Raw genomic sequence first — 288,358 nt, 5'->3', positions numbered from 1 at the left:
TTCCGGTCACCTGAAAGACCTCCACTGGCTCCCCGTCAACAAGAGAATAACGTTCCGTCTCCTCACCCACGCACACAAAGCCCTCTACGACCTAGGACCCGAATGCCTCAACACGCGCCTGTCCTTTTACACCCCCACCCTCCAACTACGATCGTCCAATCAAGCCCTCGCCGCAATTCCACGCATCCATAGATCCACCATGGGGGGGAAGATCCTTCTCCTACTTAGCGGCCATAACCTGGAAATCTCTCCCCACCCACCTCCGCCTTACACAGAACCACCTCTCCTTCAGAAAACAACTAAAAACTTGGATATTTGATAAGTAACGTACCCCCCTCCCTCAAGCGCCTTGAGACCCTCTGGGTGAGTAGTGCGCTATACAAATGTTAAACTTGAACTTGAACTTGAACCCTTTACCCCTACCAGCCACCAAATGGCAGTGCTCATGAAGAACTAACTAATCAGCAGTCCCTAGCTAACAAACCTTTCTGAATTTCCTAAAGGTAGCCCTGTCTCCATCCTCCACACTTCAGTGTTGGGGTCTTCATCCTCCAGCCACGCAAATGCAGCACTACACTTCCTTTGTCTAGGTAAGTTATCCTCACCCTCCATTTTGTGCCATGCTAAGACCAGAGGCATCCAAAATGGGTCCCACCGACGTCAGCACTTTGATTCTCTCTCTCTCTCTCTCTCTCACTCACTCACACACACACACACACTCCCACTATCATACATTTATTACACACTCAATGGACACACACACATTTGACTTGTACACAGGATGTCAGTGCCAGTTTCTGGGTTTCTCATTACATCAGACCATTACTTGAGAGGAAGCAGTAGACCACTATCATACTGACACAGAGGAAAAGATCTTGTCACACTATAGGCCACAAGCATGTAGCACTACCAGCACTGCTTTGCTTTATACACAAAGGACAGGGACAGTAGTCCACTCTCTTCTATGAAGGCATGCGTAATGAAGCCCTCCTGATGACAAGACCATGCATTATCGTTCATTTTATCCCAGGCAACACACTAGATTAGCCTGGGACAAAATGAAAGTAAAGATACCAGTTCACATGGAGTTCAGCACTCATGGCAGGGGTGCAATCTGGTAAACCATGCCGGAAAATTCTGTTGGCAACACTCCAATTGTCAAAGACATTCCTTTTACTCAGCTTTTAAACTCTACACACTGTTTTAGTTTTGTCACTGTAAATCATTGTTTCCCTTTTAATTGGGTTTTCAAAGACATTTATGTGGAATAGAGGCACGTGCTCTATCGGCGGGGGTGTTGTTGTGTTGCCTTTTGACCAATTTTATGGATATCTTGTTGTTGTGGGGACATTCAGGGCACAAGTCAGGGGTACATGCGGGTACACAGTGTCCACCCACTACTTTCACAGGGTGGATGGCGTCTACGCTGCAAGAAGTGGGCCTCACTGAAATATCCTGAACTTGTCCCGGTGTCTTTTTCAGGCTCCAGGATACATCCAGCAGCAAGCCAGCACCTTGCCTGCTTTCTTTCAGAGCAGCAACGTGCAAGCGATTAGGGGGCTATCGTATTGCAGACTCCAGATGGGCCCATAACAAAGGCTGAATTTAAGCGCCCATCATGCCTCCTTTTGGTCCACTATCCTATTTGGGAGCAATCTGAGCGTCACACCTAGATACAAGGGAAGGAAAACAAAGGCACACCTTGTTACCACTTCGCAAATACTTGAGAGACATGCTTTTCACTTTGTTTAATCCCTGTTTGTAAGAGCTATGCATGCACTGTAAGAATGTCAAATGTAATGGTCTATCCCAGTATTTACACAAATAACATTTTAAATACCATTATTTTTTTTTATAGGCACTAATCATCCCAATTAGGGGGGGCCAGAGCGCTTTATATCACACATGCACATTATACATTGACTCGTATAGTATAAATGTTTAATTCCATGTACATGATGTGTTGCATAAATCAGTTAGGATTACAAGGTGTAGGAGTCACATGTCATTATAGCTGTACTATATTAGAAGGATTACCATTTATGAACTGCAAGGAACAAAATGATCTCTGTGTTAAAAACAGTAATCCACTTGCCTAGCAACAAAAAATAAAAATCTGTCATCTGCATGTTAGATGTTGTGCTTTTCAGGAGACACATTAACCCACAATGTTACTTTGATTCAAAACTGGGACTATAGAAAACACAGAGCTCTCCAGCAAAGGCTTTACCCTCCAAAACCACCTTACCAGTATTATTGTTCCTTCGGAATTACTGGGCAGACAGAGATCTCTGCAGCAGGTGCCTCAACCCCATAAGGTATTTACAAATGCAGACTTTGCAAACAATTACTCGGAATATATTTACTGCAACATTTCTCCTTTTTGTCAATTTCTTTGTGGCAGAGTTTTTACAAAATAAATGTGTAAGTTGAAGACCACATTTGGGGGATGCGTCACTCTTTTGGCACTACCCCGACGCAAAATCTCATTTGTTATATATTGTAATGCACTTAAATGTACTCACGATAGGCCTGCAAAACATATTTGTGAGGTATTAAGGTCTGCTGTCACTCCTTGTGATGTCACTTCCTGTGAGATCATGGGTTGTGATGCTACTTCCTGTGATGCAGCGCCGAGATGTTGCGCTGTGATGTCATGAACCAAGATGTCACTTGCATACTGCCCAACTTGGTTAGTCCCTCCACATCTTTTTTAGGACTTGTGCCCTGGGGACATCGGTAACCCACAGCTGTGTTTTGCCTTTGGCTCTCTTATTTATGTTCTGGTGGATTCTGAAGTCTATCGCATTTGGAGGAGTCCATCGGGAGTAAAATTGCGGGCTAAGGAAAAGAGCTCTTAAGCAGATCTTAGTGAGAAGGGAATCTGAGCACGGACTATAATGATAGAACAATTGTGAAAGTGATGTCCTCACCCTTGTGAACTTCAACCTTTTAAACATACAGCCCTTGGCCAGCTTCTGCAGACATACATTAACCTATAATTCCGGCCACAACGTTTCTGAAGCGCCTCCTACAGGACTTTCATAGCTTTAGCAAAGGTACAGTTTAATGGCTTTAATGGAATTTATCACAACACAAAACAGTGGCTAGGAAACATACACCCTACAAAGCAGTAGAGTTCACACAAAGATTAGAGACGTGCCTCTTATCTGCAGGCTGTTTAGCTAGCAGCTAAGAGCTTTCCTCCAGGGTACACAGCAGGTCACATTACACAGTCTACCTGCACAAATGACCACGAACAAGCTTCAATGGCTATTCTTTTGGCAGAGTTTGACAAATATTCCGATATTGGAAAAGATTTTCGTTCATCATGTTATGTCCTACTCCTTATGGTTACTAGTGCATATTTAACCGAATATCATTCAGATATTTTATTATTTTAGTAATAAAAAGGATGGAATTACTTGCATGCTAACAACGTATTAGTGCCAATTCCTTCGAATATGCATACATTTCCTTAAGATATTGTCTACTGGCTATGTAGCAATCATAGTAATAATAAGGAGGGTTAAGTTCCTACTCCAGCAATTGTATTACCTCAAGTTGTTTGATCTTGGGCGAATCGCTGCATCTCCTTGTGCTTCAGTGCCTTTATCTGTTAAAAATGTCAAGACCCTCCAGGCTGCTCATGTACAAGTGCACGTTATGTAAGAATTCCATCTTGAGTGGGAGTACAGTAGATTAGCTGTGGGGCTAAATTAAAACCTCAATCGTATTTTGAACCACAGCAATGAATCCCTGCTGTATATTTTTCAAATGTGCTTTCTGTTACCAATCTCCTCCCCTCCTTCCAACATTTCTTTTTTCTGCGGCATACAACATGAGTGCCTGCATTAAGTGTCGGTGGAAACCAAAATTTACAATTAAAAACACATTTGTTTCAAAATTGTTTATTCTAGCTAGCCTCTATCCTTTCCCTCGAGGAGCCTGAGCTCTTCGTCAATTTACCATGAAAAACAAAATGAATCCCAAAGGGAAATTTCATTTTATAAATGCACCGTATTTATTAAAGTATAAAGGAACCCACACTCACTCACACGAGAGCTATTTCCTATCGAAAAAATGTCAAAAACTATGCAGAGCATCTGCAAACTTTTAAAAACAAAAACGGGGAAACACTGCTTTCTCGTTAAAATATGAGGAATATTGTTGTCTATTGTCATGCAAAACAACCAGCTGCTGCATAAATGCCAAATTCTGGGAACCAAAAAGAGGGAGATTTAGAATAAACATGGGTAAATTAATGTCTCGATTCATTTGTACTGGGGTGGATGGATGAATTGTTTTCCTGAGAAACTGGTCAAAAAAACGTTATTATTGATTACAAAAATCGAACTTTCCCCCCTAATCGAGGGTGTTGGCATGTGGTGCCCTTTTACCACTAAGGGTATGTCCGCCATTTTAGTTCATCCTCTGACAGCCCTCGCCTCATTCTTTGCTGCTGAATGTAATAAAGACGTCACTGTTCCTTCTGCACTGGATTCTAGGCCTGATTGACTGACAATCATGCAAATGTAAAGAGGACGTGGAAAGATTCGCCGGGCACTGACTTTCCAACTCCAACCCGCCGAGGAGGCGCTGGAAATGATCTTATTAATTCAGGCCTAGATACAGCGGCAGAACCGAGGGGAGATAACAGGATTGCGTTGAATCCGGGCTTTTGCTTAAGGTTAATACTCTGCTGCAATCACTGCCTTGATAAAGATGATGAGTTTTGCTCGCGCGACAGACAGCTCGGCCTTGATACTTTCTCCAAACGGATTTAATCCTGGATTCTGCGAGTTGAAAAGGTTTTTATTTTCTTCCTTTCTTGGGCAAGGGGTGGAGGAGCATGGCAGGGCAAGGCTGAACGTGTGACCCTCTGGAGTGGAGAGAAGAGAGCCAGTGAAGCGGAGAGGGGATAAAAGTCACTTGTCTCCTCGGAATAATGGCGGCGAGGGGCGGGGAGCACCTTGCGAGCCACTATCGGAAAGTCATTTGAAATCCGGCGGGCTCACGGGGACAGATTGCTAACACAGACTGCGCTAAACCACACAAAGCTTCGAATAATGACGGAAATGGAGTGGAAAAGTGAGGGGCGGGCACGAGGCCTAAGAAAAGAACCCCTCCCCTCATAGAAAGGCCTCTTGTTATTTGTGTGGAAAAAAGTTTTATTCATGAGCTGTTAAACCATTTTATTCAGCAGATCGGTTTATCCTGTTGACCTCTCGGTGCTTTAATTCTAGATGCCAGATGGCTCAAAATAAATGTTCCCAAACCCCGACCTTGCAACCCTTCTGCGGTCAGCATGGGCATCGAGTTTGCCCGGCAGAGCCGAAGAGGCTTTAAATGTAGGAGACTTGAGACAGGGAAGGGGATCACTGTGCTGGCCGAAGCCTCTTAACAATCTAAAACCTCCTTCTGCAGCGGTTTAGCAATATTCATCCCGGCTGGCGGCGGCATTATGGTGTCAGTCACAGCCTGACATGGCTCTCGCGCTGAGGTTTACACTCCAGTAATCTCTGTATGTGAGATGGGATTGAAGCACAACAGAGAAAACTGAAGGGGTGGCGGACATCTGTACCGCAAGGGCATTCGATATTGTGAAAAACCGGTCTGATCCGAGCTCGAATCCTTTCCCCAACGAGCCTGCCAGCCGTCTGTTCACTCAGAATGAAACAGCTTAGATAGAAAGACCCGTATTTCGTGGCACAATTCAGTATGTATATTTGTGCTACATCTAAGTTCCCATCTGTTCCACCAGCTAAGAAAGGGCATGATTCCACATCTCCTGCCTTCCTTTACACAAATATAATCTACAGTAATGGCATAAAAGGGTCGACTTTTTATACACACTGACTTCTATCATGTAATAACTTCCTATTTTATTTAGCTATTCATACTGCACTTGTCATTTCAATACTCTGTAAGTAACAAAAGTATTTTTTACCAAATGTATGGTGCTCAGTTTACTGAGCTTAGCAATAGATATCTGACCTGGCATACATTGATTCACAGGCATGTTTGTCATCATCGGTTCAGCTCACTGAGCTATCCGGCTAGCTATGTGAGTGAGTGATTAAATTACTTATTCTTCCAAACACTTACATGTATTTTAACATCCTTCCAATGTACATCTTACTGCCTAGAAACAAGGACATTTATTGAATCATGTTTCCTTTAACATATTTCTTAGTCATGGACTTTGACTATGTGCCTGTCAAACACGTTGCTTGCAATATCCATAGGCTACGGTTAAGGCCCACCCCCTTCAGACTTTGGCTTCATTTGACCAGCCTTTTTCCACCAATGGCTTGAGACTTTATCAATCACGTCTTGGCTCAGCCTAGTGGGGTATTTATCACTTGCATATACATTTGACTGGTTGGATGTATCCTTTCGTCCAGTTCCACTCCGGTGCTTGCTTTAAACTGCACAAGGGCTACTTTATCATTATAGCCCTTTCCGTTCTCTTTTGCTGTCTTTAATGTGTTTCGGTTGCAAGAGTTAGCACATTAAACCCAGACCTATTGGTTTTGCCCAAGTTTGTTATTATTATCAGGTTTTGTTTAAATGCAATCTCTCACAATTCCCAATTTTCCGCATGTCCACATATGTTAACGTAAATAAATGCACAGCATGAGGTAAGCATGAATGAATTCTGCGGCTGCAAACACTTATGTCTTCTGAATATTAACCTTCAGATTTTTTTACCACCCTTTTACTTTACCCAAGCATGCTTCAGATCCCTGAGGACTGCGTTGTTTTACCTTTCCTCTCTAAGATAAGTACTTGTCAAATCACTCATGTGAAATCATTTCACACAGTGTCAAAATGCTGAGCGATGGCTCACAAGGGAATTGACAAGAGGAGAGGCCCTGCAAGTCCAAAGGAATAAATGGATGTTTTTTTTTGTACATTGAAACTTGTAAGAAAACAATAATTTGGAAATGTGAAGATGCTCCTCACCACACCATAGGGGTAAAGACAAAGTGAATAGCTCACACATACTATGAACTCATGTTATCCAGGATAAAAAGACAATAACAATTCCTCTGTGATAGCCCTTGTAATAGGCTACGTGTATCTTCCGCCTCCGCAGTTCCATCACCAACACAGAGGCATCATTGATTAGGAAGAGCAGGTGAGGGAGCACCCTTCATGGCGTCAGAGGCTGAGTCGGCGGCACAAGGAGCGTAATGAGTGTGCTGAGCGTGCCAATGTGGCAGGGGTATCATTCTTAAGACCAAAGCTCATTGGGGAGCTGCTCAGCCTGAAAGCTCTGCTAGACAGATAATCTGTTCCTTCTTCGAGCTCCTACCTCTACACAATAGCATCATCCATTCTACCCATTCCTGTCAACATTACTTTCTCTCGACTCTGTCCTCCATTCAGTTTCTTTAGTCTATTTCCTATCTACAGGTTAACAAGATAGCTCAAAATATTTTAATAATCTGCAATTTATTAAGCCTGGTGTCCTTTTTAAGGGCAGCAGTGGCATCACCAGGCCCTACTGGTCTAATTAATGTTTCTTTTTTACTAGAAGAAACTTTCGGTAGCTGTAACATATTAAAATACAGTTCTTGCTCCTAGTCCATGACCATCTCTGTCTCTTCATATATTTGCATATAGTGATGAATAAAAATAAAGAATCTAATCAAGAAGCTGATTCAAATCTAGAAGAATAATATGTCTATTGTGAAAAATTGGGATAGCCGAGCAGCCAGAGGTCCACGAAGGGCAGATCCTGCTTAATTATGCTTAGTAACTTAGCCGTTTTTAGTTTAATCTGTCTCGTATCTCTATTGGAGGTATCATATATTAGATCTTGTACGAATTTTAAATCCCCCCAATTATTAGTGAACCCTCTGCCTGTATTGCAATATTGTAGATTTGCTCTGGAGCCTCTGTTTCAGTCATAGTAGTTTAGAAAATTCATATATAAATAAATATCTTCTCCAATTCAGGAAATTGCTGAAGACCTGGTTGTTCGACCAGTAACTCGTCCGCTCCTAACCACCACAGACAGAATTTTTCCTCTTTTTCTTTTGAGACATTAACTTAACTTATAGCACCAAGACGCCCACGGGCAATCGCTGCGCTTTATAAATTGTAATAATAAATAAGTAAATAAACACATTATCAGCCACACAGACCTTGAGCCAAATCTATCTACCCTTACTATCCATTAATACCCCCTTTATTTGCCATACTAAGGAATTGGAAAATAATATGGCTACCCCTTGCATCACCATTCATGCCAAGGAATAATAAAATAACCTCAGGATTAAATAAAGTCAACCAGTTCAGCAGGACCCAACACTTTTGCTTATTTACAAATAATTCACATAGCAGGAAGTAACTCATCTTTTGAGCCATTATTGACCAACTGAATTGAGCATAACCTCCTCCAATACCATCAATATGGGCCTTGGTCTTTTTATATCTTTTACATTCTTTAACCACCACATCTTCTGCCATGTAAACCTGAGACGTGCTTCACCCCAGTTGCCCTCTATTCACAAATACGTTTAAGGAATACATCTTCTCCTGATTCCTTTAAGCAATATATCCACTCCTGTATCCTGCTCTTTTTCACTGCACATATAGCTTTTTTTCCCAATATCAACGTTTCTGCATGCCAAATAGCAAGAAAATGTTTTGATAATCAATCATGATTCTTATAATTTTTAGTATATAGGTTCCCCTCCAGCCCCTACACCCCCCTTACAGGATCCACCCACTGACACCCCACATTCCCCCCTCAAAAATATTGACCCATGTGAGAGTAAATTGCCCACATTATTCTTCTCACCACTCCAGCCTTCACAGGGTGCCATAGTGCAGTGCTCAAGAGGCACTAAATCCTCCCTGTCCTGATTCCAGCACTCATATCAACCAAGAACTCTTAGGCCCCACACATTCTCAACCTTGTAACATAGAGTGCTTTCTAGCAGCATCTTTGTCCACATCACTAATAACCTACCCCAGACCCTCTCAGATAGCCATTCAAGCCTAATTCATGTTGATTAATCAAAAAATATCTCAAGCTTCCAGCGCTTCAAACCCTCTGTCACACTCTGTCACCATCTTTAAGATCTTTGGTCTAACCTAACATTCAGAATGACAGTGTAGACACATATAATGTTAATAATCATTTAGAGATCTTTTGCAGGAGCTCCTGTGCCTCTGTTAAGTTAGTAAACCTATGAAAGTGCCCTTTGATCAAAACCTTTAACTTCAATTGTTATGCATTAGTAGCTCGAACACCCTGCACCTTAAAGAGATATGGCATTTTCACAAATTGCTTTCAACAGGGGGCTGCCACGGCCGACATATCAGCAAATATATGACAATGATATACTACTGGGGTTGAGAACTTTTTTCTCAATGGTTTTGGCTAATATGCACTCTTTAAGATGATAGTCAGTGAAGTTCACCAAGGTAGTACTTTCTAGTTTTGAATGTGGAACCGGTTGAGGTAAAGACCTGATGGACTCATGTAATGGTCAAGTCAAATTAATGTTCCGGCAGAATGTGAGGATTAATAAGAGCCCACCCATTGAATGACCTGAAGGCCCTCACAACCCTCTGGGACACCAACTATATGCAGAGTAGAGTGCAGTGAGTGGTTTTCTAACTCTTCAATTTTATATTCGAATGAAGATTTTTTTCTTCCTGAACTGGCTAACTTCTTCCTGCATTGTACATACTTGGTCCTCCAATTGCAATATTCTAGATTTGGGTTCCTGCAATCTTTCTTGGATCTTCATTATAGTTTCTTCGATTTCACTTGCTTGCAAACCCATTAAATTTCTAATTTTATCCAAGATGATATTGATCATTGTCTTGATATACCTCTGTGCAAATACTCTTGCGTCCTCCTCGACATTCTGCTGTGGTGTCTCCAGGGAACAAGAAAACTTTGGAGTCTGAAACTGCAATTACAAATTTGTCTTGGGGGTCCGCACAGAAAGCCTGCGATACCTGATATGTGGTGGGCTGTGACTTAGCTGACTCTGAAATCGTATCTGCTGCTAGGGCCGGCAATTCTTTTGGTGCATGATTATCGAAGGGCTGTGATAACCTTAACAGGCCAGATTATGCTATTTTGCCTTTAACAAACAAAGGGAAGTGTTTAATTTTAGCTTGCTTCTTAACCGTGTCCACTGTGCCACCGTAGGTGTCTCATTATTCTCGTTCTTCTCCTTCTCCTTGTTCTTATTTATCTTTATGGTCTCATTACTGTTCTTCCAAGCCCCCCCCCTGAGTGGGAGTGCATTATATCTACTACACTTTTTGCTCCCAGCTCCAAAGGGCACTTCAAACCCCGACTCGCTTACCTTAAAAGCAGTTGTCATGTCTTCTTCTGAGCTCAATGGGCTTGTTGCCATCCCTGCCCCCCTGGTGAAACTAACAACTGAGATTTGCCCTTGTAGCTGCAGATTTTATTTGTGCAGAGTGCTTTTTTTGCTTTAAGGGCCAGCGGCGAGGTAGAGTCAAACTTTACAACAATACTGCCTGCTTTGAGATGTATTCCCATATTTATACCTCCCTAAGGTCTCTGCCTTCAGTCATAGAGTTGCAATGTTGGCCACAGCTTCTCAATAGGAAAGCACAGAAACCCCCAGGTGGACATAACCGTGTGCTTGAAGAATTTTAGGCCGATGTTAGGGGGAACCTGCCCAGCACCCCACAACCGGGCTAATTTCAACAACAAAAAGGCACTTACCTCCTGGTGTGAAACCTTGTGTTTTCCCTTTTGCTTCAGACTTCTCAAGCAGTCTGTGCACTCATAGATATTTAGAAAGCGATTGCTGTTTGTTGCCTAAATTGGCACTCGCATGATTACACCCAGTTTTGCAACGCTGATGACAATTCGTTCCTGCCGCCATGCTGAATATCACTATTACTGCATTTTCTGCTGTGCAGCTGACCACCCCTCGATTCCACGGCATCAGTCTCTCAATATTCCTGTGCCAGAAATAAATGCGGCATGGAGGGAAGGGGAGAAGTCGATCATGACTCTGTAGCGGATCATTTGCGATCCATCCTGTTGCCGCGGCAGGTTTGCTTCCATGCGACAGCAATGGGATCCATATGGAGTACATAAAACTTTTTAAAATTAACTTCTCTCATTTCTCACAGCACTTTTTACTTTTTTAAAGAGGGGGCCGAAATACCTAAGAATTTTAAAGAAGCAGTCATTGTAAGTTTTATCAAAAAAGGTAAAGATCTGACAAACCCTAATTCATACTGCCCAATAAGTTTACTTAATGTAAACTTTAAAGTATTTATGAAGATCTGGGAAAACTAGATTGCACCATGTGGTCAATCAATGATCCATTTGGACCAAAATGGGTTTTTGCCCAAAAGATCGATGGTGGCTAATACCTACTTGTTGATAAGCCATTGATTATTTTTCAATTAACAAGAAGGCGACAATTCTTATGATGGACATGGAAAAGGCGTTTGACCTTGTTAAATGCAAAGCAATGTTTTATTTTTTATTTTGGATAAATGTGGTTTTCCACCCATAATCATTGATATCCTTAAGAAACTCTATATAGGGACTGAGGCTAGATTCATAATTAAATCATAGGAGGTGGGGGTAGTGAAGAGAAATTGTGTCTCTCATCAGGGATGCCCCCTATCCCCATAACGTTTTTACTTTCTTCATTAAACAGTTAGCTGCCATGATTTGAAATAATCCATCTGTTTGTCCACCTATCGAGGGGATGGAAAAAATAACGTAATTCACTGATGATGTGATTTTATATTTGAGGGCTGATAGCCAAAATATCCATAATGCTATACATGAAATTAATGATTTTACTTGAATTGGGGGTTATAGAGTAAATCAGGGGAAGACAGAACATTTAATATTTACTTCATCACACTCCAAGCTCCCAGTAGGTTTACAAATGGTTCCTCGATGTCCTGTTAGGCATTTAGGGATGTATGTTACAAATTATACCTCCCAACTATTTCATTTATATTATGACACAACCCTCACCAAGACAAGAAAGCAGTTGTAAAGATGGACTTTGCTACCTTTATCATTGATTGGCATGGTTGCTTTGGCTAAAATTCCCATTCTTTTCCTGTTTTCCTTTCTTTTTTTAATTGACCCCTGAAAATACCAAGTACTCACTTTAAGGAGTTAGATACCATTATTAGAATCTTTGTTTGGTCCAACCAAACACAGGGTGAAAATGTCCTTTCTGCAACTAGATACAACCAAGGGAGGGTTAGCTTTGCTGCATTTTCGGTTATACTATCAGGCTGCATGAACTGATTCTTTAGTACAACTAGCAGCAGCAACTACACCTTAGGATAATTTATTGTTATGTATCATGATTAGACAGGGAAAGCCCAATTGGTTTGTCATTTTTTTTTGTCAAATTGCCAAGTTACCCAAGAAAACAAGGTATAAAGTTTTATAAGCCTTGGCTTCGTGTATTCAGATAATATTTTAATCTTGGGAAATTCCAGTATGTCATGCGTATACTGCTATACAAGTCGGGGGGATTTGGGGGTCAGTATTATCTAGAGCAATTCTACAGACATGTCAAGCATTATGGTTCAAGACATTAGGGGATTTTATAATGGTTCAAACTTGATGCCATAGGACTCAATAATTCAACAATTTGGCAGCCAGCATTTGTTTTTATATTTTAGCTTCAATCAAATAATTGGTTTTCTTAAAATGAATTATGTGGTAATGAAGGAGGATATTTGTTTAATTGCCCCCTATATCAATGCAACCACACTTTCAGGAGTGCGAAATTGGTACCAGGCACAACAGCAGAAGGTTAGCCAGACTATGTTACCTGAATTGTTGCAAAAAGTTTCCCAGGAAACCAACTGTAGATTTAATATTAAGTAATGGAAGTGCCTCAGAGAACTAGGCCATAGATCGCATAGACCTGTCAATTTTCAAAGAATGGTGTCTCTATCTAGATGGACAGCATACCACATGCTTCCTAGATTACAGAGGATGTTTTCATCTTACCCAGATCAGCTTTTGAGATGTAAAGGCAGCAGATGGGGGCATTTGGGCTCACATTTGTTTGGAGTGTTCTATGTTTCACCAGTTTTGTGGTGGTATTTTTCAGGTAATTAGCCAAACCACTCAACTCAAACCTTATTTCCCCGTCCCCAATGTTACAGCTGTTTGGTTCCTCGCATGAGGTATACCATATGTGCAATTATCAACAACCCTTTATATTAATGTCCTATTACTTAGCGGTAATCTTAATTACTCCTGGTCCCGTTGTCCTTGTCCCATTCCTTAACTAATGGGAGATGACCATCTCCGCTACAGAAAAAAAGAACAGGAGCATGCTGAGATACCCAAACCACTCCCTCCCACTGGGAGTCCATATGCGGTACCAGCCAAGCATGCAGCCTGAAAACACCTAGCCCACAGCCGGAAGGCCGGCCACCAGGGATGGAGGGAGGGGTGTAAAGAATGGGACGAGGACAATATGGACCAGGAGTAATGAAGATTACCGGCAAGTAATAGGACATTACCCTCCTGTCCTCGTCTCATTCCTCAACTAATTGGAGAATACCAAAGCAGAAAACCCAGCCTTCCTGAACCCCACCAATGACAGGGGCACCAGACCAAAGAACGGCACTTCAACAGGAACAAAAGGAGCCCCCATGAAAGGGGTAAAAAGCAGGTTGGAGCACACAACCAACAATACCCCCAACCAAGAGGACAGAGCAGAGACCCCAAAAACCAGCAGGGGACGACCTGAAAAAAACACAAGAACCCCCCATGAAAGCCAGAAGGGGGCCCCATATGCAGATCTGAGCCCCAAGGGAACAACCAGAGGGGCCAAAACAAAGCCCTCCCCCCCGGAAGCACCAAAGGAAGTCCAGGAGAAGCAGACGCGCTCCAACAGAGAAACAGAGCCTAGAAAGCGCAAACGACCAGGGACGAAGCTCATGGCCCCAGGGACCAGGCAGCCACCCAACCAGGAACACAACAGGCCAACCCAGCCCAGTGGCCAGGAGCAGATGAGAACAGGCCTCACAGGGCGGCAGGGCCAAAGGCCCGGGAAGGAACACCGCAGAGGCAAACCAGAGAGCGAACCACCCCACAAAACAGGGAAGAAGGAGAACCACAGGCACAGGAACCCACACAGGATCACACCAAAAGCGAGGGGAAGGAAGACGAAACCGAAGAGGCACGCCAAAGCAAGAGATGAAGGAAAGACACGACCAACCACAGGACCACCCCAATACACCAGGGGAAGACACCAGAAGAGCCGCAAAGACCAAAGAGGGCAGAAACAGACAAGAAAACAGGCACAGACCCAGAGGAACAGCCAGGAAGAAAAGGGGGCAGGGAACCCAAGCAAGCCCCCCCCCCAGCCGACAACAGCAGCAACAGGGAACCCAGGAGACCAGTAACCAACAGAAGGACCAGGCCACAGGGCAGGCCTGACCAACGGCCAACCCCAGCTGAGATACCTAAGAGCCGCAGGAACAAAAAGGCTGCCCCACCGGGAGAAGAACCCAGGGCACAAGAAACAGGGAAGCGGCCAGGCCCGAGGCACGCACCCAAAGCAGGAGACACCGGGACAAGAAGCCCAGCAACTCACCCAACAGAGGCCAGGGAAAGCAAAGAAGCTAAACCCGAAGCAGAACTGGCAAAAAAACCAGGGCCCAACCAAGAAAGACAACAACTGAGGCTGAACACAGAACCGTGGAAACCAAACCCCAGAACTGGAAAGGAGGAAACACTGCCAAACAAGAGCCGACCACCTGTCACGAAGACAAAGGAGGACAACAAGGAACCACTAAAGGCGAACCCCAAAAGGAGCAGTAGAAGGGCAAAACAGGAAATACCAACAAGGAGGCCAACAGCTCAACCCTGCAATACCCACAAGTGCCCACGAAGCCAGCCGGAGAAACCTGCAGGCCGGCCAGCCAGGAGAAACCAACACAGCGCCACCAGGAACCGGAAGGAGAACCAAGAAGGGGCACTGGGAAAGGCACCGCATCCAACCACAGCCAGGCCACCCCAGAGAGCAGAGAAGCAGAGGTACGGAGCCCAGTAGCCCACACAAACGACCCAGCGCCACAGCCAGCAGCAAAGGAGCGGCACAGGAAAGGACAGAAGACCAGCCCAGGACCGTGCCAAAGCCCAAGAGAACGAACGGCCAGGAAAGCACCCAAGCAGGGCCCAAAAGAGGACCACAAGCAAGCAAGGGCCCCACAGCACAAAGCCCGACACCACCTAGCCGAAAAGCGCAACAGCGACCCACACTCCTAAGCGAACTGGTGGCCAAACACAGGGACCTCAAGGGTAAACCCAACAGGCCCAGGCCCCACGAGCACACCAGAACAACTCAGGCACCAGAAACCAAAGGAGAGGAGCCAACAGGGGAGTGGGAACGGACACAAACAAGGGGAGAAGAACACCCCAAAGCCAACAAGAGATCAAGGGACACAGACACCACAGTCTTATAAACAGCCTGTGGGGGAGCTCAGGCCCAATGACAGGCCCCCAAAGGGAAAAAAGGCCAGGGCCCCAGACCCGAGGTAAAGCCAACCTCAACCCAAGCGGAGTGAGAGGAGAGGGAAGCAGCAAAGTGGCCCACACACCAGGGGAGGCCAACACCCATAATCAGGAAAAGGGCACAGCAAACAGGGCAGGGGACAGGAGCCAGGCACCCGAAGAACAGGGGGGCACCCAAGGCAGAGGCCAAGGAAGACCAATGACACCCAGCCACCACAGGAGGCAAAAGGAGCAGCAAGGGGAAAAGCAAACCCAAACCACAACAAGCCAACAAGGGAAACACAAGCGGGGCGAAGGAAACCACAACCAGAAACCAAACCCCAGCAACCAGGCAGCAGGCGAGAAGCAAAGCCAACTCCATCCAGAACCCACCAGGGCCACAACCAGCACCGCACCGGAGCCAACAGCCCAACAAGGCCAAGCCCCACCGGAACAGAGGGATGGCACAACAGCCCCCACTGACTGAAAACAAGGGGGAGAAACCAGCGAACCAGCGGAAGGCGGACACCCCGAGCACGGGGCAAGAAATAGCACCGGAAAGGAAGCAAGAAGCGCCCAACAGTGAAAAATGCAGACAGGCAGCCAGACAGGCACGCATCTGGCCCGAATCCACAGAAGGGCAGGAACCAACGGGCGAAAGGGCAGCAGGCAGCCGAAGGAAGCCCAAGAACAGCAAGGCACCAGGACTCAAAAAAGGGCAAAATGCCAGACAAGCAGCCAGGGCTGAACAGAACATGCCACAGCAACAGGCAAACCCAGGTGCACCCCAATCCAGGCACTAACCAGGGCTGACCAGGGACAACAGAAGCCCGCAGGGCAGGACTGCCAGAGGCCCAGAGGACAGAGCACAGAAGCCACAAGAAGAAGCCAACAAACTCCGGAAGAGACCGCCCAAAGCGAGCCACGACCCTGCAAGAAGACACCACCCCAGGAAGGAACGAGGGCCGACCTGGCCAAACAACAGGGCTGGCAGCAGGTGCAACAGAAGCCAAGGTCGCAAGCCAGCATAGCAGGAGAATACAGCAGGCTGCAGGCACTAAGGGGACGGGCCAACAGCAGACCCCGACCCCCAGCCCAGACGCCAGCCTGCAACATGCGCCGAGCAAGAGAAAAGCCAGGGGGTCAGGGAAACCCAATAAGGAACCCAGAAGAACCCCCCCCCCCACCCCAGGAAGAACCCTCCAAAAAATGGCAGCGGCCCAGGGGAATCCACTGCCCAAAATAGACCAGCGAATGCAGGGGAGCCAACGGCACAGCCATCCGAAGTGGCCAAGGAACGCCAGGAAACCAGGAGCAGGGGCGGCAGAGAACCAGGCCGGAGATACCAAGGACCCCGGACAAAGACAGCAAATGGACCCACTCCACATGCAGCCCAGAGGGCCAGCACGCAGGAACAGGAGCCAACAAAGAGAAGTCGCAACAGGAATCCAGCAGCACCAGGCGAGACCCGAGGATGACGGGATCCAACAGCACCGGACAGCAGCAAGGAGCCCGCACAGCAAGGCCACAGGGAGACCAGCAGGCAGCAACCCAAAGAGGGCAAGGGTGAAGACACACCAGCCAGGGTCGCAAGCGAACCCCACGGAAATCTCAAAAGCCCACCGAAGCAGGAACATCCAGGCAAACCTCCATCCAGTTAGAACCAGACCCGACCCCGCCAACCAACAAAAGCAGGCAAGATCAGGAGGACACAAGGAGGCATGGCCGGAGGCCAGCACAGCAGCACAGTAGCACAGCACAGCACAAGCAGCATAGCAGGAAAAAGAACCTCCTATGAGGTATGCACCAGGAGGGAAGACAAACAGCACCACAAAGTGATCAACCCCCCCACCACCAGCCCCGGAGCCATACACCTACGAGCACTGAGCCAAGGAGGAAACCATGAGCAACCAGCACCCCCAGGCAGACAGGAGACCCGACCCCACAGAACACTGGAGGACAGCAGGCGGAAACAGGGCGCCAAGGCCGCAGGCTAGCACAGTAGCACAGAACAGGCAGCACAGGCGGAAAAAAGAAACGCTATGTGGTACTTACCAGGGGGGCATACAATAACCACCACACAGTGATGGACTCCCCTCACCACCAGCCCAGGCACCAGGCACCAACGAACGCCGAGCCAGGGAGGAAAACAGGAGCAACCTGCACCCCCAGTTGGCCAGGAGGACCGACCCCACCGGACAGCAGGTGGGAAGAGGGCGCCACAGCTGCAGGCCAGCACATGAGTAGGTCTGCTTAATTCAGACACTCTGTTCATCACCACCCCCTTTTCTGAATCACTGATCTTTGGACTGGGTAAGAGTGGTCTGCTTAATTCAGACACTCTGTTCATCACCACCCCCTTTTCTGAATCACTGATCTTTGGACTGGGTAAGAGTGGTCTGCTTAATTCAGACACTCTGTTCATCACCACCCCCTTTTCTGAATCCTGATCTTTGGACTGGGTAAGAGTGGTCTGCTTAATTCAGACACTCTGTTCATCACCACCCCCTTTTCTGAATTATGGTGCAGTGAGCTAAAAAACGGTGATGGATAAAGCCCTGATCTTTGGACTGGGTAAGAGTGGTCTGCTTAATTCAGACACTCTGTTCATCACCACCCCCTTTTCTGAACCATGGTGCAGTGAGCTAAAAAACGGTGATGGATAAAGCCCTGATCTTTGGACTGGGTAAGAGTGGTCTGCTTAATTCAGACACTCTGTTCATCACCACCCCCTTTTCTGAACCATGGTGCAGTGAGCTAAAAAAACGGTGATGGATAAAGCCCTGATCTTTGGACTGGGTAAGAGTGGTCTGCTTAATTCAGACACTCTGTTCATCACCACCCCCTTTTCTGAATTATGGTGCAGTGAGCTAAAAAACGGTGATGGATAAAGCCCTGATCTTTGGACTGGGTAAGAGTGGTCTGCTTAATTCAGACACTCTGTTCATCACCACCCCCTTTTCTGAATCAGCACATGAGTACAGCACAGGCAGTATAGCATAAAAAAGAAACCGCTATGCGGTACTCACCAGGGGGGCAGACACACACCACCAAACATAGACTGACCCCGAACCACCAGCACAGTCGCCATCCATCAAAAGTGCTGAGCCAAGGAGGATCCAGGAGCAACCGGCACTCCCAGGTGGCCATGCAATGATCAGGATCGAAAAGCAGCCCCAACCGGCAACCAAGGAGCATCAGGGGCACTGCCAAGCCAGGCCTGAGGCTCCTCAAGCAGCAACAGCAGCTCGTCTCTCAGACCGGCCCATCCATAGGAAGACGCGGCATACAACCCAGAAATGACCGAGAGGAGCAGCACCCCAGCCACAAAACACCGGCCACCCAACAACGCGGCTCCCGGCAAGCCCTACAGGCCAGGAGACCGCAGGATAGGACCTCGAGGACAGCCCAGCAGCTTGACGAGACATCCAGGAAGAAGGTAAGAACCGGCAATCCACATCCCTTTCTGTCGGAAGACAGAACAAAAGAAAAGGCTGTATGCTGGGCTTTAACCGCTTATGTACTCCCAGTGGGAGGGAGTGGGTTGGGTATCCCAGCATGCTCCTATCTTTTTTTCTGTCGTGGAGATGGTCATCTTCAATTAGTTAAGGAATGGGACGTGGACAGGAGGGACCTGCGGGTAAAAGCCATTGCGGTGGCACATTCTCTGATCCTACAATGTTGGAAAACTGATACAGGTTCATTACATCATCAATGGTATAATAAAAAGATCAGAACTTGAGCTTTTGAAGAGGCATATGCTAAACAGGTAGGGGCCGATCTGAGATTCAATTCAATTTGGAGGGCCTTTCTGCAGCTGTGTTTTGTTTCAAAGTCTGGTATTTGGGGCCTCATTAGGATCGCGGATGGACTTGCTTACGTCCGCGACCCCAGAGCAGGAGGGAACCTCCGCATGGCATGCGGAGTTCCCTCCTGTGCAATTAGGATGTGACCGCCACCCTGGCGGTCACATACTCTATTTTTAACATTGTGGCGGGTGCGGCTTTAAGCTGCACCCGCGGCAATGTTAAAAATGCAGGTGTTGCATTTGTATGCAGAAAGAGGCAGGCACCGCGCGGTGCCTGCCGCATACAAATGCAGGGGGGTACCATAGGTACCCCCCCATGTGTACCCCCCACCCCCCCTTCACCTAGGGGGCCAACAACGGGCCCCCGCAGTGAAGTTACACATGCTTTTCCACGGCAGAAAACCTGCTGCGGAAAAGCATCTGAAACAGGCCATCCTAATATGGCAGACAGTGTCTGACAGACACCGTCACCATATTAGAGCTTTTCCACTGCGGTTGTAAGCCAGCCACGGCGGAAAAGCTGCGGACGGAAACCAGGACCCACCAGCCATCCTAATGTGGCGGTGGGTCTTTGGTGGGTCTGCTGCAGATTTTCCGCATCCTCCGGGCCGGCGGTGGCTTCCGCCGGCCCAGAGGATGCGGAAAATCCGCAATCCTAATAACTCCCTAAGTGCAGGCTTTTGTGTTCTTTTTACGATATGTTATGTTTTAGCAGATTTAATTTTCTGAAATGTATGGCACGTAGGATTACGCTATAATGAAGCACTGGCTAATGAGATCGGTTTGACTTGATTGGGTCTAGTATTATCGATTTCACTATCTGCAATATTGGCTTTCATGTATTGAATGTGATTTGTTATTTATTTATGCGTGCTAATATGAACTCTCACTGGAATCATCTTTCAGTATTTAGGCATTTATGAAGACCTAACAATTTTTCTTCTCCTCCAACAATAGGGTATGATATTCTAGACATTGAGCTGAATGATACATTTTATTTTATCTATTTATCTTTCTTACATTATCTTAAGATAGATAAACGAGTGACATAATGCACTTTTCTACACTGGTGCACTTTAAAGACTTACATATTATAGACTAGTGATTGAGATGTATGATGAACTGTATTTTATCTATTGTACATGTATATGCGCTAAAGCTAGAAAATTGGGATGAACAATGCACTTTTATATACTGATGCAATTTAAGATATCTGTTGCTGCTAATGTCTAATGATGATTTGTGTTTTTTCACTCTTGCACTTTAATGATTGGATGTGTCGCTCCTGCTTGTTCTCGAAGGTATAGATGAGCTATAATGTTTCTTTATCTGTACTGCTCACGTAAAAATGTAAATTTAAAAAAAAAACGTCTTGTGTCCTTTGTGACGTGTCAAAATAGTTTAGCGCACTGAAGCCATTCATATAAAAGAAAAGCAATTTCTACAGTTCGGCAGAGAGGTGTCATCTTGGACTCTAACAGACGATAGATAGATCACTGATTAAGGCATAGTGCTACCATCATAGCAATTAATAAGGGATGGGATTGCACAGTAGTTGGGGTAATACAACCAAGTCCTACCCAATGCATACTGGTATATGTAATCAAAAAACATCTTTATCTCACTTAAGAAAGTGGTCGCTTTCATATTTAAGTGCAGCCCAGTTTTTGGTAACCCTTGATGCATGTTTCATACCTTAAGTATTCTACAGAATGGAAAGTCTGTGGTGTAAGGGCATGTTTACCCACTTTATTATTTTTTAATTCGATCCAGCAGTGCTCCCAGTTAGTAAACTCAGGGTCCAGAAGCCAAATTATTGGTTCCCAAATGAGCATGCTCATGACAGCATGCGAAATTTTACCAAAACCGCAACACTCTTTGGCAAATCAGTAGAATCATCTTCCTCTGACGAAATTCAGCTTCAAAGCAGCCTTACTGTCATCTTGGTTGCAGTGAGGCAGATTACATGCATTGAACTAGCGAAGAGCAATTTTGCCCTGTCATTGCTCTGAACAGCCACTGAAAAATACAATTCTCAGTCAGAAAAAATGTTGCTCTTGCTGGGATCGGAAGGTTCACTGATAGAATACAGTGGTGGCTAGTGATTTTTAAAAGTGGTAGGGCATAAACGTTGTGATTGTGTGTTGTGTTGCAAGCCAGCCTGAATGGAGGGACTCTTGCGGCAAGGAAGAAGAAAAAAGCATTTGCAATGCAATAGGTCTCGCATTAGGAAAGTGTGAGCTATTGGTATTGTAAATGACACATTTTTTTTAATATGTGTTGGCTTTGAAAATATATAAATTAATAGCATTGTTATTCAGAAAGCCAATAGCTTACACTTTCCTATTGCGAGTCCTATTGGCTATGGCAATGCTTGTTGGTAGCAAGCAAGGACAGTGCTTTCGTGGTGCTGAGTGATGATGTGGTTGGGCTGAGTGATGTGGTGGTGTATTAGAGTGATGTGGTGGTGTCCCCGAGTGATGTGGTGGTGTCCCCAGAGTGATGTGGTGGTGTCCCCGAGTGATGTGGTGGTGTCCCTGAGTGATGTGGTCGTGTCCCCAAGTGATGTGGTGGTGTCCCTGAGTGATGTGGTGGTGTTCCTGAGTGATGGAGGGTGGAGTTGGAGGTTGGAGTTGGAGGGTGGAGTTGGAGTTGGAGGGTGGAGATGGAGTTGGAGGTTGGAGTTGGAGGGTGGAGTTGGACTTGGAGGGTGTAGTTGGAGGGTGTATTGGAGGGTGGAGTTGGAGGGTGGAGTTAGAGGGTGGAGTTGGAGGGTGGATTTGGAGGGTGGAGGGTGGAGTTAGAGTTGGAGGGTGGAGTTGGAGTTGGAGGGTGGAGTTGGAGGGTGGAGTTGGAGGGTGGAGTTGGAGTTGGAGGGTGGAGTTGGAGGGTAGAGTTGGAGGGTGGAGTTGGAGTTGGAGGGTGGAGTTGGAAGGTGGAGTTGGAGTTGGAGGGTGGAGTGGGAGTTGGAGGGTGGAGTTGGAGTTGGAGGGGGGAGTTGGAGGGGGGAGTTGGAGGGTGGAGTTGGAGGGTGGAGTTGGAGGGGTGAGTTGGAGTTGGAGGGTGGAGTTGGAGGGTGGAGTTGGAGGATGGATTTGGAGTTGGAGGGTGGAGTTGGAGTTGGAGGGTGGAGGGTGGAGGGTGGAGTTGGAGGGTTGAGTTTGAGTTGGAGGGTAGAGTTTGAGTTGGAGGGTAGAGTTGGAGTTGGAGGGTGGATGGGGAGGGTGGAGGGTGGAGTTGGAGGGTGGATTTGGAGTTGGAGGGTGGAGTTGGAGTTCGAGGGTGGAGTTGGAGGGTGGAGTTGGAGTTGGAGGGTGGAGTTGGATTGTGGAGTTGGAGGGTGGAGTTGGAGTTGGAGGGTGGAGTTGGAGGGTGGAGTTGGAGGGTGGAATTGGAGTTGGAGGGTGGAGTTGGAGTTGGAGGGTGGAGTTGGAGTTGGAGGGTGGAGTTGGAGTTGGAGGGTGGAGGGTGGAGTTTGAGTTGGAGGGTAGAGTTGGATTTGGAGGGTGGAGTTGGAGGGTGGGGGTGGAGTTGGAGGGTGGATTTGGAGTTGGAGGGTGGAGTTGGAGTTGGAGGGTGGAGTTGGAGTGTGGAGTTGGAGGGTGGCGTTGGAGTTGGAGTTGGAGGGTGGAGTTGGAGGGTGGAGGGTGGAGTTGGAGTTGGAGGGTGGAGTTGGAGGGTGGAGTTGGAGGGTGGAGGGTGGAGTTGGAGTTGGAGGGTGGAGTTGGAGGGTGGAGTTGGAGTTGGAGAGTGGAGTTAGAGGGTGGAGTTGGAGGGTGGAGTTGGAGGGTGGAGGGAGGAGGGTGGAGTTGGAAGGTGGAGTTGGAGGGTGGAGTTGGAGGGTGGAGTTGGAGGGTGGAGTTGGAGCGTGGAGTTGGAGTGGAGGGTGGAGTGGGAGTTGGAGGGTGGAGTTGGAGTTGGAGGTTGAAGTTGGAGTTGGAGGGTGGAGTTGGAGGGTGGAGTTGGAGGGTGGAGTTGGAGTTGGAGGGTGGAGTTGGAGGGTGGAGTTGGAGGGTGGAGTTGGAGGGTGGAGTTGGAGGATGTAGTTGGAGGTTGGAGTTGGAGGGTGGAGTTGGAGGGTGGAGTTGGAGTTGGAGGGTGAAGTTGAAGGGTGGAGGGTGGAGTTGGAGGGTGGAATTGGAGTTGGAGGGTGGAGTTGGAGTTGGAGGGTGGAGTTGGAGTTGGAGGGTGGAGGGTGGAGTTTGAGTTGGAGGGTAGAGTTGGATTTGGAGGGTGGAGTTGGAGGGTGGGGGTGGAGTTGGAGGGTGGATTTGGAGGTTGGAGTTGGAGGGTGGAGTTGGAGGATGGAGTTGGAGGTTGGAGTTGGAGGGTGGAGTTGGAGGGTGGAGTTGGAGTTGGAGGGTGGAGTTGGAGGGTGGAGTTGGAGTTGGAGGGTGGAGTTGGAGTTGGACGGTGGAGTTGGAAGGTGGAGTTGGAGTCGGAGGGTGGAGTTGGAGTTGGCGGGTGGCGTTGGAGGGTGGAGTTGGAGTTGGAGGGTAGAGTTGGAGGGTAGAGTTGGAGGGTAGAGTTGGAGGGTGGAGGGTTGAGTTGGAGGGTGGAGAAGAGCTAGCCGGTGGCAGTGGCAGGCTCCCTCCGCTTGTGTGTTAACTGGCCATTTTATCTTGTACGCTAATTAATAGCATTTTAATATTGCACTGAATTTTTAAAATTGTAGTGTGCGCTGATGTAGAGCGCTTTTAATCAATAGAAATGCCTGCTTGTGTGTTTTAACTGTTACGCTTACAGCGTTGCTTGCTAACTTACCTGCACGATTTCCGGGGCTGACATACTAGTCCGGGGGGTTACTAACCTCCTGCACTCCCGCCCCGTTCCGCCGCGCCCAGTGTGGGCGTTTGCTGCGGAGGGTGAGGAGGAGCCCAGCACTTCCGGGCTCAACGGTCAGCGCTCTAGTGCGCTGTATGCATTTCCTCTATTTAAAGCAGGTGAGAAAGCGGCCACTTGTGGAGAAGAGCTAGCCGGTGGCAGTGGCAGGCTCCCTCCGCTTGTGTGTTAATTGGCCATTTCACTTGTACGCTAATTAATAGCATTTTAATATTGCACTGAATTTTTAAAATTGTAGTGTGCGCTGATGTAAAGCGCTTTTAATCAATAGAAATGCCTGCTTGTGTGTTTTAACTGTTATGCTTACAGCGTTGCTTGCTAACTTACCTGCACGATTTCTGGGGCTGACATACTAGTCCGGGGGGGTTACTAACCTCCTGCACTCCCGCCGCGCCCAGTGTCGGCGTTTGCTGCGGAGGGTGAGGAGGAGCCCAGCACTTCTGGGCTCAACGCAGGGAGGTCAGCTCTCTAGCTGCCCCTCCCTCCTAATTTCCATCTGCCTACATATGTGTGTGGGACCGCGACCGTGCAGCGGATGCGTGTAGCGGGCGTGACGAAGGCGCGCCGAAGTTGCGCCTAAGTTAAGCCCGACTGCGCCCGTCCGTGGCCGGTCGGGGCTAGGGGCCACAATCCCTGCCCATTTTGGGCGAGTCCCCATCCACTATGATAGTCAGGGGCTTCGTGACCTATGCCCACCACTAAAAACACCCTGCAGACGATCTATGGAGGCGATTGCGCTTCATGATTGCCCCTATTGCTCCTTTAAATGCATTAGGGAACCCGCCGGCTGTGCTGATGGGCGGAGAGTTAAAGGAGGCCTATTGAACTGTCGATCTCTGAGTAAGCACTGCATTCAAATATGGGATCTCCTGTTGGATGAGATGCTAGACATTCTTTTTCTAACGGAGACGTGGTTGGGCGAACACTCGGACCCGGACATTATCAACGCGGTCCCTCCAGGATATTCCATAGCCAGAATTGACAGGGGAGGAGGAAGAGGCGGGAGGATTGCTATTATTGTAAAGGCCCCATTTGAATGCACTCTACTCCCGACTAAGCTAGACAGTAGCGAAGCTGGTACGTTCAATCTGAAGCTTAGTCCAAAGGATTCTATATCCGGGATCCTCTTATATAGACCCCAGGCAGCTACAGAAACTTCAGGTCTAGTATCATTGAGGGCGTCGCTCACCTAGCTATTAGACGGAGCAAACTGTTAGTTTTAGGTGACATAAACATGCATTTAGAAGATACTCAATTGAAAGATGTTACTGACCTTTGTCAGCAATATCAGGAACTTCAACTTGAGCTGAAAAACGACTCCCCTACGCATACACTCGGTCACCTATTAGATCCGGTGATGGCTAGCTGGGATGGTGTGACTGTGGATACCCCAATCCCGATTCCATGGTCAGATCACTATTTAGTTCCCTTCGAGATAATTAGCCCAGTCTATGGGAGGAACATAGCTGACACAAAAAAAAATTTGTATCGCAAATGGAAGCAGTTTTCCCAGAATAGTTTTAATATACTTATACTAAGCGGGGGTCCGCTGGATGGCGCGGATATTGAGAGTGCGAACTCTAAGCTTGATGAGCGCATTCTAAATGCCTTAAACTCCACGGCGCCACTAAGCAGCTCTAAGTCTTGTAGTAAAAGAAGCAGGACCGCCCCCTGGTTTACTCCAGAGTTACAGCTGGCTAAATCTGAGTGTAAGAGGCTGGAGCGCAGCTGGCGGCTGACATCCTGCTCTGGGAGTAAGGATGGCTACAAGGTAGCTATGAGGAAATATCAAAGGCAAGTGCGAGGGGCCAAGGCCGCATATTACCACAAGCGGATAGAAGAGGCAGAGCACTCCGCGAAGGAGTTATTTAAAATTTTTAAAGAAATATCCCAGGTACCGAGCCTAAACGCCCCGTCTACCGATTCGGTGGCAGAGTGTAACCGGGTGGCTGAATTCTTTGCTGGGAAAGTCAAGAATATCTATGCTTCCTTTTCTGAACAACCTGCTAGTGGCCTTGAGTTTATAGAACCACTGGGGCGGGGAGGGTTGACAGTGAGATTGGAGCACTTCGGTATATCCCCCCGTCGGAAGACCTTCGCAGTATCTGCCGCAGTGTAAAATCAGGCTCCCCGCGCGACCCTGCGCCTCCCAGGGTGCTGGCTGAGGGTTTGGAGGTACTTGAACCCCTGCTTAGGCAGGTGCTTCACGTTTCCTTCACCTCCCAACAGCTCCCGGCTGACTGGAAAAAGGCTATTGTCCTGCCAATCAGAAAAAAGCCGAATGTGGGTATGGAGGTTCTTGAAAATCTGAGACCTATATCTCTGCTTCCCTATTCGGCCAAAGTGGCATAGAAGGTCGTAAATCGTCAACTGGTGGATCACCTGGAGAGGGCTGAGATTCTTCACTCATCTCAGTCGGGCTTCAGGGCAGGCTTCTCGACGGAGACGGCCCTTCTGAGAGCCACTGAAACGTTTAGTTGGAGGTTGGAGTTGGAGTTGGAGGGTGGAATTGGAGGGTGGAGTTAGAGTTGGAGGGTGGAGTTGGAGGGTGGAGGTGGAGTTGGAGGGTGGAATTGGATGGTGGAGTTGGAGGGTAGAGTTGGAGGGTGGAGTTGGAGGGTGGAGTTGGAGTTGGAGGGTGGAGTTGGAGGGTGGAGTTGGAGGGTGAAGGTGGAGGATGGAGTTGGAGGGTGGACGGTGAAGTTGGAGGGTGGAGTTGGAGGGTGGAGTTGGAGTTGGAGGGTGGAGTTGGAGTGTGGACTTGGAGGGTGGAGTTGGAGGGTGGAGTTGGAGTTGGAGGGTGGAGATGGAGTTGGAGGGTGGAGTTGGAGTTGGAGGGTGGAGTTGGAGGGTGGAGGGTGGAGTTGGAGGGTGGGGTGGAGTTGGAGGGTGGAGTTGGAGGGTGGAGTTGGGGTTGGAGGGTGGAGTTGGAGGGAGAGCACGGATCGGAACGGATCCAGAACTCCTCAGCCAGACTCATACTCGACGCCCTACGACACAGCCACATCTCCGGACACCTAAGAGACCTGCACTGGCTCCCGGTCAACAAGAGAATCACCTTCCGTCTCCTCACCCACGCACACAAAGCCCTTCACAATCAAGGCCCGAGCTACCTCAACAACCGCATCAACTTCTACGCTCCCAAACGACACCTCCGATCAGCCAGTCACGCCCTCGCCGCCGTCCCCCGCATCCGAAGAGCGACACCAGGAGGAAGGTCCTTCTCCTACCTGGCCGCCAAGACCTGGAACTCCCTCCCGACCGACCTGCGCCTGACCCAAGACCACCTCGCCTTCAGGAAGAAGCTCAAGACCTGGCTGTTCGGGTAGTAGCAGCACCCCCCCCCCCTAGCGCCTTGAGACCCTCCGGGTAAGTAGAGCGCTCTATAAATGTCTATGATTGATTGATTGATTGAGAGCAAGGAGTAACAGAAAGAGCGTGGGTGCGAGAGCGAGAAAAAGACAGAGAAAGGGGTAGGAGGACGGAAAAAAATAACACACGAGTGTTGCGTACGGAGAAAGGGGAAAAAATAGCTAAAACACCTGGCGACTGCTTATATTTTTTCAATATTCAGCATTGAAAGGGAAAGTAGGTTAGTGAGAGGGCAAATGGTGAGGCACATGCACTGGCCATAATCCGCATTCCAAAGCCCACTGGCATCAAAAGAAGGGTGGAGTTGGAGTTGGAGGGTGGAGTTGGAGTTGGAGGGTGGAGTTGGAGTTGGAGGGTGGAGTTGTAGTTGGAGGGTGGAGTTGTAGTTGGAGGGTGGAGTTGGAGGGTGGAGGGTGGAGTTGGAGGGTGGAGTTGGAGTTGGAGGGTGGAGTTCGAGTTGAAGGGTGGAGTTGGAGGGTGGAGTTTGAGGGTGGAGTTGGAGTTGGAGGGTGAAGTTGGATGGTGGAGTTGGACTTGGAGGGTGGAGTTGGAGGGTGGGGTGGAGTTGGAGGGTGGAGTTGGAGGGATGGAGTTGGAGGGAACAGTTGGAGTTAGAGGGTGGAGTTGGAGTTGGAGGGTGGAGTTGGAGGGTGGAGTTGGAGGGTGGAGTTGGAGGGTGGAGTTGGAGGGTGGAGTTGGAGGGTGGGGTTGGAGGGTGGAGTAGGAGGGTGGAGTTGGAGGGTGGGGTGGAGTTGGAGGGTGGAGTTGGAGTTGGAGGGTGAGCAAGGAGTAACAGAAAGAGTGTGGGTGCGAGAGCGAGAAAGAGACATAGAGAGAGGGGTAGGAGGACAAAAAAAAATAACACACGAGTGTTGCGCACGTAGAAAGGGAAAGAAAAAGTTAAAAGCACCTGGCGACTGCTTATATTTTTTCAATATTCAGCAATGAAAGGGAAAGTAGGTTAGCGAGAGGGATGTTACGGGGAGAGTGAGAGAGAGCGCGAGAATGAGAGAGAACTACAGGAGAGGAATGGAGATAAAAAAAGCAAGGAGTAACAGAAAGAGCATATGTGTGAGAGCGAGAAAGAGACGTGAGGAGAGGAGCTTTTAGTGAGGGGCAAAAGGTCCGCTGGGGAGCTTTCGCTAATGCATGGCGAGTGTAGGGCTAAAAGAACAAGATAGCGGGGAGTGCATTCCTTTCAAGTCTGATGGGGATGCAGGGGAGCGGCAGCCTTTGAGGTCTGATGGGGGGGTGGGGAGCAAATGGTGAGGCACATGCACTGGCCATAACCTACATTCCAAAGCCCACTGGCATCAAAGGAAGTGTGGGAGGGAACGAGCATATGGGGTGTGAGCGATAACGAAAGTAAGAGGGGGAGCAGGAAGGGAGGCCGAGCGCTTGCTGTCGAAAGCAGTCCAGAGGCCAGCTTCGCGCTTGAATGCCTCACATGCACTGGCCATAATCCGCATTCCAAAGCCCTCTTGTTAGGCTTTCCTGGAGCCCCTACATAATTTCTCGCAGAAGCAATGCGCAAACGCATTGGCTTCAGCGAGACTTAAAAAAAGGCTGAATGGTGCAAGTTAAAGCAAATTTCAGAAAGCGAGTATGTTTATAAATGTAACGCATTTAACCCTGTCCCTTATCTCGCTTCATTCCTCTTAGCCTGACTAAAACAGGAGGGTTTAAAATAATACTTTGTTGCACCTCACCCTTTATTTAGCAACACAGAGGCTTCTCTTGAAAATGCAAGTTAAGATAAGTATACCACAAATGTCATCGGCGCTCACTGCAAACACACCAAGGGCCAACATTTTAAAGTGGCCTCCCTGAGACCAGAAGAAACCCCCAAGGGGCGTTGCACAGCTCGGCAGCCGGGCTGAACTGAACTCACAACTTGTTGTCCTTGCATCAAAGCAGAGACAATTACAAATGAAGGTGGCCAGGGCGGGGATTTAATTCCCATTTACATGATGGTGCCGTCATTCTTTCTTATCTGTCCCTGCTGCTGCGTTTGGCGCTTTGATCATGATGTGCAGGGAGCAGCAGACACGGGGCAAGAGGGAAAGAAGAGAGGTGGGTGAGAGGGGGGAGAGAGAGAATAGAGGCAGAGAGAGTGGAGAGAGAGAATGAATGAATGAATGAAAGTGAATTTATAACAGCGCGATTGCTGCCCTGAGGCGTCCAAGCGCTAAAAGGAACCAGTGAAGGATGAACAGGTTGAGAACCAGAAGAAGAGGGAAAAAACTGAGTTAAGTTAGACAGAATTGAATAGGTGTGTTTTTAATTGTTTACGGAAAGAAGCAAGATCAGGATTGGATCTCAGGTGAAGCGGGAGGGAGTTCCAGATCTTGGCGGCATTGAAGGCGAACGTCCTTCCGGCAGTTCTGGATCTTTTGACTCTGGGGACTGCTGCCATGAAGGCCTGACTAGAGCGCAGATTTCTACCTGGGTGATACTGGCTTACTAGATCACGGGTGATTGGAGGACCCGAGTCCCAGAAAGCCTGGTGGGCAATACACATTGCTTTAAAAGAGACTCTCTTACGCACTGGGAGCCAGTGAAGATTAGTCAGAGCCGCCTTTACTGACAATCTGCGAGGAATCTGTAGCAGAGTGCGCGCGGCGCAGTTTTGTACCAGCTGTAGTCTCTTTAAGGTGTACTCTGGTGCACCCAGATATAGGACGTTGTTAGAGTCCAGCCGTGATTGTATCAGGCCCTGTATAGCTATCTGCTTTGCCTCCATTGGGAGCAAAGGAAGAACTTTCTTCAGTGTCCTGAGTATTCCAAAGCAGGTGGCTGAAAGCTTTTTTGCCTGGGTGTTAAGTGAGAGACTCCTGTCCAGCCATACCCCTAGGCTTTTGATGTTATCCTTCGGGGCCGGGGGGGGACCTATACAGGGGGGACACAATGAGTTGAAAAATGTGGGGTCGGCAGGGCCCAGGAGCATGAGCTCCGTTTTGTCGCCATTAAGTTTTAATGATGACTGAGTCATCCAGGTCTTCACCTCCTCCAGATATTTAGTAAGGCCCCCTGATCGTGATTGAAGAGCCTCCTGCGCTAATGAGACCACCAGCTGGGAATCGTCCGCATAGGATATGATCTTGACTCCATACGTACGAACTACCTCAGCCAGTGGCCTCATATAGATGTTGAAAAGCGCGGGGCTTAATGAGGAACCCTGCGGGACTCCGCACTTCAGAGGAATGCTAGAGGACACTGTCTGTCCATCAAGCACCTGGAATGACCTGTTGCTCAAAAAAGATTTTAACCAGAGCCACGCCTTGTCCACAATGCCGACATTCGAAAGACAGTTCAGTAAGGTGGCATGACTGACCGTGTCGAATGCCGCACTGAGATCAAGGAGGATCACTGCCACTGATCCTCCCTGATCAAGGATTTTCCTGGACTCCTCGATGACCATTAGGAGGGCGGATTCTGTTCCATGCTTGGGTCTGAACCCTGTCTGGGTGGTGTCTAGCAGCTGGTTATCCTCAAGGAAGCTGACTAGCTGGAGATTGACATACCTCTCCACGATCTTACTCACCCAGGGAAGCAGGGAGATCGGACGATAGTTCCCAAAATCCGATGGTTCCAGATTGGGCTTTTTTATCAGCGCTCGGACCGTCGCCCGTTTTCAAGCAGAGGGGACAATGCCCGAGGCAATGGAGGCATTTAGCAGGTTCCTAATGATCGGTAGGACAGTCTGAAAGACCAGCATCATGGCCTCAGGGGGTGCCGGATCAGATGGAGATCCGGATTTTACTTTCAGAGCCATGGACTCCAATACTTCGAGATCCATGCAAGGAAAGTGACTGAGCAGAGGTGGAGGGGCTGAAGCGGAGTCTGAGGTCTTGTTTTTATCCTGAATTAGCGGAGGGGTGGGAGTGAGAGTGCAGGGAAAGGAGGCATATATTTTATTTACTTTTGCTGAAAAAAATGCAGCCAAGTCATTGCACTGTGAAACAGACTTTTCCTTCAACGCAATTGGCGACAGGAGTTTTGTACGTTTTTGCAGGGTTTGAAAAATTTCTCTAGGTTTGGATTTTGCAGCTAAGATCTTGTCAGAGAAGTACACTGCTTTGGCGGCTTTTAGTTCCCTTTTATATGCTTTTATCTCCTCTCGATATCAAGTCTTTTCCTCCATGGAGTAGTCTAAGCGCCATTTTCTTTCGATTTGTCGACATTGGCGCTTTTTGTTCCTAAGTGCCTCTGAAAACCACGGTGCTGTTTTATGGAGGCGTTTTACCGTTGATTTCTTGAGGGGGAGGATGGATTCGAGAGAGTGCAGGATCCAGTTTTCATAGGCCTGGTTGGCCAAACATGGATCCTCGTTGTTAGGGGGAGGTTCTTTCATAAGTGAGTTTTTCCATTCCTCTGTAGGTATCCGTGCCCAGGATCTGGCAAGTCTTATCGATAGTTTTACCGGTCCGGATTTCTGAGTAGACCAAGTAAAGGGCACCAGAAAGTGGTCAGTCCACGGGAGGGGGAGCGGAAACCCAATGAAAAAGGTCCTCGCAGTTACTGAACACTGGATCTAACAGGTGACCCTTCACATGGGTCGATGCTTTTACTCGTTGGCTCAGTTGCAACGCAGCCAGGTCATCGGCTAACGTGGTAGCCAAAGAATCCAGCGGGGAATCAAAATGAAAATTGAGGTCACCTAACATGGTGTAGTTGGCGGAGGTGCTAACGTGTGGCGCCATAATTACTGATAAGAGGTTGTGAAATTGTTTAGGGGGACCAGGTGGGCGGTATATCAATGTGCCCGAAAAGCAATGGTTAGGGGAGAACTCCAGCGAGAAGGAGAGGCTCTCACAGTCTGAGATAGTTTCAGGGATGAGTCTACAGTGATATTGTTCTTTGAATATTATTGCTAACCCTCCACCTCTACCCTCCGAACGATCTTGTCGGATGATTTGAAAGCCCGGGGGGAGGGAGGTTACAACAGCCGGGTCAGAATCGGGTGTCAGCCATGTTTCGGAAAGAAATACTGCGTCGGGCGAACGATCTTCTAGTAGAAACGAAATTTCCACCTTATGTTTTGGCAGAGACCTGCAGTTTAATGAAAACATACGGTATTCCTGCTTCGGTGATTTGGTCTGCCACCGGGTAAAAGGGGCGTTGCAATGTGGTCAAATGGTTGGAAGGGACGTTGCCTCGTAGCAATGTAGCTCACAGACCGGACCTGAGGGCCTCATGCCATGGAGGACTTCCGCACTGTAGTCTATGGGATGTTTGGCATAGGATGTAGGAGAGGTGGCCCCTGGCCCGGACTCGGCGCGGACGAGCGCAGACAAGCTTGCCTTATGCGCGCCTTCGGCGCGCAATCGTCGCGCCCGCTGCGCTCGTCCGCTGCGCTTCCTGTATGGACACATGATTTATAGCTGGCAGGGGGGATGAGATGTGGGCGTGGCCTGACCAGGTGGGCGTGGCCTATGTCCAGGGCAATGGCGGCAGGGAAACCAAAACAAACCCTCGCCAGAGGTAGCTTTTTGCTTAGCTGTCAGAGGCTCGTGAAAGCGCGAGGTGCTCAGGGCAGGTGAGTGCAAGATTTAAAAGACAAAAAAAAAATTCTGTCACTTTACAATTAAAAGAGAGAGAGTGGAGAGAGAGAGAGAGCGAGAGAGAGAAGAGAAGAGAGAGAGAGAGAGAGAGAGAGAGAGAGAGAGAGATAAGAGGGAGAAGAGGGAGAGGGAGAGAGGAGGGAGAGGGAGAGAAATAGGAGGGAGAGGAGAGAGGAGGGAGAGGAGAGAGGAGGTAGAGGAGAGAGGAGGGAGAGTTCGTCTGTAGCTTTAAACATTTTTGGCGATCGCAATACAATACATGAGTGACACCTTAACATAACAGCACTCACTCCACAAGGTGGAGGAAGGTTTGCAGCCGTAACAGGGGCCAGGCTGAGACAGGAGGGCAGCGTGAGTGAGTGATCACAGCCGGAGTGACACCCCAGCCTTGTGACTCTCTCTGGCCCTCGCTGGAGTTGCAAGTTGGGCCGCAAACCACTCTTATCCTAGTAGTCACAACAGATTACTTTAATGTTATTCCTTCCCAGAGAGCTCATTGTTCTTGTCAGCAGTGGCAAATGAGTCCTACACCATACACAAATTATACATTGCTTTAAATAAATTGTCAATTGTGCAACTTAACATCTCCATGTGTCTCTGCACTATTACCGTTTTTATAATTTTCTCATATAACATGAAAGGCTTATATTTAAACATATTTCTAAATTAACCAAGACCATGGCGGCATTAAATATGTGCAGTTTAGCAGTCGGACGCCTAACAGAAATATCACAACACATTTGTGTTATGTACAAAGGACCAATTTATAAATCGTATCAATATGCCATGAGAATACAAGCAACATAAGTCCAAACGAAAGTAGCACAACTGTTACCAAACCAGTCCACAGCCAAGTTCCAAGCTCACCTTTTAATTAAATAAAATAAAATAAATAGCATAACCAATAAACTTTAAACTTACCAGGATGAGGCATCTCTTCGCATCACGTCTCTGAGTCCTCTCACAGACGTTGGCAAATCATAAGACTGGATGCGACTGAGGGCGGCTACACGGCTAGATCCTGCCATTCGACAGGGCACCGGGCGAATATACGTCACCGCCCAACAGAATCCTATCTTTAGACTCCTGCATTACACTAGGCATGCGCAGCATACCTAATGTAATGTCAATGGAGTGGCCGTGCAGAAATGAAAAGGGCCCTCTGCTCACAGATACGCAGTCGGAGTCTGCTGGACTCCTGCTGCTCTCGCCGTCGCCTGCGTGCCTGCTCTGTGCGTTTGATGTTCACCATAACTCATTTGAGGCTGTAAAGCACAGGCCGGAAATGTAAACAGACGAATTGCGTCTGCTTACATTTCTTGCTGCCTGTGATTCTGTTGTTGATTCTGCCTAGTGCGGCACCACCCCCTGTGCCCCTATAGACCAGCCGCCACTGATAGAATATCGATAACTAAAATATCCCCATACACAAATAGCGATGTCAAAAATATCAAAAATATATATTTAAAATTGTAAGTACAAAAATATTGAAATAAAATATTGATGTAAAGAATATAGATGTACAAAATATTGATTTTTTGATTTAAATGAAAATTATTGTTAAATATATTAAATAATAAAATTAACTTAAAAAATTATTTCGATTTAATATATATTTTAACAAATATAATAAAAGAAATGTAAGTTATAAAATAGTTAGACATAGATATATGAAATGTAATATATATATCGATTGCCTTTAAAACAATTAATACATTCATTTTCATAATTTTATAAATATATTAAAATTTACAAATAAATATATATCAACATACACTTATAACATAAAATCTAATAAAAAGCATTATATTATAAATTAAAACATTAAAATATGTTAACAGTCTTAAAAATACAATTATGTGCTCCATTGAGTGCAACATTTGGGAAAGTGTTGGATAGCAGAGAGGTAAAAAAATATTATTTCCACTCCAGTGAGTGCAACAATAAAGAAAGTGTTGCATAGTGGAGGGGTATAAATTACAATTACCACTTCAGTGGGTGCAACTGTAGGGAAAGTGTTGGATAGCTGAGGGGTAAAACACACTATTCCCGCTCCTGTGAGTGCAACAGTAGGGAAAGTGTTGAATAGCGGAGGGGCAAAACGTAATATTGCCACTCCAGTGAGTGTAACAGTAGGGAAAATGTTAGATAACGGAGGGGTAAAAATTACTATTCCCACTCCATTGTATGCAACAGTAGGGAAAGTGTTGGATAGCGGAGAATTAAAAATTACTATTCCCACTCCAGTGAGAGCAACAGTAGGGAAAGTGTTGGATAGCGGAGAGGCACAACTTAATATTGCCACTCCAGTGAGTGTAACAGTAGGGAAAATGTTGGATAACGGAGGGGTAAAAATTACTATTCCCACTCCAGTGTATGCAACAGTAGGGAAAGTGTTGGATAGTGGAGAGGTAAAAATTACCATTCCCACTCTATTGGGTGCAACAGTAGGAAAAGTATTGGATAGCGGATGGGTAAAAATCACTATTCCCACTCAAGTGAGTGCAACACTTGGGAAAGTGTTGGATAGCGGAGGAGTAACAATGACTATTCCCACTGGAGTGGGTGCAACAGTAGGGAAAGTGTTGGATAGCGGTGACATAAAAATGACTATTTCCACTCCAGTGGGTGCAACAATAGGGAAAGGGTTGGATAGCGGAGGGTCAAAACTTAATATTGTCACTCCAGTGAGTACAAAACAAAAACTTTTTTTTTTTTAATAGAAAATGTTTTTAAACAAGAACATTAATTATTACATAAATGTAATATTTTTTATTTCCTACCCTACGCCACACAATTCACAACCCACAGTTAATTTTTATTCAAAATGTACCTCCATAGTTAACATAATTATTTAACAATGAAACAAATATTATTAATTAAAAAAGTAAAACAAATAAAAATTAATTTACTCCCCAAAAATTACCCCTATAAAACCAAAACACACACACAAAATAAGAATAAACACTTACCTTAAATATTTATCAATTGATAAATTAATATTAATAATCAATTCATTATTATTTAACTAAACATATATTACTTACCACCAGCTACCCCAATTAACACCACAACCCACACCTAAAAATCATTACACATTTTTCACAATGAATTTTACATTTATAAATTAATATCAACTAACAACAACTTATTAATTAATTTAAAAGATTTACTTCCCACCTTTTACCAACAGACAAATTTCGTAGCGCGCGCTGCAATGCATTTTGCGATGCAGGGCGCGCAACGAAATTCGTTTTATTGATTAAATTGATTACTTACATCCAATTTTCCATATTCCAGTTTTTAGCACCCCCCACGCTGCCCCTTCCCCGCCCCGCCTTACTGCCCCACCGGAACTTCCTCCACGGGCCGTGGCTGTTTACCAATAACAACCCCACAACTTACATAAAAAAAAATTACACAATTGCTTTATTTTAATTTTAATTGAATAATTAACATTAATTAACAATTATTAATTAATTATAAATAAATTACTTCCCATCCTATTCTCCAATAAACACCACCACCACTCCTAAAAAGTTAACATAAATAATTACAAATTAATTAATAATAATAATGATTAACAGCCAACTAATAAATATTTATTAATAAAATAACTCCCACAATTAACACTATAAAATATAAATTGAATACATAATAATAAATAAAAAATATTAATACATTTAATATAACAAAATTACTTCCCACCCTATTCCCCTATAAACCCACAACCAGCTCTTAAATAAATACACAATTGACATAATTTCCAATTAATTAATTAATAATAATCAGCTAATCAATTAACACAATTAACACTATAACATCTAAATTAAATAAATATGAATACATAAAAAATTATCATTAATTTATTATAATTAAATTACTTTCCACCCTATTGCCCTATAAACCCACAACCCACTATAGAACTTAAAAACACAAAATTGCATTATGAGAAAATGAATAACTACTAAAATGGGAACACATATATTAAAAAACAAATTCTTATACAAACAAATTGTCAGGAACTGATCTTGGCGCCTACCTAAGAAGTCACCGGACTACATTGCCCAGAAGGCCTTCTGGGAGGTTTATCGCTATATTTAGATCACGTGACGCATCAGCGCGTACGTGATTTTTGTACTGGATTGTCTTTGCAGGAGGTCGAGACGCTGTCCTGGTTCCGCGGCTGATCACTTTGACGCATTGGAGCTTCCCGGCTGGGAAGCTGTTTCTGAATCGAGCCCGTGGTTACTTGCTCCAGCTCCTGCTCGGCTGAGCAGTGTTCAAGTATTCCGTGTCCCGCTAGCGGCTGCTGCGGGAAATCGTACGTTTCGAGTTCGGCTGAACTCCTTTGCTGGCCGGTGCAATGTCCAAGTCCTGTTCGGCTGAACCGGGTGCTTCATCGGTACCTCTCCCCCGCTAGGGGCTGCAGCGGGGGGAATTGCCTTCCGAGTCCGGCTGGACTCCCATCCTATTTCTTGAGCCAGTGATATCCGACTACCTTGCCTGTTCGGCGGAACAGGTTTTCGCTGCCTCCCTGCGTAGCGGCTGCTACGGGGATCTCTCTGGCGGGCTCTGCCCGAGGGCGGCGTGGATTGTCTTTCTCCTGGATTCAAGAGGTATTTACCCGAGGACATTCACGGAGCTACCCTCACAGCTGTCTGTGGAGAGAACTTGCAGGTCCGGTAAGCCGTCCCTCATCAGGGATGAACATGGTACAAGAGAGTTACAATTCGTCTTTGTTTCTTCTTTGATTTTGTTGTGACTGCCATATTATTTTGGAACCTTTCTTTACCGTTGGATTACTTTGGAGTTGAGCGATTTCTTGTGCTCCTGACCTGGGTTACTACCTTTCGTGGATTCTCTGAGGTTCATGGTCTCCCCCTTTATCTTCAGGAATCCTTACCTTTGCTCAAGACTTTATTGAGAGAACTTTGATGTTGGTTTAATCTTGAGGGAGTGCGAGCTAGGGTATGTATGTGAAGAATGAATGGTGATTAAATGCACAACATTGTTCCTGGTGGATGTCAATAATCCATGTTTTGGTCTTATAGGAATTTGAGTGTAATTTGAGACAGAAGGAAGAGTCCATCTCCAGAGCCGTTACATTAGGTGGGTGTTGAATATAGCGAGAATTATTGAGAGTAGCTAGGATTTAGTGTTGCCTAACCATTGTGTTCTCTCGTTACAGGTATCCCTTCCACTGCAGCCCCCTTCCTACCTTCCCTCGCTTGATTACCTCTACGCTCTGTGTGTTTATCACTAGTCAGAGTGTGGGGAAGTTAGGAGGTGGACCCCTTTAAGCATCAATCTGACCCCGAGGAGTTCGTCGGATCGTGATACAAATAGATCACAAACTTTTAAAATACATACTAAAATACATAACACTAATTAAAACATGGATATTTTAAACAACCATATTTTTGCAAACGATATTAACAACTTCTATATTTACAAAAATTATACTTCTTACCTGCAAGTCGATATTCTTTACCACAATATTCTTCCTGTCAATATTTCTGTATCGCAATACTTAAAACTGGATATTTGTGTTTGTCGACATTTTAAACTCGATTTTTTGTCTGTGCACCGAAAATTAAATTATTCATTCACCAGAACAAATTATCAAATCAGTCTCATCTGAATGCGTTCAGAATGTTTTTATAAATATCTTTAAACAACATGGAATTTCACAGTCATTTTCAGTCGTACCATGGCTTACATTTGAGAATTGCTTAATTTAAACCTTTCAGAAGCTCATAGAAGGATTTCTGACGATCATAAATGCCTTTGCTACTTAAGATTTTTCCAGCATGTTTTTGAAGAAATCTACAGTAGTGAAACCCTCCCAAAGGGTGAGGAACGAGTGATCTAGACGCGGTGCCTTGAAAGTTTGTGAACATCTACAAACATGTGAGCTTGTTAGCATTCAGTAATTCTAATTTGACCCTTTCTCACCCTGAAAAATAGAGGGGCATATTAACAACGGCCATGGCCGTGCTTAGGGATAATTACATTATCGCAGGCCATCTCTGGTATTTATCGCCCTGGTAGCATGTAGTTAACAACGCGTTACTCCAGGGCAATACAAATTCCAAATAGCGAGGTTATTGCCATTTTGCAGGGAACATCGCTGGTTTTCCGTGCTGATACAACCCACAGGGTCGTATCAGCATAATCCACCCCCTATGTTAGGGATGGCTAAATACAAACAACCGTTTTCGCCAAAATCTAATGTGTGCTAAAACCATGTGGGCTGCCTTGTAAATATTGCGATGTAAACATCAGCGATATTTGCAAAGTAGTCCATCTGGGGTACGCCCAGGAACACCCACTTTGCATCTCATTGGAGATGCAAAGGGAGGCGTTGGGAAAAAGGGTGCTAACATGCGAGTATGCATGTTAGCTCCCTCTTGTAAATAGGGCGCTGGTTTTATCTCCGCTTTTTTGGTTTGTAAGCCAAAAAAAGCGGAGATGAAGCCCTTGTCAATATGCCCAAGAGTTTTACATTAGTCATGGTTGGCATAACTCTATTTCCACAATGAGAAGGGAAACAGATCACCTCCAAAAGTGTAAAGAAGAATACAGTAAGGTATCTCCCCAAAATAAAACATGTTTTTCCAAAGCATAAATTGAGAAAAATAAATAATTCGTGCAATTCCACTGCTGGCCGCATTTGCAAACTAGATGATTGTGCCCTGTGGGGAAATGGCAACCAGGGAAAATGTCATGTGAAATTCATTATAGTTAGCCTGAAAACCGACACCTGCAACAGCATTCATTCCATGCTTACATCTGAGAAAATTTGTTAATTCCAAAAAGTTACTAATCATCACCAGTACTTGAGACTAATATGACAAGTGCAAATGTACTGCTTTTTTGTGACTCAAGCTTGCAACACTTAAAGAGAAGTGACCAGGCTTCCTTCTATGTGATGACTGAACGAGGGATAGATTGTTCGGAGTGCACTGACTGAATACACAATCATGCGGCTAGTTATACTGTGAAGTGGCTCACCTTGATTCAGTAAAGGCAGATGTGCTGTGTAATAATAGACTCTGACACTTCTTTCTATTGTGCGATTTTTTTCTGCTCTCTCTGTGGCAGTTATCCCTCGCTCCCACCCTTTACAGGTTTCAGCCATGAGAATCTAAAACTGCATTTAGAAAATTGAATATCATTTAACCGGATGCAAGAAGTCCGCATACTCTTGCAAAGAAAGTGTCACGAAGATCAGTTTAAAAGGGCAAATAATTTCTTACTTGGAAATTGTACAAAGACAAGTGTCAGGAATTTCCGAGACAAGAGTCACTTACTCCGTAGACGATATAGGCAGTGTGGTATGCTTGTGCAGAGCATTGCCTTTGGCAGACTAGCTTATAATGACTGGTGCATCAGAATGGAGATTAGCATCTGATTGAATATCCGGTTCCATAGGAATGACCCTCGAGTCAATTCATCCACAGAAGGATTTAGTACCAGTCATGACTGCCAGTAATGCCTGGCAACATCTTACATTGCGTGCCTTGTCCACTTTCACTTGAATATGCTCACCAGCTTGGGGTGCCAGCACTTTTATTTTCTCTTCTGGTTGGTTCCATTGCGTTTGCTTCCATAAGGTTTCTGGGTTATTCCGTGTTTACCCTTTTCCTCTTATCTCGCTCCTTACTTGGCTACCTTCAGTCTCATGATACTCCACAGCAAGAAACTGCTTTCTATCAGCTTTCTGCAGCCTGTTCTCTGCTGTGGCCCTCAGTTAATGGAGTGTGGTCTAAAACAAACCAAGGAGTAGCATTTGCAAGAGGGGAATTGGTGCACAACCATTCCTGAGGTATTACTTGTACTCATTTCTATGGTACCAATCCCTTCGTAACAAAATACCAGGCAACTCTCTTTAAGTTGTCCAAAGACACGTGTTTGGCCCTAAATTTAGTATGTTTTGGTGCATTTTGAGGAAAAGAAAACCAGCTGTGCTTCTTCCGCTCTCTTACTGCCTCCTTCCCATTCCCTTTTGGAAATACCTTCTATGCCAGCTCACATTAACTGTAGGCATAAAGGAATATAAGCAGGAAGTGGGGCGCATTACTGTTAGACTCCAATTACACTGAGTTCTCTAACAATTTTTTAAGGCCCCTGCATTATTTCTGACCTTAAACCTCTACAAGCAGTGAAAAAGGTCATTGCTGATTGTAAGATATGGGTACTCACAATGCGGTGCTCATTCAGGTGCTGCCAGAAAAAAAGTGCCAGAGATCCCCATGAATTCTAGTCATTTCTAGCTCAATGCACTTTTTCTCTCGCTTGGGTCAGTTTCATTCTAACAACCCTAAGGTGATGAAATAAGCTTCCATTTTGGGCATTGTTTTATTTTTGAGTTATTGTCCTTAGTTACATACTTTTATCTAAGAATTTCCCACTATGCATGTTTGACACCAGACTGTTCAGGTGTCTTACATGTGATTGTTGACTTTGCACCATGGTTCAAGAGTTAAATTCTCTTATGCCATGGATTTAATGAATTCAAATATGGGTAAAAGCAACCACTAAAAGTACTCTAAACCTGAAAGGGTATTGTTTTGACTTATACTGAGTGCCCCCTTGGGTCCGGACAAAGCAATACCTCTCTAAAGCGCTTTAATAAGAGCAAAACACGTGTCAGGGGTTGCTTTTATTCATTTTAGGATGGTTTGGTTGATATTTTACCAATTCAAAGCTGTATTACTGTATCTGGAGTGGTAGAAGGCTTTTGTTATTTTACAGCCAGCCGCGGTCCGTCGAGGGAGTTCCTGTGGGGCAGGCAGGCGGGGCGGGGGAGGGGCAGGGTGGGGGGTGATAAACACCGGAATATGGATGATTGCAGGTAAGTAGCCAAATAAATTAATAAAACTAATTTCGTTCCGTGCCCTGCATCGCATTGGTTACTTACCTGCAATCATCCATATTCCGGTTTTTATCACCCCCCACCCTGCCCCTCCCCCGCCCCGCCTGCCTGCCCCACCGGAACTCCCTCTACGGACCGCGGCAGTATACAGCTTGGCATTGATAGCACTGTGCTAGTCCTAAGGTTAAAAATGTTGCTGTAGAAATGTCAAAAGACTTGGGGCCAGATGTAGGAACCCTAATTCCGGTCGGTAACGGCCGAAATTACCGAATTTCGGCCGGTATTAGGCATTTGGGATGTAGGTGGCTACATTTCAGATTCTGTAATTTACCGAATCGGTATTTAAGAATTCGGTAAATTACTGAATTCTTAAATACCGATTCGGTAAATTACAGAATCTGAAATGTAGGAAGCACTCAAGTGAGTGCTTTTCACCTGTGAGGATTCGTTATTTACCACCAACTACAAGTTGGTGGTAAATTACAAAAAACCCTAAAAAAATCTATTTTTTGCATTTAATAACAGTGCTATGTGGCAGACATACAAAGGGCATTTATGTGTGCCACATGTGCACCCTTGCACATTTCAGGGATGCAACAGGGTGTCAAAGTGACACCCTGCCACCCTTGAATGATTCCCCCTTTTACCGAATCAGTAAATACGGATTCGGTAATTCCTATTCATTCCTATGGGCCTACAGGCCCATAGAAATGAATGGGAATTACCGAATCGGTATTACCGATTCGGTAATACTTACCGAGTAATTACCTACATAGAATTTACAGATTCTAAAAAAACGAATCGGTAAAATTCGGTATTTTAAATTCGGTAAATGTAGTTAACCTACATCCAGCACTTAGTCCCTCTCTATCTCGGCATAGTTGGCCCTGAGCTAATCCTATGCTTAAAGACTTTGATAGAAAAGCAGGCATTTGAGGTGAGAAAATTTAGAGTGTTGCTGGTGTTGAGGGTGCTCTCTACATACATTTGTATATTTATACAGATATATATCACTTCAAAAAAACATAGGTTTCAGGGACGTTACAGCTAGTTGGACATTTCACTCGTACAGAACGATAGAAATTCAACCCGTTATAGTTAGTTCAGCTAACTATAACTCGCACCCCCGCAATGCACTGCTGATGACATCACATATTACATCATTCATTACATGGTCAGTGACATCACTCATGACATCACTGATTACATCTGAAATGATATCACTGATGACATTATCCAGTGACTGTGTGTTTCTGTAAAGTTTAAATATGTTTTGTATATATGCCAAGCTGTATTGAAGAATGAGTGGGTGTATAAGTGTCTGGATGAAGGACTTAGTAGGTGTGTGACTGACTGTATAAGTGAGTGATTTAATGTGTCTTACTTAATGCATGGGTTAGTGACTAAACTGGCTGAATGTGTGTATCAGTATGTCTGTTGTTGTGTAAACTGATACATGTGTTGGTCAGTAGCAACATGAGTGTCTATATGGGTTATTGATTGGTTGCCTGAGTATTTGCATGGGAGACTGAGTGTGTGTGTTGTGTAACTCTGTGCATAGATGTGTGAGTTGTTGATTCACCTGGTGTATGGGTTCAAATTGCACGTGGAAACATGCGTATGAGCGGGTGAGTGTGTGTATGGGTATGTTTGTGAGAGATTGGATGTCTCAGTGGTACATGTCCAAGTAACTACATATGTAAAAGGCAGTGTATGTGAGAGTTGGAGTATATAAATGACTATACGTGAGAGTCAGTGATTGTGAGAGTGGCTGTATGGATTAGTGTGTACGTGTATCAGTGATTGTATAAGAGAGTAAGTATGTGTTAGTATATGTTTGAATAAAGTGAGGTGGTGTGTGTATACCTGTCTATGTGAGGAAATGGGAGTGTGATTTATTCTTTGCATGACTGACTACGTGTGTGAGTAACTCCATGGATGAGTGGCAGTGTGTAAATGTCTGTATAGGTGTATGAGTGCATATGATAGTGTTGTATAGATGAGTGACTGTATGTATGAGTGATTGTATGGGTGAATGAGTGGATGAGTGTGTAGACCTAGATCTTAGTGAATGCGTATGTAGTAACTGGTATTGGTGTATCCATGGATTCGAAAATGGTAGTCTGTATTTTACAGTGGGTATATCAAAGGTTATATTAGAGTGTGAGGAGGTGCATTGGATTTTCACGTGGATTATGTCATCAGTGATGTTATTTGAGATGTAATTCTGTGATGTCATCAGTGATGTTACTGACCATGTCATGAATGATGTAATATGTGACGTCATCAGCAGCGCCTTGCAGGGGCGCAAGTTATAGTTAGCTGAACTAAATATAATGGGGGAATTTCTATGGTTGTGTATGAGTGAAATGTCCAACTAACTATAACGTCCTAGAAACCTATGGTTTTTTCAGTGAATTTCTAAGGTTTTTTAAATGCTAATTTCTAACTATGCCTACAAAGGCAGGACATGTGAAGAAAGAGGAGGAAAAGCGCAGAAAGAAGCAAAACAAATACAGAAAGAGGCAACAGAAGTCCAGAAAGACGAAGAAAAGTGCAGGAAGAATTAAGTGATGTGCAGAAAGAACCAACAGAGGAGAAGAAAGTCCTCCTGTGCCCCCAACTTTTTACTGACGGGTACTGGTGGTAACTGACTCAATAACCAAGACCAGAGCCAGTGCTATGCTAAAAGACACTTAGAATACAGTGAAAATACCTACATAAACTAGGGACCACTATGCGTTGGGGTACCCCTGTGATTAGCATGACCTCCTCAGTATTTGCCATGAGGTAGTGCCTGGGTCATTGCATGAGTACATGGGTACTGAGTGTATGATTAGAGTACTATAAGGAGAGTGCATGGTGAATGTATAAGTACTTGGGTTTTGGTGGAGTGATTGCATAAGTACACACATGTCACATCAGGCTCGCCCTCTCCCTTCACCACTGTGAAAACGCACTCCCTGGCGGGTTTTAAGTTGGGGGATTAATTCCCCTTGAATCCTGGGGGTCCCTGGGGCCAACTAGCCCACCATGTACCTCCAGTAAGCACCACAGAGCTGCGTTGCAGAGAAGTGGTCCGAGGCCATGCACCTTTTTACACCTCTCTGCAACGCAACTCTATGGTGCTTACTGGACGTACCTGGTGGGCTAGTTGGCCCCCAGGGACCCTCAGGATTCAAGGGGACTTAATTCCCCAACTTAAAACATGCCACAGGGTGCGTTTGCACACTTGTCACATCAGGCCATGCCCCATCCCTTTACCACTGTGCAAACGCACCCCCTGGTGCATTGTAAATTGGGGGATTAAGTCTCCTTGAGTACTAAGGGCCCCTGGGGGCTAACTAGACCACCAGCTACCTCAAGTAAGTCCCACAGTGCTGCGTTGCAGAGTGGGGTTAAAAGGGAGCGTGGCCTTGGACCACCTCTCTGCAACACAGCTCCCTGGCGCTTACTGGAGGTACCTGGTAGGCTAGTGGGCCCCCAGGGACCCTCAGGATGTAAAGGGACTTAATCCCCCGACTTAAAATGCACCGCAGGACATGTTTGCACACTTGTCACATCAGGCCACGCCCCCTACCGTACCACAGTGAAAATGTGCCCCCTAGAGCGTTCTAAATTGGGGAATTAAACCCCTTTGGGTCCTGATGGTCCCTGGGGGCTAACTAGCCACCAGCTACCTCCAGTAAGCGCCACAGAGCTGCGTTGCAAAGAGGTGTAAAAAGGGTCATGGCCTCGGAACACCTCTCTGCAACACAGCTCCCTGGCACATACTGGAGGTACCTGGTGGGCTAGTTCGCCCCAGGGACCCTCAGGACTGAAGGGTACTTAATCCCCCAATTTGCAATGTGCCAAGGGGTGCATTTGCACACTTGCTATGTCAGGCCATGCCCCCTCCCTACACCACTGTGCAAACGTGCCCCCTGGCACTTTGTAAATTGGGCATTAATTACCCTTGAGCCATGAGGGGGCCTGAGGGCCAACTAGCCCACCAGGTACCTCCAGTAAGCGCCACATAGCTGTGTTATAGAGAGGTGTAAAAAGGGGCGTGGCCTCTGAACACCTCTCTGCAACGCAGCTCCGTGGTGCATACTGGAGGTTCCTGTGGGCTTGTTGGCCTACTAAAAAAGAAGGGGGAGAAAGAGGGAAAATGGCTATGTTCACCCCCCAAAAAATAATGTAGACCTGAAAATACCTAAATCTAAGGATCAAGAACCTAGCCCTTGGAAGGCGGTTATTTACAACACTCGCTGGTGTTGGAAGAATCAATGTCAGAAAGAAAAAGTTGTCTTTCTTGAGACCCCTCACTCACCAGGGTTTCCCCACAGTGACATGCTTCATCATAGGGGCCATCCCATTCCTCTACGGACTGAGGCGTGCTACGACTTGCAGAGTTATGTAGGAGCACTGAAGTGATGGACTATGTAAAGTGCAGATAGCGTAGTGAAGTGGAGTGGGCTGGAGTGAATTAAAAATACCTATCTAGTGGACGGCGATGAGTTATTCTTGCTCCTAGTAGGTATGATCTAAAAACGGAGTAGAACACTAGGGGTCCTAATTACAATGGGTTAGGTGTACCTAGTATTTCAAGTCAACATGTTTCGAGCAATCCCCAAGCTCTTCGTCAGGACCACAAAGGCACCAGCACTGTGTTCACCACTCCTAGTTGTTCTCAAATGAGGTAAATACTTAATAAAAAAAAAAGCTGCAACAGTAAAGCATGCGTTAGTACATACGTATTTTGATAAGTCACGTAGTTTCTGTAGGGTAAAAAACACACAATAGGGTTAAGGGGTTACAAGGGCCCCTTCAAATTACATTGTAATTTCTGTAATCTTAATCTCTGCACACAAAAAACACAGTATGTGAAGGTTCTTGTAAACATTCTCTGTGCCTTAGTCCAGGATAAATGAAAGAAGCTGATTGGCGTGTTTTTGGAAAAAGTGTTGTAGCTGGCACTCCGTGACACTGGCACTCCGTGACAAACACACACAAAATGTAATAAACAGACAATTATATACATTAATGGGGACCTTACTTTGCCCCAAGGTCGCCCAGAGTTGTTGGGATCTCGTGAATCAAGTTGTGAGGAGGAAAATGCAGAGGGAAATAATGCCATGTTAGTGTCTTTTAAAGCAATTTCAAAGATCAGATTTTTGCAGGTTCAGCCTCTAGTCCGTCGTGCCTCAGCACCTGTGGGAGTGAAATTGGGCACTTACTTGCTCAGAAGATACGTAGGCTTAGTCACCTATACTGGAACCTCCGGACCGCATATTGGTGAGTGTGAGTCCGGTTCCTGTATTTAAGCAACTATTTCCGCATTGTCATCGCGGAAAGACCTAGACTACATCGGGGGATAGGAAAATGGCCGTCAGTCTATGGCCATATTAGGAGTATGTTACATGCTATGTTACATGCTTTTTTGGACAATCAGTGTGCTTATACTGCCTATTTCCTCTTGGAATGTATTCATGGGAGGTGTCGTGGATCAATCCTTCCTAAAAAATAAATTTAGAAAAATAAATGAGTTTTTTTTTAACAATTTCGATTGATACACGGTCTTGTGAGCCCATAATTTATGTCAGAAAAGTGTCTGGCTATGTAGGCACCTCTAGATCTGTACACAAAGGGAATGGGAATCTGTCCTTTATGTGAACCCTCTCAGTAGAACTGCACTATCCTCAGTAAACAGATAACGCAACCATACTTGTGGGATCATTAAAACACGTGGAATCATTAAAAAACATGCAGGGCACTTACCAGCTGTATTATACAGGAAAGCCAGTTGGTCAATGTAAGGCCCTTCCTGCCAAACTCAAGGTTTATGTGACCAATAGCTGTTAAGGATAGGTGTCATGGGTAAATGTTCACGAACAGAAAAATAGTGTATAGGGGGTTGTATCATGAGAATTGTCCCCAACGTATGTCATCATTGAAGCCATGGGTATCGGAGCGCAACTTAAAAATCCAGCGTCCAAACTATTGTACCTCAATAGACAGTTCCTTGCCGTAGGTTTGTATTGTGTGGTCGTGATAAGTGTTCCCTCATGTACTAGTATGTTGAGGTCTAAAAAGACGAGGTGGGACCGGATCATTGTTACTGTGAATTTCAGAAAAGGGTCTTGTAAATTTAACCAGTCCAGAAACTGAGTGGCTTCAGATTCATGTTGCTCTCACCTGGTGCATTACTCCCCCTGGGGTTCCTACAGCGCAGGCGGCCGATTTAGGGCTGACACTAACGCTGGACTCTTTGACGCGGGCGCCTTCTTGGGGAAGGCCAGCTCGGCGGGCTAGTCTTCCGGGCTGCTCGGGCCTGGGGGCTACATATAGAGCCCTTGTAGCGCCAGCATTTTTAGATTAGATTCCTGAGGCGGAAGCCGGAAATCAGGGACCGTGTAAATACTTTGTTGCAAGAACAGCGCTTGGCTACTTGTGGAGATCGAATTTTAAAAAGTGTATATATTTTACTGCATGTATTATTTGTGGAGATCTAACTGCAAATAGTTAATAATGTTACCCTGTTGCTCTCACCTGGTGCATTACTCCCCCTGGGGGTCTACAGCGCAGGTGCCCGGTTTAGGGCTGACACTGACGCGGCACTCTTTAACGCGGGCGCCATCTTGGGGAAGGCCAGGTTGGCGGGCTAGTCTTCCGGGCTGCTCGGGCCTGGGGGCTACAAAATGAACTCTAGAATGCGCACGCGCAGCGAACGCGCCGATGGCGGGCCGGAGGCGCGCCAGAGGCAAGCCCGTCTGAACCCGTCCGCGCCACGACCGAGCTAAGGGCCAACCCCCCTGTTAAAATGATAAATTATTGAAGGGAAATGCTACTAAGGCTAAATCCTTGTCCAAATGCCTGCATACAACCACACATCATGGGAAACTGGGCAGGACCTTGGAGCTGCAGGTTCTGCAGGAAGAATTTTGGTCTAAATGGACCTGTAAAAACCCCGGCACCCAAACAAACAAGAAATCTACGCTGCGGACTCATCAATGTTAGGTCTATGTGTAAGCACACCCAACATATTTTTGACCTAATAGATGAAAAAGAGCTAGATTGCCTTTTCATGACAGAAACATGGCTGACACCTAATAGTAACCCGGATGTTACAAACTCCCTCCTCCTGGGATTCCTAATTTCCATAGAGGATAGACCTGTTCAGAGGGGTGGAGGCATTGCAATTGTCCATTGTGACACCCTAGACTGCCAGACTTTCACTATCCCAGGTCTCAAAGTGGCAGAAAGTATAGGCTTCGCGTTAAAGGTACACGACTCCTTCACTTTCACAGGTGCACTAATATATCGACCACCCGGGGCACATACAGGCTTCACGGAAAGCATTGGAGAAGCCGTGGGTAGTCTAGCCCTTAAATCAGCCAATTTTACTATCCTGGGTGATGCCAATATTCATCTAGACTCCCCTTAGACCAAGCCACAGTCTGTTTTACAGACACAATGAATGTCCTAGGCCAAAAAATACTTACCACCTCCGCCACGTGCAAGGCAGGACATATACTTGATTGTATATGTTCCAACCTAGAGACACTCATTGTTAAAACTCCACTAGAATTAACATGGACGGATCACAGCTTTGTCCCTTTTGAACTCCCAGGGGCAGCCTACACACGTACCCCAGTGGATAGGGAACGGCGTCCTCCCAAGGAGGAATTTTGTTGGAAAGATCTGACTAAACAGCCGGACTTTCTGACCAGAGCAGCAGCATCTAGACCCCCTCCAACGGGAGAGCCCGACAAAGATAGTCAGTCCTTCAGAAAATGGATTAATACACTTGGCGCAGGAGAAGACTCGGTCACTTCTAGTCGAAGGCCCAGTAGGAAACAGAGACCCTCTACCCCCTGGTTCTCTCCAACCTTAAAAATAGAACAGAGGTTAGAGTTCTCGAGCGGATGTGGCACCTTAACTATATAGATTCAGACCGCCACCTTTATCATGGGATGATTAAAGCAGCCAAAAGAGAATACTACACAGAAGCTATCAATAAAAGCAACAATAAGCAGAAAGAAATTTTTAACATCGTGAACACTTTCATTAACCCCAAATCCATGCAAAGGGACATTCCCCCCTCCCAAAGTCTATGTGACATCATAGAAGACTTCTTTGAGACAAAAATGCAAACGCTTATCAAAGATTTCCCCCAACCTCAAACCCAAGAGGAGAACCCGATAAACAGTGTCAACACAAAGATGAACACTCTGTCCTCCTTTTTTCCTGTTAGCCAAAAGGTCTAAGATCCTAAAGCTCAAATCAGGATCTCCCTTTGACCCCTGCCCTCCATCTATCCTCCATACATTGATAGAGATCGTAAATCCATTCATCAATAATATCATTAACTCATCACTTAACCTAGGCTCAGTCCCTGAGGAATGGAAGCTCGCAGCAGTAAAGCCCCTGCAAAAAAAGCCACTACCTGATCCTGCAATCCTCACAAACCTCCGCCCCATTTCCCTCCTCCCTAACTGAAAAGGCAGTTAACAAACAGCTCACCGCTTTTTTAGAGGCCAATAACATCTGGCACCCAAATCAAGCAGGCTTTAGAGCTCAGCACTCAACCAAATCAGCTTTAATATTCACATCTGAAACTCTCCGAGCTGCATTAGACCGGTTAAGAAAGCAGTCCTAGTTCTGCTGGACCTGTCTGCGGCTTTTGATACGGTGTCCCATACCATCCTGATAAACCATCTAGCCACGGCAGGGATCGCCGGAAATGTGCTGAACTGGCTTAAAAGCTTCCTAGCAAATAGACGAGAAGTGTTCATCTTAGGTCAATATAGGTCAGAAGAAAAACTACTAGGATCAGGTATGCCCCAGGGCTCCTGTTTGAGCCCCACGCTCTTTAATATATACATGGCCCCCTTGATTACCCTCATATCATCTTATAGCATAGATACTATATCTTATGCTGATGATACACAGCTCATTCTGGTCATGGAGGACAATACCGGTGAAGCTGAAATGAAACTTAAGAACTGCCTTAAATCTACGTTCAAATGGTTGGACATGAACCACCTTAAGTGTAACTCAGGTAAAACTGAGATTTTACCTTTTGGTAAAGGAAACCAAATCAATCCCGAATCCTGGTGGCCAGAGGATGCCATTGCCCCCCCGCAATACCGCCCTCTCAGTCCGAAACCTAGGGATCAAATTCGACCCCACCCTTAGTTTCAAACAGCAAGCAGTGGCCGTAGCAGGGACCTGCTTTGGCATTATAAAAGGGCTTAGAAAATTCTTCGATCTGATTCCCCTTTCAGCAAGGAAAATTGTTACAGTAGCCCTTATAACCTCCTGCATCGACTACTGCAACAGCCTTTATGCAGGGACCAACAGAGAAATTTGCCACAAACTACAAATGGTGCAGCACGCCGCAGCCAGACTGGTGTTAGGATGGAAAACGAGAACATCAGCCACAGAAGCACTGAACATCCTGCACTGGCTACCCATTCACAAACGGGTGCTCTTTAAAATTCTCCTGATCACCTACAGAGCCTTTAATGGGAAAGGACCGAGCTACATACAGAGTATGTTCAAACACAACACCCCCTCACGATGTCTCAGATCCCAAACTGCCAACCTCCTCACCATTCCCAAGTTTAGACTCAAAACTAAGCATGGGCGAATTTTGCGAATCTCGCGTTCGCGAATTTTGCGGATTTGCGAACTCGCAATTCGCAAAATCCGCGAATTCTCGCGAATTTGCGGATTTTTTTTTTTTTTTGTGTTCGCGCGGGTTTCTGCCAGTTCGCGAGGGTTTTGTACAATTTCGCAAACGCGAACTTACCTGTCGGGTCGCAAGTTTTGCGAACTTGTTGTTTCTACGTGTCCAGCCTTTTTGGGACACTCTTCTTCATCACTGCCACTCTCTGTCACCACTGCCACTCTCTGACTACTCATGCCACCCTCTGGCCCACCCATGCCACCCTCTGTTTCATCACAGCACCCTCTGGTTGTCCAGTCAGTGTACATTATTGTGGCAAAGCAAAGCACACCTTCCCTGCCTCAAGTGACCTGAATTAATTTGGGGCTGATTAATGTGTCACAGAATATTTTTTTAGCTGGCACCTGCTTCCTTAGTGCTTCCTGATTAGTGATCTTTTGCACTTGCTAAGTGCTTTCATTGTTGCAAAATTAGTTACAACACCTGCCCTGCCCCAACTGACAATAATGAATTAGGGGCTGATTAATGGATTTGAACTTCCAGCCTGGCTCCTGCTTGTCTCCCTTAGCTGTAATTCAGGACCTTTGTGGCATATGTGTAACTATTCTGAGGTTCAGAGCAGGGTCACATAATAGTTGCAAGTAGGCAACTGAACTCTGGAGGGGCCCCTCAGGAAGCACTACAGGAAATGGCTACTAATGATGAGCCTGAACTTTTGAACCTGGTAAGTAGTTTCAGTTTTGCTAAGATCGTATTTCTGCAATTTAGCGCTTATTTGCGGGGCGCGAAGTTGTACTGGGAAGCCGCGAACTCACGCGAACAGTGCGAGCAAGCCATAAAATCCGCTGCTCGCGGATTTGCGGATTTTGCGGGAGATTCGCGAATCTCGCGGATTGCGAATTTACCGAAAATCCGCAAAATCCGCAAGCGAAACGGATTTTCCGCCCATGCTTACTCAAAACGAGAGGAGGGAAAGCCATGGCAGTTCTAGGCTCCAAAGCTTGAAACACGCTCACACCACACCTCCGCTTAATCCCCACTGAATCCATCTTTAGAAAGACCCTCAAAACTTGGATCTATACTCTATCCGAAATACAAAGTATATCCCTAATCTAAACTGTACCAATCTACCAGACCCCCGGTTTCAGGCTTCAGGTTCTTTTTCTAAAAGCACAAAGATGCTCCCTGGAGTGTAGCCCGTGCTATATAAGAAACATATTACATTACATTACATTATATTACATTACATTACATCCATCTCCCTCCCAAATGAGTAACAAGTCATCTATGTATCTTTTCCATTTATGGACATGGTTCAGATGTGGTTTACTTGGGTGTAAGATTTTTTGCTTCTCAAGGTGGTGGACATAGAGTTCGGCCACACTCTGTGCAAAAGTACTACCCATACTCATACCATGCTTCTGATGGTATAGAGTGTGGTTGAATTGGAAGAAGTTTTCTGTCAGTGCTAGTCGACAGCATTCTAGTACCACATGTCTGGGTGTATGGTACTGCCATGTGTCCTGGAAGAGGACCTCTTTTAGGATCTCTAAAGTCTCTATGTGGGGAAGACTTGTATATAGGCTTTCCACATATAAGCCCACAAGAATGTGGGTGAGTGGGTTGAACTGTAGATTTTTTCGAAGACAAAGAACAGCTTTGGTGTCCTGCAGGTACGTATCTGTCTGTTGTATTAAAGGTCGTAAAAATGCGTCCACAAACTTAGACAATGGTTCCAGGTTGGAAACTATCCCTGAGACGATTGGTCTGCCTGGTGTTTTTTCCATGGTTTTGTGGATCTTCGGGATCGAGTAGAAATAGGGGATAGTAGGGTCCTTGTTCTCCAGAAAATCTGCTTCTTTTTTTGGATATCCATTCTTCCACCAGACTTGCGATTTTGATGGGTAAGCGTTCTGTGGGGTCATTCTGGATTACTTCATAGGTCGTTTGGTCTGCTAGGAGTCGTAGGCATTCCTCATTGTAGGCTGCTGTGTTCTGCACAACGATGGTGCCCCCCCTTGTCCGCTGGTTTGATTGTCACTCCTGTTTCCTTAAATAGTTGCTGGATTGCTTCCATCTCTCTTTTGCTGGTGTTAAGAAAGATCCTTATAGTTCTGGGATCTATTTTGGTAACTTCCTTCAGGACAGCTTTTTCAAACGCTAGAAGCTCCACTGGAAGGCTACTTGAAGGTGGGGTAAACTTCAACTTTTTATGGAGTACTATGTCGCTGTTGGTATTAGTTGTGTGTTCCTTGTCCTTGAAAGATAACTCCAGTTTGAATTTGCAAATGAACTCCTTCAATTCGCAACATAGTTTAAATGTATCCAAACTCGCAGTTGGTACGAAGCCCAAACCCTTTTCCAATATGGTGGTATGGTCTGGTGTCAAAGTGGTGTCAGAAAGATTAACCATCCCAGACAATTGAGGGACAACCTTCCATTTGGGCAGTTTTTGCGTCCCACACGAAATTGCTCTGAGAAAAGGGATTACAACACACAAGCCAAGGATCTGAGCAACAAACTACTTCAGAGAAACTACCCTAAATACACTGTGTCACAAGCTAGAAAAAGGGCTTCCAATAACAACAGGGGAGCCCTGCTAGAACACAAGACTGCCGATCAAAATACTAAAAGCAAAAGACCTATTTGCATAACGACCTTTAAGGTAGCTTCTGACAAAGTGACAAAAATTGTCAAGAAACACTGGAGAACCTTGAATAGCGGAGGTTTAAACTTAAAACAGCCCGTGTTCAGCCATGGCAAAGGAAAGAATCTCATGAACTATCTGGTTCATCCACGACCCAAAGACATACAAGGCACAGAAGGCACAGTTCGCCTCCTACACCGTCTTCCTGAAGGACACTACCCATGTACAAACTGTAGCGTATCCCACCTGACCACAGCAACCAAACAAGTTGTTTGTAACAATGGCGTGTTTTGGGATCTGAGATCCTTTTTTCCAATTGCAACACAACAGGGTAGTCTATCTAATCACCTGCACATGCAACCTACACTATGTGGGAATCACCACTAGAAAGGTCTGTACACGCATAGTAGAACACCGCAGGAATATTAGGTGCAAACGATCCAACATGAAAATGACCACGCATTTCCTAGAAAGACAACATACCCCTAATGACATGAGGTAGGTGGTGCTTGAAACCATCCAGAATCGCACACACATTGACAAAAAACTGCTTGAAAAAGAACAACGTTGGATTTTCATGTTGCGCTGTGATACCCATGGCTTAAATGATGAAATACCGTGGGGACAATTCTTATGATACAACCCCTATACACTATTTACTGTTCCTCAACATTTACCCATGACACCTATCCTTAACAGCTATTGGTCACATAAACCTTCAGTTTGGCAGGAAGGGCCTTACATTCACCAACTGGCTTTCCTGTATAATACAGCTGGTCAGTGCCCTGTGTATTTTTAATGATTCCACTTCCCTTTGTGTACAGATCTAGAGGTGCATACATAGCCAGACACTTTTCTTACATAAATTACGGACTCACAAGACCGTGTATGTATCAATCAAAAAGTGATGTCATTTGAGATGTCATTCTGTGATGTCATCAGTGATGTCACTGACCATGTCATGAATGATGTAATATGTGACGTCATCAGCAGTGCATTGTGGGGGCGCAAGTTATATTTAGCTGAACTAAATATAATGGGGGAATTTCTATGGTTGTGTTTGAGTCAAGTCAAGTCAAGTCAGAGAATTTATATAGCGCACTACATACCCAGAGGGTCTCAAGGCGCTTAGGAAGGGGAGGAGGATTACTTGTCAAATATCCACGTTTTAAGTTGCTTTCTGAATGCTAGGTGGTTCTGGGTAAGGCGAAGGTGAGTGGGGAGTGAGTTCCATGTTTTAGCAGCCAGGTATGAGAAGGATCTGCCTCCCATGGTGGTCTTGTTGATGCGAGGTACAGTGGCGAGGGCTTGGTTGGAAGAACGTAGTTGGCGGGAGGGGGTGTAGAAGGACAGTCGTGAGTTGAGGCATTCCGGTCCGATGTCGTAGAGTGATTTGTGTGCGTGGGTTAGCAGTCGGAAAGTGATTCTCTTATTGACGGGTAGCCAGTGGAGGTCTTTCAGGTGACCAGAGATGTGTTCGTTGCGCGGGATGTCTAATATGATCCTGGCTGAGGCGTTTTGGATTCGTTGGAGTTTCTTCTGGAGTTTAGTGGTAGTACCTGCGTAGAGGTTGTTTCCGTAGGCCAGTCGGCTCGTGACCAGAGCATGGGTGACTGTTTTCCTGGTTTCGGTGGGGATCCAGCGAAATGTTTTTTTGAGCATGCGAAGAATGTTGAAGCAGGATGAGGATACGGCGCCGACTTGTCTGTTCATTGAGAGTGAAGAATCCAGGATGACGCCTAGGTTCCGTGCGTGGTCAGTCGGGATGGGTGCTTTTCCAAGGGCTTCCGGCCACCAAGAGTCGTCCCATGCAGAGGGGGATGTACCTAAGATGAGGACTTCTGTTTTGTCTGAGTTCAGTTTCAGACGGCTTTGTTTCATCCATTCGGCAACTTCTTTCATTCCTTCGTGTAGGTTAGTTTTGGCGGTGCTGGGGTCATTGGTGAGAGAAAGGATTAGTTGAGTGTCATCCGCGTAAGAGATGATGTTGAGGTTGTGTTGGCGGGCGATGGCCGCGAGGGGGCTCATGTATACGTTGAAGAGGGTGGGGCTGAGTGAGGATCCTTGTGGTACGCCACAGATGACTTCAGTGGCCTCGGACTTGAATGGTGGAAGGCAGACTCTCTGGGTTCTTCCGGTGAGGAACGAGGTGATCCATTCAAGTGCTTTTCCTTGTATTCCGATGTTATTGAGGCGTTGTAAAAGGGTGCTGTGGCAGACTGTGTCGAATGCTGCAGAGAGGTCGAGGAGGATGAGGGCGACTGTGTCTCCATTGTCCAGTAGAGTTCGAATGTCGTCTGTTGCTGCGATGAGGGCGGTCTCAGTGCTGTGTTTTGCTCGGAAGCCAGATTGTGAGGAGTCGAGGGATTTGTTGGCTTCGAGGAAAGCGGCGAGCTGGTTGTTGACAGCTTTCTCGATGACTTTGGCCGGGAATGGAAGGAGCGAAATGGGGCGGTAATTTTTGAGTTCGGTGGGGTCCGCTGTGGGTTTCTTCAGAAGGGCGGTGAGTTCAGCGTGTTTCCAGTGTTCTGGGAAGGTGGCGGAGTTGAAGGAGCAGTTGATGACGTGTCGGAGGTGCGGTGCTATGACGGAGTCTGCTTTGTTGAAGATGTGGTGAGGACATGGGTCTGTGGGGGATCCTGAGTGGATGGAATTCATCAGGCGGATGGTGTCCTCAGTGGAGATTGGATTCCAGTCGTTAAGGGTGTTCACGGGGGGAGAATGTTCAGCAAATGGTTGGGTGGGATGGTCTCCGGGTTGGTTGTCGAAGCTGTTGTGGATGTCTGCAATCTTGTTGTGGAAGAATGAGGCTAGGGAGTCGCAGAGGGCTTGAGAGGGGGTGATGTCGTTGGAGTTGGCCGAGGGATTGGAAAATTCCTTGACGATGTTGAAAAGTTCCTTGCTGTTGTGGGCGTTGTTGTCGAGTCGATCCTTGAATGCTGTTTTCTTGGCCTTTCGGATTAGTTGGTGGTGAGTGCGGGTGGCGTTTTTGAAGGCGTCCTTGGTGCTAGTGGTTGGGTCTTTTTTCCAGGCCTTTTCAAGGGAGCGGCAGAGTTTCTTGGACCTCTTAAGATCATCGTTGAACCATGAGGCCTTCTTGTTGCTAGGTTTGCTTTGACGTTTTTTCAGTGGTGCTAAGGTGTCGGCGGTGTTGGATAGCCATAGGGTGAGGTTGGCGGCAGCTTGGTTTGGGTTAGAAGAGTGGGCTGGGGTGTTTAGAAGGAGCGATGCGGAGATCTGGTCAGTGGTGATTTTGTTCCAGTTTCTTTGCAGAGTTGGTTGGAGGTGGTTGGTGGGTTTCGGCTTGTTGTAGGTGAAGTGAACGCAGCTGTGGTCAGTCCAGAGGAGATCCGTAGTGTGGCTGAAGGAGACATGATTGCTGGAGGTGAAGATGGGGTCGAGTGTGTGACCTGCGATGTGGGTGGGGGAGGTGACTAGTTGTTTAAGTCCGAGGTTGGCGAGGTTGTCCAAGAGGGTGGTGGTGTTGCGGTCGTTGATCTTTTCAAGGTGAAAGTTGAGGTCTCCCAGAAGGATGTAATCTTTGGAGGGGAGCGCGTGTGGAGTGATGAAGTCCGTGATGTCTTCACTGAATTTTGCACGGGGTCCTGGTGGTCTGTAGAGGAGGGTGCCTCTGAGTGTGGTCTTGGGGTCGATGTGTATTTGGAAGTGAAGGTGTTCGGAGTTGGCGAGGTTGGCGTCAGAGCTGGTTGAGATGCGGATTGATTTCTTATGGACGATAGCGATTCCTCCTCCTGTGTGGCCGGTACGGTCCTTGCGTGTGATCTTATAGTCTTCAGGGATGGCAATGGTGATGTCTGGGGCGGAGGAAGCGTTCATCCATGTTTCTGTTAGGAAGGCGACGTCTGGAGAGATAGTGTCTAGTAGATTCCATAGGTCAATGGCGTGCCTGTGGACCGAGCGGGTGTTGAGAAGGATGCATTGTAGGTGGTTGGGGTCGGGAGTCTGTGGAGTGGTCGTAGCGGAGTAGATGTCGGTGCCGCTGAATTTGCACGAGTAGCAGGAGAAAGGTCCATGGGTGTGTCCAGGAGCGGCTTGGACGCAGTTGAGGGAGCGGCCGGGGTTAAGGGCTAGGAGGGTGGTGGCATCGTAGGTAATGCGGGAGGGCTGGGCAGCACGAGGGGCAGGGGGTCTGGCGCTAGGCGCGGTCCAGGCGCGGACGGGCGTAGACGGGCTTACCTTTGGCGCACCTTCGGCATGGCCGTAGCGCGTGGACGCTGCGCGTGGGGACATTGGCCATAAATGGGTGGTGGAGGGGGCGGAGCGTGGGAGGGGCCGCTGGGAGGCGGGATCGAGGTCGAGGGAGGGCTCGGGTCAACCAGGGAAATGGCCGCAACAATAACAACAGCGCGGAGACAGGGTTAAACACAGCCAATGTAATCACGGACAATGAGCAGCCAATACAAACACAAGGATATGCACAGCAAATATAAAATAGTTTACAGTCTGCCAAAGCGCTATGATAATGTTTAGGCAAACGTGCGCGCTAGCAGAAAGGCAGATGCAGAAGTCAGCGCTACACTCAGCCAAAGCGCTATGAACAAATTTGAACAAACTAGTGCGCTAGCTGAGAGGCAAATGCGGAGGTCGGCGCTACACTCAGTCAAAGCGCTATGTAAATAATTAGCAAACAAACGAGCGTGCTAGCTGAGAGGCAGATGCGGAGGTCAGCGCTACGATACCACAGTTGGAGGCTGAGGGAGGAGGCGAGGGGAGCGACCACTCGCGTTGTAGGCAAGATGGTCACAGCTCTCTGTGTGGGTGAGGACGGCCCTTAGCTCTCGTGGGTGGGAGGGGCCGCTGGGAGGCGGGATCGAGGTCGAGGGAGGGCTCGGGTCAACCAGGGAAATGGCCGCAACAATAACAACAGCGCGGAGACAGGGTTAAACACAGCCAATGTAATCACGGACAATGAGCAGCCAATACAAACACAAGGATATGCACAGCAAATATAAAATAGTTTACAGTCTGCCAAAGCGCTATGATAATGTTTAGGCAAACGTGCGCGCTAGCAGAAAGCCAGATGCAGAAGTCAGCGCTACACTCAGCCAAAGCGCTATGAACAAATTTGAACAAACTAGTGCGCTAGCTGAGAGGCAAATGCGGAGGTCGGTGCTACACTCAGTCAAAGCGCTATGTAAATAATTAGCAAACAAACGAGCGTGCTAGCTGAGAGGCAGATGCGGAGGTCAGCGCTACGATACCACAGTTGGAGGCTGAGGGAGGAGGCGAGGGGAGCGACCACTCGCGTTGTAGGCAAGATGGTCACAGCTCTCTGTGTGGGTGAGGACGGCCCTTAGCTCTCGTGGGTGGGAGGGGCCGGTGGGAGGCGGGCTCGAGGTCGAGGGAGGGCTCGGGTCAACCAGGGAAATGGCCGCAACAATAACAACAGCGCGGAGACAGGGTTAAACACAGCCAATGTAATCACGGACAATGAGCAGCCAATACAAACACAAGGATATGCACAGCAAATATAAAATAGTTTACAGTCTGCCAAAGCGCTATGATAATGTTTAGGCAAACGTGCGCGCTAGCAGAAAGGCAGATGCAGAAGTCAGCGCTACACTCAGCCAAAGCACTATGAACAAATTTGAACAAACTAGTGCGCTAGCTGAGAGGCAAATGCGGAGGTCGGCGCTACACTCAGTCAAAGCGCTATGTAAATAATTAGCAAACAAACGAGCGTGCTAGCTGAGAGGCAGATGCGGAGGTCAGCGCTACGATACCACAGTTGGAGGCTGAGGGAGGAGGCGAGGGGAGCGACCACTCGCGTTGTAGGCAAGATGGTCACAGCTCTCTGTGTGGGTGAGGACGGCCCTTAGCTCTCGTGGGTGGGAGGGGCCGCTGGGAGGCGGGATCGAGGTCGAGGGAGGGCTCGGGTCAACCAGGGAAATGGCCGCAACAATAACAACAGCGCGGAGACAGGGTTAAACACAGCCAATGTAATCACGGACAATGAGCAGCCAATACAAACACAAGGATATGCACAGCAAATATAAAATAGTTTACAGTATGCCAAAGCGCTATGATAATGTTTAGGCAAACGTGCGCGCTAGCAGAAAGCCAGATGCAGAAGTCAGCGCTACACTCAGCCAAAGCGCTATGAACAAATTTGAACAAACTAGTGCGCTAGCTGAGAGGCAAATGCGGAGGTCGGCGCTACACTCAGTCAAAGCGCTATGTAAATAATTAGCAAACAAACGAGCGTGCTAGCTGAGAGGCAGATGCGGAGGTCAGCGCTACGATACCACAGTTGGAGGCTGAGGGAGGAGGCGAGGGGAGCGACCACTCGCGTTGTAGGCAAGATGGTCACAGCTCTCTGTGTGGGTGAGGACGGCCCTTAGCTCTCGTGGGTGGGAGGGGCCGGTGGGAGGCGGGATCGAGGTCGAGGGAGGGCTCGGGTCAACCAGGGAAATGGCCGCAACAATAACAACAGCGCGGAGACAGGGTTAAACACAGCCAATGTAATCACGGACAATGAGCAGCCAATACAAACACAAGGATATGCACAGCAAATATAAAATAGTTTACAGTCTGCCAAAGCGCTATGATAATGTTTAGGCAAACGTGCGCACTAGCAGAAAGCCAGATGCAGAAGTCAGCGCTACACTCAGCCAAAGCGCTATGAACAAATTTGAACAAACTAGTGCGCTAGCTGAGAGGCAAATGCGGAGGTCGGCGCTACACTCAGTCAAAGCGCTATGTAAATAATTAGCAAACAAACGAGCGTGCTAGCTGAGAGGCAGATGCGGAGGTCAGCGCTACGATACCACAGTTGGAGGCTGAGGGAGGAGGCGGGGGGAGCGACCACTCGCGTTGTAGGCAAGATGGTCACAGCTCTCTGTGTGGGTGAGGACGGCCCTTAGCTCTCGTGGGTGGGAGGGGCCGCTGGGAGGCGGGATCGAGGTCGAGGGAGGGCTCGGGTCAACCAGGGAAATGGCCGCAACAATAACAACAGCGCGGAGACAGGGTTAAACACAGCCAATGTAATCACGGACAATGAGCAGCCAATACAAACACAAGGATATGCACAGCAAATATAAAATAGTTTACAGTCTGCCAAAGCGCTATGATAATGTTTAGGCAAACGTGCGCGCTAGCAGAAAGGCAGATGCAGAAGTCAGCGCTACACTCAGCCAAAGCGCTATGAACAAATTTGAACAAACTAGTGCGCTAGCTGAGAGGCAAATGCGGAGGTCGGCGCTACACTCAGTCAAAGCGCTATGTAAATAATTAGCAAACAAACGAGCGTGCTAGCTGAGAGGCAAATGCAGAGGACAGCGCTACGATACCACAGTTGGAGGCTGAGGGAGGAGGCGAGGGGAGCGACCACTCGCGTTGTAGTGAAATGTCCAACTAACTATAACGTCCCAGAAACCTATGGCTTTTCCAGTGAATTTCTAAGGTTTTCTAAATGCTAATTTCTAACTATAACGTTCCTGAAACCTATTGTTTTTTCAGTTAATTTCAATGGTTTTTTAAAATGCTAATTTCTAACTATGCCTACAAAGGCAGGAAATGTGAAGAAGGAAGAAGAAAAGCGCAGAAAGAAGCAAGACAAATACAGAAAGAGGCAACAGAAGTCCAGAAAGACGAAGAAAAGTGCAGGAAGAAGCAAGTGATGTGCAGAAAGAATCAACAGAGGAGCAGAAAGTCCTCCTGTGCCCCCAACTTTTTACTGACCGGGTACTGGTGGTTACTGACTCACTAACCAAGACCGGAGCCAGTGCTATGCTAAAAAGCACTTAGAATACAGTGAAAACACCTACATACACTAGGGAACACTATGCATTGGGGTACCCCTGTGATTAGCATGACCTCCTCAGTATTTGCCATGAGTTAGTGCCTGGGTCATTGCATGAATACTTGGGTACTGAGTGGATGATTAGAGTACTACAAGGAGAGTGCATGGTGAATGTATAAGTGCTTGGGTTTTAGCAGAGTGATTGGATAAGTACATGGTGCTTGCTGGGTGATTGGAGGAGTGCATGGGAGTGCAACTACACCACCAGCTACCTTCAGTAAGCACCAAAGAGCTGCTTTGCAGAGTTATGTTAAAAGGGGGCATGGCCTTGAACCACCTCTCTGCAACGCAGGTCCCTGGCACTTACTGGAGGTACCTGGTAGGCTAGTTGGCCCCCAGGGACCCTCAGGATGCAAGGGGACTTAATCCCTCAACTTAAAACGCACCACAGGGTGTGTTTGCACACTTGTCACATCAGCCCACGCCCTTTCCCTGCACCCTGTGCAAAAGCACCCCCTGGGACATTGTAAATTGGGGAATTAAATGGCCTTGAGTCCTGGAGGTCCCTGGGGGCCAACTAGCCCACCAGTTACCTCCAGTAAGCGCCACAGAGCTGCGTTGAAGAGAGGTGTAAGAAGGGGCATGGCCTCGGAACACCTCTCTGCAATGCAGTTCCCTGGTACATACTGAAGGTACCTGGTGGGCTAGTTCTCCCCAGGGACCCTCAGGATTGAAGGGGACTTAATCCTCCAATTTACAATGTGCCAGTTTTTTTTTAAATGATTCCACAAGCTTTAATGATCCCACAAGTATGGTTGCATTATCTGTTTACTGAGGATAGTGCAGTTCGACTGAGAGGGGTTACATAAAGGACGGAGTCACCTTCCCTTTATGTACACATCTAGAGGTGCATACATAGCCAGACACTTTTCTTACATAAATTACGGACTCACAAGACCGTGTATGTATCAATCCAAAATATTAAAAAAAAAATTCTATTATTTTTCTAAATTCATTTTCTAGGAAGGATTGATCCACGACACCTCCCATAAATAAATTTCAGGAGGAAATAGGCAGTATAAGCAAACTAATCTTCCAGAAAAGCATTTAACATACTCCTAATATGGCTGCCACCATTTCCATAGGCTGACGGCCATTTTTCTATCCCCGATGCGGTCTAGGTCTTTCCGCGATGACAATGCGGAAACAGTTGCTTAAATACAGGAACCTGACTCGCACTCACCAATATGCGGTCCGGAGGTTCCAGTATAGTTGACTAAGCCTGCGTATCTTCTGAGCAAGTAAGTGCCCGATTTCACTCCCACAGGTGCCAAGGCACGGCGGACTGCAGACTGAACCAACAAAAATATTATCTTTGAAATTGCTTTAAAAGCCACTAACACGGCATTATTTCCCTCTGCATTTTCTTCCTTACAAAAAGATTCACGACATACCAGCAACTCTCCACGACCATGGGGCAAAGTTAGGTCCCCATTAATGTATGTAATTGTCTTTATTACATTTTGTGTGCGTTTGTCACGGAGTGCCAGTTTCACGGTTTTTAACCTATGACACTTTTTCCAAAAACACATCAATCGGCTTCTTTCATTTATCCTGGACTAAGGCACAGAGAATGTTTACAAGAACCTCACATACTGTGTTTTTTGTGTGCAGAGATTAAGATTACCGAAATTAAAATGTAATATGAAGGGGTCCTTGTAACCCCTTAACCCTATTGTGTGTTTTTTACACTACAGGTTCTACGTGACTTATCAAAATATGTATGTACTAACGCATGCTTTACTGTTGCAGTGTATTTTATTAATTAAGTATTTACCTCATTTGAAAACAATTAGGAGTGGCGAACACAGGGCTGGTCCCTATAGTCCTGATGAAGAGCTTGGGGAATGCTCGAAACATGTTGACTTGAAATACTAGGTACACCTAACCCATTGTAATTAGGACCCCTAGTGTTCTACTGTTTTTAGATCATACCTACAAGGAGCAAGAATAACTCATCGTCGTCCACTAAATAGGTATTTTTAATTCACCACAGCCCACTCCACTTCACTACGCTATCTGCACTACACATAGTGCATCACTTCAGTGCTTCTACGTAACTCTGCAAGTCGTAGCATGCCTCAGTCCGTAGAGGACTGGGATGGCCCCTATGATGAAACATGTCACCGGGGGAAAACCCTGGTGAGTGAGGGGACTCAAGAAAGAAAACTTTTTCCTTCTGACATTAATTCTTCCAACTCCAGCATGTGTTGTAAATATCTGCCTTCCAAGGGCTAGGTTCTTGATCCTTAGATTTAGGGATTTTCAGGTCTACATAATTTTTTTGAGGGTGAACATAACCATTTCCCCTCTTTCTCCCCTTTCTTTTTTAGTAGGCCAACAAGCCCACAGGAACCTCCAGTATGCACCAGGGAGCTGCGTTGCAGAGAGGTGTTCAGAGGTCACGCCCCTTTTTACACCTCTCTATAACACAGCTCTGTGGCGCTTACTGGAGGTACCTGGTGGGCTAATTGGCAATCAGGCCCCCTCAGGGCTCAAGGGTAATTAATGCACATTTTACAAAGTGCCAGGGGGCATGTTTGCACAGTGGTGTAGGGAGGGGCATGGCCTGACATAGCAGGTGTGCAAAAGCACCCCTTGGCACATTGTAAATTGGTGGATTAAGTCCCCTCCAATCCTGAGGGTCCCTGGGGCGAACTAGCCCACCAGGTACCTCCAGTATGTCCCAGTGATCTGTGTTGCAGAGAGGTGTTCCGAGGCCATGCCCCTTTTTACACCTGGACTGGGATGGCCCCTATGATGAAGCATGTCACCGCTGGAAAAACCCTGGTGAGTGAGGGGAGTCAAGAAAGAAAACTTTTTCTTTCTGACATGATTTCTTCTAACTCCAGCGAGTGTTGTGAATATCCGCCTTTCAAGGGCTAGGTTCTTGATCCTTAGAGTTAGGGTTTTTCAGGGCTAGTTGGCCGCCCGGGATCCTCAGTATTCAAGGGGAATTAATTCCCCAACTTACAACACGCCATGGGGCGCGTTTGCCGAGTGCTTCAGGGAAGGGACAGAGCCTAGCCGCAATGCCAGCTTAAAAAACAAAATGTAAGAAGGGGTGCTGTGAGGCCTCCCTTCTCTTTCTTTTTTTGGGCCCTGGGGACCCCAACCCCCATGGCCCCACCACTTCAAAAAAAAAAATATGTAAACGGGAAGGGGGCGGTGTGGGCCCCCCTTCCATGGCCAATTCCGGCCCTGGGGACCCCATCCTCTGGGGCATGGCCACATATATTTTTTGAAAGGAGGGGGGCTGCGTGGACACCCTCCTGAGGCCTCTGTTGGCCCCGGGGACCCCATCCCCCGGGGGTCTGCCTTTATTTTTAAAAAAAAATTATTGTGGGAAAGGGTGGCCATGTGGGGCCTGGTCATCTTTTTTATTTTGTTTTTAGGGGGGGGCTGCATGGCCACTCTTCTCAGACCAAATATGGCCCTGGGACCCCGTCCCCCGGGGCCTGGCCTCTCCATTTTCAAAAAATCTAATATTCACAGGGGAGGGGGGTGCCTGGCCCCCCTCCCAGTTGACTTTTGGTACCGGGAACCACATCCTCGGGTGCCTGGCCTCACCGTTGGGGATTGTGGGGGGAGCCCCAATTCCCCCACAGTCCTGCCGGCTCCCCGCGCCCTGTGGGAGACGGCATTGCTTTTCCACACATCAGTGATGTCATTTGAGATGTCATCAGTGATGCCATGAGTGATGTCACTGACCATGTCATGAGTGATGTAATATGTGGCGTCATCAGCAGTGGATTGCGGGCGTGCAAGTTATATTTAGCTGAACTAACTATAACGGGGGAATTACAATGGTTTTGTATGAGTGAAATGTCCAGCTAACTATAACATGTGTGAAACCAATGGTTTTTTCAGTGAATTTCTAAGGTTTTTCAAATGTTAATTCCTAACTATAACGTGGTTAAAACCTATGTTTTTTTCAGTGAATTTCAAAGGTTTTTTAAATGATAATTTCTAACTTTAACGTAACTGAAACCTATGCTTTTTTCAGTGAATGTCAAAGGTCTGTTAAATGTCAATATCTAACTACAATATCCCTATAACCTATATTGTTTCTTAAGTAAAATTTATAAACACGTGTATACTTTTTATAGTAAAAAAGACTTAACAGTAGTGTTTTTATACTTATAATTATTCCTCCAGGTTTTATGGTTTTTATTTTTTGGACATTTCAATCTATATTTATCCATATTGTTTTAAAAATAATTGTACATCGATTTACACATATATATTTCGGATTTTGTAAAAAAATTAATCTGAAATTAGTATATTTCCACATTTATTTAACTGATATAAATATGCACTCATGGCTGAAAGACTGAAAGTTTTCACTCATGTAAACACTCTTACATGATAAACTATACACAATCTTCATATTAAAATGTGCAACTTTTATTACACGAGGATATATATTGCTCTTTAAGGATCTTTTCTAAAAGTCTTTTATTGTTTTGACCCTTTTACTTTTAGAACAACAGACCTATTGCCCTACTACTCATCATTGACAGCATTTAAAAATGCTTAAAAAATAACCCAATTTCCGTATTCATGCACAGCTTAAAATAAATACAAAGAGGAAAATAAATACTTTTCTGTTTGTATTTATCAGTAAACATCAGTAAAAACATAAATCAAGCAGCCCTACTTATAATTTAAGAATATTTTCAACTTAATTAGCAGCATTTAACATATAAGTGTGGTAAAAGTATAACACAGCACCTATAATACCTGACTTTCAACAACACCGTTCACAGTTCGATTCAATGGACCATCAGCATCTTAGCCCACCACTATCCCACTGTAAGTAATACCTTGCTGAATCTTTCCAACGCCCGAGCGCCAGCACTTTTCCGAGGGTAGGTTTACGATTTACAAATGCTAGCATTTTTTATATTAAGATGCATAATAATAACAAATATTAATCCTTTTTTTCTTCTATTGTTAGCAATATTTTTTATGTCTTCTATTTAGATGTTTTTAAACATGAAAATGCAAAGAACACAGTTTACTGAGTAACACTTTTTAAACTCTCCAACGTATGTAGATAATAATACCTTATACGTGTTACGAAATCGAAACCTTTACAGCTTCACAGTTTGTAACTTTTCCCAACATGTGCAGAAGTAAAACAGTTAAAACGTGAGCACGTGTAAACTGCAAAACGTGTCATCTAAATAGGCGGAGCCACATCTTCCTTCCGTAGACTACTAAACAACCAAAAACTATACAAACCACACCTACTGTGCAATAAGTTTCGTTTTCACAAGTTATTTCTGAGTCGGCAGTCTGTGTTGCAGGTTCCGTTTTCTATCATCTGATTCTCTTTTTGCGTCAACAAACATATTCCGGAGTTGTAAGTTGTTTCAATATGGCCTAGGCATAGTACTTAGTTATAATTTGTGGCTGTTTGTCAATATATAAAAATGTATATGTAGAAAAAAATGTTATTGCATGTTTTTCGCTTTTTCTCTGTAACGTCAGCAGCTTGTTTTTAGAATCAGATAGATTATAACAAACATTGCTCCTTTTCTGGCTCCTTTCATCTCATATATAGTGGCTTTTTATATTATAATATTGACACTGTACTTCACTTGAGAGGTGTTGGCGACCCGTCAACGCAAACCCTAAACATTTACAATCAACGTCACCATCTTCCACTTGTTATTGTGCTTTCCCCTAGAGATCACATACTGTTAATATGTATATTATAATATAAACAGTGATGGTGTTCTTAGAGGAGTTCACTATCCGTCGTCACAACGAGTAACGATAAGTAAGCAACGTTACTGGCTTGCGGTTTTCAGTCTATTTTCCCCTTGTGATCATGTGATGTGAAAATATATACATATTAATATTCTCACCGTCATGATCTCAGAGGAGTTTATGGCCCGTCGCCACAAAGATCAAAGTTTTTCACCTCCCAGAAAAAAGAAGTTCAGTAAATAATTACCACTCGAAAGTATTTCATTATGGATGTTCTGTTAAATACATAACTTTATTTTCCTTTTCTTTTTACTGTAACAATGGTATCAATCGTTGTATTATAATAGATTGTCCTGTTGCTACAGAAGAGGAATGGGAGATTTTTCAGCGCCATCTGTAATATAACGTTCAAATATTAAAAAGTACTTGATCAGATATTTTATTCAAGAAACATATTTTACGAAACTGCAGAACAAAAAAAATTGCTATTATGCATACTTTGTTACTTTAAATATTTTAATAAACCCTACATTTCTGAATTTTATTTTCTAATTTCTATTCTTATTTGCGGTTCCTATTCACCTTCTCCATAAAGAATAAATAGGACCTGTACTATATATTATAAGATAACCATCCTATATATTCTTTAGTGAGTATGTGATTTGTTAGCGGAACAGTCTGCAACCTCTATGCACTACTACAGCACGTTCCTGAACTGTACAGAATACAAATTTGAAAAATAATAATGCATACATTTCTATGTAATATGAAGTCACTTGTATTGAACTGTTTTTTACTTGTTCTCTTGATCTCAGATAATGTAGTGCGGGATTGTTTGTTGTAGCACTTCTATTCTACTTTATCTAAAAGTAACTGATGCCCTCTTACATCATCAAGAATGTGGGGCAACACTTTTACAAACTGTAGCAGAAAAAAGAAGGATATAGCCACGCTTAACTGATATTTTATGAAATTCCATTTTTAATTGTCACCCCTTTCAGCTTCTGAAGAAAATGTATTTGTATTTGCTTAATAAATACTGTTTCAAACCTAGACTTAATTTTTTGCTAAGCAACCACACCCCCCATCAGGAAAGTAAACCTCACATTATAAGTAAATAGTACTCCTAAGAAGTATGTCACCCACAAACTTGATAAAATAAAGCAGCGCAAGACACTGTCATTTTTCCGCCGTGATTTATACACCACACAGCAATTATATAAATGGCCCTTGAAACACATAAAAACTATTTATTCCCTCATAATCCCTCTCCACCACCTTATGGGCACTGTACAGAGTGAATAGTGTTCCTAACCTGCCCTCTACTACTTTCTTTTCCCATACTTCTTTGTAAATGCATCACAATATCACTGACAACAGTGAACCGTTCCCACCCAATAAGGAGCAAACTTTTGCTTTGAACACTTTAGCCAATTAAATGTCCATGTTGATCACGTTACCCTAATACTCCCCGAACAGGAAGGAATCGCTTACAAAACTTTTCCAATGACTTCTTCTACGACTAACGGTTCCTATGAAAAAAATATAAATCTCCAGCACAGTAACTATTTCAATTAGCAGCATATTGTGGTGAACTTCTAACCTGTGTGCTCACGCAAGTGTTCCATGAACTGTTACTATGGTAACAGGCAGAAATCCGTTTGAGGATAGCGTTGAAAGGTACTAGCTGTACAAAAACCGTTATATTTACCCTAGATCCTCTAAAAGACAGAAAGGAAAGCAAATTAAAACAAAACACTGTGTACCATATTTACAACCCCCTTGCGCCGCTTGCGTGTCCACGCCCCCCCCAACAAAATTAAAAGTGTGTGGACCTCAAACCCTGGGAACAACCACCCCCCGGAGATTTCTGTATTGTGTGACAGGGGCTTGGTGGCCCTCCACCTGGTGCCCTCGAGAGCCCTGGAGACCACCACGCCCAGAGCCGGTTCCTGCAGTGTCCCGGGGTGCCTACCCCCGGGATACTGCTGTTTGCTATGAGAGGGCAGAAGTCTTGCGGCTCCCGCCCTCCCATAGCAAACTTAGTTTGAACTTTGAAAGACACAGCAGTGAAATCTGTTCTCACTTTCAAAATCCAAACAAGATTGCATTTCCACATGCAACTTAGCATCTCCCCATGTGTAAAAGCAATGCCGGCTCCAGAAGGACACGAGGAGTCGGCCAGATCGTGGGGGCATTGTACGCTCCGTCTTTTTTATAGATAGGGTCACATGTGTAGTGATGGATGCGCTGGATGGGTGTGGTGTGGGTGTATACCAGCCATGAGAGACTGTGTGTGCCGATCTGACAACTAGACCTGGAACTAAGAAATCACTATAATGTAAATCTGGGCCATATAGTGTTGTTGTGTTTTCCTGGTAGCGTAGGCACAGTGAGCTGTACCAATGTATTCAGTCACAATTAATTTACACCTCCCCCGGGGCTTTTAAATATTGGGAGGGGGGCCGCGCGGCTCTGGGACACTTCAGAAGCTGGTCTTGGGGCATGGCAGTCTCCAGGGCCTTCGAGGGCTCTGGACATAGGGTCACGCAGTCTGCCACACACAATACACTAAATAGAAGAGAACGTGGTGAGAGATGATTTGTGACGTGTTTAGGCTTCAGAGCCTGGATATTCATTAAATGGGGTCTTGCAGTGAAGTGTGTACTTATTCTGGAGGAAGCCTTTCGGGATCTTGCGAAAGCAAGTCATCTTTAATAATTGCCTCTCGCTGTGTGTACAAGCAGACATATCTGATTTGCTCGCATGTTAAAAACAGAAACTTTCAACATCTCTTTTTGATTGGTTGTGAAGCATTGTAAGAAGACTATTCACCTGTGAGGATTCCAGGTGCTGGGGGAGTATGTGGGGGGATTTGTGCAGCTTTAGTCATTCAAAAAGGCAGGTGTTATGGCTTTTCCTGAATGCTTTCAGTGTGGGGGTTCATCTAATGCTGAGGGGGAGTTCTTTCCAGGTCTTGGCCATGATGTAGATTAGAGAGGATTTCGGCCAAGGCCTGGTCAGAGGAGTGGGCCCATCTCTGGCCCGCCCATTATAAATGAAAATATTCCCCCCGGGATTTGGCCCCCCCGGGGGCTAATTAACAATAACGCAGGCTTCAGGTTTTTTCTTCTTTTTCACAGCATACGCGTACCTTACGCGTATACCGCGACTTTTGTTTAAACTCCTGGTTTGGAGTGTTGACAAACAGTCGACAGCCAATTAGCATGCAGCTCGTGCTCGTAATGGTACACACACTATCCTCGGACAGTACTTGTACGGTACTTCGTCTATAGATATATCTATGATTTTACTTTAGATTTTCTCAGAAACTACTGAACGGATTTACACCATTTAACAAAAAGCGTAATCTGCGAACCAAACCCATGGAGAAAACACGTTTTTGGACCCCTATTTTATCTCAGCCCCCACTTCACAAATCACCCCGAAACTTTCAGGGAAGGAGCGTGTATTCGTCGACCGGCGCCAAAGTTATTCCAAATAGAATGTTGCGGATTTCCTAGGGAAACTAGGTGTAACTATAACTACCTACTGGCGACTGCCAGTAGGTAATATATATATATATATATATATATTCACTGAAAAAACCATAGGTTATAGACCATATATAGTTAGGGATTAGCATTTACAAAACCAAGAAAATTCACTGAAAAAATCATTGGTTATAGACCATATATAGTTAGGAATTAGCATTTTCAAAACCTTAATTTACTCACACAAAACCATAGAAATTCGAATATATAGTTAGTTGCAATAACTATATATCGCGCACCCGCAATCCACTGCTGATGATGTCACATATTACATCATTCATGACATGGTCAGTGACATCACTGATGACATCACTGATGACATCTCAAATGACATCACTGATGACATCACTGATGACAACATCCAGTGACTGTATGTTTCTGTAAAGTTAAAATATGTCTTACTTATTGAAGAATGAGTGGATGTTTAAGTGTCTGGATGAAGGATTTAGTAGGTGCATGACTGACTGTATGAGTGAGTGATTAAATGTGTCTCTCTGAGTGCATGGGTTAGTGACTAAACTGTCTTAATTTGTGCATCATTATGTCTGTTGTTCTGTAAACTGCTGCATGTGTTGATCAGTAGCTATATGAGTAACTATATGGGTTATTGATTGGTTGCCCAAGTATTTGTATGGGAGACTGAGTGTGTGTGTGTGGGTGGCTGGGAGGTGTATGACTCTGTGCATAGATGTGTGAGCAGTTGATTCACTAGATGTATGGGTTCAAAAGTGTATGCGGAAACAGCTGTATGGGCGGTTGACTGTGTGCATGAGTGTATTGGTGAGTGAATGGATATCTCAGTGCTACATGTCAAAGTAAGTACATATGTAAAACACAGCACATGTGAGAGTTGACATATATAAATAACTGTGCATAAGAGCCAGTGAATGTGTGAGTGGCTGTATGGATCATTGTGAGCTTGTATCAGGGATTGTATAAGAGAGTAAATATGTGTTAGTATATGTTTGAATAAGTAAGGTGTGTATAACTGTATAGTTGAGGAAATGGAGGTGTGGTTGATTCTTTGCATGACTGACTAGGTGTGTGAGTAACTCCATGGATGAGTGACAGTCTGTGAGTGTCTGTTTACACTAATTGTATCTAACGTTATCTTAGAGTCTGAAGAGGTTCATCGTATTATCACATGAATGATGTTATCAGTGATGTGATAAGTAATGTCAAATGAGATGTCATCAGTGATGTCATTTGAGATGTCTTCAGTGATGTCATCAGTGATGTCATTTGAGATGTCATCAGTGATGTCATCAGTGATGTCACTGACCATGTCATGAATGATGTAATATGTGACATCATCAGCAGTGGATTGCAGGTGCGCGATATATAGTTATTGCAACTAACTATATATTCGAATTTCTATGGTTTTGTGCGAGTAAATTAAGGTTTTGAAAATGCTAATTCCTAACTATATATGGTCTATAACCAATGGTTTTTTCAGTGAATTTTCTTGGTTTTGTAAATGCTAATCCCTAACTATATATGGTCTATAACCTATGGTTTTTTCAGTGAATTTCATTGGTTTTTTAAAAGCTAATATCTTTAGCTGTAACATATATTTTTATTCTAATTCACAAATATATTTTATATATATTTGTATTATATTTTTTTAATTCAATTTATATTATAGTTTAAATTATTTTTTCTTGTTTCGCTGCCGATCCGCGAACCGGTAAATGTTCCGTTAGTGCAAATACCACGTTAGAAAGGCACATCGTGACGCGTCCCGTAAACGCAACATATCGCGTTACTACGTAATGCCCCTTATGACGTGCTGCGTTAGCGCACCAAGAAGCGTTCTGGAACGCGAACCAAGGCGCGAAACGTAAATGCCCGGAATCGATCCGAGGCGCGGAACGCGGAACGTAAGCATAACAGGTCATGTGACTAGTTAATAAAACTTTTCATTGGTTGATTTTACTTTTAGTTTCCTAATGATGGAACGCTTGATCATATGACGTAAAACAAACACTTTTCATTGGTTTAGAACATTTTCTTTTCTCAAATGATGAAAGTCCCACCTTTTTTCCTCACTCCGACTTTCATTTTTATGAGAGAAAGACCTGTTTTTGTTTGCTAAGACATGGCATTTGTATTAGCTGCAGCTGGTGGATCTCCACCACCTCCACCACCACCAAATAAGACAGGACCGACTAGCCAGGTCATCTTCGACCAGGAAGAAGAAGAAGAGGAAGACGAGGAACAGGAGCAAGGGACAAGTGGCTTTCTGAAAGAAATGCCAAGAACGTCCCATGTGAAAGTGAATTTTATCTGGCAATTTTTTTCTTTTCCTTCTCAAGGAAAGAAAGTTAATGCCAGGTTCGTTACCTGCCTCATCTGCAAAAAAAAAAACTCTCGAGAGGGACCGAAAAGAAATATAGCTATGGTAATCATACCATGCATCGGCACATGGAGAGGTGGCACCCTCTTAATTATTCTAAAGCGCAACTTCGAGATATGGTGAAAAACCCCCGACCGGCAAAAACATCCACCAATGACTTAGCAATAAGTGAGTCAGAGGCAAGGGAAACGGTCCCAAATCTGCAAAAGAACTTTGGGCAGATGAGATTCACTTATGTAGCATGTGGAAAATTAATTTCATGCGGAGAGATGAGTATTACTTTAATAAATAGATCATATGAAAATCATCAATGTCCAAAACGTCCTAGAAAGTAATTTTTTTTTTGTTGCTCCTGTTGAGCCCTTTGAAGCAAATCAGTTTTTGTTTCCCCTTCCTCAAAAAAAACACAAAAAACATATAAAACATCAAAAATAATAAAAAAAAAGTTCTTTTCAGAACTACCTTCCCTTTTTAAAAAAATTGCTAGAATGTTTAGCACTCTAGCATCCTCTATTTCTTTTGGTATGCTTCCCGGTTTGCGTTCCAGTACGCGAACCGGGAGCGAACTAAAAAAAAATATTTTAAAAAAAAAGACGAGTTAATAAACAGAGAGTAATGTGAAAAGAAAGACAAATAGAAGGAGTAACACACAGTTACTGTTGAAAGAGGGACTGATAAAAGAAGTGAAAAGAGTAGTATAAATAAGTAATAGAAAAAGAAATGAAGGAACTAGCAAAGGCAGTAACTAAGGGTTATAAAAAAGAAGCAGAGAAACTAATAAAAGTTAAATCTGATAGACATGTAACGTAAAGAGTACTAAACGCTTACCTTATAATTGTCATTACCGTACTGTATTATCATTTTTATACTTTTAATCTGTGTAAGAAAGAACAAAAACATTTAAATTAATACAAGGTGGTAAAAAAAGAGTGAGCATGAGACAAAATGAATGTTAAATGTTAAATGTGGTATACTAGTAATGCGTACAGCTGCCCCAGCAAAGAAGCGTCCCGGCGCTGTATACCGCTGGGGAACCCATCCTGGCTTTCCCTGTGAGACGGTCCCTCCTGGGCATCCCCAAGGTGATGCCAGGCATCCCCGGCGCTGATGGGGCTGTTAGTTGAGATTAAGCAAGCTATTGCCCAGAGTTGCTGAGTGGGACCCATGGTTGCAGTAGGCACCGAAGCGAGAATTATCGAGTCCGCTCACCATGGCCCAAGATCCTGCCACGTCAGGAATCGAACCCTGGTTCCGGCCCGACTTCTGCTTCTGGGTCTGCCGCCTCTAACCAGTGAGCCACACCAATCCATATACATATTAGAAATCACAATTCAAAGTAGAAAATTAATTAAACATATTTAATGGTTTATTTTTGCTGTTATCAGAAAATATCAAATTTCACTGAAAACAGTGAGTTGAAGGTATTCATCATATAACAGCGGGGAAAAAAACCACAATCAAAATGATTGTGTTTAAAAAACCCAAATAATATAAATAAGCAGAAATAGGAACTTCTCCAAAGTAACTTACTTTCTATGACGTCAAAGGATATCCTATGAACAGCTTATACTGTTGTGCTGTTACTATTTTCTGCCCGCCACTTTCTGAAAGATAAACTCAATTGTTTTAAGAAAACTGAGACATACAAAGCAATTTGAAACAGCACACTAAATTACAGCAACACCTAGAATCATTATAGTCCAATTACCTACCCTAAATTCTGACTTCAAAAAACAAGTCAAAAGGCAACATTGCTTCATACTCAATTAGTAATGTTTGCTGAAAGACTAGCCATTTTATAAATTTTAAATAAGCTGTGTAATATCCAGATGTTGTCAAAGGACCAGTATATTATATAATAGCTGCAGTTGCAAATGTTCTTCCTGAAATCGATGACTATGAGCCAAAACATTTTTAATTAGACTGGATAACTTATTTTCTTCCAGTTTATGTAGTTGAAATTGTAAAATGACATTTCATCCATAAGTTTCCATAAATAATGTGGACAGCATTGCAGACTTACATTTCCTCTACTCCTTATTTTGATCTGCTGCTTGACTTTGCTTATAAAAACAAACAGTTTTCGCTCTGTACTACAATTATCCACAAGGCCATATAGAGTAGGAGCCATTAGAACATCTTGAAATTCCTCTGAACAAATCCCAAGCTTTTTTTCCTAAAATTTTGGTTGTAAGAACACCAGGTAAGAATTTTGAAGGTGGAAAGGCAATCTTTTTTGGAAAGTTAAAACAGAATCATTGCAGAATGACCAACCGTTTCCAGATTTCAAATAAGCTGTATAATGTCCTGAATTAGTTGAAGGACCATTATGATATATAATTGCAGTAGTTTTAAAAGTCCTTCCTGATATTGACAACTGCGAAGCCACAAAGTTATTAATTAAAGTTGTCAATTTAGTTCCATCAGGCCTACATCGTTGGAACATTAAAATGACATACTGGCCATAACTTCTTAAAAAATTAACGTGGACAGCATTCCAGACTTACACTGGCTGCACTCCATATTTTGATCGGCTGCCTTTACTAGCTTATTGAAGGATACTGATTTACTGTCAGGCAAAGTTAAATATATAAATCTTTCTGAGTCTACACTATTAGTACTTGATAGCCTACAGTTCTCGCAGTCATGCTGCCATTGATAAGAAAGGCCAAATAGATAATCTACATCTACACCCTCATCTTGCAATACATCAAGAATATACATTAAAAACTCCTGACAATCCTGCTGAATATTTTCAGAGAATTCTGTTTGACCTGAACATTCGTCTAACAGAAAACGAATTTCAGACACACTTTCTACTCTCGTTTTATCAGCACTACATTTCTCTAACACAGAATTCAACAAACAGCATAAACTTTGTTCCGAATTGATCACAATCTGTTCTTTGAAAGTCTCTAGTGAAAAGAGAACATTACCAACTACATTAGCATAGCAGTTGACACCAGAACTATTTTCAAATTTAAAACCAACAACATTTTCAACAGAATTCATTTTATTCCTGCTTCCACTTTTGGGTTCATCGACTTTTGGTCTTTTTGCTACAACCTCCCTACTATTACTGATATTTCTTCGTTTCCGGCCTACCACACGTTTCTCAATCAAAGGATATTGAGGCAAATGTGGCGCATACTCTCTTCTTAACCTATTGTATTCCTTAACACAATCTAGATCTGCACAAATGTTTGTGACATCACAGTCAATCAAGTACAAACCCGATAAAGTTTTGACTCATGACAATGCTACATAAGCCATACCCTCTTTGAATACAGAACTGCCAATATTCACTAAAGCAGTGTCTACACTTAAACCTTGCGATTTATGAATTGTCACCGCATATGCCAAGCAAACAGGAAACTGCTTACGGCGAACATATAAGTCTTTAACAAGCAAAAACCTAGCAGAGCAACGACCAATTAGCTGTACTTCCTCAATGCCATCAAATTTAATTTTTAAAAATTAAATTCCATCGCTATTTCTGTATTTCTCAAAATCAACAACATTACCCATTGATCCATTTACCAGACCTCCTTCAACATGTAAATTCCTTCTCAAAATGATTCGGCAATTTAAGCACACATTCAAAGTCTTTTCAAAACCCGCAGTTTTAGATATAGTCTTCTCTAATGAATCCAATTTAGATTTCAAATTCTCTGACAAAATAATTGTTGCTCCCATATGCTCTATTTTGTCAATAGCTTCAAGTTTCACAATCTCTTGTTTTTCTAAATTCAACATTTTGTTGTTGAAGATGGAACATTCTGCAAGAGTTGGCATCAAACATATTCCAGATTTCTTCACAGTAATTTTCTGAAAAATATCCTCTGGCAAAACGTCTTCTTCTGGATATAAATTTGACAGTAAGCGTGCATGTAAAGCTTCTTTACCATGCTCAGTCACTCTCCCGATTCTAATATCTTGTAGAATATTCTTGTAATCTTCGTCCTTCGCCTGACGCATATTTTCACGCAGCTCAGCATAACTGAAGTTTAACCATATGTTAACGTTGCCAATGCTCCCTAGGCACTTCTTGGTATCTTCATGTGTAAGCAGTTTAAACACTGGTTGTCCTTCCACTGGTGTCAGCTGCAGAAGATCACCAAAAACAATGATGTGTTTGCCACCGAATAACACATCATACTCTGTTTTAAGAACTTCCTGCATTCTTAAATGCACAAAAGCAAGCATGACATTGGAAACCATGCTTACTTCGTCAATGATAAGAAGTTTCATCTTCTTCAAAACTCGAGATACTTCACAACAAGCCTCTCCAGATAACTTGTGGCATTGTAATTTGTTATCATGCTCCACTGGCAGCATCAGTAACCGATGCAAAGTAATCCCTTTAATGTTATGAGCTGCCAGTCCAGTTGGAGCGGTCACAACACAAGACAGCGATGAATCAGTCCTTTTCTGCATATAACATGAAATTGCTTTAATAAGGAAACTTTTTCCAGTTCCTGCTTCTCCACTCACGTACAGTCGGACATGCTTCAACGACGTACATGAGCACTCTTCCTTTTCATGACTTAATCCATGCTCAATTTGGTTGGTAACTTCAACATATATTTTCCTCTGCTCAACGTTAAGTTGTCTTTCCAATTCTTCTAAGTTAACCGCATCCTTCTGAGCATGTGCCATGGCTCTTTCCACTTCAATCATGGCAGTGGCAGCTTCATTTTCAATAACTGGTTCTCCTAGTGGATCCTGACTCAATGAAACAAAACTCTGACTGTCCTGAGAACTGTCTCTAGCAATCTCGGCTGCAATTGTTGCTTCCTGCTCAATTTCTGCATTCAACATTTGTAGATATTTTGGAAAAACAGGACATTCTATGGACTCCTTGGCTGCATTGAAAGAGTCTTCGTAACAGAGGAAATCCCCAAGCAGTTCCTCTTCTGCACGCCAAGGCTTGAAAAGTTGCAAAAGAGCTAAATAGAAAAACTCTTTTCTTTCGGGAGATTCGCAATCCAATTTTCGATGATTTATCAATTGACATTTTTTTTGCTTGACCAGACATCCCTCACTTCCAATTACAGCATACACTCCTTTATCAATATCTTCTTTGATGTTCCTCTTGAAAACGTAATTTTGAAGAACTTCATACAGACAAGCATTCTCCAGGCGACTGCTTCTATTTGGATAATATGTATCCAACATGTTGCTCTTCAAAATATCTGTACTGTTTGGCTCCTTCTCCGCCAAATACTCAATTTCCCGTACAGGTTTCAGAACTCGATTACGCGTTGCAGCAAGACCAAGACTCGCCCAAATGATACTCCTAGATTTGGCATAGAGACTTGCTGAAGATATCCGGTCAGAACATTCGTAAGCTCCAATTTCTCGATGCGACAACATCTTCAGACTGAAACTGTACAACTTCTTACTGAGGCTCTTTTCATGGGAAATATCCTCCCACATATCCTTCAGTTCTGTCTTTTCTTTTTTAGTGATGTAAGATGTCACATACCGAGCCACAGCCATACAGTTGTCAGCCACAAACTGTATATCCATGTTAGCATTCCACATGGACAAAATCACTGGGTTGTAGTCGTTGATGTACTTGGACTCTTCGTTTCTTTTCAAATTGTATGTGTTTTTGGGTGATTTCCTCATCACATTATGTCGCAGCGATGACATCAAATTGTTAACTCTTCCTTTTGATAACACCGACCGTGGAAATGCAAAACGACATTTGGTGTAGTATTTGTCCTTGTTTCTGAATTTACGACGACAGTACTTTCTACAACGATGGCTTTGAAACCGTAAAACTTGTTCTCTTAGACTTTTGTCTTCGTTTGTCTTTGGAACAGCACATGTAGCATACTGTTCTATGAAACTCATCACTAAGTCATCCGGATCTGTTCCAAATTTGGGTGCATCTTTGATCCATAGTAGCATATGTATATGAGGAGCACCTCTTGCTTGATACTCCTTTCTGCAGAAGAAATCCAACACCTCTCCAAGAGGTGGATTTTTCTTATTCGTGATGAAAGACATCATAGCTTCAAATCTATGATTGAAGTACCTGCATACATTCACAGGATCCAAAGAGCACAGTTCTCCGGGTGTCTTGAATTCAATATTTTCAATGTTTCCATTTACCTCTCGTAGAAATTCAAGTAAGTCTTCCCAGCTATACACAGCACAGCTGAGAGTGAGGAACCATGTGGGAGTTCCTAAGTTCCTCAGCATACATTTTAAGTCACCATGACGGCGGTACCAATACTCATTAGTACCACACTGACAAGCCATGAGCTTAATCAGGTGAGAATCCAAAATACTGTCTTGCACATTGACTTTATCCAAGTCCCTTGCCGAGATATTTCGCAGTTGTATACCAATTTTCAAGATGTGGTTCACTGCATAAGACAATCCAGAGAGATCACTTTCAAACAATAGATGAAATAAATAGGGAATGCATTGTCGAAACCTAGGATCTTATGTATACAATTGTAAAGTCCGGTATTCTGAAGCAGGAATTTGAACAGGTCGCTCATCATAACGTCCTCCTCGACCTGTGGGAAATAACTGTGGGAAACACCGAGCTTCCAAACTTTCCTCCCAAACACAAATGGGACTCCCTTTGGCTTGTTTCATTTGAAACAACTCAATAGCATTCCCCATGACTTCCTTGGAATGCAAAGGATGAACACTATAATGTTCATATATTTCTTCCTTTTTAGAGGCTTCTACTTTCTCAATTTGACCAGGACACAAATCGCTGTCCTCTTCTTCACTTACTTCCTCTTCTGCAACACATACATTCTTGTAGTACTTATTATTTTTTATCAAATACAATGTTGCCTTTTTAACTTTCCTAACATCCACTAAATCTTGCCAGATTTTCTTACTCTTTTTCGGAACACCATTAACTATGATAACCAGAGGTTCCTCTTCCACTTTCTCTACTCCAATTGTATTAATGTTTTTCTTCAAATCCAAAGGCAAATAAACAACCCTTCCCTTTAATCCTCTCTGTAAATCTGATGGAGGCAACTTCCCTGTCTTTGGCTCCATTCGTACAATAGCCTGGAAGGGATGGACACTTTGAATCAAAATAGATTCATAAGTATTTAAATCCTTCAATTCATAAGGAATGTCATCTAATTCCAGATTATTATAAACCGCTCTAGCAGGCATCTGGTTTTGGTTTAATTTGTTATAGCAATAAGTACACATACGTTGGTCTGCTCCCAAATCAAAACAATTTTCTACCATCAAGTATGTGGCAAAATCCTTCCATTCACTATTGTTTTCCATATCACTCTTTGCATATATATCCACTAACTTAATCTGATTCTTATAATAAGTCCGTCGACAACACACACAAGTGAAATTAGGCCTCTCACTTGATTTCACCATAAACGTGGAAATTTCCTTGTGAAACTTATCTGTACTGAAAATCTGTTCACTGTCTTCCACATTACCATCTTCTAGTGGTTCAATATCAACATTGTTCTCTTTACCAGCAAAATAACAGAACTCAATTTCTTGACAAATATTCTTCACATCTACTTCAGAACCATGCAAAAGAGCTCTGCTTAATTTTTTAAGCATAATTGCTGGACTCTTAGCATAATACAACATTCTAACTAATTTCCTCACTTTATTATGATGCACTGCTAGCATCCTGAAATGATGAAATACACTCTGGCATACTCTCCTAGAAAGACAAGCCAGTGAATGACCACGCAAACCTGTCACTTGTCTCACTCTGCAAGGATCTAATTCTTGCAACAACTTTATTTTTTGCTTTACACTTTTCTTATGAAATGTCCATATAAAATCACAAAGCAAATTGATGGAATCCTGTCGCACACTGCAAATAGAACTACACTTCCAGGTGTACACTGGTCCCTTAGGACGTCTCCCTAAAACCTCATCACTTAGCACCTCTTCTGCATCTGCAGACACAAGTATTTCTTTTTCAACCGGATGACCATCTTTTACCTCATATGCTCGACCACTGCTGTCAACTGCATGCACCAAAACATTGTCCTGAAAATAACTCTCCTCATTAAAAAATGCCTCACTATTTGAACTATGCATCCATTCTCTTAAGAAAACTTCACAAAAATTACTACGATTAACTTCTCTCTTCCATCTACTATTAGATTTGAAAACATAGATTACCTTGTTTAGTTTCCTAATTCTATTAATTACCAAAATAAATAACTTTCGCTTGATTTCGAAAGCCTGATCCATAATTTTCTCTACATTTTTCTTTTTCTTATAAAATGACACTTTCTGTTGACCTTTTTTAAATTGTTTTAGCAAATTGACAATTACCCTGTTGCGGAACATATGCTTACGAATGTCCCTGAAAATATTTGCCCTTCTACTGCCATGCACAGAGTTATCTCCTGCTCTAGCACAAACTTTTTTCACTGGCCTTTCCTTTCCATTTAAATTGGCTCTCTTTTTCTGGACTAAAACTTGTTCTGTAGTTATACTTTTGTTTCTACAAATGTTTTTAAGGAATGATTTCGTTCTCTTACCCGGTGTTCTCTTCGTCCGTTGAGGTAATACTAATGTAGAGGACTGCTGCAAAATGTTAGGTAACTGCTGTCTTTGACGTTTCGTAGCCTTTCGAATTCTATCCTTAGACGGCATTGTCTAATTTCCAAATAATCTGCAGTTGAATCTGTGGTGAAATATAATAAAAAATGTTATTAACCACTATTACCAAACAGTAAATCAATAACAGTAAGAACTAGATTCAACAATGCTATAAAAATAAATAAAATAAAAGTATTCACAAGGGTGCAGGGGGTATCACTTTGACACCCTCTGGCACCCTCAAAACAGGCACAGGTGCCATGTGGCAGGCAAACCAGCCCTAAGGGCAGGTCTGCCTTTCACATGACATAGGTGTGCGAGCACACATGTGCATGCACACCGGAATCGGTATTTTACCATGAAGTTTGATTTCATGCTAAAATACCGATTCGTTAAGGCCTTTGGGACTCAGAAGACTCCCCCCTACATAGCAAATTTACAGAATCGGTAAAATTACCGATTCGGTATTTTACCGAACCAATAATTTTTCCGATTCTGTAAATGTAGATTTACCTACATGTGGCCTTGGATTTAGGCCCCTACATACCGATTGGCCATTTAACGGTCGGAAACGGCCGAAATCGGCCGTAACCGGTCGGTAAATGGCCTGAAACGACCACCTACATCGGGCCCTAAGTGTGCATGCATTTGATTTCAAACAAAGTTTTAAAACATTTTATGTAAAACAATAATACACCTACATTCATGGGGAACAGACTTAAAATGCCCTAATACACATGAAAACGTTTTTTAAGGAACTTGCACCTTTTTTTCAATAACTTTTAACATGGCTATGTAACTCAAACAATCAAAATGAAAATTTGCCAAGCACACATTGGGGCGTATTTACAAGGGCCTTGCACTACGAGGAAAGTGTCTTCAAATGACCAGACACACATGGGGACGTATTTACAAGGCCCTTGAACCCGGGGGAAGTGACTTGAAATTGCTAAGCACACATAGGAGGGTATTTACAATGCCCGTGCAACACTTATGCATCATTTTTTACATATACACCGTAACATTAACAACACAATTGCATCATATATCTGTTCCGCAAAAGCGACGCATTGCAAGAGTCACATTATTTTACCATCAAAAACAATTTCACCGATTCTGTAAATGTAGATTTACCTACATGTGGCCCTGGATTTAGGCCCCTACATACCGATTGGCCATTTACCGGTCGGAAACGGCCGAAATCGGCCGTAACCGGTCGGTAAATGACATGGAACGACCACCTACATCGGGCCCTAAGTGTGCATGCATTTGATTTAAAAAAAAGTTTTTAAACCTTTTATGTAAAACAATAATACACCTAGGGCCAGATGTAGGTAAATCACATTTACCGATTTTGAAATACCGAATATTACCGAATTTTACCGATTCGGTATTTCAAAATCGGTAAATGGGATGTAGGTACCAACAACTGATTTATTACCGATTACTTAAAAATTCGGTATTTACCGACTCGGTAAATACCGAATCGGTATTTGCTATTGAATCCTATGGTCCTTGAAGCTCATAGGATTCAATTCAAATATCGATTCGGTATTTACCGAATCGGTAAATACCGAATTTGTCAAGGGTGCAGGGGGTATCACTTTGACACCCTCTAGCACTCCCAAAACGGGCATGTGTGCAATGTGGCACACAGACATGCCCTAAGGGCACGTCTGTCTGTCACATGGCACATGTGTACATGCACAGATGTGCATGTACACAGGAATCGGTATTTTACCATGGATTTGTATTCCATGGTAAAATACCGATTCTGAAAGCCATGTGCCAATGGAAAATTGGCTACCCACATTTCAATCTTGCATTTTCGGTAAAATTACCGAATCTGTAAAATTACTGAATCGGTAAAATTACCGAATCGGTAAAATTACCGATTCGGTAAAATTACCGAAAATGCAACATTTAAGGGCCCCTACATGTCAATGGCCATTTACCGGTCGGTAACGGCCGAATTCAGCCGTTACCGATCGGTAAATGGCTATTTTCGGCCACCTACATCTGGCCCCTACATTCATGGGGAACAGACTTAAAATGCCCTAATACACATGAAAACGTTTTTTTAAGGAACTTGCACCTTTTTTTCAATAACTTTTAACATGGCTATGTAACTCAAACAATCAAAATGAAAATTTGCCAGGCACACATTGGGGCGTATTTACAAGGGCCTTACACTACGAGGAAAGTGACTTCAAATGACCAGACACACATGGGGACGTATTTACAAGGCCCTTGAACCCGGGGGAAGTGACTTGAAATTGCTAAGCACACATAGGAGAGTATCTACAATGCCCGTGCAACACTTATGCATCATTTTTTACATGTACACCGTAACATTAACAACACAATTACATCATATATCTGTTCCGCAAAAGCGACGCATTGCAGGAGTCACATCATTTTACCATCAAAAACAATTTCACCGATTCTGTAAATGTAGATTTACCTACATGTTGCCCTGGATTTAGGCGCCTACATACCTTTTTGCCATTTACAGGTCGGAAACGACCGAAATCGGCCGTAACCGGTCGGTAAATGGCCTAAACGACCACCTACATCGGGCCCTAAGTGTGCATGCATTTGATTTCAAACAAAGTTTTAAAACCTTTTATGTAAAACAATAATACACCTACATTCATGTAAGGGCAGGTCTGCCTTTCACATGACATACGTGTGCATGCACAAATGAGCATGCACACCGGAATCGGTATTTTACCATGAAGTTAGATTTCATGCTAAAATACTGATTCGTTAAGTCATTTGAGACTCAGAAGAGTCCCCCCTACATAGCAAATTTACAGAATCGGTAAAATTACTGATTCGGTATTTTACCGAACCAATAACTTTTCCGATTCTGTAAATGAAGAATGCAAAATCGCCTTTGAAAGCAGAATGCAAACACTTGACGCAAAACATCATTTTAAATACACAGCTGACTTTCTTATTTACGCAAAAAAGCATACTACTCTTCAACTAAAATATATAAACGATAACTCACCTTTACAAATTCTTTTTGAAATTGAAAACAGTCTCAGAAACACACCAATTATTCTGTACCAGAATTAAAGGTATGCACTCCAGAGGCTGGAACCAACAAATGCACCGAAACGCTGATATTCAACACACATATCTCTCATGTCAGCCAATAAAAACTCTTCCCTCACTTTTTTCAAATCAACACCCTTCCCCCCTCTGCCCTTTCTACCTCTTTTCCATAGCAACTACTGCCTGCCAGACCTGTCATGGTCACAAGTTCACACAACAATGTTTCAAATGAACTCTGAACTCTCAGTACACCTGCTAATCCACTGCAATCTTTCATAACAACATTTTTAAATAACCATTCAAAATACATCTTTCAAAGAACACATCCATGCACCCTAACTTTCTGTTTTCAGCAATGGAAATACACCAATCACTGCTAATGAATCATTTGCACTTAAACTCCACAGTTTTTTACATTACAAACATCACTATTTCAACTGCCATTTCATTCCCACACTTCATCTGACTGCAGCAAAAACTCCTCTAGCTATGTTTTCAGTCTGGATTCTTGGACATAGCTACATCCACTGGGCTCACAGGTATGCTGATAACAGAAATTTACACAACCTCGATTTACAAAATGTGGAAATCAAATGGATTGGTCGAAGAGGATTGAAATGTCACCAATTGATACCATTGGTGTAAACCTTTTTACATTTGCCAAACCCTGACCTCATATTAGTGCACTGTGGAGGAAACGATTTGGGCACTTTGACTGGGGTAGGTCTGGAAATGCTTTTAAAGGACACCTTTGAGCAATTGATGACACTTTTTCCTCAAACTGCCTTGGTATATTCCAATATATGCCAAAGACAAAAATGGAGGTGGTCCAATCAATTTTGTCCACAAATTGAGAAATCGAGGAAGCATGTAAATAAGTCTGTTTCAGCTTACATGAAAGACCATGGAATGGGTGCTATCTACAACAATAACTTGCGTTACTATATGCAAGATATCTACAGAGGAGATGGCGTGCATTTCTCAGATGAGGGGAACAGAGTTTTCATACTAAATTTAAGAATGTGTATTGGTTCCTACTTATAAGTTTCTAGAACATACACAGAACCCAAAAGCTCTTTTCAGAGCTACCTTAACTTAGTGTACTCTTTTGAAATTTCGAATGTACCTTTTTTTCACTTATTTTCACCTATATTCGCTTCCCGGTACGCTACCCAGTTCGCGTACCGGCAGCTAACCACGCGAGAAAAAATACAATTTTTTTTTATCGACATATATGAGCCTCCTCAGCCACCCTCAGAAAACTTAGGGAGACAGGATACGTCTAAAGTACCCCAATCTACCCATTCTGAACATTATTTACCCTCCATCTTGTATCTCAATTCTACCGAAACACAAAATGGAGGACTCCCGTAACGCTGCAAGTTCGCGTACCGGGAAACGCACTGACAAGCACTCGCTCAAAAAAGGTGGGAAAGTAATTTACAGAAAAACCACTGGAGACACTTTCACCAATTAAACAGTAGCTCATACTACATACCAATCCCTACCATTTTCACAAATAACGTTGGAATACCATTTACCCATTTAGCATGTAGAACTCTCTAAAATCCCTGAGGTAAATTACTTCACAAAACATATCGGAAGTGTTGGAAATGACAACCAATTAAAATATTACTTTCAATTTCTACTATTATATCATGACATTTCATTGATTATGTACCTGAATATATATAAACAAAGAGAGAGAAACACACCCATTTTGACTACTACTTCGTGAAGTGCATAACAACAAAAAATCAACTGATAACTTCAAGTTATATTTAAAAGGTAAGATATTATTTATAAAACTGAAGTATGTTCTGTACTGAAAGCTAATTAGAAAAACATTTTCTGACAGTTATATTCTATCACTCTGTAATACTTATAGAATAAAATAGACTTCTCTGTTTTAGTTATGGCAGGGCCAGTCCAAGGATTTGCGAGGCCCTGGGCTAAAAAGGAACGTGCGCGAGGCCCCCTCCAATTTACATAAGTAGCCCCTTGCAAGGAGAACATTCACAGACACTGTGGGGGCCCCATTCTCACACCTTCATAGGTGTGAGAATTGATTGTGGTCTAAAAGTTAAAACTGAGGGTGCGCCAAAATGCTGGACAATGGGCCCCCCACAGTGTCTGTGAATGGTCTCCTTGCAATTGAAGGAGCGTCTCCTTCTTCCTCCACTATACCTCCTGACACCATCCATGAGAGGCCCAAGGAGGGGGCCCCCGCCAATGGACCTTAATTGCAGGCGACACCTTTCTTTGTGATAGATCTCCAGGAAAACAAAAGGACACATCACCAGTGCGTGGCCCCATGCTGGTGGGCTGAGTGCGAGGCCCCGAGCGGCAGCCCACGCTGCCCATGCCTAGCGCCAGCCCTGAGTTAAGGATAGAGTTAGACTTCTCTAGTATAATTCAGAATTGACTAAGAGTTTATTTGATAATTTTCTTCATATTTCTACTTCCAATTTGATACCATACACTGCCCAAAGAAAAAAACACTGTTTAAATAACCAAACTGCCTGTCTGTACTGAAACCCAACAGTGCCCTATCCGTACTGATATATTTATTTTTTATGCAATTTACAGCAAGAAAATGGAAGGACAACAAAATGAAATTAATATTTCATTTGAAATTAATATGGAAAACAATCCTAAGGAAGACAAAGAGGAAATAGACTTTATGGATCACTCTCTGGACCAAGACTTAATTAATTGTGTAGAAGAAATTGAATCATGGAAGGAAAAGGAGGACATACCTGATGAATTAATGTTGGAAATTCTTTTAGATTTTGAAAAATCACAACAATACATTTTTATTTAAAAATTAAAAATAGTTTGAGACATTGTTCTTTTTTATATGTAAATTATGAAATAGTACCAAAATAGATATAATATAAAGTGAGAATTAAAATATACTGTGCAACATTTTTGTGTTACATACTAACTTTGTTCATAGTTACTTCCTTTCTCCCACTATATAATCCCCAATGTGTATTTAACATCTCTTTATCATCTCCTGCTACCATGTTGTTTCGGCTTTCCAGACAGACTATGGTATGAATTCCATATACCACAATAACTTCTTTAACAACGAGCAAGATACCTACAAAGGAGACGGCGTTTATTAAATAATAGACTCTACATTGATACCTACATGTAGCTACGTAAATAAAAATAAACAAATAAAAAAAAAAAACGAACAATCAATAAACATACAATAAGTTAAAAGTCAATCATTCTTGTTTCCTTATAGTACGCTCCCCAGACCGCTTTCCGGTACGCGAACCGGGCGCACCCCACGAAAAAAACATTTTTTTTTGGCCCCACGGGGCACTTTAATATCCCCCTCATCAATCCTAGGGGGTCAGAAGGGGTCTACCTTGCCCCCTTTCCTTCATTTCCCCCTTCGTTTTTCTCCTACTCTTGTCTCTCGATCCTACCGAGAGACAAGATGGCGGCCGCTACGGACTGTTTAGAATGTTGACAGACACCGGAGAGCCAATCAGCTTCGCTTCGCAAAGCTCCGTTACGCGAAAAGTACGCGAACTGGTGCACTATCCAGGACGCTGTCACAGATATATAAATTTTTTTAAGCGTTAATTTCTCAAAATCCACTGGAGCACATATATTGAGACCCAGCAAAGGCACATCGGGCTAACAGTCCCTACAATTTTGCCAAGTTTCATGCAAATCTATTCAGCCGTTCGAGCTAAAAGTGAGGCCAAACGCCCTATGGAAAAATGAATGGGAAAAACGCATTTTGGGACCCCCCTTTTTTCTCGGCCCCCCCTTGACGAAACCCCCCCCAAATTTTCAGGGGCTGATCAGAAACAAAATGTGCCATTTTCCTGAAAATTTCAGCCGATTCCGTCCACAAACGCCAAAGTTATTAGACATAGAATTTTCAAAAGTTCCATAGAGAAAAAATCCTAACTATATATACCTACTGGCGACCGCCAGTAGGTAATATATATATATATATATATATATATATATATATATATATATATATATATATATATATATATATATTTCAAACAGACCTTTGTGAACATACCAAAAAAGACGCCAAGCCCATTCCATATTAGCGTGTTATTTAATAACACTTAATAAGGAATTGGGGTCGGCGTCTTTTTTGGCATATTCACAAAGGACTGTTTAAAATTTAATGAGGTTCGCAGCTTAGCCGTGATCCCACCGCCCTGAAGAGGCGGAGAGACTTGCGATGATTGCAACATATATATATATATATATACTTAATATATGTAGTAATTTATTTAGTGCAGTTTAAACCATTTTAGATTACATGGAAAATTAATTAAGTTTAGTTTTTGATATAAAAATGAGTTGGATGTGAATAATATATTCAAAATACTTAATAGATTTATTGGACATTATGATAGAAAAATAAAAAAGATGCTATTGAAATTAACTGATGTAAAAATAATATTTGTTTATAAATAGTATAATTATTTATTTTATTTTTTGGAAGTGGATATTGGTGGTATTTTTAATTTTTTTGTTTAACTTTTGTTGAATGTGTATGTAATATTTAGCCAACTAAAAGTGGATTATAAAATAATTAAAAGTTAATCAATCCATAGATAAGTCTATATAAATATTGGTACAATTCATTGTTGAGCTTCTAAATAAAAATATAGCTTATCATGAAAAAATATATTTACAAAAATAGGTTTAAATATAAAATTATTTTTTTATTTGAGGAAGATTTGTTAAAGTACTTAAAAAGAAAACATACCATGTTCAACATTAATGTTAAATAGGAGTTATGATAGTTAATTATCTAATATTATACTCATATGACTGTGGTGATTGTGGTTTTGAATTCGTAATGAGATATTTCATCACTCCTAATAAAAATGATGTACTTTGTTAGTATGGATTGCAGTTAAAATACTTTAATAGCATCTCCTCTTATACGTATGTTTTCAACACTGAGTGTAGGGTTGGGGTCATAAAAGCTAATCTGATTGTACGAAAAATACGCATTTTCTCCAATGAGAGTGGAATCAAAGTTAGAATAGTAATTTTGGACTCCCCAAATATATACACTTTATTCAATGAGTGTAAGGTCAGACTTAGCATATTGAATTTGATCTCTCCAAAAATAAACCCTTTCACCAATGAGTTTGGGAATTATATCAGAATAGTAAAACTAAGTAAAACCAATTACATTGCGCGCTGTATCGCCTATTTGGCATTGCAGCGCACGAAATGTAATTAATTATATTTATTTATTTATTGACTCAACTCCGTTGAGCCCAGTTCTGGAGTTTACTACACCTGACCCTGCCCCTCTCCCGCCCCGCCCCACTGTCCGCAGCACTCCCTCAAGGAGCCGCTACTGCCTCCCCAAATATATGTCTTATCCCCATTGTACCTGAGATAGGCATTATAATAAAAAATCTGAACTCAGCATCAATATGCACTTCTCACGAATGAAAGTGGGATTTGAGTTATAACAGTATATCGTACCCTCAATATATAAGCCCTTTCTACAAATAAAGTAGGATTGGAAATAGAATAGTAAATTTGTCCTCTCCAGTTATAGACCATTTCTTTATTGTAATTGGGACTGTAGTTTGAATAGTAAAGCTGACCCCTTCCCCCTTTAGTTATATGCACGTTCACCAATGTAAGTGGGAATGGAGGTGGAATGGTAAATCTGCCCTTCCCCCAAAATATATGCCTTTTCCACAATGAAAGAGTTGGGAGTGGGGTTATAATAGTCAACCTGGCATCCTTAGTTATATGCACTTTCCCCAATGTAAATAGAAATGGAATTGGAATAGCAATTAGGATATTCCCAGTTATATGCAATACCCAATGAAAGTGTGATTGGAGTTAGAATGGTAAACATAGCTTCCTCGGTTATATGCTTTCCACCCAATAAAAGTGGCATTAGAGTTAGAATAGTAAACCTGATTGCCACAAATATATACACTTGTTGTAATGAGTGTTAGAGCAGAGATGGAATAGTAAATGTGAAACCTATAAATATTAGCCAATTATATAATGAATATTATAATAGAATTGGATGTTTTCCTTCAGGTGATTATCACATGCATTACTAATATAATATTTTTTTTCCAAATGGTACATAATCATGTATGTAATTTAAAAAGATTTAAATGAATCACATATAGAAAACGTATGTTTAACAAACTATTATAAATTGTAGATACATAAATACAGAACATAAAAAAGTAATATGTTTAAGTATATAATTTTGGTAAACTGCATTTTATATTTAGGTTTTAATATAACATATCCCCTATTAACAATGGCGGTCAATTGCATCACCAACCGCCATCGCAGCAGGCAGGAGACCGCCCAACAATGAGTTGGCAGTCCCATCTGCCCAATTAGGATGAGACCACCATGCACGGGGTCGAAAAGTGCTTTTTTTCTTCTGTGGCTTGTGCTGCCACCCCCAGGAAACCATATGCAGCACAAGCCACAGTAGAAAAAGCACTTTGTGCACATTCAAGTACCATGTGCTAGGCTCCATATGGTGCCTGCCACACACTGCATTGATGTGTGAGGGGCACCACATATGCCCCGTAAGGCCACCTAGCAGTGGCCCACAGGGGACGGGACCCTGCTTGGGGCCCCCAAAGTCTGTTTCTGACTGCCAGAAAGGGACATCCTCATACCTTCAGCGATGCCTGAGCGAGAACCGCCTCAGTTGAGTGGTTAGGAATCTGACCCCCACCTCGACAGGATCTTGGATCCTGTCGGAGGCAGAGGTCTTTCCCCTTGACCTCTGCTGTCTGACCACCTGCATCAAATGCGGTGTTGGGAACCAATAGCCTGTATGCCGATTACACATCCACTAATGGCCTGTTGATGGTGGTCCTACAGACATAATAATTAGGCCAATAATTAGATATTTTAAGACAATAGTTAACATTTTAGATAATTGGAAATATTTAGAATCTGAGTGAATTTTTTTTATTTAAAACTATTTAATATAGAAAAGTTTCAAATACAAGCCATATTTACTTTCCATACACTTTGCAGGATATCTACATTTTGGGCAAAGCCCTATAACACACTTTGTAAGATCTATGCGGTAGTGGCGGAGACATCAAGGACTGGGGTGGCAATGTTTGCAAATAAGGGAATAGGAGATTTCTGTAAACCGGAAGCCAATTCTTCACATCTGACACCCATTCCCTTTTAACAATATAAATGCAACCCATAACAAAGCATCTACGTTTTTCCTCTTCAACTTTCAGATCCAACAGCTGCCTCATTCTGCCTGAAGGATGCCTAAAGGAAAAAGAGACATTTCAATGAGTAGAGGACAGCCCTTTCAGTACAATTTGTGGCAAAATGACTTCCTTCCTTTACCATCAGAAAACCCCAGAAGGCAGCCTTATGTGAGGAGGCGACGGACTTTGTCAGTCAGGGGAATAAAGCCACCACTGTGGCGATATTAGAAAGAAGTGGCAAAATGAGAGGAGGCAGGTACAAGAAAAGTTCTCCAGGATTCAGCTGGTATTGTTTTTGTTTCTGGAGGGCCAACTGGATCTCATCTCTGTCTCAGCCCCCTGGAGGAGGCCATCCTCTCCACAATGTACCCCCACTTGAAATACTGGCTGCCTCTTTCCCACAACACTAATGTGGTGTGACAAGTAAGATTCTATCTCGCTCTCTTCCTAAAAGCAAACTTGCAAATACTCATTCACATCTGAATTTCACTCATCTGTGTATTGTCGGGCACACTTCACAAATATACCCCTCAAAAACATCCTTTAACACAAGCACTATAAATTTATACATGAGCTGAACATATTGTTTGTAGGCTCTTTTGCTGCATCAAATGTGTCTTGTTCATTCGTTGATTCAACTGAGGCAGGAGCCATAGTAACTGCAGCAGGGTAGCACGTAGGGTAGGTTTTGCAACACAACTCACCAACAGTCTCAGGAATGTCCTTTTGCTAAAAATCTGACTAACACACTATAAAGGATTTTGGTTACTTGCTTTGTTAAAAAATAACAGTATATTTGGCAATATGTTTAGGAATAACTTATAATTTGTATTCAAATGTAACCTTCAAATAGTTATACTGTTGCACTATTATATAGTAATACTTTTTTTAACCTTGTAAAGCAATGTGATGTTGACCCATCCACAACCTGCCACAAAGGCATTTTCTTCTCCTAAATGTGCACGAAAATGTAGACTGGCACCAAACAGATTGACAAATTGAATGTCTCTTCTTTTGCCTTTGGACTTAACCTCCTGTATGTCTTTTGGCACACATCCCTAGTGCACCTGGCTCAATATATATTGCTGTTGTTTTAGATAAAATATAGTTCCTTATAAAATTGGCCATAAACTTGCCAAAGTAAGGGTTGAGCTACAACTGTCTTACTTTGCAGGAGAGCAATCTGTGTCTCCTAAAATTAGTGTTAACCCATATAATCGGCATCTTGTTGTATAATTTATAATGGCTATATAGCTCGCTCATGAAACACACACAATGTGATGGGAGGATGCTTACAATAAGCAATGGCTCGAGAAGCACTCCAGCCCATTGTTCTTTTGCTCACCAAGCCACTTCAGTTTGGACCCAGCCATATGCAAATCAGTCTTGACCCTGCTCCTCAAGGGAACAGTCAAGCCTGAACTGCCAAGCCGGGTGCTTCCTGAACCAGAACACCAGCAAACCAGGACTGGTTTTAGCCCCAGTTATGGGCTCATGAGCCGGGTACAGCTTGGTTCCAGTGAGACATACCCGTGAGGTTGGTACATGAAAGACATAAAAGGTGATTGTTGGCTGCTTGCAGTAAGGCCAATTACTGGCAATAGCTGAGATGGTATGATGAGCAAAAGAACAATGCAAAGATGGTTTGGGATGCTACCCTGAGTGATTGGCAGTGGTTAGACACATTGCGAGCATTCCCCCATTATCTTTTGTGTGTTTTATGTATGTCTCTCTCCTGTCAGCTTCTGACGTACAACAGTGTATGGTGTTCACCTTGAGAACATTAAAACTGATAAAACAAAGGGACATTGTGGAAGCAGTTATCAGGCCCTCTAGGTCAAGTAAATCTGGGAACCTATGATTTTAACTTTAGCATTTAACCCCTTCGATGCTCATGATGGAACGGTTCTGTTATGAGCATCGGTCGAGCTGTGCTCATGACGGAACTGTTCCATCATGACCACACCCGTTTTCATAAGGGCCCAGCACTGGCGGTAAATCTGCACCGCACGGATGAGGTTAATGAATAATCCTTTCAACAAGACCTTTATCTCAAATGCTATTGATCTAGCAGGCTATAAATCTATTTAGTGAGAATGTTTGTTTTCCTTACTATATGTATCTTTAATGTGTCAGCATTGTGGTCATGATAATTGTTAAAGATTGATAATATTAATTGAACATAATTTCAATCTCTATAGCTTCTGGATTTGGAAATACTTTGAAAACACAAACTACAAGGTCACATGTTCATTAGCTGAACTTACGGGGATGTCCAAAAATGTAATCTCTATGTCTGAACTGATGAGTTCACATTTTTGAGATATAAAAAAATCATCCATGGAACAACCCTAATTTCATGCTTATATATGCTCAAATGGTACACATTTTATCATATATTGTGGATTTATATGTTTTAATGTATTGTGGGCCTGATTCACAAAGGTAAACTTAGACCAAAAGTCTAAGTTTAGTCCTGAAGTCTAAGGTTAGACCAAAATTGTAACTTTACTAGTTACAAACTGCTCCCATGAATGTGTAACTTCGGTTGTTAGATCTGACATCCTTGGTGTGGAAGTTTCTCAAAACATTTTGCCTTTAAGCCATCTGATTTGCTGAATGTTTTTGTTGCCTTTTGGACTCTGTGCACTTTATCAGTGATAAGGTGCCTGTGCTCACCCTTTATAACAGGGTGTAATTGTCATTTACCTGATTGGGACATTTCATTTACTTTTAAGTCCCTAGTACATGGTACTACATGTACCCTGGAGCTGTAAATTAATAGCTACTAGTGTTCATGCAGCATTCACTGTACCACCCATTAGACTAGCGTTTTCAAAACATTTCTCAGGTCTACCACTGTAGCTTGTAGTGCAGTTGTATACTGTCATTTTGACCTGGCAAAATAAACCTTTCCCAAGCTTATTCCTTTTTAATGCTTATAAACCACCCCTAAGTTAGACCATAAAGGCTCATACAGGAGGGTGCATTGTATTTAAAAAGTAGGAAATATGTACTTAGCTTGTACATGTTCTGCCAGTGCCATTTCACTGTTGTAATCTCTCCCATTGACTAACACCATTTACAACATTTAATTTAAAAAGTGCTAAAGTTTGATAGGGAACAAATAGAGACATGTTGTTTAAACTTAAATGAATGGTCATTATTACCCCTCTTTAATGGTGAAGTCAGATTTTAAGCCACAAATCTGAAAATACCACTTTTAGAAAGTTGACATTTTCTTGTCTCAAATATGTGTATCCTCTGCCTGCGTCATGGGTCAATAGACTGTGAATGGCTCTGATGTTAGGGGTTTGGTATTGCTTCCAGAACCTAACACAAAGGGGGCTTAGGTGTGGACAGGATTTCGCATCTTGACATAATGACTGGGGAGGGGCTGCACCCAGCCCTTTTTATACTTTATAGGGCTTCATCTCTCACACAAAGACACCTGAAATCAAGCCTGTCCTGTCTTTTTAACCCGCAGACTGTGTGGAGCTTGAGAGGGGAAGAAGTTCCCTGAACCAGATGTGGGGCCACGATAGTGAGTTCCTGCCACACAATGGCTGGCACCAGTTATAAATATTGGGCCTACAGAACCACTCATCAGAGCACTCCCGAGCCTGTGGATGTTACAGAGGAAGGACTGCCCTGCTGTTGGAGGACTACCATGCTACTTGTAAGACTGCCTTACTGTCTGATAAGGAATGCCAGACCTGCTTGCTATCATTCCAGCCAGAGTGACTCCAAGGGTCAATTGACTGACCTCCTCTGTGAGCTCCAGTGACACAACAAGCTTTGGAAGCCTCCCTGCAACTGCTGAGCTGGTCTGCTGCACCAGGACATACCTGGACCTTCAATAGGAGCTGCCTGAGCCCTGCTGTTCTCTCTTGCCTCCTCAGATTTTAGGCCCTTTTCTGGCATCAGAGTGAACTCTTCCTAAAGAAAAGGTGAAGTTACTAAAGTTTGAACTCCTTGCTAAAGCAACAAGCATTTGCGAAGACTTCCACTACAAAGCCAAAGCTACAACCATCTGTGTCACCCGATGGCTCATCATGCTAAAGCTACAACTGACTACCACACACATGCCTGCTAGTTTTGCTACAGCAATGATTGTCTCTACTCTCAGCCTTCTTCTTGCAGCCTCCTCCACCATAAACTAAACTCTTTGTGCCGGATGTAGACTGTAACTTTCCAGCGTGGCTACCCTGGTGCTTCTATCTGACCCAAACCCCTTCACAGTCGGCCTGAGATTGTGACTTTCCCTCAGTCTAGTCACTAAAAACAATAAAATTAAATATCTCAAATTCTACAGATTAGATGTTTGTCATTCTGGTATCATTTTAGTTATTCAACTTTACTCTATTTTCCTAATTTTGGGGGGATTTTCCTTGTGTTGTGTTTGCACTTCATTACTGTTTGTGTGCTGCATAAATAGTTTACCCATTGTCTCTAAGTTAAGCGTGACTGCTTTGTGCCATTCAACAAGAGGTTTAAGCACAGATACATTTAGTGGCTTTTGTGGGTACTCCTACAAGAATTGTGGTTGTTGCTTGAGTGATTCTTCCAACCCCCACAACGAATAACCCAAATTCTTACACCAGCCTTCTCTTAACATCTGAGGGAGAAAACACCCTTGCAGAAGAGCAGGTATACCCATTGATAATTCTCCCCTACCACTAATGCCCAGATGGCAATCCTCTCGGTGCTGCACAACTACTGACCATGTCTGATAGCCACACATATAGGAAGAGAGCTTGGCATGGTCTAATGCTGTTAACTTAGAGGATACGTTTTATTAACCGCAGTCTATTTTGTGGGAATATATAAAGTCATGCAATGGGGGCTAGCTTCCCTGAGACAGCTGCTTCCCTTAAAGGACTTCCTGTATGAATAACAGGCAGATTTGTATCTTGAATAAGGTTGGAAAATGTTACCAAGACATGGCAAAGATGTACTAAGAACATTTTCAAACTCAACCACCCACAAAACAACCGTAATTGCAATGCCAGCACCAGCATTGTGTATGCGGAGTAGTAGGAAAAACACTCCAAAATAAGTTTTACTATGTGAAGTATAACAACTCTATCACAAGCAGAGTCATTGCAACCATTTTTGATTGATAAAAACGATATAATTTTTTTATATCAAATCTGTGTCCAACTTGCATCTGTGTTGAATGTTTGATGTTGGATTTACAACAGAGGCAATTGTTATGTTTGTTATGTTCTTTGTTTACCTTCAAAGTGTGTTGGGTTTAAAAAATCATTCTGGTACACAAAGTATCTTGAAATTATGTAAATGTTTCATATGTTTATGTAAACAAGAAGAAATATATTAATGTTTGAAATTCAGTTTTTTAATCAATTAAAAAATAACTTTTTACCCAAAAATGTTTCATATGGGGTAAATGAAAACCTGTCCTTGGGAAGAGTCAAAATGAGTTAAAATGGAGTCTTAAACCAGGAAGAAATGCTAACTTGGTGGGAGGTGGGAAGATAAAGACTCCTCAGGAAACATTAAGGGAAACAGTCTGTGTACAAAGGGGAAACACAATTCAATAGTGATTAAATAGTCATCCAAAAACTAGAGTCAACTGTGCCAATTTATAATAAAGTAATACCATGAAACCAGAAGGGGAGTCTGATTCATGTCCCTGGCTTGGGGGCAAATATCCCTGGATATTTCCACTCTTGATCTTTACTACAGTGATGTTGAAGTGTTACTCTTAGCGACATCTATTGACTGGCGATGGTACGAGCAGGAATCCAACAGAAAGATGGAAAAAACGATTTCGCCGGGGAAGCAGTTGACACAGACAAACCTAGAGATTAGGACAACAGGGGGATGTAGGTGATGTAATACCTGCTATCAAGGTGGTAATAAGGTTACATAAAGTTTGCATATGCTGTGATCATTTCTTGAAGTATCCTAACCTCTTTAACTAAGAGAAATTGCTTCTGGAAACTATTGGTCTCGAGGCCTCCTTGAGAGCAGTCAAGGACATATATTTTGGAGGAAGGGAAAACGTTGCTCTGAAGGAGTATTTATGGCTGATTGTTCCTAAAGTCTTGATGTTCTTCTAGGGGGTCACTGAGAAGAGGCGATGATGCCTGTGCAGTGGATGCAGGCCTATGCCCTGATTGAATGAGGGTGGATGCTCGTTTAGTGGAGGGGTCCGGTCTCCAGACACCACAGGTTGATGTTGCACAAGGCCAGGAGGACCCCAAGATTAGCCTTCTCCCGGTTCGTGTTTCCACATTTCTATTCAGCCGCTCCAGCTTCTGCCTAGAATATATTTGTGAGAGATCTTGTCTGTCTCTTAGAGGGCACACTATCTCTGCTAGGGGTGGCTTCCTCCCCCCACACTGGTGATGGAAAGTCTTTATGCATGCCTCCCAGTGGGGGATCTTCTTTCTTGCCACACGTCCTTATGGGTATGAACCTTGGCGATCCCAGTCTATTGAAAAGGAAAGACATTTTGAATTTGAATGTTTAATAATGCAAAGCAACATACCTTTAGATGAAGAGTCTTTGCAAAGCTTGTTGCTATCGTAAACATTAATACTGATTTTAGTGCTGTTCCAAATAGTTATAAGAGATATTTACTAAAATATCTTTTGAATGAGGCATTCAAAGTAATAGAAAGGGTTATGATAGGATTAATCCTGTGCTACAAGTCAAAAAGATGGTTTTCAACACATAGAACACCAGTGGTGGCTCGTTAAAAATGGACAACAGGGTTGCACCTCACTTCATGAAGAGAGCAGCTGAGAGTGCTTAAAGCTGCACATTTAAGCAAAGAGCATAACACTCCTAAGAAAAGACAATGCTACATTTTTTGCTCATGGAGGAGTAGGATGATTTGTGTGGTTTACAAAAAATTGTCCTGCTGATTCTTAAGCAAAAAGCCTAACATTACTGTCTTTTTCTTAAGAGTGTTACACTCTTTTCTTGAACCTGTAGCTTACACCAACAACCTGCCTTATCTACGCATGTCAGGGCGTTCTCTTCACCATCCCTAAATCACCCAGGGCGACGTGTTAAATCAATTAGGACATAATAAAGGAAAGCAGCCAGCATAATAGAAACTTAATGGGCGCAGGGCATAACAGTTCGGCGTCATTCTGATGATGTCAGACGTTTCCATCCAACATGAAGAAAAGCTCCCCTTCCTGATGCAATTCTTGAAGCTGATCACAGATAAGAATCGCATTTGTGGATGTGATGTGAGTTTCAGACTGCTCTTGGAGGCAGATATGCAGATAAACAGTTTGTTTGCTATTTGCAAAGAAGCCTTTTAGAAAAAAGACTTAACTTGTAGTGAACATTTTCATTCTTCAAGTTAACCCCTATGACTGTCATACATGCATGAATATTGACAGATTAAAAAACATCTAGAGGCAGAGGTTGAAAACACTGTGTGACTTCTGATTCCCACTTATGCTCTCACCCATCTCCCGATATTGAAGATAGAGCATTAACCATTGATAAAATAGGTGGTAGAATAACTGTTAACCAAGAAACTAAATTGCACGTTGTAAAACCTGAAACACTGTTCTCAGTGACAGCTTCTCCGCTTGACAAAATTGTATGATCTCAGGCAATTATTTTATTTTGGAATGCCCCCTTTTTACTTAATTATTGCATATTCGAGCAGTTTCAAATACATGGTTTGTGGACGTGTGCTGTACAAAAACCTCTCTTGGCTTTAATACACAATGTTGCTCCATATATAATAGAAACCTTCGACACATTTCGGCTGCACATGAAAAATGACTGACCTCCTGGTTCAATACCGGCACTGACTTTGGTGAGCAGGAAGGGACATACATATATTTTTTAAAACTATGGGGGATATTCTCAAGAACGTGTGATATCTATCGCAACATTTTCTTAACCCAACTTTGCACATCTCAGACGATTGCGGGAAAATAACGTAGTGTTAACGTTGTATTCTCAACCTGGTGGCACCATGCGATAGTCTCACGATAACACGCCAAATGACTGCGTTAAAACTAACACGATGCCCAAAAAGCACAAAATATGAACGCGAAAAAAGTTTTGATGTGGCCAATTGTGTTAAAAAAATCAACTATAACCCAGTGACAAGCCAGCAATTCCCACACGTCATGCGGGAAACTGCACTATAAATACACAGAAAAACGCAACAAAATAATTCAAACTGCGTAGCACCATGGAGGAAGCCGGAGCAAGTACAGAGGATGACCAGAACCCCACAAGCCCCCCCTCGGACCTGCCTCGGACCTCAGGACCACAGAAGGGAAAGGAGAAGAAGACGAGGAATACGAGGTTCAGTCCGCAGGAAAACAGGATCATCATCACGGAGGTGATAGAACACCAACAACAACTGTTCGTCACCTCCAACGTGCCATTGGCAAATAAAAAAGCAATATGGCAGGCCATACTGGACAAGTTAAATGCAGTCAGAGTGAGGAAGAAGCCAATTGGAGAGGTCAAGAGGCGCTGTAATGATGCAGGGCACAAAACCAAGAAGAAACTCGCTGACAACCATCAGGCAGCAGTGCAGACTGGAGGTGGCAGTCCAGCAGAACACCAGGAGCTGGATGAGATGGAGGAAATGGTGTCTACAGTCATCAGTGGGGAGACGGTGGCAGGAGATAGGAGTCCAGACACTGCTCTACATGACCTGACACAAAAGCACCAGGGTGAGTACTGAACAGGGACCCGGGGACGGGGGGAGATGAGCACAATGGCACACATGCACAATTAAGTAGAGCACACTGCACACCCACAATGACTCTGGATCATGTCCCTGATCCCCGTGGCACACTGCAGCACACAAACAAACACCAAGTAGGCCCCTGTATCCCATGTCCCAAAGGGGTTCCACGCACCAGTCTCACAACCAACCCATGTACACGTGTGAAAACCAGCGAATCTGGGTATCTGTGAGCCACACTGACAAAACAAGTGACACTGCATGATGAATAACAGGGTTGCAGTCCAATTATCATGACATGCTGCATGCCACAACACTGAGATTGCTGAGTGTGGAACACTTCCAGAAAGGAGCAGGTCACACTTTGACACATCCACATGCATACACAAACCCTGACGGCAACAACACATCTGCGGGTAAACCATGCCCAAGAGCCTAAATCAGCCAAGTCTGCAACATCTCAGCACTGTAAAAGCACAAAAGTCAAAGGCACACCGCCCCAAAGGGATAAGGGGTACCAAAATCACAGCTGCAGGGGCGACTCACCCACAATACAGCACACACTCATAGCAATAACAGCACATCAACATTGACCACAATGTGGTACAAAGTGCAACACTTTCATTGCAGAACAGATGACACAACTGGTTTTGTTTGTGCGTAGAAACTGGTCAATCACATCTGGCATAGCAGGAAACTGTGAGATGAAAATGTACGTGTACAACCTCACATCCGTGATGTAGTTCAAATGTCCACTGTCCCGCATCAAATAGTCAGCCCCTCCCAAACAGTCGCAATTCACATTGTCATGCAGTCCTGAGGTGAACATGAACAATGGGTCAACATATATTTCAACACAATGTGAAAATGCATCTCCCCTTCACATAGCAAAGGGACAATCAACACCTCCTGCAGAGCAGACCAGACAACTCATCAGTGATGATGAAGAGGACCTCCACACCTTTGACACCGACACCCTACAACAGCTCATGGACATCTTAGGCAACCCACCTCCAGGAGCAGGGCAGCCCAGCTGCATCCAGGACATCCCACCCCCTGCACAGACCACACAGCAGGAAGCACACACCACCACGGATGGCTCCCAGCACCTCACAGAAGCATACATAGTCAGACTGCCAGAAGGAGGTGGCTGAACAGGTGCGGGTGGGATTCGGACTCATGGCAGCCAAATTCGATTACATACGTAGGTGTTGAATTCCCTTCAGGGACCACTTACACTCACCAACGAACACACACACTGCGACATAGCCACATGCATTTGCACATTTTCAGTACTGAACCATGCAGAGAGCTCCGGGACAATCACTCACACCCCTACGCTGAACTTGCATACGCCGGCCCAGCCCATTCCTCTTACGCATGAAGGGAGGGATGACAGAGCTACATGTACAAGGCCTTACCCACTGCCTGGGGTGACTTGGCTGCGTCCATTGTTCACTACGCTCCAAAACACCAGAGGTTTATGTCGACATGTCTGTGGTCTGCATACTGCAGTCTGTCCAGCACATCCACGCCACAATTGGCAGTGTGTACATTTTCATTCATGGGTCACTAGTCTCCTTCACACATGCATGTTTCCCACCTCTCCCCACATTCTGCTATTGTGTGGCTGTTGATGGCTCGTGTACATGGTTTGCCCTGGTCACCACAGCAAGTTGTGCTGTTGTGTCTGGTAGGTGGGCATGTTGTTTGGCATGTTGTGTGTGAGTTTGTAACGTGTGCATTCCCAGAGTTGTGAGTTAATAAAATAATAGGGAATCTTATAAAGCGCCTGGCTATGCACACCCGCGTGTCCCCACGCTATGGAAGTAGAACAGGCATGCCCCCCCACAGTGCTCAATGCTGCACGCTAGTGCACAAATAGATACGTTTTAAGCCTTCCCCTGAACCTAGTCTCCGATGGTTCCATCCAGAGCTCTAGGGGCAGCTTATTCCAACTCTTCACAGCAAGAAGGCAAAAGGACCTTCCCCTCATCCGGGCCTTTTTGATTTTAGGGACCATAAGCAGGCCAGTGCCCGCAGACCTAAGGGAACGTACTGGTCTATATGGTGTAATAAGGCTTTGTAGGGGCCGAGGTGCTTTGCTCCCAAGAATACGATGACAGGTACACAAGGCCTTATATTCGATTCTTCTGCTGACCGGGAGCCAATGGAGTGCCTCTAGTGTGGCCTTCGAGGCAGATCTTTTAGGAAGCCTCAAGACCAGCCGGGCAGCCGCATTCTGCAGCACCTGTAGACGGTCTAGGCTCCTCACCGAGGCACCCAGATACAGGAGGTTACCATAATCCAGTCATGAGGTCACGAGGGCATGCACCAGCATCCGTCTAGCATCCATAGGAAGGAGATCTAGGGTTTTCCGTAGCCCCTTAAGGACAACAAAGCACACCCCCACCACCCGACTAATCTGGGGTGCGAAGGTCAGATCCGAATCCACCAGCATGCCCAAATTCTTAGCTTGCTGGCAAGGAGTGGGAACCGGCCCCAAACAGGAGGGCCACCATGCCGGCGACCACACCGACGGGCCCCCTCCACCACGAGCACCTCAGTCTTGCTGCCGTTCAGCCTCAGGCAGTTGTTAGACATCCAGGAGGCAAGCTCCTGCATGCATGCTCTGAAGCTGGATGCCGCAAGATCCGGCCCTCGGGACAGGGAGATGACCAGCTGGGTGTCGTCGGCATATGACACAATTCGCATGCCGTGACCCTCAACTATAGTTGCCACAGGGGAGACATACAAATTAAATAGAGTCAGACTCAGGGCAGAGCCCTGGGGCACACCCTGATCCAGATTGATAACTCTAGAATAGTAGTCACCCTGCCTAACCTGGATTCCCCTATTAGTCAGAAAGGACTGGATCCATTTTAACGCCGCGTGTGAGACCCCACCCTTGTTGAGACACTGCAGCAAGGTGAAATGCGCTTCAGTGTCAAATGCGGCACTTAAGTCAAGGAGAATGAGGGCCATGGTCTGTCCCTCATCCACCCCCTGTCTGATGGTCTCAGTGGCCATGAGCAGAGCTGACTCCGTGGAGTGGCCAGGTCTAAACCCAAACTGAGTCGAGTGGAGCAGATTAGCTTCCTCCACATAAATCATGAGTTGGGAGTTTGCGTCCTTCTCTGTCACTTTGGCCAGGTATGGTAGCAGCGATATGGGGCGGAGGTTCTCCAATTTCTCCCAGCTAATATTAGTTTTTTTTTTTTGAAGCGGTAATACTACCGCCTGCTTCCATTCTCCAGGCACCGTGTGTGTGCTAAAGGAGGTATCCAGCACATATCTGATGTAGGTCTCCAAGATATTCAGACTTTTCGCAAGCAGTTTTGGCGAGGTGGGGTCCAGAGGAGACCCCGATATTATGGAGCAGCAAATCTGTCGTAATGTTTCGGGGACGGGGTTATAAAGTGCTCCTGCCTGTGAGCTCTCTCACCTTCAAGCTTAATCTCTGCAAATTCTGAACCCAGTTGTTTTTTTTTTGCATGTTTGTGGAGTTGAGGTGTTGAGGTGTGTCCATTTGGTACTTACCAACGAGCAATGCATTCCCATAGGTGCCAGACTCAAAGCGCTGGTTGATGATGGACTGTTGGAAGATGAAGGAATCATGCACACTGCCTGGGTAGTTGGCGATGACATTAGTGAAGAGTCCACGGTGGTTCACTATTGCCTGCACACTGATGGAATGTGTGTGCTTTCTTTTGCTGTAATTGTGTGCAGTGGCGGCAGGGGGCACGAGGAGTACATGTGTGCAATCAATTGCCCTAACACGTGCGGCAAGGTAGCTATGGCATAGAAGCCTTGATTGTCTTCCAGCTGTTCCTGTGCAGTGTGTGGGAAGTGAAAGTACTTGGGTACCAAGCTGATGATGGCATCCAGGACAGGTGTGATGAACTTTGATAGGGCTGGCTGTGAGACTCCTCCGACTCTGGCAGTTGCTGGTTGGAAGGTCTCAGAGGTCAACATTTTCAGCACAGCCAGCGGCTTTGTCTGTGGAGGGATGTTGGGTGTCCGCTGTGTTGGTACCGTCGGCCTGTGGGCAATGATGGTCAGGATGCGTGGGATGGTTGTCCTTTTGAGCCTGTAGTGGGCAATGACATCCTCTGGTGTTAAGTCTGTGAGGCTGGTGTGTTTTCTGAAGGTCTGCTGTCTTTATCTGTGCTGCCTCCGTGGTGGTCTGGGGGTGGGGTCCGGGGTGGTGGTGGCGGGCCTGGGGATGGTGGCAGTGGGTGTTGTGGTCCTCTTGGTGCTCCGAGCTGCATGATGAGTAGCTCCATGGCATGTATTGTTCTTCAGGTGTGTTGCTGGGCTGGCCTCCCTTTATGGTGCAGGTTGTTGTCTGACTTAACACCAGGTTGGAGCAGGTGTTAAATCCCTGTTGCTAACGCACCTTATCGCATGTTTTGTGTTCTTATCGCCGATCTGGCTGATCATTGAGAATGTTTCGAAGTGGTGTTGTTGCGTCTTTTTGCACAGAACGCCTACTCTGCATCTCATTCGCATTAGTTGCCGGTGTCATCTGTGGCGATGTTTTTTTCGGCTCCTATCGCAGGAAAACTGGTTATATCGGCTGTTAGAACCAGCTTGTAAATAGTGTGATGAATTTATCGTCGTTTTGGCTGTGATGAAGTGCTTCTAACTCAGCAATAGGTCTTTGAAAATATTCCCCTATGACTTAAATCAAAAAGGAAATTATTACGAAAATAAAATCAAACATAAAAAACCCTAGCAACATTGCTGGACTTCAAATGAGTCAGACTGACTTTTTTAACTCAAATTTAAGCGAAAGTAGAAACAATGTTGAAATTGGAAACGTAAGGTTTAAGATTACTACTCCAGTGTAAACAATAACAGAGACAGTGTTGGACTTTGGAGAGGTAAAATGTACTATTACCATCAGACCGTAAGCAACAGTAGAGAAGGTGTTGGATATTGGAGGTGTTAGATTTATTATTCCCAGTCCATTCTAAGCAATAGTAGAAAATGTTTTGAACTTTGGTCAGATTATATTTACGATTTCCACTTCAATCTAAGTAACAGTAGGGGAAGTGTTGGACTTTGAAGGGTTTGGATTTACTATTCCCATTCCAATTTAAGCAGCAATAGTGATACTGTAGGACATGCCAAGCCATTTCTTTCCTGGACCGGAATCAAGCATCCTAGGACCGGTTTCTGGCTATCAGCCGTCTTCATCCAGGATCGGGCTGGACTGTTCCCATGAGGCACAGGGTCAAGGCTGATTTGCATATGGCCATGTCTGAACTGGGGTGGTGTGGAGTGCAAAAAAACGATGGATTTAGGCCCAGATCTTTGTACTGGGGTGAATGTATGACATTGTTCTGCATTCTGTCCATCAACTGTTGTTTTTGCATTTGTCACCCCGAGTGGGATGGGTATGCTCAGACGTGAATCCCATGCTCTCCACACCACTGGAGTCAAGCTATCCTGGCTGAAGACGGCTGATAGCCAGAAACCGTTGATTACATACTCTGTTCAACCGCCATTTTAGTAGTTTTCCTCCATTATTTTTTATTATACCTGTTACTTTCATTTTACGCTGCGCATATTTTCTTTGTGATCGATGAGATTTCCTGCCACAGACACCACGGTGTTTGTCCTTGGCCTCCGATCTTATCAGACTTAGTCACACGTATACTTAGAAACTAATTTGAAGGACGTAAGCCACAGCCATTACAACTCGTGTTCGTCTACAAAAAAACATTATCAAGGTTATGCGTTTATCATGAGTGGTAAATGCATACTAGTTGTAAAAGCATATGTGAGGTAAAGCGATATGCGTGCTAATGGTTTTGTGGTGACGATCAAGCGTGCTTATGAACCGGGTCTGGGCGTGGTGGAGTCTGGGGCAGCAGGCGGAGGGCCACGCAGCTCCACTCATACAATATAGAAGTAATATAGGATTTTTTAAAGTAAAAAAAAAATCTTTCATAATTATCCTAGATTAAGTCTTCTGTTACTATGTTCATTAAATACATGAATATATGTTTTTAAACAATTAAAAACATTCACGTGTTTCTCGTATGGGGCGCCGTACATGACATCACACGGAAGCTTTGATGCGATGCGTAACGTCAAAGCGTATTCGTAGCGTATGCTGAGAATGATTAGCAGTACAAACTATGGTGCGATCACTCTCTCACTGTCAAATCAGAGCACAGGGCGCGCTATGAGAGTGGTTAGAGGTGGTCACTCATTGGAGATCCAATTCAGGTGTGTGGCTTATCCACAGTATCATAACGTTGTTTTTTAACCTGTTTAAGTTTGAGATTTGCATGAAATACTATGCTATAGGCAGATATGGATGTTTTGGCAGCGCTTATGTCCATGAAGCTTGGTTATTTGCATTTACATATAAGTGCCTGAGGGAGGGATGTGAATGGCGAGGATTGCACAATAGCACCAGATCACTCCTTAATTTGTAGACACATACAATTGCATGTCTCTTGTAAACAAGATGCGCCTAATTTGGACTGAGTTTTGAAAGGTAGTCCGACACCTGCTATCATAACAACGTTCAGTTTACTGGAAACAGGAGTTATTTACTTTGAAATAATGGAAATTGTTGTGCAATGTTAGCAGGCATCGCTTACATGATTACGGTAACTGAGCGTGTGGTTTGATTAAAAAAAAGTTGTGTTAACTCCTCTGCATGGGAAGCTGGATGTTTTCATCAGGCTGTCAATTTCGACCTTGAAAGTAGAGTCAAGCAAGGTCGCTGTTATATCTGCTACAGAAACATTTGTCCTTCATGTAGCAAAGACCCGCACAGAAGTGCATGATTTATTAAATACAGACGTGCTCCTGAATTTTGGGGAGTTAATTTAGAGTATCTTTAATGTGTACTTGACTACGGGGTCACCTTACTTTTTTAAAGTTAGAAGCAGTGGTCTTGTGACTTCTGTAGAAAGTATATTTGGTGTCTTTTCCAGATTTTTTCATTCATGTTTTTTCCAGCATCTTTGGTGGATTGCGCTTAATACTCGCATTAGTTGCCTGTGTGCTTTTATTAATTTGTTTACATAAACATGGATGCACATCCTGTAGGAGACGATAATATGTTCCGGCTGTTGATGGTTCGCAACCGAATGATTAGCTATTACGGAGCGCTGCCTCTGGCTACATTGAGTGCAGTTTATGGATTATCGTTTCGATTTTCCTTTTTCACATTCGTTCAACCTGTCTTCCATTGCCCGAGCTGCGATTTTGACTGGGCCCTGGATTTGTGTCTCTGTAGTACGGTGTCTCCCAATGTGGATTATGATCAGCTGATGAGCCCCTTAGTTGCTCATGAATTGCTCTGTTCTGTCGGCGGGATTATGGCCTTAGCAGCGATACATGGAATAATGGGACCTTGGAATGTTTTTGCAGCAGCGCATGACTTCTTGGCATGCAGTTACATTGAAGATGACCCGAGTTTTCCTCTGATGGTGATAGAGGCCCCGGTTGTTGAGTAACATGTATGTTCATTCCCACTATATAATGGGATGGCTGAAATGTTTTCAGATGAGAACAATGACTTCCTGTTGGAGACTGTTGCTACAAACTGTGCTTACACGCTGTTGGATTAAGACTCTTTGATTTTTCTATGTATTCTTTATTATTTAGCTACTGCTTTCTATCAAAAAGCGAATCATTTTTTTTGGGAAATGTGAACTTGACTCTGCTTTTTAGGCTTGGACTCTGCATTCCTAATTCACCCACGTTTATATCACGTGCTTCGATCAAGGAAGAGTGCCGTGGGGCTGAACCTTGCACTCACACCCTGTTAAGTTAGCATGGGTTTATTAGAAGCTTACACGCTATTTTTGCTTTCCTGCTCTGCTTTGCACATGACACGTACCTGTGATATTGTTTAGGGAACACTGAGTATTTTGGTTTATATGAGAATAATTTGGTATGCTAGATTTGGAAGTGACTCGCTAGTTTTGTGTGTATAGTGAAAGCATGGAATATCAATGTTATCTTGAATACTGTGTCTGTTATTCAGAATGATCCTCATGCGTTCGAGCCATAACACACATGCAGCTGTGGCCACCTCTGATACTTGTGCATTTTATAATGCATTGTGGAGGTAACGTTACACACAGTTGGAGAACATTCGTATTTTGACAGTTTGTGGAGCACTGAATGAGCTCCAATACTGCTGACTACCAGAGGTATGGGTCTGCTCATGTAATCCTATGAGACTTTCTGTAGTTATAAACTAATCTGCTAGGTAGGGAGGGTGAAATGTATGTATATTTTACATTTGTTTACCTTTAACATTATAGGATGATTTTTCCGTTTGTATTTGATAGAATAGTAACAATATTTACAACCCTGTTTCTGATAATATGTTTGATTGTATTATCTAAAGTACTGTGCATGAGATTATGGCATTAGAAATAAACATTTCAAAGTTGCACGTGTCTTTACTTACATCTTGTTTTGGACTGGTGTAAGACTATAATGAAAGAGTGCTCTTGTTATCCACTTTCCTTCATGTAATTTAAGTCGCATGCTCTGGGTTGACTAGTCATTGGTGTTTTTGCTCTAGGGCGAAGAACCAATGAGTCACTGATTGCTAGTCTGGTAGGGGGTTTGTGTAGTAAGCTGGGTTTCAGTACACCGTAATTCACTGAGGTCCTAAGTCTTTATGCATAGTTCTGTGTATGAGCAGAATTCCTGGAACAGTAGTTACAACAAAAAGGCTCGATAAAAGGCTTGCACTTTGAATATGAATATAAAATAGAAGAACAGTTGATAATCACAGCTAAGGAATGCAGCAATTAGATGTGTGTATGTGTGGATGATGTGTAGATTGAGTGGAAGATGAAAGACGTGAAAAATAAGAAAGGCTGGAGAGACGCAAACTACCCACTCATTGTCAGTGAAGTGAATCTTTGAATTTCCAGGTCATTACACAGATAGGGTGTTGGATTCCGCAGTGGGAGCTAGAGAAATTAGTACCGCATCTAAGGAAGAAAGCTACTGCATAAAGTACACACAGTTCGGCAGATTTACAAGCTTGTGGGAAAAATGATGAAAAAGTGGCGCAAGGGGCTTGTAAACCTGTCCCAGTGTGTGGTAGAAAAGATGTAAGAAAGGACGGAAGTGTGCAAATTACCCACTGCTATTCATGGGTTGTAGTTACCAAGAAGGCTGAATAAATGGCCTGCACTTTGAATTTGAATTAAAGAATAATAATTGATAAGCTCAGATACGAATGGTTGCAAGTAGGTGTGTTTATTTGTGGTTGTTGTGTTGATTGAGCAGAAGATGACTAAGGTGAACAATTAGAGAGGTTGCAGGGATGCAAAGTTTCCATTTCTTTGTAAAGGAAGTGGGTGTTTAGTTTTCCAGTGCATATATATATATTCACTGAAAAAACCATAGGTTTCAGCCATGTGATAGTTAGGAATTAGCATTTAAAAAACCTTGCAAATTCACTGAAAAAACCATAGGTTTGATACACGTTATAGTTAGGAATTAGCATTTAAAAAACCTTGGAAATTCACTGAAAAAACCATAGGTTTCATACATGTTATAGTTAGCTGGACATTTCACTCATACAAAACTTTTTGCAAATAAGAGCGTCTACAAAAAAAGAAGGGCAGACTTGTTTTGTACACCGCTCTCTGAGTATGTATTGGATTTCAGTTACAATACGGGAGCAGAATAGTATTGCAAGCTGTTGTTGATTACCTAAGCTGACTACACCTGTATATGAAACACAACTGTGCCAATGGTTTGCAGTAATGTTGCTCGAAACACTTGTACATTTTTTTATAACATCCTTGAAAATCTTAATTTTTCAAATTTTTTGGGATGCAAGTATTGCTTCTGTTGCACTGTTGATGACTAATTCTCATGGTTCAAAACCCACCCAAAAATGCATAAGGGGATAGCTGCAGGGCGTCTGAGGTTAAGCAGAGATGATCACCATCAAAAACTACTTCCTCTTCTCCTCTTTCTCAACCCATTCCTTACATAGAGACGTAGACTCTTTCAAGAGCTGTTTCCCAAGTTCCTTCAATTCTTCCTATGATCTACTCTTACTTTTAACCCACCCTCTGCTGGAACACTGAGGAGCATTTAGGCCGTCACTCCCTGCTGTACATGGAAAGTCCACAATCTGAAATGGGAAGAAAAGAGGTACCTTCTCCATCATTTTTACAGTATTTATGAGAACAAAGTGAACTGTACATAGAGAAAGGAACTTGAATCAAGTAGAGACAATTGAGGCAGAGGCACACCAAGACTAATCAAAGTACATTTAATATATATTTTTCAAATGAAAAAGTAATCCATGTAAACATGCTACATATAAGAAACACCGGGGACCGGTGCTGTAGTGTATCAGAAGTATGAAGGTGAGTAACTGCTGGTACAGCATGAAAAACAAGGAAAATCAATTGGCTGCCTCCATATTTATACATGGTGAGACTGTAGATGAGATGCTGAACTTACATTTCAAACCTTAATGAAACAGGAAATTTTCATTACTTACACATCCATGGCAGCACAATTTCAACTAATGAACATGCGGAAGATGCAAGAAAAAAAATATTTTCACACAACCAAGACATTGATCTCTTCATTAGTGTTTTGTAAACTAAACTACTGTAAGAGTCTTCTACTAGGTCTCCCCTTAACTTATTTTCCCTCACAGGACACATTTCTAAATGTTCCTACAAGAAGCCTCTACAATCTTCCTGGGTAAGACTCCAGCCTTTCAATTTCAACAACAAGGATGCTGGCTGTCAGCTAAAAACAAAGGGGCATATTACCAACAACTAGCGATAATTTCTGTCTCTAACTTGTTTAGAGACAAAAATTATCGCCGCACATCGGCGATTTTTATCGCAGATAAACCTTGCTATTAACAAGGTTTATCGCAAATGCGATAAAAAACGGCCGAAATGCATGAATATCGCTGAAAAGTCAGCGATATTCATGCATTATCGAGCAAATGCTCTTAGCCATGTTATCCACCTCCCATTGGATAACATGGCTAAGAACTGCTCAGGGCAGGTGTTAGCTTTTGGAGATATTCCCGCTTAGCGCGAATATCTCCAAAAGTTGGTAATAGGAGATAGCGATGTTAGCGACTGTTTTCAGTCTCTAACATCTTGGCACGCCCACTTTGCATCTCATTAGTGATAAATATCACTGGCATGCAAAGTGGGGCCCAAGATGGTCGCTATCTCCTACTAGCTGTCGCTAACTGGTGTTAGCGACAGCTTGGTAATAGGGAGATAATTTTATCTCCGCTTTCTTGGCTTTTAAAGCCAAAAAAGCGGAGATAAACCCCCTTGATAATATGCCCCGAAGCTCTCTAAAATCGATTGATCTGAGTCTTTTTATGTATTCATTGTGCGTCCTAAAATTATCCATTGAAAAGATGCTAAGTATATATGTTGCCTCTTCTATCCAGGGTCCACATATACGACCTTCATGTTTTGCAACTCACATATTATAATTTTTAGCGTCTCGCAATTTGCAAGTCACAAACTTGATGTACAACAGTGTCTCAGACACTGTTAGCGAATCCCAACTGAGTCACAAGGGACCTGTCTCATTAATATTTATGAAGAATTCGCACTTTGCAACCCATAGAGGATGGCCAGCACTCACACTGTGACTGTGACTACTTTTTAAATAAAGCAGTTTTTTTTTAATGACGCACGTTAACCTTAAAGGAAAATGAGATGTATTTTAAAAATGAAAATGAAAGACTTCTTTTAATTTATTTTACGGTGGCCAGTGGTTTGTGGGACTACAGCCTGCTCTGAAAAAATGTTGGCTCCTCATTCACAAAAGAATGGCTTACCACCAATGTGAAATTAGTAGTAATCTGTGAATGTTTTATAATCGCATTCCCAGTTGCAAAACATTCATACATACCAATACAACTCGCTAATAGGAAGGGATGCCAGTTACATGCCCCTTCCTAATAGCGACTCGCAAACCCTCTTCTGCGAGTCCGAAATAGGTTACTATCTAGTAAAATAGGGGTGGTACATGGGAAAATGCATTTTACTGGTTGCAAATGGCCGACCGGTAAATATCATCACACATCTGGCCCTATATGCTGACCCACAAAAATCTCATAGCCATACAAAAACTTCCTTGTGGAGTATTACAATTCCTATCCCTACACATATTTGGTATACTACACTTAACTCTTTTTGTTCAGAGCTGTGATGTATGTATTCTCTGGCATCATTCAGCTCTGCTCTAAAGCAACACCTCCCCTTGCTAAATAAAATTCCACTCTATGCGTGTCCCTCTATATTTTGTACATTTGCCAACAGTATGTATTGTTGCGTTTTAGTACAACAGCTAATATCAATCCAGTTCCATCACATTTTATAAGAATCTATCCAGAACTGCTAATAACATGTACCGCAATTATGTAGTTATGTAAAGAATGTCTTATTGGAAAGCTCTGTAGCTATAAAAAATAACAGGTAAGTAAATCAATAAAATATTAAGTGGCATGCGTAGCATGTTTACTAAATAGTAACCCTGGGCGAAGAACTACGCTCCGTTCGCGGAGTTTGCGGAGTTTCGGCAACTCCGCGCTCCGCGGAGAACGCGAAGTTGTCGAATAATCCGCAAACTGCTGCGTAGCGTAGTTCTCGCGCGCTCAATAGCATTTTCGCGTGCGCGAGGATGCTTGTCGGTAAGATCGAGTTGCCGAACACGCAGAAACTGCAATCTGGCACAGAATAACTCGCGAACACGTTAGTAGTGACCGGAAATAAGGGGACGCGAGCGGGCGGGACAAACCTCATGAGTAACTTCGCGCACTACACATCCCGAGCATGCAGGCAATCAATCAATCAATCAATCAATCAGGATATTTGTATAGCGCGCTACTCACCCAGAGGGTCTCAAGGCGCTTGGGGGAGGGGGGTCCGCTACTGCTCGAACAGCCATGTCTTGAGTTGCTTCCTGAAGCAGAGGTGGTCTTGGGTCAGGCGGAGGTGGATGGGGAGGGAGTTCCAAGTCTTGGCTGCCAGGTAGGAGAAGGATCTTCCTCCCATGGTGGATCTTCGGATGCGTGGCACGGCGGCGAGGGCGTGGCTGGTCGATCGTAGCTGGCGGGTGGGAGTGTAGAAGGTCAGGCGGTTGTTGAGGTACCTGGGGCCCAGGTCATGGAGGGCTTTGTGTGCGTGGGTGAGGATTTGGAACGTGATTCTCTTGCTGACGGAGAGCCAGTGAAGGTCTCTCAGGTGTCCGGAGATGTGGCTGTGTCGGGGGATGTTCAAGATGAGTCGTGCAGAGGCGTTCTGGATGTGTTAGAGTCTTTTCTGGAGTTTGGCTGTGGTTCCGGTATAGAGGGTGTTTCCGTAGTCCAGTCGGCTGGTGACGAGTGCCTGTGTGACCGTCTTCCTGGTTTCGGTGGCGAGCCATCGGAAGATCTTTCGGAGCATGCGTAGGATGTTGAAGCATGATGATGAGACGGCGTTGACTTGTCTGGTCATCGAGAGGGAGGAGTCCAGGATGAAGCCCAGGTTGCGTGATTGGTCCATTGGTTTGGGTGCGCTGCCCAGGGCAGGGGGCCACCAGGAGTCGTCCCAGGCGGAGGGTGATGATCCAAGGATGAGGACTTCCGTCTTGTCTGAGTTCAGTTTCAGGCGGCTGTTCCTCATCCACTCGACTACGTCTTTCATCCCTTTGTGTAGGTTGGTTCTGGCGGTTCCTGGGTCGTTGGTGAGGGAGAGGATCAGCTGGGTGTCGTCGGCGTAGGAGATGATGTTGAGGTTGTGTTGGCGTACGATGGCTGCGAGGGGGCTCATGTAGACGTTGAAGAGGGTGGGGCTAAGTGATGATCCTTGTGGTACGCCGCATATGACTTCGGTGGCCTTGGATCTGTACGGGGGGAGGCGGACTCTCTGGGTTCTTCTGGTGAGGAACGAGATGATCCACTCCAGTGCCTTCTCTTGGATTCCGATGTTGCTGAGGCGCTGCACTAGGGTGCGGTGGCAGACCGTATCGAATGCAGCGGGAGGTCCAGGAGGATGAGGGCCGCTGTTTCCCAGTTGTCGAGCAGGGCTCGAATGTCGTCAGTGGCTGCGATGAGGGCGGTCTCGGTGCTGTGGTTGGCGCAGAAGCCGGACTGCGAGTGGTCGAGGCTGGTTGGGCGAGCGCAATTTGTGATCCATTGTGTGAGGTTGTTGGCTGCTTGGTTGGGGTCCGTTGAGCTGGCGGGAGGGTTCTGGCTCAGTGAAGTGGTGAGCTGGTCGGTGGCGATCTTGTTCCAGTTCCTGCGGGGAACCCGTTGCGGGTGGTGGTGAGTCGTAGTCTTTCTGAAGCTGAAGTGGACGCAGCTGTGGTCTGTCCAGTGGAGTCCGGTGGAGTGGCTGAAGGAGATGTACTTGCTGGAGGAGAAGACTGGGTCAAGCGTGTGTCCGGCATAGTGGGTGGGGGTGTTCACCAGTTGCATGAGTCCGAGGTTGGAGAGGTTGTCCAGCAGGGTGGTGGTGGTGTTGTCGTTGTTGTTCTCCAGGTGGAAGTTGAGGTCCCCTAGGAGGATGTAGTCAGCGGAGGCGAGGGCGTGCGGGCTGATGAAGTCTGCGATGTCTTCGCTGAATTGTGTGCGAGGTTCTGGGGGTCTGTAGATGAGGGTGCCTCTGAGTGTGGTCTTGGGGTCGGTGTGTATCTGGAAGTGAAGATGTTAAGCGGCTGTGAGGGTGTCGTCTGAGTTGGTCGTGATGCGGATGGTGTTCTTGTGGACGATGGCGATGCCTCCTCCTGTCTCGTTGACGCGGTCTCTCCGGGTGATCTTGTATCCGTCCGGGATGGCGACGACGATGTCGGGCGCTGAGGAGGCGTTCATCCATGTTTCCGTGAGGAAGGTAACATCTGGAGATGTGGTGTCGAGCAGGTTCCAGAGTTCCACGGCGCTCCCGAAGACGAAAAATGGCTCGCGAACGGGTCAAGCAAGCTACTACGCATGCTCGCGGAGCTATGCGTAGTTCGCGGAGTGCAAGTGCATCTTCGCGTAGCTCTGCGGAGTGCGGCTACGCGAACTACGCCCAGGCTTACTAAATAGATTATTTTTTCATGATGTTAGATCTCATTTTAACATTGTTTTTTTTATGGAAATCCAATCCTGATATTCTTGCAGTGAATTCATCCATTGGTTTCGAGAATTAGGCGCACATACACTTTCAGAATTCTAAAAATTGTTTGCTGGTAAATAAAGTGGCCAACCATCCAGTTAATGCCATGTATTGTTTGTGGTTGTGTGGGCCAGGTAGATTTACACCTGACTTGGAGCCTTCGCTTTTGAATAGTGACATTTTAGTGTGTGTATGAGTGTCTCAGTGTATGTGGACCGGACTGGTTATTTGAGCAGACTTCTTTTTGCATTGCTAAAACTATGCTGGAGCAACAGCCTGGCCTCTATTATCTAAATAAAATACCCTATGAACACTCACATTATGCACAGGAATGCCTTGTCTGAAATGTTTTACTTTTTTAACTTTACAGCTACTGTTCCTATTCACGAAGGGTTTTTACCAGAGCCAGAACATGAAAAAAACACTACTTAGTGAATCATGTGTTTAATAGAGTTGGATGGAAGTTTGTGCAATTGAACTGTCACCAAAAATAAATGAACCCTCCATACAATCCTCTGCAGAACAGCATGGTGTAGCATACTAAATGGAAAATCCTGTAATGGATATGTTCACATTTCAGACATGTTACTGTATTTCAAGAGCTGAACCATTTGTATCGCTGCATCATGAAATACTTCATTTTCCCACCAGCACAATCGTTCTATTTAAAGTGTTAGGCATATGCTGGAGAAGCCAGTAGACGAATGACTGGAGGATTCATATAATGCTTGCTGCCACTACACCTATCCAGAAACAAGTAAATTAGAAAGAAATGATATGAGATAACACACTGCAATAGGAAAAGAGAGTGATTTATGCTGAACAGCCCTGTGAACAAGTTGATGTAAAGGTATAATGAAAAGGGCTAAATATTTGAGCTTTAGAAGCACACACCAAAAGGAGTGGTCAACAGTAATCTCCTGAACCCCTATTTTTCCAAAGCACCAGAAAATGTTTAGAGAAGTTAGCCATCCAATGGGTTATAATGCTATAGAAATCTAAACACACACTAAATAACTCACTGTGGAAGGCCTGGATTTGCCCTGGAGAAGTCAGCTCCCCTCTACGAAGTTAGTAACTCTCGGGGGTGGGAGGTGGGGGTGGGGCGAGGGTTAGGAGTAATTGGGATTGGAGTTGAAGCCCTGAGGTTTCAGTGAGAAAACGAGGACCTACCCAGGAAATCGGCAATTTCGAGTTTTATTCCCCCGGCACACCCTTATTTTTCTTTCCCTGTGGTGAAAAAAGAGAAGGGAAACCTGCGAGCAGATGCGAGAAATACTAGAGAGAAGGGTGGAGAAAGTTAGAGAAATTTGTAGAATGAGAACGAGAGAGTCACAGGAGAGGAGAGGAGTATAGGAAGAGCAAGAAAAAGAAATATATAAATAGCAAGAGAGAGAGGGAAAAGGAGAAAAATGAGCAAGGTCGAAAAAGTGAAAGATGAAGAAAAAGAGAAAGAGAGGTGGCAGTAAGAGCGAGAGAAAGATAATGATTCACGGAAGGAGTCACAAATATGCAACAATTAGAATTGTGCCAGCCACACCATTATTTCATCTGGATTGCAGGCCCTAGGTTAGGTTTCACATCCTGTCATGGGGAGTGGGTGGTCCTCCCTGAGGCCTTTTGCCCAAATCCTTACTGGTGGCCGTTTTCCACTGTCCTCCTTATGTAAATTAATTCCAGAGGCTTTTTTTGGGGTGGGGGGGGGGGGGTGTAATGTTACATTTTTTCAATGGCAGTCATTACTGTAACACAATGCAATAATTGTATTAATGCTATCAATACATTCTTCACAAATTCTAAGGTTGCAAACATCAGTAGGATTTCCTGCATCTCTTTGCGAACATCTAATTTTGAATAAGCAAGGTATTTTCAAAACTGCACATCTATGAAAATGTATTACTTTTGTCCCTTTCCCATCCATATCCTGACTGCATCTTCTAAAACAGACACTAACCCATCCGGAACCTTTATATGTCTTTCTTAAAACAAATAAAATTACATCTGACATACTCTAAGCCCTCATTATAGCTAAATTTGGGAACCGGACCTTACTACAGAGATCTGTGCCATAGTTAAAAATTACAACAACATCCTCCGAACGCGTTGCTGACTTTGTGGCTTCTCTTTAACTAAAGAGAGTGTGGAGAAACAAGAGAGAATGCTGAATGCTGTGCAGTAAAATATCAGGAACATAGAAATTAATAAGGTAACCAAGGGCCACATGCATCAAGAAAAATACCGGTCGCAAACGGTGCCGATTAGCAGAATTGAACCCTTTGCGACTGGTATTTTGCCATTTGGGGTGCATCAAAACAAAACCCAATTGCAAAATAGGTAATCGCAAAATTTGTGATTACCTATTTTGCAAATTCATTTAGGGAATCTCAAATTGCGATCCCTCAAATGCACTGCAAGGATCAATCTGGAATTGCGAATTTGCATAAAGGAATCGCAAATTACCACCAACTTCAAGTTGGTGGTAAGTTGCAATTCCTTAGAAAAATGCTACAAATTACTTTTTTCTAGTGCCATGTGACGCACACGTGTGTGCACCACATGGCACACATGCCAGTTTTGGGGGTGAATCAGGGTGGCCTTTTGGCTCCCTATTACCCTTGAAATTGCATTCGCAATTTGTGATTACCTTTTTGGTAATCGAAAATTGCGAATGGCTTCCCATTCATTCCTATGGGCCTCTACATGCATAGGGAATTGCGACTCTCTAATAGTGATTCCTTAATAATCAGTACTAAGGAATCATAATTCCTAATATTGATACTTGTGCCCCCAAATCCCTTGTACTACACACCAAATTAAATAAGTAAAGAAGCGAATACAACTTGCAGTACACTCTGCAAACTTGACCTTTTTCTGTTGGAAAGTGGATTATTAGCAGTGGCAAATATGCATTTACTGCTGGCAATAAGACCAGTAACACAATAGAGGGCTCAGTACAGGTCTAAGCAAATTATTCTCATGCTTAACTCTTGGCTGCAAGCAGGCAGGCTTAACTTCAAAGAAAGGTATGTAAAGCATTTAAAAACACCACTTAAATAATTAAGACACAATACACAATAAAAAATCCAACACCAATTTATAAAATAGGAAATTTACTTATCTTTAAAATGACCCAAAAGGAAAAGAATTCAGTGTAGAGAGTTATGATTTTTTAAATATTTAGCACCATAAAGCACACAGAAATCTTTTGCACCTATTGGGACAGCTGGTCTCGCTAGACCGGGACAAAGTCAAAATTTCAGGCCGATCGTGGTAGGTCTCGGTTCACAGTTTTTACCCTCTGACTTAGAAACTTTTCTGGAGCTTCTCTTCCCGGGGTCCCTGAAGTTTCTGAGCCAGCCCGGATTCGGTGAGGGTTTGCCAGCTTGCCTTGCTATGAACTCCCAGTCAAACTAATGAAAGACTGATTTCTGGAGCTTTCCAGCGGGATGAACCAGGTATCTAAGTTGGCACTTAGAAACCTTTACGGAGCTTATTCTTCAGGGGTCCTTACTGCTCTTCACCAGGCCTGCTTTGGTAGGGGGTTGCTTTGGTTTTTGCTTACTCTCGGTCAAACTCTGGAAGTCGGACATCCAGACCTTTTCAGAAGGACGGTTGAGAGTCTCCGGTTTGGCTGGCCAGGTCGAGTCAGTCCACTTCTGGAGCTTTTTTCCAAAGTTCTCCAAACTTCTGGAACTTCTTCTAGAATGTCCTCAAAGGGTCCAAAAGTGTCCAAAACTTACTCCAAGGGTCTGGAAGTTTCAAGATGGTCCTTGAAAGGTTGGAACTTCAGTTCCGACAATCCACTTGGGTAATACCCTTACAAATCCACAGGTAGCACTTCAGGTTGAGGATTCTTGGTGGTGATGTTCCAGGTGAGCTCCGTTAACCTGTAGCTGGCAGGAAGTCCACTCATTAGTCCTTTTAAAGAAGGTTTGATCCACAGGGCTGCAGTTCCAGATTGTGTAGCAGGTGCAGTCAGTCAGAGTGCAGGCCCTGGTTGGTGCAAATCAAACTTCCAGCATGGACCCTTCTTCTTCATTAACTTTCAAGCAGTAGATCTGAGAGGCTCTGCCCCTCTCAGATGCTTGTTCCAATTTCTCTGGGTCAAGCAGGAGGGCACTCCTCTCCAATGAGGCACATGGTAACACCCCAGGATATGACCACATCGTCCAAAGTGTGGAACTATTTTCTCCCAAAGAGCATTATTTCTCTCTAATTCATCATGGCTGATTTTCTAGCAGAGAGAAAAGAGCTGGCTAAACACACTTCGAGGATGGTTAATCTTTATAATTTCTTCCCCTTGCATCTGCGCATTCCTTCCTTAATCCTACCATCTGGCTGCGTTCAAAGAGTAGAGGTGTAAAATAAACTGGCCTCTACTGCCTGTATCCTACTTTTATTGAATAATATGATTTGAGACTCCTCCCCCTGCTCTGGCATTCCCATGTAGAAGAACACTGCCCCCCCCCAGAAGGGTTTTATAACTTTAGGGGCTACTTATCACCACATCAAAGGAGCATGGCTGATCCACTTAACTCTGACCAATCAGGGCGGACCACTGGAAGTCTGGATTTTGGCTTACAGACAAGAAAGTCCTATAACATCTTGTCTGTACATTTATGGATAAATCCAGCAATAGCATACTAGTTGATTTATCAGTATTATCCTAGGCAGTATTTTTATCTGCTGCTTGATGTCAGTTAGTATTTAATAACTTCATGGCATGTTAACCTATGAGACCGGGGATTTGCAATGGGGAAATCACTCGGGCTGAATATGTAAACATGTTGCATATCCTCACTCCACAGTGCTCCTAGCACCAAAGTTGATTTTGGAAAGCACTTTACCACATTGTTGGGAGTGAAATGTGCAACTTCACTAAAACCAGGGCATATAAAACTCCTTTTATAAGCAGTTATTTACAAATAAAGAGACTGAGGCAGAAGAACTCCCACCTGTCACCTGTCACATGTAGTGAATTTGTATTAGACTGATGTGGTGCTCTGATCAGGAAGAGCAGTTTCTTAATCTTTTTGGCAGGGGTATTCCCCTTAATAGAGTTATACAAAAGTGATCGGCATACACAATTTTACTTCCATGCCAATACATTATAAAGCTTGTTGTAGCATGGGCTACACAACATTCATCCACAGGCTCCTTGTCTCTTTAGAAAAATTATTTATTTCAATCTCTATAAAATTATTTTCAGTAGCCAATACGTTTTGACTCTTCACAAGAGACTTCTTCAGGGCTACAAAAGACAGACAATACACACATGATTAAAACCATAACAAATGACGAAATTTAAGCCAGTCAAAAGCTATTTACATCACACCAGCTACCCATTTACATCTTTGCAGTCTTCACATTGAGATAGCACTTGTTCACCTCATACTTAAAACAACTTCCATGTACAGGCCTTTTCAAAGCAGATCATAAGTCCAACATTCCCAGTTATTATTTTCCTATGGCTGATCCATAACACATAGTCTAATAATATTCACTTTCGGTATCCATAACTTCAAACCTCTTGAGAAATATCATGTGTTTATTGAACAGTCTTCATTGTCATATTCGTTTGTTATTTTCAAATTCATATTTATTTTCAATCTTTATTTCGGCCATGTGGCCATCCAAGATGTACAACAGCAAAAAACATATACAACCATGATAAAATCACCGACAATAACAAACTGTACATATTTATACACTATAAAATCATTCATTTCTGAAAATTAAAACTACCAAGGTTACGTTGAAATGACTTAAAATTAAATCAGGGCCTGCGACTTCAGAATACGAAGGCGGGTATGCCAGACATTAGTGAGAAATTTTGCTAATGCAAACACGGTTGGACTCGAAACATCGTTTTTTAGAATTCTGTACATAGGGAGATACTCCCTACAATCAAGGTTTCTAATAAGTGGGAGAAGCCAATATTTCCTAGCTTTCATGTAGGTTGGGCAAAACAGGACCACATGTAGGTCACTTTCCTCAGCATAAGAGCATGTCGGACACTGCTTAGAGGAGGACGGGGTTGTCCAGGAGCTGGTGAAAGATCGCAGGGGCAATGTGCCGTATCTCCATTGGAGGAACATCTTCCTGGACAACACGGGGGACATGGCGTCCAGAACCCTTTCCAACCTATATGAGTCCTTGCTTTGCATAAATACAGATGTTAGTGATCCCTCCCGCTGACAGTCCATGGCAGTTGATAGTTTCTGGTCGTGATAGACATTGACCAAAGTTCTGCGTGAGATGTTTAGTGAGGCGTTATCAGGATCAGACCAAAGATCAGGGAGCCCCAGTATCGTAAATGATTTTTGAATATATTTTACCCAAGGGATTTGTAACGCTTTAGGATGAGTTAGAAGCTCCCTCAGTTCCGACCTATAAGCAGAGAGTTCTTCGCTACTCCATAGTCTTCGCCAGAAGACTATGGGTCTGAGACCTACTTCATCAGCTATTGGTCTCAGTCCCAGATCCAGCCTCAGGGGAAGGAGCGGAGTGCTGGGCGGGAGTGCAACTATCTGTCTAATAAAGTTGTTCTCAGTTGCCGACAGACTGCGAGTTGATGTATGTCCCCACAGTTCCGCCCCATACATAGTAGCGCCCCTGGCCTGTGCCTTATAGATCTGGATGAGCGGTCCCAGCGGCCGGTGTGTCGAGCATTTCATCATCCGCGCGATGCCCCCAGTGGTCTGTACTAATTTAAGGTTGGCCCTAGTCTGGTGTGGCCCCCATGACATAGTCTCGTTCAGGGTTACACCTAGATATTCAAAGGTGGAGACTCTCTCTAGCCGTGACGCTCCCAGTAGTGGATTCGGGCGCAATTTTTGACTTGGATTCAGGACCATGAATTTAGTTTTTGCTGCGTTAATTTCTAGGCCCCTATCTGTACAAAAGGCCACAAAAGAGTCAAGAATCCGCTGAATCCCCATTGGGGTTTTAGACAGCAGCAGGGTGTCATCTGCAAACATGATTGGAGGCACCCTGCTACCGTTCAATTTTGGGGCGTCAGTGTGTTCAGTGCCATTCAGGTGGGCGATTACCCCGTTGACAAAGAGGCAGAACAGGGTCGGTGCGAGCACACAGCCCTGCCTAACCCCCCTGTCAATGGGGAATCTATCCGTCAATTCCCCTGACTTCCCGCACCTCACTCGGGCATAGTTATTGTGATGTAATCTCTGTAAGATTATCAAGATGTCCGCGGGTGCACCCATCTCAGACAGGACACTCCAAAGTTTACCTCTGGGCACCAGATCGAAGGCGGCCCTCAGATCCACAAATATTGTGTATAAGCTGCCGCCTTCGAATATCGCTGCCCTCCAATAGATGATGTTCAATCGGAAGACCTGGTCCACTGTTGAAACTCCCTTTCTGAATCCTGCCTGATAGGGGCTAAGGACACCCATTTCTTCTGCCCAGTCCTGAAGTCGATTCAACAGTACCCTACCAAGCAGCTTCTGTGGTACATCAATTAAGCTGATTGGTCTATAGTTGGCTGGGAGCAGGGGTGAGCCCTTCTTAAATATGGGAACCACCTCTGCCCCCAGCCAAGTACTCAGAACTTCCATGCCGCTCAGAACTCCGTTAAACAGAACGGCAAGGTAGGGGGCCCAAACGTCAGGTTCCTGCTTGAACAAGTCCCCGGGTAGGCCGTCCAATCCTGGCGCCTTACCCGAGGTCAGACCTGCTATTGCTGCCCTAACCTCTCCCACTGTTATTGGTTCCCCCTCATATACCGCCTGGCCACAACCAATCTCGTTTGTGGTTTCTCCCAACTCCGAGCTATAAAGGGATTGGAAGTGAGCCTGCCACACCCCAGCTGCGATGTTAGGCTCAATGGCTGAGTGGAGATTCCCTGACCCCCCATTCACTACTCTCCAGAACATTCTGTGGTCTCCTTTTGCAAGGGAATTATTAAGCTCCTCCCATTGATTCTCCTCCCATTCAGTTTTAGCATGGGCAAGTAGTTTTTTATATGCCCGTCTGCTTTCTCTTACCTTCTCTCCACCTAGGCCCTCCTTAATATTTCTAAGAAGTTCTCCCTTTGCCTTTTTACAGGCTGTGTTATACCACGAGGATTTATGTGGCTGCCCCCTCCTCGAGTTTTGTGCGTTACTAAATAGGATGGGGGCTGCACCCTTTATGAGGTCCTCGTGTGCCTGGTATAGTTTGCCCAGTGTGTCTTTATTGCCCACCTCGATGGCTAAATCTCCTACACTCTCTAGAATAGGGATTAACCCTGCATAAAGCTTCAGGAGTTTCTCCTGGCTCGAGGCTATTTTTTCCCACCTGATTCTTCTTCTATTATTAGCCAGTAGAAGTTCAGGTTTATTTTCCTCACTCATTGTTGCAGGGGTTTGAGGGCCAGGATGGATGAGATCAAGTTCTAAAGCATTGTGATCGCTATCTAGCCTTTCGGTAACCCTAAAATCCTTAATAGTAGGCCAGTTCGCTATCTGTACCAAGACATAATCCAAGCGGGATTTTCTTCCTGCTCTATTATAGGTAGTTCTGCTAGGTACATCTGAATTCGTGCGCCCGTTACAGGCTCTAATTCCGAATTTTAGGGTAAGGGCTATGATCTGCAATGCTACGGGGTCCATGCCTTCGGGGGAGGGGCTTCTACCGAAGGTACTGACCACCTGGCCTCTTCTTCCATCGGGAAACCCTCTAGGAGGCCAGGCAGCGGCTCAAAATGGGAATTTAGATCCCCCCCCCACTATATAGGGTAGATCTCCTGGTATTTCTGCTAGATAAGCTGAGAGTTCATCAATGGTGGGTGACTCCCTGGCAACTCCCACTGGCCTCGAGTAGATGTTAATCAGAACAAGTTTTGCTTGATTCGGCCAGGACAGTAGAACCACAAGAATATCGTCAGATGGCACCTGTAAGCGTATCAAAATTTACATTCCATACATGACCCTTCCAATAGGATCAGTTACACTTAATGAATATTCAATAACAGGTCACCACATTTCTGGTTCAATATGCAAAACGGTCTCTCTAAAAATACTCCACTTAAATTGATCAACCATTTATTACAGCATAACCACCTTGTTTACTCATTCCTAAAACAATAAGGGGCATTTTCATATATATACACGTCGATGTGAAAGAAGAGAAGGGTAGAAAATGACATAACTATACTTGAAACTGATCAAATTCACAGTTTAAAATACCTTCTTTAATTGTCCAATCATCTGAATCCAGCCTAATAGCCACCTTCTGATTATTCACACTAGTGCATGAATACCCGTTATAATCAATTCTACAACAAAAATATGAAACTTTTTTCTACAGCATTTTATTATCTCAACTATTTCTTTTTTCCAAAATATTAATCATAATTCATTCACAATGATAATCAATTAATGTACCTTCTTATCCATACATCAGTGTTCCTCATAATATGGCAAATTTCTATGTCTTATAGTATGTGTCGCAGGCTTATGTTGGCATTCCAATCTGTTTAAATAATACATAGATAATATAAATCTAATATAAATACTACCCTTCTGCTATCACATGTCCAAAATTAAATTCCCAGCTCTCCTCATAAGAGAAGAACAATATTGGCATTTGGACATTTAGTCACCTCATCTCCCATGGGGTGTTCCTTATATCAGTATTGATCGAGGGTACCTCGAACTGACACATGCTCAAGTTCGAGTGTAGGCATACAGGGTAGCCCTCACAACCTGAAGCCCTATCAAAATTACAGAGGCTGCGGGAGACCCCACATCCATATTTTGCGGTTGAGAGCATTGATATCATATGGTACGATCTATATAAACTGTACTCAACTACAATAGGTGCAGCTACCATGTTGAGAAGACATAGTATTAGTATTAAATCCTAACTAATTGACCGGCACTTTCTAAATTCAATGTATTTTGCAAATAGTAGGAAGTTCAAACAGGTTAGTATGCTGCCCGATAGTCAATCTCTACTGCTATTCCCTTATGGCAAACAAGAATTAACCATAATTGCCAATCAATGATTTTTATAAAAATGCTCCCATTTCCCGTACGTTCTAACCTTGTCTCAGTAAGCAGTAACTTATAAGTGCTATCTCCAAAGGATTCGCGCTAGCTTCCCGGTGGAATTTAAAGCTGTGTCAATTATTAAGACCTGCACGATGCGTGAACTAACGTACCAGCGGGAGGGGGGGTGTGGCTTGCAGGCCATGAGCATGGACGTGCTCTGCTGAGGCTCCGGCGCTGATCGGGACCCGACTGCCCTCTGAACCTGGTGAGGCCGGCGGCAAGGCAGGCGAGAATCCTTCATTGACGGACTCCCAGAGACGCGGCCTACAACGAAACCGTGCACACTGCAGCCGGGTCCCACAGTAGGAGGCGCGGCCGCCCGACTCGCGGCTGCGGCTCCCGGAAGTGCCGGAGGTTGGAGGTCAAAGGCTCAGAACCCGCAACCGGAGGATGCGGTCGATGCCTGATCATCCCCGGGGAGCGGCCCTGAATACCGGGACGCACAGGGCAGACACGGCGAGCAACGGAGGTGATGTGGCGCCTTCCCGGGGCAGTGAAGCTCGGCGGATCCTGCGGCCTACAGGCAAGTGGAGTGACCCCCGCGGACCGGCACGAACAAACCACTGACAGCGAGGGGACCCTAGTTGGTTCGTTTCTTCTTCCCCTCCCCCTGGTCCTAAAAAGCCTCTCACCTCCCTCCCTGCCGACCCACTCGAACTCCGGTGGCAGTCAGGAGGGTGGGACGCTGCCAGACTCAAGAGCAGGACCACAGCAATTTTGATTCTTCCCCGGATTGAGGAGTGTGAAGGCGCGGCGGGGCCCCGGAAGGCTCTGGAGACACTGTGGAGGAGCCGCGGCGCTCGGGCGACTGGACCCCCCTGTAGGGGCGGTGAATTCCACAAGACCGGACAGGAGAAGGTACCGTGAAGCGCCGTGGGTGCACCAGCAGCCCTTCTTGCCCCCCTCTGAGAGACTCACGGCGAGCGGTTGCGTAGGGGCGGCGGGGGGCTCCACCGAAGTGAGACACGAGCCCCCTTGGGTGCCTTAGACATCAGACTGGTGGCGCATGTATAGGGGGAGTCGCCGTGAGAGCTCCCGATAACCCCCCTCGCTCACCCTTCTCCTGGGAAAATACTGCCAGACGCGGACCACTTGGGACAGTGCACCTACACTACCACACGAACGGCCACGTGAGGGGGTACGCGAGGACACTGGAGCTACTCCGTAGCTACGACGCCCCACGAGGGATCAGACGCTAAATCCACGGTTGGAATCCGCCGGACGGGGTGACGCCGGGTGAGGTCCCGCCACGGGTGCCTGGTGCCAAGAGACCTGCCGGGCCGAGAGCTAAGGACTGTGATCTTCGGACATAATGGTCTGCAAGGGTGGAAAGATGGTGGAGGGCTCTGGAGGCCTGACGTCGGTACCTGAGATGTCGTCTAATTCTGGAGAGGGAGCACTATCGCAGCCTGTTACGCAACAACAAACGGGAGGTCCACGGATTGATAAATTGGACATCATCCTGCAGGAAATCAGAGACTCTAGAGCGGTGCTGGAACAGAAAATGGGCTCCCTGACGACCACAGTCTCCCTGTTGAAAGCGGATCACGGGAAACTGGCGGACAGAGTGAAAGAGCATAGCCTGACCATCAGCGAGATCAAGCCAACGGTGTCAGAACACTCGACCTCTATCCAACAGCTCCAAACTCAGGTGGCCACCCTACCGGGTGGAGGACGCGGAAGGCTGTAATCGCCGAAATAACATCCGCGTTATAGGCCTTCCGGAATGCTGTGAAGGGACCCGAGCCGCGGACTTTATGGAACAATGGTTCCGGGATCATGTGGCAGACGAGGGCCTCTCACCACATTTCTGCGTGGAGAGGGCACATAGGATCCCGACAGGCAGACCTACTCCTGGAAGGCCCCCACGCCCACTTATTGTGCGAATTTTGAATTACCGGGACAGGGACGTCCTGTTGCAAAAGCCAAGGGAGAAGTCCCTTATTCAATACGAAAATAAGATCTCCCTTTACCCGGACTACACCAACATGGTCCAAAAACAACGCTCATCCTTCCTAGAGGTAAAACGGAGGTTACAGAAAGCCAACCTCAAGTACGCACTGTTGTTCCCGGCCTGCCTCAAAATCGCGCAAGATGGGAAAGCCCACTTCTTCGAGAGCCCTGCGGACGCCGAGGACTGGCTGGAGGTGATGGGCATAGAAGAGAGTCAGGGACCCTCACAGGACCAGACTACCGACGGATCGAGGGCCAACCAGAACGCGAGGGAGACGGAGCCCCTCAAGCCGAGGCGTGGAGGAATTAGACGTGGACCCTCACAGGCTCAACAAAAGGAGAAACAGCTGAACGCTTTGGTGATGGCAGGTACCTTCCGAGAGGATCCTAAGAAGATCACAACGGACTCAGAAGATAGTACGGTCCACTCAGACTCAGACCATAGTGTACTCCTATTCCCCACTGTAACGCCCCGCTCAGCTGATGAAGTGTTGGACAATTGCGAGAATTAAGATCTGACCGGAAGTAGCTGAACTGCGCACAAACCGTAGCGTATTGTCTACAATTTGCTTATATGGTGTTAAATGTCTTCTATTGTTGGGAGTTGGACCTGTCATAGGTGGCTGACACTACTGTCATTGAATACATTCTGTCACTCCTCTTGATTGGGCACAGCTACTGTTTGATATGGGTGGAGGACACGGGCGACTAGGGATATGTTTTTCCCCTCATTTAATCATTGGTAACATTGCCCCAAAGACAGTTGCCGTAGAGCTGGCAGAGTCCGTGGGGCTGCAAGCAGAGACTGACATGGTGCTCGGCCACCCCCGATGGCGAACGCACTGGTTTTCAGTCCTTTTGAGACTTGCTCAATTGTTAGGCCCAGCCTGGTTTTTTGGCTGCACCATTATGGTTCTGTTTTGTGTAAAGGGTGGGGGGTGGGCGATCTCCTGGCGGTTGATATGTAGGGCTCTGGCTGGAGGACGTTGGTGGTTACAGTGTAGACACACATTTGAGTATGGCTAATACAGCGGGGAGGTATAGAATCACAACATGGAATGTGAGAGGTCTGGGGGCGGTACAAAAGAGGCACAGAATTCATGCCTTCCTGTTGAGGCATCACACACAGATTTCATTTCTCCAGGAATCCCACCTCACTGCATCGGAAGCTCTCAAAATGAGGAAAAAATGGAGGGGCACGATCTTATCTATGACATACTCCGCTTTCTCTAGAGGGGCGACAATATGGGTTCGGCATGGCACACCGTTCTTGGAAGTGGAAGGGAGGGTAGACGACCAGGGACGTTACATATTTGTGAGGGGTACTTTGGATGGTGCACCAGTGGTACTGGGCTGTGTCTATGCTCCGAACTTTGACCAAGACAAATTCCTGCAGAGGGTGGGACTGGTGTTAGCGGATTGGTCCACTACCCCCTGGATATTAGGGGGGGACTGGAACATGATAATGGATTTGAACCGAGACAGGTCACATCCTCCCCTACAGGTGGCGAGTGTCTCCCGGCTGACAGAGATATTTCGCCCATGGGCGGCGGGCTGGGGCCTGCAGGATGCATGGCGCTCCCTTTATCCCGAGAGCAGGGAATGCTCTCACTACTCACACATTCACAGGCTCCACACTAGAATTGACCGGTTCCTTTGTTCCGCACCTCTGATTTCCAGGGTGGAAAATCGGGAATACTTAGCAAAGACCTTCTCAGATCACAGGCCCCTTACATTCAGCCTCCTCTGGGGCAGGGTTCCTACCCCGGTCCCCACGTGGCACCTAGACCCACTCCTACTGGAAGATGGCCCCTTCCGGGCGTCCCTGTCTGAGACATTGGGCAAATACTTTGTGGAGAACTGGGACACAGCCTCCACGAACCTAGTGGTTTGGGATGCCATGAAGATGGTGGTGCGAGGAGCGGCGATTAGACAACTGGTGGGCGCCCGACAGGAAATACACCGAAAACTAATAGGCATAGAGGACAGGCTCAAACAGTTAGAGCGAGAGGTAGCGGTTGATCCCACTAAGCGGGAAGAGCTGCAGTTAGAGAACATAGAACACGCAGATACCCTTAAAACAGTACGGATCATTGACCACAAAGAATATATCCGTCGACAACACACAGAGGCGGATAGGTCGGGAGCATTGCTGGCCCGCCTAGTTCGGGAACACCCGGACCTCCCGGTGATAACCAGGATTCGGACGCGGGACGGACACCTGGTGGATACGCAAACTGAGATCAACAGGGCGTTCCATGACCACTTGACTGCATTATATACCCAGCCTACAGGCGTTGATCCGGGTCAAATTACTGCCTTTTTATCTGACCTCCCATTCCCAGTCCTGGATGCCGGAGCCCAAAAAGACCTTGAGGGCACCATTACACAACATACGCCTGGCGCGGACGGACTCCCGGTGGAGTTTTATGCGACCTACTCAGATACCCTGGTGCCAGTCCTGGAGAACGTATACCGAACGGCATTGGTGGAAGGTCGTTTGCCTGACTCCACGATGCAGGCATTAGTTGTTTCGCTTCCTAAACCCGGGAGGGATAGTCTGGACATGGTCAATTATAGGCCGTTATCAATGCTATCCACGGAATATAAAATATTCAGCAAAGCGATAGCTCTGAGACTGCAGGCACACCTCCCTACCCTGATCCATAGAGCCCAATGTGGATTTCTTCCAGGTAGAAGCACCTCCATGAACACACGTCGCTTACATGCGCTCATGGGGTCCATTCCACCGACCCTCCCTAGAGCGGTTTGTATAGCCTTGGACCTCAAACAGGCTTTCGACTCCCTGACCTGGTCGTATATGTTCCAAAGTCTGGAGAAGTTTGGGCTCCCTGCCTCCCTTTTAGCATGGATCAGATTACTTTATACCGCTCCGATGGCACGGGCACGCACGGGGCGACATATCTCTGACGCATACGTGATCCATCATGGCACTAGACAGGGATGTCCCCTGTCCCCGCTGCTTTTCGTGCTGGCCCTAGAACCCCTGGCCATAGCCCTGAGGACCAGGATGGCACAGAGTGGCATCCCTAGCGGAGGTGACCAACACCTGATATCGATCTACGCGGACGATATACTGCTGTTTTTCCGTGACCTTGAGACGGACCACGCCGCCATATATGAGACCTTCAAGAGGTTCTCCGCAATCTCAGGACTGGCCATAAATCCGGAGAAGTCAAGCGGCTTCTACTTCCGGGACACTCCGAACCCTGGTTCCATACCCTTTGGGGCCCACCTCATCCCGGTAGCTCCCACTACATTTAAATACTTGGGGATCCAGGTTTACAGACAGCAGGAGGACCAGATAGAGGGGAATGTCAAAAAGCTATATCACGTCTCCATGCCTCGGTGGGGTTCTGGACGACGTTACCATTATCGGTCATGGGCAGAATCGCGATCTCTAAAATGGTAATGCTCCCTCGTATGCTTTACTTCTTTATTAACCTCCCGGTCCTTTTGCCACGGTCTATCTTTGACACTCTTAATTCGCTCCTAACCACTCTGATTTGGGGGGCAGGGAGACGACAGAGAGGGCTTCGTAAACTACAACTGGGGACCAGAGCCAGTGGAATGGGGGTCCCGGACTTCAGGAGCTATTATTACGCCAGCCAACTTCAATGGCTCTCCTACTGGACGGCGGGACGGAACCTACACGAAATAGGCTACACGGAAGACAGACTGAGACGGGGAGAACTACATGTTCTGTTGCTCCCGAAGAGCCGCATACCTGCGGATTGCCATCCTCTCCTCCGTATAGCTTTAACATGCTGGCGGAAAGCTTTGACATACGCGTCCTCTGTTAAGGCTTACGCGGCCAACACTCCCCTGTTAGGTATCCCGAGGCCGCAGGGCAGGCTCACGGACAGGACACTTCGACCTTGGAGGGAGGTGGATGTGGAGAGTGTAGCAGACTTTTTCGGCGATGATCACCTTCCTCACGAGGCCTTCTTACAAGCCACTGGTGCCCCCCCTAGATTGTACCTCCTGCATGCCGCAGTCACACACTACATACAACACAGAGGGGCACCTCAACGCCTACAACACCCACAGCACGAACTAGTACACCTACTGTATCTCATGGGATCGGGTGGACACCTGGTCAGATGGCTGTATACAGGGGTCAGGACACACGCTGCAGTCTCACTCACCCCGCTTATGCACACTTAGGCGCAGGACACAGGACAGGAGCTGTGGGAGAAGGACTGGGCCACGATATTAGAACACCCTAGATGGGTTTCACGTAATGTCCGGTTCAGATTTATTCAGGGGATGGTTCTACACAGGGCATACCTGACCCCTATGCGAATACATAAAATGTTTCCGGACTCTCCCCACGAATGCCCGCGATGCAGTGAGGAGCAAGCTGGTTTCCTTCATATGTTGTGGCTATGCCAGCGACTTCGAGAGTATTGGGTAGGGATATGCCGAACACTGCGAATGGTCACGACCCTGCCAGTGCCGGAGGAGGCGCTGTACTGTCTGCTGGGGCTGCGTAGATGACCTAAGACACTGAAAGCCCAAGTGAAACTCCTAGACCTGGCATTGTTGTTGGCCCTCAGGACGATAACAATGAGATGGAAGTCCCCTAGACCACCCGGGATACACGTATGGTAGGCAGAAGTGCTCCAGTGGGGGAGAGCAGAGGGGACAACACTTAGGAGGGAGGAAACACGTGGTCTCAGAAGATTCCCCATATCCCAAGAATGGGAGACTATGCTCATCACACTGGAGAGCGAGGACCTAACCCAGGCAGCAGGTACCGGACCGGGAGACTAGTCAGGAGAGGTCACAATAACGGCAGTGAGAGAGGGACGATGCACCCCAGATACTCTCACGACATAACCGATATCACCCCAAGATGTAGCACACGCTGACGCCTACAGTTGCCAGAATAGCCCAATTCACATCTAGATGGTTGGAATGGTTGAACCGCCAGGGGATGGGAAGTTCAAGACAGCAAGTGGGTGGGGGTGGAGGGTGGGCTACGTAAAGTTTGGACGCTTTAATGTATGTTCTCACGATGCAGATGCTTCGGGGCCTAACAGAAAGAATTGTGTTAATAGTACTGTTACCATCCCCCAAAAGCCTCACTGTAACAGGATAAGGGGATATGCACGGGGGGAAAATACAAAACACCAGCTGATGGATTGACATAGTAAATGTGATGTATAATTTTGAATAATACAGCTGTGAATAAAGATTTATAAAAAAAAAACTAACGTACCAGCGGCATTCTTGACAAATGGCTACCATATGGTAATGTGCAATTTTCAAGTGGTTCTTACTAACCGTGGTTCTACACACTTCCACAATCCGTTATCAAAGTACAATAGTACATGTTACACATAATTCTCTTAGTCCTCACTAAATGCGATCACGATAGTCGTTTTTTTGGAACTGCCAATACCTCAAATTCTCAATGAGAGTATCACTTAAATTAATGTTGGCAAATAAACCTAAAAAAATATGATCACAATGGCCGGTAGTTTAGAACTGGCAATATTACTGCCCCATATGTTCTCTCTTAAAGTGTTTAGTAAATTGATAACATAATTTTCGAGGCCAATGTCCACCATCTTTGAACAGGCAATGTCACTGCCCCAATTTTTGGTGAGTATAAATTCTGCCATCTCTAGAAGCATGAGAGTATGTTCCAGATGGGTTGCATTCCTCTTAAATAAATACAATCTTACTACCTCCAGACCACACTCACTTTGTATGCATGTATATAGGCTTTCTACATCAATAGTTACTAACAAAAGTTGTTCTCTATCCCAATAAAAAGTCCTCTACTTTGCATAAGACATCCTTGCTGTACATTAAGTAAGAGGGAAGGTTTCTCACAAAAGTCTGTAGGAAATCATCAACATATTCTGTAAGTCATTCTGTAGGGGAGCAATTAACAGAAATGATTGGTCTTTCTGTGAGAAATTCTAGCTAATGTTAAAACAAATTAGATATATCCGGGACAATTTGAAGCCTAACCTATATTTTGTGACACATTTTCCATAGAAATCACTAACATTTGGGTCACCTATTACTCCTTAGCATTGATAAACTATCCCCAGTCAGTAATGAGTTCAAACCAACCAATTATTATATGGACTGTCTACCTGCAAAATCATCTTACTAGATATATAATAAACGTTGATTAAACATCGTCGTAGGAGTATTTGACTTATGTCAGAAACATCCCTTTGTAAATTAACATTCATTAAAGAAAATTACCCTGATTTATATTGCTAGTAATACATTGACAGTACTTATTTACAACAGAAATCTGGTTGGTATCTCACTATTTTCCTGTTTTAACTTTTTTTAGAACTCCATTTGAATACCTTGTGTCAACAAACTTATTCGTGTTTTTTGATCTCCATTTGGCTCTATAAAGCAATCCTCCCTAAAAAGTAGGTCACCCATACCATCCCTCTTATAAAAAATACTTTTTTTTAAAAAAAAGGATACTTGTTATCGATCATTAAATATATCAAGGAAGGTAGTAATTGTGTTCTTTAATTATCACGTCTTATTTAGATTGCTTAAAATGTGACCTTGCATCAAGTTCCTAGGCCCCGGCTGCGAAGGATACTAAATATTACTATTCTGATTAAATAAACCACAAGTAAGCTGCACTAAGAGATAACTGGTTGCCTTTGCAATCTACAACACGGGTGATAGCCAACAAAAATATTTAGAGGTCAGATAGAGCAGGACTCACAGATTGGGATCTTTGGTCTTTTTTATCCAAACCATTACCTTTCTGTATTATATAATTTATAGAGAATGTTACCGCAGGTATACATTAGAATTGTAACAATTGTGCATTAATCTTTGATGCAGTGTATTATACATGCACCAACAAAATGAATGTGTATAACTATATTCACTTTCTTCTTGTTTTAATATAATATGACAGACAGTAACATAGCCTCTATATATGTATTGTGCAAAATGGACGTCTATATTATAACGAAACCATGAGAATGAGTTTTTATGTCAATTTCTTTTAAATTATGTTTTAATTAAATTTCAGGTGTATTGGCAACTCCTGATGAAGACACTTTATCGTGTCGAAACACGCATCAGTGATTTACCCTTTGCCACGGAGGAGGAACATGGTGGCGGGCTTATGCCTGTTGCGGGAGCTCCTGAGGCTGTTAATATTACATTACGATGGATGCAGCTTGCCTATAAGAAAAGATATCACCCTGATTCTGATTGTTTTTTTGTGTTTTCCTTATCGACAATTGTGGAGCCAGGAGACGGTTTCTATTTCTCCATTGTCCGGCAGAGTGTAGCGTGAACGGGGTTGGCGGCGGAGCCGGAGGTGTACGTCGGGTTCGGAGGTCACCGAACCAAGTTGTGGCTGAAGATTCAAGCCGCGGCTGCCAGGATTAATTTCCGAGGTTCGGAAGGCAGAGATGGTGCGGTGACACGGCGGGTGGTTTCCCTTCTGAGAGGCTTCGCAGTGCATGATTCCTTCGGCTCCCTTGGCGAACTTGTAAGATGGAAGTCCGGTGGGGGTGAAGCCCGGCCCATGGATATAGATCTTTTTGCCCCCCAGTTGGGCCCCATTTCTGGTCTCCCTGAGGGTACTACGGTGGGTAAATGGGCTGAGAACAATACGTTTGCTTTTCCTGATAAACAACCAGTGCGAGAGCGTGTAGCTGAGCCTGGAGATTGGGGGGGGGGGTTGGCACTTCGTGCAAAGAACAGATACCAGCTGCGTTCTCATATTGAGGCCAAAAATAAGGATAAACAAGTAGATGTGGAGAGGATTGCAGAAGGCGTGTTCCCAACTACCCCAAGAAAGAAAAAGCCCACCAAATCCGGAGACACCAAAAAACGAAGGGAGGCCAAGGTAATACGTCCATCTCTCAAAAATACTTCCTCATTAAAATCTTAATTTAAAATTATGGAGCAAGCGGTCATCTCCAAGGTACAGACACTCGCTCTCCAGCAGAGTCTTCCTTTGATTTCTATGGAAAATCGTTTCTCACCTTTAGCGCTTGATACCGAAATTGAGAAAAGGGTGGGCCCTGCTATCACGGTTCAACTAGCTAGTCCTGGAGATACCCTCCCAATGATTGATTAGCCTCCTACTATTCCACCAGTGTTATTAGTGTCTACACCTATTGAAGTCAGTAACAGTATTTCAGCTGGAGTAAAGGGAGATACTGTTAAGGAGGTACGAGGGATGAAGGGGGCAGACGCAGGTCAGACAGAGCTAGAGTCAATGCTTCAGTCTTTAAGAGGTGATTTACTCTCAAAATGTGAGATTTTGGAGGCAAACCAGAGAGGGATACATGAGAAGTGTGAGTCCCTGGAGGCAAAAATGGGCGATATTGGTATGCGAACTGGGATCCTTGAAACCGAGGTTAAGGTCCTCTCTGAAATTGTGCAAGGAAATACAAAGGATTTAGAGACATTGAAGGCTCAAAACAGAACCCTGCAGGAGGACATGGAAAGACTTGAGATGCAGAGTCAAGTCCGGTTCCCCGGCGGATCCGCTCAGACCTGCCCTCTTCAGAGATCCGTCTTTTCAGGGGCGCACGGCAGTGTGTTCACTAATTAATCTTTCCTTGACCTCAGGCACTGTTCCTGCCAAGTGGAAGCAGGCAGTGGTTTCCCCGAACCTGAAAAAACCATCATTGGATCCATTAAAACCGGAAAACTACCGCCCGATTTCATTGCTTCCCTGGCCGGCCAAAGTCAAGGAGGCTCATGTCAACCTGGCCCCACCGGAGCATTTGGCCCTGTCCAATGTCCTCGATCCTACGCAGAATGGGTTCCGTGCTGGGCACAGCACGGAGACCGCCCTTCTGGCAATGGTAGAACATCTGCGGAGTGTGTTGGATGCAGGTCAAACGGCAGCGCTTATTTTATTAGACCTTAGCGCTGCCTTTGACACGGTGTCCCATCGCATCCTTTTGCACCGCCTGGAGGACATTGGCATCTGTGGCCCGCTCTGCAGTGGTTCCGTTCCTTCCTCAGCGATCGCTCCTTCTGCGTTGCCACCCCTCCTTTTCAGTCCAAATTCCATCAGTTGGACCTGGGGGTCCCTCAGGGCTCCTCGCTGAGTCCCACGCTCTTCAATCTGTACATGCGGCCGCTGGCTGATGTCGCCAGGCAGTGGGGCCTTACCATGGTCTCATATGCCTACGACACACAGCTAGCGGTCACGATCAGCAGGGATGCCGAACGGGATGCCCCCAGGTTCCGAGACGGGCTGAGAGAGGTGGCCAGCTGGATGAATAACAACTGTCTCCAGCTGAACGCGAAAAAAACTGAGGTGATGATCGTGGGAAGGGGAACGGATTGCTGGGGGGACACTTTGTGGCCTCAGGAGCTCGGGCCGGCCCCTACACCGGTGATGGAACTTAGAAACCTGGGAGTATGGCTTGACCACACCCTCTGCTTTACTACCCACACTAAGAGAGTGGCGGCATGCTGTTTTGGTGTTCTGCGTGGACTGAGGCCGGTGCTCAAATTTTTTTATGCTCCGACGAGACAGTTGGTCATCCAAGCGACGATCATCTCCCGGCTGGACTACGCCAGCTCGCTCCTGCTGGGAGTTAACCAATCTGAGATCGTTCGCTTGCAGCACGTTCAGAACGCGGCTGCGAGAGCAGTGGTGGGTCTTCCGAGGTCCTGTCCCACGTCCAATACTCTGCGGTCCCTACATTGGCTACCAATGAAAAGCCGAATCCACTTTAAGGCTCTGAGCCTTGCCTTTAAAATTTTAAAAGGATCGGCACCTGAGATCCTCAATAATCTCTTATCCCCCTATGTCCCGACTCGCTCCCTCAGATCTCTTGGGCAATCCCTCGCGGTTATCCCGCGTTTCAGGCTTAGCCAGATGGGCGGTCGTTCTTTCCGTGTGAGAGCTGCGGATCTCTGGAACTCTCTCCCTTTGGAAATCCGCCTGTTAGAGGATCTTTTAGCATTCCGTAGGGCCGTGAAAACTTACCTGTTTTAATCTTTTATGTTGACCCTCACTTCTCTGTTCTCTCTGCGTTGTGTTTTGTCCACCTTTTCCATGCGCCAGGACGCTCCTTAGCTGGAGCATCTGTGCGCAAAATAAATGTTGATAACATAACATAACATAACATAACAAGCAAGCAGAAATAATCTGAGAATTCTTAAATTACCGGAGGGTTCAGAGAGCGGAGATATTAAGGCATTTGTCTGTAAACTCCTTACGGAGGGATTCTTGAAAGATAGACTGGATATCGATTTGGAGAAAGAAAACCAGAGGGTTCATAGAGACCCTTTTAAATTACATCCGGATAGGAAAACTCTCAGAAAAATCGTGATTAATTTTCATACCTATGCAATTAAGGAACTGGTTCTGGGAAGAGCCCTAACAGCGACGGCGCTTCAATTTGACTCAGCGAATTACCAAATTCGTTCGGATGTAGGGAAAAGAACAGTGCAAAGGCAATGGGAGCTCGGATCCAGAATGCCTGAGTTAAGGAGTCTGGGGGCACAGGCTCAAATGAAATTTCCTGCATTACTGAAAGTGATGTGGAGGAATAAGATGCATAATTTTAGTTCCCCCAAAGAAGTGGATGTCTTTTTGACTCAAATGAAGGGGTAATTAGATCCAAATAGGTATTTAGTTATGCACTTACTTCTGTTGAAAAAATAGTAAGCTAAGTTGGAGAGTTCTCATGAGTATTTTATAGTTAAAAAAGGAAAAAAAAGTGGTAATTAGATATAAATAGGTATTTGGATATGCACTTATTTTTGTTGGAAAAGTAAACTAAGTTTGAGAGGTCTCATGAGCATTCAACAGTAAAAAAAAAAAGAGAGAGGGTGAGCTGCTTTCTTTTATCTTTCTTTTTGTTTTATTTTCCTTATAATAATGGTGCCTCTACAGCTTAGGGCGGGGGGGTCCCAAATAGGCGTTTTTTCATCACCAAGAGAATGGTAGATGTGTTCCTCATGGGAGGGAGGTGGGGGGAGCACAGGGTGTAGCGAGCAAGTGGGGCAAAAACAGAAAATGTTGGTCCTCATACGATTTAAAAAACGCTAGATCCATGTGGGAAGAGTTCTGGGAGACAGAAAAATGAACAGGTTAAAAAAAATTAAGCTATTACCTTGGAATGTGAATGGATTGAGAAATAGGAGGAAGATATCCCGGGTCAGTGAATTTCTAAATAACAGTGAGGCCCATATCTGCTTTTTAGAAGAAACTCACCTAGAGACCCAGGATTGTACGCAGGGTTTTGGTAAGCTCAGATGGGTTCAGGAGATGCTCTGCTCTGAACTAAAAGGAAGCACAATGGGTTTTGCATTAATTATTAGAGGTAATGCTTGAATAACTGTAGAAAACTTTGACACAGATCAGTCAGGGAGATGGCTGGTGGCGACCTTGACAGTGTGGGGAACACCCTTAGTGTGTGCAGCTTATTATGGACCGAATGAAGATAATTCGGGAGCCCTCTTAAAATTAGAGGCCAGTTTGCTAAATATTGCTGCACCTATTATAATTGGGGGTGATTTTAATTTGGGGTTGAATAAGGAGTTAGATCGCACCTCCCAAGCAAAATGTATTACTCCACCTAGAATGTTGTCTGCACTTAAAGGCATTATTAAAGAATTTAGGGCTAGATGTAGGTAAATAGTATTTACCGATTCTAAAATACCGAATTTTACCGATTCGGTATTTTAAAATCGGTAAATGCTATGTAGCAAAAAATTCAGTAAAAATGACTGAATCGTTAAGATTCAGTAATTACCGAATCGGTATTTACCGATTCAGTAATTGCCATTCATTCCTATGGGCTGGAGGCCCATAGGAATGAATGACAATTACTGAATCGGTAAATACCGATTCGGTAAAAGGGGGAAAACAGTGAAGGGTGGCAGGGTGTCACTTTGACACCCTGTTGCACCCCTCAATTGTGTATAGGTGCACATTTTGCGGACATACATGCCCTAAGGGCATGTATGTCTGCAACATGGCACTGAAACAATTTGCTTAAAATTGCTTTTTGGGGTGTTTTTGTTATTTACCACCAACTTGCAGTTGGTGGTAAATAACGAATCCTAACATGGGATAAGCACTCATTTAAGTACTCCCTACATTAGGAATTTGATAATTTACCGAATCAGTAAATTACCGATTCGGTAAATTACCAAATCCTTAATTTCGGCCCCCTACATCAGAAAAGCCTATTACCGGTCGGTAACGGCCGAAATTTGTTAATTTCGGCCCTTACCGACCGGCTATAGCCTTCCTACATCGGGCCCCAAATTTGCTGGATATTTGGAGAGCAAAAAATGGAAATATCAGGGATTTCTCCTTTTATAGTAAGAAGTACAAACACTATTCTAGAATCGATTATTTCTTGGTGGATCAGACTATGTCCCCCGAAGTTGAGTTTATAAGACATATCCCAGCGATCATATCAGATCATTCAGCTGTGGAGTTGACACTGGGTCTCAAACACAAGGAGGGTCAGAGAAGGTGGACCCTTGATAGGACTATGTTATTAAATGAGGGAGTGAGGTCAGAGTTAGAAATAAAAACAGACGAATACTTCAGGTTCAATATAGGCACAGCTAAGGACCAGATAGTATGGGAGATCTTTAAGGCCTATTTAAGAGGGCTTTTAAGCTCTCTAAAGATTAGCAAGAGGAAATCTATGAAAAAAGCTGAAGCTTACCGGTTTGCTAAGATAAAGGAAAAAGAGACAGAATTACAGAGGGCCTCTTTGGTCTCCCAAAATCTGGTACCGCAGTTGTAAAAAGAGCTAGAGGGTCTCCAGGCAGACTTCCAGGCTAACCTAGATTAGATCCTAAAGGATAGGTGGGATGCCAGTAAGCTCCGACATTTCGCCTACGGTGAGAAATGTGGACCTCTCCTTGCTTGGAAGACCAGGGCGGATAGGGTGAGAAACTTTATTAAGAATTTAATCTAAAGAGGGTCAGGAGTCCCATTACATGATGATGACAATATTCGGGAGGAGGCCAGATCCTTTATGTGTATGAGGAAGATATCGAATCAGGGCCAGAGAGAGCTAAGGAATGGCTAAACTCAATAACTCTCCCCCAGCTGACTGAAGAACATAGGCAGCTTCTGCAAGCAAGAATAACCTAAAAAGAGGTCAGAGCGTAATTTAAAAAAATGGCTAGGGGTTAAGCAGCCGGCCCTGATGGGCTTCCAATAGAGGTATATTTAGAGATGCTGGATAAAGTGGTGCCAGTTTAAAAAAAAAATGTAATAAAATATATATCTAGGTAGAAGGCACTCCAATTTCTTGGGCGGAAGCAGCAGCGACCCTAATTTTAAAATCAAATAAAGACCCACAGAAAATTGAGTCTTATAGACCAATATCCCTGTTAAATTCGGATCATAGGGTCTTTGCAGGGATATTGGCAGCAAGGGTGGCGAAAATTATTAAGGCTATAGTGCACCCAGATCAGAGGGGATTCATACCCCATAGACAGCTAAATGAGCTCACTTTCTTAGTTTTTGGGGCAATTGATATTGCGGTGGATCACAAGGCCCCTCTCACGATAGTCGCAATAGATGCCGCAAAGGCTTTTGACCAGGTGAACTGGTTATATCTTTGGGAGACTCTAAAAAGCTTTGGTTTTCTGAGTAATTTTGTGCAGGCTGTGAAATCTCTTTACCTTAATCCCAAAGCAAAAATGTTAGCTAATGGAGCACTGGCTGGCTGGTTTGGTATTTCAAGCAGCACTAGGCAGGGGTGTCCTTTGTCTCCATTATTATTCAATCTATATATTGAAGCCCTAGTTTGCTGGCTCAGAGCTGATCCAAACATCAATCCCTTTAAAATCGCAGAATTAGAGTTAAAATTTGCCCTGTATGCCGACGATCTGCTTATGTTTACATCTAACCCAGCAGAAGCTATACCAAGATTGTTCAAGAAGGCAGAAAAATTCGGTGAAGTTGCAGGATATAAAATTAACAAGGATAAAACCGAAATAATGGAATGGAATCAAGTTAATGGAACGCAGGGGGTAAAGACCCGAATGAGATACCTTGGGGTCCATCTAGCGCAGAACTTAGAAGACATTCCAAAAATTAACTGGAAGAGGGTCTCCAAAGAGGTTAGCAGTCTCTTAACACGCTGGGCAAACCTCCCTTTAAACAGCTATGGGAGAGTTAACCTCGTTAAAATGATAATCCTGCCTAAAATAACTTTTCTGTATAACTCGATTCCATTATCTTTTAGTGTGAAGGGTATCGCTAAATTACAGGGTAAAATTGGCTTTTTTATATGGGCGACTAAAAGTCCTAGAATCGAATGGAAAAAGCTTAGGAGAGGTCTCAACATGGGAGGCCTAGCTCTACCAGACCAACTTACTTATTGTTACGCATTCCATTAAAAAAAAATTAGGATCTTAGCCAACAAAACTGATTCCTCTTCATTAGGTTTATTATTTGGGGCAATGCTACAGGACGTGCAGCATGGGCAGGAGTATTTCCTTTATACGTTTGGAGATTCTAAGTTCTACAAAAAAGTTATACTTAAGGTTCTGGGAGCAGCACTAAAGAATTGGATGAACATTAGGAGGGGGTCTAAAAATCCGGTACTACGTAATACAGGCTCCAATCTGGGATTCTCGAAGGCTTGCAAGACCAACTTTCTCAACCATTGAAATTGGCCGGTATTAGATTCTGGGGAGATCTCCTAAAGGACTCACAGTTGATCAGTTGGGAGTCACTATCCAGTTTAACGCGAGGGACTCTGACAAGATTGAAGTTTTATCAGTTATCCGTTTGGTGGGCAACGCAGACCTGGGATAAGGATGATGCAATTTCGAAATTTGATTCAGTCTCCAGAACGGGTATATGGAAAAGGGAAGTCTCTTTTTGGTATTGGGCCCTCTTGGAAGTCGGCGAAGATGTGGAATCGGAAGTCAGAAGTCTCTAGGGTAGTGATTCTGGAGGTAATGAACAGGAAATATGTAAACTTTGGTGTGACTCTTTTTCCATGTTGTAGGCAGCAGTTAAACCAGCTGCACTTAGTAGGAACCATCTATATAAGGCCCACAGAGTTTATTGGTCTCGAAAGAAACTAGCTAGAGTAACAGAGAAGGAGTACAACTGTCCCAGGTGTAAGTACCCCTCAGCAGACGACAGCCATATGTTTGCGGATTGTCCAAGAATCAAGCAGTATTGGACTGAGGTACGTGGCTTTTTGGAAGATGTGTTGCATCATCAGGTCGAAGTTAGCCCTAGAACAATCTTTTTCGGTCTCCTGGCAAATTATCATATGAATGCTCCTGCCTCTAAATTTATGTTTTATGTAATTATTCTTGTAAGGAGGGAAATTTGTAGGGCTTGGAAATCCGAAACCCCTCTGACCTTTGCTGAATGTCTGAAGCACATTATTCACAACAGTGAATCTGATATGGCTTGCGATAAAACAAGTATAAATAAGATATGGGCGAGTTTAGTGGTCTGGAGGGAGAAGTAAAGCTGGTACTATGATTATGCCATGGCACCGTCGGTCCTGTTCTCCTTAATAACATCTGGTCTTCTCTGAGATGTGAACAGGAGTGGGAAAAGGAAACGGTATTATCTTGTAGGGAGAGCTCCTTTTCTCTTTCCATATGCTTTACCCAAGGGTCGGAATGGAATCAGACGGTATAGATGGATTGGAGGTATCCCATCAAGAGCTTCCCTTAAGGCATGTATGAGGACAAACAACATTTTTTTTTTAAAAAGAAGATTTACCCTTTGCCAACTTTGTTTTTAACAAAATGAAATTTTTATGTCATTGAAATGTTTTGCTTGTTAGCATGATTTTTATACTTTTGATTAAAGATTGGTTAATATTTTACTTTTTTTGAACTCATTCCCTTGTTTAAAGTTACAATTGCATTGTTGTGTCCTTTTAAGTTGCTTGGGAACAATATTTTCCACCGTGGCTCTCTGATGTAGTGCAATGACACCCAGCTGGGCATTTGTTGCCCTTTCTAAAAAGCATTTTCATCAACATCTTCAGTTAGAAAGGATATATTGGAGAAAAGATTTCCCGTTTCCACTGCTGGCAGGCACTCCCGTACCAGGCTGTCCTAGTCCAATTGGTGAAAGATCTCCCGGGCGCTAGTGAGCCACCTTTTAGGTGCTGGGCCATGAGCAGAAAACTCTCAAAATGTAGGTTATTCAGTTTAACCCTTAATTTAAAAACAACTCCATATCTCATACAGAATCAGTCTCCATAACTTTACTTGAAAGCACCTAAGTATTTCTTATGTTCACTGCAAAGCCCCTTCCCCTCAGTGATTGGTGACAGGTAGCCTACTATTAAAATTCCCACTGGTGCATTTACTGTGGTTGTCGGGTGCACTCAACTAAATTGAACACTCCAGGAAACCGATCCTGTTTATTGCTGACATCAACAAGTGACTCCAAATTTGGTGTGATGGGGGCGGGCCTTATACTCCAGATGCGCCTTGAGTTGAGCTGATGTATGCATGCTCTGAGCTACATGAGAAGGCAGTTGAAGAACAGCCCATAAGATACATATTCTCTGTGCCTGTAGTGTAGGGTTGTCGTCCATGGAAGGAGGTGCGCAGATGCAGAACTGGCTTGCAAAACTGGAAGGGTTGAGATTTTGATCAATACCTTATCACTATCGATCTAAAACCCCGATCTGGCCGACTGAATCTTTATTGCCTGTCATTGAGGAAAGAAAGTGCATCTCTTACCAAGTTAGTTCTCCCAGTAAAGGACTCTGCTTCAAAGGATCACAAACAACTTCTAGCTTTCAAAGATTTATTATAAGTTGCAGGTACAAGCATCTCAAAATGAGATTCACCAGATACACGGGCCCAACTACGTACACGTGTTCTCTGAAAGCCCTCAGACGAACAACGGAAACTATCAATACCAGTTCTAAAAACAATAGTGCTATTAGCATAGACACATATTGAAATCTATCACTCATTTACAGGCGGAAGGAAAATACAGGTTAGGCTTTCCCTACCCTGCTCTAGATGGTATCCCTACTTAACCAGGTCTCAACCTATCAAAGGTGTCAGCAGTGAATGACTCCCAAGGGAAGCCACCCACTCTCGAACTCTTGGTGAAAACCTATAGTTCTCCAATCATGGCCCCTCTCTGCCTACCCATCCGCTCTCTAAAGGGTCCTCAGGCGTCTGCTCTAACTCCACCCAGGGGTGCTGTCCCTAATACAAAAATCCAACAACATTTAGGACGCCCCTTGTGAGACGCCCCTCACGTGGTGTAGCTTCTGGCTTTTTCCATGATGAGGCCTTGTGGTTAGAATCGACCTTGCTTCTCAGACTCTTCTCCGGCCCGCTGATACCCCTTAAACATTCCGGAACCCTCCTCCATGTCTGGTCCATTCCTTGAACAAGCTTCTATTCATTATATTAATAATTGAATACCCCCTTTTCTCTTCCAGACAGACATCTGCAGCCTAATCCCAATTCTCATGGTCTTCCAACCGCATTGCAACATTCCCCAACCCAGACTAATACGTATAAATCAACATTAAAGCTTTCCAACTCTACAACATTTTATAGCATTCAACTTCTTCTTTAATTATTAGCATGTTAGTACTCATATTCTACTGATTTCGGTAAACACATCTATAAATCAAAAAGCCTACTCATTAATACTAAACATTAGTGCAATCCATATTGTGAATTTTAATCACCTTCCCCCTCCCGCCTTGCTCTGGCCCTGAGGCCTACCACATTTCAACGTTTCCGTATGCCATCTTACATTTTAGCAGCTACACAACATGGATTCAGGAATAATCACGCTTAATAAAATCGTATTACTTCACACATTTCTGTATTAGTTCCACTTCTATTTAAACTTCTATATTAACTACATATTTCAGAATATAACTATGGATACTATCAGCACTCATGGCATTTCTCTTCATGATTTGTGCTTACTACGTGTAAGTGTGATGTATTTCTACATTTTGGTCAGTTTGCGCTCTCTCAGTTCCCCCCTTTGATGACCTCTCGGGGTCATCATTAATATTCAAACTGCAGTGATTGCTAGCATAACTCGTTTCTGTGTTTCCAAAGCCCTCAGACTCCGGTACTGACTATCTTGTATGGCAGCCAATCTCTGCAGCTGTTTTCTCCGAGCCCTCTCTGACCTTCTCGATCTGTACCACTTGAATACCCTCACCAATCCCCACAACACGATCCCACAGATCAATATTATGATGATAGGTTTTAGTATTTTCCACACAAAGCTTTTGCCTAAGGTGGTGAGCCAACCTCCAGCGTCACTTATCCCTTGGCCCACCTTTTCCCAGACATTTTCTCTGCTCAGGTCTTCGATCTCCTTGTGAATATCAGTTATGTTCCTAATAACCTTTTCAAGGGGCTTCGAATTGTCTGGAATGTAAGTACAACATTCTTGGACCTTCAAAGCCTTACAGACTCCGCCCTCTTTTGCTAATAGGACATCTAAGGCAAGACGGTTCTGAAGAACCATAGCCCTTATCGATTGCATCTCTCCTTCTACCAGCATTAAGGACTGAGCAGTGCTGGCAGACAACCTGTCTACGACTGTTGCTAGTCGTCTAATTTTAACATCATTAAGAATTAATCCCAGAAGAGGGAACACAGCTCCAAAGACATCTCCAACCATTTCTACACCTCCTACATCTCTCCTTCCCCTTGATGATGTCTTGCCCTCGATGATCTCTAAGTCTTGGGCATGGTATATTTTAGGGAAGATAATTGCCAAGTAACATGAGCCATACCAATTATCAGGTAGCTTCACGTAAGCATTTCTTCCACATACGAAATATACATTTGGAATCACTTGCATTCCCTTCAGAAAGTCCTTGGTGTAGTACTCTAAATTGAAAGCATGTTCACAGCTAACTTCTCCCACGTATACATTTTCATAATACGTTTTGGCTCTATGAAGACATAACTTTCCTCTCTGCGTTCTATCTAAAGCTATTGGACCACTACTACCCTTTCTCTTGTGTGCCTTTTCTTCATCGGTCCAATCTGTTTTCCATTGTCCAGATTTTTTCAAAATCTTTTGTCTCCTATTCCGATCATCCACCTGCCCTATGAACTTTTTCTCGACTTCTGACACCTTGCATGTCAGGTTATTTCTGCGGGCATGTGAAGTATCTAAAGTAATCCAAGGAATGAAAAACTTTGCCAACCTGTCTTCACTCTTCCAGTAGTCCCATTTATTCATTTGTTTATAATTTGGGACTTCTGGTAACACTGCATCATAATTGGAGAAATAGTATTCAAAACTATCTCTCCCATAAAGTATACTAAGCAACAAGCTACATGTAATGCCATATGTCAGCGGGAGGTGATGATATCGAATGCCTTCATCTACAGACGCCGGCAACTGCATGCAGACGTAACAGTCCTTGACCTCCATGGCATCCACGTATTCATATAATAATTTTGCATAAGCATTTGACCTAAAGTCACCTTGGGACTCATCCACGTGTAACCTGCGGGCTTCTGCAGCTAATAACGCTTTCTCTTGTGTGTTTTCCCCTTTCCCACCAGCAACGGTGGGAGTAAGCGCCTCTACGGATTTCACATCAGTTACCTTTGCCTCTTCCTCACGTCCCTTTACATAGGAGACTGTTACTACTAAAGCTATTAATATTATCACTCCTACTATTAGTGTACCTATTATACATTTCGCTCTGCGGTTCTGGGTACCAGCCTCCATTTCGTCAGATAGTGTGGCTCTCTCGTAACTCAGCACAAAGTTCCTTTCTTTTTTTCGTTCCTTTACAGTCTCTTTACTCCTTTTGTCTTGAGAACCACGCAACTGGAAGCTGACAACCTTTTCCGCCAAAGTTCCTTTTAGTTCAATATAGACAACCCTAGCCCTTCTCCATCAACTCAGGGAAAGTCCCTAAGATTCTCTGCTTCCTAGGCGCTAGGTAATCTTCTTTTCTTCACGCTTATTTACAAAGTCCTTTAAGCATCCACTATCAGACGCTCGCCTGCAGCTTCGACAGCAAAATTCAATATTTCCAGACGAAGATTGTGCTCTTCTGCGGCTGATATCTTTGTACCAAAATCAGGGAATTGCAATTCAGTGAGAAACATGTCCTTTATCTTGCTGAGGCGGGGAGGACGGGGGAGCATGAATGTCAGTGACCCTTCTTGTTCGACTCCGGGTACTAACAGTCGTATCTCCACTGTTACGATGGGCTCAGAACTGGACACCACCACCGCTCGGATCCTCCCTGTCACTGGTTTCGAAGCCATCTGTCGCCAGATATGTCCACTCAGGGGTGGAGTATCTTCTGTTAGGCACCCGCACTCTTCTTGACCTCCTCAACTCCGGTGCTTCAGCGCCCTGAGCACCGTCTTCTGGGTCTGAGTCTTCTGATATCGGAGGAAGGGTTCTCTCCAGAGTTGACCTTAGGCTAGAGCTCCTTCTTTGCGGCCAATCAGCTTCTCCGCGTACCCTTCTACTCCGTCTTCTTCTCGTTTGTTCACGCTCTCTGTCAGACCTATCAGCGTCTGACTCGTACTCCCAGCTACTTTCCCCTTCAGTAGCGTCGTCTGTCTCGCTGTTGTACTGACCGTCCTCAGCTTGGTCAGACTCGTTCCCTGCTTCCGCTGGCACCTCTACAGCTTGGCTAGCCCCCTCTATGGCTTCTCGGTCCGCTGCTGAACGTCTATCCGAGAGAGGAGCTGTTTCTTCCAGAGGTGCTGGAACTCTCCGCGTGTGCGACGCGTGGATCCAATTGGGCAGGCCTCCCACTTTCACAGCCGTGTTTGTGGTCAGGATGATCTGGAAGGGCCCACGCCAACGAACATCCAAGCAGCTGCTTCTCACGTGCTTTTTCACCAGGACCCAGTCCCCAGGAAGCAAGTCATGACAAGGGTCCTGGCACGATGGTACCTCGGCAGCCTGCACCTGAAGGGACACAGAATGAATGGCGTCAGACAGCCCCTTACAATAGTCCAGGATCATATCATCTGTGATGCTAATCAATGCAGCAGTTGGGACAGAAGGTAACCTCATTGCTCTTCCCATCAACACCTCGTGAGGAGACAAACCCGTTCTCCTATCCGGGGTACTACGGAGGCTCATAAGGACCAATGGCAACGCATCAGGCCAACTCAAGGATGTTGATGAACACACCTTCGCAATTCTGGCCTTGATGGTGCCATTTATCTGCTCCACAATTCCTGAAGCTTCTGGTCGATAACTGCAATGTAGTTTCTGATCTATATTCAAAGCTGCACAAATCATTTTCACAAGCGAGCTGTTGAAATGCGTTCCCCTATCTGATTCCAAAGAGGCCGGCACCCCGAAGCGCGGGATAAGTTCCCTAAGCAATATCTTAGCTACTGTGAGGGTGTCGCACCTGCGTGTAGGATATGCCTCAACCCATCTGGAGAAAACACAAACAACCACCAGGATATAACGGAGGCGGCTGCACCTTGGCATTTCAATAAAATCTATCTGCATTCGGTTGAATGGACCTCCTGACCTCCCTATGTGGCTCAGTGCAACTGGTGTCTTTTTCCCTACATTCAACTGCTGGCACGTCACACAACGCTGGCACACTGCTTCGGCTGCTACTCTGAACTTGGGGTTGTACCAGGTCTGTCTAAACACTCTCAGCATAGCATCTCTTCCTAAGTGGACAGGACCATGTATGTGTCGGGCCATTGGGCTCACCATCTCATTGGGCAACACTGCTCTGCCATCTGCTGAAACCCAGAAATGGGCCTCCCCCACTACACATCCTGCCTTTTGCCATGTTTCTCTTTCACAGTCAGGAGCATTTTCTTGCATCTCCTTCAGTTCGTCCCAAGTATCAACAGTTTCCAATATCATAGCTAATTCAGTCCTTACATTTATTCCACCCACTTCCACCTCGGTGAAAGAGTACCCTGTTTCCGCGCAATACCGTGCGACTTCGTCGGCATATCTATTGCCTTGTGACACGAAGTCCATATTTCTGGTATGTGCGGTACACTTCACAACTGCGATACCTGCTGGACATTGCAATGCCTCTAACAACAAGCGCACAAACTCTCCATTGCGAATGGGAGAGCCTGAAGAGGTCATGAAACCTCTTTGAGACCATAACTGCCCGTAATCATGAACTACCCCGTAACCATATTGACTGTCAGTGTATATGGTGACTCGGATTTGATTGCTTGCCAGGCAGGCACGCGTCAGGGCAATAATCTCGGCTACCTGAGCGGAGTGTACTCCTTCCAGGCATCCAGCTTCCACTACTCCAGTAATTGTACAAACAGCGTAAGCTGCTCTTAACTGCCCAACTTCGTCTCTTACACATGAGCCATCGACAAAGAAAATTTCATCTGGGTCGGTCAGTGGCTCATCTACGATGTCGGGTCTTGGTTTGGTGCATAGTTCAGTCACATCGAGGCAGTCATGGTCTGTACATTCATCATCACCCTCAATATCGTTTGGAAGTGGCATCAAGGTGGCAGGGTTCAAAACAGAGCATCTCCTGAGGGTCACGTTCTCTGCAGCAAGAATAACTTGCTCATAGCGCGTGAGCCTGCTATTCGTCAGATGCTGGGTTTTGGTCCTGGTCATCAACAATTCAACAGAGTGGGGCACATGCACCTCTAATGGGTGCCCCATTACAATATTCTCACATCTCTCAATGCTGACACCCGTTGCGGCAACGGATTTGAGACATCCGGGCAACGCTGCGGCTACTGGATCTAAAGTAGCCGAGAAATACGCGACTGGTCTACGGGCATTCCCATGGATTTGGACTAACACAGACAGCGCGCATCCTTCTCTCTCACAGCAATAGAGCAAAAATGGTTTATCGTAATCTGGCATTCCCAGAGCCGGAGCACGACACAAGTCCTCTCTCAGCTGCAGGAACGCCATCAAACAGTCTTTGTCCCATGGTACCGGATCACTCACCTCCTTGTGCGTCAGTTTTTGTAAGGGCTTTGCTTTCAGTGAAAAGTTTGCGATCCACTGTCGGCAATATCCCACCATTCCTAGAAACATCCTGACTTCTCTCTGCGTTTTAGGCGCATTCATCTTCATGATGGCCTCTATCCTGTCTGGTGACACCTTCCGTTTCCCTTTCTCAATTCTGTGTCCCAAGTACTGTACCTCTGTCAGGCAGTACTGCAATTTTCCCGGGGACACCTTATGCCCATTTTCGGCTAGATGGTTTAACAAAGCAATAGAGTCTTCCCTGCAAGCTTCCTCTGTCTCTGACGCCACAAGGAGGTCGTCTATGTACTGGACCAGAACTGACCTCTGGGGCAGTACTAGACTTTCAAGATTTCTCTTCAGGAGCTGGTTGAAGATCGATGGGCTCTCTGTATACCACTGAGGAATACGACACCATGTTAGGACGCGACCTTCCAGCTTAAATGCGAAAAGAAAATGGCTTTCTTCGTCCAAAGGGATCGAAAAGAAAGCCTGGCAAAGATCAATTACAGTGAACCATTCTGCTTGGAACGGTATCTGAAACAGTATCACGGATGGATTCGGTACCACTGGACAACACGAAACGACTATATTATTAATCTTTCTGAGGTCCTGTACTATCCGAAATTTCCCATTTGGTTTCTGCAGACCCATAATCGGGGAGTTACATGGACTACCCACGATTTCCTTCAGTATTCCCTGCTTAATCATGGACTCAATCACGGGTTTTATGCCTGCAATCGTTTCTGGGGTCAATTTATACTGAGGGGTTCTTGGGAACTCAGCATGTGGTTTCACTACAATTTTCACTGGGTCTACTCCTTTCACCAACCCAATCTCTTCCCCAGTGAAATCCCATACTTCTGGAGCAACGGTCTCTCTCAGATCCCAGGGGAGCTCGTCTACTGTCAAAGTGGGATACAGTTCCACACATATTCTGGAGTTAGCGACTTTAAAGTCAGCATCATCATCATTTGTCAGTACCTCCACTCCTTGCGGTGTACAGTATATAGTGCAGTTCAATTTGCATAAAAGATCTCTTCCTAGTAGACATACAGGACTAGAATCGCAAACCACAAACTGGTGCTCATCACTGTACTTCCCTATTTTCACCTGCACGGGTTCCGTCAGAGGACTGGTCATTCTCCTGTTAGCGACCCCCACCACTTGTATGGTCTCTCCAGACATGGGCAGGCCTGGCACTGCGGCTGACCTGATCGTGGATCGGGTGGCTCCTGTGTCCACTAGAAATGTCGTGGGGAACCCTGCCACTTCGGCCTCAACATAGGGTCCCCTCTGATCTACCTCCAGAGCTGCCCCGAGGGTGCAGTCATCCCTTTCTACTCTCTGTCCAGTTAGTGGGTCCACATAATAGCATTCCTCTCCCCCGACAAACAGTGGCATCTGTCTATAGGTCTTACCCATAGTCCCTACTCTGGGTGGCTGCGGGAACTGAGCTCGGGGAGGTGGCCCCCCCCCTTTGAGCACCTTTCCCTGGTACTGCGTTACCCCTCTTGCAGGCCCACTCTGGGTCACTTCCTCTTCTACCTCTTGGTCTCCTATCTCAACATTATAGGGACACTCGCGTTTCCAATGTCCCACCTCGTTACACTGGTGGCACCTAGTTGTTTTCTTTAAGGCAGTTATATCTATCCTGGGTCTAAAGGTGGAGTTCTCCTCATTGCCCTTGTTCTGACTGTACTGTTTCTTTCCTCCAGTACCGTTTCCTGGTTGCTGTTGCTGCTGTCCCCCCTTCCCAGCTGCCTGCATCTGTACCACCATCAGTTTCTCCTTTAGTTTCTTAGCCTTGGAGTCTATCTCATCACAGCAGTACCTGGCATACCTCAGTATTTCGTCTAGGGGTTTATTTTGCCAACAGATCAAGTGTTGCTGTATCATTAAACTAATATCCGGTCTCAGGCCCAAGACGAACTTGGACACAAATTGCCCTATGTCCTTTGGATCCATTACATCCAGACCGCTATACTGTTTGAACGCCTTCAGCAATCTCTCATAGTATTCGTGAACTGTCTCTTTGGGTTCCTGTCTTGTTCGGTCAATTTTTACCCAATCTATGTCTTGCATTGGCACTTTATCTTTCAGCCAAGTCATTACTCTCTCGAACTTTGCCATCACACTCTCGGACGGCCCATTAGTCTTAGCATCTCTCTCGGGCTCTATGGTGGGCCACTCAGCGCTAACCTTGCATGCGGTCCACAAATCTCCTGGCACTACTATGTCAAACAGCGTGTTCAAATCTATCCATAGGACCTTTGAGATTTTTACGAATCTCTCAACTTGCTTATACCACTCCACTGGGTTTTCCCGCAATTTGGGGAAAGAGGTGGTAAAAGCAGCTAAATCCCCCCTACTCCAAGGGACGTGGACATAGGTCCCATTTGCGACTTCCCTCAAAGGGTATGTCTCTACTCCCTGCTGTCCTCCTGGTGTCATCCTAAGTGTGCTTCTCCTGACGGTCCCTCTCTTGGACCACCTCTCTTCCCACTTATCTAGGGCCCTCCATGTCCTTATTCCAGTGATCAGTTCCCTTATGTGTGTTTTCAATCCGATGGTTCGCCTCTCATCTAGATCTCGATCTGTGTAATGTAGCCTGTGGTTGCCCTGTAAGGCTTTGGTCCTTGACAGGTCTACCATGTATTTGCCTGCTAGTTCCACTAATTTCTCATGGGTTGCTCTCGCCTTTCGAGTTACGTCCTTTGCCATGAACAGAATTTCACCCTGCTCATACATGTCTATTCTTTCTAAGGACAGGGTACCGTCTACCATGTCATCCAGATCTGACTTTAAGCTTGAGACATCGAGTCTTTTAGCTTTTAATTCTGCTCGCAATATCTCCTTCGAGGGAGGTTCACAGGTGTCTCTCCCATCCCAACTCCGGGCCCTTCGTTTGGGTTCGGGAGAGTTGGGGAGTGCTCTCTCTTGTTCCCATCTCTCCAGATCCCATGCTCGGCCATCCGATCTTGGACGGTGATGGAACACAGGCCTGTTACCCCCTATCTTACTCTGTCCGTTCTCTCCTCTTTTCTCACAGTAGGACTCCCTGTTATTCTCCCTTCGGTCCCCATCCCCTCTTGGCCTTGTATCACTCAGTATCTGATACGATCCTTCTTGGTTTCCCATATTCCCTGGGCTGCGCTCATGTCCGTCATCACAGGGACTATGGTGCGGCCTCTCGCAACTCCCACTCTGTACTCTCCTACTGGGCACACAGTGGATACACTTAAAGCTGTCCCTGTACTCCCAAACCCTCCTGTCTTCTTCATTAGGTATCGGGCGAGACACCTCCCCGTTCTCTGGGCCCCCATTTTCCAGGTCTGATCTACCTCCAGTCCGGGCCCAATGGGTGCCTCTCCTACTGTCCTTCTCTCTCCCGTCCCACTCCGGACTGCTCTCTCCAGCCCCGCAGTGAGTCCGGGTTCTGCTGTCCTGACTTTCCCTTTCAGCTTCCGCCGCTATGATGCTCTTATGAGCCTCAACTGCCTCATCCCATTTTTTCATGTACTCGTTTAACTCTTGAAAGGATTTCCGTCCTGGTCCCCTCATATCCTCTGGATATCTAATGTCCCCCAGATCTCCTGTTGTGTGTACTGGGGTGCTCCAATCTCTTGGTATCGGCAACTGACTTGGGGAGTTGATCGTATCTTTCCTCCTTGCCATCTCTGCTCTTTCCCTGTCCCTCCGTACCCGTTCCTCCCCTCTAGCCCTGTCTGGATCATATACCGATACTATAGGACCTATGGTAACCGGTACTTGTAGTGCATCAGGTAACGCGTAGGATGTGGCACACTCCGTTTCTGGCGCTCTTTGCACCACAAACCTCCCGACCACCTGTTGCACTTGGCTAGGCTGGGACAGTTCTTTCTTTGCAGCAGGATCCCATTCGGAACTGGGAAGCGGCCCATGCTCTCCTGCATTGCCCCCCCCTTTCTCGGCATCTCCCCCTGCTCTGTTATACGGAGGCGGCCTGTCTGTCAATAATCTGTTTATCAGGCTATCCTCTGTCTCGCTCTCGTCATCCTCTTCTAGGGGGTTTTTATTCCCGGGCATCTCTAACACTGGATACAATTTGTTTACTTCCATGTTATGCACCCTCCATCTTTTAGCATCCTCATCCCACTTGGCATCCTGTACTGCTCTTACCGAACGTTTCACTCTTTCTTGCCGTCTATTCATGTTCTTTTCATGCGCTGCCCTAATCCATGCATTAAGGGCTTCGAACTGAGTTGGTCTAGGCAAGGGTCTCGTAGAGGTCATAATTGCTTTTAATCTGTGTAGCACCTCTAATCTATACGTCCCGTACTTCGGGAACGTGAGTTCCTCATTTCCATCTGTCATCTTACTCCACTCTGAGATCCACAGAATCGTGTGCAGCCCAACATTTGTCCCCATGTAATGAGCTGGCGTACCCTCCGGCGGGGCTTCTTCCCCTTCATACGATCCCCTGCGTTCTCTTTTAAACAGCGCTCTTAACCCTTTAAAACACTTCATAATTATGCGCAAGATTTCCAGCTCGAATACTTTGTTTACTTCCTGATGACAATCCACCAATCCTAGCGTGGCTTAGCTAACTGGCCTATCACAGCGCGGTCTTTCACCGGCCGGCCAATCCCAGCGCGGCACTTTCTGACGTCACTAGTCTCCGCTTCGCAGCAGCACCCCTCCTTTCTCAGCTCTCCTCGCGGTCATGCATGCGTCCCATTCATACTCCGAAAAATGACTACTTCCGACCAAGCGGTCACTTCCCTCGACTGTACGTCCACAGTCTATCTGTAATTGTCAACACAACTGACGAGATGTCTATCGTCTCTCTGATAGGTTCTTTACACACACAGTAACTTCCGACCAGCGTCTGTTACTCGCGCACTCACTCTTACGTTCCCCCTATCTGGTCCTTCGGGTGGTCACTGGTACCTCATGACCCCCTTCACACTGGTCAACAATTACTCTGAGTGTCCGATACACCCGAACCACTTAAGCTCTCCTTGAGCCTAAGATTTCCACCGGTTGCGCGCGCTCACAACCTGTTCCACAGTCTCTCTACAGTCATTCAACTCCGCCAGACATTACAACATAGATACAATACAAAACACCGCAATCTTAACACGCATGACCCTTTATACTCACTCTCGACCGATACTGCTGCTTTTCTGCCTCACGTCATCCGGTCCTTCTTCCGCGGGCGGTTCTTCCGATCATCGGTCTCTAGGGGGCTTGGGGTAATCTAACCTGGCCTAGATCACCTTCCTCAAGAAGGCAACCATTCTCTATAGCTACCAACTGGAAGGGTTGAGATTTTGATCAATACCTTATCACTATCGATCTAAAACCCCGATCTGGCCGACTGAATCTTTATTGCCTGTCATTGAGGAAAGAAAGTGCATCTCTTACCAAGTTAGTTCTCCCAGTAAAGGACTCTGCTTCAAAGGATCACAAACAACTTCTAGCTTTCAAAGATTTATTATAAGTTGCAGGTACAAGCATCTCAAAATGAGATTCACCAGATACACGGGCCCAACTACGTACACGTGTTCTCTGAAAGCCCTCAGACGAACAACGGAAACTATCAATACCAGTTCTAAAAACAATAGTGCTATTAGCATAGACACATATTGAAATCTATCACTCATTTACAGGCGGAAGGAAAATACAGGTTAGGCTTTCCCTACCCTGCTCTAGATGGTATCCCTACTTAACCAGGTCTCAACCTATCAAAGGTGTCAGCAGTGAATGACTCCCAAGGGAAGCCACCCACTCTCGAACTCTTGGTGAAAACCTATAGTTCTCCAATCATGGCCCCTCTCTGCCTACCCATCCGCTCTCTAAAGGGTCCTCAGGCGTCTGCTCTAACTCCACCCAGGGGTGCTGTCCCTAATACAAAAATCCAACAACATTTAGGACGCCCCTTGTGAGACGCCCCTCACGTGGTGTAGCTTCTGGCTTTTTCCATGATGAGGCCTTGTGGTTAGAATCGACCTTGCTTCTCAGACTCTTCTCCGGCCCGCTGATACCCCTTAAACATTCCGGAACCCTCCTCCATGTCTGGTCCATTCCTTGAACAAGCTTCTATTCATTATATTAATAATTGAATACCCCCTTTTCTCTTCCAGACAGACATCTGCAGCCTAATCCCAATTCTCATGGTCTTCCAACCGCATTGCAACATTCCCCAACCCAGACTAATACGTATAAATCAACATTAAAGCTTTCCAACTCTACAACATTTTATAGCATTCAACTTCTTCTTTAATTATTAGCATGTTAGTACTCATATTCTACTGATTTCGGTAAACACATCTATAAATCAAAAAGCCTACTCATTATATACTAAACATTAGTGCAATCCATATTGTGAATTTTAATCACCTTCCCCCTCCCGCCTTGCTCTGGCCCTGAGGCCTACCACATTTCAACGTTTCCGTATGCCATCTTACATTTTAGCAGCTACACAACATGGATTCAGGAATAATCACGCTTAATAAAATCGTATTACTTCACACATTTCTGTATTAGTTCCACTTCTATTTAAACTTCTATATTAACTACATATTTCAGAATATAACTATGGATACTATCAGCACTCATGGCATTTCTCTTCATGATTTGTGCTTACTACGTGTAAGTGTGATGTATTTCTACATTTTGGTCAGTTTGCGCTCTCTCAAAACTACATATGGGCCAAGCTTGCACATGCTAAAGGCTACTAAGAAGTCTCACAATCCAATCGGTTTTATAATCCCCTCACTGCGACCCCCCCCCAGTGCTTTGGCAAGGTCTTGGAGTGACCCCACATGCAGAACAGTATAGTGACTTGTGAGGATATAACGTCCCACCTTCAGTATGATGGCACAAGTTGTGTAGTGTTCACGGATTTCAACAGCAAAACATTTATCTGCTAAGCTATTTTTGGGGAATTTGAGGCTGAACGTAGTGTGCAAAGGCCTTTTCAGATGACAAATTACCAGGGTACGAGTCTTGGTGGTCTAGAACCAGGGACCCGTGAGTGTCTTTCTCTAATCTCCCCCACCAACACCCTGCAGCAAGTGAGGTATCCTGCTTGGCTGTCTGATCACCTGTCACACCATGTGATCTGAGTATTAAAGGGCATTACTTCATGTGGCCCTGTATCAAGTGATGCTTTTTGGGGACTGCCAGGTGAAATATGAAGTTATCTCTGAGTGTAAATCTTTACTGCAGGCAGGGTGACCAACTGGCATGGGTGCAAATTCAGGAGGGTGAGTGTAAACATTTAGGACAAAGGATCAAAATCCAGGATAGATGGTCAAAATTCAGGACAAAACTTCGGGACAAAAGGAACGTTTTACAGACACATCAGTGCCATTATGAGATGTAAAGCAGCACGCATAGGAAGTAGCTAATTGGGACCGCCCACGCTGGACTAGAGTGCAGTACTCCGAGTGGTCAGCTTTATGTGTCATATCGCTTCAAGCATTCCATTTCTATTCAGCTGGTGATGACTGGCATAGAGGCTGGTACAGTACTGAGTAATGGATAAGACCCATAGCAGACAGGTCTTGTGTGACAGAGCATTAATCAGGAAAAGGGAGTTATTAACCAGCCTGCATGAGCTATACATGGCTGCACACTGCTGAGTGTTATGGTATTATTGTGGGTCAGAGCAGTTAGATAGGAGTCAACATTACTATAAAATGACCGGGCTAGCATATGTCAGCCCTCCTTATTTTACTTGTATATTGGAAATAGTATACTGCTTAGGCTGTTTTATTTCTGTGAACTGGAAACAGCAGATCCTCATTGACACACAGAAGTGTGCTACAGACTAGCAACTGTGTACACTGTGAAGGCATAATGGTAGGAGCAGAAGAAGACACTGCCTTTTACATACAGAAATTTTTTTACTGTATGGAAGTAAAATGCCAACATGCAGTTTTCCTGAAAAAACGATATAGCGCACAAACACTAATGTGTAGAAATGTGGTTTCAACAAATATGTATCATTTTAACATCACAAAGTAAAGTCTCTTGATTGTTTTGATCTTATTGAAACAGTTTCCAGCACACCTCTCAATTACAAACAAGTGGCCCATTTGTGGTTTCCTAACTGCTATGTTGTGAAACATGTGCACAGTTTATTAGCAGATATTTAACCGCTGTGTGCTACCCACAAACTGACAGCGTTTAGCCGTTATTTTCATTTCTCACCCCCAAGAAAGTTTTGGAAAATATTGTGCATTCTACAGCACATTTGTCCTTATATATCAATTGTATTATCTTCTTCAGCATAGTAAATGATCACTTTACTGTGCAACAGGATGCAACAATCGTTGATGGGGCTCTTCAATGATTCCCTCACTATCACCAACAGTGCCTGTCTCTCGCATGTATGGAAACAGTCAGTCCATCCTTGCTACCACCCTCCAGTGGTGCCCCTCATATTCACGTAGACCCCATCTCATGTGTATTTAATTTCTTTTATAGTGCTACCCATCCAACGTATTTAGGGCAGGGTGTCAGGGTGCGTTACATCACACACATATTATGGGAGACAATGACTCATATAAAAGTGAAAGTCACTGTATAGGAAATGTTCCATAAAACAATGAATGCTACATGTGTAAGAGACAGATGTCATCCATACTGCTAGGCAGTGGCGTAGCGTGAATTGGCCACAGGGGTAGTTGCCTCGGGCGTAATATTCGTAGGGGTGCAAAATTTGAAAGCAAATAAAAATAGTGATAGAAGGGACCCGAGTCACGTCGGTGCTGTTGTCTGCAAGTGCAGGTTATGTTGTCTTGCTTGCCTTTCCCCGCAGAAGGGCTGCACTGAGCCATGCCCTCACGCATCTCTTATGGCTTCGGGGAAGATGGAGGGCTGCTTGCGCTGCTTCCTGGTGGTATGGAGAGCAGCGCCACGCAGCGGCACGACAGGGATCGTCTTCTGTGGTACCACAACCATTTACAATGAATTAGTTTCTGCTTTTTGACAGACAGAAGTAGCATTTCAAACCTGAGTTCTGCCCTTGCTGACTGACATCATGTGTTGATGTGGGATGGCGGGATTAGTCACCGAGGGGCGTGGCATGTATTCATTCTTTCATCCATCTTTGTCTTTCGCCATTCATTCTGTCCTTCTGCCCAACTGTATCCATACATATTCAATCATTTACAAACCTATCCATTATATATCTTTCCATCCATCATATCACTTATCATCCATCCATCCACCCTTTCACCTTATCTGTCCTTTCACCCATCCATCCATACTTCCACCCATCCATCCATTCACTCATCCATTCAACAATTTTACCCTTTTACCTATCCAACCATCCTTTCATTTACTCATCCATTCACCCAGTCACTAATCCATCCATTTGTCCATTTATTCACCATTTCACTCATCCATCCATCCTTTCTTCCAGTTCTTTACTATCCCTTTCACTCATCTATGCATTCTTCCACTCATCTATCCTTACATCTTTCTTTTCACTCATTCATACACCCATTTACCAATTCATCCTGTCAATCATTCATCCATGTTTGTACTTATCCATCCATCCTCCCTTTCTCTCTCCACCCCCTTTCACTTAGCCATCCATCCTTCCATTCATCCTTCACCCATCCATCCACCCACCCATCCATCCACTCATCCACTCATGAAACCATCCATTGACCCTATCACTCCTATCACTCATCCATCCTTTCACTCATCCATCCTTTTGCTCATCTACTGTCCCTTTCACTCATTCATCCATCCTTACATCCACCCTTTCACTCATCTGTCCTATCATTTATCCTTTCACTAATCAATTTATCAATCTAGCCATCATTTCACTAATCCATCTATCCTTTCACTCATCCGTCCACCTTTTTACCCATCCTTCCATCATTTCACCATTCCACCCATACATCTATCTATTTACCCTTTCTCTCATCCATCCTTCCACTCACTCACTCATCCATCCATTCACCCTTTCACTCATCCATACTTCCTTTCACTAATCCATCCAGTCATTCACCCATTCACCCATTCCTTCACTTACTCTCTCACCCACCATTTCACATTAATTATGAGCTGAGCCTTTGCAGAGTTGCAGATAGAAGAGGCCCATCAAGAACACCCTGCTGCCATTCCTAATGCAAGGGATGCGGTGGGGTGGGGGGAGGGTTCACTATGCCCCTGCACATAGGCAATCTGAAAACTTGGAAGTCCTGAGTCATGCATGATGCATGGTGCCAGGACATGAGGTGACTGTGACATGGTGCTGTTTCCGTGGCTTTAAGTGGGATAAAAAAACTTGGGGTCTCTTCAAAGGGCATGTCTGATGTAATTAAGACTGTGGCTTAAAACACAGTAGCAAAACATCTGTGCTTTACATAATATGCTTCCCAACTGGTATTCAGCGACTTCTGTTATTGCATCCAGATATATAATACATTACACCTACAAGTCAGCACTAGTGGCTTTGTCAATGATTGTTAGTTGCATAACATAAACAAGCATTTACAATGCAATGGTTTCGCCTTTGGAGAAGTTTACATTGCCAATAGTTTAACCTCTCGCAAAGGTGAGAACTATTGTACCCTACGGACGACCTCAGCAGACAGCAATTACTACCACACACACACACACAGACCCAGCCCCACACACCCAGAGCCAGCCACACCCAAAGCCCTCCCCCCCACACACACACTGGAGCAGTCACACAAACACACACACACTGGAGCAGTCACACACACTGGAACAGTCACACACACACACACACACACTGGAGCAGTCACACACACTGGAGCAGTCACACACACACACACACACACTGGAGCAGTCACACACACACACTGGAGCAGTCACATACACACGCACATACTCTGGAGCAGTCACATACACACACACCCAGGAGCAGTCACACACACACACACCCAGGAGCAGTCACACACACACACACACCCAGGAGCAGTCACACACACACACACACCCAGGAGCAGTCACACATGAATCTCGTGAACCTACCAGGCACTTTAAGAGAACGTCACGTATTGTAATTCAATGAATTATTTTGTATAATGTTATGCATATGTATGACGCTATCCTTATGCAGCTTCATACTGTACTAGGGAAATGTATATTGCAATAAACATTTTGAACATTAAAAAAAATCTGTGCCATCCTGCAGGAGGAGGTCATGGGGCCTTTCATGATTGGGCAATGGCCGCCCATCCAGCAGTGATAGTGGTCCCAGACCAGCAGCGCACCAAGGAAGGGACAGAATGGCGCGTCCGGCCCTGGTTGCTGCAATCAGAAAATCAACAAACTTTGAATATTGAAACACCACCTGCTCAAATATTAGCACGCTCAAATACCGCTGCAGGAGCGAGCGGTGGGCGGGTCAGCAGTCTAGTCAGCTGCACCTGTGTGCAACCACACCCGTGGCAGCAGGTGTGCTTAATTGGGTCAGGCTGTGAGAACGGGCGCGTGCTGGGTGGCTCTGACTCAGAATTACCCAAGAAGCAATATATGATCTAATGTGGCCGGTGCACCAGACCTGAACAGCACAAACAGCCGTAGGGGTGTGCGGTGCGGGCCAGAGGAAATGTGCCATGGTGTGTTAGTAATGCAAACATTTACCCTTCCCTCTGGACCCATCCCTGTGTTACTCGCCTCTTGACGTGCAGACGCTGCAAAGTGCTTTAAACAAATTGGAGCAGCGATGGGGCAGTCACTCGGGGGAGCCTCTCCACTCGCAAAACACCAGGCGGGTGACCCTCAACAACAAAAGGAGCACCCAGCTCAGACTCAGAGCTCTAATGCACCGGGACAAAGCAACCATGTCAGACAAATGTTACCTCTTGGAATGCGAAGTGCAGCTGCTGGGGCGTCCTGGGGGCGTTTAAGGATCAGGACAGTCAATTCATGCATTTGTGTTTTTTGTTAAAGCTCTTCCCAAATTGAACTGGCAGGAGATACGAAGGCAATCCGCTCTGGATTACAATATGGGTCACAAACATACTGCATGTTCAAAAATCTTATGGGTCAAGGCACCTGGGGCACATATCTTCGCGAGTCCAGCAATTCCCCGTGTATAATACCACGACTGGGGGTTAATTCACTTTCTGGATAAATCTGAGCAGCGTCGTCACAGGTTTAATTCATCATAATATGGTATAACTGGCGCGGGTGCTGCTCCCAGCTAATCTGTGCGAGCTCCTGTGCTCGTCTTCAGTAAAAAATGAAAACTTCCTGCCAGAGGCAAACAAGTCAGGTCCCGGGCCGCGCTGTGATTGGCTGACGTCACGGGGGTGTCCCGGGCCGGCCAGCCAATCACAGCGCGGCCCGGGAATGACGTCACGGGGGTGTCCCGGGCCGGCAGCCAATCGCAGCGTGGCCCGGGACAAAGGGGCGGGGCTTAAAAAAAGCACCAGAAACGCCCCCGAATCGCGTTTTCGTGAGAAAGCGCGATTGACAGCCTCTGCCTCCCAATGGCTAGCCTCCATTTATGGAGCTAGCCAATTGGAAACAGAGGCTGTCCTAACCTCACTACTAAAAACAAAAGATTTCGACTGGGAGGGGCTTCGCCCCTCGCCAAAAGTCGAAACCTAAAAAGCAGCAGTAATGGCTTTGTTGTATAGGATATTGAAAATGCTTCAGATCTAAAATGATGAGACTGTGAAAGACCCATACAGCCTGATTCATGAACGGGCCGTTTTGCGAGGCTCAAATAGCGAATCATAAGGAATCGCTATTTGAGACTCGCAAAACGGTATTCATGTAGGAATCGCAATATTAATTGCGATTCCCACTGATTCCTTATTTGCGATTAGCTAATTGCTAATCGCAAATAAGGAATAACTCCCCATGCATTCCTATGGGCCAAAAGGCCCATAGTAATGCATGGGGAGTCATTCCTCATTTGCGATTAGCAATTAGCTAATCACAAATGAGATTGCGAGTACAAGGGTGCCAGGGGTGTCCGAAGGACACCCTGTAGCACCCCTGCAATGGAAATTAACACAGGTGTTGCACACACACATGTCCAAAGGACATGTGTGTGTGTAACATGCAACTCAGAAAAATGCATTTAAATGCATTTTTCTGAGTTTTCGCAATTTACCACGAGGTTTGACCTCGCGGTAAATTGCGGGCCGAAATTGCGATTTCGCAATTGAAAAATGGATGATTTAAGGAATCTCAAATAGAGATTCCTTAAATGTAATTCCTCGCAAATATGCGAATTAGCAAATAGCGATTTTTGCATTTGGGATGTTGAATCCCAAATGCAAAAATCGCACTCGCAAAGGGCCAGATTCTCAGAATCTGGCCCTTTGCGAGCCGATTTAGGCTTCATGAATTAGGCTGTAAATCCCTTATTTTTAACTTATTTCGCTGGCTTCTTTTAATTAACTGGAATATGTAAATTTCTTCCATCTGGTGAGATGTACTGTTAAAACAGAATGCCCTGTCCTAGACCAAGGCAGGAGGAGGCCCACCACATGCTTTAACAGCCCAGACTGGCATTGTAATTCTGTATGTGACAATCAGTCGCTTACAGAATGACAAAGGGCAGGGTGCGGCTGTTCTTGTGCTCAGAGGATGAGTGCGAGGTGGCCCCATCAGAGAGTTGAGGTCTCTAGCAGGGGAACAGCACTGCTCCCTGCAATGCCCAAAATTACGGACAAAAGGCGTCCTTAAGAGGGATCATCATGGACAATGGACGTGAGATCCTATCCCTGACGGTCTGTGAAATTTTCAGACAATTTGCCACTCTAGTTGCGGGACAGGTGGCAATGCATCAGTGCACGCAGGAAACCATTTTATTTTTTATACCCTGCCATTTTCATTCAATACTGGTTTCAGGAAAACAGTTGCTCTTATTGGACCATTGTATGCGCTTTTGTTGTTTACAGATCAATGGGCGAGCTAATCACTCAGTCATATACTTTAGTGAATATATTAATAGTGAAAATATGGAGTGGACCCGTGATGGGGATTCTGTGAAAATAAGAAACAACTAGTTACTAGGGGAGGAAAATAGATTGTTAGAGAGAGGTCAGTAAAACAGAAAGGTCATTCACTATAGATTATGAGCTGTCATTCCTCAGCCCCGGCGCCACTTACAGTAATGCGACTTTCTACAAATATTGTGATTTAAACTTGGGAAGGTAACGATCTTTTGTGTAGATGTGAAATCACCAGGCATGCGATACATTTTGTCAAAAAACTGTCTTCTTAAAAGAAAGATTCATCTGCGAGAATGAGGCAGTACTGCTGCAACTGTGTGTATACGTTCATGTGCGTGGGTGATGTGTCACTTTTCATTTTTATAAAAGTGGAATGGCGACGCTTAAACTAAGGGAAATACAAAAGTTCTTTGAGTCATTAAAGAGGCTATTGAAACACCAAGGCGAATACTGTGCTGAAATATAAAGTTTTTGCTTTTACTCACAGTGGACATTGAGCCGAGGCAGAAGGGTCTGCTCGCTGTCATCCGGGTCAACTTTCCTGCCTTCAAAAGCCAATGTGAACATAACCAATCCTGGAGCTGATCTCATTCTGATTTCTGCTTGAAAGAAGTGGCAGGATTGGTTTGAGCAGGCTAACCCAGCACTCCTTTAGAGGTGGGGTGCCTGTGGCTGCAATACCCAGGCAGTTTAACACTGCTGCGAGTGGTGAAGTCTGAAGAGCTCATGTTGGGCTGGCTGTCGCAAGACAGCTGGCCAATCTGACATGTGCACTCTGCATTGGCTGGCTTGGCAAGTCATTCTGCTGTTTCCACCAATCAGCAAGAATCAGCCCGCCCTCACACTAGAACAGAACGGCAACAGCACCACTGCATATAATAAAATGGTAATGAACATTATGGACATTTACCTGCTGAGTTGGCAACAGGCAGGGTGACGCTCCTCCGCCCTTTAGGAGGAACATCCACTGCTTTTTTGGCAGGAATGTTAGTCATTTGCAAACCTTGCATTAATGATTCTGTGCTCTCTGTCATTTGGTTTTGGCTTTTCCATTTCAGTTGTTTTCAACATTTCATGAACATTAGAGGATGACAAACAATTATGCTTTGTGAACATCATATGGAGAGCCTCCCCCAATGTTCTACAACTCCGCAAGAAGCTGAGGACCTGCCTTTTCAATTAACCAACCTAACATAGGCAGGGCTAGGCACACATACCTGCTCATTGCCAGGATACCCTTGCAGATGATAGTACACTTTACAAACATCAGAAACATATATGGAGAGTAAGGGATTGTGTCCGTGGACACTGGACGAGGAATACTCCTGATCCCCAGGTCATGAAATGCAAAAAACAAATGAAGGAGTATTACCCGATGAGTGGGATGAAGGCTTTCCAAACGTGGAAACACTGTTCCTTGTTAAAAAAACCCTCACTCACCACCAAGTGGTGACTTGCTTCATCATCGGGGTCCACCCAAGTGGCCTAGCGTCACCTGGGTGTGATTCGACCCCGGAGTTGCAGTGGAGCAGGTTGTGAAGTGTGGGTGCAAACAAAAAAAGTTGGAGTGTTAAAAATTGTCCTGGTTTATAACTTTATACAAGGATTTTATTAAAAAAGCAACTGGACAATGTTAAAATGAAGGTGAGATACTGGAAGGAGAGTTACGACCTACGTATCTCAATTATGTATTGGTCAACATGTTTCTACCATTTGGGGTGATCCCCGGTATTCTTTAGGACCAAAAAAAAGGAAGTGGGAGGTGTGGGTCCCCTAAAAGACTCACCCTGTCCTAAATCCTTTGTCATCCAGAGGAAAAATATTCCAATGGGAAGACACTCCTAAAAATGTAGGGTGTCAGTAAAACCTGTGGAGAGAAAAGGAGAGGAAAGGAAGTGATTACTATCCTGTAACGTAGTGCAGATTCTTAGTGCATTTAATTTGTTTATTCGTACTTACATACCACGGTGGTGTTTGAAAAAGTGCCTTCCGGAGTAGAAGAAGTGCCTTCTGGAGTAGAAGAAGCGTGCTCATAATGTGGGAGTGAACGCTTCATTGAAGGTTTCTTAAAAGGCTGTCAAGCGTTGATGACTGATACCATGAGTGCGTGCTAGATAGCATGCAAGGGGACTATATTAAGTCTATGGGCGTTGGTGCGCATTTCTCAAAAGAGGGTTAATTTGTGATCTACGCCAAATGACTGCTATGGTTGGCGTGTGCGCAAGAAAAAGTAAATATCCTATTGGGACTTGTAGTGCTTAACAATGGAGACAAACCAGACTCACAAACATATAACATGAAGGTTGTCACACTACGTGACATGTCAAAGGGCAGGCTTACTAGAGGAGTTCTCCTGTTGGGCTTCAACGAGCAGGGGCTAGGTGCTTCACGATGTACAACATATTCTAAATAAAGAAATGTTTGTACTCATGGATAGGTATACAGAAGCAAACATAGGTAAAAGTTCGGGGCAGGTAGACAGTTACATAACTGTTAGTGGCAGTATCCTGTGTGGGAGGAAAAATTACTTACAGTTGGCTGTCATGGAGAGAGGCTGTTCACCTACGTCTACCGTCCACCGCTCGGCTATTAGATTTAGTTGAGCGTGGCTGTTATTTAACTTGTGGCTAGCTTCCGGGTGTGGTCATGTGACCGCTACGGAGGCCCGTCAGGGAATGTGTTGTCATAGGGACAGGGTGATGCTGCGCATGCGTGGTGTTGGTTCTGTCAGAGAGTAACTGACACTTGGAGATTCTAGATTATGCTACTGCGCATATATGCTGTGGGGAACATACGGGAAAGAAAAGTTGTTCTATTTGAATACAGAGCCCCATGGGATGTTATCATTCGGACCCCTTTTGTGGGTGGAAAGTCTGTATATCCATCGCTGTTCTTTTTCAAAAAGACGGGATTGAATGTTAGGACCTGGTTGTAATTGTTCGATGACTGTCCACCTCATGTCATTGGTGGTATGGTGGACAGTTAGGAAGTGATCTGTGAGTTTAGTTATGTTCTTCTTGCATCGTATGGTACTTCTGTGTTCGCAAATGCGCTGTTTGATTTTGCGAGTGGTCATTCCCACGTAGGGTTTTCCACAGGTGCAAGTGATGAGATAGATGACATTGCTGCTATTGCAGTTGGTGTGGGATCTCTGCTCCCACACTTTTCCCGGATCTAGGCTTAGTGTCTTGGTATTTTCTGTCAGATGACAGACACTGCAGTCCCCACACCGGGAATGTCCAGTTACAGGGGGAAGGCCTCATATCTGTACGCTAGGCCACTTGGGTGGACCCCGATGATGAAGCAAGTCACCACTAGGTGGTGAGTGAGGGTTTTTTTTAACAAGGAACAGTGTTTCCACGTTTGGAAAGCCTTCATCCCACTCATCTGGTAATACTCCTTCATTTTTTCACACTTTACAAACACACATAACATAACATAACACAACACAACATAACAGAACATAACATAACATAGCAGTGCTTAACGAGGAGAGGTATGAATTGTAGATTTTGTACAGTTATTTTGTTTTAAGTAATTTGTGTTTATAGAACTTACAGTTTTTCCAGTGACATCTTTTTATATATATTGGGGTGTAGGAGCACACTTCTGCCAGATTCGTATTTGAAATGCTGCTTGTATTTCATTTGAATTTGAATTTGAATTTGAATGCAGATTTGTAAAGCGCATAGCTACCCTGGGGCGTCCCAGCGCTGTCAATCAACCTGTAGCTTTCAGAGGGGGAAAGTAGTAGTTATGGGTTATGGGAAGTGCCATGTTTTTAGTTGTCTACGAAAGGCAAGTAGGTTGTGTTCTCTTCGGATGGAGAGTGGAAGGGAGTTCCACAGCTTAAGGAGCATTGTAAGAAAACAATCGCCCCCCGGAGCGGGCCTTTCTTATTCTGGGGATGCTGTCCAGGGAAAGGGAATCTGATCTGAGTTGTCTGTTCGAATGATGAGGTTTGACGAGAGATCTCAGGATCGGCGGGCCTCTGCCTTGCAGTATTTTGTGTGAGATGCAGAGGGTCTTAAAGGTGATCCTTTCCTTAATCGGGAGCCAGTGTAGGGATCTGAGGGCTAGTTTGGCAGAGCATCTAGATTTGGTCACGGTCAGGAGTCTGGCGGCGGCGTTTTGGGCGCATTGCAGTCTGTTAATGACCGATGCGGGAGCCCCTAGATAAAGGGCATTTCCGTAGTCCAGTCTGGAGTTAACTAGCCCCTGCATGAGCAGTTTCCAGGATTGAAAGGGGATTAAGTGGAGGATTTTTCGCGCTGACTTAATACGGCCGAAGCACGTGCCGGCGGTTTTTCTGGCCTGGACTTTAAAGTTGAGGTCTTGGTCCAACCAGATACCAAGGCTTTTGACTTCAGATTTCATGAGGTCAAGTACCACTCCAAACTGAGCAGGTGCGTTGCAAGGCGTGTTAGCCTAATCGCCCTAGAAGGAGCTTTAAAAAAACTGGAGAACAAGGGACAGAGACGTCAGAGAGAGACACAAACGAATCAAACACTAGTCGGAAGAGATATTGTGCCAGATGCACTAACATTAGGAATACTGATTTCCTAATTGTGATTCTCTACTAATTATAATTAGTATTCCTAATGGATGAAACTCCTTTAAGTGTCTTTAGTTATTACTAGTGGGTCGCAAATAGACCTACCTCATGCATATTAATGAGGTAGGTCGCAATTTGCGACCCATTTGGAATCAGCGCCATCACAGGGATGGTGGCCTACTGAGGTCATCAGACCACCATATCTGTGATTGCTTTAAAATAAAGCAGGCATTTGTTTTTTAATGAAACCCATTTTCCATAAAGGAAAACGGAATGTGTTTAAAAAGAAAATATGAAACTTAGGGCCATATGTATCAAGCCTTTTTCGATTCGCAAAGGCCGGAATTCAGCTAATTCCAGCCTTTGCGAATCGCAAAAGGCTGTTTTGCATTTATTGGTATGTATTAAAAAATCGCATCATAAGGAATCGCATAAATTTGCGATTCCTTATTTTGCTATAGCATTTAAGGAATTGCAATTTTGCGATTCCTTAAATGCTATGTATGAAGCATTTTTCTATAGCGAATTAAGCTTAAGAAATCGCAATTTACCACCAACTTTCAATTGGTGGTAATTTGCAATTTCTTTTAAAAATGCACAAATTGGCATTTTTTAATGTGGCATGTGACGCACATACATGCCCATAGGGCATGTATGTGTGCCAAATGCACACACATGCTGATTTCAGGGGTGCAGCAGGGTGTCCTTGAGACATCCCTGCACCCTTGAAATCAATCTCATTTTGCGATTAGCAAACTGCGAATCGCAAAATGAAATGCATTTCACAATCATTCCTATGGGCCTCCTGGCCCATAGGAATGAATGGGAAATTAATCCTTATTTGCGAATTCGCAACTTGCGAATTTGGAAATAAATAAGATTAGGAATCACAAAAAAAATGTGATTTTTTACATACATACCGTTTTGCGATTTCTAAATAGTGATTCCTTAAAAATCGCTATTTAGAAATCGCAAAACGAAACTATGATACATATGGCCCTTTGCAGTTTAATATTTTGCGAGTAGGCAGTGGTCCAAGGGACCACTGTCTGCTCTTAAGAATTATTTGTTTTCCATTCTCAAAGTGGAAGGGGTTCCTTCCCATTTGCGAATGGGTTACCACATCCTTCAAGGAGTCTGTAAAATATTAATGTTTTGTTATATTAATTAGATCACACATCCCATTCAATTTCAGGATTTCAAAAGGACGCTCTAAACACACCCTCTCCAAACGGCAAATCCCAAACACAAATTGAAATTGCAATTTGTGTTTTGTACATATGTTAAACCATTTTTGTGGTCAGAAGCGGCTTGATCAGTCGTTTCCAATCACAAAAATACTTTGCACATGAGGCGCATTGAACCTAGTGATCTGCTGAGGAGACACACAAAAACGCCCAAGTGCTTCACTTGAGCAGAAAATCAAAATGTATACCCAACACTTGCTGCACCAGGCCTTTGGGCTGCTAATACCCACTCTAGTATAGCAAAAGTTGATGCCACAGAATAGTTGACATGAAGAGAAGTACAAGCTCGGAGTGATTGTGTAGGTGCCCCTTGAGTCATACCAAGTAACGTGGGGCATTTTGGGAATCAACCATGGAGTATGGGTGCCTAAGGAAGAATGGAGCCCACTGGGACCATGTTTGAGACACAGGGTCACCCCCACCCCAAACTTGACAGTTTTGCTCTTTAATTGGCTCCCAGGACTCGTCAGCATTAAACTCACCAAAAGCAATTGTAATTCCGCTAGAACTGATCTCTCAAATATCCCAGAAAGTATCATTGTGAAATGGAGTCTGGGTGCCTTTTACTCCCACCACCATTTTCCTACAACCTAGGTCTGGAAACTCCACTTTCAAAATAGACTTTTAAACCATTCAATATTATCTGGCATTACAAGGGCGTGAAAGGTGAAACAGAGCACACAAAGGGCAGATGGCCATATCAAGGATAAAGAATTATCAAGCGGACAAAGATTTGCTTACAAAGCCATGGGCTCGCAAAGCTGAGAAGGGAAAGAAAGGCGAGCAAGAAATCCAAACGACCATGGACACCCCCATGACAAGAAAATGCATGGAAGATCTCTTTTCAAGGCCTTCAAGAGGAGATCACATCTCTCCAAATAGAGTTGAAATTGAATATTCAAGAAGTCAAGAAAGAGGTCAATAAGTTGGGGGAGAGGATCTTTTAACTGTAATCATCCTGGGACATTCATTCTGAAGAAATCAAATTAATTTGAAAAGAGTTTCTGTGCCTCCAAAAACAAAACCTGCTACAGCCAGCTCAAAACAAGGACCTTAAGAACCAGTCTTATCTGAACTGTGCCAGTATGAGGTGGGTTCCAGAAAGAACAAAAGGAGGCAACAAAGGAGACTTCACACAGAGGCTTATAGATCCCTCTCCAGGAAGAAGAGGAAACACACATAGAGCTGACAGGACACACAGGGCAGAGAGGCTCAATACACACTTACTAAATATATCCTCACCAGTATCCTGAAAACAGTATATCCTTACCTGAATCATTCATTATGAGACTGAAGAAAAGATGAGGGCGACTGCACTTCATTCACCTGACAACTTCCTTGACTGCCATCTGTCTACACTATTTTAGGACTTATCAGCAGTCATGCTGCAAAAATGGATGCCCTGCGAAGCAATTACTGAATGCCTATGCAAGAATAACATCCAGTGCCAGTGGGGCACCTATTCCACCTTATCTTCTTGTAGGAGGGTTGCACTTTTTAGACAATCTTCACTCTCAGGAGCAAGATCCATCCTTGGCCTCTCAGAAAATGCCCACATGATGAAACACAATGACAAATTGTCCAAAGTGAACCACTCAGCAAACGATAAACCCAGAAAGTCGAAAGAAAAAGCTAAAAATTAGAGGGGTGCGGCCAAACTCAGAGGACATAGACAAAAAAAGACACTCATCCTTGACCAGCTTCAAAGTGTGTGGCCAGACCCCATGGTCATCTTCAAGCCCTCTATCCTCACTATTAGGGAATGATGAGTGACATAGGGGTGTCACTCTTGGTTGCAGGGAGAATGTTACACAGTTTCATATTATCCAGTGTGTTGGTGGGGTGGAGCATTATTGACTTTAGACCACAGAATTTGCTTGAGAAATTGAATGGTGGCCGACTTCATGCGAAGGTAAAAGGAGGAGCCTACAGTGAGAAGTGTGAACGATATACTACTCATATTGGTGCAATGTTTAGTTTGTTTTTAGTTTGGAAGACAGAACACATAATTGAATCTACCAGATCAATCACACACCAGCTCGCAGCCATAACTACACCATGAGCTAAGGGGAGCCAATGTTAATGACTCAGAAAACGGGAGCAAAATAAATCGTACTTATTTTCTGCAATCTAAGGGGACTAAACTCCCAAGCAAGAAGCAAATGAGATTGAGGGCATTGAAAGGGGCTGCAGGGGAAATATTATTCCTTCAAGGAAACGTGGAGGCTAAGGTAAAACTCCTTCTGAGTGAAATACTTTGCCACAGCCAAATCCAAAACAAAACACCGGGGGCATATTACCAAGCAATAGCGATAATTATCGCTATTGCTTGGTTAGCGTGAAAAAATTAACGCTGAGCTGCGGCGATTTTTATTGCAGATAAACCTTGGTATTACCAAGGTTTATCGCAAATGCGATAAAAATCGGCCGCAATGCATGAATATCGCTAAAAAGTCAGCAATATTCATGCATTAGCGAGCTAATGCTCTTAGCCATGTTATCCACCTCCCATTGGATAACATGGCTAAGAACTGCTCAGGGCAGGTGTTAGCTTTTGGAGATATTCGCGCTTAGAGCGAATATCTCCAAAAGTTGGTAATAGGAGATAGCGATGTTAGCGACTGTTTTCAGTCGCTAACATCTTGGCACGCCCACTTTGCATGTCATTAGTGATAAATATCACTGACATGCAAATTGGGGCCCAATATGGTCGCTATCTCCTACTAGCTGTGCCTAACTGGTGTTAGCGACAGCTAGGTAATAGGGAGATAATTTCTATCTCCGCTTTCTTGGCTTTTAAAGCCAAAAAAGCGGAGATAAACCCCCTTGATAATATGCCCCCTAGACTTTTGACAACTGCACATTTGGGTCTGGTTTACAGAGATTGCCCCGGGGGCACAATGGGCGTTTGACCCAACTTTGCACGCCCCTTGGGCACCTAGGTATTACAGATGCTTGCATGGCCCCTTCTGGACTACTGATAGCACACAAAGCGCCCGCGCTATCTGCAGGGAGCGTTCCCTCATTTGCATGGGGGCATGCGCCAAGCAAATGAGGGAATCCCTTTACCTCTGTGCCAGTACCATATTTTAGACATGGGCGCAGAGGCAAAGAAGCTGTCAGGAGGTGCACTCACAATGTGCCATCTAAAAGGTGGCACACTGTCAGTGCACCCTCTGAGACAAGCCCTCTGGAGGAGGGAAATGCATTCCTATGGAACCCCTAAACATCACCTTGCAGGCGGGTACAGTCAGCAACTGCACTCGCCTGTTAGGGGATCTCCAATGCCCTTTGAAAGAGTAGGTGGCTGCAGCCTGCACTGTGAAAACACAGAGCGGCTTTAGAGCAGCTGCTCCGTTTTTCACAGTAATGCGCTGCATTTTCATTGCTTGCGCCGGGCGCACCTTTTCTCATTATTTGTACTGGGCGCACCTTTTTAAAAGTGCGCTAGGCGCAAACAATGAAAATGCGCTTTTAATGTAATATGGCCTCTGGGCTTCTCTCTTCAATGTATGCACTCAGATACAGAAGGCAGATGACTTTTACTCCATTAGTGGGTTTCCTAGCTCTCCCACAGAGGTCTATGACCCAAAATAGGATAAAAATATATTTTTTGTGAAACACATTGCAATAACTTGTACAAATAAATAAACACATGGACAAGTCTAAGCTAACGGATATGGTACATGAATACTGATGGAGGAACGGAGTGTGTAACAGAGAGGTCTGGGTCTCTTAGATGCATGGAGGAGTCTCCACCCTGAAGGATCCCATTGCTAATGCCACCATCCAAGATCGAATAAAAGAGCACCTGCTGCTTAGAGGGGCATGTGGGCTAGAAAAGGTTATGGAGTCCTTGAATGCAGTAATAAGGGAAACATGGATTGCTGAATCCACCAGACTCTGAGCCATATGGACGGACACGCTAAAAAAAGATTAGAGAAAGGATGACAGACTCTGGTGCAAGCACATAAACATTCCCTCTCAGAGAAGACAAGAAAGAAAGTCTTTAACTGGTCACATCTGTGGAATGAATTTCTTTTTTTTGATTTAAAAGATTTTTATTGAAAAATAAAAGTTGAATATACATATACATAGGCAGTTGTTCATAGTACATTTGTTGTCTCTTTCCCTTAGAGAGAAAAAGGCTGAACATACCAAGCACGATTTTAGAGAGAGATTCTTCAAGTGAGGCTTCAATATAGAGAAATTATTAACTAAATAAGCTCAGAAAAAGCCAAAAGGTGCATAAGTAAAGACCATTAAAAGAGACAGAGGATTAATGCTAATAGAAAAATCAGATAATGGAGGAGCCTTTAGCGACTTGTACAGTGACCCGTACTAGAGTGTGGAGGACAAAATGCAGGACATACTAACATATTACATACTCTCCACAACCTAAATTTGCAGTTAAGAACCTAGGGGTCCTGATGGACAATGCCCTTTCACTTGAGAACCATGTGAAAAAAGTGACAAGAACCTGTTTTGGCCTCCTACGCAGTGTGAAACCAATTCTGGGTTTCTTTGATGCACCTACCCCCCAAACGATTGTCTGGGCAATTGTGCTGTCCTGCCTAGACTATTGCAATGGGCTCCAATATAACTGTCACTAAAAGACTCCAACTGGTTCAGAATGTGGCAGCGCGCATCCTGTTTACCCTTCTGAAGCACTGCCATATCTCCACCTCTTCCGCCGTCTGCACTGGCTGCCGATTGAACAGAGTCCAGTTTAAGACTCTCTGTATTACACATAAGATCCTGCATAGCCAAGTCCCTCAAATTCTGCAAGGGGTTTGCTCTCCATATGTCCCAGGGCGGGCTCTGCGCTCGGTCGATATGCATCTGGCTCATAGTCCAAGTGTGCACAGACAGAGAGCAGGTGGGCGCTCCTTTAAGGCATTGACCACTCCTTGTGGAATGCTGCCCCTCTTGCTGTGCAGAGCACACAAGATCATTGGGCCTGCAGGAAATTAACTAAAACAGCCATGCGCTTTATAAATTCACCTAACATAACATAACACTTGGATGGAATTCCAGAATTACTAAGGTCAGATCTAGAGCTCCAAATATCTCAGGAAGAGGTCATTAAGAAATTCAAATCCCTCAAACGACAGAAAGCTCTGAGTCATGAAGGATTTCCCCCTGATTCTTTAAATCAATGGGGTAGGGCATGTTGGGGTTTCTGAACAAACTATTTAGAAGCTGAACAGAGCCAGAAACAGTCACTCTCTCAACGGCAGAAGAAGGGATCTCGAACCTAATAAAACTGGGCAAGGATGTGGAGCATTGTGGGTCCTTCTGACCCATTTCACTCATAAATACAGATGTGAAGCTACTGACCAAGATTTTAGATATTCATCTAGATGGGTCAATTCCTGAACTGATACACTTGAGTCAGGCCAGGTTATTACACAAAAGACATGTTGCAGATGATACAAAAAAGTACAACACCTTATTGATATTGCCAATATAAATTATAGAAGGACAAGGTTAGTTGCTCCTTTTCGGAGATGGCTTCTAGAGGTTAGCACTAGTGGGTATGCTTGGTCACTGATAGGGTGAGTGTTAATTGCAGAGATTCATAAAAGAGTTTTAAAAGATGTGGAATGAAGGATGCCTGTAGTCTCTCTTGCTTTAGACACAATAACAACACTTAATAAATGAATGTCTACTCAGGGTTTTTATTTGAAAAGGGAATATACTTGTATTACACACACACTGCTAAATACTACACATTAATTTACAAATACATACATCATGCAGATGTAGTTGCTTTTGGCAGCGTTTTGAAATCACATTTGACCCCCTACTAGGCCAGGACCCCCAAAATCACAGTACACCCCCACCTATACTAGGGAGAACATAGCATTTTAGGGGGAGTGATTTTAAGTAAAACAGACATATTGACTTTGCCAAGAGGTCATTACATTATAAGGCCAATAGTCATTTGTTAAAAAAACACCTGCACATCACTAAAATTAGTAATCATGTTCAAATGTGAGCATTATTGTAAATAAAGCATTGCAATGTTCATCAAATATCACTGAAAGCAATATATTTTCAATAAAGCATTGAAAACTAACATAATATGTCTGATTATTTTCTTTTCAACTTTTCAACTTTAGGCCACATAAAACAACAACCACTAGAGGTCACTACACTCCAGAGCTGTAGAGCAAATGCTCCATCTCTAGAGGTCTTTTAAAACAATGACAAACCTACCTGGGTCAGAAATTCAGTGAACCAGGAGGCTTACATGTAGTTTTGAAATTGCTTCCCACAGGGGCTGGTCTACCCAATGCAACCCCCAGAATGTTTGTAAAGTAAGGAGCTCCTGCTTCTCTATAGGTTACCACAAAGAGAGAGAAATATGAAAACACGATCTTACAGGGCATTATGGAATAGTACCAGCCATAAAACAGTGAATATTTTAGCACCAGACTTTCCTTCTGTGCAGCTTGCAGGTAGGCAGCCTCTCTGATTTGTTTTGTTTGGCTGTTTTTCATCTAGGGTGTCCCAGACTGGCATTACACTGATCTACTGGTGGGTGGAAACAGCATTCTCTAGTCATTGGACCTTCCACGGAGCTAGTGTTACTGACTGCCCAATCCAACGTCCTCCCCTGCCTGCCTTTGCTAAGTCCCATGGCCTTCTGGCCAATTTGCAGGGCTCCCAGGGCAGCAGTGGAGTCCAGGTATCCCCAACTGGTCTTGAGCGTATGTTAGGTGGTCAGCATTGCTGTCCCGGGAGAGACCTATCTAGTTCAGGTCCTAGGTGCAGGCAAAAACATTGTCCTTAGTCCCGCTTTGCAGGTTACCAGAAGGCCTCTCCTTCCAGTTTCCCAGGGTACTGTCTTCGAGTTTCAAAGTCTGACACAGGCGCAGCTGGTCCATTTGGGCGGAAGGGCCCCGCCCCGCCCCCTTTTTCCCCGTAGGAACAGTGTCTGTTAGGCTGAACACAAGTCAGCCTGACAGACACTACTCACTTTCAGTTTAAGCAGCCAGGTGTCACACATGCTCATTTAGCGCTGGCTCCTGGCTGCCTGAACTGTACTTTGCTGGACTGAGAAAGTCACAGCTCCATTGGGTGGGACTTTCTCAGCTCGGCAAAGGTTGCTGAGGCCCACCCCTCAGTGACAAGGGATTGGGTCACGGATTGCCTCGCACCTGGGCGCTTCAGATTTAAGCCCTGAAGCGCCCAGGGTCGAGTGTCAATCAGTGACACTTCATCACAGAGTGGGGTGGCGACAGTAGTCTCCCTGACCCCATCCCACTCTGTGATGATGATAGGACAGCTGCCTTCCCTCATTGGCTGACCTTAGGTCGGCCAATGAGGGAAGGCAGCAGTCCCAAGCCTCCTGGAACGTCCGAGGCAGAGCTTAGCTGGCTGAGAGGTAAGTTCTTTTTACATTGTTTGGTGCGTGCGTGCATGTATGAATGTTTGGGAAAGAGTGTTGTGACTGAATGTGTTTCTGTGTGTGTGCGCCTGGTTGTGAGTGTTATGTGTATGTGAGCGTGTGTGTGTGTCCCGTCCGCCCCCCTCCCCCCAAAACTTACCGGCCGCCACTGGACTCTGACACCCCCTTGTCCTACCCTGAAATCGTTTCTGGTCAGTTCTACCCTCTTCCCTCAGTTTGGCTCCAGTCTGGTTGATGAAACAAAAGCGTTGTGTCAGTTCCTTTTGTTTGTGCTAGGGTAAGTACCTTTGAAGTGAAATCAGAGCAGAGCACAGCTCCTCTCAATGCCACCCTGTCAGGAAGACCCACTACTCTATACACTCAGGCCCTTTTGTTGACTGTCTGTCTCCAATACACATTTCCTGGGCATCTGGCCACTCAAAGAAAGGCCCTAGAAACTTTAGAAATGGAAATGGCAACTTTCTAAAAGTTGCATTTACAAAATCATAACATAAAATACAACTTTACCATGAAAGAGGATTTTTAATTACAACTAAAATGAGTGGGAACAGTATTTCTTCTTCCAATCTGAATTTAGCATTTAAAAAATGTAACAAAGTACCAATGTAGCCCAGTGACTTCTATGGCAGCACCCAGCCTCGCTACAGTGAAAATGTTTTTTTGTTTGTTTGTAAGGACATGTTCAACATTAATTGCTACATATCCTACCTTTAAATATCATGCAGTCTGCCTTTATGTGAAAAAAAGAACGACATCTGGGTGACTTTTTAACATTTAAAAGGAAGATTTAGGCATGTCAAAAGGGGTATTTTGATTGGTTGAGTTTTCAGTTTAAAACTGCCAAAAGCTGGTTACTTGTGTGAAGCTATCAAGCTGCTCACAACTGCATACTCTCATGTGCAGCCTGCACCCATGCGCACATATGTGTGCGCATGTGTTCACAGGTAACCAGCTCAGTGCCCCTTATCCTAGCTGTGTTGCAGTGGCATTATCTTAAAAGGCAGACACTGGCGGTAAACATTTGCAGCTCAATTACATGCGATTATAGAGAGTGAGACTTAAGTAGTGAGACTCACCCACAGTTAAGATCCAAAAACCTGGTGGTCAAAAACCAAAACATTCTTGCATACTAAATGGGTGGAACCCATCTGCAACTGATTTCAATAATTCAAGCAACCCTTATGGTGTGGCACCAGACTGGGATTAAGAGAGGCCTTAATAGATGTCCCCACTGGTGGCTGGTGAGGTTTGTGAGTGGCGGGCTGGGCTTGGTCGGGAGGGCAAGTGGAAGGGGGTGGACCGGACTCCTGGCACCAAAGGTCCTGGAAACTCTGCCCCAGGGCTCACCATGGTCCTGATTTGGCCTCTGTAGTAATCTCCAGACGCCTTATTAGACACCCCTGATGTGAGTCCCTTCCATGGCTCCACAACCCCATATCAGCTTGTTTGCTGAAATTCTGGGTTCCAAGGGATCCATTGCATACCCAGTGGTGTAGCACTGCCTGTGTCAGGGGTGCAAACTATGTGGCAGAGCTGGGGTCTGTCTTCTTATATGCAGCCGGTTGTCATTTATGACATGTTACAGTGCTTAATTTGTGTAAAATGAAAGAGTCTGGTGCCCAAAGCTCTGCACTGAAAGATGCTACTGGTACATCTAAATGTAGCATCCACCTCAGACCTCTTTAATCCACTACCAGACACTCCATGTCTCTTCAGCTCACTCTTGTAGGGTCCTGCCCTCTCCCTTTGTGATGGTTTTCATGTTGTTCTCTTCCTCCGTCTTCCCCCTTTGTGCATTTCTTCTTCTCATGCTCTATAGGAAATGCCTGATGCAGAAAAATAAGTGCTGATCCCCAAAAATAAAGGCCAGTGGACCCCACTGGCAACCACAGGCTTCAATTAAGCACTAGACAAAGAATTTAACATTCAATTAAGTCTACCTGTTCTAGGACTGCTGAGGCACCTACCTGATCTCTAACTTTACCCTCAGACCCTCCTTGCAAACACCACTGTAGCTACAGGCCCCCTGAAATGAACGTACAAGTGTTGCCCCCTCCTTCCGGTAAACTTATATACCTATTTTGTGAAATCCTGACTTTACACTGGGCATGGACAGGAAGGAATTTAGAAATGGCAAGAGGCCAGATATAAATATATAGTTGGGAAATGTGTTCCCTAAAGGAGAAATAAAGCCTTTTGACCAATTGGAAATTATTTCATGTTATGTAGTTACTTTTATTATGCATTGTATTTTCTCATGATGTGTTGTGTTCCTTTAATGTACGTAGGTTGAGCGAGGCATGGAATACTCTGTGAGTTCTTCACGGATTCCAATCCAGGTCGTGAGTTGCTGCTGGTGTCCTGGAGAGGAAGCCCTGCTGCCTGGCACTCATCTGTTCCTTTGTATTTTATCAATAAATGTATAAACTTCAACTGCCTCCTTCTCATCATTACAATTGGCAACGAATACAGGATGAACCCACGAATATTTCAACATTTGACAATTTGTTTTTTTTAGAAGAAAAACCTTATGGATATTGGAAATATATGTCACTGAGGCTCCTTGCGGTCTTGTACTCCACATCGCTTTTGGAAGGAATTCTGTGCTAACCTTCTTCAAACCGTGATAACTTTTGAACAGATTTTAGGTTAGAATTTAGAATTTATAAACGGTGCAGTGAATCATTGGGGAACCGCCATCGGCCACCTCTTTTGAACGGCGGCAGCTTTTCTTGATCGTGCGCGAACTCCGCACACTCCAAATTCTGACATAAAAGTGTGCCGGGGCATGCGCAGTTGGCTATGACGTACATCCATTGCATCATCACGCAAGGCCACGCAGCGTGACCTTGCGTAACAGCCATTTTGGAATTGAATCGGGAGTACTGGGAGCTCACTGGAGTGTGTCGGAGCTCCATAGCCTTACTCCTGCAACTCAGAAACATATTTAACTGGTTTTTAGTTTGAGATTGGAGGCAGTATTGTGAAGAACAAGTGAGAGAGTCGGGAGACGACTACCTTTTACTCATATTTTGGTTTAATTATATCTTGGCACATCATTACTCTAAGTTGTCGTGACTGTGGTATTGTTGATTATAAGTATTTTACTTAACCACGAGCAGGCATCGTTGGACTCTGTTTTCAGACTATATATGGAACAGGGCGACCAAGTACTCCAAAGAGAGGAGCAAGATATGGCACAACAAAATTTCGCAATCAGTCGTCCACATTCATTTTGGGCGGCAGGATCACAACCCAGTATAAAATGGGTGGAATGGAAAGAATACTTTGTAAATTACATCGATGCAATTGATAAGGCCGGCAAGATGAAACCTGACAAAAAAGAGAGTACTACTTTACTCTTTGGGTCCAGCAGGTTTAAAAACATATTCCTGTATGCCTAAGATCACAGGTGGTGAGCCAAATGTGTTTGAGGCTGCATTACAAGACCTTGACAAATATGTTGCTTCAAAAGTGTGTATTGGGGTAGTACGACATAAATGTTTCCAAAGGAAGCAAAAAAAGGAGGAACTCGTTGATGAGTGGCTAGATGATCTAAAAAACTGTCAATAGATTGTAAATCTGGAAGTCTTCATGAGGATTTCATATGTGGCCAACTAGTCATGCACAATAACAATTCTTCTATACAAGATCGGTTGTGGGTCAATAGGGATGGGCATTTAGAGGATGTTCTGGCTATAATGAGGAAGTCTGACATGTCAGGGAGATGTGCCACAGTTATTAAGGAGTCTGAAATAGATTATGGAGGTGTTTTCAAGCTACAGAATTCAACTAGGAATCAAGGTCAACACACCACTGGGCATTGGTTAAATCAACCTCAAAACAACATAGGGAGGGAAAAAAAAACAGAGGAGAGAAGATGCTATTGTTGTGATAGCAATGAACACTTGGCGTTTAGTAAATTTTGCCCGGTCTTAAAGAAGAAATGCAGTCATTTTAGTAAAATGTGCCATAAAGGGCATAACGTAAAGTATGTATGCGATGACAAAGAGGGCACCGACGGTGATGTTGATAACGATGTGTTAAAAGTTTACAAGGGAACTATGTTTTAAATGTCATGGATGAATCTGTTAAAGGAAAACCTATATGTGAATTATCCTTGTGGAGTGTTACTATTAATGTGTACGCTGATTCTGGATCACCATATACTATTGTAAATTAGCCTTTTTGGAAAGAAAAATGTGTGGGAAAAATTGGGCAACATTTATGTCCTACAGATGTAAACCTGGTAAGTTTCACTGGGGAAAAGATTAATATGCTAGGGTTCAGATGGCTTACATTTTTGTTCAAAGGGAGGTCAGTGAGAGGTAAATTGTATGTAGCAAAACATGGTCCGTCCGTTCTTAGTTGGTTAGATCAAAAGAGTCTACACTAAGCATGGGCAAATTTTGCGAATCTGGCGTTCGCGAATTTTGCGAATTTGCGAACTCGCAATCCGCAAAATCTGCGAATTCTCGCGAATTTGCAGATTTTTTTTTTGTGTTCGCATGGATTTCTGACAGTTCACAAGGATTTCTGACAGTTCGCGAGGGTTTTGTAACAGTTTGCAATTGCGAACTTACATGTTGGCGATCACGATTATGTTGTTTCTACGTCTGGTTCATCATCACAGGTTCCCAGCACCCTCTGTTTCACCCCTGCCACCCTCTGTTTCACCCATGCCACCCTCTGGTACATCAATGCCTTTGCCACCCTCTGGTTCATCATCACTGTAGATTATGGGGGGAAAAAGCAAGCACACCTGCCTGCTTCAACTGACATGAATTAATTTGGGGTTGATTTATTAATGTGTCACTGTTTTAAAATTCCAGTCTGGCACCTGCTTCCTTATCTGTAATTTGCTTTCTGTTGCAGTGCAATTTTTTTTTCCAGGACCTTTGTGGCCTACTTGTAGCTATTCTATGAGCCTGCTGTGAGGGTCAGAGCAGGGTCATACAATTGTTGCAACTAGCAACTGAACTCTGGAGGGGCCCTTGTCAGGAAGCACTACAGGGAACGGTCACTAATGATGAGTTTGAACTTTTGAACCTGCTTTCACTTTTGCAAAACTCGTTTTTCTGCAGAACAGCATTACAGCCATGCTGGTGATGTTGGACCTGTCGGCGGCGTTCGACACCGTCCCCCATGATGGCCTTCTCGCAAGACTCTATGAGATAGGTCTGCGGGGGACGGTGCTCGGCTGGTTTTCCTCCTTTCTAGCCAGCCGCCGGCAAACGGTCTGGGCCTCGCCAGATTCCGCCGTGATGCCGCCTCTGGGAGTCGGGGTCCCACAGGGCTCTATCCTGAGCCCGACCCTATTCAACATCTTCATGACCCCGTTGGCGGCGTTGGCGGAGTCGTATGGGGCCCAGATCGTATCCTACGCCGACGACACCCAACTCCTCTTCTCGTGTAAGAGAGGAGGAGACTTTGACGGGGAGAGTATCCGGGATTGCCTTGGGGCTGTTTTCCAATGGTTCCAACTGAACAGCCTCAAGTGCAATTCCGATAAGTCCGAGGTACTCTTCTTTGGGTGCGACACAGAGCCAGACTGGCAGGCCTGGTGGCCGATCAATATGTTTCCTCCGTCTTGTTCTTCCCAAGTCGCCAAGAATCTGGGGGTCAAGATGGATAAGGGGCTAACATTGAAATCCCAGATCCTCGGGGTGTCGGGCACCTGCTTCGGCATCCTTAGGATGTTGCGGAGGTTCCTCCCCCTGCTGTCTGAGGAGCATAGGAAACTGACAGTGCAGGCTCTGATCGGGTCCAGGTTGGACTATTCTAACATTCTTTACCTGGGCCTGCCAGAGTATTTGCTGCAGCGGCTCCAAGTGGTGCAGAACGCTGCAGCGAGAGCAATCTTTGGATTAAATAGACGGGCCAGCGCATCGGGCCTGTTGAAAACCTTGCATTGGCTTCCAATCCGGAAACGGATCGCCTTTAAGGCTCTGACTCTGGCCTATAAAGCTCTCCACGCGGTGGGAGCAAAGTATCTTCAAAAGAGACTGGTCTTCTATCAACCGACTCGGTCTTTGAGGTCGGAATCCCTGTTTTTGGCGGTTGTTCCGCGTGTGAAGAGAGCTCGCCTGGGAGGCCGCTCTTTTGAACTACTGGCGCCACAGCTGTGGAACTCTCTGCCGCTCACTCTGCGGGGAGCTACCAGCCTACTAGCTTTTAGAAAAGGCCTTAAAACCTGGCTGTTTACCCAGTAGCCTGCTTTTCCTGTATTTATTTGTTTGGCCTTCTGTCCTTTTCTTTTTAACGGTGTTATGTTATTGTGTTGCAGCCCTCCTTTTCCAAAAAGCGCCGGGACACTCTTTTTGAGTAGCCGCGCGCTATACAAAAGAATAAATAACATAACATAACATAACATACAGCAACTGTAATGCCCCACCAAGCTTATATGAGAAAGTTGATTTCTAATCCAAAAGTTATCCAAAGAAAATCAAAAGGCCTCAAATCCAAAAAAGTGCAGGCAAATGTCAACCTGAGGAGTTATTCTGATAAAAATCATCATTTTCAGAAGGTCTATGCTGCTTGCTAGTAGATTTCTTGTGCAGAATTAAAATTTTTGTAATTTCGTGAGTGCGAGATTGTTGCTGCCCGCCGCACCTACATGTTTGCAATTGCGAACTTACACCGCAAAGAAAAAAAATCCGCTGCGTGCGAATTTGCGGATTTTGCGGGAAATTCGCGAATCTCGCGGATTGCGAATTTACCGAAAATCCGCAAAATCCGCGAGCGTAACGGATTTTCCGCCCATGCTTAGTCTACACATCATCCTGGATCCGAATAGCGAAGTAAAGGTACTCATAATGGATGAAACAAGTAGATTGGGAGATGGATTGGTTGAAAATTTTCCACGAGTTTTTGGGAAGAGTTTAGAGGCATTCAAAGGGTTCGAACACACGAGTGTACTTAAGAAACAGGCAGATCCTAAAGTTCATAAGGTAAGACCGATCCCTATACTGATAAGAGACAAAGTCAATAAGGAGTTACAAGGTTTATTAGCTAAGGGTGTGATTGAAGAAGTTGAGAGCTCGGAATGGTCGCCGTTGCATGCAAAAGCAATGGAAAAATCTGTTTGTGCATTAAATTACGCCATTTAAATAATAACATTGTTATTGAAAGATTTCCCCTACCTAAAATCAATTAAAAGGGGGGTGACCTGGTTTTCCACCATAGACCTATCAGCAGCTTATCACCAGGTCATATTGTCACCTGAGTCGAGGAATCTCACTGCATTCATTACTCCTTTTGGGTGCTATCAGTTCAGGCGTATGCCATTTGGTGTTGCCTCAACCGCTGCTGTTTTTCAGCAGCTGATGCACAGGTTTTTTGAAGGAGCGAAGGACGTGAGTTTTTTCCAGGATGATATCCTTATTGCTTCCACTAGTAAGGAAGAACATGACCATTTCCTCAATAATGTGTTGGAAATATTACAAAATGCTGGGTTAAGTGAGGAACTTAGCAAGTGTAAATTTGCACAGAGAGGTGTATTGTATTTAGGACATATTATAGATAAAGATGGTGTAAAATCCAAACCTTCACTTATAAATGCCATTGTGGGATCACCTGCTCCGAATACTTCAGATCTTTTTTGGGCATGACAGAATATTGCGCAAAGTACATACCTAACTTTGCCAGCAAAGTATACAATATATGCTCACTCCTGAAAAAGAATGTAACATATGAGTGGACGGCTGAATGTGAGAAAGAATTTTCAATGATCAAAGCAGATTTGGATAATGTGAATGCTTTAAGTAGTTTTGACCCCAACTTAGAATGTTTTTTGTCTACTGATGCAAGTGATAAAGGCCTGGGCGCGCTTCTCTCACAGAAAATGTGTAATGATTAAGAGAAGATCATTTTGTTTGCATCCAGAGCCTTATCCCCTGCAGAGACTAAATATCCCATCATAGAAAGGGAGGCACTGGCCTCTGCCTGGGCTTTAGAACACTTTTGGGCTTTTGTTTGGGGTAAACCTGTTACGATCCGCACTGATCATCGACCTTTGGTAAGAATTTTGACTAGAGAGGGTAGCATTGGAGCTTCTGCCAGATTAGCAAGGATATCCATGAGAATGAAGGAATACAATTACAAGATTATTTATGTTACGGGCAAAGACAATGTGGTGGCTGATTGTATGTCTAGATTACCTGCACCTCTAGAGGACTGTGAGGATGATCATTGGGGTAATTTCACCATCAAAGCTTTATTTCGATATATATAATATCATAAAAGCACATTTACAATTAAAACACAGTTCATTAACAATACATTTAAAATAAATTACAGATAAAAAACCTTTTATATTACAATAGATAATTAAAAATGCATTAAACTATAGTAGCTTTGTGGATATATAGAGATATAAAAAGATATTTTGCTTATGCGTATTTCATTGAATGGGCTTCAGCCTAATCAGCCAAGCACAACGTAAAAATGTGGCCACCCCACACACTAGGGTTGTAATGGCATCAGCCTTAAGTATTCTGAGTGCGGCAGAGTGGTCCCTGGTTCCAAGCAACAGACACACAGGTTTGAGCCATTTCTGTCTAGGTTTTGTATAGGCTGGGCATACAAAAAACACATGAGAAATATTTTCAATAACACCTTTACAGGTTGGGCAGTCCGCGGGAGTTTGATACGGTGGCTTCCACTTGCTAGTACGATCGCGAAGCGGAAGAGTGCCCAGCCTGAACTGAATAAAAAGAGATCTATCTCTAGGCTTCATAATAAAATCTAAATAGGGCTCCAGGCGAGGCTTAGGCTTGTGCTGACGGAATACCTCAGTTAGCCCACCTTGGTTTGGGTCCCTCTGCTCTTGGTCGTCAACCCATGCCCAATATGCCTGCTTAGTTTCTGCCTTAGATAGCGGTGCCCCAGACTCCCAAGCTGTTAAAAGACCCATTGCCAGTAAAAACTTCTTTATATTAGCAAGTAAGCATGGGCGGAAAATCCGTTCCGCTCGCGGATTTTCGGTAAATTTGCAATCCGCGAGATTCGCGAATTTCCCGCAAAATCCGCAAATTCGCACGCAGCGGATTATTTTTTCTTGGTGATACAATTTTGCGGCGTGCGGCGTTTACTTACCGTCATTCAGCGTTTGCCGAGTTGTTTTTCTCGATATTTTGCGATTGCTGCGCCATTTTGGATCTTGCTGCGGGATCCCGCGGGAGTTTGGCGACGCATCGCGCGAGTTCGCAATTGCGAACATGTAGGTGCGGCGGTCAGCAACAATCTCGCACTCGCACTCGCGAAATTACAAAATTTGCAATTCTGCACAAGAAATCCACTAGCAAGCAGCATAGACCTTCTGAAAATGATGATTTTTATCAGAATAACTCCTCAGGTTGACATTTCCCTGCACTTTTTTTGGATTTGAGGCCTTTTGACTTTCTTTGGATCACTTTTGGATTAGAAATCAACTTTCACAAGTAAGTTTGTTTGGGGCATTACAGTTGCTGTTCTGCAGAAAAACGAGTTTTGCAAAACTGAAAGCACTCAGCAGGTGCAAAAGTTCACTCATCATTAGTAACCATTCCCTGTAGTTCTTCCTGAGGGGCCCCTCCAGAGTTCAGTTGCATATGTTTGTTTGGGGCATTACAGTTGCTGTTCTGCAGAAAAACGAGGTGCAAAAGTTCAAACTCATCATTAGTAACCATTTCCTGTAGTGCTTCCGGACTGGGGCCCCTCCAGAGTTCAGTTGCTAGTTGCAACAATTGTATGACCCTGCTCTGACCCTCACAGCAGGCTCATAGAATAGCTACAAGTAGGCCACAAAGGTCCTGGAAAAAAAATTGTACTGCAACAGAAAGCAAATTACAGATAAGGAAGCAGGTGCCAGACTGGAATTTTAAAACAGTGACACATTAATAAATCAACCCCAAATTAACTCATGTCAGTTGAAGCAGGGCAGGTGTGCTTGCTTGCTTTTCCCCCCCATAATCTACAGTGATGATGAACCAGAGGGTGGCATTGATGTACCAGAGGGTGGCAATGGTGAAACAGAGGGTGGCAGTGGTGAAACAGAGGGTGCTGGGAACCTGTGATGATGAACCAGACGTAGAAACAACATAGTCGCAACCGTTGCGAGCTGACAAGTAAGTTCGCAATTGCGAACTGGTACAAAACCCTCGCGAACTGGCAGAAACCCTTGCGAACACAAAAAAAATCTACCAATTCGTGAGAATCCGCGGATTTTGCGGATTGCGAGTTCGCAAATACGCAAATTCGCGAACGCCAGATTCGCCAAATTTGCCCATGCTTATTAGCTAGCCAACTAATTTTATGAGCTCTTGCAATGTTCATGACCTCTTTTAAGCCTTCGGCGTACCTTGAAAGCTCTGGGCTACGCCATAGTCGGGCCCAGTATAAAAGGGGGCACAATGTAGCCTGGTCCTTGATGGAACGACGACCCAGATCACTCAAAAGTGGCTTAGTTGGGGTAACCCTCGGGAGCGAAACGAGCTCCCTGAAGAACTTGTTCCTTGCGATAACTAGGGCATCCACACATTCGAAGCCCCATAGCTACGCACCATATAGGGCGCAGCCTACAGCTTTTGCAGCATAGATGTCCAGGGCAGGAGCTACGGGCTTAGAGGTGGATGCACGATGTTCCCTCCCCAGTACTCCAACTACCCTCTTATGGTTCAGCGCCATTTTATCAATGTGTGGCTGCCATTTAAGTATGTCAGAAATTCTAATCCCCAGGTAGTCAAACTCTTTTACACGTTCCAGAGACACCCCGTCAAGAGACAAGGTAGATCTGGACGATCTACTCGGGTTAAAATAAAGAAGGTTTGTTTTGGAAGTATTTATGGCCAGGCCCCTCAGCTTGCAAAACAAACAGAAGCGGTCTAACAGCTTCTGCAATCCAGTGGGAGTTTTTGATACTAGGAGCGTATCATCCGCAAAGAGTAATGCAGGGACTTTATCACCCGCCAGGACCGGGGCGTCAGCATTAATTTCGAGCATAAAGGAGACTACGCCATTCACAAATAGCGTGAAGAGTGTAGGAGCCAATACACAACCCTGGCGTACCCCTCTTTTCACAGGGATTTTATCAGTTTTTTGCTCCTGTGCTCCCCATCTAATATGGGCATAATTTCTGTCCTGCATACGAACCAAGAGATTCAGAATGGGCGAAGGAATCCCCATCTCTTCCAGGATCAGCTATAGGCGGTCTCGGGGGACCAGGTCAAAGGCGGTCTTCAGATCAATAAATGCCAAATAAAGACCGTTTTTGCCAATGGTAACCACCTTCCAGTGTAGGAGCACTAGCCTAAATGCCTGGTCTATCATGCTTGTGCAAGCCCTAAAGCCCTCCTGGAAGGGTGATATAATACTATTTTCATCCGCCCACAAGAGAATCCTCTCCAAGAGAACCCTGCCAATCAGTTTCTGCCCAGCATCTAAAAGGCTTATTGGGCGATAGATGGCAGGGTCCCCCCTTGGGTCCTTCTTGTATATAGGGATCACTTCGGCCCCCTTCCAAGAATTCGGGACCGGTGAGCCTTCCAACAAGGCATTCATGAGAATTTCAAAGTAGGAGGACCAGCCTTCGATGTTAGCTTTGAAAAGGTCACCCGGTACACCATCTTGTCCCGGGGCCTTAGCGGGCACGATCTTGGATAATGCAGCCAGCACCTCTTTCTTGTTTACTCTAGTGAATGGAACCTGGGCAGACTCAGTAACCATGGCACCATGAGAGGGCCCTGTAGTACCCGAATGCTCACCACCCCTGTACAATTCTTGAAATGCTCAAACCACTCTCTATCTGTTATGTGGTTGGGGACTTGATCTGGGTCGCAGCCGTTGGATCTTCTGACTAAGGACCAAAATAGCTCACCATTTTTGGATTTACTCGCTGCTCTAAGGCTATCCCAATGGGATTCTTCCCACTCCCTCTTAACTATTGTGATGGCTTGTTTAAAGTGTAATCTTGCCTGCCGAACAAGAACTGGATTACCAGATTTATTAGCAAGAATCAGACTGTTTTTTTTCCTTCTGCATTCTCTATCAAACCACTTCTGCACTGGCTTGACATTTGTCGGGCGCTTTTTACTGGGAACTGAAAACAGAACACCAATCTGATCTATCGTATCAACGTAGATGGTTTCAGCCGCCACAGGTCCAACCACATCCTTACATGCTGCAGAGAGCCTTAGAGTCTGTTCACTAAAGATTTCTTCCAGTGCACCCAATCTTTGCTCGTCCATTATAAACTTTGGCCATTTGAGAAACCTTCTACAATTGTATGGTACAACTGTATTAGTTAATAATCTCAAGCTAGTGGAGGGGGTGTGCTCCTTCCTCTGCCACAGGTCCACCATTGTGAGGAATAGGGGGTTATGGTCACTGTCTACTGATGGAATAACAACCATATCCTCCACTAACTTCCATGCCCTCCTATCCACCATTATATAGTCAATTCTGCTTTCGCAGGAAACCCTGTTATATGTGTTTCCCCCCGAGCATCGGAGATAGTGCGCCCATTTGCAGCTCACAAACCTGATTCTATCGTTAGGGCATTCAATTGGATGACAACCGGTGACCATCTCTTGACAGGCATAAGTGACAAAGACGGAATGCCCCATCTGGCATCTTCCTCATGAACTCCGAGAATGTCATCTACTGCCAGAGGCTCGAACGAACAATTTAGGTCACCAGCAACCAGAACAAAGGAATCAGAGGGACACAACTGGAGCAAATCAGATAGAACAGAAATGGTGGAGGATTTAGCCCCCCCTTGGGTGCCTCTAGCGTATACATTAAAAAATTCCCAAGAGGTAATGCCATTCATGCCCTTGATGGAAAGTCTCATAACATCTAAAGTTGGACACGTGTGATGAGTAATCTCAAGGTTAAGGTCTATCCTTGCCCATGTCATAAGCCCTCCAGAGGGTGGACCTCGGCCTACCGTATTGGTAGGATCATTACAGGAAATTAGAGCACGTGGAGATTGATGTAAATCCTGACTACCGATGTTAGAAGCCCTCAGAGATGCTATAACAGGAGTTGGTAACTCTGAGACCCGAGACTGAGGTGATACAGAAGGAGAGGGGGAGCATCTACTCAGGGGGGGAGAGGAGCTAGTCAGTACTCCTACTCTGTCCTGGAGTCAGTCAACAGCCTCCAAACAGTTGAAACGATTTTGAGTAGGGATAGGGTCCAAGGATAAGAACGGCCCTGGCCAGCCCCCCTGGAGAGGCCGCCTCCCATTCCGCTGCACCACTGTCCAGCCATCTGCTAATGAAGTGAAATGACCTGGAGGATAGAAATAAGACAGTGGAAGGGAGCGAATAGTCGCTCCTGGGCTGGGATATCTCCAGTTGCAAATATACTCAACAGATCTGGGGTTGCTAAAATGAACCAGAATGCAATCCCCCCTTATGTTTTTAGCAAAGTGGCCAATCCATGGCACCCTTCGGACCATGAGTATTTTGCACACAATATGTAAGGGCAGTGGTCTGTTTATGTTAAACCAATGGACAACCCTGTTCCTCAATGTTGTAGGGGACTCCACCTCATGCTTGCCCAATTCTGGAACCCCTGCTAGAATTACCACAAATGGACATACTTCCGGGGGTAAATTTATAATATTTTTCCCCTTGGGAATCTGGGCTAAAGGAACCCCTCCACCCTCACTGACCTGAGGTACATTTTGCTGGCAAGGTTTACTTGCATTGGCAGCTGTTAGATCCTTATTGAGGGCTGCCACTTGAGCCTTATGGGCAACGTTCGATGCTACCGCGTCCTTCAGGACAACTGGAGCATTAGTTCCACTGGCTTGAGCTAGTGATTGGGTAGCCATGGGAGTAGCATCCTTTAATAGGGAGTTAGCGATTCCCTTAAAGTCACGCTCGATCCTTTTTAGGTGCTGTTCGATCTTACCCAATCTATCCTCAAGTGGGGGTAGGAGAAGTCTAAGTGTATCATATATAGCGGGTGGCTCGGGGTCCAACTCCCCTACCCTGCGGCATTGACTTGACCTCCCACTTGCAGTCTGATGCACCATCCTAGTTGGTGTAAGATCAACTAAGGATGGAACTACGCTTGCTGATTCACCCACAACGGGCTGCTCCAGTGTAGCTGGAATGACTAATATTTTTTGGGGCTTTCTTTTTCTTTCACCCATTGTTAGTCGGCAGCCCTTGCTTATACTTGGGAATTGCCCCTGGGTTTCTCCCACGCAATTGTCTAGTATTGTGTACCTTAACTACATTGGGCACAGTGGGCAACTTATGGGGAGAAAGCAATAACGATTCAGAAACCGTGGACAGTTCTCCAGAGGAAACATGCAATATATCATGAGATGGTAACTGTAAAGTGGGGAGTTCTATAATTGGTGATGCACCAATACCACTATTAAGGCCTTGATGGACAGGAGTCTGTGCATTAGCAATATTTCCCATTGAAGACCTTCTTGCAAGGGCGAGGTCATAGGATACACGTCGCTCCATAATCGTGATCCCCTCATCGATAACACACTTCATCCTTGTTATAAATTGGTCCATAGTTCCCGTGAGGTTAACAATGAGAAAGAGTGCGAGGGGAGTAAAATAAAGGAGTGCTCAGGTAAAGAGACTAGTAATAAATGTTGTTGTGAGAATAGAGAGATTGAGAAATAAGCTGTCAATGCAGAGAGAGTTAAAGAAGTAGTAAGTGTGGAAGAAGAAACAGTCAATTTTATGTTAACAAGTGAGATATTGAGGAAGGTGATGAGAACATGAGGGATAACGAGAGCGAGTGTGAGAAGGATACAAATTGAGAGACAAGGGAATACAGAGTAGTAAACAAGCAGTAAATGAGTAAGGAGAGTATGTGAGTAACAGTGAGAATAGAGAGTAAGGAAAGTAAGATACAGAAAGCAGATCTGATGGAGATGCAATGTGTGAATGCTGAAAGAGACAAAAAGGGTGAACGAGAGGGACACATAGGCTATCTAAGCTAAACAATTTTGGGACTGCTTGCAGTGACACATACAAAAAGTACTGAAACATTGATTAGGATTTCCCTTGGGATCATATAGACTATTGGTTACAGATTGCCCAGGAGTCATCCCCACCCAATAGTTAGTGCCAGGCATAAATGTGGTATCGCAGCAGAACACCTTCTGTGGAAGAACAGAAGAGGATTGGACCTGCTGTCTGTGACCTCTGAGGAGGGCTGAAAGACTGGTGCTGCTCCCTCTTGAATACAGGGAAAAAAGTGTACTTTGAGTTTTAATTGGCCGACCTACCAGGAGACTCTAGAGATGCATCAGAGTTCATGAGACTTTTATCCAAAAGATCCCTCCTGATCATTGGCAACTTGACCTGAAATTTGCTGTTGGCCTTTGCCTGATATCCTGTTATTCTTTGGGTGCCCTCTACCTGAGCTCCTGGGGTCCTTAGAAGTGTACTCCTATGGTTGCTTGAGGACCAAAAGAAAGTTTAGAAACTTTGAAAAACTCCAGATTCTCAGTGGTACCCGCTGTGAAAAGTATCTGACTGGCAGGTCCACAGCATAGGATTGAATTTCAGATGTCACGCGCCGGAATGTCCTCACCTCTTGAAAATATTTCAAAGTCACTTTCTGCATTGAGAATTAGAACCTTTTTTGTTTAAAAACTGAAATGCTCCCCAGCATTAGAAGGATCAACCTGCTTCCAATATCTGACCTGTGATTCTACGTCCTCGGCTACAGTTTCAACCTCGACATGGGTAGAGAGGATTTTTAACTAAAAAGCAGATATAGGTCTTTGACATTTTTTAAACTTGACCTTCCTCAATTTTCAACATGACCAATCCACTTTTTATATCCACCCAGGTCTTCATTGTGGTCATCCTTAAATCATGGCTAGGGCCGGGTCTACCATAACCATTGGCTATCATTGGAGATTTGCACTTTTTTGTGTTATTTCTGCTTAAAAACTAAAAACTCATCATCATAAATAACTTTATTCGATTCGGAAGGATCATAAAAGTATACAGTTTAACAACAAAAAATCCACAAATGGTATCTCATATCCAACATGATCAAAGAAAAAGGCACAGAACATGGTATCTCAAAAAGCACAACATCATTTAACATTCTACTCATCTAAAAATTCATACGAGTTACAATAAAAAACAGTAAATGATAATCTCCGTCACTGTCACTATAAACTTCCTTATCTAATCACAATCGGATATCCATCAAGAATTATTTTAGAAATCTCTATTAAAACATGGAAACTGATTTAAAGTGGACTGTGCTTTATCAGAGCACATATCCAAGTCGGTTAGCCTCTCACACCAACCCAGCTAAAAGGCACAGAACATGACATATCAAAGACACAACATCATTTAACATTCTACTCATCTTAAAAAGTCATAAAAATTACATTAAGAAACCATTGAAAATAATCTCCATCACTGTCACTCTAGACTTCCTTATGTAGACAAGGTTGGATATCCATCAAGGAATATTTTATAAATCTCTATATGAAAACATGTGACCCAATTTAAAGTGCACTGTGCTTTATCAAGGTACATATACAAGTCGGTTAGCCTCTCACACCAACCCACTTGACTGTGCAAAGCAACTGCAAAGAAGAAACTTACTAACTTCAAATAAGTACATTCGCACAAATCATCAGTAACATTTTATTTCTATTAATTTCATTAGCTTTCAGTGGCAAACACAATATATCTCATTCGAAAACAAAAGACGTGCGAACAGTTGCGATTCCTGGTTAAAAGAGCCAGTCTAATGAAGCTAAGCATAGAGCTGCATATAGCAGCAGTTTGTAGTGATCCTAGGTGCTCAAAACCTTCCATAAAATTACAAGGCCGAATTTCACTTAAAAGGGGTTTAATAAAACGGCCTCTTGGGGCTTTATAGAGTGTGCAGAAGAGCACAAAATGATTAGTACACTGTTGAGGTTCATTGTCACATGGGCAAGGGGGTAGCCTCTCACACCAACACCCTTGCTTTGGAAAAGCAACTAAAAAGTGCAGTGCATTTAACCGGAAGCTTGTCAGATAAAAACGCCATTGCGTATGTACAGAAAAGGACAGATAATACTGTTGCTGTAGTATACCCACTTGATGAGTCAATTGAATATTATGGTTTGCCAAGCCTAATACAGTGCAATACGCATGCTTGATCACCATCTTATTATCTGGTTTAATAGATTCTGGATCATCATAAAAATTACTAAGACCAATTTTAAAAAAGGTTTCTTTTACATAACGCAGCCATGGAATCTGCATGGCGTTGTCCAAGTTTACACAATCTTTTAAGATTTCTTTTGAGAACAGCAGGTCTTCTGAGTACCATATTTTCCCCCATAAGAGCAGGGGGGACACATGAATGCTGTCACTCACAAACTCTAATCCCACCTCGGAGTGACAAAAAGTGTTCGGAGAGCTATTTGGAACAGATAAAAGATGTTTTAAAAACTTGTTCTCAGTGACTTGTATTTGTGCACTTTTATGATATCCCCATACGTCGCAACTGGCAAGCATTTAGATTTATATAATGTCATATGGCTGAGATACCCGCCACCCCCTCTCAACACAATCCCCAAGGATGGGAAACCGGAAACAGTTCTGAACTTTTGGAAGACGGGAGGGAGTGACCCTCCCGGCCGTATTTATTAAAATATGAAACAAAATTAAAACATTAAAATAACAGTTTCATATTATGTACAATTTCATTACCACATTGCGATGTTTGGCTAACCTTAACATATTCTCTAATACAAAGGTTCTCCTAGCCGAACTAACATCCTACAAAACATTAACTTGAAATTTTGAAATTGTACATCCTAACGTTTAAGGGCCAACGGCAAGGTCGTAACCGGTGTCAAGATCCCTAAACCAGAAATATCCCCCTCACTTGTGAGGGGTGACCGCACAGAGGTGTACCTCAAGTGCAACTACCAATTTCCCTTGACTTGACGGGGGCCCCAATAAACTCGACGCCACTTAAAGGTCGTCCGAGGACTCGTGTGAGGTATCTAGAAGGTAGCGTAGACCCCCCCCCAAACCCCACACACTTACCACATCTGCCGTCGCAGATGTCCTGGCCCCGGGAAATTCCACAGGAGGGGGCTGTAGCCCCTCCTACCCAGGAAGGGGCCTTGACCGCCTTTCCTTTCCTTTCGGCGGCCCATCCTTAGAAGGGACCGCCTCCCCGTTGAGGGGCCAATGGCCACCTCCCTCGAGCGCTCCCATCCGTAATGGGTGACGCCCACTCATAGGGATCTTCCAATTAGTGCTCACCGATCATGACCTTACCGCCCGACCAAAATAAATACGACAATTCTAAACTAAATGACTAAATTACTTAAAAGACAGTAACAACAACCACTTTATTAAAAGCATGCTTACTGATCAAAAACTAGAGCAGGATTACTTTATTTACAAAACATACCACAAATTGACCATTCTTTATTGCATATTCAAAGTTATCACGATAATAATCCCAACCTGCAAACAAAATTAGAGTTACCACATCAAACTTTATTCAAAACCACTTGCTGTCCTCAGGGGCTGGTGGGTGGGTCAAAATTGGCTCTTCGTTCCGTCTCGAGCTCACGTGCAGCGAGGAGGTGCAGCTTCAGAGCACAGGAACAAGAGGATGCTTTCTTGGCTTGTTGCTCCTTTTATCCGTCTTCAGGGCGGGCGTAAACCCGCCCCTGCCTGCCCCAAGGGCGTGGCCGGCCGCGTCAGTGTCTAGGCCAGCCCACTCCAGGGCGGGAAAAAGGCGCGCCCCGGCTACGCCGCTTCGGGCATACCAGCCGAGGCTCGCCTCCCGCCCAAGATGGCTTCCCGGGGGGATCGTGGTACTCCGCCATACGTTCGGGGGGACCGAATGGTCGCCCCTTTCCATATGGCTGAGATACCCGCCACCCCCTCTCAACACAATCCCCAAGGATGGGAAACCGGAAACAGTTCTGAACTTTTGGAAGACGGGAGGGAGTGACCCTCCCGGCCGTATTTATTAAAATATGAAACAAAATTAAAACATTAAAATAACAGTTTCATATTATGTACAATTTCATTACCACATTGCGATGTTTGGCTAACCTTAACATATTCTCTAATACAAAGGTTCTCCTAGCCGAACTAACATCCTACAAAACATTAACTTGAAATTTTGAAATTGTACATCCTAACGTTTAAGGGCCAACGGCAAGGTCGTAACCGGTGTCAAGATCCCTAAACCAGAAATATCCCCCTCACTTGTGAGGGGCGACCGCACAGAGGTGTACCTCAAGTGCAACTACCAATTTCCCTTGACTTGACGGGGGCCCCAATAAACTCGACGCCACTTAAAGGTCGTCCGAGGACTCGTGTGAGGTATCTAGAAGGTAGCGTAGACCCCCCCCCAAACCCCACACACCTACCACATCTGCCGTCGCAGATGTCCTGGCCCCGGGAAATTCCACAGGAGGGGGCTGTAGCCCCTCCTACCCAGGAAGGGGCCTTGACCGCCTTTCCTTTCCTTTCGGCGGCCCATCCTTAGAAGGGACCGCCTCCCCGTTGAGGGGCCAATGGCCACCTCCCTCGAGCGCTCCCATCCGTAATGGGTGACGCCCACTCATAGGGATCTTCCAATTAGTGCTCACCGATCATGACCTTACCGCCACAGGCCGGATAGTTGACCGGCTATCCGGACCCCCCACAACACTCCTACCTAAAGGTCATGTCTTAAAGTCTTTAGCCAAGCTATCAAGTCTCCTATGAGTAACTCGTTCCCCACCCGGGACAAATGAACACCATCCCCCAAATACATACTGTCACCAGTAATACAACCATGCGAAATCGAATGCAGTGTATTGGAACGGAACAATCTACTCACTTTGTTATTAATTTTTCTTACTGAATGATTCAGAGCAGAAACAGAAATAGCCCCCCGCCATACTTTTCGTGGGATCATATGGGACCATGCAATTGTGCACCCTGGAACTCTCCTCGCTAACCAACTTACAGTGGAAAGCATCGCCTCAAGAAGAAGTCGTCTACCAGTGGTGACCAAATCATTGCCCCCAAGATGTACTATGACTATAGATGGCGGTGACCTCGTCCGCCCTAGCAAACCGTCAAAAAATGATTGAAACTGGTCAATACAGAGTCCGCCCCTTCCGTAGAAGGACACACTGTACCCGTATTCCCCAGCCACGTGAATCATGTCACCTGCTTTGAATACGTCCGCGGCACGCCTCACGTATGAGTGGCCCACGACCCACACCTCCTTTTTCACAGCCGGTGATGTCTGACCGCTGGCCCGGTGTTGGGTCGACTGCATAGTCCGCCCCGCCTCGTAGGCTTGCGCAACTGAAACCAAACAAAAACAAGAAGCGTGAGTACATCATTACAGCTTCACAACATGTGCAACCGCACATACCTTTTATAACAGTTGGAGGACCAACGCTCCACACGTTTAACTTGTTCGACATTCAGACCCCTGGCTGTAGCCTCTGTAGCAGCCCCTATCCGAAAGGAATGGGTCCCAAACTCGCCCGGGTTCAAGCCCGCAGCGGCAATCGACATCGCAAGCACCCGCTGAAACTGAAACCTCGTCAGTGGGGTGGCGTCAGCGTGTCTCAACAAGGTCCCCCCCCATGATGCCACCCTTTGTGCTAAATATTCCTCTACACAACTCACCGGGCACATGGAGGACCCGGGAATCCTTTGTATGATTATGCAGTCACCCATCGCACCCTGATCGGTCTTGAACCTGACAAATGAGACAGTCATTGTCCCCCCTCTAACCTGAACGTGCTCTCGGCACAGTCCCCCCATCACATCCTGCTTGTTCCTTGCCACTAGTTCGCTTACCCGCATAGCCCCATGGAATGCCAGCGTAAAAGCGGCTCGGAATAACACTGTCTCATACTGGGATGAACACGTTGCAGGGAGTATGGATAATAACAGGGCCAACCTATCCAAACCTATCGGGCGCCTCTCATCTACTCTGCGACCCTCAAGGCGTTGCCACCCACGTAGCGCTTTTTGCACAACGAAAGACGCTGTCGGGTCCTGGATCCCATGAGCCCTAGCCACAAAGGAAATGGCGGCCCGATGCCTCTGGGCCGTAGCCACTGATTTGCCTGCCTGATGTAAAGACAGCAGGAATTTCACTACCAACTCCTCCTGGCCCCAAAGCTCCCCTCTAGCAGCCCCCAAAAAGGCCCAATAAGAACGGAACGCCCCTTCATATGCCTTCCTCGTCCTGGGTGCTAAACTCTCTCCCACGAGGTTACGAAGTTCGGGGCACCGAGAGACCAGAGAGCTTCGGGAAAGGGTGCCGCCACCGGGTCCGCTGTGGGCAGAAAACCCCAGAAGGCCTGCATACGAAAACGAGAAAGCGCATCAGCCGCCTGGTTCTTCACCCCCGGCACATGTCTTGCCCTAAATAGCACATTCAATTGCATACACAGTAATACAATTTCCTTGAGCAATTTCAGAATCCATTTGCATCGTGCTGCCTGGCTATTGATACACTCAACCACGGTCATGTTATCAGACCAGAATACCACAGAGTGATCTCTGAACCCTTCGGGCCAAGTTCTCAGGGCCACCAGAATGGGGAAAAGTTCCAGAAAAGCAATGTTACTTGTCAGTCCACTATCATGCCACCATGACGGCCATTTTTGTGCCGACCACTGAGTGCCGAATATGGCACCAAAACCAATGGTCCCTGCCGAATCTGTCCACAGCCCCAGCTCCTCAGAGGACACCGCCGGTTTGTTCCAGACTATTCGACCATTGAAATCCGCCAGAAATGCCAACCAAATGCGCATGTCCTGGCGAACCTCTGCCGAGAGCCTCGTGCGATGATGACCCTCCTTCAGGCCGACCATGGCTTGAGCGATCGAGCGGGAAAAAGGGCGGGCCATCGGTATTACTCTTAGGGCAAAATTCAACTGTCCCACCAATTGTTGTAATTGATGCAGCTTAACCTTAGACTCACTTATACACGTTTGCAGGCATGCCCTGAATCTTAACACTTTGTCTCCTGGTAAACGAAAACAACCTTCTTCAGAGTCGAGCTCGATCCCCAGAAACTCGAGGCAAGTCGAGGGACCCACAGTCTTACCTGGTGCCAATGGCACGCCAAACTGATTCATCAAGACACAAAATTCAGTCAAAGCTTGTCCACATTCCGGATCCCCGGCTGCCCCCAGAAACAAAAAGTCATCGAGATAATGCATAACATGTTGAAACCCCGTCTTCTTTGTGAAGACCCATTGCAGGAAACAACTGAACTTTTCAAAATAGGCACAAGATATAGAGCACCCCATTGGCATACACCTATCCATGTAATAGTGACCCTGAAACATGAAACCAAGGAGACGCTGGTCGTCTGGATGTACCGGGAGCAACCGGAACGCTGACTCGATATCAGATTTTGCCATCAGCGCACCGGGCCCCAGGCGATTCAATATGGCTACGGCCTCATCGAAGGATGCGTACCGCACCGAACACACTTCCGGGTCTATCGCATCGTTTACGGAAAGACCACGTGGGGCTGATAGATTATGTATCAGCCGAAACTCACCCGGGTCCTTCTTGGGGACCACCCCTAAAGGGGAACAAACAAAGTTAGCAACTGGTGGCACATTAAATGGACCGGCGACTCGACCTCGAGTAACCTCTTTCACGATCTTTTCCTGTACCACGGTAGTATGTTGCAAGACCGATATTTGGTTTTTACATTTCGCTATACCCTGAAACTCCCCCACTGGGATGCGGAAACTATATGAAAACCCGTTCCGCAACACCCCAGCGGAAGCGTGATCCGGGTATTCGCTGAGCCAGGGAATCATTGCCATGGTATCAATCGGAGTAGGTAAGGGCGCCCCTCGGACTATATCAGACCTGTTTGGTGCCTCCTCTACCCCCGTTATCACCCGTTTTGGCTCTGCACATGGACTCAGGATGGGATGATTGCCCACACCCACCACATTCGTGCCCAAACTTGCATGACCCCTGGGGCCTCGTACATTTACCCCTGTTAAAGTTCCAACAAATCCCCCTTTTACCTGCGTTGCCGATCGGCCTTGAGTGGTTGTCGTTACTCGTACTTGATCGAAAGGGCGTCCCAGCATATTGGCGGGAGGATTCACCCACGCTACTCCCTACCAATGGCAACTTCAACATACCAGTATCTTCCATTTTGGACCAAGACACAGAATCATAACAATCCCAAGTTAAGTTTTTATCATGTTCTTTCGCTTTTCTGAAAATATTATCGTAACAGAACCATTGATTGCCCTCGTGTGATACAGAATACCCCATGATCCGTGACTGATAAATTGGCAATCCGGACAGCAATTCGGGCCTACGTTCACCCATGATGGATGTAAAAATCCCCCACGCTCTGCCCCAAGTGCCAATGTTTTCATTTACCTTAAAGGCGGCCATCTTTGCGTGCCAAACACTCGGATGCATGAGCTCCTTCTGGCTCTTAACATGCTCCATCTCATAATGATCGGTAAGCAACGAGAAGATGTTTATATACTCCTCTGCCCATATCTTCTCTTTAATAGCCAGAGGGACATGTTGACCCAACTTTTCCCTTCGTGAGGGTGCAGACTCATCCCTCGCAATCGGCAATGGCCGCTTACCTGAACCGGAAGCTGTATCTGCAACTGGACCTGTCCCAGGTGGCTTCTCTACTGCCGCAGCCGGCGATGGTGCCTTCGCCGCTTCCCTTGTTTCACGCAGTTGCTTCATCAACACCCGCGCGTCGTCAGCCGTGGCGCCCTTGCTACCTTTACCCAACCACGCTGCTAACTGTGCTGCCAGCTCGGGCGGCATATCCTCCCCGGACACGGGGGTGACCACCACGGGAATCGGATTCCCCTCTTCCGGCACCGGAGTTGGTTCTTCGAGTGGGGTACAGGGAACCGGGATGTCTCCCCCAGCTGCTCCCCTTCTGGGCCTCTTGCCTTTCCCTCCCGGAGCTGCTCCTGCCAAAGGACGTTTCGGTCCCCCTTCCTCGTCTTTATCCGCCATTCGCCTCTTTAGCTCGGTCACCTCTTTCATAAGAACACGCAGCATCTGGTCGGTAGTCATTCGCTTTCCCGCTTTCTTGGGCATTCTCCAACAGAGTATCTGTAAAACAAACAAGAAAGATTACAACGCTCAAAATTGGCTCTTCGTTCCGTCTCGAGCTCACGTGCAGCGAGGAGGTGCAGCTTCAGAGCACAGGAACAAGAGGATGCTTTCTTGGCTTGTTGCTCCTTTTATCCGTCTTCAGGGCGGGCGTAAACCCGCCCCTGCCTGCCCCAAGGGCGTGGCCGGCCGCGTCAGTGTCTAGGCCAGCCCACTCCAGGGCGGGAAAAAGGCGCGCCCCGGCTACGCCGCTTCGGGCATACCAGCCGAGGCTCGCCTCCCGCCCAAGATGGCTTCCCGGGGGGATCGTGGTACTCCGCCATACGTTCGGGGGGACCGAATGGTCGCCCCTTTCCATTAATTCAGCAATTGGTTTTTGCCCTAACTTGCTTGAAAAACGAAAAAGGGCCTCTATCGATCTAGTTGTCTTTTGTACCCGAGTGGTAATTAGTGGGTCCCAACTCAAGGTTGCATTAAAAAGATATCCCAGATAGTTAAAGTTTAGAACTTTTTCAATTGGAATATTATCCACAACAAAATTACGCATTTTAGTCCTTTTTGGGGCACAAACCATTGTAAATGATTTTATAAAGTTGACCTTTAGATCCAATCCCTGCATAAATTCATTAAAAGCATTCAAGCATATCTGCATGCTATTTGCAGTCAAGGTCATTAGCACAGTATCGTCTGCATAGGACAATAAAGGTATGTATTTACCATTAATTTTAGGGAAGTCCAAACCTTTTTCTAACAAAAATGTTTCCAACCATTTGTGTAAATTAAAAACAAAAATGGGGCCAAAATACAGCCCTGGCAGACTCCTACAGTTGATGTAATAGGCCCTGTTTTTTCACCCCCAGGGCCGTATCGAATGGTCATAGAAGTAGCAGCAGGTAGTCTATGGACCAGAGTGACCAAAGGTTCCTCGAACCCCATAGACTCCATTATTGTACACAACTTCCCCCTGCACACAGTGTTGAAGGCACTGGATAAGTCCATAAAGGCCAGGTGCATAGAAACGCCACTCGCCTTCATGTACTTACCCATTATCATAGCCAGATTAAGATACTGCTCCGTTGTCCCCCTTCCTTTTCTAAAACCATATTGTGTATCCACAATAAGTTCAGAGGAATTCACCCATGTTTCTAGGCGGGCCAATATTACTCTCCCCAATAACTTACATGAGGCGTCTATTAAGGAAATTGGCCTGCAGCAGCAGGGATCACTTTTTTTTTTTTTAAACCTTTATTGTACCTTCACATAATTACACAGCCATTCGCCTACAACCCGAAGGGCCGGCCACTAATAATTGAGCATTGGAGGTCGTGCATGAGGATAAGTCCATACTTGTTCACGTTGCTGAAAAGTAAAAGGTTCATCACACGGCAAAGTAAAAGGTACAAAACTGACGTTATGTTGCTAATCAGTAATGGTTTTGGTTTTCTGTATTTTATGAAAATAACAAAAAATAACAATAAGGAAATCACATTGTGGTCATCCATAAGTAATTAGTGCTGTATAGCTGTATTGAAAGTATACCCGACAGTTTGCGTTACTATTTATTTTCACGGATTCAAACCCAAGGTGACGGGCAGTAACGCCCATGTACCTATGTGTTACTGTATAGCAGTCCGAAACCTGTCTATCCATACTGCCAACTCCTCGGGACCCGGGCCCTCTCCTACTCACAATATCTTCTCCCCTCTGCAACCCTCTCTTGACCCCTCAGCCTACCTCCCCCTCTTCATCTGACTCCAACAGGTCGTCCTCTGACAGAGGCTCACAAATTTCACCTCGGTACACATTCCATGGGGTCCATATCTTGTTCCACTTCCCCGGGCATGCACGACTCAAGTATACCGCCCTCTCCGTCACCATTATCTTATCCATATTCATGCACCACTGCGACTTCGTCGGTAGTTCTGCCGCCCCCCAGCGCTGAGCGATATCTCTCTCGGCCACTATCATGCCTAACGTAACCCAAAGTTGGCCACATCTGGACAGGTCATTCGGTCCCCATTGCCGCGGTTCTGGAAGTAGAGAGGTCTCCAGAGTCTGTGACACAGTGCGCATTATTTGTCTCCAATAGTCTTGGATACGTGGACAGTCCCAGATTGTATGGAAGAAGGACCCCTCCTCCCCACAGCCACGGAGACAGTAAGGATGTTGTATTCTGTGGATGCGATGTAATAGTGTCCTTGTGTAATATACTCTGTTTAGGACCTTAAGCTGTACGAGTCTCAGCCTGGCTGAGATGCCTACCTCTTTTGGGGACGCTAGTGCCTCATTCCATTCGTGTTCGTCCAGGGCGTCCACTTCCCCTTCCCATCTTTCTTTCAATGAGGTCAGCGGGTCAGGTAAATTGTTGAGGAGCTTACGGTATGTCAATGATGTCACTCGTTCAGTCATGAAGTCAGTTAGGAGACGATCCTCCAGCGGGGATGATTCTGGTATATCCGCCCCGGAGGGGATGGCCGTGAGTAAAGCATGGCGTATCTGGACATAGCGGTATGATTCTTGTGGCCCCAATTCGTACAATTCCCTCAGGCGGTCAAATGTGATAACCTCTTCCCTTTCCCACATGTCACCTACCGTGGATATCCCAATGGTGTCCCAGTGAGAGAAGCCCCTGCTGTATCTCAAGTTCCCCAAGGCACGGGTATCCCAGAGCGGGGTGAGTTTGGTAATTTTCCCCTTCCAGCCCAGCGCCGCTAGTGCCGTATGCCACAGCGCTGCGGTAAGTCTAGTAGGTCCCGTTAATCTTTGCACTCAACGCTGGTCGTAGAGTGAGGCCAGCACAGTGTTGGTACCCAGTTGTGCCCTATCTGCTTGGAAAGCTGGGTCAGTCTGTGGAGCATGTATCCACTGGTTAATGGGCTGAAGGTGAGCCGCCCAGTAATACAGGTTAAGATTCCGTAACGCGATTCCACCATCATACCAACCCCTGTGTAATTTGGCTTGGGCAATACACGTCGGGCGATTGCTCCACAGCAGACCAGAAACTACTGCTGCCACCTTTTTGAAATACCCTGGTGCCACTAGAAATGGCGTGTTTTCAAGTATGTATAGGAAGCGGGGTAAGGACATCATTTTATATAGTGCTGCTTTTCCCAGCATTGTCAAGGGCAACCCCGCCCAGAACTTGACGTCTTGTTTAAGCCGTTCCAAGGGTGGGTCCATTGTGACATGGATCCCCAAATATTTAAAAGAGGAGCCAGCTAGCCTTAAGGGGCAGTCGGGGCCCAGCACCGGGACCGGGCCTTTCAGAACATACATTTCTGATTTGTTCCAGTTGATCGTGTAACCTGAAATTTTACCATGATCATCACACAGGTTCAAGAGCACCGGTACACCACGCTCTGGGTCTGGTAAATACACCAGCATGTCTTCCGCGTAAAGGGACAGCCTGTCTTCCCAGTTTTCCTTCCATTGTATCCCTTTAAGCAGGGGCGTTTGCCTTATTAAATTAACTAGCGGCTCCAGGGAGAGCGCAAAAAGCAAAGGTGAGAGGGGGAGGGATCACTTTTTTTACCTTTTTTAAAAATAGGCATGACTACTGCCTCTTTCCAGGATGACGGAATGCGCCCCACAATAATCGCCTTAAATATATTAAGCAACAGGGGTACCCACACTTCAAGATTGTTTTTAAACAAATCCAAGGGTACAGCATCAGGGCCTGGTGCCTTGAATGAAATACCTTTTCTCAGGGCCTCCTCCACTTCTCCCAGAGAGAGCGAGACACTACATTTTTGTGCAGTCTCAGTATTAAGGTGGATTTCATCCTCACTTTCGTTTATCAAACTAGTAAAAATCTTATGGAATAATGGGATTCCCAGACCTCCCCGGTTATGTGCATAATCATAGTCCTATTTTCGTTACTGAGGAAGGGGCGATTAATAACCTCCCAGAATAACCTACTATTTCTTAGGTCAGAGGCTTTCTCAAGGTCATCCCAAGCCTGCTTTTTCAATTCCAGTTTCCTTTTTTCAATGGTCTCTTTATAATTTCTTCTAGCTTTCTTAACCATTGCCTTGTGCCGGGGCCTTTTTCAATAAAGTTTGTGCCGCGGAGCATTCAGCATCAAACCATTTGTTCTCCTAGGTACTACCCTTCCTGGCAGGTTTAACCAAATATGTGGCCACACTCTCACAAAGAGCCTCAAAATGATGTACTATTAATTCGGGCTCATAGGTATTCGTTAGGCAGGTGGTTACTTGTGAAAGATTGGCTTTAAAGATTGTTTATTCCAACTTTTTAGGATTTACCCTGTCCCATTTTATCCTAAAGCCATGGTTGTGACTATATTTCATAGGTTGTTCAATAGACTGTTCCCTATCAACCACTGTGTCCAACAATAAAACAAGCGGGTTGTGATCACTAGCAGGATTTACTTCTATTCTAAAATCATCAATAGGATGAACATACCTACTAGAAACGAACACAAAATCAATCACGTTCATTTGTCCCCCAGTCCCTTGAGAGGTTGGAATAGGCATGGTTGAAACGCTAGAGGGCATTTCTAACATGCAGAGATCATTTACCACAATAATGTTGTTCACTGCATCGCCCTGTATAGTATGCTTGAAGTGCGCCAGTGGTTGTTTGTTAATATCAAGTAAACCACAAGCCTTACTCCTGTTTTGATGACATGTGGTACAATTAAAGTCCCCCAACCACATGATACACAAGGGAGAATATCTTTCAGTCACTCTAGCTATTTCAACCTGCAGGCCATCAATAATTGATGCATTCTGTGTGTCAAAAATATTATAGTACCAATTGATTAACAACAAGGGGACAGAGAGCAGATTATTAATCATAATCAATTGGTACCATGGAGAATTCATTATTTTATCTATTTTTACTGACTTATATTTTACTGAGAGTGAAGTCATTAGCCCACCTTTTCCCCTCCCAGCCAATGATGGTTTAGCATGAACAACAGACGAGTAATATCCTTCAAGGCATGGGTCAGTTCTACTCCAAGTCTCTTGAAGGCAGATGATATCAAAGGATTTAATATATTCAATCCATGCCTCATCCAATAATCTTCGTGAGATTCCTGCCATATTCCACGAGATTAAACGAAAGGTGCACCTGTTGTTTTGATTTTTTACTATATCTGGGTGTTTATTAGTGCAAGGTCTTTCTAATATTTGTCCAGTATGAGGAGTATTATTATTTTCCTCACAATCTGTAGACGAAGCCCGGATTTTGTCTTTATTGCGAGACAGCTGAGAGTCGCCATGGTCTCTCAAAAGGTCAACCGATGAGAAAGATTCGCTAATGTTCCAATTGCATGGTGGAGATACCGTCATTACCCCCAGGTCCCTCCTGACCCCGTCCCATTCCTTAAAATAGGGAGATAACCATCTCCACGACAGAAAAAAGAAAAGGAGCATGCTGGGATACCCTACCTGCTCCCTCCCACTGGGAGTACATAAGCAGTACCAACCCAGCATGCAGCCTGTTCTTTTTTCTGTCTCCGACAGAATGGATTGTTCGTGTGTGCTGTGTTTCCTTACCTGGATTCTTCTTCCGGACGGCGCCCGCTCCTGCTGGGCTGGGGTGGCGTGCTGGTCCTTCTCTACTCCCCCTGCCCGGCTGCCTGGCTTCGCGGGCAGGGGTGCTGTTCCTGATGGTCTGCATCCCGGTCTGCCTGGCTTGCTGGGTTGCGAGGCTTCTTCCTGGCTGCTGTTCCGGATTACCGGCCCTTTGCGGCTGGTGCGCCGTCTCCCGATGGAGCTTCCGGGTCGCCTGTGCACGTCTCCCTGAGCTTGGCCGGGTGGGAGACGCGCTGCTCCTGCTGTTGGTGCCTCGGCGCGGGATTTGTTTTGTGGATTCTGGTGCCTGCTGGGTGTGTGGGGGCCTGGTTCGTGGTGCTGCGGCCCCCACTCCGGGTGAGTCCCGCTTTGCGGTGTTGGCTTTCTCTGTGCCCTGCGGGCGTCTTCCGTGGTGTGTGCTGTGCTACCCATGGAGCTTTGGCTCGATGGTGAGTCTTGTGCCTTTGGTGTGGCCTGCCCTCACAGTCCAGGGTTCGAGTCCTGCCACTGCTGTTGAAATATCCGAAGGTGGGAAATTTTCAGACAGTGATTTTCTCGATGCCGGCCACTTTCACGGGCGCCTAGGCTTCTTTCCTGGTTCAGCCTGGGCTTTCCTGCTCTGTCGGCCACCGTGCCCTGCTTCCGATGGGTGTGTTTGCCTGGCTGATGCTGGGTCTGGTGGCTCAGCGGACTGATGCACCTGCTGCAGTGGACTGTGTTCGACCTCATGGTCACAGGTTCGTGTCCCAGCGGGTCCACTCGGACTTTCTTCCATCTGAGGTCGATGATGTTTTTCAGCGCCATGTCTCCCGTGGGGGTGACCGTGCGCATTACGACTGCACATGTTGTGTTGGCGCATTTCGACTGCACATGTTGTGTTGGTTTCCACCTTTCTTCCCCAGGTGTTTTCCGCTGATGTCGCGGTGGTGTCGTCTGCTCTGCCTGGCACTGTTTTCCTGGAGGGCGCCTGGGCAGTTTCTTGGGGGGCGATGAGCTGTTGGGGCGCTCCTCCTGCCCTCCTGGTGAGTACCGCATAGCGGTCCCTCTTTGTGGGTTTTTTGTTGCCCGCTTTTTCCCGCTGTCTTTCTTTTGCAGGTTTCCTCCTGGCCGGGTCCTTGGCTCCCTGCCTGTGGCCACTGTGGGTCTTGCTGTGGCCTCGGCAGGACGGACTTCTCTGCCCGGCGCTGGGTTCTGGTGGGCGCCTGGACAGTCTGTTGGGGCTATAGGGGGGGGGGGGTGCTGTTGTGGCCCTCTTCCTGACCTCCTGGTGAGTGCCGCGTAGCGGTTCCTGTTTCCTGCCTTTTTTCCTGTGTCCTGTGTTTCCTGCTGTCTTTCCTTTGCAGGATCCTCCTGGGCCTGGCCTGGGCTCCCTCCCTGCGGCCGGTGTGGTTCTTGCTGTGGCCTCTTCAGGGGGGGGGGGGACTTCTCTGCCCTGCGCTGTGTTCTGGTGGGCGCCTGGGCTCCCTGTTGGGGGAAGGGGGGGAGTTTTGGGGCCCTCTTCCTGCCTTCCTGGTGAGTACTGTGTGTGGTACGCCCCTATTTCCTTCCTGCTCCCTGACCTTCTTTGCGGTGTAGCGGTTGGGCTGGGTATGGGCGGGTTGGCCTTGAAGGGCTTGGTTCCGTCTCTTGGCCTGTTGTCCATGGCTGTTGCTGGTGGGAGTCGTCCTTTGGGCGTCTCTCTGCCGGTCCTGTTGGGTGGATGCTGTTTTCCTCAGTTTCCTCCTCTCGTTTCCGCCTTGGTTTGCCTTCCCCGTGCCTCCTCGGCTGGTTGGGTTCTGTTGGTCGAGGCTGTGGGCTGGGGGTGCGTTATTCCTGCCTCCTTGCTCTCCTTTCTCCTCCTCTGGAGTTTCGGCTTTGGAGTGGCCCTGGGTTTGGGTGGGCCTCCTCCTTTTGGCTCTCTCGGGGGTTCTCCGGCCCTTCTTTCTTGCCGGGGGGGGGGGGGGGGGGGCGTCCGCCTGTTGCTTGGACTCCCCTGCTCTGCTGGTGTTCTGCCCCTGGTGTGGTGCGCTTGTGCCTTCTCCTGCTGCTGCGGTTCCCTCTGCTTTCTGGTTCCAGGGTTCTTGCTGCTTTGCTTTGCCGTTTCTGTCTGGCCTGCTGGGGCTTGTCCCTTGGTGTTGGTCGTTTGCCGCTTGTCCTCTGCGGCTGTGTTGCCTTGTGGCTTTGGCTTCTGGTCCTCCGGGCCGTCCCTGGTGGGGGTCTTCCTGCGGGGCCGGGGCTTGCTTTCTGGGGCCTGCTGCCCTTTGGTTCCTGGCGTTCCTGTGGGTTCGGTCCTGGGGCGTGCCTGTCGGGTTCCTGCGGTTTTCCGCTGCTGGTTGCTTCTTGCTCCCTCTGGGTTCCCTTGCTTGGGCTCTGCTCCGGGCTTCTGGCTTTCGGCGGGTTCCTGTGTCCTCCCCTGGTTTCCTTGTCGGGGTGTTGTTGGGCCCTTCCTCTGTCCTGGGGGCGCCTTGTCCTTGTTCGGCTGTTGCCTCCGGACCGGCCGGCTTGGGCTCTTGTTGGGTCCTGTTGTTGGGGGTTTTTCCTCTCCCCTTCTGCTTGCTGGGGTTTGGTTTCCGGTTGTGGTTGCCTTCTCCCCTCTTGTCTCTCCGGCTGGTTTGTGCTTTGGGGCTTTGCTTGGCTGGCCGCTCTTGCCTCCGGTGGTGGCTGGGTTGTGGCTCTGCCTTGGGTGGACGCTTGTTCTTCGTCTGCCTGGCTCCGGTGCCCCGTTCTGTTTACCGGTTCTGCCTGGTCTGTGCCCTTTCCCTGCTGGTGGGTTTTTGGGTGTTGGTCTCCCCGGGTGTGTGGCCTTTCTGCTGCCTTCTGGTGGTCCGTCCCCCCCCCCCCTCGGGTTTCTAAGGGGGGGGGGGGGTTGTGGGGCCCTTCCTCGGTGCTGGTGGGCCTTGGCCTTTTTTTTTTGCTGGTGTTGGCTTTGCCTGCTGTCCTGTTTCCCTCTGGTGGGGGCTGGGATTTGTTGGTCGTCCTTGGCTTTTGCTTTGGGTGGCCTCTTGTTCTTGGTTTGTTCGACTCTTGTACCCTGGCTTTTGGCCGTGCCTTGTCCCTGCTTGTGGGGTTGGGTGTCTGCCTTTCCGGGTTTATGGGCCTTTGCTCTCTTGTCGGTGCTGGGGTGTTCCTTCGCGCTCCCTTCTTGAGTGGTGCGCCTTGGGCTTCTCGGGGCTCCTCTCCTTTGCTTTCGGGTGCAGGGTTTTTTTTTCCCTGTATGCTCTGGTGGCCGGGGCTCTGCCTCTGTGTTTTTGCCTCGCGGTCTCCGTTTTGCCTTCCCGTCCGCTTTGCGGTCGGGTCGCTGGTGCTCTTCCTTGGTGGTGTTGAGCTTTGTGCTGTGTGGCCCTTCTTTGCTTGGGGTCCTTTTTTGGTCCCTGCTGGGGTTCTTTCCTGGCTGCTCCTTCTCTTGGGCTTTGTCGCGGTCCTGGGGTGTTCTTCGGTCCCTTCGGGGTCCGCTCCCTTCGGTTGGCTTTGGCTCTGGGTCCGTTTTGTGGCCTCTGGGCTCCCTCCTTCATTTTCTGTTTTCTGGGGCGGGCTGGCTCTGGTTGGCTGTTGTGCTTTCCTGGCCTCCTTCCTGGTGGGCGGTTCCTTTGTGGCTCTCCGTCTGGGTCCTGGTGGTCCACTGTTGTGTGCCTCCTGGCTGGCTGGCCTGCCTCTTCTGCGGCTGGCCCTGGGTTTTTCTGGGTCTGTTTTTGGTTGGGCTTTTTGCTCTCCCTGCCCTCTGTTGTGGTGGTTGCTGGTTCTGCTGGGGTTGGCCTTTGGTCGTCCCTGCCCTGTGGCCTGGTTCCTTTGTGGTTCCTTGTTGCTGCCCTCTTTCGGTTCTGCTGGGGGCCTCCCCTGCTGTGTGGGGGTCGTTCTTCTGCTTTGTTCCTTCCTGGTCCTTCGGCTTCTCCGCCCTGTGTGGGCTGTTCTTTCTGCCTTTGCCCTTTGGGCTGGGTTGGCCTGTTGGTCTCTGGTTGTTTGGCGGCCTGGGGGGCCTGGTTCCGGGGGCTGCGCCCTTGGGGGTTTCTCGCGGGTTGGTTGCCTTTTCCTGGCTCCTTTCTCCGTTGGGTCGCGCGCTCTTCTCCTGGCCTTCCGTTGGTCGGGGGGGCGGGGGGGGGGTCCTTGGTTTTGGCCCCCTCTGCTTGCTCCCTTGGGGGCTTGGCTCTGCTTCTGTGCCTTCCTTCCGGCTTGCCGGTTTGGTGGTTTTTGTTTTCCTGGCGGTCCCTTTCTGACCTTTGGAGGTCTTGGTTCGGGTCTGTGGGGTTCTGTTTTTTGGTCTGGTGCCCTTGTTGTTGGTGGGGTTCCGGACGGCCGGCTTCTCTGCTTTGGTATTCTCCCTATTTTAAGGAATGGGACGGGGTCAGGAGGGACCTGGGGGTAATGTCCTATTACTTACCGGTAATCTTCATTACTCCTGGTCCCGTTGACCCCGTCCCATTCCTTACTTCCCTCCCTCCCTCCCTTGCGGCCGGCCTTCCTGTTGTTGGCTTGGTGTTTTTCAGGCTGCATGTTGGGTTGGTACTGCTTATGTACTCCCAGTGGGAGGGAGCAGGTAGGGTATCCCAGCATGCTCCTTTTCTTTTTTCTGTCGTGGAGATGGTTATCTCCCTATTTTAAGGAATGGGACGGGGTCAACGGGACCAGGAGTAATGAAGATTACCGGTAAGTAATAGGACATATCTTTGAAATCTTTTCCCAAGGGGGTCCCTGTTAATGGTCAATCAACCTCTATTAATGTACTCAGGGGGTCAAAATGATTTGCGTGATACCATGGTGGAAACTGTGGCGGCTGGATTCTTTTATTTTGATATTCTGCTCCTGTTAAGTTCGATAACCAGGTAGGAGGGCAATAGAAAAAACCCAGTGGTAGAATCAAAACTTTTGTTTTATCCATAATTTGATCGAACATCCTTTCGTTAAAGGCTCTCACCAACCCTGGGGACCTAAAGGTTAAGACTATGCAATCTCCCACCAATGATTTCTCACTTGGTCCCATACATCTGACCCTTCGTGCCATCTTAATTTCAGAAAACAATATATTACAATTTATACCTGTCTTGGCATTTAAAAGATACAATGACTTATTCCGCAAAGACGGCCAGTCTTCCCCTTCCCCTGGGTTTAGTGGGCGCACATTTGCTAAAACAACAATGTAAGGCGTAGTTTGAGCTGGCAAGTTTAAAATTGTGTCTGGGCTGCTCACTAGTTAGTGACCTAGTTAGTACATTGGATTCATCTCTAATGTTAGGAGAATCCGGGATTTCTTGGGATTATCTAACAGCGGTGGGGAGCACACGTTAGGTTGTGTCCCTCCTTCCATCTGACTTTCATTAAGATTTAGACTACTAGTAGCAAGGCGACTCTGGAGTAATTGTGAATCTAAAGACAGCCTACGTTCCGTTAACTTAATTTCATTTATAATTGCAGATTCAGCTCGTATTAAAAAGACATCCAGAGTGCCTGCTACCCCTTTCTCTTTACCCTCTTTAGATTTCATAATTGCTGACATTACTTCCACAAACTACACAGCTCTGTCAGCAAACAGTCCAAGACAAGGCCAAGGTAATAAACCAACGTATAGAGCACTATGCGCAAGGACACTCAACAGGCAATTAGACAATTACCAGCACCCGATGCAGCAATACATATGCAAACAGTATTATTAAGTCCACTATACAGTATAGGGCAAAAGTTTTACTTCATCCGGATAATCAGATGGTAGGTCCGTGGTCCGGCCCGTCCTCCTTTGGCCCCTGACGTCCACAGACGGCCCGCCCTTTGCCCGGGCTTAGCCCGGCGTCCGCCATAACGCGTCCCGCGTTGTGGGGGGAGAGGCAGCGCTAAATAGCGCGATGTGGCATCTCCCCCTCTCAAACAGCAGCAGCTGGGGGAATGGTGCAGGGGCTTCTGGGGTTGTAGTCCCCCCTGGGAGCAGCGTCGACCTGGTGGCGCTAAGATCAAGAGAGCGCCTGCTGAGATGGCAGCGACTGGGTGATGGCCTCGGGACTCCTGTCCCACGGAGGCAAGTTAGCAGGCAAATAAAGAAATTAGGCAAAAGGAGAATCCCACGTTGAGGGGGTAGAGGCAGCGCTAAATAGCGCAATCGTGGCGCCTCCCCCTCTCAAATAGCAGCAGCTGGGGGAATGGTGCAGGTGCTTCTGGGGCTTGTAGTCCCCCCTAGGAGCAGCGTCGACCCGGTGGCGCTAAGATGAAGAGAGCGCATGCTGAGATGGCAGTGACTGGGTGATGGCCTCGGTACTCCCTCCGACCAGCTGCTAGGCTTGTAACCGTCTAGCAAAAACAAAAGTGACTGCCTCTCTATGTGCTTGAAACTGTTGTAAATAAAATACTTGTCCTCTGCCGTTTATAAGTGGAGCATTATGATGAATCCGAAAGTGGCAATCAAATGTTTATCCTGCGAGTATATCTATTTGCGTCTTATTGTGAGGATTAAGAACACGACCGCGCCTCACTCCGCCTCCCGTTCACTCATTTCTTCCGGGTTTCACACCTAAAAACTCATATCTATGGTTCCTCATATTGGATGTTTATTGTTTTGATGTCACTTTGTTTATTAAATTTTACTTAATTATCTAATTTGGTTTGGGAGTTTTATCGCTTGGTGTTTTGACTTTCTTACTGTTTTAGTACTGCATGCATTCTTTATAGATTATGCCAAAAACTACTTAGGCTTGTCTGCTCTGTGTCTTAGCTGTCATTGCTGTGCCTTAGCTACTGGGGGTTAGCTTCGGTTCATTTAGTGAATTTAAGAATTCATCCATACAAGTGTTGTGATTATTCCTTAGAATGGAAATTCACCCTCCGCCAAAAAATAATCTAGTTTCTTACAGTTCCTGGCAGATTTTTTGAGACAGACATACCCATATATCCTCAATGACACACTCTAGCAGTAGCTCACGAATCAACTCTGATGGTACACATCTGTCATAATAAAATACAGTCACCATATATACTCAATTCTGAAGCCACCTTCGCAAATGTATGAAGAGAGTGTTTCAATCTTTTACTAGGTGGTCACTCTTTACATGTGTATTATTTGACTAGCTTGAATTCATCATCTTTGGAATCCTATAATAATAACCACCATTCCTCATTTAGTTTCTGCCCTTTAACCACCCAAACATCTTCCACCCAAGCAACAATGTAAACATCACCATTCTCAAAAGTCTTGACAAACTTACTTCATTAAACTGCAAACTATCCATCTTTAACTCTGTCAAATCCCTGGGGATTACACTTGTCGAAAACCTGAACATGAAAGAACATATTAATGCATCCTTTAAAAGTGCCTTCTACACATTGAAACACCTCAAATAAATCAAACCCTTCATCCACATTGAAGATCTAAAGACTGTGGTTCAATCCCTAGCCCTCTCTAAGCTGGACTTCGGTAACGCAACGATCCCAAGCATTATCACAAAGCATTATCACAAAGCCTGTGCCCAGACCAGGGTAAGCTACGTGAATAAAATGATTTCTGAAGCGGTATATAAATCTAAAATCCTGTTTAGCGTGGTCAAGGAACTTGCTGGCTCTAGGACTACGGCCACTCTTCCCTTCCTATCTAATAATGAATGCGACGAGCTCGCACAGTACTTCATCTCAAAGATAGAAAACATACATCAGGACATTGCCGCTCAAGGAGCTAGTAACATCAGTAATATTTCAGTCAACCTGCTCCATGACGCTGGTGGGCCGTTGCCTCCCCAAAACAGCCATCGGTTCCACTCCTGTTTTGGCCTGTTTTTCTTCATTCAACCCTCTTGGAGACCCTGAGCAAGGTTAAGTCTGGTTCGCCATTAGATCCGGTGCCTGTCTCCATGCTACGCTCCCTGGACCTCCCCCAGCTTTCTACCATCTGCACCTTGCTTCATCACTCTTTAAATTTGTCTATTGTCCCAAGCTGCTGGAAGCACGCTATGGTCACCCCACTTTTGAAACAATCCACTGCTTATCCCAATGTTTCCTATAATTATCGTCCCATTTCTTTATTGACCATTTTTTCAAAAGTCCTGGAGAGACACATTTACGTACACTTGTCTCAGTACGTTGCGCTTAATAACTTATTACACCCTTCTCAGTCCGGATTCTGCCCTGGGATTTTCCACCGAGACTACTCTCTTGGGCGTGACTGAAAATGTACACTTGCTTCTGGATCGAGGGGAAATGGCTGCACTGATATTGCTCGATCTCAGTGCGGCATTTGATACCGTATCCCATAACAGCCTCATCAGAGCCCTTGCGAACATTGGCATTGGGGGTATAGCCTTGGATTGGCTCTCGTCCTTTTTGAAGGATCAGACTTTTCAAATGTTTTCTCACTCATCCACCTCTAAAGTGTATTCTTCCCCACATGGTGTACCCCAGGGTTCTATCCTGAGTCCTCTTTTGTTTAATCTTTATGTTACCCCCTTGGCTCAGATTGCTCAAAGGTCTGGGCTGAATTTATTTACTTACGCCGACGATTCTCAAATTGTTTTTTCCCTATCCCATGCTGACCCTACTTTGCCATCCCATTTGCAAACTGGACTCAGCGACATAGCTTGCTGGATGAACAGCAACCTGCTTAAATTAAATGGCGGGAAAACTGAGGTCCTGGTATTGGGCAACAAACCAGATCTTTGGAGCCCTAGGCATTGGCCTTCCGCCATGGGTGCCCTGCCGGTTCTGTCCGAACGTGTGCGTAATCTCGGAGTGACCATCGATAAGGGGTTATCCATGAAAGACCAAGCCAACAAGGTAGCAGCCACCTGCTTTACCATCCTGCGGTGGCTCATAAAAATCTTCTGGCTACTTCCCTCAGACACCCGGAGATCTGTGTTGGACGCCTTGGTGACCTCCAGACTGGACTATGGCAGCGTGCTCTATCTGGGGTCCACCAAGGCGGTCACTCACCGCCTCCAATTGGTCCAGAATGCCGCTGCTCGGCTCCTTTGCGGCTGTTGAAAAACGGACCATATTACGGAGTGTCTGAGGGAACTCCATTGGCTCCGCATCGAAAGCCGTGTAAAGTTCGAAGCCCTCAGCTACAAGCACAAGATTAAGGCGGGTGTAGCCCCCCTATACCTTCAGTCTCTTTTTAAGCCCTATATTCCTTCTCGTTCCCTCCGCTCTTCTTCTCAACATTCCTTTTTGTGTACCCAAGTTCAGGCTGTCCAGAATGGGTGGTAGTGCCTTTTCTACTCTAGGACCCAAACTTTGGAACTCCCTCCCTCTGGCTATTCGTATGGAGGACAGCCATGCTTGCTTTCGAAGGGCAGTGAAGACCTGGCTTTTTAATCAGTAGTTTTCCTTGTATGGTGTCAGGTTGCTTTTGGTCATTTAGCGCCGAGAAACCCTTACGGGTAGCTGTCACGCTTTATAAACTCAATAAATAAATAAATAAATAAATAAACAAATCCAGAGCGCCAAAAAAACATACACAGCCCCTTTGAAGGCTACACTCCACGCAGCGGTTAGACAAATTTTAGGGAAGATTTGTTGGACCACATCACTTCCACTCTCAAGAAACTCAACAGAGGCAAGATGTATATTTAAAACTGCCTTTACAACCCACAAATCTCTCTACACAGAAAAACCAGTCTGCCTTGCCTTACTGTATATCAAATACTCCTTTATATACAGCTACTATGTATTTTATTTATTCTTTATGTAACCTGCATAATTGCTGCTGTGCGAACTCTATATAGTGCTCTGATACCTTCGGATCTAGTTCACGCTATACAAAACTTGTTGAATAAAAAAAATAAGGAAATCACTAGGGAGTGGAAGCGTAGGCAAGTAATCTGCTGCCTGGCTTTTGTGGCCTGAAACAAAGGGTATTTTAAAGCTATCGTGCTGAATCTTTGACCTCAGCCTTGTAGTGCAAGCAACAGCATTGCCACTACAAGCTACAAGCTGGGGATGAGATTTGAACTATAGGCTTGTGGCCTGTGTTTTTAGGGTATATTTGTCGTCCCAAATAAAGTGTCTAAAATGTTTTGTGGCCCAGACACAAGCAAGAGGTTGGCACTATATGACTGAGTATCTTTTTTCAAATTCATTCATAGTTTTTCATGGGGTACGCTACTAGCCAATCTGAAACTCCTGATCTCTGTGAAAGTACAGACCCTAAGCCGAATGCACTATCATTGACTCATATGATGCAATGTTTCCCATTGGTGAAATGTTGCAAGGCTGGTGCATTAATTGGTATTGAGACATAATATTGAGGCCCAGAAATTCGAACTGCATGCATATTGAGTCGGAAATATCGTGGAGTGGAAATATCGAGTGAAAGAATATTGTTTTCAAGAACATCAATTTGAAGGTAATATCATATTTAAAATATAGAAGTCATTAATATAGTTTGCAAAAATATAGTTGTAAAATATCGATTTTTTAAATTAGTGTTATGAATTTTAGTAAAAATGTTTTAATGTATGTGATGTATTTTTTTGTATAAGAATTTTTTATGTTTTTAAATATATGTGTTATATTTTAGTAATTATAATTTTTATTTTAATAAAATGGTGGTTTTTTTTTCAGTAGCAGGTTGTGGGTTTATAAGGGAAAAGGGCAGGAACTAATTTAGTTATAATAAATACATTATTTTTTTATGTATTGATATTTATTTAATTCAAATTTTATAGTGTTAATTGTGGGAAGTAATTTATTATAAATTATTAATTGGTTTTAAATTAATATTAATTAATTAATTGGTAATTAATTATCATAATTATGTCATTTTTTAGGTGTGGGTTGTGGGATTTAAAAGGGTAAAGGGTGGGAAGTAATTTATTTTTAATTAATTAATAATAAGTTGTTAATTAATACAAATTATTTGAAAACTAAATATGGGAATTGTGTAATTAATTTTAGGTGGGGATTGTGGGGTTTATACGGGTGAAGGGTGGGAAGAAATGTATGTTTAATTATTTAATTAGTTGTTAATTAATATCAATTAATCAATTGAATAATAAATATGGACATTTTGTAATTAATTTTAGGTGTGGGTTGTGGGGTTTTTAGGGGTAAAGGGTGGGAAGTAATATATGTTTAATTAATTAATAATTATTTGATCATTAAAATTAATTATTTGATATTATTATTTATTTTATAAAAACACGACGCAATTCTGCATTTCCCCTAGCACGGACGCTAAAAAAGCTACTTAGCGCCAGCGCAGGCATACTTGCGCCATATTGCAATGATGCCTGCGCTGCAGGGGTGATTGTTTTTGTGCAGGGAGTGGTACCTTCCTGCACATAAACAATCAATATGGTGATTTGCTCTTACTATGTGTCCTGAAGCATGCAGCACACACACAAAGAGCAAAAAACAAGGAAAGATTAATAATGTCTCCTTGTTTCGCCATTCTAAGACCAGGTATTACCTGCACCTAGTTTTTGGGCAGCGTCCAAAACCAATGGGTGTCGCGGTGGAATGCCCACAGCAACTGCCATTGCCTGCCCCTTTGCTCAGCACACTGTGGCGGAAAGGATCATATTTACAAAGTGCCGTTAAGCCACGTTAAATGGCTTAGTGCCACCTTGTAAAAACAGGGAATGGTGCAGCTCCACCTGAGCGTCATAAAAAGTGACTCTCCAGTGGCGCTAGGGGCTTGTAAATATGCCTCCCAGTTTCTTAGCTTGTCTAAAAGGAGAATCTGATTTCTTTTACACGTTACACAATCTTTAAAAGAGACTGTCGACCATCTCCTTTCATGCTGGCCTCATTTTGCAGTTAGAGAAAGGAAATGTAAATTCACTTTCACAAAAGAAAAATTAGCATTAAAGTATCTACTAGTTGTAATACGATTTTAAAATGTACTAGAAACCCGGGCCTATATGTTATTCCGCTTTACTCCAAATCCGTCCATGAGTGTTTTTAATTAGTTCCTCAAGAGCAGCTTTCCATCGTTAACAGTACTTTCCATGCCAGTTGAGAGCTGCAGGAATCTTGCAGGGCGAGCTCCTGCTCGCATTTGCCCTCATATGATCATATGACAGCTTTATCAATGAACAGCCCACAGCGACCCTCTTTATGGGCTGGCCCTCTTTGCCTCTGGAATAGGATATTTCAGATTGCCCACCGGGAAAAGGTGAAGAATTATAATCCCTGTGAAACTTTCCTCCTGCACTAACAACGAGCCACAGCACCCCAGAGAGGCATTCCTCACAGAGCTCGGCGCTAATCAACGTAGATTTTATTCAGTAAAATTTAAAACGCGTCAGTGATGCACACGGCATACATTTGCCACCATTCTTTAGTATCAACCGAAATCTGTGAATATTAAAATGGCGCGAAGGCGCGTGTTTGTCTAGCAACCAGAGTGACGATGTCCATTGCAAATGGGATGGAACACAGCCAGGTTTATATTTGTAACTGGAACAACAGCCGTAAACCTGTTAATGGAATAAATATTTCGTTTTAGATGTTGGGCCTGCTGCATCAGGGGCTCTGCTGTCAGCAGCAATCCAGGGCCGCAGTCAGATGCGCTCTGAGGGTTTAGCATGGAGAGTGCAGCACGACAATCGCTTACGTTATTGTCAGCGGTGCCTCAGGGCTCATTACTCCCAGACTGAAATGCGGCCGGCATTAGTATTCAAGCGGGGCCTTCTCCGCTTATAGCTAAAGTAACTGCACTCCTCGCAAAGCAAATGTTAGATCTTTTCTCCCGTGTGGGAAACATTTTTTCTTTGTCAAGGTTCATTTGTTTAAAACACGCTGAACTGAAAGAAGCTTCTGGACATTTTGTTCCGCGAATTTTCACATCTGGGAAAATTAGTGTTTTTTTTTTCTTTTCCTTGCCCTCCCACTCGGCGTCCTGGTCATGAGTTGTAGCCTCAAAGCAGTCTATATACACTTTATAAAACACAATTTAGACTGATTTGTTAGCAGCTTGCAGAGTTTCAAATAATTGGATGCCTTAACTTTTAAATTCATATTATTTAAAATGTCGAAAGAACTGAGCAACTAACTGAAAAGCGCATTGCGGTTGGTTTGCTAGAAGTCATGGGCCTCATTTATGAAAGCCTTGCGCCACCGGTGCGTCACTTTTTCCTATGTTAAAAGTGACGCACCGGCGGCGCAAGGCCTTCATAAATAAGGCCCCATTTATTTAGACCCCCATTTTCAATGGCTGCCCAAGACAATGCAAAGGGGTATATTCACAAGAAAGAGTGATAACTATCACAAGAGTAGCATAACACAACATGCAACATCGCAGTCCATTGGGGAAAATAACCCTGTGTCAACGTAGAATTCACAACACAGCGGTAGCATGCGATAGTCTGCGGAAACCGCAGACAATGTCCGCGATACAACCACCTCGATGGAGACAGACAAAAACACAAACCACAACACCAAAAAACCTGTGATGGGTCCAAGAGCGATGAGGAAACCAGCGATAAGCAGTGCCAGGCCTACTTTACTCCCCTGGCAGGCGGGAAAAATCACTATAAAAGTAGAAAAAACACCCAAACACAAACTGACCAACACCCAAGCACCATGGAGGCAGCCTGAGCAGGCGCAGAGGACGAGCGCAACCCCACAAGCACCCCAGACGACCAGCCGGGACTTCGGGGATAGGGAAGGGCAAGGACACGAAGAAGAAGAAGACAAAGTTCAGTTCGCAGGTGAACAGGATCATAGTCATGGAGGTGATGGAACACCATCAACAACTGTTTGTCACCTCCAACGTGTCATTGGGCACCAAAAATGGAATACGGCGGGACATCGTGGACAAGGTGAAAGCCGTCGGGGAGCACAAGAAGACAATGGACGAGGTCAAGAGGCGATGGAATGACATCAAGCGGCGGACCAAGGAGAAACCCTCCGCCAACAGGAAGGCAGCAACACAGACTCGAGATGGGGACCCAGGGCCACAGCTCGAGCTGGATAACATGAGGAGCTGGTGTCGACAGTCATCAGTGTGGAGACTGTGGCCGGAGTCGGGGGATCAAACACTGCTCGACAGGACACAACACAACCACAACAGGGTGAGTGACCACCAGGTACTCGGGGGACGGGTGGAGATGGGCACAATGGCACACATGCACAATCAAGCAGACACAGTGCACACCCACAATGACTCTGGGTCCTCGCCCAGATCTACAGACACAATGCACAATGCCATGCTGTCTGAATGTCAACATATACCATGCAGCTACATACATGTGGACACATCAAAATACACCATCTCCCCTTCACTTCGCAGGAGCACTGTCAACACCTCATGTAGAGCAGTCCCAGCCACACTTGACTGATGACAAGGAGGACAACATCAGCATCAACACCCAAGCCATCCAAGACATCATTGACCTCATCTGCAACTCACCTCCAGGATCAGGTCAGGCCAGCTGCATCGAGGAGATCTCACCCACTACCCTAAGCACCCAGCAGGAGGCACCCACAGCCCCTGCACACCCCCAAGACCCCCAGGAATAACACATGGCCGTCCAACTCTGTGAGCTGGAGTACCAGAGGAGGACCACAGAGCAGGTGCGGTTGGGCTTTATCAACATGGTAACTAAACTTGATGCCATCCTTGGGAGTGTAGCCCTGCTACATGGTCTCCAAAGAACCCTGACTGACATCACTGGAGTCATGGCGCAGAGAGAAGAACACCTGTCCGCTCAGAATGGCTCCAGTGATACCAGCTGTGAGCTGCCACAGATGTGGAGGCTCATGGAGGATATGATGTGAATGGAGGCGGAAAGGGTGGCAGCCACCGCTGAACATCAGCGGAATGTAGCTTGGATCTACCATGCCCTGCAGATCCTCATCATGGCATTGCTGTCACAAGGCGCAGTGAAGTTGAATGCTGCTGCCCATGCATGATCCACATTTCCGCCCCCTGGTGTGGCTATGCCACCCTGTGCAGCAGGCCTAACCACTCCGGCACCTGAGGTATCAGTGCCACACAGTGCGTCCGACATACCACCTCCAGCACCTGAGGTGTCAGTGGCACACAGTGCGGCAGCCGGTACAGCAACACCCACAGGTGGGACAGGGCACATATCCGGGAACGAGGACGTGGATGGGCTTGTGATCAGAAGGGCTCAGTGGCATTCATTTCTGCCACTTGGCCTGTTTCTTCTTGGTCCCGCACATGGCCTCATTACCTTCCACTGACCCCCGATTCACTCAGATGCATTAACCTTGGACAGGTATTGCCGGACCCATCCAGCCTCTGAGGAAGAAGGTTTATCCTTTGAAACGCGTCAGGCATTCAGGGATGGGAAGGCTGTTAAACCGGATCGTGCTGCAGGCAATGTTTTTACCTGATTAAAGACCCTGTGTCACCACTGGTTCTGTGTGCGACTCATTGCATGGGCAACCTGGAGCTTTCATTTTTGGCGGGGGACCCAGCCGCCGAGACTGCACCACCCCGAGAAACAGGGAGGCCACAGGCTCTGCATATACAGAGCCATTCTGTGGAGTACCGGTGAAGGATTTAGGATGGACACTGCCACACGAGGCCCATCTGTGGGCTCAAAACTTTCAGGGACAGAATGAAGTGCGAGCAAACCATATCTCCCACAATGCCCCACTCAGTCATAGGAATAGCCCATCTGGGGGCGTGGACATTGGCATATGTTGGGAGGAGGTGTGGCATGCACAAACCGGATCAATCCAGCCTCTGAGGAAGAAGGTTTATCCTTTGAAACGCGTCAGGCATTCAGGGATGGGAAGGCTGTTAAACCGGATCGTGCTGCAGGCGATGGTTTTACCTGATTAAAGACCCTGTGTCACCGCTGGTTCAGTATGCGACTCATTGCGTGGGCAACCTGGAGCTTTCATTTTTGGCAGCGGACCCAGCCGCCGAGACGGCAGGGCCCCGAGAAACAGGGGGGCCACAGGCTCTGCATATACAGAGCCATTCTGTGGAGTACTGGCAAAGGATTTAGGACGGACACTGCCGCACGAGGCCCGTCTGTGGGCTCCAAACTTTCAGGGACAGAATGAAGTGCGAGCAAACCACATCTCCCACAATTCCCCACTCAGTCATAGGACTGGCCCGTCTGGGGGCGTGTACATTGGCATATATTGGGAGGAGGTGTGGCATGCACAAACCGGATCCATCCAGCCTCTGAGGAAGAAGGTTTATCCTTTGAAACGCGTGAGGCATTCAGGGATGGGAAGGCAGTTAAACCGGATCGTGCTACAGGCGATGTTTTTACCTGATTAAAGACCCTGTGTCACCGCTGGTTCGGTGTGCGACTCATTGCGTGGGCAACCTGGAGCTTTCATATATTTTTATATATATAAAAAAATATATAATTATATATCTTTATAATATATATATATATATATATATATATATATATATATATATATAATATATATATTATATATATATTCACTGAAAAAACCATAGGTTTCACACCAGTTATAGTTAGCTGGAAATTTTACTGACATAAAACCATAGAAATTCCAACGTTATAGTTAGTTGGAGTCACTATAACAAGCGCCCCTGCAATGCACTGCTGATGACGTCACATATTACATCACTCATGACATCCGGTGTGCGCAATGGAAAGCGCATTTTTTTGGAGCGCCCCTGGTCACACACCGGTGAGCGTCCCGTTAGCGCTATTGCCGCGAACGAAAACATCATGACGTATCGCGTAGCCGCGTCCGCGTGATACACACGGCGTAAGCGCACCCGGAAATACTCGAGCGAATACGATCGCGCAACATAATCATCTGACGCGCTTACGCGAAGCCCGCCCGGGGGCGCGTCGCGTAAGCGCGTCGGGTCATGTGACCTGAAAAAAACACTTTTTTTTGGTGTAGAAAAGTTTTGGTTTCTAAATGATGAAAGCCCAGGTCATGTGACCTGAAAATAACACTTTTCATTGGTTCAGGACAGGTTTTTCTTTCCAAATGATGAAAGACCCCACCTTTTTTCCTTATTCTGACTTTGTCCTTTGACTGAGGAAGACCTGTTTGGAGATATAACAGAAATATTTTGTACTTTAAAATTGCTACAGTAGCAGCAGCAGCTGGAGCATCTGCACCACCACCACCACCACCAAGAGGACCACCACAACATCACATTGGTGGTCAAGAAGAAGAGGAGGAGGAGGAGGAGGAGGAGGGGAGAAAGTGGCTGCCAGAAGACAATACCCCATACAGGCCAAGGCAGCACATTGTATGGGAGTTTTTTTCTATCCCAGAGGGCAAGAAGAAAGTCAATGCGCCCAAGGTGACTTGCCAAATATGTGGCATTGAACTTTCTAGGGGGAACCCTAACAAAAAATATTCATTTGGTAATAATACCATGATTAGACACATGCAGCGCAAGCATCCAAACAACTATGCTGCCGCAGAGGTGAGAGAACTGGCCAGTAACCCTCCCCAATCTTCAACCAGCACCTCCAAAAGAAAGCAACCCACTCCATCGGGACCAGAGACAAGGGAGACAATCCCTTGCATACAACACCGGTTTGGTGAATTCAGGATCACATGTATTTTTTGTGGTAAGACCATCTCCTATGGTGAGCAGAGAGAAAGCTCATCCTCCTTGCTGGTCACAACCACAATTGCCCCAATAACCCAAATTTTTTCCTGATTTTTTTTTGCTCCAGTTGAGCCATTTTCAATTCCGTTTTTTGTTTCTCCCCATAAAAAGAACAAAAAATATATAAAATAGTTCATAAAAGCCAAAAAAAGTACAAAATGTTCAAAAAACATTAAAAAATATAAAACAAAAAGAAGAAAAAAACAGTTCTTTTTAGAACTACCTCCAATTTATAAAAGAAGGCTACATTTTTTAAAAACTCTATCATTCTTTTTTCCCCATGGAACGCTTCCCGGTACGCTCCGTGGTGCACGTACCGGGCGCTACCCCCGCGCAATAAAAAAAAAAAAAAAATGTTGACCCACAGGGCCTTTTTATTGCCCCCACATCAAACCTAGGGGGTCAAGGGGGGTCTACTCTGCCCCCTTATGGTCATTTCCCCCTTTGTTTTTGCCACCTCTTGTGTCTCGATCCTACCGAGACACAAGATGGCGGCCGCTCCGGACTGTTTGGATTGTTGACAGACATCCGAGAGCCAATCAGCTTTCCACGCGCGAAATCGCATAGCGCGCTGGTTAGCGCCCCGGTGCGAGTACCGGGGAGCGCTTATAGATATATATATTTTTTTTAACCTAAATTACTCAAAATCCACTGGAGCACATATCTTGAAACATAGCAAAGGCACATCGGGCTAGCAGTCCCTACAATTTTGCCAAGTTTTGTGGAAATCCATTCAGCCGTTCGGGCTAAAAGTGAGGTCGACCGCCCTATGGAAATTAACATGGGGAAAACATGTTTTGGGACCCCCCTTTTATCTCGGCCCCCGCTTGACAAATCCCCCCCAAACTTTCAGGGAAGGACCGGCGCGCCACGAGGCAAATTTGAGGACATTTTCGGGCAGATTCCTCAACCGGCGCCAAAGTTATTCACAATAGAATGTTGAGATTTTGTATTGAAAATAATCCTAACTATAACTACCTACTGGCAACCTACCGGTAGGTAATATATATATATATATATATATATATATATATATATATATATATATATATATATATATATATATATATATATATATATATATATATATATATATATATATATATATATATATATATATATATATATATATATATATATATATATATATATATATATATATATATATATATATATATATATATATATATATATATATATATATATATATATATATATATATATATATATATTTTTTTTTTTTTTTTCACCAAGAAAGCGGCACTCAGGGTTTGTAAATTTCAACAGTTTCACTTTATTTCTCCAGCTCGAACCAACGCGTTTCAGCCATCACAGGCCGTGAACAAAGCCTGTGATGGCTGAAACGCTTTGGTCCGAGCAGGAGAAATAAAGTGAAACTGTTGAACTTTACAAACCCTGAGTGCCGCTTTCTTGGTGGAAAAATTAATTGGGCCAGGATCCGGCCCCGTTGCTGAGCACCCACAGTTGAGCGCGCAGAGTCTGAGGATCGCTTAGGTGGAGGAATATATGTATATCTCTCTGCATCTCCTGTTGCAGCTGCTCCTTAAAGAAATGGATCCAAATGTTACCATTCTTGTGGCTTCTTCCACTGAGGGCTAAACTCTTTGTTAGAATATTTTGCGGCTGAGCCCAGTCGCGGAAGCAAAGCCTGCCGCTTGCTGCGGACCCGTGATTGCGCCCAACGGTGCGATCAGTACATGGGTGAGTGGTGTCCAGAAGCAGCTAAACACAGACAAGAGGACACCCAGAGCCACAGGCTCACCAGCCCACATGGGTTTTAATCGTACTTTTACTAACTGCCACAATGATGAACTCACACGAGGTACATGGTGTATGCACTACAAGACCCAGAAGGCCATTTCATCTGACCACGCCCTTGAAGGCAGGCTTTAATATCACAAGTGCATACTGCATCATCATTGCCAAGCAGGAGCCATTGAAGAAGGGATAGACTCCCGAAACCGGTCTGGCTGTACACGAACAGATGGTGACTGTTCTCTCTGCATCTCCTGTTGCAGCTGCTCCTTAAAGAAATGGATCCAAATGTTACCATTCTTGTGGCTTCTTCCACTGAGGGCTAAACTCTTTGTTAGAATATATATATATATATATATATATATATATATATATATTTTTTTTTACATTACCCTTTACACCCTAAAGACTGATCCCACCCTGGTTCCCTAAAATACCCCTGCACCCAAAAACCTAACCCACCCTTACTCCTTAAAATACCCTAGCACCCCAAAACCCAAACCCACCCTAACCCCTAAACATTTCCCTGCACCCCAAAACCCAAACCCATCCAGATCTCTAAACGTACACCCTGCACCCCAAAGCCCAAACCCATCCTGAACCGTAAAAATACACCGTGCACGCCAACCTTCTATACACCCTGAACCCTAAATATACCTCCTGCACCCCAAAACCCGAACTCACCCTAAACCTTAAAAAGACCCCAGTACCTCAAAAACGAAATTCCCCTTAAACCATAAATATACCCCAGTATCCCAAAACCCAAACCCACCCTGAACCCTATAAAATCCACCTGTACCCCAAATTCTATACTATTCCTGAACCCTAAAAAAATCTCCTGCACCCCAAAACCCAAACCCACCCTAAACCCTAAAAATGCCCTGTACCCCAAAACCTAAAAACCCCCTTAACCTTTAAAATACCCAATCACGCCAAAACCCACACTGAACCCTAATAATACTCCCTGTACCCCAAAACCTTCCACACACCCTGAACCCTAAAAATACCTCCTGCACCCCAAAACCCAAACCCACCCTAAACCCTAAAAATACCCCGGTACTTCAAAAACTAAATTCCCCTTAAACCCTAAAAATACCCCAGTACCCCAAAACCCAAACCCACCCTGAATCCTACAAAAAGCAGGTGTACCCCAAAATCTATACTATCCCTGAACTCTAAAAATATCTCCTGCACCCCAAAACCCAAAGCAACCCTAAACCCTAAAAATGTCCCTGTACCCCAAAACCTAAAAAAAACATAACCCTTAAAATTCCCCATCAACCCAAAACCCACATTGAACCCTAATAATACCCCCTGCAGCACAAAACCTTCCACACCCCCTGAATCCTAAAAATACCTCCTGCACTCCAAAACCTAAATACCCCCTAAAACCTCAAAATAACTAAGCACCCCAAAACCAACCATATACTCTAAAAATACCATACTCTAAAAATACCCTGTGCACCACATAACCCAAACGCACCCTCAACCCTTAAAATACCCCTGAACCCCAAAACCTATACCCGTACACCCCCAAAGTAAAACCATATACTTACCTTAAACTTAAATATTAAAAAGATATGCTTTTACCATTCATGCTTTTACACCGAATTTCGTTGTAAAAGCATGTGTGGTAAAAGCATATAAGATGTAATGGCATGCGTTATTATAGTTTTGCGGAGTAAAGGTACTATTGTGATAATGGTATGCAGAGTGAAGGTATGCGGAATGAAAGTTTTGTTGTGAAGGTGGTTTACCGTCCAGCACAAACTGTCAGGCCACCTCCTTTCTGTATATTAATGAGATGATATTTAGCAACATATAGCAAATAATAATGTGGAATGTATCCAGAGAAGTACCCGTAGTTAATATTAGTACAATAATTTCTGTCTATTATTTTTTGGCCAAGAGTGACATCCAGCACAGTCGTTTGTTTGCTGAACCGTAGGGACTTGAGTTGTACCACACCACACGCCAAAATAGCTCACTTCGAGGGCCTCATGATGAGTGCTAATTGCTTCCAAATATTGCATGCAGATGGAGCTACTGGCAAATCAGGAATCACAACTAATATGAAAATGCTGCAAACCTTCTACTTCCAAGAGGTAAAAACTGGCAAAAAAACACCCTGATATGGGGAACTGTCACTGGAACGAGGTACAAAAACACTGATTCCCACTGCAATTCACCATTTTGCAGGAGCCACTCAGGATGCAAGTGAGAATACAAATTGTCTTGGACCTGAGAGTTACAATATATTTGCTATCAATAACTCAGTTGTAGGAATACTGGATCAGTATTCATGCTTCTGTCAGAAGTTTTGTGGTCCCAAGTTGCGTGGATATACTTGAAGTGTAGCATCAGAGCTCATACTGCTTCTTTTTGCTTAGTGAGTAACCATAAGTGGGTGCTTAACACCTTGGCTACTAGGAGTTTTCCCCTCCTGTGCTAAAAATTGAAATAGTCCATGGATCATGACAAGGTCAGCTCGTCATAAGCACAGCTCCACTGTGCCTCATGACGAGCTGACCTTGTCATGAGCATGGAAGGGCTTAATGAAGTTCTTCCCTTGTTACTGTAAGGAATGGAGTCACACTGCACATCATTGATAAAAACATATCAGTGTCTGAAGAGATGTGAGGTTGCAGGGCCGTACTCTTGTAGCGGGCTTCGGGCGTTTCCCCGGGAGGTTGGAAGGGTGGGGGGCGGTTTTTCAGCAGTGGGGACTGGTTTTGTCACTGGGGGCTGGTTTTGCTGCAGTGCTGCAATATCGGTCCCCAATACCAAAACCAGCAGTATACACTTGCGGATCCCCCAGTGGCTGGTCTCACAAAATTGCAAAAAACACAGTTGATGGACAGAATGCAGAACAATGTCTTACATTCACCCCAGTACAAAGATCTGGGCCTAAATCCATCGTTTTTTTGCACTCCACACCACCCTAGGTCAGACAATGGCTATATGCAAATCAGCCTTGACCCTGTGCCTCTTGGGAACAGTGCAGCCCGAACTACCAAGCCATGTCTTTCCTAGACCGGAATCAAGCATCCAAGGAAGGGTTTCTGACTATCAGCCTTCTTCAGCCTGGATAGCTTGACTTCAGTGATGTGGAGAGCCTGGGACTCACGTCTGAGCATACCCACCTAACTCGGGGTGAAAATTGCAAAAAACACAGGTGAAGGACAGAATGCAGAACAATGTCTTACATTCACCCCAGTACAAAGATCTGGACCTAAATCCATCATTTGTTTGCACTCCACACCGCCCTAGGTCAGACAATGGCTATATGCAAATCAGCCTTGACCCTGTGCCTCATGGGAACAGTCCAGCCCGAAATACCAAGCCATGTCTATCCTAGACCAGAATCAAGCATCCAAGGACCGGTTTCCAGCTATCAGCCTTCTTCAGCCTGGATAGCTTGACTCCAGTGATGTGGAGAGCCTGGGACTCACGTCTGAGCATACCTAGACCACTCGGGGTGAAAATTGCAAAAAAACACAGTTGATGGACAGAATGCAGAACAATGTCTTACAATCACACCAGTACAAAGATCTGGGCCTAAATCCATCGTTTTTTGCACTCCACACCACCCTAGGTCAAACAATGGCTATATGCAAATCAGCCTTGACCCTGTGCCTCATGGGAACAGTCCAGCCCGAACTACCAAGCCATGTCTTTCCTAGATCGGAATCAAGTATCCAAGGACCGGTTTCTGGCTATCAGCCTTCTTCAGCCTGGATAGCTTGACTCCAGTGATGTGGAGAGCCTGGGACTCACGTCTGAGCATACCCAGCCCACTCGGGGTGAAAATTGCAAAAAACACAGAGTGAGTGTTTGATTGATTCAGATGCCCCGTCCATCAACACCCCCTTTTGTACCGCTTTTGGCCACCATAAGTGTGGCAGGGTATGCTCAGATGTGAATCCCCTCCTCCCTTTGCCACTGGATTCAAGCAAGCTGGGCTGAAGACGGCTGTAATGCCAGAAACTGGTCCTCAGAAGCTTGTTTCCGGTCCAGGGAAGACATGGCTTGGCAGTTCGGGCTGGACTGTTCCCATGAGGCACAGGGTCAGACTGATTTGCATATAGCCATGTCTGAACTGGGGTGGCAGAGTGGGCTAAAGAAAGGTGATGGATTAAACCCAGATCTTTTGACTGGGTGTGAGTGTTTGATTGATTCAGATGCTCCGTCCATCACCACCCGCTTTTGTACCGCTTTTGGCCGCCATAAGTGTGGCAGGGTATGCTCAGACGTGAGTCCCTTGCTCACTTTGCCACTGGATTCAAGCAAGCCGGGCTGAAGACGGCTGGAATGCCAGAAACCGGTCCTCTGAAGCTTGTTTCCGGTCCAGGGAAGACATGGCTTGGCAGTTCGGGTTGGACTGTTCCCATGAGGCAAAGGGTCAGACTGATATGCATATAGCCATGTCTGAACTGGGGTGGCAGAGTTGGCTAAAGAACGGTGATGGATTAAACCCAGATCTTTTGACTGGGTGTGAGTGTTTCATTGATTCAGATGCTCCGTCCATCACCACCCCCTTTTGTACCGCTTTTGGCCGCCATTAGTGTGGCAGGGTACGCTCAGACGTGAGTCCCTTGCTCACTTTGCCACTGGATTCAAGAAAGCCGGGCTGAAGACGGCTGGAATGCCAAAAACCGGTCCTCGGAAGCTTGTTTCCGGTCCACGGAAGACATGGCTTGGCAGTTCGGGCTGGACTGTTCCCATGAGGCACAGGGTCATACTGATTTGCATATATCCATGTCTGAACTGGGGTGGCAGAGTGGGCTAAAGAACGGTGATGGATTAAACCCAGATCTTTTGCCTGGGTGTGAGTGTTTGATTGATTCAGATGCCCCGTCCATCACCACCCCCTTTTGTACCGCTTTTGGCCACCATAAGTGTGGCAGGGTATGCTCAGACGTGAATCCCCTCCTCCCTTTGCCACTGGATTCAAGCAAGCTGGGCTGAAGACGGCTGGAATGCCAGAAACTGGTCCTCGGAAGCTTGTTTCCGGTCCAGGGAAGACATGGCTTGGCAGTTCGGGCTGGACTGTTCCCATGAAGCACAGGGTCAGACTGATTTGCATATAGCCATGTCTGAACTGGGGTGGCAGAGTGGGCTAAAGAACGGTGATGGATTAAACCCAGATCTTTTGACTTGGTGTGAGTGTTTGATTGATTCAGATGCTCCGTCCATCACCACCCCCTTTTGTACCGCTTTTGGCCGCCATAAGTGTGGCAGGGTATGCTCAGACGTGAGTCTCTTGCTCACTTTGCCACTGGATTCAAGCAAGCCAGGCTGAAGACGGCTGGAATGCCAGAAACCGGTCCTCGGAAGCTTTTTTCCGGTCCAGGGAAGACATGGCTTGGCAGTTCGGGCTGGACTGTTCCCATGAGGCACAGGGTCAGACTGATTTGCATATAGCCATGTCTGAACTGGGGTGGCAGAGTGGGCTAAAGAACGGTGATGGATTAAACCCAGATCTTTTGACTGGGTGTGAGTGTTTGATTGATTCAGATGTTCCGTCCATCACCACCCGCTTTTGTACTGCTTTTGGCCGCCATAAGTGTGGCAGGGTATGCTCAGACGTGAGTCCCTTGCTCACTTTGCCACTGGATTCAAGCAAGCCGGGCTGAAGACGGCTGGAATGCCAGAAACCGGTCCTCGGAAGCTTGTTTCCGGTCCAGGGAAGACTTGGCTTGGCAGTTCGGGCTGGACTGTTCCCATGAGGCAAAGGGTCAGACTGATTTGCATATAGCCATGTCTGAACTGGGGTGGCAGAGTGGGCTAAAGAACGGTGATGTATTAAACCCAGATCTTTTGACTGGGTGTGAGTGTTTCATTGATTCAGATGCTCCGTCCATCACCACCCCCTTTTGTACCGCTTTTGGTCGCCATAAGTGTGGCAGGGTATGCTCAGACGTGAGTCCCTTGCTCACTTTGCCACTGGATTCAAGCAAGCCGGGCTGAAGACGGCTGGAATGCCAGAAACCGGTCCTCGGAAGCTTGTTTCCGGTCCAGGGAAGACATGGCTCGGCAGTTCGGGCTGGACTGTTCCCATGAGGCACAGGGTCAGACTGATTTGCATATATCCATGTCTGAACTTGGGTGGCAGAGTGGGCTAAAGAACGGTGATGGATTAAACCCAGATCTTTTGACTGGGTGTGAGTGTTTGATTGATTCAGATGCTCCGTCCATCACCACCCCCTTTTGTACCGCTTTTGGCCACCATAAGTGTGGCAGGGTATGCTCAGACGTGAGTCCCTTGCTCACTTTGCCACTGGATTCAAGCAAGCCGGGCTGAAGACGGCTGGAATGCCAGAAACCGGTCCTCGGAAGCTTGTTTCCGGTCCAGGGAAGGCATGGCTTGGCAGTTCGGGCTGGACTGTTCCCATGAGGCACAGGGTCAGACTGATTTGCATATAGCCATGTCTGAACTGGGGTGGCAGAGTGGGATAAAGAACGGTGATGGATTAAACCCAGATCTTTTGACTGGGTGTGAGTGTTTGATTGATTCAGATGCTCCCTCCATCACCACCCCCTTTTGTACCGCTTTTGGCCGCCATAAGTGTGGCAGGGTATGCTCAGACGTGAGTCCCTTGCTCACTTTGCCTCTGGATTCAAGCAAGCCGGGCTGAAGACGGCTGGAATGCCAGAAACCGGGCCTCGGAAGCTTGTTTCCGGTCCAGGGAAGACATGGCTTGGCAGTTCGGGCTGGACTGTTACCATGAGGCACAGGGTCAGACTGATTTGCATATAGCCATGTCTGAACTGGGGTGGCAGAGTGTGCTAAAGAACTGTGATGGATTAAACCCAGATCTTTTGACTGGGTGTGAGTGTTTGATTGATTCAGATGCTCCGTCCATCACCACCCCCTTTTGTACCGCTTTTGGCCGCCATAAGTGTGGCAGGTTATGCTCAGACCTGAGTCCCTTGCTCACTTTGCCACTGTATTCAAGCAAGCCGGGCTGAAGACGGCTGGAATGCCTGAAACCGGCCCTCGGAAGCTTGTTTCCGGTCCAGGGAAGACATGGCTTGGCAGTTCGGGCTGGACTGTTCCCATGAGGCACAGTATCAGACTGATTTGCATATAGCCATGTCTGAACTGGGGTGGCAGAGTGGGCTAAAGAACGGTGATGGATTAAACCCAGATCTTTTGACTAGGTGTGAGTGTTTGATTGATTCAGATGCTCCGTCCATCACCACCCCCTTTCGTACTGCTGAAGACGGCTGGAATGCCAGAAACCGGTCCTCGGAAGCTTGTTTCCGGTCCAGGGAAGACATGGCTTGGCAGTTCGGGCTGGACTGTTCCCATGAGGCACAGGGTCAGACTGATTTGCATATAGCCATGTCTGAACTGGGGTGGCAGAGTGGGCTAAAGAATGGTGATGGATTAAACCCAGATCTTTTGATTGGGTGTGAGTGTTTGATTGATTCAGATGCTCTGTCCATCACCACCCCCTTTTGTACCGTGGTCTCACAAAATTGCCAGGGCTGCTTTGGGTTCTCAGTCCAGCCCTGTGAGGTTGTATGTTTCTTGTTCAGTGTGGATACGAAATAACAGTTTGTGTTGAACCATTACAATGGGTGCTGGAAACAGGCAGATCTGCATGTGGCTAATCCCCTTCTGCAATCGAACAGATGACCTAAAGTTGTGGCATCGAATAGAGCCAGAGTAATTACAATAGTTCAGAGGAATTCAGGCCCCTCCACTCATCTCTCTTTTGTTGTCTTCTTTGTTACAGATGGAGGGGTTCAAGTACAGCAGGAGATTTAATCAACTTTGTGTTTTTTTTAAGAACAGCATAAAAGCAGCGTCTACATCTTTGTTTTTTCCTACAAATATTTTTCTTGCACGGGCCACTAGAAGTCAAAAGCAAATGCGCAGGTAGTACTCTAATCTACACCCCACTCGAATCTCTCAAACTCGTCTCCACTCCAATATACCCTACTCCACTTCAGTCTATCCCACTACAACACAGTCCACTGTTTTCCTATTTGCTGCATCTACCCCTCTTCAATCTGCACCACCACACTCAAGCAATCAATTAATAAAATTAAGTTTATAAAGCACCTGGTTTCACTAACCAGTGCGTCCCCACGCTGCGACAAGATCCCGTGCCAAGCGGAACAAAACAGTAAAAAACTCAGACAAATGAATTATCAGATGGAAAAAGCCACGTCTTGAGCTTTTTCCAGAAGATCGCCTCAGATGATTCCAGCCGGAGCCCCATCGGAAGCTTCTCCCAATAGGAGGCGGCTAAGAACCTAAAGGAGCGTCCGCTCATCCTATCTCTTCTGATGATAGGTATGCCTACCTGACCCGTTCTGCTTGATCTTAAACCTCGCATGGGAGCATACGGGTGAGGAGATCATGTAAATAGGAAGGGCCCTTCTTCTACAGGATATGGTGACTGATGCACATAGCTTTAAACAAATCACGTTTCTTCATCGGAAGCCAGAAGCAAGAGCCTTACTGGATGAGGCTTTCTTAGGGAGCACTAAGACGAGACGTGCAGCCGCATTCTGAATGTGCTGTAGTCTCTGAACACACTTGATGTTTGCTCTCAGATGCAGAACATTCCCATAGTCTAACCGCAGTGTCACAATGGCGTGGACCATCAACTTTCTTGCTGACACTGGGATGACATCTAGGGTCTTCGGGAGAGTGCGTAGGAACCCCCCACAGTTTCCCATCACTCACCTGGTGTGAGTCTCAAAGGACAATTTAGGGTCCAGCCATATCCCCAAGTTCTTCACCTGGTCCGTGGGAGATGGGGTCTGGCCGAAATTATGGGGCCACCAAGCAGACGACCAGATCGAGGGGGCCTTGCCCATGACTAAAACCTCAGTTTTATTACCATTTAGTTTCAAACAGTTTGATGTCATCCAGGACGCCAACTCTTGAAGACACAGTGAAAAATTCTGTGCAACCTCCACAGAATCTTGGGTCAGGGTCACCACAAGTTGTGTGTCGCTGGCATATGACGCCACACTAACTCCAAACTTCTCCACAATCCCTGTCAATGGGGTGATATACAAATTAAAAAAAGTGGAGCTAAGTATGGAGCCTTGTGGGACCCCCTGATTCAGCTTGACACTTTTGAGCGGATAGTTTTTTGTGACACCTAAAGTAACGGTCACTTAAAAAGGAGTGCAACCATTCCATCGCTTTACCGTCTAAACCGCCTTCACGGAGGCGCCGTAGTAGAGTGCGATAAGCAACAGTGTCAAAAGCGGCACTGAGATGTAGGAGGACTAGTGCCGCCGTCTGTCCAGAATCTACTTGTTTACGGATAAGCTCGGTGGATAAAAGCAGAGCCGATTCTGTAGAATAAGTGGCACGGAATCCAGATTGAGTAGGATGGAGTAGTTTGTGGTTATTAATATGCGCACTCAGTTGAATGTTAACAACCTTCTCTGCTACCTTTGCAAAATAAGGCAGGAGGGAGATATGGCGAAGATTATCCATCTGACTTATGCTAATGTTAGATTTCTTTTTCGGGGAAATAACGATGGCCTCTTTCCATTTTTTCGGGACAGCTCCTGAAGAAAAGGAGAGCTCCAGAAGATGTCTGATATGAGGTTCTAATATAGTGAGACTCCCACTCGAGATCTTTGGGGAGGCCGGATCTCTGGGTGAGCCAGACTTAATACTAGTGGAAACTGCTGTGAGTCTATCCCCACTAGGAACCACAAAATCACGGAGGCAATCCACCTCTGGAATCCTGGAAACCACTTCCCTACTGGCGCATCCTTGTTGCGCTGAGGTAGGAAAAGTGGCATAAATCTTACCCACTTTTTCCGCAAAGAAATCCGCTATTCTGTTACAGGACTCAACTGAACTCACATCAGGTGCAGTGACTCTTACTAAAGACGTAATCACTTTAAACATAGAAAAAAGCTCTTTAGAGGAGTTCTCAGCTGTTTCAATCCTGTTGTTATAATAGGTAGCCCGTGCCTTCCTAATCAAAGCATGATATTTTCTTAGGCTGGAGGTATATTCAAGCTTTGACAGAGTATTGAACCTCCTCCTCCAGATTCTATCGAGATGCATACAGGCAGATTTAGCCGCTCTGAGTTCATTGCAGAACCAAGGCGCGGTCTTTCCCTCCCTGCCTAATGCTCTCGAGGACCAAGGAGCCGTGCTATCCAGTGCCTCCAGGATGCGGTTATCAAGTGCATCACATGTCGACAAAATATCACTGCCTCTGGGTGGCCGATCCCTTCTGAAGGGCCATATTAAAACTAGATGTGGAGAATTTAGCCCATTTCCTAATCGTTTTGTGGTACCCATTTTATGTAGTGCGGCAGACTGAGGCCCCATAATCTCAAAAGAGACAATAAAATGACCAGACCACGGGATCAGGGTGGGAGGCTTAATATATAATACATCCCATTTGGCAAAGATCGGATCCAATAAATGGCCGAGTTGGTGGGTAGGAGGGTCTGATATAAGCATTAGATGAAGATCGGCTAGTGCCTGGCGAACATCCTGTGCACCGTTGTTAGAAGGATCCTCCAAGTGCAAATTTAAATTTCCAACCAACATCAGTTTAGAGTAGCGCAAGGCGGGATGCATTATTCGTTCAATCAGGCTAGGAGCAGAGTGTTTGTGGGGGCCCGGGGGCGATAAATGAGGAAACCCTTTATACAGCAATCTAGAGGGGCTGTGATGGAGAAGAACCCTGCTTCGCAATCCTCAATCTCAATAGATTCTAAGGTGCACTGGGTAGACAGCTTATGTATAATGGCGGGATATATGATGTTACAACGCGTACTTTTAGCACGCATACCATTACCACGGATTTTTTACAACGCAGGTCATTTTACAACGGAAACCTTTACAACGCAATACACTACAACGCAGATACTATTACAATGCATACCATTACAACGTAAGTATAGGTAAGTATATAATATTATTATATAATGTAAATAATTCTTTTTGTATTATTTAAATTAATTATTTATTATTTAATTATTAAATAATTTTAATAATAAAATTATTTTTTAATTTTATTTGTAAATATAAATTAAAAATACCCCTGTACCCCAAAACCCAAACCCAGCCCTAAAACCAAAAAAATACCCCTGTACCCCAAAACCCAAACCCAGCCCTAAAACCTAAAAATACCCCTGTACCCCAAAACCCAAACCCAGCCCTAAAACCTAAAAATACCCCTGTACCCCAAAACCCAAACCCAGCCCTAAAACCTAAAAATACCCCTGTACCCCAAAACCCAAACCCAGCCCTAAAACCTAAAAACACCCCTGTACCCCAAAACCCAAACCCAGCCCTAAAACCTAAAAATACCCCTGTACCTCAAAACCCAAACCCAGCCCTAAAACCTAAAAATACCCCTGTACCCCAAAACCCAAACCCAGCCCTAAAACCTAAAAATACCCCTGTACCCCAAAACCCACACCCAGCCCTAAAACCTAAAAATACCCCTGTACCCCAAAACCCAAACCCAGCCCTAAAACCTAAAAATACCCCTGTAACCCAAAACCCAAACCCAGCCCTAAAACCTAAAAATACCCCTGTACCCCAAAACCCAGCCCTAAAACCTAAAAATACCCCTGTACCCCAAAACTAAAACCCAGCCCTAAAACCTAAAAATACCCCTGTACCCCAAAACCCAAACCCAGCCCTAAAACCTAAAAATACCCCTGTACCCCATAACAAAATACCACGAATAAATGTTTTTAAAAAAAAGATAAACTTACCTATAAATATACTTACGTTGTAAGGGTATGCGTTGTAATAGTATCTGCGTTGTAGTGTATTGCGTAGTAAAGGTTTCCGTTGTAAAATGACCCGCGTTGTAAAAAATCTGTGGTAATGGTATGCGTTGTAAAAAATCCGTGGTAACAGTTACATACCATAATGGCGATTCCTCCACTCCTCTTGTGCATTCGATCAACCCTAATGATGCCATAGTGGTGAGGAAGGGCGTCCAAGATATCAAAAGCCGACTCCTCATTTAGCCAGGTCTCTGTAAGAAAAAGCACGCCCGGCTGGACGTCCCTCAGATAATCATACATTTCCAATTTATGTTTCTGCAGGGACCGGCAGTTGATCAAAGAGCAATGTAGGGGTTGATCGCCCCTGTGGTGTTCAGTTCTAGCACTGACACGAATGGACAGTGCCCACAGTTATGCCACCGGTTCCCTGGCAGAATACTGTGTTTACACTGTTCCAAAATAGAAGGACATAAAGCAGTGAGTTGTTCAGAGGAGTATCTGCAAGCTCCCCCCGTCTGGCCAGGGGTTCTGGCCCCGGGCCCCGGGCCCTAGGGAGCAGACGGGTTGCCTTTGGTGCGCCTTTGGCACACCGACGGCGTGCCCGCTGCGCACGTCCGCTCAGGCATGCACGATTTATGGCCCTCCTCCCCAGACTAGACCGCTGACCTGCCCCGCAATGGACAGAGTAAGTGTTGCTCAATCCTTCCCCCTCCTCTGCGCAGCGGCACTATGCCGCGTCGGACCGGGACGGGAAAGCGGACAGACAGAGCACCAACACAGCAGGTAGGAATCTGCCTACAAAGCCCCCTAGTAAAGTCACAGAAATGATTAAAAGGAATTAAAAATGCAAGTGCAGGAACAATAGCTTTTTAAAAAAATCATCGTAATGTGGCGAAAAACGGGAGTGACAGCCTCTCTCACAGGCCGCCCTTGCCGCTGCGCGTCCGCTCAGGCATGCACCATTTATGGCCCTCCTCCCCAGACAAGACCGCTGACCTGCCCCACAATGGAAAGCGGAAGTGTGGCTCAAACCTTCCCCATCCTTTGCGCAACGCCACTAACTGCTGTGTCGGACCAGGACAGGAAGGCAGAAAGACAGAGTACCAACACCGCAGGTAGGAATCAGCCTACAAAGCCCCCTAGTAAAGTCACAGAAATGATTAAAATAAAATAAAAATGCAAGTGCAGAAATAATAGCTTTTTTTAAAATCACCGTAATGTGGCGAAAAACGGGAGTGACAGACTCTCTCACAGGCCACCCTTACCGCTCAACCCCAATCGACCCCACTCCACTCAAATCTACTCACTCCACTCCAATCTACCCCACTTAAATCCACTCCAGTCACCCCACTTCACTCCACCCTGAACTACCTCACTCCACTCTAGTCCAATCTACCCCACTCCTCTCCACTTCACTCGAACCACTCCGCTACACTCGTCTACCCAAATCCACACCACTCCACCCTATTCCACTCCACTCCATTATCCACAATCTATCCACTCCACTCAATGTACCACACCTCACTCAATCTACCACACTTTACCTCATCCCCCCACTTTAATCTACTCCACTCCCCCACTCAATCTACCCCACTCCACCCCACTTCACTTCACTTCACCCCACTCCACTTCACTCCACTTCACCCCACAGTACTCCACCCAAATCTACCCCACTCTTCCTCACTCCAATCAAACCCATTTTACTCTTCTACAATCTGCCTTACTCTAATACCCCACTCTACCCCATTCTAATCTACCCCACTGTACCTAAATCTACCCCACTACAATATACCTGAATCTACCCCACTACAATGTACCCAATTCTACCCCACTCCACTTTTTCCCAATCTACCCCACTCCAATCTACCTCAATCGACGCCACTCCAAACCACTCCACCCCAATGATGTTTAGCCATGCAACGGCCAGGGAAGCTATCTGAGTCCACTGAGAAGGCTCCTTCCTCTACGCGACCGAGCAAACCGCTGGCGCGCCGCAAAGCACTACCTGCCATTCCGCGGGAGACTGATCCCCGTCCAATTTACCCTACGGAACTCTACATCTTGCTAGTTCCTTCTTGGATTCTTAATCCACGCCATTACAAACCTGGCCCATACCCTTTGTGGCCAGCCCCCGGCTATCATGGCTTGTAAAAAAATTAGGCAATATCTTGTCCTGATGATGATGATCCCTGTGATTCAGTAAATGGGATCGAAACGCCGTCGACTCTTAAAACACCATATACTGTAAAATGTACAAATTGTCATGTTTGCCAAGTAATGGTGTTAAATGGAATTTCTGTCATTGAAATATTTACAGGAAATAGCAGCTTCTGCCTAAAAATTCTGTTCTATTCTCTGACTATTTTCCTCTTTATGCCAAATTGTATATGTTTGGGTACAGGCTTGTGCCCCTCTCTATGGAAATGTTGAAGGTATCCCTTCAGAATATTCATTGTTAAAAGTAAAAATTGGACCTCTGTCCGGCTGGACAAGTCACTGTTTAATATAGTTTCCATTGTGTCTATTTTCATTTTGTGCTACTATTTTTCTTGTGCTTGGGACCACTGTTGTTTTCTTAAATATGTTCCCAGAGGTCCTGTGCTGACTCGAATGGGTGCCCTTGTTGTTATATATAATTAGCCATGCTGAACAGCAGCCACACTGGTGTACAACATGGGTAAAGCATATTGCCAAAGCCAATTGCTCAGCATATTGCCAAAGCCAATTGCTCTTGCATAGGAGAGACCTATTGGCTTTGCCAGTGCATGTTTAGACAAGCAAAAAGGATACAGGTTGTTTCAATGCATGGGCAGTGACAATGTGCAATTTTGATTCTGTAAGATCCTACCACAAGGAAGTATGGTGCCATGCAGTGATAATGGGAAGAATCAATGAGTTTAAGATCATTAGAGTCAAAACAAAGATAATTTGCTCCTATCCTCGGTTCTGTTGCATCTTAACCAATGTTAAGTATGGCACTATGATTTATAGAATTTGTCCAAAATGCAATAAATGTTTTAACGAAAACATTCTAATCATACCCTCTTACACTAAGCTCCCAAGAAGATTAATCTAGAATGCTGCCCGCTAAGAACATTTTTGTGTATATACAACAATTGTATGCAATACAGATTAAACTGCGTTTAACTATTTGTAGTTTTAAGTAGTTTGTTATAGCCCAAGTACATCAGAGCTATTTATAGGTATGAAAACATTATCTCACTTGACCATTAACAGATCGTTACAGCATAGAATATAATTTTTAAACAAAAGAAAGATTTAGCAGAGAGCTATCAACAATTGATAGTTCTATTTACAGTGGGCTAGCCCTGAACTCAAAACTAAAAGATGACACTTGCTAATCTAAAAATGTGTTCGATAGAACATAGTCTGACAATTAGGATTGGAGTGCCAACTGTTTCACGAATGAAGACACCCTTCCAGATAATGTTGAACAAGTAGCTGTTGTAGTTCCTTAGGAATATTTAAAAATGAATTTAGTATTCATGGAGAACAGAGGGGCATATTAATAAGGAACAGGGAAGATTAACGCTAAGGGTGCTTAGTGTTAATTTTTATAACGCCCGCTATCGCTGGATAATATCGCCTAGTTATCGCGTTATTAACAACGCTAACCACCTAGGCGATAAAAAATCGAGCAATAGCGGCATTTTGGAAGGTTATCGCTGGTAATGCAACGATAAACTACAAGGATAGGGATATCCTTGTTGATAGCCCATGGTGGACTTAGCCATGTAATCCACCTCCCATTGGATTACATGGTTAAATCTGAAAATTAGCAGACGTAAAAAAGCAGCGTTACCAGTGGTTAGCGCTGCTTTTTTTCTAACAGGGTTAGCGTGAAGCTTGATAATAGGAGAAATGTCGCTTAGCGACATTTCTCCCAGTATTTTGCTCTGGAACGCTCACTTTGCATCTCATTAGAGATGCAAAGGGAAGCGTAGTGAAAAAGGGTGCTAACATGAGATTTTGCATGTTAGCACCCTGTTGTTGATAGGGCGATATTTTTATCTCCGCTTCTTTGGCTTTTAAAGCCAAAAAACAGAGATAAAGGCCTTGTTAATATGCCCCAGAGTTCCAAACTGTGGGAGGGGGGGTGTCAAACAATGTTTGTGCATAAATGTTTGTGCATGGTATGCTGTTTCTTGAACTGATGCAGTTCTACAGGGCCGGCGCTAGGCATGGGCAGTGTGGGCAGCTTCCCAGGGCCTCGCACTCTGCCTACCAGGAGGGGGGCTCCGCACAATGGCAACACCCCACCAGTCCTCGTGGACCCCGCCGATCAAAGTGAAAGACATGTGTCTCTTTACAATTGTGCGGGAGGGCCCCCCTCTTGGGGCCTCTATGGGATGGTGTGGGAAGGCCTAGCGGAGGGAGACACCTCTTGGGCTGCCCATTCAGTGACTCAGCAAGGCACCCATTGTCAGCACTTTAGCCCACACAGGTTTAACTCAGCCCCCGAGCAATTCTCACACCTTCAGTCCGAAATGGACTGTACAAGAGGTGCTTGGGGTGGCTGAGAGGAGGAGCTGCGGCCCAGTTGGAGTCGACACAAAGCTGCTGCCCCGAGATCAGAAGGTGCCCAGGGCCAGAAAATCCTAGGACCGGCCCGGCAGTTCTAGGAGAATTGAGTCAGAATTTGTAAACCGTGGCTTCCATCTGAGTAGGTTACTTTTGTGATACATATTTCAGTGCGGCAATGCTCATTGTGTGTGTGCGACAATGTGCCCTGTTTGTGTTTGTGTGACAATGTGCCCAGCTTTGTGTGTATTTCAGGCCTTTTTGATTATACTAGGTAGCCATTTGAGGGTAGAGAGGTCTGGACGATGAGGCATAAGCCTTTCACTCCTGAAACCGGCCTTTCTGGGGCATGTTGGGCTGCATTTAAGGGCAGCAGATGCACCTTGTCTATGACAGTGGGCAAAGTATTCGGCGCTAGGCATGGGCAGTGTGGGCAGCTTCTCAGGGCCTCGCACTCTGCCTACCAGGAGGGGGGCCCTGCACAATGGCAACACCCCACCAGTCCTCGTGTACCCCACCGATCAAAGTGAAAGACATGTGTCTCTTTACAATTGTGTGGGAGGGCCCCTCCCTCTTGGGGCCTCTAAGGGATGGTGTGGGAAGGCCTAGCGGAGGGAGACACCTCTTGGGCTGCCCATTCAGAGACTCAGCAGGGCACCCATTGTCAGCACTTTAGCCCACACAGGTTTAACTCAGCCCCCGAGCAGTTCTCACACCTTCAGTCCGAAATGGACTGTACAAGAGGTGCTTGGGGTAGCTGAGAGGAGGAGCTTCGGCCCAGTTGGAGTCGGCACAAAGCTGCTGCCCCGAGATCAGAAGGTGCCCAGGGCCCGAAAATCCTAGGACCGGCCCGGCATTTCTAGGAGAATTGAGTCAGAATTTGTAAACCGTGGCTTCCACCTGAGTAGGTTACTTTTGTGATACATATTTCAGTGCGGCAATGCTCTTTGTGTGTGTGCGACAATGTGCCCTGTTTGTGTTTGTGTGACAATGTGCCCTGCTTTGTGTGTATTTCAGGCCATTTTGATTATACTAGGTAACCATTTGAGGGTAGAGAGGTCTGGATGATGAGGCATAAGCCTTTCACTCCTGAAACCGGCCTTTCTGGGGCATGTTGGGCTGCATTTAAGGGCAGCAGATGCACCTTGTCTATGACAGTGGGCAAAGTATTCGGCGCTAGGCATGGGCAGTGTGGGCAGCTTCCCAGGGCCTCGCACTCTGCCTACCAGGAGGGGGGCCCTGCACAATGGCAACACCCCACCAGTCCTCGTGGACCCCGCCGATCAAAGTGAAAGACATGTGTCTCTTTACAATTGTGCGGGAGGGCCCCCCCCCTCTTGGGGCCTCTAAGGGATGGTGTGGGAAGGCCTAGCGGAGGGAGACACCTCTTGGGCTGCCCATTCAGAGACTCAGCAGGGCACCCATTGTCAGCACTTTAGCCCACACAGGTTTAACTCAGCCCCCGAGCAGTTCTCACACCTTCAGTCCGAAATGGACTGTACAAGAGGTGCTTGGGGTAGCTGAGAGGAGGAGATTCGGCCCAGTTGGAGTCGGCAAAAAGCTGCTGCCCCGAGATCAGAAGGTGCCCAGGGCCCGAAAATCCTAGGACCGGCCCGGCATTTCTAGGAGAATTGAGTCAGAATTTGTAAACCGTGGCTTCCACCTGAGTAGGTTACTTTTGTGAAACATATTTCAGTGCGGCAATGCTCTTTGTGTGTGTGCGACAATGTGCCCTGTTTGTGTTTGTGTGACAATGTGCCCTGCTTTGTGTGTATTTCAGGCCATTTTGATTATACTAGGTAACCATTTGAGGGTAGAGAGGTCTGGATGATGAGGCATAAGCCTTTCACTCCTGAAACCGGCCTTTCTGGGGCATGTTGGGCTGCATTTAAGGGCAGCAGATGCACCTTGTCTATGACAGTGGGCAAAGTATTCCCCTAACCGAGCCACAACATGACCACTGATTGCAACAAACATCAAAGCAAGCTACCTTCCTCAAAAAGTGGTCATAGAAGACAAAATGTAACATGAGAACACATTTTAAGCTAGCATTACCAAGGATAGACCAGGGTTTCAAGAATTAAGATATGTGGGTTTAAACAAATATCCACTGGAGGTGGAGCAGATAAGAGGTGCTAAGACACAAACCCTGTCTGGAGCATGGTTTGAAAGCCAAACTTGAAGAGCGCCCATTTTCAGATTTTTTTCATTTGCCATTTTACTAATAAACATTAATTTAATAATCACAAAGAGCATTTCACTACAGAAGTAAATAATATAATACTGTATACTTTTAGAACAAATGTAATTCTTTTTGAAATCAAAAACCGATGTTTAATGTAACTGTATTTTAAAAATGTATGAGTAGATTGAGTCCTAGTAAAATGAACGTTCCACATAAAAAAATGTAGAGGACATAAATCAAAAAAGCTTTCTCTATTTTTGCTTTCCATCTATCTGTCTTTCCCCTCCCCTTTATCGTCAACTTACGTCCAACTCTTTAAAGCAATCATAATAAACTTACAATTTATATTGTTAAAAGTATCGTTTTGATGTTCGGGAGTTAAAAGTGTGCAAGCTCGAGATAGTGCAAACATCAGTACTGCTTCAGTGATCTTTCTCGATCTCTTTGCAGTTTTTGATACTGTTGACTATCACATCTTCATCTCGCATCCATCCAATACAGGAATCAGGTGCAATTCAGTTACTGAAATCATTCCTTAATGGCCTATTTCAGGACTATTATCTCTCTCTTTCCATTGTCAGTTCAGGCCACTCTTCCCAAGAAGGCCCCAGGGCTCTTTGTCAACACTGGGACTCTTTAATGCTTATGTAGTCACAAACGACTTTAATCAGATATATTGGTTTTACTTTTTTCACTTGTATCAATGATTGCCAGTTGTGAATTCATCTGAATGGGTACAGCTCTGTCTCTTGTTTTTGCATCAACAGTTATCTTCCTACGAACATCCCATGGATGACTACAAATACGCGAAACCTTAGTTCAGAAATGACAATGGTTCTAGTTTTAAAACCAGCCAATGGGATGGTTCTCTCTGTGACGGACCCCAAATAAGGTTCTACCCTTGTGCCTGAAGACTCACAGTGGAATCTTAAGGTACTTATAGGTGCAAAGTCGTTTTTCATCCCTTATCAAAAAAGCAGCAGGCACATACCTTTCACTCTTTGAGATTTTAAAGAACATTTTATTTTTCCAGCTACTGGAGCAAAAGCAACTTATAACGCAGGTGACTACTCCATCTCACTTCGATAAGTGCAAAGCTTTACCCCTTGGACGACCTTAGCATCTGCTTCTGATGCTTCGGGTGATTCGAAACTGTGCAGATTGTCTGGTCCTCAAATTTCATCCAAGATCTTAGATTAAGCCTCTGTTAAAAATGCTGCCATAGCTCTCTGTTCATAAGCATAGTATTTTTAAACCAAATTGTGCCTTTATTGACCCACTTTGACTAGTAGGTTTCAGTCTTATGCATCTTCATGTACCTTGATATCTTACTTGCCTTCTCGCGTAAGGATCCTTCCATCCAATTCTCAAGAGCAGGAGATATATCCTTTTCTCGTCCAGGACGCTGCCTCTGAAAGTGCTTTCCAGCCCACCTTTGGCTTCCACTAATCTATTTTCTTCTCATAAACATAAAAACTAACCTGTTCAGGTGCACTATCCAGTTCACTTTTAAGGTTGGTCAGTCTGTTGGGCATCAGTACACCTGCATTCAGTTAATTGGATTTATAAGTAGGTTTTCTTTGTAATCCATCAATTAAATACTTGTGTAAGCTCTTTGCAAGCAATGTGTCCTGGTAAGGTCATTGGGATGCAGTGAAATATGAAGTAGAACTGACCCTTCGGGAGCCAATACATTTTGATCACTACCTTGGAGGACTTTCCGCCTCCTTATTTCTTAGAACATACCAGCTTTAAAATGGCACCTCTTGCTCTGTCTGAGGATGAGCATCTGTCCTTGAATGAATGGGTTGATTTTAGCCAACTGGGTTGCACAAGTCTTAAGAGAGGTCTCCAGCTTCTGCCCCTTTAAACTCCTTTATGTTTTAAGAAGTGTAATTAGCGATGAGGGTCTATTCTTTGATAGTGCAAGCTGACTGCCAATCACTACATTTCTTTCATTCTCTAGTTATGAATCAGACAAGGAATATATCAATGAAATTATAAAAGTAACTGACATATTTCTAGCTGCAATATACTAAACAAACAGTTCACTGGCAAGTAGTTTTCAAGGAACAGTTTGGATGTGGACGGATGTATGATGTTACAACGCATACTTTTACCACGCATGCCTGTACAAGCGGCTTTTACAACGCATAGCGCTTTGGGGTGTTGGATAGTGAAAAGCTTAATTTACTATTCCAACTCCAGTCCCCGTGGACACTAGGGAAGGTGTTGGATAGTAAATTAAACGTATTCCCTATCCTAGAGCGCCCCCCAGCGCAATGCGTTGTAATGGTTTGCGTTGTAATGACTGCGTTGTAATGGTAGTGCGTTGTAAAAGTTTCGTTGTAAAGGTTGTATACCGATGTGGACACATTCCCTCTTTGGAGGTGGTATCTGAATTTAGGACACTTATCAATGGGCAGACTATCTTTGAACCAGTAAGCTGATGAGAAATAAACTTAGCATTAAAAATCAACCTAGCTGTTCTAAGATGAGAACTAAAATGTTCCTGTATCCCAATCTCCATCAAATCACGCTAATCCTGCTCTAATTTTGGAAAGAGTTGAATACATATCTTTTAAAATAAACAACATTGTCATACAGTAACAGTCCACTTCCTTTCTCAGAACTCAACTACCCCTCCGATCACTCCCAGATGATATCTTTGCCTTTGACCCGTGCAGTGCTCTACTTCTTTTCGGCTACATTCATACTATACAAATGTATGCAAACAAATATGCATACACTAAAGTTTAGAAATTGAATAAATCCAGACTTGGAGCACAGCATTTTTACGAATGAAACCTACTCAAGAGATGGGCTTTGTTTAAGTGGCAGCAGGAGAAGTATTCTGTTAAATGTATTCTCCAGGGCTGTCCATTTTTTTTAAATAGTTGATACAAATCACTTTCTAAGATTTGCTGCATTTTATTTCCTATCAGCACTTAACTTACTAAACATGGAGCAACTGGAAGTGGCAGCAGTTTTGTTAAACCTTTTAGTCTTAAACATGAATTCTGAACAATAATAATAATAATAATGATAATTGTGAGAATTCAAGCAACAGGCAGAATTCTTGTCAAGGTGGCTGTGAGACGAGGTCCGGATCGAGTTACGTCATGCTACATTTGTTCCGAAAGGAAGCTGCGAGGGATGCAATGCAAGCTCCTGCATCGAGTTGAGTTGCACTGTGTCAGTTCTGCTGAGGAGCTATGAGGGCTGCATCAGCTTGTATTGTACTGAGTTGGTTCTGATGGGGACCCTCTCTGGGCTGGCTGAGCACCCTTTATCCCACTTCCATGGTCCAGGACTCGGGGCATGATTTAAGGGTTAGAACTCACAGTGGGCAGAGTCCAGGTGCAGGGTTCAAGGATGTAGGAGCCCTTAGAGTCACTCTGCTGGTCCTGGGTTCAAACTGTAGGTCCAGTCCTTCTCCCTCAGTCAGCAGGGCAGCAGAACAGTCCTACATAAAGTCTGAGCAACAGGGTAGCAGAACAGCTGGGCAGTTCTTCTTGTAGCAGAACAGAAGGGCAGCAGTGCAGTCCTTCCTCTGAGTCTTTCACAGGCCCAGAAGTGACCTGAAGAGTGGGCCTGAGAGTCCTCTTTGTATACCTGGTGCCCACTTTGAAGTGGGAAAAGCTTCTGGAGTTTCCCCCTACAGACATGCTGGAATTGTGATGCTGTCTGGGAGGAATACACAAAGGCCAGCCGTCAACTACACTTAGTCATGTGACCCAGGAACAGGCTGTAGGCACTAAATCAATAGGAGAAGCAAATTTCCAACTTTCTAGAAGTTATTACCAACTATGAGGTGACATAACACAAAAAATTGTTCTCTCGAAATAACGTACATATATATCAATAGGACAATTCATACACAAAACAAACGGAGAAGTGAAAAGAAGAGCTAGCAAATTTATGACATTAATCGAACTCATACAATAATACACTACAATGTCAATTTCAGCAGCAATACTGTAACCATATTTTTGCAGGCTTTAGACCCTGGTCTTGGTCATTAGAGTCTCTTTATTAGAGACTTAATGATAGGTTCACAACAATTGCAGTCCCAGCATATTATCTCTAAGGATCCAGACAAAAAAGGATTTCAGTGACGTTGCAACCTGCCAGATTAAGTGTCAATAATACATTAACGAGGGGTTTTCATCAGGACGAACCGAACACCCCTGTCATCATTGCTCAAAACAATGAAGTAGTTTGATTATGTAGATTAAAAAATTAATTTAATCTTTGAATGGCAATTATTGTTTCAAAAAGCCTTTGTCTGTAGCATTCAAGCAAGCTTCTCAAACTCACCTCCAGCAAGCCATGCTAAATGAATGTATTTGTTTCAGACAATTTGCGCGGACTACAATTGTTGTGACTGTATCATTAAGACCCTAGTGAAGAGACTCTAATGACCAGGACCAGACTCCGAAGACTGCAAAAATATTATTACAGTACATTACTGTATTGTGTATATACTTGTATATAAAACATTTTTGTGCTTCAGATCTTTGCATCATACACCAGTTGACACAATGCACAACCGCTTTTGCACTAATCACTGAGCACCTGTCCTACGGAAATTGATATCGTTGTGTAATAGTTTCCATGTTCCATTCCATTTTCAGAATTGGGACTTAAAATCGAACATTACCTTTAAAGAGGGTGTTTAATTACATTTTCTCAGGTGCCAAACATGACCTTCTTACCTGTTTCCAATCAAGAGTTATCACTTATTAGATATAATAGGGCAACCCAATGTTATACTATGGGAGAGGTAGGCATTACAGTATTGAACAACGCATTTGAGAGTTTTTCACTACCAGGACATGTCAAATTAAAAGCACATGCCCAACTTTTAAATACCTACAAGAACGGTGGACCCAATTTACGGATACACAAAAGTCGCACAGCCAAGTTCTGGATTAAATCCAATGAATCAAGTTCGTTTTCATTCTTCATTTTTAAATTCTTTTGAGTTTTCCTCCTTACGTTTAAACCATTTTCTTGAGTTCAATTCATTTTATTCAATCTGTCGTTTCCACATTCTAAAAAGCACTCAGAGGCAAGGGGTGAATTCCGAGTCACGATTTATTACAATGGTCCAATGCATTTTGGGAGGAAACCTCCCTTCGTCAGGGACATCCACAATTGCAAACAAATGCATCATTTTAAACAATGTATGCCAAGATAACTTTTCATCATCATGTTAACGATCTAAACATTACTAAGAATCTCTATTCAAACGTGTAATTAATTAACATTTTTTGCACTTACATGGTAGAACGCATTAAACTAACATACTAGGTTCACTTTTTCAACAATGAGTATTCTAGTTCCCCTTACAAACTTTCACTCAATACTTTATGAGAAATCCCACATTAAGCTGTATTCTAATTAATCTCAAAATGCGGACACATATTCAAGACCTCCGCTTACCGTGATAGAAAATGAATCATGTTATTAAAAAGGGGGGCATCCCTGTTCAACCATCTCGGCGCAAACCAGTCATCATTCCTTTTCGTTTAGTCTGGCGTACCATCGCCACCATCTTCCTTGTTCTAATGGGCTGGTTACAAAAAGTCTCTCGCTCTGCATTTAAATGTGTTCCCGCCCTCCTTGATGATCAACAGGTGATATTATATGCAAACCTTAACCTCTTTGGTCCCTACGATATAAGGATTCCTCGATCTTCAAAATCAAACTTCAAACACCACTGTGATACCTACAAAATTTAAATAAATAAATCATATTTTAACGTGGCACGAATGAAGTAATTGTGCCAGATAATCAAAGGAATTATGTGCGAGTATATCAGCTGTTAATCACATGTTGTTGGGTTTAAATGTAACAGTCGTGGAAAACACGTCATTATGAAAGAATCTGGAAGTACACAAGTATAATGCACTCTGGGAGATCGAGGAATCCTTACATCATATATCGTAGGGACCAAAGAGGTTAAGGTTTGCATATAATATCACCTGTTGATCAAAAGGAATGATGACTGGTTTGCGCCGAGATGGTTGAACGGGGATGCCCCCCTTTTTAATAACATGATTCATTTTCTATCACGGTAAGCGGAGGTCTTGAATATGTGTCCGCATTTTGAGATTAATTAGAATACAGCTTAATGTGGGATTTCTCATAAAGTATTGAGTGAAAGTTTGTAAGGGGAACTAGAATACTCATTGTTGAAAAAGTGTACCCAGTATGTTAGTTTAATGCGTTCTACCATGTAAGTGCAACAAATGTTAATTAATTACACGTTTGAATAGAGATTCTTAGTAATGTTTAGATCGTAAACATGATGATGAAAAGTTATCTTGGCATACATTGTTTAAAATGATGCATTTGTTTACAATTGTAGATGTCCCTGACGAAGGGAGGTTTCCTCCCGAAATGCATTGGACCAATGTAATAAATCGTGACACGGAATTCACCCCATGCCTCTGAGTGCTTTTTAGAATGTGGAAACGACAGATTGAATAAAATGAATTGAACTCAAGAAAATGGTTTAAACGTAAGGAGGAAAACTCAAAATAATTTAAAAATGAAGAATGAAAACGAACTTGATTCATTGGATTTAATCCAGAACTTGGCTGTGCGACTTTTGTGTATCCGTAAATTGGGTCTACCGTTCTTGTAGATATTGTTAGTAGCGCAATAAGACGAGCGTGGAAAAGTACCGCACGCCGTTAATGTTGAACATGACAAAACAAAGGGATAGACATAAATGGAGTAAAAAAGGTGTGCATCTCATATCCAATAACTCACAAACATCAACTTTTAAATACAACACACCCTGCCCAGCAGCCTGTATAGGGCCTACCCTAGGGGTGACTTAAATGTATTAAAAAGGAAGTTTTAGGCCTGGTAAAAAGTTTTATTAGAGTGAAATGGCAGTTTAAACCTTCACACATATGCTGCAATGGCTGGCCGTAGACATGTTTAAAAGGCTACTTTAAGTGGGTGGAACAATTAGTGCAGCAGGTCCACTAGTAGCATTTAATTTACAGGCCACGGGTAGATACAGTACCTCTTTACCTCTTTATTGGAGACGTACAAGTAATTTCTAGATGCCAATTGGATGTGAGCCAATTTTGCCATGTTTACAGGTGAGAGGACAAACCCTTTGGCACTAGGTAACTGTGGTAAAGTTTCCAGAGGCCTAAAATCCAACAGAAATGGGTTCACAATACAGGAGTGGGAAGGGAAAAGGTTTGGGGGTGACCTGCAGATAGGGCCAAGTCTAATAATAATAATAAATACTAGATAGACAGATAGATAGATAGATAGATAGATAGATAGATAGATAGATAGATAGATAGATAGATAGATAGATAGATAGATAGATAGATAGATAGATAGATAGATAGACATTCCACTAAATGTCAAGTCTGGTACTGCCTGAAAATATAGCTGTTTTGTGACCCTTCTCAATGGCACTGCAGTTTCAACCTTCAGAAGGATGAAAGTCTTGTAAATAAAGCAAGTATGATTTGAACCTGTGATATACAGGACTGTATTGGGATGGTACGCCATGGAGGCATTGATCGCTTTAAAAAAGATATGTTCTTTTTTTGGGTAGTAGTCATATGACCTCTCATATCAAGGACTTTATTTTCCATGTCAATGGCAACTAGGAATACCCTTCCTGACAATGGTATGCAATAGCAGAGAGACAACCCCTGATCACAATAAGGAGGGACATGCACATACTTGAACCTTCGATTTACTCCACGCAAAGCAGGTCGAATTGTGAAGGCTGCATTGACATTCACCAGACTGTGAGAAATAAAATTCCAAAACAGAATTTGTTCTAAAAGACTGAAACATTTGTCAACAACACCTTCAGAAGCTGAAATAATGTCCTAAGAAGCTACATATATACTAAGAATTTTGATTAAAGAATGTAATACTTGGCCACCATAGATAGTAAATTACAAATAGGATTCAAGTTGATTTCCAAGTCCTACAAATGTAATAGTGGTTCCAAGTAAATTGGCACCTTCATTGAAATTCACCACTTCAACACATGCATTATTTTATTTGCACAAAAGTCACCTTGAGAACTAGATAGCATCAAACTGTATAGCTAAGAACACTAGATCGTACACAATAAACAACGTTCATATAGTAGGACATTATTTTGTGTAAAATACAAAATGTGATTGTTGATTATGCAAGGACATCAGTCGTACCTGAGATATTAGCTTACCATTTTATGTAAAGGAATGCAATGAAAACAATTAGAGAACCGACAACAATTCCCTGTAGCTCGTGCATTGGAGCATTAAACAATTGCTTCCTAGTGCATGAATAGGTAATACATATTGAAAAATATACGCTGCCTGCTTCTGGGCTTTTGGCCACTGGTATTGTCTCGACTGCAGCTTGAAAGCTTACTTTCAACAGCACACAATTTTAGAATCTTTTTCTTTCATTTTTCAGCTGCTCATAATTTATTTATATCAAAATTGATTTCAGTGGTGAAGTAAAAAGTAAATAATGCAAACCTTCTGACTTTGAGAAAACAGTATTTCTATTGTTTGTTGGCAAAAGGACGCTAAGTACATAGTGTACAGTTATGTTTTAGTGTGAGTGAATGTAGATTTGACTTCCATTAATGAGCACTGCTTGCATAGGCTACTATAATTGGGCCTCAATTTAACCTGAAGAACAATAGGAAAATGTCCATCGTAATTCTCTCTTTTCTTTTTCCCTCTCAATTTACCTATACCCTATTTTAACACAAAAGGTCATGAAGGAAAATTAAGGAACATTCATTAGATGTAACTTAATCCGAAATCGAACAGCTAGTTGAAATATGTTATAGTATGAATGATTGGCCCTGGATTTAGGTAATAAGGAATCTACATCCTCGCCCCAGGTGACCTGCGTCAATTAATTGATTTGCGCAAAAGGAGTCAAATGAAATAGCATTTTTGCCAACCTGCATGGACTCATGGAGCATTCAACTGATACTGAGAATGAGCTTTTAAACCTGGACTCGGTTATATGAGCCCATTAATTAAGATCTGCTTCCTGAAAGAAGATATTTGTGAAGAAATGTATATGTGTCTCTCTAGCTGCCCCAACATACGGAGCAACTGGATGAGCCAGCACACCGTTTCATCTATGCCAGTGCAAAATTATTGTTACGCTCACATGGTTGCAAAATCCCAACACTTTCACATTTAGCAAATTACTTGAAATGTTGCAAATTACTTCAGCATGAGATTTTGCACAATTATTTGCTGGAGACAAATTGTTTGAAGAGAAAGCTAGCAGAAGGCACGTTTGGCCAGAAAATATATCACAAGAATTGTCTTCTCTACAAACACGGCCACTTCCCAGTATCCCAAGTGACATTTAATCACAATTAATTTTCACATAACCTAGATGAAGTGAATTTCGCATATTTGAGCATAATTGTACAAAATTACAAATTATGCAATATCGCACACCCTTATTTTTATTGATTTCTTCAATGAACATGCTGTAATTTACCTTTATTGGCCTTTTTTTCAGACAAGTCCTTCCTCAGTACAAATGACTGGCCATGTCTAGAATAACTGCACCTCCATTAAAATCATAACCGTAAAACTGACATGGGGTGGACAGGCACAGAAATTGTGCAAATCTACAAAAAGAGGTGTCGTAACCGAGCAACTACTGTCCTATTACCTTGCTTGACAACTTGCAGAAAAGTTTCTGTAAACAAGGTTTGTGGCACCTATCATCCTGGATAGAGACGAACAATGCCATTTCCCACCTCCAAGCAGGATTTAGGCCAAAAACTCGAACTGTTTACCACACTTTCTGGCTTCTTATGGTCAAATGGAAGACGGTGGATCTTGGAGGTGGCATGCTTTACGTTACCTTCATTGATCTACGAGTTGTATTTGATCGTGTCCCATGGTGAAAATTGTGGGAGGTACTTGCTAACATGAATATCCCAGGCAACCTGTTTAACAACATTGTAAATTCTTTTTAAATTTGAACTTGAATTTTATTTATTATGTTTTTAATGTTTGCATTTGTCGATGAAATACAAAATTCGAACTAACTTTAAACGGTGATTAAAATAAAACGTGGCACTTTCTCTGAAATAGTTTAGGTATTCATTGGGATGACTCTCCTTTTAATGAAGATAATTTACATAGCATGTCAACTATCATTGTCTATTTTTCAGAGGAACAAGAGCGACATTTTCAGACACATTTTGTTGTGATTTGTGTGTTTCTGTTTTTTTGCTGTGCGACCTATATACTAATAGGTCACTCTACTAATGTTCATTTGGGGATGGACATATAACCACCTGTTTAATGTATAATACTTCGGTGGGTTATAACTTGTGACCGACCAGGAGTGTAACAGGACCCGACCTTTGGGGTGGACTAACACTTCATGCAGGCAGAACAATCTTTATAGCCAATATGAGTGAAAGAAGTGACAACCTGTGCCGTTTAAACATATTGCACCATCCCAATCTCGTTATGATTGGAAGATTAGAGACTGTAGTTACCTCTGTTGCTCACTTGGCTGAGTTGTTTGGTGGCGGGCCTGGTTGCTGAGGGCATATTTTGAATGGTTGGTGTTTGATCCATTTTCTTCATTTGAATATTTCAATTTGTGGCATGTTTATTTTGCTCTGGATATAGATCATCGTTTATGTGACCCCTTGATGAGTATGAGGCAAAGTCAGATGGGTTTCTTACTTAAATCTGATTTGTTTGTTATCTGCATGACAGTAATAGTTGAGATTGAAGGAGATTAGATCAGGTGGAGAACGAAGGCAAGTGTTACAGAGGAAGTAAAACTGTTAGGTATGTTAGTTGTTTGAATGGAGCTGATCTGAAGAGATAAAGTGAGAGCTTCAGTTCGCTCCCTGTTTGTTTTCAAGTCTTTGCAGAAGATTGGGATGATAAATAGTATCATAGTATCAAAAGCAAGGGCGAGCTCAAGTGATAAGCATGTCTGATCTCCAATGAAGATATTTGTCTTAAAGTGGATCTTTAAATCTTTTTGACTAAAAAATCTGTTATTGGCCAGAAGTAAGACGGATCTCATGTTTGTCTTAGGGACGGTTTATGTAAGATATTTAGTTTTAAGACATTTCTGACAGTTCTGTCTGGCTGGCTGGATGGGCTAAATAGCCAATTCAAGAGGACATTTGTCTGTTGGCGATTCTGTTGCCCTAAAAGTATTTGTAGCATTGATGAAGTCTTCTATGGTCAGAAGGCTAAAGGCGATTAACTGAAGTTGTTTTCGAGTTTTGTTATCTGGTGAACTATGCAATGTTGCTTGAATTGTGGTTGAGTAGTGGGAAGGCCAGAAGAGAGAATGACACTGATGGGTGGGAAGTAATTCAGCTGTGACTTGCAATAAGCAAGGGTCAGTGATGCAAAGTCCTTTTCCTGTGTTGCCAAGGAACCTAAATGTCCTAGGTACTACCACTTCAGGTATTGCGGTTGAATTACCCTTTTTGATCTAAACTTGGTCACTGTCAGCTCTCCTGGATATACAGCAGGTCTCCCTGAAGCAATGCAATATCAGGTATTGTGGCTTGTTAACTTTACTTGTTCCAGTCAGCTTTCCACGCTACCCCCTCCAGAATAAAATAAAATAAATTGGCATGACTGTAGTTCAGCAGCTGAATGTATCCTGACTTGTGCCTATTGTATTTGAACTAATTGTGCATACGTAATCTTTACTGGAACGTGTGTGCATTATGTAATTAGCTAATGTAACCCAACTGATATTATTATCACTAAGTGGTGCATGTAACTGAATATGATCTAGGCTTATATTGTAATTGAATACGATCTAGGCTTATACTGTAACTTTGACTAGATAATGACAATAGGAATTGGCCTGATCTTAGTGTTTCCTGGTACTTTGTTTTTATTGCTTCATAGCATCTTTTTAAATATCATGAATTGCTATTTATTGAATGTTCCTCGAACATGTGCACTGATTTAACTGAGAAGGACCTTGCTGCTAGTTCTCCTTTATTCTTAACCTGGTATTGTGTAGATATATATGTTGTATTATAATGTTTTAAAATGTATTGTATTGCATTCTTTTAAGGTTGTTAACCGAAATAAAGAATAATGAAATGAAAAATATAAAAATAAAGCATTTACATTGCTCAACATATAAAAGATGTCAAGATGTGGATCGACTGTTACTGCTTGTGTGCATGAAAATATTGTATTGAGATTTGCATATGCAATTGTTTGGTATCCACAAACATCAGATTTGCAGGAGTCTATTCACATGTACAGAGTGAAAAGACCATAACAGAAGCCATCTTAATTTAGGAAAAGATAATATTACCTGAACATGCTGTTGGAACGTGAATGTCTCTTTCGAGGTATAGAGTCATGTTGCCCTATCCTGAATGCAAAGCTGTAAGAATCTGTCTCACAGATTTTAATTTTGGCTCTAGACTCATGCTAATCTAGTGCATAGGAATGTATGATATGCCTTGATGTGGCTGAAGTGCTGGACCTGTCCTGTGACATGTCCAGCCCTGGTCTGGAAGTTCGGGCTGGACTGTTCCCATTGGGCACAGGGTCAAGACTGATTTGCATATGGCTGTGTTCAAACTGGAATGGCATGAGGAGCAAACAAAACGATGGATTTAGGCCCAGATCCATGTACTGGGGTGAATGCATTACATTGTTTTGCATTCTGTCCATCAATTGTTCTTTTTGCATTTGTCACCCCGGGTGGGACGGGTATGCCCAGACGTGGGTCCCATGCTCTCCATGCCACTGGGGTCAAGCTACCCTGGCTGATGATGGGTGAAACCCCGAACCAGGTCCTAGAATGCTTGTTTCCAGTGGAGGGAGGACCTGCCTAGACAGTTCGGGTTGGACTGTTCCCATTGGAACATGGTCAAGACTGATTTGCATATGGCTATGTTCAAACTGGAATGGCATGGGGAGCAGAAAAAGATGGGTTTAGGCCCAGATCCCTGTACTGGGGTGAATGTATTACATTGTTTTGCATTCTGTCCATCAATTATTATTTTTGCATTTGTCACCCTGAGTGGGATGGGTATGCCCAGACGTGGGTCCAATGCTCTCCATGCCTCTGGAGTGAAGCTACCCTGGCTGATGATGGGTGAAACCCTGAACCGGGTCCTAGGATGCTTGTTTCCAGTCCAGGGAGGACCTGGCTGGGCAGTGCGGGCTGGACTGATCCCATTGGGCACAGGGTCATGACCGATTTGCATATGGCTGGGTTCAAACTGGAATGGCACAGGGACCAAACAAATGATGAATTTAAGCCCAGATCTCTGTACTGGGGTGAATGTAAGACATTGTTCTCCATTCTGTCCATCAATGGTTCTTTTTTCATTTGTCACCTGAGTTGAACAGGTATGCCCAGACGTGGGTTCCAGGCTCTCCATGCCACTGGAGTCAAGCTATCCTGGCTGATGAGGGGTGAAACCCCAAAACCGGTCCGAGGATGCTTGTTTCCAGTTGAGGGAGGACTTGGCATGGCAGTTCGGGCTGGACTGTTCTTATTGGGAACAGGGTCAAGACTGGATTGGCATGGGCAGCAAAAAACAATGGATTTAGACCCAGATCTCTGTACTGGGGAGAATGTATGACATTGTTCTGCATTCTGTCTATCAACCGTTCTTTTTGCATTTGTCACCTCGATTGGGATGGGTATGCCCAGACGTGAGTCCTGTGCTATCCATGCCATTAGAGTCAAGCTACGCTGGCTGATAATGGGTGAAACCCCAAACTGGGTCCTAGGATACTTGTTTCCACTCGAGGAGGACCTGGCGGGGCAGTGCGGGCTGGACTGAGCCCATTGGGCACAGGGTCAAAACTGATTTGCATATGGATGGGTTCAAACTAGAATGGCACAGGGAGCAAAAAAAGATGGATTTAGGCCCAGTTCTCTCTACTGGGTTGAATGTAAGACATTGTTCTCCATTCTTTCCATAAATTGTTATTTTTGCATTTCTCACCCCAAGTTGAACAGGTATGCCGAGACGTGGATCCCATGCTCTCCATGCCACTGAAGTCAAGCTATGCTGGCTGGTGAGGGATGAAACCCCGAAACCGGTCCAAGGATGCTTGTTTCCAATCCAGGGAGGACCTGGCGTGGTAGTTCGGGCTGGACTGTTCCCATTGGGCACAGGGTCAAAACTGATTTGCATATGGCTGGGTTGAAACTGGAATGGCATGGGGAGCAAAAAAACGAAGGATTTAGGCCCAGATCTCTGTTCCGGGGTGAATGTATGACATTGTTCTTCATTCGGTACATCAATTGTTCTTTTTGTAGTGATCTGGAGGGAAATGCCAAGTATGGCCTAATTTTGCTAACAGGGGACTACTGGCTTGTCACAGGCTCAGGGTCAGCCTGCAATTGAAAATAGGCCCGGACATCAAAATAAAAGTGGTCCTCATTATTGAATAAGATAGCTAGAAAAGTGGCCAATGCTGATAAACTGGGGAATTTTTTAACTTGTAAAGATACACTGTGTAAGTATTTTTTAAGATATGGAAGACTGCAGGAATTTGAGCTTGATGCAAGCAATGTTTGTTTTAATATCAGGTAAATCAACAGTAAAAAACAAACAGGCCCAAAAACAGCTAAACAAACAGCCCGCAAACGAAGTTGTCAAAACATCCCATCGGCACTGCCTGATACCCCCGCAAGAATGTCTCTGAATAAGCCCAGACGTACCCCGTACCGTCCCCTGCTGTAATCCCTGCATTGGCTGCTCGTTAGGAAGAGAGCAATCTTTGAACTTCTTATCTTGGTTTTCAAGGCAAGGCAAGGCAAGGCCTGGGCCCGGTATACCTAAGAAAGAAGGTGAGAGCGTATATCCTGGGTCGCCAGCTAAGATCCAGCAATCAAAATCTTTTAGTCCCTTGTAAAATCAATGAATCCAGAATGGGAGGGCACGCCTTTTCATATCTTGCCCCCTTCCATTGGAACAGGCTACCAGATGCAATGCATGGATGTACATCTCTGGGTCACTTTAAGAAGAGCTTAAAAACCTGGCTGTTCTAGGGGCCCAGGCTGGGCGAGTGGGCTGTTTTTTGTGTTGCCAGGCACCGAGAGATCCCCCTGGGGATGATTTGTTGCGCTTTACAAATGCCAAATAAATGAATAAATAAAAACATTCCAAACATTTGTTATGCTCATTTATGTATGTCTGGAACATGTATGGAACTTGCAATATATGAATGAGTGTGCCAGCGTGGTGAAGGCCTATGGCTTCCATTTTGGAAGCCTCCAACCTGATCTGTGCACAAGATGAAGGTGAGATTGTTTTCCCAGATAGTTGAAGTGTTTTGCAGACATTGTTGAAGCTGAAGGAATGACACCTCAACAATGAAGTGGAGATAGAGACTACTAGGCTCCATTAGAAATTCACTGAGACCCTTTTGCTGAGAGGAGCTGCTGATTAGTCTTCCTGCAGCACTGCCATCAAAACAGTGGTTGGTTAAGTTTGGGACTAACAGGTAGATTCATGAAAGGAAAATCGTCTCGCAAAGGGCCAGATTCTGTGAATCTGGCCCTTTGCGAGCGCAATTTTTGCATTTGGGATTCATCATCCCAAATGCAAAAATCGGTAATTGCGAAATCACATATTTGCGAGGAATTGCATTTAAGGAATCTCTATTTGAGATTCCTTAAATGCAATTCATTAACCAATATTTATTTGCGAATTCGCTATTCCTGGCCGCTATTTACAGCGAAGTGTAACTTCGTGGTAAATAGCGAAAACTTACAAAAATGCACTTTAGTGCATTTTTCTAAGTGGTATGTTACACACACACATGTCCTTTGGACATGTGTGTGCGAAACATCAGGCTACATGTACATTTCAGGGGTGCAACAGGGTGTCCATTGGACACCCCTGCACCCTTGAAATCGCAAAATCAAAATGCGAATCGCTAATAGCGATTCGCACATTGATATGTCTTCCCATTCATTCCTATGGGCCTTTAGGCCCATAGGAATGAATGGGGAGTTATTCCTTATTTGCGATTAGCAATTAGCTAATCGCAAATAAGTAAGCTGTAGGAATCGCAATAAATATTGCGTTTCCTACATGAATCCCGTTTTGCGAGTCTGTAATAGCGATTCCTTATAAATCGCTATTACAGACACGCAAAAAATGCAGATGATGAATCTGGCTGTAAATCTCTTGTTTAGTGGGGAAAGGATGTTTTAGGTGAGTCAGTATTTTGTATTTCTCCTGATCACTGTACAGTGTGGCTGGTGATAAACCAGATATAGAAAGTCCTTTCCTCTTTGGGCCTCTGTTGTGGGTACTCAAGGCTAGAGACTACCTTGCTATGAGGAGCATCACACTGCTCTGCAGTATACTGTAAGGACTGTTGTGCACCAGAGCTGGTTTCTGGCTGACAATCAGCTTCCCTGAGGAGAGCTGGTATTACTTGGAGCCTTGCCTAACTGGAAGAGATGTACTTCTGAACATAAGTGCCTGGAAGCCAGTCTGCTTACTGAGAGAGGGAATGACCCAGCCAGAACCTGGGGCTGAGGATATGCCCAGTGGAAGGAAGACTGCACAGAGAGATTGTTGAGCCTGAAAGTATGGGCGCAGTCTCTCCAGAAGTTGTTGTATAGCATTTTAGGACCCTAGTGTAATTTCCCAGATTCATGCCCTTATATAGGTATAAATCACCTTGTCCTTATATAGGCATATAAGTCATAACCATATTTAAACATAGCCCAGGCAGTCCAAATACGGCATGGATACTTCCACTAGTTCTGAAAATCCACAACGATTTCTTGGAAAACTCGGCTTCAGCAGTTAGAAACTTCCCCTTGCTTGACTATTGATTTGTCCAAGAACTCATGGAGGTTTCAAAGAACTACAACTCTTTGATGATGTTATTATATCCAACTGTACGTCACACTCGGCACCTTCAAGGTATAAATATGCCCACACTTGCCATAGCAAACACACAGTGGTTTGGAGCAGTTTGACTATATACTTGCCTGACGCATCTCGCTACAGCAAGTGCCGAAGGAAGCCGACACTCCAGCAGACGCACTGAGAGAGATGCTGTCTTTTCTCTTGCTGAGAAATCCAGCTCCAGTGTTTCCAAGCTCTCCTTGCAGGGTGTTGAGAAATCGAGTCCTGAGACAGAGAGATACCAGACCTCCTTCATTCTAAACCAAGGTATGGAGCTGATTAGACCCTAAGAGAAATCTTGGATAGATTCTTAGCAAAAGAATACTAAACTTATGCTATACCACACTTACTTCTTCCCTCGTACTAGACTTAGGTTAGGTACATCTGGGTAGGCGTATTTTAGAAGCAACAGTTGAGTACTTTTAGTCTTTATTTATTTATGTATGTATTTTATGGCTTAGAAACCATACCATGCTTTTACAGTATTATTTTATAATACTCTTCTTGCTGTACGCATTATACTTCACAGCCAGTATTACAATTGTAGCAGTTAATTTCTTCTGCATGAGAAAGAAGACTGTTCAATAAATACTTTTATTGAAAATGCCTGTCTCTCTATTTCTCTGCACCTCTAGTGAAACGAAAAATGCATGAATGACTTAGGAAAATATCTATTTATTGTTTCCACGACTCTGAAGATACGTTTTATCTTGGGGAAACAAAGTTGTCATGTTTATGCAGTTGTCAGAAACTAATCCCTTCTTGTGAATTCGAGAACGTTTCTAATGACCTCTGATCCGGCTGGCACTCACAATTAAGCTTAATATATTCGATAGAGCCCTAGTCAACATCAGTCCTACGTCAAATCAATAGGATATATTATTCCAATGTGCAGAGCCTATTGGGAATATAGGAACTACACTACATGGCGCCCAACGTTTGGTAAGGCAATACTTTAATGCTAGATACTAGAGTAACTCAGTCGTGCTTTTCACAGAGACCCCCTTTTCCCGTAAAATACTCCAATAGATGTCTGGAGTGGGTAAAAGGATAAAAATTCCACCATAACTGAGTAGGACGAAGATGCTATGGATTTGTTTTCTGGTTTGTTCATCGTTGAAGGATACAGTGTTCCAAAATATTGTGCACCTTATCTTTGTTTCCTTGAAACTTGCTCTGCATACTTTCCGTCAACAAAATGTCGACTAGTGACGAAGAAAATGGTGGAGTTGCAGTAAATGCAATCAACCGGGTTTAAACCTTACATGTTTCCAAGAAACCGATGCAGATGCTATAATCATTCCGGAAAACGTATGGAAAACCATCGCTATAAAGCTTATACAAAATGCCCTATCAACGAGAGGTGGTAGGGTTATATTTGTCATAGAGGCACACAAATATTGGCAGACAGAGGTATTCTATTCAAGGATTATCTTCCCTGAAGCAAATTCAAGAACACATGTGTTCCACTTCTACAAGATAGAGGAACATCCAGCGGAATCTGTTCCTTTCGAGGACATTGAAATTCCATTAATATACCAAGAGCATGCGCTCTGGTTTAAAGGCATCCTACAACATGAACATCACAATACCAGGCTCGGTCCACTAGGTAGATCAGGAGCAACATGGCCGATACTAGCCAGCTATAAACCACATCCTGACATTGAAAGAATGTCAAGTGAAGAACTATTAGCTCAGCTAAAACAATTAATTAAAATACATAGACAATTAGTTCAATATGTCATGCGGACTCTAACGGTCTAACCTGCTATAAGAATTCCACAGCACACCTCAAGATAAAGATACTGATACACATTCCTCACGTACCTTTCAGACTTCCTCCCAGAAATAGGAAAGAAGAGGACGATCAGAACACAAGGAAGAATGCGTGAAGTCCAAAGACGATCAACACGTTCTAAAAAATAGGAAAACTCAATTCACCAAAAAGAAGGTAGCAAGTCTAAAAATCAGACATGCCGAGGATCTTGAGAACACAACTCAAGAACAGGGAGTAGGCCCAGACAATGCTGGACAGCGCAGCAGAAGTTACCATAGCTAGCAAGATCCTGAAGGATCATCTGGAGACAGTGGACCTGAATGAATACATTCAAGTTGAAACTGCTGATACCAGGGTTAGTGTACCCCATTAGTTATATGAAGTAACACTCCGGATAGAGGGGGACATAACTCGAAAAATAAGAACACTCTTTTGGGAAAAAACTCTCTAAAGGTTATGACATTTTTCTGGCTGAAAAAGACTGGCCACCTGAATTTGCCAGGGAGTGCCCACATGGCAAAGTGATCATTATGCCAGCCTTCTCACGTCATATTCCTATTCATAAAAAAGTACATCTATGCCAGAAAATGGGCTGTGCTGCCAGGCGCCAAGAGATCCCCTGGGGATGATTTGTTACGCTTTACAAATGCCAAATAAATGAATAAATAAAAACATTCCAAACATTTCTTAGCTCATTTATGTATGTCTGGAACATGTATGGAACATGCAATATGTGTATGAGTGTGCCAGCGTGATGAAGGCCTATGGCTTCCATTTTGGAAGCCTCCAACCTGATCTGTGCACAAGATGAAGGTGAGATTGTTTTCTCAGATAGTTGAAGTGTTTTGCAGACATTGCTGAAGCTGAATGAAGGACACCTCGACAATGAAGTGGGGATAGAGACTACTAGGCTCCATTAGAAATTCACTGAGACCCTTTTGCTGAGAGGAGCTGCTGATTAGTCCTCCTGCAGCACTCCCATCAAAATAGTGAGGGTTAAGTTTGGGACTAAATCTCTTGTTTAGAGGGGAAAGGATGTTTTAGGTGAGTCAGTATTTTGTATTTCTCCTGATCACTGTACAGTGTGGTTGGTGATAAACCAGATATAGAAGGTTCATGCCTCTTTGGGCCGCTGTTGTGGGTACTCAAGGCTAGAGACTACCTTGCTATGAGGAGCATTACACTGCTCTGCAGTATACTGTGATGACTGCTGTGCACCCAGAGCTGGTTTCTTGCTGACAATCAGCTTCCCAGAGGAGAGGTGGTATTCCTTGGAGCCTTGGCTAACTGGAAGAGATGTACTTCTGAACATAAGTACCTGGAAGCCAGCCTACTTACTGAGAGAGGGAAAGACCCAGCTAGAACCTGGGGCTGAGGATATGCCCAGTGGAAGGAAGACTGCACAGAGAGATTGTTGAGCCTGAAAGTATGGGCGCAGTCTCTCCAGAAGTGAATTGCGGATTGGCGACTAACCTGACCATTGTGCAATAAGAACGATTGCGGCTGAAGCATTGAAGCCAAGACCTGTGCCTGTGACTGTCAACACGCTGCTACAATGCCACTGTGTCCCCATTTTTGTGTCCATCTGCTGCTCAACACCAAGTGACAAAGAAGTGGGTGCCATCAGTCTCCATCAACAGCAGTATCTGCATTATTTGAAGGACTCCGGGCTACTGCTCTATCTACTCATCACTGGCAACCCCCACACCACCTCCCTGAGAAGCCTGTGGCTTCCTTCCGTCCCTACCTCTGTGACCCAGGTCCTGAAGGCGATGTACTTGACACAGTTTGCACAGCCGTAGTAGGATGGATTCCTGGACATCAGTGGCAAAGCACCAGCCCACACAGCTAAAACCCAGTAGCCCATGCTTGCCCCATGGCCCCCTGAACTTGGTCTTACAGGTCTTCTGATAGAAAAAGTATTCATTCAAACTGATTAACTATGCACTTTTTGCCTCCTAACTATACATAGTCTCTGGAATTCATTTAAAACAAGACTTTTCAGTGGGAATCCAGGGCACAGTTGGTGCATATAGGAATGGTGCAAGATTCTCAGCATTTATTATGTATTTATTTATTAAATGCATTAAAGCACAAGAGTGAAAACTGGGGAATTTTGAATAAAACTAATAGTGTTATAAAAGCCAGTTCTCTGATTCTGGATAACCACCAGTACTTCACAATACATGACATAATTCCATGTGTTATTCTTGAAAAGCTAATGAACTTGAAAAGTTTGTTTTAACACCTTCATGGTTGCATTTCAGCACTTCTGAGACATAGGTTTTTATATCTGACTTTAGCGTGTAGCTGTCGCCAGAAATTGTATGACCAAAAGAATAAAAAGTTGAGGGTCAAAATTGGGAGAGGATGTTGGCTCTACCCATTTTATTAACCTTGAGTAAAGCACTTGATTTTGTTGACGCTGTGTGCTGCTGCCATGAAAGAGTGCTGGTTGTACTCCTATTGGCTCATGAGGAGTGTTCCTTTTCCTACCATGGCTGCCCATTACAAAGTAATGACATGGCATTGTGCAAGAGAATGCCCTCTCAATCACGAATTGATAGTATTGAGCGTTGCTCCGTTAGCCAGCAGCATTGTGAGTTGTAGAAGAATTGGTGAATACAAATTGCCGATAAGGAGTTTTCCCTCCTCCAAACTGGCCGGTGCATACAATGTGATGACGCAGTGGTGTCTGAACCTCTTAATATATTTTCTTTCCCATTTACATTTGTGACATGCAGAAAAAACAACCACCCTTTCTGGCGCACCAACAGATGTGCTGTTTGCAGCAACCATAGACAGTAATACAGTGTCCCCAAAAGCCACCTACCCATACTCCACTCACTGTCTCAGTATACTGATCCCAACTAGACCAGCTCCTCCACAATCAGCTTTGTTGTTCTGCACTAGTGCAAACAGACTCAGCCCACTCTCCCCTCCACTAGGAGCCCTTGCAGTGCACTCTCACTATGCAGGCCAATGGGGCACAGATGCTGGTCTACATTGTTGCTTCAGAAGCAGCAAAAAGATGTCTAGCCTCCAGTGACCCCCCACTTCCTTCCTTCACAGTAACCAATATGTAGACCAAGAGGGATTAAGTGCAGGATCAACAAGCACATCTACAGCCTGGGCCTCGCACACCATTTGCCTCTCTTCCCCACTCAGTTCTCACATCAGCCCACAGCCTCAGCTCTTCCCCCTTAGCCTGTTGTGCGCATTTGCAAAGTGCAGGTTTACCCAGAAGGACTCTTGGTGCTGAATCTCAGATGTTTATTGTTACCATACTCAATGGTACTCATTTTATCGACTTCAGAAGAATGAAAGGTTGAGTAGACCAGCTTGGATTTGAACCTATAACCATGAGGTCAAACACAGACCTTTACAATGGACACATTAATCCACTAACCCACCACAACCAGCTGCTTGCTCCCCCTCCAGCAGCCTTTGCCTCCTATCACAACTTCCCCCCTCCAGCAGCCTTTGCCTCCTATCACAACATCCTCTTTGCTCATCCCCACAGACTACCACTGATCTCACTTCACACCAGCCCTCTCAACTTCAGCCCAATCACCCTTGCCATTCCACCCTACGGCCTCAATATACGCTTACCTCTTGCACCGGCCTTGTGGTTGTGTATGGAACTGAATAGGCATCTAGTACTATGGGAAGAACAGATAGTCAGTGAGTGCATTTGTAGACATATGTCCATGTTTATGGGTGTTGGTAATCTAATGTGTGTTGTGTAAGAGATGTGTTCACGTAAGTGCTGCACGATGGTGAGTGGTGTGAATGCATGGTTAGCATTGTGAGTGCAGAGTGAAAGTCATGCCTCAATGAGTGATGGGTGAGTGGTTGGCCCATGTGACAGCCGGATGACAACTGTGTCTACGTAAGAGGAGAGTGAGCTGTGTAAGAAATGGTGCACTGTGAGTGCATTAAGTGGTGAACCTGTGTGAGTGTAGGGTGAGGAGTGTGAATGATGCAGGGCAATGTATCCTGAGTCTCTCTAAGGAACTCACCATGTCATTGAGGGTTGACAAGTGGGGTTTCAGGCGTTATTTTCACTAGGAGTAACATGATGTCAATCAGGAACTTAGAGTAGAGAAAATACATTATCAGCTGATCCTGCAACAAAATGTCAACTTTTTGGACAAATTCACTTTTCTAGAGTTGTGAGAGTCACTGAAGGCTAGAGCGAAATCCAAACCTCTGACACAGGAAAATGTATTTTTGAAACCTCAAACCAACAATGTGCTACGCCTTCAGTCACCCTCCCCTCCCCGTCAATCTCCAAGCCTCCTGTCCCTTCATCTAGTGTAATTGTAAATTGATACTTGTATAGCGCACTACTCACCCGCAAGGGTCTCAAGGCACTTGCACGAATACCGCTGTGGAACCCGTCCTGGCTTTCCCTGTGAGGCGTCCACTCCTGGGCACCCCCAGGGTGAAGGCCAGGCATCCTTAGCGTTGTGGGGGCCGTTGTGGAGATTAAGCAAGCTATTGCCCAGAGTTGCACTCCATGATTAGAATAGGCACCGAGGCCAGAATTATCAGGTCCGTTGAATTTTGAGCCCAAGACCCGCCGAGGCGGGGAATTGAACGCTGGTCCCGAGCTAGACCTCTGCATTAGGGTCTGCCGCTCTAACCATTGAGCCACACTTTCTCCACTAAATTGTGGCTAAATTGTGAATTGTGAAACCAGGATCCTAGGACAAACGTTTTACCTGCTTGACAAAATTGTGTGACCCTAGGGAATTGCTTTGTTTTTTGTGCCTCCTTTTTAGGTCTCGCCTGTCGATGCGCATGCGCATCGAGCTTGCGAGACTATGGGGGCTTATCCACTCTTTATCCAACTTTCAAGGAATCGTGGCGATTCCTTGCAGTGCACGAGACATTTTAGACTAATGCGCATGCGCAAACAGCTTAAAAGCGCGTGCACAAGCCTGCATTGCCTTCTCTCTCTCTGACAGCCTCCCCCAGCTCCGCCTCTTCACTTTTTGATTGCACGGATGTTAGGCCGTGCCTCCCCTACTCTACTCCCCCCTCCTTCTCCACTCCCCCTCACGACGCACCTCCGGATCCGCCCCCTCCCCATTTTGTCTACCACCGTGAAACTGTTTGGCACACGAAAGTCTTACCATTACCACGACATATTTCCTTTCAGCTCTAACTTCGGCTAATGTATTTTAGTGGACAATGAAACATACTTATTTGTTACGAAACATTTGTACAGCCTTCCACATGTTTTCCACAACCCACTAACGCCCGAACCACCCCCCTCTGTCCCCGTACACAACCATGCTCGCATTTCAACTCCCCCTCACGACGCACCTCCGGATCCGCCCCCTCCCCATTTTGTGTACCCCCGTCAAACTGTTTGGCACACGAAAGTATTACCATTATCACGACTTTTTTATTCCTTTCAGAAAACATTTCACTCTTCAACTCTAACTTCGGCAAATGTATTTTAGTGGACAATGAAACATACTTATTTGTTACCAAACATTTGTACATCCTTCCACATGTCTTCCACAACCCACTAACGCCCGAACCCCCCCCCTCTGTCCCCGTACACAGCCATGCTCGCATTTCAACTCCCCCTCTCCAGACGCACCTCCGGATCGTACCCCCGTCAAACTGTTTGGCACACGAAAGTATTACCATTATCACGACTTTTTTATTCCTTTCAGAAAACATTTCCCTCTTCAACTCTAACTTCGGCAAATGTATTTTAGTGGACAATGAAACATACTTATTTGTTACCAAACATTTGTACATCCTTCCACATGTCTTCCACAACCCACTAACGCCCGAACCCCCCCCCCTCTGTCCCCGTACACAGCCATGCTCGCATTTCAACTCCCCCTCTCCAGACGCACCTCCGGATCCGCCCCCTCCCCATTTTGTCTCCCCATGTGAAACTGTTTGGCACACGAAAGTATATACTTTAAACAGAAATCGTCTACACCACGAGATAATGACATACGCTTTAAAAGTTACATCGGCTTGTACATTGACAAATCTGCAGGACTACCACTGAAATCGTCTACACCACGAAATAAAGCGTGCTACGTTAAAAATACCGATTGTATCTCTAGCATTGCACCTAAAATAAAACTTTTTAGTCCCATTTACATGAACACAAAGTCAGGCCACAGACTGCAAGGCTTTCGTCACGAAAACTACAGGATGCTAGACTACTTTAAGCGCCGTCGCCAAGATTGTAATCACTTGTGAAGTTCCTTTGGGGATGTGCTAATTTAGAACAGCAGGATGCGACGCGGGTGTTAGCTCGATAACAACACCAACCCCCCCCCCCACCCCCCCAAAAAAAAAACGACTGAAAGGAAATACTTACACTACAAACGTAAAACTTTTTTGCGAAACGTAAGCAATGTCACTGTACGCAAATATTAACACTAGAAACGTGTAGTTATTTTAACAATACTTATTTACTTTACATAACCATGATTATTTTTGGACAAGTTTCCTCGACTGCGTGGTATGTAAATTCGTCTTATTCTACGTTTACGCTTTTACAGACTAAATTTTTTTATGTTTCCTCACTGAAACATTTCCGATTTTGCCTTCTTTTGTATAATCACCACTGTATTTTAACGTTCCCACACACACATTAATGTTGGCATGATATAACAAAAAACAAGACAACTTTGATGGCAAATACATCAGCTCTAAACATTTCGCCACACTTGTCTCTAGATTTATTTATTGCCATAAACAATATGTACCATCTTCTAAATTCCACACTCTATTTTAACGTTCCCACACACACATCAACCACTCACCCTCAACCACTCACCCTCAACCACTCACCCTCAACCACTCACCCTCAACCACTCACCCTCAACCAATCACCCTCACCCTCAACCCTCACCTACCCTCACCCTCACCCTCAACACTCACCTACCCTCACCCACCCGCAACCCCTCACCCTCACTCAACACCTCAGCCTCGCCCTCACTCGCCCTAACCCTCAACGTCTCATGCTATTTTTAAGGGTAACTTGGCGCTGACAGTTCCAGTCGAATGACAGTAAGGTAGAAAAATTCTATAGTCACTCACCCTGAACGCCTCACCCAACATCTCACCTTGACTCACCATCAACATCTCACCCTCACTCACCCGGAAAACATCAGCCTCAATTCCTCACCTCAACCCCTCACCCTCAAGCATTCACCCTCACTCACCCTCCCTCACCCTCACTCACCCTCCCTCACCCACGTTCCAGTCGAATGACAGTAAGGTAAAAAAATTCTATAGTCACTCACCCTCAACGCCTCACCCAACATCTCACCTTGACTCACCATCAACATCTCACCCTCACTCACCCTGAAAACATCAGCCTCAATTCCTCACCTCAACCCCTCACCCTCAAGCATTCACCCTCACTCACCCTCCCTCACCCTCACTCACCCTCCCTCACCCACAACCCCTCACCCACCCTCAACCCCTCACCCTCACTCAACACCTCAGCCTTGCCCTCACTCGCCCTCACCCTCAACCCCTCACCCTCAACCACTCACCCTCAATCACTCACCCTCAACCACTCACCCTCAACCACTCACCCTCAACCACTCACCCTCAACCACTCACCCTCAACCACTCACCCTCAACCACTCACCCTCAAACAGTCACCCTCAAACATTCACCCTCAACAACTCACCCTCAACAACTCACCCTCAGCAACTCACCCTCACCCACTCACCCGCACCCAGTCGCCCTCACCATCAACCCCTCATGCTATTTTTAAGGGTAACTTACAGACTAAAGATTTTCTATGTTGCCTCACTGAAACATTTGCGATTTCGCATTTTTGGGATAATCACCACTGTATTTTAACGTTCCCACACACACATTAATGTAGGCATGCTATAACAAAAAAAAAACACCCACTTTAATGGCAAGTACATCAGCTCAAAACATTTCGCCACACCTGTCTCTAGATTTATTTATTGGCATAAGAAAAATATGTACCATCTTCTAAATCCCCCACTCTATTTTAACGGTACCACACACACATCAACCACTCACCCTCAACCATTCACCCTCAACCATTCACCCTCAACCACTCACCCTCAACCACTCACCCTCAACCACTCACCCTCAACCACTCATCCTCAACCACTCACCCTCAAACAGTCACCCTCAAACACTCCCCCTCAAACACTCACCCTCAACCACTCACCCTCAACCACTCACCCTCAACAACTCACCCTCAACCACTGTCCCTCAACATCTCACCCTCACTCACCCTCAACACCTCACCCTCAACCCCTCACCCCCAACCCTCACCCGCAACCCCTCACCTTGCACCCCTCCCCCACACCTCACCCTCAACCCCTCACCCCCAACCCCCAAACCGCAACCCCTCACCTTGCACCCCTCCCCCTCACTCACCCTCCATCACCCTCAACCCCTCACCTACATCATCAACACTTCACCCTCAACACCTCACTCACCCTCAACCCCTCCCACTCACCCTCACTCACCCTCACCCTCACTCACCCTCAACACCTCACCATCACTGACATTCAACCCCTCACCCTCACTAACTCTCAATGACTCAATCACCCTTACCCTCACTCGCATTCAATATCTCACCCACACTAACACTGAACGCCTCACTCACCCTCACTTTTACCCTCACTCACACTCAACAGTTCAACCTCACCCTCACTCACATTCACCCTCTCCCTCAACTCCTTATGCCATTTGTAAAGCGTAACTTGGATCAGACAGTTACAGTCAAATTACATTAAGGTTGAAATTGGCGTCTGTAAACTTTATTGATTTTTATCAAAACTCCTCCACTCACCCTCAACCACTCACCCTCAACCACTCACCCTCAACAACTCACCCTCAACCACTCACCCTCAACCACTCACCCTCAACCAATCACCCTCACCCTCAACCCTCACCTACCCTCACCCTCAACACTCACCTACCCTCACCCACCCTCAACGCCTCACCCTCACTCAACACCTCAGCATCGCCCTCACTCCCCCTCACCCTCAACGTCTCATGCTATTTTAAAGGGTAACTTGGCGCTGACAGTTAAAGTCGAATGACAGTAAGGTAGAAAAATTCTATAGTCACTCACCCTCAACGCCTCACCCAACATCTCACCTTGAATCACCATCAACATCTCACCCTCACTCACCCTCAAAACATCAGCCTCAATTCCTCACCTCAACCCCTCACCCTCAACCACTCACCCTCAACCACTCACCCTCAAACAGTCACCCTCAAACAGTCACCCTCAAACAGTCACCCTCAAACACTCACCCTCAATCACTCACCCTCAAACAGTCACCCTCAAACAGTCACCCTCAAACACTCACCCTCAACCACTCACCCTCAACAACTCACCCTCACCCACTCACCCGCACCCAGTCGCCCTCACCATCAACCTCTCATGCTATTTTTAAGGGTAACTTACAGACTAAAGATTTTCTATGTTGCCTCACTGAAACATTTGCGATTTTGCATTTTTTGGATAATCAACACTGTATTTTAACGTTCCCACACACACATTAATGTAGGCATGCTATAACAAAAAAAAAACCCAACTTTAATGGCAAGTACATCAGCTCAAAACATTTCGCCACACCTGTCTCTAGATTTATTTATTGGCATAAGAAAAAAATGTACCATCTTATAAATACCCCACTCTATTTTAACGGTACCACACACACATCAACCACTCACCCTCAACCATTCACCCTCAACCATTCACCCTCAACCATTCACCCTCAACCATTCACCCTCAACCACTCACCCTCAACCACTCACCCTCAACCACTCACCCTCAACCACTCACCCTCAACCACTCACCCTCAACCATTCACCCTCACTCACCCTCCCTCACCCTCCCTCACCCTCAACCCCTCACCCACCCTCAACCCCTCACCTTCACTCAACACCTCAGCCTTGCCCTCACTCGCCATCACCCTCAACCCCTCACCCTCAACCACTCACCCTCAATCACTCACCCTCTACCACTCACCCTCAACCACTCACCCTCAACCACTCACCCTCAACTACTCACCCTCAACCACTCACCCTCAACCACTCACCCTCAACCAATCACCCTCAAACAGTCACCCTCAAACACTCACCCTCAACCACTCACCCTCAACCACTCACCCTCAACAACTCACCCTCAACCACTCTCCCTCAACATCTCACCCTCACTCACCCTCAACACCTCACCCTCAACCCCTCACCCCCAACCCTCACCCGCAACCCCTCACCTTCCACCCCTCACCCTCACTCACCCTCCATCACCCTCAACCCCTCACCTACATCATCAACACTTCACCCTAAACACCTCACTCACCCTCAACCCCTCCCACTCACCCTCACTCACCCTCAACACCTCACCATCACTAACACTCAACCCCTCACCCTCACTAACTCTCAATGACTCAATCACCCTTACTCTCACTCGCATTCAATATCTCACCCTCAACCACTCACCCTCAACCACGCACCCTCAACCACTCACCCTCAACCACTCACCCTCAACCACTCACCCTCAACCACTCACCCTCAACCACTCACCCTCAACCACTCACCCTCAACCACTCACCCTCAACCACTGTCCCTCAACATCTCACCCTCACTCACCCTCAACACCTCACCCTCAACTCCTCACCCCCAACCCTCACCCGCAACCCCTCACCTTGCACCCCTCCCCCTCACTCACCCTCCATCACCCTCAACCCCTCACCTACATCATCAACACTTCACCCTCAACACCTCACTCACCCTCAACCACTCACCCTCAACCAATCACCCTCACCCTCAACCCTCACCTACCCTCACCCTCAACACTCACCTACCCTCACCCACCCTCAACCCCTCACCCTCACTCAACACCTCAGCATCGCCCTCACTCCCCCTCACCCTCAACGTCTCATGCTATTTTTAAGGGTAACTTGGCGCTGACAGTTCAAGTCGAATGACAGTAAGGTAGAAAAATTCTATAGTCACTCACCCTCAACGCCTCACCCAACATCTCACCTTGACTCACCATCAACATCTCACCCTCACTCACCCTCAAAACATCAGCCTCAATTCCTCACCTCAACCCCTCACCCTCAACGATTCACCCTCACTCACCCTCCCTCACCCTCACTCACCCTCCCTCACCCTCAACCCCTCACCCACACCCTCAACACTTCACCCTACACACCTCACCCTCAGTAACTCTCAATCCCTCTATCACCCTTCCCCTCACTCACCCTCAATACCTCACCCTCACTAACACTCAACCCCTCTCTTACTTTCACTTACACTCAAGACCTCAGCCTCACCCTCACTCATCCTCACCCTCAACCCCTCATGCCACTTTTTAAGTTTAACTTTGAGTACACAGTTCAAGTCGATTTAGATTAAAGTAGAAAATGGTCTCTGGAAACGTTAATGTTGGCATGATATAACAAAAAACAAGACAACTTTGATGGCAAATACATCAGCTCTAAACATTTCGCCACACTTGTCTCTAGATTTATTTATTGCCATAAACAATATGTACCATCTTCTAAATTCCACACTCTATTTTAACGTTCCCACACACACATCAACCACTCACCCTCAACCACTCACCCTCAACCACTCACCCTCAACCACTCACCCTCAACCACTCACCCTCAACCAATCACCCTCACCCTCAACCCTCACCTACCCTCACCCTCACCCTCAACACTCACCTACCCTCACCCACCCGCAACCCCTCACCCTCACTCAACACCTCAGCCTCGCCCTCACTCGCCCTAACCCTCAACGTCTCATGCTATTTTTAAGGGTAACTTGGCGCTGACAGTTCCAGTCGAATGACAGTAAGGTAGAAAAATTCTATAGTCACTCACCCTGAACGCCTCACCCAACATCTCACCTTGACTCACCATCAACATCTCACCCTCACTCACCCGGAAAACATCAGCCTCAATTCCTCACCTCAACCCCTCACCCTCAAGCATTCACCCTCACTCACCCTCCCTCACCCTCACTCACCCTCCCTCACCCACGTTCCAGTCGAATGACAGTAAGGTAAAAAAATTCTATAGTCACTCACCCTCAACGCCTCACCCAACATCTCACCTTGACTCACCATCAACATCTCACCCTCACTCACCCTGAAAACATCAGCCTCAATTCCTCACCTCAACCCCTCACCCTCAAGCATTCACCCTCACTCACCCTCCCTCACCCTCACTCACCCTCCCTCACCCACAACCCCTCACCCACCCTCAACCCCTCACCCTCACTCAACACCTCAGCCTTGCCCTCACTCGCCCTCACCCTCAACCCCTCACCCTCAACCACTCACCCTCAATCACTCACCCTCAACCACTCACCCTCAACCACTCACCCTCAACCACTCACCCTCAACCACTCACCCTCAACCACTCACCCTCAACCACTCACCCTCAAACAGTCACCCTCAAACATTCACCCTCAACAACTCACCCTCAACAACTCACCCTCAGCAACTCACCCTCACCCACTCACCCGCACCCAGTCGCCCTCACCATCAACCCCTCATGCTATTTTTAAGGGTAACTTACAGACTAAAGATTTTCTATGTTGCCTCACTGAAACATTTGCGATTTCGCATTTTTGGGATAATCACCACTGTATTTTAACGTTCCCACACACACATTAATGTAGGCATGCTATAACAAAAAAAAAACACCCACTTTAATGGCAAGTACATCAGCTCAAAACATTTCGCCACACCTGTCTCTAGATTTATTTATTGGCATAAGAAAAATATGTACCATCTTCTAAATCCCCCACTCTATTTTAACGGTACCACACACACATCAACCACTCACCCTCAACCATTCACCCTCAACCATTCACCCTCAACCACTCACCCTCAACCACTCACCCTCAACCACTCACCCTCAACCACTCATCCTCAACCACTCACCCTCAAACAGTCACCCTCAAACACTCCCCCTCAAACACTCACCCTCAACCACTCACCCTCAACCACTCACCCTCAACAACTCACCCTCAACCACTGTCCCTCAACATCTCACCCTCACTCACCCTCAACACCTCACCCTCAACCCCTCACCCCCAACCCTCACCCGCAACCCCTCACCTTGCACCCCTCCCCCACACCTCACCCTCAACCCCTCACCCCCAACCCCCAAACCGCAACCCCTCACCTTGCACCCCTCCCCCTCACTCACCCTCCATCACCCTCAACCCCTCACCTACATCATCAACACTTCACCCTCAACACCTCACTCACCCTCAACCCCTCCCACTCACCCTCACTCACCCTCACCCTCACTCACCCTCAACACCTCACCATCACTGACATTCAACCCCTCACCCTCACTAACTCTCAATGACTCAATCACCCTTACCCTCACTCGCATTCAATATCTCACCCACACTAACACTGAACGCCTCACTCACCCTCACTTTTACCCTCACTCACACTCAACAGTTCAACCTCACCCTCACTCACATTCACCCTCTCCCTCAACTCCTTATGCCATTTGTAAAGCGTAACTTGGATCAGACAGTTACAGTCAAATTACATTAAGGTTGAAATTGGCGTCTGTAAACTTTATTGATTTTTATCAAAACTCCTCCACTCACCCTCAACCACTCACCCTCAACCACTCACCCTCAACAACTCACCCTCAACCACTCACCCTCAACCACTCACCCTCAACCAATCACCCTCACCCTCAACCCTCACCTACCCTCACCCTCAACACTCACCTACCCTCACCCACCCTCAACGCCTCACCCTCACTCAACACCTCAGCATCGCCCTCACTCCCCCTCACCCTCAACGTCTCATGCTATTTTAAAGGGTAACTTGGCGCTGACAGTTAAAGTCGAATGACAGTAAGGTAGAAAAATTCTATAGTCACTCACCCTCAACGCCTCACCCAACATCTCACCTTGAATCACCATCAACATCTCACCCTCACTCACCCTCAAAACATCAGCCTCAATTCCTCACCTCAACCCCTCACCCTCAACCACTCACCCTCAACCACTCACCCTCAACCACTCACCCTCAAACAGTCACCCTCAAACAGTCACCCTCAAACACTCACCCTCAATCACTCACCCTCAAACAGTCACCCTCAAACAGTCACCCTCAAACACTCACCCTCAACCACTCACCCTCAACAACTCACCCTCACCCACTCACCCGCACCCAGTCGCCCTCACCATCAACCCCTCATGCTATTTTTAAGGGTAACTTACAGACTAAAGATTTTCTATGTTGCCTCACTGAAACATTTGCGATTTTGCATTTTTTGGATAATCAACACTGTATTTTAACGTTCCCACACACACATTAATGTAGGCATGCTATAACAAAAAAAAAACCCAACTTTAATGGCAAGTACATCAGCTCAAAACATTTCGCCACACCTGTCTCTAGATTTATTTATTGGCATAAGAAAAAAATGTACCATCTTATAAATACCCCACTCTATTTTAACGGTACCACACACACATCAACCACTCACCCTCAACCATTCACCCTCAACCATTCACCCTCAACCATTCACCCTCAACCATTCACCCTCAACCACTCACCCTCAACCACTCACCCTCAACCACTCACCCTCAACCACTCACCCTCAACCATTCACCCTCACTCACCCTCCCTCACCCTCCCTCACCCTCAACCCCTCACCCACCCTCAACCCCTCACCTTCACTCAACACCTCAGCCTTGCCCTCACTCGCCATCACCCTCAACCCCTCACCCTCAACCACTCACCCTCAATCACTCACCCTCTACCACTCACCCTCAACCACTCACCCACTCACCCTCAACTACTCACCCTCAACCACTCACCCTCAACCACTCACCCTCAACCAATCACCCTCAAACAGTCACCCTCAAACACTCACCCTCAACCACTCACCCTCAACCACTCACCCTCAACAACTCACCCTCAACCACTCTCCCTCAACATCTCACCCTCACTCACCCTCAACACCTCACCCTCAACCCCTCACCCCCAACCCTCACCCGCAACCCCTCACCTTCCACCCCTCACCCTCACTCACCCTCCATCACCCTCAACCCCTCACCTACATCATCAACACTTCACCCTAAACACCTCACTCACCCTCAACCCCTCCCACTCACCCTCACTCACCCTCAACACCTCACCATCACTAACACTCAACCCCTCACCCTCACTAACTCTCAATGACTCAATCACCCTTACTCTCACTCGCATTCAATATCTCACCCTCAACCACTCACCCTCAACCACGCACCCTCAACCACTCACCCTCAACCACTCACCCTCAACCACTCACCCTCAACCACTCACCCTCAACCACTCACCCTCAACCACTCACCCTCAACCACTGTCCCTCAACATCTCACCCTCACTCACCCTCAACACCTCACCCTCAACTCCTCACCCCCAACCCTCACCCGCAACCCCTCACCTTGCACCCCTCCCCCTCACTCACCCTCCATCACCCTCAACCCCTCACCTACATCATCAACACTTCACCCTCAACACCTCACTCACCCTCAACCACTCACCCTCAACCACTCACCCTCAACCAATCACCCTCACCCTCAACCCTCACCTACCCTCACCCTCAACACTCACCTACCCTCACCCACCCTCAACCCCTCACCCTCACTCAACACCTCAGCATCGCCCTCACTCCCCCTCACCCTCAACGTCTCATGCTATTTTTAAGGGTAACTTGGCGCTGACAGTTCAAGTCGAATGACAGTAAGGTAGAAAAATTCTATAGTCACTCACCCTCAACGCCTCACCCAACATCTCACCTTGACTCACCATCAACATCTCACCCTCACTCACCCTCAAAACATCAGCCTCAATTCCTCACCTCAACCCCTCACCCTCAACGATTCACCCTCACTCACCCTCCCTCACCCTCACTCACCCTCCCTCACCCTCAACCCCTCACCCACACCCTCAACACTTCACCCTACACACCTCACCCTCAGTAACTCTCAATCCCTCTATCACCCTTCCCCTCACTCACCCTCAATACCTCACCCTCACTAACACTCAACCCCTCTCTTACTTTCACTTACACTCAAGACCTCAGCCTCACCCTCACTCATCCTCACCCTCAACCCCTCATGCCACTTTTTAAGTTTAACTTTGAGTACACAGTTCAAGTCGATTTAGATTAAAGTAGAAAATGGTCTCTGGAAACGTTAACAAAACTCCTATAGTTTACATACTATGCCGTACACACACACCAACATAATTCCTAGCATTTAAAATTACCAACAGACACATTCTAGGGCCGCATCCTCAGCAATGCTCACGATTTTTATACTACAAATAACAACACAACTTTGATGGCAAATAAATCAGCTCTGAACATTTCGCCACACCTATCGCTACATTTCTCTATTGCCAAACAAAATCATCGACCAACTTTCTCAGTCTCCTACTGTACTTCTATGCTGACACTCACACATTAATGGAGGCATCTGCAGCAATGTCCTGTCTTTTCATACTAAACATAAACGCCACAACTTTGATCCTGTATATTACAAGACTTACATTAAGGGACGCACCCGCAGCCAAATTCTGTATTTACAACACGTACACACACAGCCAAAATTATCCTAGCATTTACAAATACCCACAGACACATCTTTCTCATTCGCCGACTGGACGGCTCCACAGCAATGTTCAGTATTTGCATACTAAACATAAACGCCACAACTTCGGCACATCTTTCACCCTGTATATTACAAGCGTTCTATGTTTCTAAATGAAACTTTGTATACTTTACAAGCTTTAGATATTCCACTTTTTAAGGGTTACTTCGAGCAAAAAAAGTTGAACTTCAATGACAGAAACGTTAAATAAAACAGACGACAAAAAAAAAATTTTACTTTGTCAGTTCCGAGCTAACTCTTATGTGCGCTTAAGTGAGTTGGCCAGGGAAGTCTACTGGCGCGCCAATGTCGAAACTCCATTTGCATACACATTCAAACATTCACACTTCTAATTCGCGCACATCAGCTAGTGTGACTTTTCCTTGGGGCAAGGGAAGGACTGCAAGGCGGGTGTTAGCTCGAGAACAACAACAGACATCCCCCCCCCACCCCAAAATCAAGTAGAAACGTGAATTTTTTTCGCTAAACTTAAACAATCCCACTGAACGTAAATACGAACATTAGAAACGTTATTTGTTTTATCAAAACTTATTTAGTTTACATAACCAGGCCTAGTATTTCACAATTTTGTGGGACAACGTAGTATGTAACATCGGCCTATTCTACTTCGACTCTTGTACAGACTACATATTTTCAATGTTGCCTTCAGTGGGAAAATTACGATGTTGCCTTCGTTTGGATAACCACCATATTTCTGATACACACACATTAAGGGACGCATCCGCAGCAGACTCACTCTCACTCACCCGTTTTTTTTTTTCTATTTAGTTAAGGGTAACTTTCAGCCAACCTCTCTTGCTATTTTGTTAAGGGTCACTTGCAGCACACATTTCAAGACGAATTACAGTAAGGCAGAAAATGGCGTCTGGAAACGTTTTTTTTTTAACATCATAACTCTTATACTTTAAATACAATCTACCACTGTATTTTAACATTTCGCCACACCTACTCACCACCAACCTCTCTTTCTATTTTCTTAAGGGTAACTTGCAGCCAACCTCGATTCCTACTTTTTTGACTATGGCGCTTTTACAGACTAAAGAATTTCGATGTTGACTCACTCAAACATTCCAGATTTTGCCTTCTTTTGGATAATCACCACTGTATTTTAACGTTAACACACACACATTAATGTAGGCATGCTATCACAATAAAAAACAAAAAATTGATGGCAAATACATCAGCTCAAAACATTTCGCCACACCTGTCTCAAGATTTATTGCCAGAAAACATTATGTACCATCTTCTAAATCCCCCACTCTATTTTACCGTTCCCACACACACATCAACCACTCACCCTCAACCACTCACCCTCAACCACTCACCCTCAACCACTCACCCTCACCCACTCACCGTCAACCACTCACCGTCAACCACTCACCGTCAACCACTCACCGTCAACCACTCACCCTCACCCACTCACCCTCACCCACTCACCCTCACCCACTCACCCTCACCCTCACCCACTCACCCTCACCCACTCACCCTCACCCACTTACTCTCAACCACTTGCCCTCAACAACTCTCCCTCAAACACTCGCCCTCAACCACTCGCCCTCAACCACTCACCCTCAACCACTCACCCTCAACCACTCATCCTCAACCACTCATCCTCAACCGCTCACCCTCAACCGCTCACCCTCAACTGCTCACCCTCAAACAATCACCCTCAACCACTCACCCTCAACAACTCACCCTCAACCACTCACCCTCAACAACTCAACCAACACATCACTCTCACTCACCATCAACATCTCACTCTCAAACATCTCACCCTCAACACCTCACCCTCAACGACTCACCCTCAACACTTAAAATGGCGTCTGAAAACTTTTTTTTTTTAACATCATAACTCTTATACTTTAAATACAATCTACCACTGTATTTTCACATTTCGCCACACCTACTCACCACCAACCTCTCTTTCTATTTTCTTAAGGGTAACTTGCAGCCAACATCGATTCCTACTTTGTTGACTATGGCGCTTTTACAGACTAAAGATTTTCGATGTTGCCTCACTCAAACATTCCCAATTTTGCCTTCTTTTGGATAATCACCACTGTATTTTAACGTTAACACACACACATTAATGTAGGCATGCTATCACAATAAAAAACAAAAGTTTGATGGCAAATACATCAGCTCAAAACATTTCGCCACACCTGTCTCAAGATTTATTGCCTGAAAAAATTATGTACCATCTTCTAAATACCCCACTCTATTTTACCGTTCCCACACACACATCAACCACTCACCCTCAACCACTCACCCTCAACCACTCACCCTCACCCACTCACCCTCACCCACTCACCCTCACCCACTCACCCTCACCCACTCACCCTCACCCACTCACCCTCACCCACTCACCCTCACCCACTCACACTCACCCTCACCCACTCACCCTCACCCACTTACTCTCAACCACTCGCCCTCAAACACTCGCCCTCAACCACTCGCCCTCAACCACTCGCCCTCAACCACTCACCCTCAACCACTCATCCTCAACCACTCATCCTCAACCGCTCACCCTCAACCGCTCGCCCTCAACCACTCGCCCTCAACCACTCGCCCTCAACCACTCGCCCTCAACCACTCGCCCTCAACCACTCACCCTCAACCACTCATCCTCAACCACTCATCCTCAACCGCTCACCCTCAACCACTCACCCTCAACCACTCATCCTCAACCACTCATCCTCAACCGCTCACCCTCAACCGCTCACCCTCAACCACTCACCCTCAACCACTCACCCTCAACCACTCACCCTCAACCACTCACCCTCAACCACTCACCCTCAACCACTCACCCTCAACCACTCACCCTCAACCACTCACCCTCAACCAATCACCCTCACCCTCAACCCTCACCTACCCTCACCCTCACCCTCAACACTCACCTACCCTCACCCACCCGCAACCCCTCATCCTCACTCAACACCTCAGCCTCGCCCTCACTCGCCCTAACCCTCAACGTCTCATGCTATTTTTAAGGGTAACTTGGCGCTGACAGTTCCAGTCGAATGACAGTAAGGTAGAAAAATTCTATAGTCACTCACCCTGAACGCCTCACCCAACATCTCACCTTGACTCACCATCAACATCTCACCCTCACTCACCCTGAAAACATCAGCCTCAATTCCTCACCTCAACCCCTCACCCTCAAGCATTCACCCTCACTCACCCTCACTCACCCTCACTCACCCTCCCTCACCCACGTTCCAGTCGAATGACAGTAAGGTAGAAAAATTCTATAGTCACTCACCCTCAACGCCTCACCCAACATCTCACCTTGACTCACCATCAACATCTCACCCTCACTCACCCTGAAAACATCAGCCTCAATTCCTCACCTCAACCCCTCACCCTCAAGCATTCACCCTCAACCACTCACCCTCAACCACTCACCCTCAACCACTCACCCTCAACCACTCACCCTCAAACAGTCACCCTCAAACATTCACCCTCAACAACTCACCCTCAACAACTCACCCTCAGCAACTCACCCTCACCCACTCACCCGCACCCAGTCGCCCTCACCATCAACCCCTCATGCTATTTTTAAGGGTAACTTACAGACTAAAGATTTTCTATGTTGCCTCACTGAAACATTTGCGATTTTGCATTTTTGGGATAATCACCACTGTATTTTAACGTTCCCACACACACATTAATGTAGGCATGCTATAACAAAAAAAAAACCCCAACTTTAATGGCAAGTACATCAGCTCAAAACATTTCGCCACACCTGTCTCTAGATTTATTTATTGGCATAAGAAAAATATGTACCATCTTCTAAATCCCCCACTCTATTTTAACGGTACCACACACACATCAACCACTCACCCTCAACCATTCACCCTCAACCATTCACCCTCAACCACTCACCCTCAACCACTCACCCTCAACCACTCACCCTCAACCACTCACCCTCAACCACTCACCCTCAACCAGTCACCCTCAACCAGTCACCCTCAAACACTCCCCCTCAAACACTCACCCTCAAACACTCACCCTCAACCACTCACCCTCAACCACTCACCCTCAACCACTCACCCTCAACCACTCACCCTCAACAACTCACCCTCAACCACTGTCCCTCAACATCTCACCCTCACTCACCCTCAACACCTCACCCTCAACCCCTCACCCCCAACCCTCACCCGCAACCCCTCACCTTGCACCCCTCCCCCACACCTCACCCTCAACCCCTCACCCCCAACCCTCACCCGCAACCCCTCACCTTGCACCCCTCCCCCTCACTCACCCTCCATCACCCTCAACCCCTCACCTACATCATCAACACTTCACCCTCAACACCTCACTCACCCTCAACCCCTCCCACTCACCCTCACTCACCCTCACCCTCACTCACCCTCAACACCTCACCATCACTGACATTCAACCCCTCACCCTCACTCACCTACCCTCACCCACCCTCAACCCCTCAACCTTACTCAACACCTCAGTCTCACCCTCACTCGCCCTCACCCTCAACGTCTCATGCTATTTTTAAGGGTAACTTGGCGCAGACAGTTCAAGTCGAATGACAGTAAGGTAGAAAAATTCTATAGTCACTCACCCTCAACGCCTCACCCAACATCTCACCTTCACTCACCATCAACATCTCACACTCATTCACCCTCAAAACATCAGCCTCAATTCCTCACCTCAACCCCTCACCCTCAACCATTCACCCTCACTCACCCTCCCTCACCCTCAACCCCTCACCCACACTCTCAACACTTCACCCTACACACCTCACCCTCAGTAACTCTCAATACCTCAATCACCCTTCCCCTCACTCACCCTCAATACCTCACCCTCACTAACACTCAACCCCTCACTCACCCTCACTCTTACTTCCAGTTACACTCAAGACCTCAGCCTCACCCTCACTCATCCTCACCCTCAACCCCTCATGCCATTTTTAAGTGTACCTTTGAGTAGACAGTTCAAGTTGATTTACATTAAAGGATAAAATGGTGTCTGGAAACGTTAACAAAACTACTATAGTTTACATACCATGCCGTACACACACACCAACATAATTCCTAGCATTTAAAATTACCCACAAACACATTCAAGGGCCGCATCCTTAGCAATGCTCACTATTTTTATACAACAAATAAGAACACAACTTTGATGGCAAATAAATCAGCTCCGAACATTTCGCCACACCTATCGCTACATTTATCTATTGGCAAACAAAATCATCGGACATCTTTTTCATTCTCACACTGTATTTCTATGGTGACACTCACACATTAATGGAGGCATCTGCAGCAATGTCCTGTCTTTTCATACTAAACATAAACGCCACAACTTTGAGCCTGTATATTACAAGACTTACATTAAGGGACGCACCCGCAGCGAAATTGTGTATTTACAAAACACGTACACACACAGCCAAAATTCCCATAGCATTTAAAAATACACACAGACACATGTAAGGGCCACTTACGCAGCAATGTTCACTATTTTCATACTGAAACGGAAAACACAACTTTTATGGCAAATATTGCATCCGGCCTTTGACCCGTTCAGCACCACACCTGTCTTTCCATTTATTTTTTGCCAAACAAAATTATCCACCATCTTTCTCATTCACCCACTTTTTTTTAACGTTGCCACACACACATTAATGGACGCATCCGCGGCAATTTTCAGTATTTTCATACTAAACCTAAACGGCACAACTTCGAGCCACTATATTACAAGAGTTGTATGTTTTTAAGTGAAACTTTGTATACTTTTGATGCTTTATATATGGCATTTTTAAGTGTAACTTCGAGCAGACAGTTGAAGTCCAATTACACTAACGTAAAAAAAAGGCCCTTTGCTTTGTGAGTTCCGAGCAAATTCTTATATGGCCTTAAGGGAGTTGCCCAGTGAAGTCTACTGGCGCGCCTATGTCGAAACTCCATCTGCATACACATTCAAACATTCACACTTCCAAGTCGCGCACATCAGCTAGTGTGACTTTTCCTTGGGGCAAGGGAAGGACTAAAAGCTTTGATCCTTTCTTAAACACAAAAAGAAAAAAAAGATTCTTGCATCGTTACCCCCTATTTAAGCAGAGGGACGGGTCACTTTAAGTCATACTCTCTTTTTACCAGCGAGGACAGAACTTCGACTTACAGAACGGCGCTGAACTTGCTGCTATCGACCAACAGCCACTGAAAAATTACGGCATTCAATCTTAGAACGTAAGTGCATGCAAGTGTTATTTCTATACATCTAAGGGACAGTATTGATATTTTTAGTTGCGTTTATTAGAACTGTTACTATATCAACATTGCACCTGTGTTAAATTATTCTGCGACATGTGTGTTTGCAAATCTTCATTTTCTATGGTAATACTTAGCAAAAGACTACGTAATTTCTAAAACAGGTCATACCTTGGTTTAAAACAACAGATACATATTGTTTTTTTTTTGTTATCTCTTGTAGGTTATTGGTACGCTTTCAACATTTCCTTGATAGGGGGAAAGAAACTGCGCACCAACATATATCAAGTAAGTACAGCCAACTGTTCACTCTTCTACACAATTTTTACTTCCGTTCCTAACACTCCGACGTGGGGGCAGGGTCAGTGGTTAAGGGTCGGGTCGACAGCAACAACATAAAACTGACCATGAGGTTATTCACAGTACCCTGGAGGCGAAGTGTTCGTGCACTGAGCCCTCCCGGCATACACATAATTTTGTCGCTCTCTTTCTCTCTTCGTCTCCCTCACTCTCTATAGCACACTAATCACACACACCCTGTCACATTAGGCAAAACACTGCATCTTACACTAATCACACACAGCCTGTCACATTAGGCAAAACAATGACTGCCACCCTTATACAACACGTGCAACTCCTACGCAATGTAACATCATGTCACTTCGCCACTACAGCAACAAACTTTCAGTCAGAACTTCTAATTGCAC

Source organism: Lissotriton vulgaris, chromosome 8 (assembly GCF_964263255.1).
Source record: "Lissotriton vulgaris chromosome 8, aLisVul1.2, whole genome shotgun sequence".
NCBI lineage: Eukaryota > Metazoa > Chordata > Amphibia > Caudata > Salamandridae > Lissotriton > Lissotriton vulgaris.
This window is presented reverse-complemented; position numbering follows the sequence as displayed.